Source organism: Schistocerca serialis, chromosome 7 (genome assembly GCF_023864345.2).
Source record: "Schistocerca serialis cubense isolate TAMUIC-IGC-003099 chromosome 7, iqSchSeri2.2, whole genome shotgun sequence".
Lineage (NCBI taxonomy): Eukaryota > Metazoa > Arthropoda > Insecta > Orthoptera > Acrididae > Schistocerca > Schistocerca serialis.
This window is the reverse complement of record NC_064644.1, coordinates 144,365,777-144,654,134: the sequence shown is the minus strand read 5'-3', so window position 1 is coordinate 144,654,134 and position 288,358 is coordinate 144,365,777. Positions and strand designations below refer to the sequence as shown.

The window sequence follows — 288,358 nt, the reverse complement described above, 5'->3', positions numbered from 1 at the left end:
TACTTTCTTGGGATATAATGCGTGAAATGTATAGGTGATCCGAACGGTAGCACACCCAGTTCGCATTTATTATTGTTTGTTGAATTTCCTTCTCAATCTCACATATATTCGACAATATTGATCGTTCGAACCTGAATGTTTCGGATCTTTCAAAACTGTGACCATCTGTACTGATGGCATCCATATCACTTTGTCAACAAAACACTAACTTATACTTTATATTCTCGTTGTTGACCAGTAACACGATTTTGCCAGCTTCTGGCATAAATCGGAATGTATCTGCTGTCACCTCATTCAGTGTTTCACCCACATTACGGCATCATCTGCAATTGCAAGGATTGTTTAACTTCCAACCATCGCCTACCGAGCGAGGTGACGCAGTGGTTAGCACACTGGACTCGCATTCGGGAGGACGACAGTTCAATCCCGTCTCCAGCCATCCTGATTTAGGTTTTCCGTGATTTCCCTAAATCGTTTCAGGCAAATGCCGGGATGGTTCCTTTGAAAGGGCACGGCCGATTTCCTTCCCAATGCTTCCCTAACCCGAGCTTGTGCTCCATCTCTAATGACCTCGTTGTCGACGGGACGTCAAACTCTAACCACCACCACCAACCATCTCCATCATTATATTATAGCCAACTGCGCAACTCACCTTTCCCAGTATCAGAGAACGGAGCAGAGTCTCCCTGTCTCAATTTATTCTTTATTGTGAATGGTGCCAACAGTTGATACGCAAGGTGTACTTGGCAACTTGAACCTCTGTAAGAAGCTGCAGTCATTCTAATGTACTTGCTTAGTATGCTGGAATCCTTTGTTATCTCCTGGAGGGCTGGGTGATTAATGTCTCTTATGTCTATTGGAAGTTAATGAATGTAGTGTGTACGCGTTTATGAAAATCATAAAACATCTCCATCATTTATTTCAGTCTGAAGATGTGGTCTGTGGTTGACAGTCCCAGGCTAAATCCACACTGACGTAGGCGTACAATCCCTCCGAGCAATGCCTTTAGTCGACATAGTGTCAGAGTAGTGTAAACTTTTATGTCCTATCCCCAGCAATGAGATGCCTCGGTATTTACACACCCTCATGACATCGCACTTTTTAAAAATTGGGCGTACAAAAGCCTTTTCCCACTCTGCAGAGATCTCCTCAGCTGACCATATTTCTGCAAAAAGCTGTGTCAGACCTAATATCACCACTTCCCCCCGTCCCCCCATCCCAGTATGGAAACAACTCCGCCTTGAAGTCAGTATCGCCAAGAGCCATATTGTTTTCAAGCGCTTCCAGGATGGTTTTTATCTGATGTTTGCTCAGGAACTTCTTCCATTATCTGTGATGTCTCTGGTTCTTCGATTTCTAGATAATCTTCATGATTTAGTACTTTGTCAAATAATCTTCCAAAGGCATCTACTTTCTGCACTTGAAGGAACCATTATTTACTCATTATCTGTTACGATGTGCCTCTGGCAATACTTCACAGCAGAAAGAAGGAGCAAGATAATATCCTTGAATTCTCAGTTTTCCTCAGTAGTTTTTTGCCACGTTCTCGATTCTTCTGCTGTATGATTCTATATGTCCGTCTTCTTTCGACCGTGTATGCTGTCTTTGTTTTTCAGTTAGATTCTTCACCCATTCTAATCTTCTTGCTGTTGTACACTGTAGTGTTCACAGACTCTTTGCATTCACATAAAATCACCGCTTTTTCATTGACAACTTTTTGAGGACATTCTCAATAAGTTTAAAAAACAGTTGATAGAAGGGAATACTTTTTGACTGACTTCATTTCATTTGTTCTTTCTATCCGCAATTATTACGTAGAGAAGCAAAAGATTGATAGCTACACACATTCGGAGACTATTTTATTCATATCATCAAAGTACTAAATTACTCTTGGTTGGAAAACGTGAGGCGTCCTTGCAACTTACAGAAGAGTTCAGAAATGCCACAATCTCCTAAGAAATGTAAATAAGTACCCAGCTGAGTTGCTGTATAGCAGTGCAAAAATATGAGAATATAGGGGATTGTAGTGTCTGGCAGACCTTGAGCGTGTTCTGCTTGTGAGTAATGTGTGGCGGACTCCCTCTCCAGAACTGTTAACTTGCTGCCGAGTCTGTTTGCTGACACGAAATGCTGTAAGCTTACATAAACAGTACATACCCTTGCCCCCTTCTTCACTGGCACTCTTATTCTCACTACTTTAACATGTGCAACGGGAGACACTAAAAATATTTTTTTTGTGCCCACAATGACGTCAATTGCTCAAAAAACAAACAGAATCAGATGTTTATTAAAATCAGAGAAAATATCTGCTTAAACAAGTAGTAGAATTTGGCGACTGTGTAAGTACCGAAATTCTGATAACTTTCAGGCAGTTGTAGAGCTAACAGTTACAATAATTTTAAAACCTAACTCTCTAAGATTTTCGTCAAATACTGCAGGTAATATGCTAATCCAAATTCTGTGGAAAAAGTAAAAAGCGGCGGGAATCTGTAGGTAGAGTACTTCTCGATCGCAAGCGCAACAGATAATATGCTACAGGGGCCAACTTCTCCAGTCATCGATGACTAGATGGTTTCCCTTCATTACAGTTTTCAATAGAAGTTCTTGGTCCATACCCACCCTTTTAGAAGTTTTGCTGTATGCGACTTTATTATCAAAGAGGCTTAATTCCCTTAGAAAGAATCTCTTGCATGCAAGGTCCCATGCTGCTAATGGCACGAGGGGAGGGGACTTGAGGTGTCCTGTGGTGAGCACAGCATGAGGCTACGGAGCGTAGTTGAGCTGTTTAGTCGACGAGTAACTCAGAACAGTGATAAAGTGCAAGTGGTGTTGATACAAAGCAGAACAATGCAACCAGTGGCGGCTCGTGGGTGTACATTCTTGGTGTTCACATTTTTTTTAAATTCAAATGAAGATGAGAATATATAAGAGTTATGCTTATCAACACATTTATACAACTTCAACCGCTGTCAGTAATAATTATAATAATAATAATAATTATATTATGCATAACTTGTCTGCAAAAAGGAAAAAAAACTGTTTTTGTGGAATTTTGTTGTTTTGTACATAATAGTTTTGTACATAATTTCGGCAAGAACGAAATAATGTGTTAGCTTTCACTATTCTCTGCTTCTCATTTTTGTGTAAGCGGTAGTTTTCGTGTTTTTTTTTATTTTTTTAGACAAATGTACTAGATCCCTAATACAAGTATTACATAACGAATTAACACCCGGGCGGAAAATCAGGCATTCTTACGATACACCCACAAATCAACGTAACGCTTATTATAAATTTCTTTGTAACATTTAGCAGCCAACCGACTACAGTCAACGCTTGTATGATTTCTTCACTTTCTGAGACAACGGACTCTTCCTCGGACTTTTCCTGGTAATTTTCCTTTCTGTTCGTGCTTCATCCAGGTTCATCAGAGTTCATATTCACAATGCACAGGAAGGCCGATTCCTGCACAGTAAACAACCAGCTCCAAACACAAAGTGCCAGTAGCGGAGATTAACAATTTCAAGTAGTACTATCTACCAATAAGGTCACTTGTCTAAAATACAAATGAGTTCCTGAGAGCCATAAGGGCCAAAAGCACAACGTCTTCGACCCTCACCCCTACCCTTCCCCATATTTAAGTAAATATCATAGGAACCAGTGGGACAGCATTTCGTGAATATTCAGATACACGTACGATGTGGGCCTACAGTACGGAATCTGACACACTACAATAAGATCAATAGAATTCAGAAGCGTGAACAAATGCTACAGTCTCATAATATGGTTCTCAGCGCCTGAAATGGGTTACTGTTTGATAGAATCCAAAACTTAATATACTGTATCGCATTCAGAATCAGATAAAACAGGTTTTTCTATCAGTGTAACTATAACATATACTGATGCCTGGTCTAATTTTACTATATAGTGAGTGAATTGGCTTGTCTATGGAGTCTGCTACCGCCTAGCGAGATTTATGGCAAGCGAAATCCATTTGTATTTGGCCCGTTAGGAAATTACGTCAAGCCAGTTGCACATGCGTAGAAGCTCCTGAAAACATCCACAGGCGAAGGTGTGCTCGTGGCTCTCATGCCAAGTTTCACCGAGTCTAGAGAACCAATGTATCACAGCGCGGTAGACTTAGTGCCATGTATTTCAGATTACCGCATCTACATTACGTTTAACAGAATGCAAAGAAAAATAACCAATAAATCCGCAAAGCGTAAAAAGTTGGGGTGTTCACGTGCTTTTCTGCTCTTACACAACTGCCACCTCTGATGATAACAATTAAGCTAACTTTGCGTTATACCTACAACAATAGTTAGAGAAGTGGACCCTTCGTGAGAAAGGTACCCAAGGAATTTCACAGAATGAGAAAGAGGAGGCAGATGAAATACACACATCAACACGGTTCCGAGAGTTCGGGAAGGTGTACAGAAAATCGGAATAGAGATCAGCATAAATATAATTTCTTCCATTTTTTTGCTCATGAAAACCACACATTGCATGCTGTACCACCATACAGCGAGACCTTCAAGGTGGTGGTCCAGATTGCTGTAGACACCAATACCTGTAATACCCCGTAGCACGTCCTCTTGCATTGATGCATGCCTATCCACAAGTTCATCAAGGTACTTTTTTATGTGTGTATTAGCATTTTGCAAGATGAGTCAGTGGAATGCGTGGTGTCGTATATGCTCGACGTGAGGGCAACATACATGAGGAATACAATAATGATGTTATATACTTAATATATGGAAATGATATTGAAACAAGAGTCGCGCCATGTAGTTCATCGTTCTTATCGGACATGGAGCCATAAACCCCGTCTCCAGTGAAATATAGTAAAGGACAATCGTTGTCCGAGGACCGTGTACGTGGAAGATCATGTTTGACGAACAGCCAGATCTAACTGTAGCAAATGGTTCAAATGGTTATGAGCACTATGGGACTTAACATCTGAGGTCATCAGTCCCCTAGAACTTAGAACTACTTAAACCTAACTAAGCTAAGGACATCACACACATCCATGCCCGAGGCAGGATTCGAACCTGCGACCGTAGCATCGCGCGGTTCCAGACTGAAGCGCCTAGAACCGCTCAGCCACTGCGGCCGCCTCTAACTGTGGTAAATGTAATATTAACTAGTAAGTACGCATTCAAACTAAAACCGGGTTTTTACGTTAAAATATATATATATATATATATATATATATATATATATATATATATATATATATATATATATATATAGCGTGTTTCACAATTCATGTTACACACTTCTAGATGTTGTAGAGTGGAGTTAATACATCAGAGTTCACGCAGGAACCCATATCGAGAAACAGTTCGTTCCCCTGTTACAAATAAAACAAGATGTACAGATTTGCCGGCCGGAGTGGCCGTGCGGTTCTAGGCGCTACAGTCTGGAGCCGAGCGACCGCTACGGTCGCAGGTTCGAATCCTGCCTCGGGCATGGATGTGTGTGATGTCTTTAGGTTAGTTAGGTTTAATTAGTTCTGAGTTCTAGGCGACTGATGACGTTAGAAGTTAAGTCGCATAGTGCTCAGAGCCATTTTTTTGTACAGCTTTCACTCCTGCTTACTGTGATATTACAATGGCTGTTCGATATGACGTCTCCAAAGTTCTGTGCACACAGTGTATCTGCGCAGTAAGTTCACATAAACTCTGTACAACTTGTGTCGTGTATGGTTAATCACTTCTGCTACTGCCGTGATCAGGGCAACCATATCTTCCTCCGGACAGCAGTCTCGTAAACAATATCCTTCATATGACCCTACAAGACAAAGTACAAAGTGATAAAATCTAGGGATCTTGGTGGCGACACATGTGATCCTCCTCGAGCAATCCCCCTCTCCGTTTGCACTGTGTTCCGATGGTTTCGGACGCGAGCTAGAAGATGCACTGTCGCTCCATCATGCTAGAATCACAATTCATGCCAAATGTCCAGTGGCACATCTTCCACAAAGTTCGCCAGCACCGGTTGCAGGGGTACTTCAGTTCACTTGGCGTTAGGGTTTTCATGATCCATAATCTGTCTATTTCGAGAGTTCAAAGTACCTTTCCTGCTGAAAGACGCTTCGTTAGTGAACAAAGCTCGCCTTGAAAACTGAGAAAAATCCCCACAAGGATGCGAAAAATATGTGCAGGAAACGACATGTGGCCCAAAATCCGCCGGTAACAGGGCACGTAGCTTCTGAATGTGATATGAATGGATTTGCTGTTCATGCAGAATTCGCCAGACAGACGAGTGAGACACACACATGTTACGTGTAATGGCTCGAGAACGCGTCGATGGGTTCTGTTCAACTTGACGGAACACTTTCTTTTCAAATACGACAATGCGCCGCCAGTTCCCTCTATCGCCAGTGAGTTTTTTCTACAAACGTTGCCTTACTCTGGCAAACATGGGATGAGATGGCGTCACACGATTTGGAATGTACTCGTAGTACAGGCGTTGAGCTTGCCTTCGATTACGGAAAGCTTCACCGCAAATTAACAGCATATCGGTGAACTTTGGGAACGTATACTCAAGCATCCTGTTAATGTTGTATTAATCATCGCAATGTCAACTGACGCATCGCCAAACGTGAAGACAAGGCAGAAGGAAATAGGGAACATAACGCGATATCACGTCATTGTGCCATTCATGAATGTGGGTAGCCAACCATAACAGGCGAACTGCGTAAGAAACATCTACCGCATGACTGAGTAGTTCTTGGTTTCCTAGTAACAAGGAATCGAACCGTTTAGTGATTGTGGGTTCCTCTGAAAAAATTGATCTAATAAGTCCCCTCTGCAACTTCTAGGAGTGCGTAACATGAGCTGTGAAACATCCTATATTAACGTCAAAATTTATCTACAACTGGATGTAGCGTGACTCTTATTGGGTAGCCACTTTGTAATGAGTCTTCATTAAAGACAGGACAGTGCCATTAGGAGCTGTGGGGATGCACTGGAATCACCTCCAACGCACAGTCTCCTCAGGGCGGACAATAAGCCCACCATGCGACTTCAGACGGCAATTATTTGTTTCGAAAGTCCTACTAAATAGAAACAAAGTCAGCAGTAATAAATAACACGTATTATGCAAATGATGTGCACGACGTAATCACACGACGGCACCGTAAAAAGACTGGTGGAGAACACCTATGGAATTACATTTGATGTCTCTATCGAAGCCCACATGGCTACCGTAAGCAGTTAATATAGATGTACAGCCTGTGAACTGATATCGATAAGAGAGACATCTGGAAGTTATCTTCTGGTCTTGCACCTGCCGCAAAATCATCTTACTTTTATTCAAAGATTATATTGATCACATACTACTGAAGTGATGATCTCAGTGACGCAAACTAAGTGTCAATATAGAAATTGATCCGTCTGTCAACTTTCTGGAGGTTCAACATGCCTCTGTTTGAAATGCTGATTCAAATTGCAATCACGATTGGGTAGTAGAATATGGTAAGCAAAAATGCATTCCTTAAGGCCAAGAAACATTACGTTGCTTCAAGAACAGACAACAATGTCCTGACGAAGGATGTTAAATTTGGAGGTCATTCATCTCAATTTTCCTTACAGCTTTAGATGCATTTACTTCTAGAACAGGTACAAGCTTCAATATCCTTACCATCATTAATCTGTAAATTTTCGGCCAGCAATCCATCTGCCGAAAGCATTTTGATGTTCCCCTCCATATTCCACACACTCTCCATTTCAGATTCAAGTATCTGATGAAGGTATTACGAGCGCCGAGTTCTAAAATCAGCTGTGTACTGAATATGCAACAAGAAGTACTACACCGTGACTAACGATAACTATCTGGAATACTCACTAACTCAGGCGTAGGGGGCGCCAGTACCCTTGATGTAATACACTCCATTGCTTCACCTTCAGCAGCACAGCGCCGAAACAAATACGTCACGGATGTACGAGATTGCCGGTAAACTCGCTGCTTTATGTATTCTGCATTCAAATCGCCGACTGCAATTGCGTGCACAATGTGACCTCGCGTCAACAGAAGCTTAAGTACTGCTCAGTATCTGCTAATGTGACAATACCTAATAAGAACTGTCTTTAATGTTGAGCTCACTAAAAGTTGTCGTTATGTACAATTATTTCTTTACTGTATCATTCATGTGTAGCTGATTTTTGTAACTGTTGAAGAAATATGGTTCAGATTTCTTTTTCTGCCGGGCACCGTTCACCGTGAATGCAGGTCCATGGCATATTGTAGCAGTATGAGGTGGAATACCACAAAGTTCGTTCATATTTTCGCAGGCATAGTCCTTAGGAATTTATTTATTGCTTTGAAAATATGTAAAAACTCTAGACGTATTGAATCACGTGGCAATGCAATCCCGGAAGAAATCCTGAGTACACGAATTGCGAGAAGTTACTATCCGGAGAACCAAGCAGGCGACTTCGTGTAGCGTGGCAGCCTCGCTCAGCTACCTGGGAGAGGCAATGCGGCCTTTCTAAGCCGTCTGAACGCCATTAAACGTGTTGATTGCGGCCATATTTAATTCCAGAAGCCAGGCGCGAAATTCTCGTTAGCCCGGTGGGACGTCCATTCAGCCGGTGGCGCGCCTGAATGTTAATGCTGCGCCCGTAAGTAAATGCTCCTCAATAATTCAGCCCGCCGCAGCCCAAGTTAAGTGTTGATCTATTGAATGGAGGGCCTGCCGTTCATTTGACTCAACAAAAGACGCCGCCAACCCTCGGCTTCGCCCGCTCTTCTGTCGCAGTCTGCGAGAAGCGGTCTGAAGAATCTGTGAGGCGCGCCTATCTGCACCGAGGAAAATCACTGGTGGCTTCCACAACCTCCCACTCTATTGGTTTTCCCAGTCCTTACAGGCGTCCGAAGCTGTGCCGACATTTTTGGCAGTCGATGCAAATATGCCTTGGATTTTTGTTACTTGGAGTTCTTCGCAAAGAAACTGTTAAGCCGCCCTCTCACGGGACGTGAAAACGCACGTGGACGAAGAGCTGGTGACGTCACCGCATGGAATTCCACCGTTCCACTACACTGTGGAACGTGAAATGAATATAACATTTCAGATTTTCGTTTCGAGGCGACGTACTTATCCAATGGGATGCGACACATTTTTTACCTCACAAGCTGAACTGAGGAGCCGTAATGTGGTATTGCATTAAATTACGTATTTTGTGGGTTTCCTTCATCATAGAATCAAAGAATGTGTGGTATGATTATGCTCTGAGGTGATAAATATAGCTTTTACCTGGCGTAGTGCAGCAACTCGAGATGACATGGTTGGAACTTCCCTGCGAAAGTATTGAGCCGTGGCTATATAGTCGTTCAAATTGCCAGAGTGTTGCCGGTGCAGGATGCTGTGCAGAACTAACGTCTCCATCATTGAGCCTTTAACAACCCTACCACAACATAGATCAAAAATTAATTATGATTGTGGTGTTGCTCACGCTGCTATATACTGCATTTTCGGGCAACAACAAAGTTATATTATTTGGCAGGTGTCATTAGAGCACAGTTAATAAAGTCATTTCATGAAATAATTGATAAACTAGCACTCATCTTTTCGTATTTCCCACTCTGGTCTCGTTGTAAAATCATGGCTCAATCGTCGAATATCTAGGTAGTGATGATTCCAAGCTCGGATGCAAACAGGCGTAGGTGTTATTCTGCGATATTCAAAAGTTTTATAGTTGTGTTTCATAAACCATTCTTGAGGGTTAAACTTTTGCAAGTTAGCACAATGGTGATGTACAAAAAGTAATCAGTACTCCGAATTTAAGTTATACTTTTTTTTATTACTTTTGTTGCAATATCACGTAACTCACAACACATCACTACACAATATAAAACATACTTGAAAATATCTTCCTCACTGTTAAAGTTCACATTTTATAAACTGGCTACAATTTGGGTCTTTTCAACATGGCGACCGAGACTTGACTCTCTAATAACCGCTTACGCGCCCAAAAATCAGAGTTACAAGTACGACAAACATCATAGTGACAAAAAAGAAGAATACACATAAGGATAATAACATTGCAACATAAACATATCGATGCATCACAGTACCTCTACGTTAATGAAATCAAATCTGAATGTTGTCTCAGAAATATGTTAACTGCTTTACAGAAACACATTAGAATGGTTCTGGTATCGAGAGGTTGAGGTGAGGTGCCGTAATGGTTGCGTAATTCAAGTATCATTACAAGCCGCAGTTGTGTCCGGCTCTTCGAAAAGCGCACCAGGTGGAGTGCTTTCGCTTCGCGTCTAGTGTTTGCGGTGGCGCTTTCGCTTTGGCGCGCTGTTTGGATCACCACCGCCCTCTGGCGGGAGGTGATGAAAGGGTAGGGTCACGTGACGACCGAGGAGTACGTACTAGGCGGTGACCGAGAGAGGTGGTGGCGCGAGCGGGGCCCTGTTGCTGGGTGGCGTCAACTGCTCGCCACGTGCTTTGGCCGACCTCCTGGCTGCCAGGGGCCGAGTCTGCCTTACCCGCATGTACGTGGCTTATGAAGCTTAGAACCCGTGGTGCAGGAGATAAGCGGGTGGGATCGTATGTCTTCTTATCGATCGTTGAAACCACAGGAAGCGGTAGGCTCTGACGAGCATCAGGAATTGCAACGTGTTCCCGGCGCTGTGGTGGAGTGTGAGAAGTTGAGTACTGTTTTTATGTAAGTGTTTTTCAAGTTCTGGTGAAGTGTGTGAGTTTCTTCACCAGTGGTTTTGTTGCGGTCTTCCCACCACAGTTTTCGTTTGCCTGTCCGCGGGAATGTGGTAATTGCTTCTTGGTCGGACCATTTCATTCACACCTTGATTGCGTGATTTAGGGTCGGTGTCGTGTGTCTCTGTGGTACAGAGTCTGTACAGGCACCGCCGTTGCTACATCTTCTGTTTTTGGGTATCTCGCTGAGATGGTGGCTTGTAATGCAAGTTTTGGGGCTGACCTGCTGTGGCCCTGTAGACCACCAATAACTAATGCGACTGTTGTGATCTGGGCCCCTTTAGACGTGTCACTCCCTCACCGAGATATGGAAAATTTTTTGGGACCTGCCTTTAATGTGAAGGTTTGTGTGCTGGCTTATTCACACTTATCTTGTAACAACTGACTGGTGTAATGTAAGTTATATAATTGGCAAGAAGCCACTATTTTAACTTTAGCACAAACTAGCCACTTCAAGGTTTTTTTAAGGAATTGTTCCCTTTGATGTGTTGGTAAATGTGCCAACACCTTGTAGATAGAGGAAGCCTAAATGCACGCTATCTAACGCAGACGGGCGTGAATTCTGGAACAGGATAAGTAGTGAATTCTAATAAGAAAAGTATGCAGCTCCTCGAATACTTAACTTTATTCTATCCTTGTGGTACATCGCTCTTGATAATACAAATAAGACTATCTTCAGATACGGTTAATGGCGCCTTGCTAGGTCGTAGCCATGGACTTAGCTGAAGGCTATTCTAACTGTCTCTCGGCAAATGAGAGAAAGGCTTCGTAAGTGTAGTCGCTAGCAAAGTCGTCGTACAACTGGGGCGAGTGCTATCCCGTATCTCGAGACCTGCCTTGTGGTGGCGCTCGGTCTGCGATCACACAGTGGCGACACGCGGGTCCGACATGTACTAAATGGACCGCGGCCGATTTAAGCTACCACCTAGCAAGTGTTGTGTCTGGCGGTGACACCACACCCTTATATATATATATATATATATGATAAGTTTAAAATCTTATAATTAGGAAGTTGTTAACGTCATACCTTGCAATATTCTTTACATAGAGAAAATTTGCCAGCTATTGAAAAGAGTTATTGTCAAATTGTTGTCTTATATATATATATATATATATATGTGTGTGTGTGTGTGTGTGTGTGTGTGTGTGTGTGTCAAGTTTAAAATCTTATTATTGGGAAGTTGTTAACATCGTACCTTGCAATCTCCTATCTCCTTTTCATAAAGAAAATTTGTCAGCTATTGGAAATTGTTTTCTTTTAAAAAATGCCAGATTTAAAAAATTTATTATTGAGAAAGTGTTTTAAAATAAAATGGTATCTTTAGCAGTGCGTGCTATTTCACCAGCACCTTCTGGCCCCTACTTCCACGATAACGTTTTGGAATAACGTGTGTACTTGAGTTGTTGTTTGTGAACCGCCCTAATTGATGCTTCAATTACGTTCCATAAATGTTCGATGACATTCATGTCGTGTGGCCAAAACATTCTCTCGAATTGTCCAGAATGTTCTTCAAACCAGACACGAAAAACTCTATCCCAATGATATGATATCGTTGTTTGGGAACCTAAAGTCCATGCTGCAAATGATCTCCTAGTACCGGAACGTAGCCAATGAGTGGTATTGGCTCCATAAACTTTCCCGGCGTAGTGATTGGTTGTATTGAAGTCGGGTCTCCAGCCGAAACATATCTGCATCTGGACACAATATTTCGGCGGTCCACCTGGCCACCATCTTCAAGTGAGTAGGCCGTCGCACTATCTCGCCGGAACCGAAATCAAACACGGCGCGGCGGCTCCTTTGTACATCGGCCGCGGGTCCACCGCGCGTGCGCGAACATCATTGCACTCTAGCGACAGGCACAACAACGCACCGGTGATGAAAGCTCGCGGACACGATAAATCGATATAAAACGCTAATGACACTTTTTAATGACCAAAACAACGACCGTTGTTTCTTAATGTCAAACAGAACAGGGCTCCAACTCTTACTTAAAGGACAACCCCTATTTTTGCTTCTAATATTGTCAGATAGCCGGATTTCAATGGCTTCTTTCACTACGCAGTCACAATAACGCTACGCAGGGGCAGTCACTTGTGTCTCATCGTAGAGCATTTTATATCCTTCAGTAGTACAATGTTCCGCCACTGCAGATTTTTCTGACTGAAATAAACGGATGTGGCGATGATGCTCCACGCAACGATCCTGGACCTTACGAATCGTCTGTCCCATATGGGCTTTTCGACAGTGGGAGGGAATCTTGCACACCCCGAGCTTTTTGAAACTCAAATCATCATTCACTGAGCCCAGAAGAGCTCTGGTCTCAACGAGCGGACGGAATACACTTTAACGCATTCGGGAGGACGACGGTTCAATCCCGCGTCCGGCCATCCTGATTTAGGTTTTCCTTGATTTCCCTAAATCCCTCAAGGCAAATGCCGGGATCGTTCCTTTGAAAGGGCATGGCCGACTTCCTTTCCCGTTCTTCCATAATCCGATGAGACCAATGACCTCGCTGTCTGGTCTCCTCCCCCAAAACAACCCAACCCCAATACACTTTACAACCAAATTGCTTTAAAATTCTTCCTATTTTTAAAGATATGCTCCCCGCATGAGGTAGGAATGCCAACGATTTGCTTGTATCTTCTGTTGGTTTCCGCGAATGTCCAATCTGTAGAGCTTGACGGATCTGATTGTCAGTATAACTGTTCTGCTTGAACAGAGCTTTTAGATAACCCATTTCTAGTGTCATACTATCTGCATCTGAGATGGCGTAGGCTCTTTTTACCAATGTGCATAGGACCCGTTGCATTGGTACCGTGGCTGACAACAACCAACTCAATTTAAAACGGCAAATGGAATGAAGAGTCACTTAAGAAAACAGATAACTTCTACTAGTATGTGTGTCAGATCGCTGTACAGCATTATTCACTGTTCAAGCCGTCGATGAGTGCAGCATCTTATTCGTGACTTCATTTCTAAAAACGGCTCTGAGCACTATGGGACTTAACATCCGTGGTCATCAGTCCCCTAGAACTTAGAACTACTTAAACCTAACTAACCTAAGGACATCACACACATCCATGCCCGAGGCAGGATTCGAACCTGCGACCGTAGCAGTCCCGCGGTTCCGGAATGAGCGCCTAGAACCGCTAGACCACCGCGGCCGGCGACTTCATTTCTTCTACAATCACTAACGTGATTAACACAGCTATTTAGGCGCATCCGTTTTCGTGAGGAAACTGTGTGATTTACGCGGCAGATGCCACAGACTGCCGTCGGAGAGCGTTGAGGTGGCAAATCATGATGAGGAGTACGTCCTGTAAGAAGTATGGAGGTCGTTTCAGAACGTCCAGCAACCACGACGAACTTCATGTCTCCTTGCTTCGAGATGACGAACTCGTTCTGAGCGTTATGTTCTCTACACTAAAAATGGTTTGATTGGAATGCAGGAAAATCTAACGGATTCAGAACTATGCAGCACCTCATACATCCAAAGCATCAAGAATACACGGCATAATACACGAAAAATTGTTTAAGTGGAATGCAGGATAACCTAACGGCATCATAACAATGCAGCACCTTATACATCGGAAACGTAACAAAAAAACGGCACAATACACGAGAAACGCCATAAAAATGGGAATCGTTTTCTGAAATCCGTCGTGCAAAAGACAAATAAAACCCATCATAACAATGCAGCACCTTATACATAGAAAACGTAACAAAAAACGGCACAGTACACGAGAAACGCCCTAAAAATGGGAATCGTTTTCTGAAATCCGTCGTGCAAAAAAATCTAACATCTTGCCTGCCAGCGGAGAAATGTAATTTTGCAAACAAAACGGTACTACAAATAATGTACTAATTACTGTAACTAGGTTACACCAAAGTCACAATGCAGTTTATTATAGTAGTGTATTGAAGAAAGGTTTTTTTTTTTAATCTACTGTTGTTGGAATGTAAAATATCGGTTTGAATCCTGCATGGCAATCTAACAATAGCTCGTAAGATTTATATTTTCCATATTTCCGACTGTAGTGGTACCACAAAAAAAAGATGGCAGCAGGACGAGGGAGGCAGACGAACACACACTCAAACATCACAGAGAATATGAAAGTAAATATCTGAATTTGAGAATGAGAAAAAATATTAGAAACGCCTCGCGCTGTCCGTGAACAAGCGTTAAGTGCATTTTCCACAGTGCTCGTCCAGAGCGTTTGGGCCATCACAATCTGTCCTCAGTCTAACTCTGATAGATCGTGCACTCTCCCCATTCTAATCCAGGACAGCACGCTCACTGATACTGATTGCCCCATGAATGTCTCATTAGCAGCCATTCCTCGCCAGGTGACGGTGCTATCGCCTGGACGGGCTTATATGGATAGAAGGTTGATGGTAATAATGTTCTGGACGATCGTGTTTGTGATCACACACTCACACACATATCTGCAAAAGATTTTAAGTACATACAGTATCTCCAGAGTTTAGTGCAGCAGATGCCTCGAAGAATGAGAGAGAGAGAAGGCCACAGCTAGCTGAGCATTTCACACACATCTACATCTAAATCTACATCTACATCACAGCACCAGTTATTAGGATTTCTTCCTATTCCATTCACGTATGAAGCGCGGGAAGAATGGTAATCTGAATGCCTCTGTGCGTGTAGTAATTACTGTAATGTTAACCTCACGATCCCTGTTTGAGTGATACGTAGCGTATTTTTGTATATTCCTGGCGTCATCACTTCAAGCCGGTTACTGAAACTTTGTTAGAAGTCTTTGCGGGTTAGTTTACGTCTGTCTTCTAGAGTCTTCCAGTTCAGTTCCTTCACTGTCTCTGTGATACTCTCTCACGGATGAAACAAACCTGTGACCATTTGTGCTGCCCTCCTGTGTATATTTTCAATATCCCCTGTTAGTCCTATCTCATACGTGTCTCACTCACTTGAGCAATATTGTACAACCGGTCGCATAAGCGATTTGTAAGTAATCTTCCTTGTAGAATGATTGGACTTCACATATACTGTAACAGTGAACTGAAGTCTACCAACCTTATTACCCACGACTGAGATTCCGTGATCATTCCACTTCACGTTCCTACTAAGTATAGCACCCAGGTATTTGTACGAGTTGGCCGATTACAACAATGACTCATTGATATTATAATCATAGTATACCACGTTTTTTCAGTTTGCGAAGTGCACAATTTTTCATTTATGAACATTGAAGCAAGTTACCAAACTATGCACCACTTTAAATTATTATCGAAATCTGACTGAATATTTACGCAGCTTCATTTAGATATTGTTGCTATAGAAAACTGCTTCATCTGCAGAAACTCTGAGGTTACTACTAATTAATATTGTTTGTTATGTCATTAACATACAACCTGATCAACAAGGATCCCAACACACTTCTCTGGGACACCTGAAGTTACTTCTACATCTTACTATGAATCTCCATCCAACATAATATGCTGCGTCCTCCTTACCAAAAAGTCCTCAGTCCAGTCACAAATTTCATTTGTTCCCCACACGTTCATACTTTTAACATTAAGTGCTAGTGTGGTAGTGCCTCAAACGCTTTTCGGAAATCAAGATATTCTGCATCCACCTGACTGCATTGATCCAAAGCTTTAAGTTTGTCATGTGAGAAAAGTGCAAGTTGGGATTCCCATGATCGATGTTTCCGTAATCCATGCTGGCTGTCATTGAGAAACTCATTCTATACAATGTATCTAGTTAAGTTTCAGCTTAGAATATGTTCTAAGAGTCTAAAACAAATCGATGCGAATGATGTGGACGATAGTTTTGTGGATAACTTCTGCTGCCATTCTTGTAGACGGGTACGATTTTTGCCTTTTTCCAAGAAGTGGGCACGGTTTTTTGTTCTAGTGTAATACGATAGATTATAATTAGAGCAGGGACAGACTTAGTATAGAATCTGATACCTATTCCACCGGGCCTTGGAAATTTGTTTAATGTCAACGATTACAGCTGATTCGCAACACTACTGTCACTAATAGTTATTTCATTCATCTTGTCAGTCGTTCGGTGATAAATTTGGACAGTTCTCCCTGGGTGTTCCTTTGTAAAGGAACATTTGAAATCGGAGATATATATATTTCAGCTTTTGCTTTCCTATCCTGAATTTCAGTTCCTGTCTCATTCGTTAGGGTCTGGACACAAACTTTGGTACCACTTACCACTAACAGCCATTACGTACGACCAGATTTTTTTTGGGTTTTGTGAAACATCATTTGACAATATTTTTCTACTGTAGACACTCAAGGCATCACACATTGCTCTCTTGACAGTCAAACGTACATCATTCAGCTTCTCTTTATCCATATCACTGCACTTTGTTATACAGTTTCTTTAGGAGTTTCTTTACGGTGACTGTATACCATGGAAGTTACCTCCACCATCAACTGTTCTACTGGTTACACAGCTATCCAGTGCATGGTCAAGTATTCTTTTAAACATGAGCCACAGTCCCTCTATATGCTCCTACCCTATGCTGGAAGCTTCAAGCTGCTGTCTGAAAATTGACACTACTGATATTTATATAGTTTGGTGAACATACGTATCTTCCCCCCCCCCCCCCCCCCCGCGCCCCACCCCCCTGAACCATGGACCTTGCCGTTGGTGGGGAGGCTTGCGTGGCTCAACGATACAGATAGCCGTACCGTAGGTGCAACCACAACGGAGAGGTATCTGTTGAGAGGCCAGACAAACGTGTGGCTCCTCAAGAGGGCGTCCTCTTGGGTAAAATATTCCAGAGGTAACATAGTCCCCCATTCGGATCTCCGGGCGGGGCTGCTCAAAAGGACGTCGTTATCAGGAGAAAGAAAACTGGCGTTCTACGGATCGGAGCGTGGAATGTCAGATCCCTTAATCGGGCAGGTAGGTTAGAAAATTTAAAATGGGAAATGGATAGGATAAAGTTAGATATAGTGGGAATTAGTGAAGTTCGGTGGCAGGAGGAACAAGGCTTTTGCTCAGGTGAATACGGGGTTATAAATACAAAATCAAATAGGGATAATGCAGGAGTAGGTTTAATAATTAATAAAAAAATAGGAGTGCGGGTAAGCTACTACAAACAGCACAGTGAACGCATTGTTGTGGCCAAGATAGACACAAAGCCCACACCTACTACAGTAGTACAAGTTTATATGCCAACTAGCTCTGCAGATGATGAAGATATTGATGAAATGTATGATGAGATAAAAGAAATTATTCAGACAGTGAAGGGAGGCGAAAATATAATACTTATGGGTGACTGGAATTCGACAGTAGGAAAAGGAAGAGAAGGAAACTTAGTAGGCGATAAGGATTGGGGCTAAGAAATGAAAGAGGAAGCTGCCTGGTAGAATTTTGCACACAGCATAACTTAATCATAGCTAACACTTGGTTCAAGAATCATGAAAGAAGGTTGTATAACAGGAAGAACCCTGGAGATACTAGAAGGTTTCAGATAGATTATATAGTGGTAAGGCAGAGATTTAGGAACCACATTTTAAATTGTAAGACATTTCCAGGGGCAGATGTGGACTCTGACCACAATCTATTGGTTATGAACTGTAGATTAAAACTGAAGAAACTGCAAAAAGGTGGGAATTTAAGGGGATGGGACCTGGATAAACTGAAAGAACCAGAGGTTGTACAGAGTTTCAGGGAGAGCATAAGGGAACAATTGACAGGAATGGGGGAAAGAAATGCTGTAGAAGAAAAATGGGTAGCTTTGAGGAATGAAATAGTGAAGGCAGCAGAGGATCAAGTAGGTAAAATGACAAGGGCTAGTAGGAAGCCTTGGGTAACAGAAGAGATACTGAATTTAATTGATGAAAGGAGAAAATAAAAAAAGGGAGTAAGTGAAGCAGGCAAAAAGGAATACAAACGTCTCAAAACTGAGATCGACTGGAAGTGCAAAATGGCTAAGCAGGGATGGCTAGAGGACAAATGTGATGATGTAGAGGCTTATCTCACTAGGGGTAAGATAGATACTGCCTACAGGAAAGTTAACGAGACCTTTGGAGAAAAGAGACCCACTTGCATGATTATGAAGATGGAAACCCAGTTGTAAATAAAGAAGGGAAAGCAGAAAGGTGGAAGGAGTATATGTCTATACAGGGGCGATGTTCTTGAGGACAATATTATGGAAGTGAAGGAGGATGTAGATGAAGATGAAATGGGAGATATGATACTGCGTGAAGAGTTTCACAGAGCACTGAAAGGCCTAAGTCTAAACAAGGCCCCAGGAGCAGACAACATTCCATTAGAACTACTGACGGCCTTGGGAGAGCCAGTTCTGACAAAACTCTACCATCTGGTGAGCAAGATGTATGAGACAGGCGAAATCCCCTCAGACTTCAAGAAGAATATAATAATTCCAATCCCAAAGAAAGCAGGTGTTCATAGATGTGAAAATTACCGCACTATCAGTTTAATAAATCACAGCTGCAAAATACTAACGCGAATTCTTTACAGACGAATGGAAAAAGTGGTAGAAGCCGACCTCAGGGAAGGTCAGTTTCGATTCCGTAGAAATGGTGAAAACGTGAGGCAATACTGACCTTACGACTTATCTTAGAAGAAAGATTAAGGAAAGGCAAACGTACGCTTCTAGCATTTGTAGACTTTGAGAAAGCTTTTGACTATATTGACTGGAATACTCTCCTTCAAATTCTGAAGGTGGCAGGGGTAAAATATAAGGAGCGAAAAGCTATTTACAATTTGTACAGAAAGCAGATGGCAGTTATAAGAGTCGAGGGACATGAAAGGGAAGCAGTGGTTGGGAAGGGAGTGAGACAGGGTTGTAGCCTCTCCCTGATGCTAATCAATCTGTATATTGAGCAAGCAGTAAAGGCAACAAAAGAAAAGTTTAGAGTAGGTATTAAAATCCATGGAGAAGAAATAAAAACTTTGAGGTCCTCCGATGACACTGTAATTGTGTCAGAGACAGCAAAGGACTTGGAAGAGCAGTTGAACGGAATGGACAGTGTCTTGAAAGGAGGGTATAAGATGAACATCAACAAAAGCAGAACAAGGATAATGGAATGTAGTCGAATTAAGTCAGGTGATGGTGAGCGCATTAGATTAGGAAGTGAGACACTTAAAGTAGTAAAGGAGTTTTGCTATTTGGGGAGCAAAATAACTGATGATGGTCGAAGTAGGGAGGATATGAAATGTAGACTGCCAATGGCAAGGAAAGCGTTTCTGAAGAAGAGAAATTTGTTAAAATCGAATATAGATTTAAGTGTCAGGAAGTCGTTTCTGAAAGTATTTGTATGGTAGCCATGTATGGAAGTGAATCATGAACGATAAATAGTTCGGACAAAAAGAGAGTAGAAGCTTTCAAAATGTGGTGCTACAGAAGAATGCTGAAGATTAGATGGGTAGAACACATAACTGATGAGGAGGTATTGAATAGAATTGGGGAGAAGAGGAGTTTGTGGCACAACTTGACCAGAAGAAGGGATCGGTTGGTAGGACACGTTCTGAGGCATCAAGGAATCACCAATTTAGTACTGGAGGGCAGCGTGGAGGGTAAAAATCGTAGAGGGAGACCAAGAGATGAATACACTAAGCAGATTCAGAAGGATGTAGGCTGCAGTAGGTAGTGGGAGGTGAAGAAGCTTGCACAGGATAGAGTAGCATGGAGAGCTGCATCAAACCAGTCTCAGGACTCAAGACCACAACAACAACAGCATGTATCTTCCTGCTTGATTTAGTTGTCGTTTGTACTTTTTTAATCATTGTCGCTTCAACTGAGTCATGGTCACTGATAACAGTTTCGATGTGGACACCAATAAAGAGTTCAGGTCTCTTTGCTGCCATTAGATCCACCATATTTCCATCTGAGTAGGATTTCGTACTACCTTTTGTAGGTAGTTTTCAGAGAAGCTATTTAGTGATGTTTCACAGGATTTCTTGTCAATCCCACCGCTAGCAAATCTGTAATTTTTCCAATTAATTGTAGGATGAGTAAGTCTCCATCGATGATTCAATTTGACTGGGGAACTTACGTACAAGAGAACTGATGTTGTCTCTAAGGATCATGCTTACGTCAAGAGATGGGTCTGGTGAGCGATAGAAGGATGTAATTATCATTTCATGCCAATCCCTGATACTGAGTCTTGCCAAAACAACCTCACATGCAGCTTTAATTCCTATCTCAGTGAATTTAAGTCTCTTGTCTATTGCTACAAATACACCACCTCTATTTCCCATTTGCCTATCCTTTCGATGTATACTAAAATTTTCCCCAAAAATCTCACTGCTATCAATTTCAGGTTTCAACCGAATTTCTGTACTTAGTATTATGCGAGATTCATTGTTTTTCATGAGCATTTCAAACTTTGCCACTTTACTGTGGATGTTTCGGCAATTTACCTTTAGAAGTGTGAGGTATTTCTTCTGACTTTACACTGATACTTCTGGCTATCCTACAGCTTTTTTTATCTCTATCGGATGGAGAGTCGCCTAATCTAAAAAGCCCTTGTCTGCACCCCATACACAGTTAGCAGAAGCCTGTAAATTTGTACTGCACACCTCATTCATTTGATTCATTGAGGAGGAATCTAAAATCTCAACCCTATGGTCCAAGTCGAGGAAGTCTGTGTTGTCACAGAACTTTCGAAGTCTCTGGTTCACTCTTTCCACTGGGCTCAGAACGAAAGGGCCACGACCAGTTCTGGAGACAATTCGGCAATCTGTGAGTTTCATTGAAGCTACATGCGCCAGACTGGTCTTCATAACACTCTCTGCCAGTAGTTCGAATGAACTAAGTGTGACGTGAAGCCCAGATGACAGGAACCATTTGTTCCAATGTGCACCACAATCAGTAATTGGTTGCACTATGTTCCCTCAGTGGCTGTTGGAGTAGCCTTTTCAACGTGTTGACTCAAGTCCCCAGGCATATATGGTGAGTGCATCTGCTGTCGTTTCCTGTCGCTATCTGCCTTTCCCTAAGGAGTACGATCATTTCCCACACATTTCTACTGCCAAGATTAATAGACCCCTACCTTTTCGTGTTTTCCTCCTCTTGGCACCAGACAAACAAGTGTCCTCAAAACAGGTTAAATGATTCCCACTGGCTCAGTTTCATTTTCAGTGAAAGACAGCACCTCAGACTTTTTGGTTAGGGGGTCGGCACAACAAATGCCTCTGAGCACTATGGGACTCAACTTCTGAGGTCATCAGTCCTCTAGAACTTAGAACTACTTAAAGCTAACTAACCAAGGACATCAGAAACAACCATGCCGAGGCAGGATCAAGTATGGGGTCCCACAGGGTTCAGTCTTGGGTCCTTTGCTGTTCTTGATATACATTAATGACTTAGGTTGGTTGGTTGGTTGGTTTTGGGGAAGGAGACCAGACAGCGTGGTCATCGGTCTCATCGGATTAGGGAAGGATGGGGAAGGAAGTCGGCCGTGCCCTTTCAGAGGAACCATCCCGGCATTTGCCTGGAGCGATTTAGGGAAATCACGGAAAACCTAAATCAGGATGGCCGGACGCGGGATTGAACCGTCGTCCTACCGAATGCGAGTCCAGTGTCTAACCACTGCGCCACCCCGCTCGGTACATTAATGACTTACCTTTCCATGTTGATGAAGATGAAATGTTGATTGTTTTTGCTGATGATACAAGTATAGTAATAACATCCAAAAACCAAGAACTGAGTGATGTAATTGGAAACGATATTTTTCACAAAATTATTAAGTGGTTCTCAGCAAATGGACTCCCTTTAAATTTTGATAAAACACAGTATATACAGTTCTGTACAGTAAATGGCACAACTCCAGTAATAAATATAGACTCTGAACAGAAGTCTGTAGCTAAGGTAGAATTTTCAAAATTTTTAGGTGTGTCCATTGATGAGAGGTTAAACTGCAAGCAACACATTGATGGTCTGCTGAAACGTCTGAGTTCAGATACGTATGCTATTGGGGTTATTACATATTTTGGTGATAAGAATCTCAGTGAATTAGCTTACTATGCCTACCTTCATTCACTGCTTTCGTATGGCATCATAATCTCGGGTAATTCATCGTTAAGTATAAAAGTATTCATTCCTCAAAAACGTGTAATCAGAATAATTGCTCGATCCCACCCACGGTCATCCTGCGGACATCTATTTAAGGATCTAGGGATCCTCACAGTAACCTCACAGTATATATATTCACTCATGAAGCTTGTTGTTAATGGTCCAACCCAGTTCAAGAGTAATAGCAGTTTGCATAGCTATAGCACCAGGAGAAAGGATGATCTTCACTATGCAGGGTTAAATCTGACTTTGGCACAGAAAGGGGTAAATTATGCTGCCACAAAAGTCTTTTGTCACCTACCAAACAGCATCAAAAGCTGGACAGATAGCCAACTAACATTTAAAAATAAATTAAAATAATTTCTAGATGACAACTCCTTCTACTCATTGGCTGAATTTATAGTTATAAATTAAGGGGAAAAAAAACAATTTAAACATTAGTGTCATGCAATATTTTGTGTAATGTAATGCCTTGTACAGACATCTTTTATTAACCTGACACGTTCCACATCATTACGAAGTGTCGTATTCATGATCTATGGAACAAGTATTAATCTAATCTAATGTAACCTGCGACCGTAGCGGTCGCGCGGTTCCAGACTGTAGCGCCTAGAACCACTCGGCCTCGGTACAACACCCTGAGTCTTCAGTGGTCCCTGTCCACCCTGTACAGGATGCCTAGTTCTACCACTGACACGTAACTCACAGTCAAGTGAACGAGTCCTGTACTTTCTGCAGAGGAGACAGGATCTACAGAAGAGGGAAAAACTTGAGGTGCCTCTGATACTGGTATCGCAGGTACAGGACTCTCAGGAGCTCTTCCAGTACACCAATTCGCAGCAGCTGACAATCGTTTGACAGTAGTAAGGTCGATGTCCAGCATCTTACGAACGTCAACGCATGTTTAAAATTATATGATTAGAATTATTTGAATTCAAGTGGACCTGTAATGTTGTTTGTATTTTTTATGTTAAATAGTCTATTAGATGATAAATTTTGGGCTTCGCGGTTTGAAAGGTGTACATACCAAATCTTAAAGCTGATAGCTTGCTTAATGCCAAAAATTAACTCCAAGAATGCTTAAAGAAATCTAATTGCAAGAACAGTAAGAAAGTCGCGCCCTCTCTGAAATTTATTGTTATCATAAAATCTGACAACGAACTTTGATGACAAAATTATTTTGAAGCAAAAGTCGCTTCTGTGAAATTTAATTAAAGAAATAATCTGTTTACTACACTATTTGGATTACCTACTCTGCAAACCGCTCTAGTACCTATAGCGCATCTCATAACAAAGCTGCAAAATCTAACTTCTGAGATACACAAAGATGCAATGTGATCTCTAAAAACATTGCTATAATTCTTTTTCATGATCTTATATAATGGTTTGAATAAATTAAAAATTAATTGTCTCGTGAGATGTGGACAAAGACTCTGCGTTAAATGAACTCAATAGTAACCACATAACGTTTGACTCAATAACATTTAATGAAACTTCAGTGATAGTTAAGCTTTCTTGGAAATCACGTAACTTTATCCCAAGAATTACAAAAATTGAACTTCACATTTGTAATCTTTCCTTAAACAAGATTCCAAAATGTAATTCTTATAATTAATTCTCTTCCAATTATCGATAAATCCTTATAAAAAAAATCTAAAGCAACAAGGTTCCTGATATGGAGGTCTGACGAACCAAGAATGACACATTAACAAATCGCTGCCGCAAATAGAACGGAACTTAGCCATTATCTCTAATCCATTTTTCACTAAGGGTATAATTGTCACAACAAATGAATACATTCTTTTTCTCTCCACAATACAACTTCCATTAATCCATGGCACAATTCCTAAAAATTTCCACTGTTTGCTGCTTACTGCTACTAAACGAAAACTCGACTGTTCACATCTAACAACACAGCTCAACTGCCTGTGTCTTTTCGCCTCCTCGCGATCAACAGATAGATCTGGCGAGCACCTTCGCACAGCAAAGATCACCTCTAACTCATCTCTGAGCAGTGCATCTTCTCTGCTGCGGCAGTGTACGCATGTCTAAGCAATTCACGCCTTACGAACGTGATTCCAGACATCCAAAACAAGAAAAATCCCTACGAAAATTTACACACACACCTCTCAGTGTGCTAAGGCCTTGTTAATTCGGCAGCTGTTGCAGAGAGGTGACTTCAGATAATACTCGCAGAGGTTGTCGCTTGCATACGAGCGAATAGGCTAACACCCGAATGTTGAGAGAACTTGCTGTCAATTCGATTACTTATAGTTTGGTAAGTTTCAGAGTTTTGTCAGAGACTGAGACGAAGCTACGAACTTTATAGTGACTCCATTAACTTTTAAAGTCGCTATGCTTTCAGACTAACCATGTTAAACCACTTTACAAAGCCAGTTGGACATTATAGTTAGTCCATGATAGGGTAAAGAGCCGTATCTCGCAGTATAAAGCATTTGGCATCTTTTGGTAATAATGCTAACTTATGGTGTCGCACAGTAGAGACCGGATGTGACATCGATGAAACAATGTACTCAACGGTAGATTATGGCCGCCACTACCCCTATTGCTTATAATATCAACAAGCTTAAACAGTAACTGTTCTACGTTTTCTGTGATTGTTCTGTCGTTTGAATCTTGCAGCATATCTATCCATTCGAAAGAAAGTTATGCAGTGAAATGTTTAACCATCTTTATTAATAAAGAGTTCTACCACCTCGTTCCACAACACAAGCTTCGTAGGTCTATTTGTAAATAGTTAAGCATCCTATTACCATTTGTTTCTTATATCTTTCTCAGTGCATCTTCAATCTCAGTGCTACTTTTCGTCTCATGAGAGTGGTGACTAATGTATATTTGCAGTAAACATAAACTACTATTGACTTGTTCAGATATTTCGGCTTACATGGCGATTACCACAAGATCAAGGTCGTGTTGGAATCAGAAATCAACAACAGCATGCAGAGAGGAAGGGAAGAAAATAAACGAGACCAACAAAATGCTGTAGATGAAGAGCTATTATGAAAACATTATATCTTTTTTCGCTCATCTCCAACTAAACATTTTTATTTATCTTGTACAGTTTTTGAAATACCATCCATGCTACAAGTAGGTTATTATAAGAAGAGTAAATATGTGAAGTCTCCAGCAGCTTGCCCAGTCTCAAAAGCTGTGTCTGCTTACTCGAACTGATACTGAACTGCCTTTTGTGGTAAACAGTTTACCAAATGAATAATATTTCTTTAACGCAACTATCAACTGATTTTTTCTTCTGAGTCACAAACAGTTATGTGTAACCTATACGTTCATTTTTTAAGGCGTTTCAGGGACAACAAAGTGTTTAGGTTCAGTAAAGTGGTCATTCTTGAGTTACAGTATGTCTACACATTTACTTCTCAAAAGGTAAAAGAGCTACACTCTCTTTAAAATTTAACACAGAACCACAACAGACTTTTTAATTAAATAAATGTTAATTTCGCTTATACTTCAACTGCATGATTCCCTACATGCAGGCACTGACATATTATATGCTTATAATTTTCATTAATGCATACACAGTTATCAAATAAGCAAAAAGAAAATACTGTAGCTCGTATGATTTGAAGTCAACTGTGTCCACATCGTTTAGTCTGCTCTTATAACTGAAGCACTTGTTACCATTATGTGAAAAAATGGCTCTGAGCACTATGGGACTTAACATCTGAGATCATCAGTCCCATTATGTGAAAGTGACGTGTCTCATCACTGATAGCTTAATAAATTGCTGGTAGATTGACCTTACAGCTATTTAAATAAACTAGCATTGCTGCTCCAAATTTGGTGTTGAAGCATCTTGGCTCAAGATCAAGTGTCTTTCTCCCTTCTCCAAATCATTCAGTCTTTCAGTGAATTTCTCCCTTCTCCAAATCATTCAGTCTTTCAGTGAATTTTACACTTCCTTCTTCACCCAAATGACTCAAATTCTGCAATATGGAAGCAGCAGAATCTCAGTTTTCTAGGATTGCAGTAATTAATAATGAAAAGGCACATTTTATTAGCAATGGTGATAGTAAGATCAACAGCAGTAGAAAACGGTGGAACTAGTTATGAACTGGAAGGGATGATTGAGTGTAAGTTACTGTGAACAGTTCAGTGATAGCACTGTTCTCACCAGAATCTACAGCAAACCAACACCGACAATAATACTTCAGGTATACATGCTGACATCACAAGCAGAAGGTGAAGAGATAGAGAAAGTATTGAAAGGGCAATTCAGTATGTGGGGGCAGATGAAAATCTAAGTGATGGGAGATTGGCATGCGTTTGTAGAGGAAGGACTAAAGGACTAGAAGAAACGGCTACGGGGTAGTATGAGCTTGGAAGCAGGAATGAGAGAGGAGTGACTAATAAAATTCTTCAATAAATGTCAGTATATAAATGCAAAAACTAGGTCTAAAGAGTACATTGAAGGCCTCTATGTGGAGGAAGATTAGTCTTATCTGATACAAGAAGAAACGGCAGTTGACATAGAGGATCCAGTGTTAGAAATGGTTCAAATGGCTCTGAGCACTATGGGACTTAACATCTGAGGTCATCAGTCCCCTAGAACTTAGAACTACTTAAACCTAACTAACCTAAGGACATCACACACATCCATGCCCGAGGAAGGATTCGAACCTGCGACTGTAGCGATCGCGCAGTTCCAGACTGTAGCGCCTAGAACCGCTCGGCCACTCCGGCCGGCGATAAAGTGTTAGAATTTAAAAAGCTTTGGAAGACTTCAGATCAAATGAGGCAGAAGGGACAGATGACATTCCATCATAGTTTATAAAATCGTTTGGGTGAAGTAGCAACAAAATGACGATTCACGTTCGAGTAGAAAGGGAAGAGATAGAGGATCCAGTACTAGACTCAGAATTTAAAAGAGCTTTGGCGAGTTAAATTCAAACTAGGCAGAAGGAATAGGTAACATTGTACCGGAATTTCTAAAATCATTGGGGTACATATACGACTTAAAATCAATCAAGGCAGAAGGAGTGGATAATATTCCAACGGAACTTTTAAACTCATTGGAGTAAGAGCCGACAAAACCCCTATTCACATTGCTTTGTAGAAATTACGAGACTGGCGATACAACATCAAACATTTCGAAAATATCATCCACACAATTCCGACGATAGAAAGAGTCGACGAGTGCTAGAATTATCGCACATTTAGCTTAACAGATCATGGATCCAAGTTGCTTACTAGAATAATATGTAGAAGAATAGAAAAGAAAACTGAAGAACTGTTAGACGACCATCAGTTGGATTTAAGGAAGGTAAAGGCACCAGGGTGGCAGTTCATACGTTGCGATTGATAACGTCAGCATGACTGAACAAAAGTCAAGACACTTTCCTAGGATTAGTGAAAGCCGTTCGAAACTCTAAGCAAAATTATGGTAAGCTACACGGAAAGACGGGTAATGCACAATATGTAAAAGAAACAGGAAGGAACCATAAACTAGAAGTCCAAGAAGGAAGTGCTCAGATTCATAGTGTATAAAGCAGGGATGAAGTCTTTCGCCCCTACTGTTCAATCTACAGGGTGATTGTTTTCACTTGAGACAACTAAATCACTTGGAAACGACGCATCGAACAAAGGAACGTCCTAGGTGGAAATTTTATATTAGTAAGGGTGTGCGATACAACTTGCCACCTCCTAGCCAACTCTGCGTGGCAAGCGTCAACTATGTTTTTCAAATGGGACAGCCCCAATTTTATTGCATATGCAGATTTTACGCTAAAAAACGCGTACGGTTTACACAAATCATTGTTTTCCATAGTAGTAGATGGCACTGTAACTGACAAATATAAAATGTGCCTGTTTTTGCAATAAAAAGCAGAGGCATTTGAGTCTACATTTCATTTACATTGTAAAAGTACAACTTCGTGATCTAAGGATTGGTGTTATTGCTCGGAATTTAGTTTTAGTGTTGCAAATTTGATTGTACAGTACAATATGGTTAGTCGTTTTACTGTTTCGATAGAAACTACTTGTAACGTGGTCTAGGTACAAGGTGACTTTCGTCCTTGCGTTGTGTCTCCTTGCCTCTCCCTACAAATGAAATTCACAATGCATTTAAGTTGTGTACATGCAGTCAAATGGGTCAAATGGCTCTAAGCACTATGGTACTTAACATCTGACATCATCAGTCCCCTAGAACTTAGAACTACTTAAATCTAACTAACGTAAGGACATCACACACATCCATGCCCGAGGCAGGATTCGAACCTGCGACCGTAGCGGTCGCGCGGTTCCAGACTGAAGCACCTAGAACCTCTCTGCCACATCGGCCAGATACATGCAGTCCATGCACAAATTAATAAATGCACCGAAGTGAGTCTTTGACAGTTTGAGCACTTACTGTGAATTACAATAATAGTTAGAAGCAAGCACCCTAATGGTGGGAGGCAATGGCAGTCACAGATATCAAGCATTTCGACGGGAACAGAAAACTAATACATTCAAGTCGTTTTTCTGTGTCATGATAAACACACACTACTGGGCATTAAAACTGCTACACCGCGAAGATGACGTGCTACAGACGCGAAATTTAACCGACAGGAATACGATACTGTGATATGCAAATGATTAGCTTTTCAGGGCATTCGCACAAGGTTGGCGCCGGTGGCGACACCTAAACGTGCTGACATGAAGAAAGTTTTCAACCCATATCTCATACACAAACAGCAGTTGACCGGCGTTGCCTGGTGAAACGTTGTTGTGATGCCTCGTGTAAGGAGCAGAAATGCGTACCATCACGTTTCCGACTTTGATAAAGGTCGGATTGTAGCCTCTCGTGATTCCCGTTTATCGTATTGTGACATTTCTGCTCGCGTTGGTCGATGGTATGGGGTGCCATTGGTTACACGTTTCGCTCACCTCTTGTTCGCATTGACGCCACTTTGAACGGTGGACGGTACATTTCAGATGTGTTACGACCCGTGGCTCTACCCTTCATTCGATCCTGTGAAACTCTACCTTTCTGCAGGTTACTGCACGACCGCATGTTGCAGGTCCTGTACGGGCCTTTCTCGATACTGAAAATGTTCGACTGCTGCCCTGGCCAGCACATTCTCCAGATCTCTCACCAATTGAAAACGTCTGGCCAATGGTGGCCGAGCAACTGGCTATTCACAATACGCCAGTCACTACTCCTGATGAACTGTGGTACCGGGTTGAAGCTACATGGGCAGCTGTACCTGTACACGCCATCCAAGCTCTGTTTGACTCAATGCCCAGGCGTATCAAGGCCGTTATTACGGCCAGAGGTGGTTGTTCTGGGTACTGATTTCTCAGGATCTATGAACCCAAATTACGTGAAAATGTAATCACATGTCAGTTCAACTATAATATATTTGTCCAATGAATACCCTTTTATCATCTGCATTTCTTCTTGGTGTAGCAATTTCAATGGCCAGTAGTGTAGTTTCTAACCAGATACGTAAACGGCTAATCATACTGTAAAGTAAATCAACTTTTGAATTCTGAACGTCAATTTAGAAGATAAATATGCAGCCAGAGGGGGTGGTATAAGTGGACTGAGCAGGGATTGGTTTTTCCCCCCTTGTCAAAATAATTTTATACATCATTTAAACAAGCTTTATATATTCATTTGCCAATTGTTAAAGTGAATTTACGTAAATTTTAAGGCGGTTAAACTTGCCAGAATGAGAAACAGTTTACTATTATAGAACCGTTACGAAATAGGAAAGCAATAGAACAATTTACCAGAACAAACAGATAATGGAGAAATAGTTTAAAATCTTTCCATCAAACGATATATGATATTACAGTGGTGCTTCGCTATTAACATCAATTGAAATTAAGTCCTCAGTAACAAAATAAGTCAGTAATTGATTTAAAGCTTGAGAAAATAATTTCGGAATGATAATACAATGTCCGCAACTGAATGTTTCCGCAAGGAATTTACGAGAGGATACAAACACGATAGCACAAGCTTAACCAGAGACTGAACGGTTAAATGTTCCGTAATAATTTGCTCACAAATGTGTTAGTAATTTCCATCAGTCAAGAAAACAATTGTGCACGAATCAAATTCTACTTTAAGTTTTAAAATAAAGCACACAATATTTTTTAATGTAAATACACAATAATCTAGACAGAGAACAAATGACGACGCACGAACGTATGGAACGGACCACAGGGAGAAATCTGCAGGCAGTCAAAACGTTTATTAATACAACCAGTGCACGAAAAAAACCATCCATAAAGTTCAGGTGAAGATGACGTGCTACAGACAGGAAATTTAACCGACTGGAAGAAGATACTGTGATATGCCTGGCAGTTAAATAAAGAGTACGCTGAATATAGAAAACGTGAGTGGAAGCTCAGATGACATCAGACTTTAAGAGGGCTGGACGAACCGGCAAATCACAAGTTTGGTATTGCATGTGGAGAGTTCAGACACGTGGACACAAATAAAATAGCGAATATAATATATGCTGATCAGGCTGAATTACACTCACAAGAGGAAGCCATGACTTTTGGATAACATATTTACTTCAAACTTTGTACACCTTTAGTAGGCCATTAAAACACCATAATATGGAAGGAGTAAGATGCATACTCTGGCAATTCCGAGAAAATCGCAAGAAAATTTTGCTCTTCTGTTAATTGGCTTATGTATCTGTTCGCAGACGGCGGACAATAGCGCTCATGGTGGTCAAGCATCTAGTGTTTGAGCCTCGTAAGACAAACATATATAAGGTGACGATTCGATTCCCGCTCAGACTTAACTAATAATCTAATTTTATCACTGTATGATATTATTTAATTTATATGACATTTGAGAAATAATATAATTAAAAAAGCGCATGTATTTGCACTAAGTATTTGCGTAAAGTTTCAGGTTATATTTTCCATGTCTGTATGACAAATACGACCCAAAGTGTGATGTCGAGAGCACGTCCGACAAGTAACTGTACATTACTCTTGTGGTCTGGCGCATTGTGACTTACTGTATTACAGATTGTGAATAAAGTAATTCGCATCATTGTTTATCGATGTTTGGTTGGGCCTTTCCAAGTCTATCCCTCGTCCTTGAAAATTCAGTTACAAATAGTAAACAGTCAATATATGAAATTGAATACAACTTCTTGAAAATGCATGTGGTTTCTTTTTCATTATATTACCTCTCAAATGTCATATAAACTCTTTTTCAAAGAGAGAACGCTAAGCACTAAGCTACCGTAGCAGAGTCACTGGGCTACGATGACTTCTCACAGCCATCGCCTTCCCATAGATACATCAGTTACGTAATAGACGCGTAAAATGTCTGTTGTGATTTTCTCGGAATTGCCAAAGTAGCGCACCTTCCTGCTTTCACATTATGTTGTTTTAACGGCCTAGTAAAGTCGTACAAAGTATTTTGAAGTAAATCTATGATCCAAACTTCGTGGCCTCCCCTTGTCAGTACATACAGAAGCCAACAACTGACATGTTCTAACATCAGTAGACACCCAACCAGCAGAGAACAGTCCCATCTTGCAACACATATATAAACATCACACCACTCTCTCTCTCTCTGTCACACACACACACACACACACACACACACACACACACACACACACACACGCAGGCAAATTCGCTGTCTCCAGATTCTGCTTGCGGGAAAGACCTGCCAGTGACCCTGAAGCAAACTGCAACCACACTCGCGGTATAATAAGTATTCGGACAGCTCGCTCCTCCTTGTTGCAGCTGTCCCACCACGGCAGCCATTGCGTGCAGTGAAATCCAACGGTCCTTTCCTCCACTTCTGTGTGTCGGCTGCTTGTTTCCCGCTCGCTCTCCATCGCCAGAGTCCCCTTCCGCTTCTTCTTTCCTCCACTTGTACTTGTCGTGGCGCCTACGTCGTGGCGCCCATGCCCCAGTGCTACCAAGGAATCACTCCGCCGTCACTTCCAAGCCGGTGGCCCCGCTTTATAACAGCCGCGGCTGCGTAACGTCTTACGATACCATAATAAGTATCAACCGTTAGAACGCAAAGGTTTATATTAACCTCGCAAATGAAACGCCGAATTATATGTGGTCGGTTCTTAATTGCAAAAACAGGCACACTTGATATTTGTCGATTACAGCCCCAACTACTTACGAATGGTAAGCAGTTGTTCGAGTAAACCATACGCACTTTTTGACGTAGACTACTCTGAATACGCAAAAAATGTTGTGGTCCCAATTTGAAAATACGAAGCTGATACCACCCACACTGGAGTGGTCGTTACGAGGTGGCCAATTGTATCACAGAAAGAGGTCCCATCCACTGATATAACCTTTTTACCCAGATCTTTTTCTCGTCCGATAAATCGTCTCAAAGGTATTTAGTTGTCTCAACTTAAAACGTCTCCTGAATGCATCAGAGAAGCCATGACGTGAACTAAAGTAATGTTCATGATAGTGAAATTTCTGAGAATATACGTTTAGAGTGCAGTATTGTATGTGAGTGAAATATGGTGCGCGGGAAAACTGCAACAGAAGAGAATCGAAACATTTGAGATGTGGTGCTCGAAAAGAATGCTAAAAATTACGTGGACTGGCAAGGTAAAGAATAACGAGGTTCAACGCAGAATCGACAGGGAAAAGAACGTATGGAAAACACTGACAAGAAGAAGGGACAGCGTAATAGCCTGTCTGTTAAGAAATCAGAGAATAACTTCCATAGTATAAGAGGGAACAGTGGAGAGTAAAAACTGTAAGACAGAGATTGGAACACACCTAGCAAATAACGGAGGACGTAGGTTGCAATTTCTAAATTGACATGAAGAGGTTGACACAGGAAAGGATGTCGAGATAGGCCCAATCAAACCAGTCGGAAGACTAATGACTAAAAAAATAAGTAGAATGGTTCTTAGTCATTCCTCTTTCTCGTGATGCTTAGTGTTTTTGTGCTGATTGCTTGTATTGCATCAGTGCACCACCAAATGCCGCACGGTAACTCAGGGTGTTCGGTCAGAGGGTTAGCTGCCCTCTGTAATAAAAAAAAAAACTTGGGTAATGGATCAATGACAAACTGAAACGGGTGTCTTGCGACGTCCGCCCCGAGCAGATGCAACGAATGAAAATGAACATAATGAGATTTTTAAAAAAAGGTCCGCGGAATTGAGATAAACACTGTCTCTAGGTGGCGCAATGGTTAACGTAACTGCCTAGCAAGTGTGACATCGCGGGCTCGAATCCTGGTCCGGCACACATTTTCACTCGTCGCCACTGAATCCTTACAAATTCCCAATGCAGCTGACAACAATAACTCCTCCACTTCATTTGTCCCCCTTCCACCTTCATTTTACATAATAACATCTTAGTAGGAGTAGAAGCAAATTCTATTGCACATTACATGCACTGAAATCAACTGAAAAATCTTAAAGAGATGAAGTTCGAGATGTGCCTTTTGAGAAAATTGGGTTAGGAGAGTGTAAACTTTAACCCTGAAAACAAAACTCGCTATGCCTTTTACATCTGGAAACAGAAAAGGAAAATGATCAATTTTTTTCTGAGATACACTTCTGGAAATGGAAAAAAGAACACACCGACACCGGTGTGTCAGACCCACCACACTTGCTCCGGACACTGCGAGAGGGCTGTACAAGCAATGATCACACGCACGGCACAGCGGACACACCAGGAACCGCGGTGTTGGCCGTCGAATGGCGCTAGCTGCGCAGCATTTGTGCACCGCCGCCGTCAGTGTCAGCCAGTTTGCCGTGGCATACGGAGCTCCATCGCAGTCTTTAACACTGGTAGCATGCCGCGACAGCGTGGACGTGAACCGTATGTGCAGTTGACGGACTTTGAGCGAGGGCGTATCGTGGGCATGCGGGAGGTCGGGTGGACGTACCCTCGAATTACTCGACACGTGGGGCGTGAGGTCTCCACAGTACATCGATGTTGTCGCCAGTGGTCGGCGGAAGGTGCACATGCCCGTCGACCTGGGACCGGACCGCAGCGACGCACGGATGCACGCCAAGACCGTAGGATCCTACGCAGTGCCGTAGGGGACCGCACCGCCACTTCCCAGCAAATTAGGGACACTGTTGCTCCTGGGGTATCGGCGAGGACCATTCGCAACCGTCTCCATGAAGCTGGGCTACGGTCCCGCACACCGTTAGGCCGTCTTCCGCTCACGCCCCAACATCGTGCAGCCCGCCTCCAGTGGTGTCGCGACAGGCGTGAATGGAGGGACGAATGGAGACGTGTCGTCTTCAGCGATGAGAGTCGCTTCTGCCTTGGTGCCAATGATGGTCGTATGCGTGTTTGGCGCCGTGCAGGTGAGCGCCACAATCAGGACTGCATACGACCGAGGCACACAGGGCCAACACCCGGCATCATGGTGTGGGGAGCGATCTCCTACACTGGCCGTACACCACTGGTGATCGTCGAGGGGACACTGAATAGTGCACGGTACATCCAAACCGTCATCGAACCCATCGTTCTACCATTCCTAGACCGGCAAGGGAACTTGCTGTTCCAACAGGACAATGCACGTCCGCATGTATCCCGTGCCACCCAACGTGCTCTAGAAGGTGTAAGTCAACTACCCTGGCCAGCAAGATCTCCGGATCTGTCCCCCATTGAGCATGTTCGGGACTGGATGAAGCGTCGTCTCACGCGGTCTGCACGTCCAGCACGAACGCTGGTCCAACTGAGGCGCCAGGTGGAAATGGCATGGCAAGCCGTTCCACAGGACTACATCCAGCATCTCTACGATCGTCTCCATGGGAGAATAGCAGCCTGCATTGCTGCGAAAGGTGGATATACACTGTACTAGTGCCGACATTGTGCATGCTCTGTTGCCTGTGTCTATGTGCCTGTGGTTCTGTCAGTGTGATTATGTGATGTATCTGACCCCAGGAATATGTCAATAAAGTTTCCCCTTCCTGGGACAATGAATTCACGGTGTTCTTATTTCAATTTCCAGGAGTGTATAAGAGTTAATAATAGATCAAATTGTATTTAGAACTTACTATGGGCACATACATAAACTACCGATTTCTTCTTCTCAAGGAGGAAATCACAAACAGCTATTTTCTCAGGCCTGGGAGCGTCGAACCCTTCCCTACTTTCTGCGTCATATTGCCATTCTAACTCCTCCCCTTCATCCTTGCTTAATTCCACGCACTCCTATTGACTTGAATCAGAATCTGACAGCCACCGTAAACTGGAGGAGAAACTTTTCTCTTCAGGATATCTGTTTTTTTTTTTTCCTACTGATTTCAGCTGCTTTGATCTCCACTTCATTACATTCGCTTGCCGTTTTCTTTCCTTTCCTTCGTGTAACATTTGTAGCTTACCGTTTTCTGGTGTTTCATTATAAATCGTTGACTTTTTCTTCTCTCTTCCTTTCTTAGACGCTTTTTCGTTAAATACTTTTGCTAAGTACGGCCCTACTGCTTCTGGTGCCATTAATATAGTCTTAGAGCTTGAAGGAAGAAACTCGTAGAATGTAAAACCATTGGAAGTTAGAATGACGTTTAGAGATGCAGTAGCATCTGCTAGTTTGTCAAAAGGCTCCACTCGGTGAGTTATCGGTTGTTCTCCTTCGCAACTATCAGTAACTTCAGCGTTTTGACTTTCTCCCACTACCATGTAATACACTTACTGTCTTTCAATGTCTTGTATGTTGTCATCATTTCCTTCTTGAGAACTCACATTAAAAACCTCCAAGGGCTCAAGATCATCGTACCCAAACACAAACCAGTTAAATAGCCAAATTCCCGGTTCTGAGAAGCAATTTGTAATATTATTACAAGTAGGCCAATTTTGAGAGTTCTGCTATGTTACATAAGACTTTCCATTGTTTCTAATGTGCCGATCTTTGAACGCTATTTCAAGTTTGCATTTTAACGGACCGAAAATGCTGACAGACAGTTTGTAGATATATATATGATGAATTATCTATCTGTCTCCCGCCCCCCACACACGTCCAACAATATATATATATATATATATATATATATATATATATATATATATATATATATATCCATAACAGATAACGCTATCCATCTCGTGGAACAGCGACGGTGTCGTTTGCTACGAACTGCTTCCCAGATGTGCAACCGTCACTGCTGACATTTATTGTTAACAACTGAGAGGTCTTGGAGACGCTATCCAAGAATAACGACCAGAAAGACTTCTTGAAGTGATGTTAATCAACGGCAACGCCCTTCCGGTTTATGCTACTCTGTCAAAAAGCACTATACAGGAGTTGGGTTGGGAGATCATTCCTTACCTGATTTTTCACCCTCAGATTTTCATCTCTTTCGCTCTCTATGGAATGGTCTCCAAGGAACTTCCTTTCTGGACAAAAGTGAGTTCCGAAAATGGCACGACGAGTTCTTCGCCTCAATAACGCGTGATTCCTACACTTGCGGAATGGAAAAGTTATCCCAGCGTGTTCTGTTGTGTTCATTAAACTTGCGTAACAATGCTACAAACTTATGCACCAACCCTATACATTTTATATACTGAATCTGTCCTTCTGATGGCCACATCATTTGCCCATTCTCCACACATATTCTGTTCCATTTCAATTTAGCTTCCTTGCTCTTCGTACTGAATTCACTTCTGTGTGACTGATAAAACTGTTTTTCATTATCTTCATGAATGTTTTTGTGTTTCCGTCTTTCATCGACCAAATTAAGCATTTCTTCTGGAATTCAAAATTTCCCAGCAATTACCTTCATTATCCTTACATCTGTGTGTCCAAAGTCCACACAACTCTTTTGTTACGTGACAATTTCTCCTGAAGTGAACTACGTACTCTGGCATCACAGTATGTATTGCGGAGAATTTTGAACTTGCATTATCATTGTTTCAGTAAGTACCATAGAAAACCATACAAACGAGCTAATTTCACTTTTTCTCTTTTTTTCTTTTAGTATTTCAGTATCGTACTTTCTTGCAAGTTGTTCCTTGCTGTAGAGTGTCTTAAATTTCAGCATACTCTTCATTACTAAATTACGAGTCGGGTTTATTTCTGCTCACGTGTATACGCTAGAATCTAGTACCGCGTTTCGGAATCTGTATTTCATCATGATATAGTCTAGCTAATTTCGTCCTGTTGTTCTTATCCTTTTCTATAAAGGACGCTTACTTCTATGATTTTTTATTGTCCTATATGTTACTGAAATGTGTATTAGAACTGAAGCAGTAGTGCACCCCCTCATTCCCATTATAAAGCACATATTCTCCCATAACTCTGACTTCCATTCTTTGCTCTGTGTAGAGGCCGCGGCTCCATTACTATTAGATAATCACCAAGTTATTCTTCCACTTCTCTCATACACTGCCGCTATAATATTACCTTCAGCCTGTGCCATTGGGATGTACGTACAGTTAACTTTACCTGTTGATATTGGTTACGTTTGGGTGCTTATCGGAATAATTCCATCAATGAACTGCACTTCGGCGTATCTTGCTGTTCATAAGGATTCGTACTCTCGTATAGCGTATCCCAGTGCCGTTGATACACTATGTGATCAAAAGAATCCGGCCACCTGGCTGAAAATGACTTACACGTTCGTAGCGTCCTCCATCGGTAATGCTGGAATTCAATATGGTTTTGGCCCACCCTTGGCCTTGATAACAGCTTCCACCCTCTCAGGCATACCTTCAATCAGGTGCCGGAAGGTTTCTTGGGGAATGTCAGTGCATTCTTCACGGAGAGATGCACTGAGGAGAGGCATCGATATCTGTCGGTGAGGCCTGGCACGAAGTCGGCGTTCCAAAACATCCCAAAGGTGTTATATAGGATTCAGGTCAGGACTCTCTGTAGGCCAGTCCATTACATGGATGATATTGTCCAGTAAGCACTCCGTCACAAGCCGTGCATTATGAACAGGTGCTCGATCGTGTTGAAAGAAGCAATCGCCATCCCCGAATTGCTCTTCAGCAGTGGTAATCGTGAAGGTGCTTAGACCATCAATGTGGGCCTGTGCTTTGATAGTGCCAAGCAAAACAACAAGGGGCGCAAGTCCCCTTCATGAAAAAAACGACCCGCCGTAACACCACCGCCTCCGAATTTTACTGGTGGCATTACACACTCTGGCAGATGACGTTCGACGGTCATTCGCCAAACCCACACCCTGCCATCGTATCGCCACATTGTATACCGTGATTCCACACTCCAGACAATGTTTTCCGACTGTCCAACCGTCCAATGTTTGCGCTCCTTACACCAAGCGAGGCGTCGTTTGGCATTTACCGGCGTGTGGCAGCCGCTCGACCGTGAAATCCAAGTTTTCTTACCTCCCACCTAACTGTCATAGTAGTTTTAGTGGATCCTGATGCAGTTTGAAATTCCTGTGTCATGGTCTGGATAGATGTCTGCCTATTAAACATTACGACCCTCTTCTACTTTTGGCGGTCTCTGTCAATAAACAGACGAGGTCGGCCTGTATGCTTTTGTGCTGTACGTGTCCCCTCACGTTTCCACTTCACTGTCACATCGGAAACGGTGGATCTAGGAATGTTTAGGAGTGTGGAAATCTCGCGTACAGACGAATGACACAAGGGACACCCAATCACTTGACCACGTTCGAAGTCCGGGAGTTCCGCTGAGCGCCCTATTCTGCTCTCTCACGACGTGTAATGAGTACTGAGGTGGCTGATATGGAGTACCTGGCAATAGGTGGCCGCACAATACACCTAATATGGAAAATGTATTTTTTTGGGGGTGTCCGGATACTTTTAGTCACGTTGTTTTTTTTTTTTTTTTTTTTTGTTTTTTAATTCGTCTCTGCAGAGACATTTGCCTTCACGGCCAACTTTATTGACCCATTCTACTCAGTTTATGTTCCTTCGCACATTTCGATTCATAGTGTGTTCTCCTTTGGTAGTTGTTTCAGTCTTTTCCTCGTAGGCATTCCATCCTAGGCGCAGCCCGAAGTGGCCGTGCGGTTAAAGGCGCTGCAGTCTGGAACCGCAAGACCGCTACGGTCGCAGGTTCGAATCCTGCCTCGGGCATGGATGTTTGTGATGTCCTTAGGTTAGTTAGGTTTAACTAGTTCTGAGTTCTAGGGGACTAATGACCTCAGCAGTTGAGTCCCATAGTGCTCAGAGCCATTTGAACCATTTGAACCATCCTAGGCATTTCTCTCTAGCAGAGCTAAATGAAGGAGTAATCTGGAATATTTAGCCTATAGAGAGAACACATAATGCATGATAAAGCAGTGAGAAGTCCTTTATCCACCAATAGATGTAAAATGGCTAAAGCTACTGATAATTCTGGTGAGTTTCTTTTCAATAACCAGATCGCTTCTGAGACTTGCGTACATTTTGTCTAACTAAAAAACCTAAAAATGATGACGGTCACTATTTTCCTCATACTGAATTGGAAATTACAATATTTACAATTCAAATGTTGTATAAACTACTTATCATGGAAATATAATAAGTGAAAATGGTGCTACAGACTACGTTTCTGTCATGTGCATTCAACAGTTGTTTCATATGTCTTGAAGACAAATGGTTCAAATGGCTCTTAGCACTATGGGACTATGGGACATCACACACATCCATGCCCGAGGCAGGATTCGAACCTGAGACCGTAGTGGCCGTGCAGCTCCAGATTGTAGCGCCTAGAACCGCTCGGCCACTCCAGCCGGCTCTTAAAGACATATTTGATACAGTAATACGACGCATTTCGCATCGTTAATGTAACTTGCTTGTTGTTATACTTTTCGAATGAACAAGAAGAGAAGCATGTGATGTGAAAAGCCTTCTTTCGCCATCCAGAATTTCTCTTAAGACGTACTGACGCAGGTGATGTTAGGTTGAAGTCCTATTTCCAAACATGCCGATAATGTTCTTTTCTATCTTTGGTAGGTTTTCGATCTTTCCTTCTCATAACGTTCACCCAGAGAGGTTTTCGAGTTGCATTGATGGAAGAGATAAAAGCAAAGGACAGAAACGAAAGCACAGTAGGAAAAGTAAATAGTACAATCAGAAACCATATATGTAAAAGAACAGATTATCTAGTAAACGGTATGACTTGTAATTAAATATAGACTATAAGTGGACACCAAAGCAAAGCCGAAAATTATTTCCAACGACGAATTAGAGTGAATGCTCGGAGCTAGTATAGGGACTGCGAGGTACTAGCAGTACGCGGTTAGCTCAACGGAACCGTCACAAATATTTTCCTAACTGATGGGCCAGAAATATGAGTTCGGATAAAATGTAGAGAAGAATAAAGAAAATATTTAGTACTTTTTTGTTAATATATGAGAATGACCAGCTTTTGAAGAGACTGCTCGTAATTTAGTGATATCCAATATACACTCCTGGAAATTGAAATAAGAACACCGTGAATTCATTGTCCCAGGAAGGGGAAACTTTATTGACACATTCCTGGGGTCAGATACATCACATGATCACACTGACAGAACCACAGGCACATAGACACAGGCAACAGAGCATGCACAATGTCGGCACTAGTACAGTGTATATCCACCTTTCGCAGCAATGCAGGCTGCTATTCTCCCATGGAGACGATCGTAGAGATGCTGGATGTAGTCCTGTGGAACGGCTTGCCATGCCATTTCCACCTGGCGCCTCAGTTGGACCAGCGTTCGTGCTGGACGTGCAGACCGCGTGAGACGACGCTTCATCCAGTCCCAAACATGCTCAATCGGGGACAGATCCGGAGATCTTGCTGGCCAGGGTAGTTGACTTACACCTTCTAGAGCACGTTGGGTGGCACGGGATACATGCGGACGTGCATTGTCCTGTTGGAACAGCAAGTTCCCTTGCCGGTCTAGGAATGGTACAACGATGGGTTCGATGACGGTTTGGATGTACCGTGCACTATTCAGTGTCCCCTCGACGATCACCAGTGGTGTACGGCCAGTGTAGGAGATCGCTCCCCACACCATGATGCCGGGTGTTGGCCCTGTGTGCCTCGGTCGTATGCAGTCCTGATTGTGGCGCTCACCTGCACGGCGCCAAACACGCATACGACCATCATTGGCACCAAGGCAGAAGCGACTCTCATCGCTGAAGACGACACGTCTCCATTCGTCCCTCCATTCACGCCTGTCGCGACACCACTGGAGGCGGGCTGCACGATGTTGGGGCGTGAGCGGAAGACGGCCTAACGGTGTGCGGGACCGTAGCCCAGCTTCATGGAGACGGTTGCGAATGGTCCTCGCCGATACCCCAGGAGCAACAGTGTCCCTAATTTGCTGGGAAGTGGCGGTGCGGTCCCCTACGGCACTGCGTAGGATCCTACGGTCTTGGCGTACATCCGCGCGTCGCTGCGGTCCGGTCCCAGGTCGACGGGCACGTGCACCTTCCGCCGACCACTGGCGACAACATCGATGTACTGTGGAGACCTCACGCCCCACGTGTTGAGCAATTCGGCGGTACGTCCACCCGGCCTCCCGCATGCCCACTATACGCCCTCGCTCAAGGTCCGTCAACTGCACATACGGTTCACGTCCACGCTGTCGCGGCATGCTACCAGTGTTAAAGACTGCGATGGAGCTCCGCATGCCACGGCAAACTGGCTGACACTGACGGCGGCGGTGCACAAATGCTGCGCAGCTAGCGCCATTCGACGGCCAACACCGCGGTTCCTGGTGTGTCCGCTGTGCCGTGCGTGTGATCATTGCTTGTACAGCCCTCTCGCAGTGTCCGGAGCAAGTATGGTGGGTCTGACACACCGGTGTCAATGTGTTCTTTTTTCCATTTCCAGGAGTGTATAATACACAGCTTCGTTACTAATTTCTCTCAGCATTGGGTCCACTTCGCCGGTAGAGTCAGATTACGGGTGGATATCCAAATGAACTATGTGAACGTATACATCTGTACAGTGGACGTGCCGATTCGGAGCGCTGGCCACGGCCGTTAAAGGTGCAGGAATGACATTACAAGAAAAAGGCCAATTTCATCAAAATCGTTTTCAGAAGAAGAATTTTGCGTGTTATTCAGCGTGTATTTTCAATATAAAGAAGAACAACAAGAATTAATCAATTTTATCGGTTCTGAAAAGGCTGTGACGTGTGTCGTCACCTTCGCACGGAGCCAAGAAGAAATTCGAGGTGTTATTTTTGACTCTAGAAAATTCAGCTACATTTTAAAGGCAACTGACGAAGGTATGGCATATATCCCTTACTCAGACTATCCTGACAGAAGACTCATTTCTCATCGGAGATGCTAGAACACGATAAAGACGTTCAGTTATTAACTCCATTTAAAATTATTTTATTGTAATATTTTGTAGTGTGGATTCATAAATACGATTTCGTTATGTAAAATGTTCGTTTATGATTGTGTGGAACGCAAACTCCTAAACTACCACTTTCATTTCGTTTGAAAATGATTATCTCTTCTCTTGTAAATCCACATTATATGGCTGAGCAAATTTTAGAACGTAATATTCAAGATAGATATGGTCTATCCGTCATTTTTCATCAGACTTTTCCGGGAAATATTAAAGCTTTTGTCTCTCCGTTTGTAATAAAAGTTCATTACAGTCCTCTCTCCACCCTCGCCTCATCAGGTGACTGCGAGGGCAAAAATAATAGGAGTTTATTAGACATATTTGGCTCTTCAACATAATGGAAAATGTAGTCTCCGCTCATATACTGAAACGGAAGCGCATCTGTGTCGTGTACCAGGATATCGTTCCTCTTGTAGTGGCACAAACGTTTACAAAATAATCATCGGGTTGAGAAAACAAAGGTTACACGGAGTTCCGGTGATTTCATTACTATAACAACGTACTTTATGAACATCAAAAAATGAAAAGAAAGTCACTTCTATCCATTGGCGTCATCTGCCATAGTTCCCAGAAGTTGGGCCAATTCTCTTCCAAACTAGTGTCTTTTATTTCGTATTTATAGTAGTAAAATGATCCGACGACAATAAGGAAACGTAATACTGTTATGTGACTGAACTGTCCTCAACATAAACCCTTAATATTTTGAAAATTACTAGTAATTAAGTCATACCCTGTAAAGTCATACTTTACAGCGATTACAATTACTGGTTAAAGAAAACTAAGTTTAGGGTTTATATTACTTTCTTGTTACCTTGTTACCGGGAAGTCATTAAAGCACTTGCATACGAATATATGTTTGGAACAGTTGTATCTCCAGTGTGTACAGTGACTATTGAAACTATTATGTTGAACAAAGTCGAACGTGAAAGTATGCCCGCGTCAACAACGAAAATTTTAGATGCTAAGCGGAAGAGTTTCATAATATTCGGATCATTCCTAGTGGAGTGATCCCTCTCCCACTTGACCCATACTACTATTTTATCGCGAACGTGTGCGTTTACAGTTTTTAGTTCAATCATATTCTCCACAGTATAGGCTCTGACGGGTATCAAACCACTAGCTGAAACGGTTGCTGGCGAAATAGAGACAGAGAAAGAATATGGTTATTACAATCAATAACTATTAATTTGATATCAATTTGAAAGACACAGTTCTTTTATAAATGTTTTTTCGTGTTGTAGGCATTTCATGCTGTTCATCGTCTTTATTGCTCATAATGTCTGATCAGGCTGCATTGCAAGCACATTCTTATGGTGTCTTCTAAACTGAGCTGAAGCCGCTCATTATTGATTGAAGCTGTTTACTGAATGAAATAAAAACTGCATGAGATCCAAAGCTGATATAAGCACTGCAACTTCAAGCACATTGAACAAGATGATGGCTGGGTATCCCACCTAGGACACTAAACAATACTCGGAGCAGTCTGTCACTGAGCCACAATGACGGTCGCCAGCTTCCAGTAGGTAGGTAACTTTATTCCACTGTGTGCACTCTCGTACAAAGTCTGTGCACCCTGTAGTCCTCTTCCGCGCAGTTAGACAGTGGGAAACAGTGTTCGATAATTGTTATATTTATCGCCTCGAGTTGCTTTTAAAATGCTATACTTAACAACCAGTTTCAGTCGACAGGTCATCATGAACATTTACAGCATCATATTAAGAGAATATAAAATTACTGTCATCATATAACATAACTATGAATTTGTCACTGTTGTCTCACAGTAATATAAGTTACACCGTCACTATATATAATGTGAGCAATGCACTGCACTCTTTCATGTTAGTTGATGTAACACAGAAGATGGCTCTGAGCACTATGGGACTCAACGTCTGAGGTCATTAGTTCCCTAGAGCTTATAACTAGTTAAACCTAACTAACCTAAGGACATCACACGCATCCATGCCCGATACAGGATTCGAACCTGCGACCGTAGCTGTCTCGCGGTTCCAGACTGCAGCGCGTTTAATCGCACGGCCGCTTCGGCAGGCTAACACAGAAGAGCGCGTAACAATGATAAATTCATGGTTCGATTATATGATCACAGTAATTTTGTATTCTCCTAATACGATGCTGTAAATGTATCAGGAGAAACAAAACTGGCGTTCTCTGGATAGGAGCATCCAGTGTCAGATCCCTTAATGGGGCTGGCAGGTTAGGAAATTTAAGAAGGAAAATGAGTAGGTTAGAGGTAGAGATAGTGGGAATTAGTGAAGTTCGGTGGTAGGAGGAACAGGACCTCTGGTCAAGTGAATACAGGGCCATAAATACCAAGGACTTGGAAGAGAAGTTGAACGGAATAGACAGTGTCTTGAAAGTAGTATATAAGATGAACATCAGCAAAAGCAAAATGAGGATAATCGAATGTAGTCTAATGAAATCAGGTGATACTGAAGGAATTAGATTAGGAAATAAGACACTTAACGTAGCAGATGAGGTTTGCTATTTCTGAAGCAAAATAACTGATCATGCTCGAAATATGGAGGCTATAAAATGCAGACTGACAATTGCAAGAAAAGCGGTTCTGAAGAAGAGAACTTTGTTAACATCGAGATTAGATTTAATGCCAGGTAGTCGTTTCTGATGGAAAATAAACAGTTTAGACGAGAATAGAATAGAAGCATTTGAAATGTGGTGCTACAGAAGAATTGTGAAGATTAGACGGGTAGATCACGTAACTGAAAAGGAGGAACTGAATACAATTCGGCAGAAGAAACATTTGTCTTACAACCTCACTAGAATAAGGGATCGGTTGGTAGGGCACATTCTGAGGCATCAAGGAATCACCAATTTAATCCTGGTGGGAAGCGTAATAGGTAAAAATCATAGAGGGAGACCAGGAGATGAATAGAGTAAAATGATTCAGATGGAGGTAGGTTGCAGTAGTTACATGGAGATGAAGAGGCTGACACAGGATAGGGTAGCATGGAGAGCTGCATCAAACTAGTCTTCTACTGAAGACGGCAACAACAACACGAATTCTGGGGCACCACCCCTTCCGCCCCCCAACCCCTCCCCTACCGCCCATCGAAAATAAATTAGGAAATAATGTCTAACGAAGTATCAAAGGATAAGAACAATCAGTCACATAAAGCACTGCGTTTTAAAATCATTTCTCTCTATGCTCATGACTGGGTCATGGTGGGAAAGGTACTTGGAGAAGACATTATTCTTGACCAAAAAGAAATGGTATTAAACAGTTCACCTGGGTACGTGGTGAACTACGTAGATCCGAACAAATATCTTTTTCCTAGACTAGAGGATACCAGAAAAAGAAATCGGCAGTGCCGTCGAAGCTTCTTTGTGTCCTCCTCCGAAGGTTCAGACGGAAGAAGTAGAGCAGGACATATCAAGAGTTGTGCGGATAGCGAAACCACTTTAAGAAGTAATCTTAATTGTACTCTCATTTCTTGCTGGAAGTTATTTTATTTGCATTTATTACTTTAATGGAATTGGGTTGCTGTGCGTGGCAATTTTTACAAAAACGGTTCCATAACATCGGTACTATTATAATTGCAAAATTTGTGAGGATGTAATTACGCCAGGACTCGTCATGCTTTAAATACATCAAGGAAATTTTCAGTTATGGAGCATTAGGTTTGCATGCTCGTTGTGGAACAGATTAATAAGATAAGAGGAAGAAACTCTGCTAAGGGTACATTCTACTATGTAATGCATTTACCTTTATTGTAAGTCACCATACATTCAGTAACATGGCCAGTGTAAAGGTAAAGTTTATTTCATGGAATATTCGAAGGAAACATCAGCTTGCAGGTTCACATTCATCCTTTTAGATCAGTTTCAGAATTATCATTACTTATTCAAATACCTCATTCACACTCATTTACTTTAAAAAATGGCATTGCTTCACTATTATCACTCATTCAATGGTGCCTTGTGAACTATTGCAGATACGCTCTTTGTAGAAAACTGAATTCTTAAGTCACATTCACCCTTACATTTTATAGTTTAATATCCCCTGTCATTCGATCTTTCCCACAATTTGTGTGCATATCAAAGGAGAAACAATATATATCAAACACGAGTAGTCCAACTGCATATGTATACATGTTATAAAAAATCGTTATCATTGTATGTTCTTGTGTGAATAACGAAAATCAGATTCATGTTATAAATGGCGCCACATCAAAATGAAGTTACAATTATACTGAAATATATATTTAGGGTATACCAAATCACAAATGATATATATGTGAACCACATGTAATTCAATTGTATATGTACACAGGTAACGAACAAATCATTTCCAATATATGTTTTCGTGTGCATAACAAGAATCACGTGCATCCCTTTGAATAGTGGCACATAAAACGACGTAAGAATATACTAAAGCTTTTAACGAGGTTTAGTCCTCAAGATTGCATACCATTATTGATTAGTGTAAGATTTTGCCGCTAATATTCAATGATTCATGGATTTACATCTCTGATTGTGTTATTATCAATTCCCCTTCAGACTGGCAGTAGCTTTATATTAGAGTTGCAATACACTTATTGTTCATTAATAGGTCCCATAGGTCAGTCCCCTTGAAACAGTTTGACAACACACACAACACTTAAAAGTTTATTAATCAGTCCCTGTAGAAGAAATTTAAAACACAAATCTCCCACTATTTAGAGGTCTTTTGCCCGTTCATCACATGGGAGTTAACATTCACTGGTACGAGGCTGGATTCAAGTGCAGTGAGGAATTGGTAACATTCAACTGTCGATTGAATTGCGAGGTTTATCTGAGATCAATGTTTCTCCTACCTTCTTCTCGTCATGCTGTGCATTCACTCAACTAGGCATTTGTATTATTTATGACCACATCCTACCTACATTCAAAACTGTTCAATCTATGACTTCGTCACTAGTGTTCTGCTTGTTTTACCTGTGTACAACTTTACGGTATCTAGTAAATGATCCACATTTCAATAATGCTAAACATATAATTTAACCGTAAACAGGTTACAGTGTCTTTCCACTCACCCAAGAGTTCGAATAGTATTTACCGCTTTATAGTGAGATGCATTAAACTGTCCCTTATCACTTGGCACACAACGTTGGTTCAAGATAAAAATGGTGTTTGTACCTGTCAAAGATTTTCCTGTGCCACGCGTAAATTGTCTCTCTCGCACAGTACTTTGTTTTCATAGTCACCACAGTCCAATATTTTTAAAAGTGAAGACGAGTTGATTGGATAACATACAATGAATCCTTTTGTACTATCCCGGTGTAGACCCCATGTAAACATAGCTATAAACTCGATCTACTGAAGAAAGTCTGGCTTTCTTATTGTTGGTTTTGGGCTCTCAACTGAGTGACTGCTCGTGGCATAGCAACTGCAGCATTCCAGTGTGGCTCCCTGCAGAGTCCGCCCACGGCAGCCAGCAGCCGTCAGTTGGCTGATAGCCCCTGTGATACAACCAGTTCTTCAATTGTGTCGTTTCTCAGTTTGTCGATTTGAGTCAGGTGAGTGTGGTAAGGTGTAGCAACCACATGACGTTCTGATGCCAAAACCATTTTCTGGACTCCAGGCGTGTGGATGAGGTCATCGGCACTGATCGACTCTGGTGTTTCAAATGTCTCGTGCACTGTGATGTTTATCTCTCCCAGCTGCATGTCTCCCCCGCCCCCCTCACTCTCTCGCTCTCTCTCGCTCTCCCCTCCCCCCCCCCCCTCTCTCTCTCTCTCATATACATACACACATGGCTCTTCTCACTGCGAATTGTACAACCACAAACAGTGTCACATAAAATGCAACACAAACAAAGAATAAAGAACAACGTTGTATCCTTTCATTACAGACTGTTCCTCTTCCCTGCAATTATTTCATGAAAATAATAACTTATTATTTCCTTACAAACTTTAATCGAAGCTTTCCTATAATCTTCTTAATAAATATTTAGAATAAAAGATAATTCAAAAGCCGCGCGGGATGAGCCGAGCGGTCTGTTGCGCTGCAGTCATGGACTATGCGGCTGGTCCCGGCGGAGGTTCGAGTCCTCCCTCTGGCATGGGTGTGTGTGTTTGTCCTTAGGATAATTTAGGTTACGTATTGTGTAAGCTTAGGGACTGATGACCTTAGCAGTTAAGTCCCACAAGATTTCAAACACATTTTAACTATTTTTTTTTTTTTGATAATCCAAAAGCATAATTTACACTGATTTTCCCAACAGACACATCAACCATGAAGATGGTGGTGCATGTGTTTTATTTAACACTGAGTAGAGCATACAACGATTCTAACTTTTCAATGTATGTGGTTATGTGCATAACACACAGGTTTGATCGTATTAGTGGTTTAGCTGTCATACAGTTGTTCATTCATTCATGCACTACGTTGGTACACCTAAGATGTCTCCTGATACTAGGGCAAACGCCTCACTATGAGCATCTAGACAGCAATTAAATTATGCACCAATGCATTTAATGTGTCTGCTCTACTTATACTGTCAGTTCTACCATATTAGTCTTCTTGTTTATTCTCGTTTCATCTGTGATGTTCCGTCGTTCATCTGCTGTCCGATTTCCACTGTCTTCTGATGTTTGTATTTGCCAGTTGCAACTAATGTCACACATATCGTATCAACTAATTTCCATGGACCGTAGCAAGCAAACACAGACTGCTCATCTACTACATTCGAAATACTACACAACATGGTTCCTTCACCTTATAGATTAATTTGTCACGTTGTATTATTCTTCCCTCCTTACTTTGGTTTGTTGGTGCTACTACTTACACATCTTACAGTTTTGTCACTGAAATCGCTCACATACTAATTATCACTTTATTCATCCGTACTGTGGTTCTCCTCATCGCAACCTGGTAATGGCTCAATTAATCTGTACTCTCCAATACTTCCGCCACAGCGCTACTTTGTGACTAGCTTACTAAAAGTCACCATCAATAAAATACACCATTATCCTTATTTCACTTCATCCAGTGGTTCCTTCGACACATCTTCTTTTGGCGTGTTTTACATAGTCTCCATGACTCCATCTGACGACGATTGGCATTATCCTGTAAATAGAACCACTAAATATGATGCTATGACTCCACCTTACATGGATCAGACTACCTTCTGTTCAAATTTCACGTTCTTGTAATGGATACGTGAATGGACGTACTGTATTTGCATTTTCTTACGAATTTTCTTACTCCTTAAACATCTGTATGTGAGAAATGCAGTGGTGGCTTTGTAACGTCTCTACTTCCTCCACATTGTCGTGTACAATTAGTCACACATGACGTTATCTATAAAATATATGAAAGAAGTTCCTACATAAGCATTCACTTATGTTGGGACTTCGCTTTGTCTCCCACAGAAATATTCATTTTCGTTTTGATTCTTCTGATCTAAAATCCATATCTGATTCACGTGTGCACTTCCGATGCACAATCCCACCGAGCACCACCTATCTGCAGTCCCTGTCCGGTGACTCCATGTTCGCTACTCTGAGATTCCCAGAGGAGATCGGAATTATTTTTGCATCTGCACTGAAGGAGGTGGATCCATTGCCCAGTTAGGCGTACCAAATACACTCCTGGAAATGGAAAAAAGAACACATTGACACCAGTGTGTCAGACCCACCATACTTGCTCCGGACACTGCGTGAGGGCTGTACAAGCAATGATCACACGCACGGCACAGCGGACACACCAGGAACCGCGGTGTTGGCCGTCGAATGGCGCTGGCTGCGCAGCATTTGTGCACCGCCGTCGTCAGTGTCAGCCAGTTGGCCGTGGCATACGGAGCTCCATCGCAGTCTTTAACACTGGTAGCCTGCCGCGACAGCGTGGACGTGAACCGTATGTGCAGTTGACGGACTTTGAGCGAGGGCGTATAGTGGGCATGCGGGAGGCCAGGTGGACGTACCGCCGAATTGCTGAACACGTGGGGCGTGAGGTCTCCACAGTACATCGATGTTGTCGCCAGTGGTCGGCGGAAGGTGCACGTGCCCGTCGACCTGGGACCGGACCGCAGCGACGCACGGATGCACGCCAAGACCGTAGGATCCTACGCAGTGCCGTAGGGGACCGCACCGCCACTTCCCAGCAAATTAGGGACACTGTTGCTCCTGGGGTATCGGCGAGGACCATTCGCAACCATCTCCATGAAGCTGGGCTACGGTTCCGCACACCGTTAGGCCGCCTTCCGCTCACGCCCCAACATCGTGCAGCCCGCCTCCAGTGGTGTCGCGACAGGCGTGAATGGAGGGACGAATGGAGACGTGTCGTCTTCAGCGATGAGAGTCGCTTCTGCCTTGGTGCCAATGATGGTCGTATGCGTGTTTGGCGCCGTGTAGGTGAGCGCCACAATCAGGACTGCATACGACCGAGGCACACAGGGCCAACACCCGGCATCATGGTGTGGGGAGCGATCTCCTACACTGGCCGTACACCACTGGTGATCGTCGAGGGGACACTGAATAGTGCACGGTACATCCAAACCGTCATCGAACCCATCGTTGTACCATTCCTAGACCGGCAAGGGAACTTGCTGTTCGAACAGGACAATGCACGTCCGCATGTGTCCCGTGCCACCCAACGTGCTCTAGAAGGTGTAAGTCAACTACCCTGGCCAGCAAGATCTCCGGATCTGTCCCCCATTGAGCATGTTTGGGACTGGATGAAGCGTCGTCTCACGTGGTCTGCACGTCCAGCACGAACGCTGGTCCAACTGAGGCGCCAGGTGGATATGGCATGGCAAGCCGTTCCACAGGACTACATCCAGCATCTCTACGATCGTCTCCATGGGAGAATAGCAGCCTGCATTGCTGCGAAAGGTGGATATACACTGTACTAGTGTCGACATTGTGCATGCTCTGTTGCCTGTGTCTATGTGCCTGTGGTTCTGTCAGTGTGATCATGTGATGTATCTGACCCCAGGAATGTGTCAATAAAGTTTCCCCTTCCTGGGACAATGAATTCACGGTGTTGTTATTTCAATTTCCAGGAGTGTATATGACTGCATATCGTCTGTTCTTTCGGACATCACGCATTCATACAACACAATTATTCTGCATGACATAACAATACTTTCTAGTCTTGTCAACATGTACTGCGGATACGTAACAGGTTTCTACTTTAACATGTTACCCTGTGGGATGTCCTTGCTGTCACTGTCCAATCCTTTTGTCGTTACCTTCCTCCTCCCTTCATGCGTCAATCATTAGCACAGTTGAACTTCCTTTCGCTGCAGTATGATATTCTTCTTGAGCCCTTGTCTTGCACTCACCGTTAATTAATTTGCCCTCATTTTTAGTCACCTCCTCATCCTCTTTGGGTGCGTCCAACAAACACTCATTATTTAAAAATGACAAACACAGGGCCACTCTCTCGTAATAAATGGTATCACACATGTTCTGTCCCTTCGTTATCAGATTCACTAGTAGTCATGTATCCCCAGTCTTTGTCTTAATTGCATTCCTCTTCATTATCTGTTTCACTTCACTCTGTGCATATTAAACACTGGCCATTTCTTCTGTCTGTTTCACATTTCATGCACCTCTTCATCGCTCATCAACACCTAGCTCCCTGGGCACAGTACACGTTGGGACATCTTACCGCCCATACTGACATTCTATAACTGGGTTCGCAACACCTTCCATATTATAGTCTAATTACATTACTCCTCATGTCAATGTTTTCTTTTGCTCATCACAATTCACAAACCAGGGCCTGCCGGAGTGCCCGTGCGGTTCTAGGCGCTACAGTCTATAAAGGTACATTTGCATGCTGTGCGTGAGTTTCTTCGGAAAAGCGAAATCTTAATTAAATAATTATTCTCTGACAAATAAATAAAGCCTATGGCACAGAACTGCAGCGCTATGCCGCTGATAAAACAAAATACAATTAAGACACTCTTATGTTTCATTAAGAAGAAGTAAGTCTTATACAATAACTGGTGCGGGAAGCACGTATATTTTAGTAACTGGCACACCGCCATTTTTGATGTTATATAAGAACACTGCGAGTTGCAATCTCACTAGGCACTCGACTCTGTAAAGATTCTATATTTATGAGTGTAAGTTGAATTATTTAACTGTAGGCTTATTCGTTGAATATATCTGATTTAACTAACTGTGTAAACTTTTTTATGTTTAGTAGACAGTCACCTCTGTACGACGTATTGACATGGCTGGCAAATTATTCTAGTATTGAGACTTTGAGTCCGCACCTACCGCAGCAGTCTTTGGAAACGGTTTAAATACGAAGTCCGATTATTTGAGTCTTATTTCACGGTCAACTACGAATAACATTGCGTTTACGAAAAAGCCATTGTCAAGCGTCTGATACCAAATAATTAAACGTCCACGTTCCAGATAAGCAAATATTAATTACAACCAATTACTATCATACATATACAATAATTAATATTATATTTTATTTATTTATTTTATATTGGAGACTGCGTGTCGGACTTGTTATTTTGTCATTTCTTACGTTGTTCTCTTTGTTTCATGTGAAAAATCAACTTTCTGGACCTGGACTTGAATATACGAGAAATAACAAAAATCTTAAGATATTTTCCAATTCTATAATTTTGCGGGAAGACGCAACGAAGCTTCCAGAAAAATAAGGTAAGGCGCAGCATCTTTGCATTGGCAAGCTTGACCAGACGCATAATTCGGTGTATTAGTATATTCTGTAGTATTTCTTTCGCGCGTAGCAGTTTTCAGTGATAAATTTCATTCTCAGTACTTTTCCTTAAACAATAACTTCTGCAACAATACCAATACACGAGTGTACAATATGGCTGACTTCTGTACGATACGTTGTAACATGGCTAGCAGCTATTAAGAACAATCCGATATTCAGTTTACATTTTTAAATTGCCATTGATGCTACGAGCGATTCATGTTCAACTGCATTTTATTTTAAAACCAGTGTCAAACTTTATTTTCTTGAAACGTGTGGCATGATCATAACTAGAAAACAATACGCAAAGATGGAACAGCAAAGACATACTATTCAGACGCAATCCGGCTCGGACGCGAGACAAATGTTAGAAAATGACTTTACGACAGCAACCGGTAGTGACGATTCATCAAATACTGACGCAAGTGTTAACGGAAATTTTGACAATAGCCCGTCCACCACAAAAATTTCAAAGTCTCAGTCAGAGCCCATGTTAATACATGACGCCACGTCTAATGACGCGGCGGGGGCAGAGACCTTGTAAACAGTAAACATTGCCACCATATTACAAATGCTAATAAAACAAAACGCAGAAAATATGGCAACCTTAAAGACGCAAAATGAACAGTTAAAGACTCAAAATAACGAAATTAAATCTGACCTCATAGCAATCAAGACATGTAATGACACTTTATGTAGACGTGTGGAACTTACAGACGCCACATTGACGAAACAGATGACTGAACTCAGTACGAAACTTTCCAAGCTTAATATGATACAAGAAAAGACTACAAATGACGTAGCACTTTTACAGACACAAGTAAAAAACCTTGTCACGTGTGAAACTCTTACTGAACAAATTGAAACATATCCTTCAGTACATGACAACCTCGAAAAACGAATTACTGACGTGCAGAATAAATTTGACGATGTTGAACAACACCTGACGGACAGATTACAATCTGATGCCACAGCTCATTTTCAAAATATTAATAAAGAATTTCATGATTGGGTAGAGAGCAAAGACTAAACATCTTGATAGATGCATACGTGAAAATTTATCAACAATTGTGCACGACTCCGTAGCGGAATACATCACTAATAACAAACAGCTGATTAGTGACGCAGTACAGTCTGTCACTGCACCAATGAAACAATTCACGTATCAACCACAGTCTGAATGTAACGAAAATATCAGTCAAAATGTACAGTTTAGAAACCAATATACATACGAGCATGACGCACACATACCGCACACGACAAACACACAAGAACAAAACACCCACGACAACATCACATACCACGACGTGCAAACACAAACGCAAGCTATTATCATCGTAAACCACAGCAACATTATCGTAATTACTCGCCATCTGAACATTACAGTAATTACAGTGGAACAAATCCATATCATAATGCAAAGGATGAAGAAAGGTTAGTAGAACACAGGCAATTTCAGACTTTTATCCCAGAAAAACGAACCACTCATCCGGTGATTTTTTTAAGATCATTTAGTAACGCATTTCCAAGCACTTGGAGTGACCGGAAAAAGATCTCATATATTGTCGGTTACATCGAAGGCGATGCAGCTGTCTGGGCATACTGTTAAGCTGATGTATGTATCACGTACAGTGAGTTTGAGAGTGCCTTTCTGAACAAATTGTGGTCGCAATCCGTTCAGGAGCGACTCAGAAGACAAATTTTAGAACCTGAAACTTTTAACAGTAAATATGGTAACTTACGCAGATATTTTGAAAAAACTTGAACATGGGACATTTTTTGGACGAACCAGTCGCAACACGTGATATACTCCGTGCGCTGAAGGCCAAATTGCCTTTCAACATTAAAGAAAAACTCTTACGTATTCCGGATGACGATCCAGATTATTTTTTAACAGGTTTATATTCGGTTGACATGTTACTAGAAGATCAGCGCTTCGCGCGGCAAAACAGCAGCCACAATGTTTATACTAGTGGTATGCAAAACATGCAGGCTTGCCAACTCAGTTCTAGCGTGCCGACAGTTGGATACGCGGTACAGCAAAAACAGCAAACTCACATGCCGTCTCAATACGGACATCAAAATCAAAACGCGTATTCCAATACAAACAACAGTTACTACAGTTATAACACTTCATGCGGCAATCCATACAAAAGGCACCGCGGTAATAACTACAACAACGGTAACAACGGATACAAATATAACAACAAAAAGACAAACAGAAACATAAACAATAATAACTACGAGCCAAGACAGCATCAAGGCTGGACTCGTAGCGATCAATACTTTCATTCAAACACTGCTATGCCACAGCAGCCACCAGGACAAAATTGGAGCATACCTTACGACCGACCGGTAAGTCGTAATGCGCAACAGCAACAACAGGCAATATTCGAATGTGAATATAATAGAAGTGACACCTGATACACAACCTCAATCTGTGTCAGTACCTAATACAAATGCTAATCCAACAAACTAGAAACAGTCACATCTATGCCCCGGGTCGAGGCTGAAGAATTCTTGGGGGGCAACTTCAGTGTTAATCAGTTATTTGACACAACCACTGAACAACAAAATATTAATATGCCTAATAATTGTAAAGAAAAACTACCTGTTTTATTTATAAGATACAACCGCAACGAGAATATATCAGATGAACTTTTGCAAGACAGTACACAATGTCGTTCAAGCACAACTGAAATTTTTTTAGTTTCTACTACTGGTGTAGTAGGTGGGATTTCAACTACTATTACCTTAGTTACGGGTGCATCTGTGAGCGTCTTGTCTTTTAATTTCTATAAAAATATGTGTGAATTGGAGCCTGTGCCTGAGTTTCCTGCCCAAAACTGTAAAATAACTACTGTTCTAGGTAATAAGTCATGTAGGGTCAAGAAGCAAGTTTTTGTAAACATTAAAATAGGTAATGGAACCGTACAATGGCCATCCCTGGTTGTACAAAACCTTGTGACAAATTGCATATTAGGATTCGATATTATGAGCGAGAAGGACTGCATTATAGACATCTCCAAAGGTAAATGTATTTTAAATAATAAAGGCAGTGTAATTATTATTGATTTGGACAGGTGAACTCTAAAGCATGACAAACACTGTACAGGGTACAAGGTTCAGTTAGTACTTGACAATGACATTCAAGACACGCACACACACTGATCTGACACAGAGCTAATGGACTTGAAAACATTGATTGATCATAAGATAAATGAAGGTACAGCTCTCAGTGTACATGAACGTGTGAAACTACAAGAAGTGCTATCCAAATATTTACAAGTTTTTACCAAACGATTAGGTGTTATCAACACGTATGTCTACAAAATTGAAGTTAAGCCTCACAAGATCTTTTACCACATGACATACAACGTACCGTTATCTCAACGACCTGCTGTGTGGCAAGAACTAAAACAAATGTAAGCCTGGAAAGGCATTGAACCATCCACCTCACCTTACTGTAGTCCTCTACTTGTTGTCAAAAACCAAATGGTAGCATTAGGCTAGTGTTAGAAGCACGAGCAAATAATGAAATAATTTTACCGGTTCACACAAAACCCGAAAATTTAGAAGAGCAATTCAGATCGATCAATGGATAGAACCATTACCTAAGTTGTCAGACAAGGAAATCACACCTGAACAGAAAATAATAGAAGTATTGACTACACTGACACATCACGCACAGATACGAAACAAACATCACACAAACAAAACAAAAAGAAAACAAAAATTCAAGGCAGGAATGCTTGTACTACTTCGTACTCATCATAAATCTGTAGCACTCAAGGGACGCAATGCTAAGTGGAGTCTGCTATATGAAGGACCTTATATTATTGTTAACATACCGCATCCTGGTGCGTATCTGTTACAACATCCTAGAACTAACAAAATTATTGGGCTATACGCACACCGAGATCTTAGAGTATTTCATGCTAAATAATGTCAAAGTCATACCCATGAAAACATTGCTAAGCAACTCGCAAAACTCTATTTGCTACAACATAGATAATAAGTAGTATAGAAATTTTCATTTCAGCTGTACCAGTGACACAGTTGAAGAAAGAACAACTTTTTTTCAACGCCGCGGCACTACCAAGACGACTGTATATTAAGGTAAAATTTATGATTACGTAGCAGTGAATGATATATTAATTTTTCACGGAACATTTGTGACTGTAGGTACCACTGACTTGGTATGACACCTGACGAACCGACAGACGTCATCTGTGAAGTGATCTTTTACTTCGAGAAATAGATTAGACGCACATCCCTCAGCAAGCATCTACCAGTAGTCAAGGCCACACAGACACTATACACATACACACGGAATCTAACAGTTTTCCTTCTCTTATTATTTTGAATATTTAATGAGTAGTGAAAACGCCTGGTCTTGCCTACTGACGTAATGAATGTTGTGTTGTTTTTTTATCATCTTCTTTTTTTTATTTTTTTTATTTTTTTAAAGTCTTATGGGACTTAACTACTAAGGTCATCAGTCCCTAAGCTTACACACTACTTAACCTAAATTACCCTAAGGACAAACACACACACCCATGCCCGAGGGAGGACTCGAACCTCCGCCAGGATCAGCCGCTCAGTCCATGACTGCTGCGCCTTAGACCGCTTGGCTAATCCTGCGTGCGAATGTTGCGTCTAACCTATCTTAATATCAGATCACATCACAAAAAACATCGATAAATACTCAGTGAAGCCGTAAAAGAGAATGTAAATATCTGCAAGTCATATAATCAAATGTGACATAATGTAATAATTTATAGCTATGTAATGATGATGTAAACATGTTTATGTGTAATTGTATTATGTTTATGCTAAGAAGATATGTGGCATGTTTATGTATGATTACTCATGTTTTTTGAAAAATGATGTATAATGTAACTGTTACTATGTGAAAATTTGAACGATAACGAGTGCCAAAATGTGAAAAACTTTTGTGTGAAGTGCATAACTGGTGCATCGTCTAGTGACATTACTACTGTATCCAACTTCAAAATGTTAACTGGATTAAATTGTCACAACGTGCCTGTCCAGAAAACAACACGGCGAGCGGAAGAATTTTGGTTGGAACTTCAGGGAATGGAATGTTCTCGAAATGTGACGGACACACTTACCTGGACTGACCAAGGATCGACGCCAGCTATGTGCCGTCCGAGGTTCTGCAACCAAGCTTCCACGGAATATCGAAAACGAACTGCATATGGACCAATTATTCGACGGGTCACGTCAGATCTGTAATAAACAATGCTTTTTGTCACAACGAAATGCATCACAACAACTATAATGGTAACAGGAAATGGGCATGCTTATGTATCAATTACGTTGTTTTATAGCGATGTTACTGTGATCAAAAACTTTACCACGTCGACACTGACCTGTGAAACATTACTGTGCAGCAGATGAATATAAACTGTAAGGATGTGTATAGGTCAACGCACCTGAAACAAAAGGAAATTTGTCTTTGAAGCATTTCAATGCAGTACTATGTAAAGGTACTATTTCGCTGCGACTGTCCGCCGTAGCGGGGCAGGGGAATAATATTCAGTGGTAAACTCACGTCATGGTCAATTTCATAAAAATCTCGTCCTCTTTTCTCTAAATAGGCGTCCCTGAGGAGATTGTGTAGACAACAACAAGCTGTAACGAGTTTATCACATGTGTTAGGTTGAAGATTCAGATTTGTGTAGAACACTCGAAATACCTGACACAAAAGTCCTAAAGCGTTTTCAGAAACTCGGCACGCTCATGACAGTTTATAGTTGAAGGTCGCTTTTGATTTATCTTGGTGGGCAGACGAGCGAGTGTAAGTCTTGAGAATATGCTTTCGCAAGCGGAATGCCTCGTCGCCCACTATAACAAATGGCATATTTATGTCAGTTAATGGAAGCTTTTCATCTGCTGGAAACACGTACCTTAGTACCTTAACTAAGAACATTCAACAATCTAAAGTTATAATGTATTATAACAAATATTGAAATTTTAAAATTAAGTTACCTGTCATAGAATGTACTCTTCATACGTAATCTTGGTGGAATATTTCCTTTCTGCAACTACTAAGAAACGTGCACGCACACGAACAATATGATCTGCAATACTGTGCCGCGTGATCTAAATTTACGATATAACGGCAGTGCAGGAGTCACATAGACGCTTCTGCGCATGCGGGCACTCTATTTTGTTAACATGAGAACTTTTACGGCGCACGCGCGTCATTCAAATTTTGTGTATAATATACTGTATAATGTATGTCATGTAAATAGTTGTAGATAACTTAGATTTTCTTGTGCCTTTAGGTGAATCGCTCGCCTGCAGATGTGTCCTTTCGCCTCGCAATTCAAGGGGCAATATAAGGGCACATTTGCATGCAGTGCGTAGTTTCCTCGGAAACTCGAAATCTTAATTAAATAATTAATCTCTGACAAATAAATAAAGAACTGCAGAGCTATGCCGCTTTTAAAACAAAATACAATTAGACACTCTTATGTTTCATTAAGAAGAAGTAGGTCTTGTACAATAACTGGTGCGGGAAGCACGTATATTTTATTAACTGGCACACCGCCATTTTTGATGTTATATAAGAACACTGCGAGTTGCAATCTCACCAGGCACTCGACTCTGTAAAGATTCTATATTTATGAATGTAAGTTGAATTATTTAACTGTAGGCTTATTCGTTGAATATATCTGATTTAACTAACTGCGTAAACTTTTTTATGTTTAGTAGGCAGTCACCTCTGTACGACGTATTGACATGGCTGGCAAATTATTCTAATATTGAGATTCTGAGTCCGCACCTACCGCAGCAGTCTTTGGAAACGATTGAAATACGAAGTCCGACTATTTAAGTCTTATTTCACGGTCAACTACAAATAACATTGCATTTACGAAAAAGCCATTGTCAAGCGTCTGATACCAAATAATTAAACGTCCACGTTCCAGATAAGCAAATATTAATTACAACCGATCACTATCATACATATACAAATAATTAATATTATTTTTTATTTTTTATTTATTTATTTTATAAGTCTGGAGCCGAGCGACCGCTACGGTCGCGGGTTCGAATCCTGCCTCAGGCACGGATGTGTGTGATGTCCTTAGGTTAGTTACGTTTAATTCCTTGTACGTTCTAGGCGAATGATGACCTCAGAAGTTAAGTCGCATAGTGCTCAGAGCCATTTGAACCACAAACCAGGTTCCGGACAGGCTGCTATCTTGTAATGGGATCATTTCCTTGTTCCACATTATACTACTGATATCTTCTTACTGAAAGCTCTCAGCGAGCCAGCTGGGTCATTCCTCACCAGTCACTACACACACACACACACACACACACACACACACACACACACACACGCACTGGCACACACATACACACACACACACACACACACACACACACACACACACCAGCGCAGGGGCACATTATTTTCTTTAGTCGCATGGACGAATTTCTGTTACTTCTACGGCTGCCACATCAGTCGAATAGTACAGGTCCCTCTGACTCCCAACAAGTTCTCAATGCTGCCACTGTTCAAGCGTATCTTTTAGGCTTTCTGGAAGGGAAGGTGAATGGTGGACTTAAGGATTTCGTTTGTTTGTAGAGTAACCTCTATCAGAGGCACAATCCTTCTGAAGAATAGTATATGGACAACATTTCTCAAACAACACAAAATAGAAGACTTCTTCTGAACTACAATGGACATGGCAGACCGCTTCAAAACGCAAGAGAGTGAAAAGTGACACGTAGCAGTGTAACAATATATATCGGTTAAACTGGAAAAAAACGAAACAAGGCACTAAAGAGCAATGACGCCAAACATGCTTAAGACAAAATGTAAAATCGGCGGAAGCAGAATAACAAGGAGGATATGACGAGGTTGTGGATTATATAAACATTCACATGCTGTATAGAGAACGTCAAAATTATGAAACAAAAGTCCAAGCAGTAGTTGAAACATCGAAGAATGAGTGCAGGTTCAATAGAGGTTAAGGCTACAGCTTCACGTTTTTATGGCTACCAGGTACAAGGAAGTGGACACTCAGCCACGGAGAGTGAAGAACACGAACAATTAGCAAGAAACAATGGAGATGGAGCAACGACGATAATATTTTGGATTCCTCTTTCTTTCAATATCTGCTTCCAGTATTCACCCAAATACAAAGACGGCCAATCAAAGGCAGCCGGAAGATTTTTAGCCATAATTCCATTTCTCTGGAAAAAGCGATGGAAGATAAACTTTTATAAGTGAATGCGACACTGTCTTTATACATCCGTCCACTTTCTGCAACTTGTGTCCTGTACCAAATCATACACTTCAATCTCTTCTTTTCCTAAAGTACCTTCGGATCCTATACGTTAATCGCACTACCCAGTCCCAGCATCCAATGTCTCAACCACCGATCCAAATACCCTGCTGCACCGCTGAATCCACTTTCTCCTTCGAGGCAACTTCATGCCTTATCCATCCTCTCCCGGCGCAACTTCACCCTAATCCCACTCTGCGACGACTAAATTCGTCTCGAGATATATCTCTCTATTAATCCTAGTCACAACGCTGCACCTCACAACATACTTCCATTTTACTCCCTACCCTTCCTTCCCCTTGTTGAATTTTAGTCGTTATTTGCGGTTCCGCGGGGCGTCATAGTCACTCAACATCCCACCCTGACTGTGATTATTTTCATGCGTCACCAGCATCACCGTTATACCGTAGAACCTTTCACATCATCAGTGGTTACATTTTAACTGTACTCTAAAATCACCTATTAAATTTTAGAACACCATCAAAATTGTCCACCAATTTGAGTTATTAAAGAAATGCATTTCTTGTTCGTTTTATATACAGTATATTCAAACATCTTTCAAATTAGTCTGACCTTTCTCCCAAGAGCTGTTTTGCATACTGCCAGCTCACTAATAAAGCAAAAAGAAAAAAGGAAGGCTTAGCGACATAGCCACACAGGGACACCAGTGCGGTCCAGAAGTAGCGTCGCCACGGAGGGATCGAAATGTATAACACTGAAAAAAAATCTGAGGAGGAATTCTACATGGCGGAACAGCTCACAAAATGTTACCATGAATAATAAGAAGTGACATTAGTAGCAGTGTTAAAGGTTTCGTAATAGAAACCTCATTACACATGTCATTACGGAATAGTCCTTGATTCAATATGGAACATATGGGAAAGTAAACTAAAATGACAGCACTGTATTTGATATAAGTAATAATGAAACTGTAGTAACTTTCAGAATAATACTGTAATTTAATTGAGGTAAAGAATTGTGGTATCGATAGCTACGATGCCGCTGCTTAGGTTGGCACTACGACAGTCACCGACGACAGCATCCTCTAGACGGCGATGGAAAGCTCTACGAGCATCGCTACAGTTTCTGCCCTTTTCATCCGGTGCAGCCAGCCAGGACACTTCGCTTAAGCATCGCACCTACATCCAAAGTTATGTAATGGTTTATCACCTTGTTTTTGCACCAGTAAATCACGTTCTTCTATTACCTTTTTCTGTTCCTACTCACGCGCCGCCTCCCAGGCGGGATACAAAAAGAATAGTAGAGAGAGAAAGTTAAGAGGCACTATCTACCATTGGTTCCATTTGAATATTTCCACAGGTTTAAGTTTAAAAGTTACCTGGGAGATAATTTTGAACAATACAAAGAGAGTATAGATTTACTTAAAAAACAATTGGGATCGTTGTAGTTCTTCAAGTAACTATGATATAAATAATTTTACCCTTGAGAATGGTGCTGGGTGAGCACAGTTCCAGACGCTGGTAGCTGTTTTGGAGCGAATGTATCCTTCCCCGTCCGCACCGATTATATAGAAAGTCGATGTGTCTGCACTGAAAAGGTAATTCAGCCTTCGTCAATCATACGAAATGTGCTAAGCTCCGCTAGAGAACGTGCCGTGATTCTGTCTGAGTCAGTGTCCGTTTAAACCTTGGATAGCGTGAATGACGACAGACATGATTGTTTTTCGATCAAATGAGGTATCGCTCCGTATATCTTGTGAAACTGTAAAAATGCATATTTCGATTAATAATTTTATTGCAAAGCCCGTGTTTCGATGTTTCATTTCTAGTGTCCCCCGCTATATTACAGAAAACCACAAGGCAAGTGTCTGTGGTTATTTAAGATGAACAATTGGCGTTACGCAATTGGGAACAAAAAGTAGAAATTATCTCTGAACTGTTTCAGGTGCTGAGTGCTATAGGACAAGCTTTAATGATTTTTAAAACTAATTCTTTTGCGTGTGAACTTTAGTTAGGAAATGCTGCTCAGTTAAAAGACAGTAGATTTTTAAGTACTGGCGTGGTTCCTGACTCCTCTGCATTATTCCTAGAGGATGAGAACATTAAATTTCCATTTCGGCAGCTGAACTGTAGATCAGTGTAGTGAATATTGTGGAAAGCATCTTCTCCAACATTTTGTGGCCGTTCACGCAAATAGTTTTCAAGACTTTATGCACTGATTGACAGTTGCTAAGCAAAAGAGGTATTTCTGGGCAGAAATAATCACAAATGATGACTGGTGACATGAAACAGTACGTACGTGATAGAGGTGGCTTGTTAGATTTATAACGAAGAACGTTACAGATTTCAACACTGGGAAAGCGGGATAACAGACATAACGGGTCACACTCCCTCGATGTAGAACTCTCGATAAGGAACACGCGCTCCTCACACACTAATGCTAATTTTGCAGCTGTCATTGACGATGGCTATCAAATTGTTGAGGGTTCTATGCGCAAAAATGAAATAAGCGTATGGCATCGTTGCTCAGGAGGCTCTATACGGGGAAGTTCGGCCGTCCAGTGCAAGTGTTATTGCATTCGACGCCACATTGGGCGACTTGCGCGCCGGTGACGAGGATGCAATGATGATGAGGACAACATAACACTCAGTTGCCAAGAGCATCCCAGAGGTTAGATTTGAGGAGTAACCAAGCCATTCCATAGGCTCAATATCTTCACTTTCTGGTGTGTCCGACATCTCAGCGGTCTTGTTCGGGCGGCCCTTGTCGTCCATAAATCGAAATTTGAGACCTACCGCACCCTAAACAGACAGATCTGATGCTGAATAATCCCCCTGTAATACCGCTGTGCTGTAACGGTACCTCTTGGAAAAACTGAAAGTTAAGCCTGTGGGGGCTACATAAATAGTTGATTATGTTGAATATTTTAAGTGTGCTAACAACATATATTTTTCCTTTAAAACACAGATAAATTATGCTAAACAAGTCATTGATTGAATACCGTAAACAACCATCAGGTGATACAAGACTACACTGGACAAGGATCCTGGTTGGCAGAGACCTTATAACTAGTGGAGTGAGTCAAGTACTCTGGCCCTAAAAATGCGGATTACGCAATCTGAATTGATCTGACGCTGAGCAGACTTTGATTGATCAAATCTACTGTGATTTCTCTACATAGGTGTAGCTGAGAGCAAGTGGCGATTGAGATCTGTACGCCCTGACAATGCTGGAGCGGCAGTACTTTACCCTGATTGCTTTGTGCGGCGATGTAACTTGCAGCTGGCGAGTTGTGTGCGGTGGAGGTGAGACGTGGTGGCGGCACCTGTTAATCGATAGCGGCAATGGAAGAAATACAAAATTCACACAGTATAGAAATCAGGCAGATGGATCGCAATTTATTCTTTCACAGATCCCTGAAATCATAGTAGATTCGAGTGTTTAACACAACCCTTCGCTGGTCGTACCAGGGAGCAATTTGGCTCACTTATATGACACAGCGCACAAGGATACCAAAAGTCATGACTGGTAAACCAAAAATAAATAAGTGAGCCCTTGGCAAACAAGTAGTCCGAGACATTTGAAGTCACACTGTCAGCACAACAAGAACTTCACTACAGTCTCCCCAGTCTAAACTACACGCAAATGGTCAGTCTCAGGACAGGTCCCAAGTACCACCCAGACATTCCAGAGCCTCGACTAGAAGTGCTTTCAAATGAAAGTCCGACACCCGAGTGCTTCGCACAATTCCAGAAAAAATTCCGTTTTCCCGCAAAGTGCACGAACGACACAGCCTTCTCCCTGTCTTTAGCCAATCACAGGGTTCTAGAGGCCCTAAACCTCCCCTACCACACAACAGCACAAACTCAAGTAGCAATAATGCAAGAGTTAAGAAATCTGCGTCCCTGGAAAAAAAACGGCAACTTCTATTTTTTTTTTTTTTTTTTAAGTTTCCGCAGAAGGGGAAGATGATTTTCTCCAAAGTCATGTCGCTTCCCATGACAACAAGCAAACAGATACAGTCTTAAAGATCTTTATCTGAATCGCTTGTGCCTTGGAGATTGTTAATACTAGCTATGAGGTGTAACAAAGATTCTGTCTGTAAATGTTTCTCAGACGCTGGAGTTTCTTAGACAACCGATGGGTCCGATGGAAGGGGTTCATAGGCCTATTTGCAGTGTCGGCGAACACGAAAAGTTGTTAATTTTTGTTACGTGTAGCTCTGCGCATAATGCCTGGCTTACGACTCCTCTGTGTAGATGAATTCCTTCACACTGTCACCCCCAGCCCAGGCTTTGGCTGGCACCATGGCAGATATCACGGCATTGTTCTGATTGAGACCTGTCTCAATGAGTGGCTGCCCTATCTGCCGTGTATTGCTGTAGGCCTGTCCGGCAAGATTTACCAAGATATAGGCTCGCCGCCAATTGTTTTCAACTCCCAACATGCCGTTCTACGAGCTAGGAGCCTTAAAAATACCTCGTTCTTTTAGCGCCCTACCAGGCTTCATCAACATCTTCTCTGGCCGTTAACTTTCTAGAGTATCACCCAATGTGCGTCAGGTTGTAATAAAATCCTTAATAACTTTCCATATGCGGAAAATAGGTGAGAGAGTAACTTGTCCTCTCTGAAGATATGCGGCTGTGATCGGTCACTGTGCAATAAAGCCTGCTCACACCATTACGCCAAGGCCATACCGATAACTTTCATCATCATTCCTTGGTGTGCAACGTGTTTGCCTGTCTCTGCACTAACTGGTGGGCAGAATGACGTGTTACAGTGAACACGGCTCTGTACCACTGTTACTGCCCCAACCATCTCGCTCCTTACACCAACGAACTCCGATGACAGGGTAGTTGAAGTGAGTTGAATTTGACAAGCTTCCTAACGTACAAGGCAGCCTGACTTCATCGTCCCGAAATGGTTCTGGCAAAGACACATGTTTCGTTACCTGTTTCAAGGTCTGTGGTGATCTGCCTAAGTGTGAAATGTCTGATTCTTTTCACCAGTAGGAATGGTGTGTGGTAGTCCATCTACAACTACTGGCATGCTTTCTCATATCATTTCCATCTTCAGCTGCCTTTTTAATGTGAGATGGCATTTCTCGGGACACTCACTACTGTGGCCACAGTACTGACAGTTTTACCGGATTCGAGCCGTCCAACTGTTCGTCTACTCAAATGACGTCTTGCAGACATGCTGTCAAAACACATCATGGAGTGTGGGAGTAATCGGTTTTTCATGACAACCTCCTTCAAACACCATACTGCATCAACTGTCGAAGGCATATCAAGTTCTTCATGCACAGGCTTTACTGCAGTTAACACATCCCGCCCTGCCTGACTCTACACTAACTGGTAGCCAGAATGACTTGTTGCCATGAACACCGCTCTGGACCACTGTTGCTGACCCCAACCATCTCGCTCCTTCACCAATGAACTCCGACGACGGGGTAGTTGAAGTGAGGTGAATCTGACAACCTTCCTAACATCCTTTTACTGTAATTGGTAAGTTGTTCCGTAGGAATTGTCGGTTGTTCCACAGCAATTGGCAGCTGGTCCTCAGCAAGTGCCAGTTGTTCTTTACCAAGTGTGAAATAGTGTAGAAGGCTATAGCATCCAAAAATCGCAGAAAACTGCCAAAAATTTATACTTACAACTTGTGAAACTTGATAACAAATCAAACCATATAATTCTACGCAACAAGCCACAAGCAGCAGGAGAAGTAATCCGTGGACCGGAAGAGATGTGATGACTGCAGAGCACAAGATATTGAAAGCAAAACACACGACAGGGCCGCTCAGTAGGAGTCTCTTGCAACGAAGGGACTGCCAGAATTGGAGGAGACCTGTCTGATTAGAGTCGACTGACACGATTGGTTGGAAGCTGGTGCTGGCTCATTTGGCGACGGATCATCAGACAGGTCCCCGGTTAATCTAAATAAGCCCCTCCCTCGGCCCGCGCAGTCCCAGGAAACTAATTTCGCGGCCGGCGGCATCCTGCGTCTGCATATCTGCGAGGATCAGCGCCAGATTGCCGGCGCCACACCTACGCGCGCCGCAGTGTCTCCCGCTGCGGCGAACCGCCGCTAACTCAGCCTGCCGCCGGGAATAGCTCCGTTTCCGAGTGCTCCGCTGCCGGAGCACTGTGCTGAGTCGCCGTCATTTGATACCCGTATTTGTCAACATAAGGAAGATAAGCCTAGTAGACATACTTAGTAGACAATCATACAGCGACACTCAATGAGTGTTTAATGATGACTGTAGCAATTACCACAGGAGCTGAGTAATTTGATATACGGAATACCGAGATTCCTTAAATGGTCTTTAAACTAGCTTCTAACGTATTTGTTCCAAAACGTTTAATATTCACTTTCTCAAGGACATTCTTCATAATATCTCTTGACTTTTGCTCATTAAATACACACATGATAACATCTACATGCACATAAAATTCCGCAAGCCACCATATGGTGCGTGGTGTAGAGTACCCCGAACCACTACTAGTCATTTACTTTCCTGACCCACTTGCAAACAGAGCGAGAGAAAAACGACTGCCTATATCCGCCCTGACGATAACTCTCTTATCTTCGTTGCCCTTACGCTATATGCTGACTGACGGCAGTAGAATCATTCAGCTGTCAGCTTCAGATGCCGATACTTTAAATTTTTTTCGGTAGTGTACCTCGAAATGAACGTCGCCTCCCATTCAGCGATTCCCATTTGAGTTCCGAAACGTCATCGTAATACCAGCATGCTGTTCGAACCTACCGATAACAAATCTAGCAGCTTGCCTTTGAATAATTTTGATGTATTCCGTTAATCAGTCCTAGTGTAGAACCCACACACTCCAGCAACACTCAAGCATGGGTCGCATGACATACCCGTATGCGGTCTCCTTCACAGGTGAACCACATCTTCCTAAAATGGCAATAATAAATGAAAGTCGATAATTCTCCTTCTCTGTTGCAACCCTCACCTGCTAGTCCCATTTCATATCGCTTTTCAACGTCACTCCCATAAATTTAATCGGCGTGACAGGGCCAAGCAAGAAATTATTAATGCTGCATTCCAAATTTAATGGTTTATTTTAGCTAATCATCTGCATTAACTTACATTTTCCTACATTTAGAGCTAGCTGCCTTCTCCTTGTCTGCCCCCTACGGTTTGTGAAAGTACTCTGGGTCTCAAAGTTTATAGCAAGTCTACCAACGCAAGTAGGTATCTACACGCTGCTTCCATACCAAACCAACCCACAAGCAAGTCACTCTCAAGGGTTTTTGTCTTCGATTGCATACAGTGCGCAGACTCGAGCCGATAATATATACTTCTTTATTACGATCGGTTTGAATTGGCACACAATCATAGATATTTTGAGACAGTTAAGGTGTCAGTATTTAACAGTTACTGGAAAAAAACTACATTTTAAAGTAAAAAATGTCTTACTCCATAATTCATCAATACTAAATTGTTACAATTCACACTACTGCTTTATTACCGACAGGTATTTTAGAGTTCAAAAATTTGGTTCCAAATCTGCCATTGTGAGTATAACTTCCATATTTTCGAGATCTAACGATAATTTGTCTTCGACATAACAGTAACCTTAATTCGCTTCAGTTTTTAGTATAGTTTAATAAATAGTGTATTGATGTCAGGCATTTTCATTAAATTGATTGTATTTCTACATTCACTTTTCACTTAAAAAGTTCGTTTTGATGATAAATAAATATTAGTAGTGTTCCCACTGTCAACGTGTCCAATGCTAGACTGCCACCTGTATTTTCTATTGCATGCTTCGTTTACTATTGCTACTACAAGAATAACTTTTCCTGTTTTATTTTTATTAATTAATTAATTTATTCATCCTGGCAAAATGGAGCCATGAGGCTCTCTCTGACATCGAAACAGGCATTCTACATATTTCCGATAATGTTCATTTTGACAGGTATGTTACAAAACGTCTTACAACTACCGTAGGATCTATAGCAGTTTGTATTCGTTCAAGTGAAGTAGAACAACAAAGACAAACGAAAGGCAGACAGATTCAGGTTATGAGGTCTCAATTGACGTAATAGAAGGGACGGGAGTGGGTCACAATGCGGAACGTCACCAATCACAGGAAATTAATACAAACGAAAATAAAACGGCTTGAGCGAAGGAGAAATAGAAACAAAAAGCGCATCTAGCAGAACGTGTCTGCTTTTTCTCTGTTGTTTGACTCAGGGAAACTGCTTAATTTGTACAGTGGCTGTTTGCCATGTCTATTAAGTCAAACTACCAACTTCGACTTTCGTCATATACGATTTAATATGCTACTCTACTTTGATGTTAATGATGGAATTGTCGAAAACTAATTACTCTTCGCTCAATTGTTATACGGCGCAGCACATACACTAGAAAAAATAATTACTTTATGAAATAATGTGTGCAAGAGCACCTCATATGTTTTACAGATTCCAGCACGTAGTAGAACAATTTCTAGTTTCTGATATAGTTTTAGCTGAGTATTCTTATTCAATGGCTTCTCGGCTTCTTTCTATTACAACTGCACATTCAGAATTCTTTACACCTATTAAAATTCAGTAGAAGTGTCACTAGAGAATAAAATTGTCCCTGCTACACGGATGGTTTTAAATCCTAAGAAACAACGTCTACCCGACGACTGATTAATCCAAATAAAATCACTGTAACATCCTGTGGTTATTAATAATTCATTGAAAAACGTACAACAGTTTTTGTCAATTCAAACTTCACACAAAAACAGTAAAATGATTCTATTTTATTAGTCCATAGTCAGACTACTTCAACGAATTTGGATTACCTCTTCGTAAGTCATTAATCTTTGTAGTTGATATATAAATAACTTAAAATTATCTTTCTATGCACTCTATACCCAATCAAAACCAAAGTCTCCCTGATGTAAATTTATTACTTTTCTTAATATAATATTAAGTAGCTTGTATACTTCGTAGAAATGCTCAGCTTCTGCCAATGAAACTATCTCTCATTCTTTTGTCTATTTCAGCGATGTTAAAAGTATATTTCGCCCATGGAAGCAAAAAGAGAAGGGCGATGGCACTATAGACTTACGCTGTTCGTAGTTTTGAAGTCAGAGTGGGAAGAGTCTGCTGCCATCTCAAATCTCCTAAAACATTAACAGATTACTGTTTACGATTGCTTCTTGTTCATTATTTCTGTTGTGTACACACAACAGCTGTTTTAAATACTCAAAATTGAGTGCTTGCATGAATAACGTAGTGTAAGGAAGAAAATTTAAAACGTTTTCCTGTTCTCAAATGCGTATTGTTCTGGTAATAAGAGACATTTTGCCACATAAATGTAACTCGTTTCTTCTTGATGCATTTCGAATAAACAAGAAGAGAAGATTGTGACGAAAAAAGAATGTTTTCGTAATGGGTGTAATTCCACTGTTTTCGTAATGCATGTAACTCCACTTATACTGTATTTCTATCGACAGCAAGTGAAGACGGAACTCCAAAACCAGAGCTTGTTTGCTTACTAGCACTGCTTCTTGTTCGTAACACATTCAGCTTTCAACTCGTATGCACAAAATTGTTAGTGCTCATATTTGCAAAAATAACTCAGCTATGTGTTATTTGTTAGCTCACATACGTGTACAGTGAGGAAAGAATCAAGATATGCTAACATTTATTGTGCAGCTCAATACAGGAAACGATTAATGAAATGTCAAAGAAACAGAACTGTATAGGGATATACCTCTATGTAGAATAAATTTCTTGTTTTATTAGAGTGCAGTGCATTAATCTGACTTAATTTACAAATCTTCTCACCCTGAAATATAACTTGTGATGCGCCATTTCAATGTGTGGATAATAATAGAATTTACAGGGTAAAAACACGATATACTTTTTCAACATGTTTCGGAATTGTGCAATGCTATAAAAATGATTCACGGAACGGTCTCAAAAGTTTTGGTTTAACGTGAATGTAAGTCATTTTTTAGTAATTATAGCCTAACTAGTGTAGTATATATACCGGTCTTTCCAACACCAGCCTATTTGCGTCTTTTCCTTGAATATTTCTCTCCAGAAACTATGTAACCAAATGTACGTAAAGGAAAAAATATATCTCAATTGGAATGTACTACGTCTCCACACAAAACACCCAATTCGAGTGGGCATGGGCAAGTCAGAGTGATGTCACGGGGAAGTACCACCTCTGTGAACCATTGACCCATGGAGGTATAACTGCGGCTAACCTAGTTTTTGATCTATTTAAGATGGCGGACGTTGGTTCCATATTGGTGACGTTAGATTAGATTAGATTAGATTTGATTAATACTTGTTTCATAGATCATGAATACGACACTTCGTAATGATGTGGAACGTGTCAGGTTACTAAAAGATGTCTGTACAAGATACTACATTACACAAAATATTGCATGACACTAATGTTTAAGTTGGTTTTTTCCCCTCCCTTAATTTATATCTAAAAATTCAGCCAATGAGTAGAAGGAGTTGTCATCTAGAAATTCTTTTAATTTATTTTTAAATGTTGGTTGGCTATCTGTCAGGCTTTTGATGCTAGTTGGTAGGTGACCAAAGACTTTTGTGGCAACATAATTTACCCCTTTCTGTGCCAAAGTCAGATTTAACTCTGCATAGTGAAGATCATCCTTTCTCCTTATGTTATAGCTACGCACACTGCTATTACTTTAGAACTGGGTTGGATTTTAAACAACAAATTTCATAAGTGAAAATATATACTGTGAGGTTACTGTGAAGATCCCCAGATCCTTAAATAGATGTCTGCAGGATGACCATGGGTGGCACCAGCAATTATTCTGATTACACGTTTTTGAGCAATGAATACTTTTCTACTCAACGATGAATTACCCCAGAATATGATGCCATACGAAAGCAGTGAATGAAAGTAGGCATAGTAAGCTAATTTACCTCCTTCTTTTTACCTCAATAATTTCCCTACCTCAGTTCATTTATACCAACAATTTCTCTGAACTATGAGCACGTATTACAAAAAAATATATTAAATATATTTTCTTATTCCGGCTAAATTATTGTTAGTGACCATCTAGTCTGCTGAGCGCTGTTGGCAAGCGGGGTGCACTCAGCCCTTGTGAGGCAAATTGAGGAGCTACTTGATTGAGATGTAGCGGCTCCTGTCTCGGAACCGACATAAGGTCGGGAGAGTGGTGTGCTGACCACATGGCCCTCCACATCCGCATCCAGTGACGCCTATGAACTGAGGATAACATGGCCGCCGGTCAGTACCGTTAGGACTTCATGGCCTGTTCGGTATGTGTTTAGTTTTTTTTAGGTTAAATTTATTGTAGGAAATCGTGTTCTAATAAACTTCACGATTTTAGATTTTCTACGTGCCAGTCCACTAGTAGTAATTAAAGGAGTCATACAAATTTTTCTGTATTTTGTCACTTGACGAGGTACGTACTCGAATGATAACCTCCTTACGGCTTATAGGATGAAACAAAAATATACTCATTTGGGCTTTCTCATTCTATAAGGTATTATTATTTGTTTGTACTTAATTTTTATCAGTTAAGTTTAGTATTTTAAACCTTTCGCAAAAGTTATGACCGAGTACCAGAACATCAACGGAATCGAAAGAACAACAAAAATGAAACAAAAACATTAAGTGTCGCCGTCACTTAACACTAACCTTAAGAAAATTCTTACACAAAATTCAGTCACTTCAGGCGTTGACAGACTTAGAATCCCACTAATGAACTCAAAATTAAGAACGGTCACTCGTCAGTCCATCAATCAACGAGTTACTGCACAGACATACTGTTTCGTAATAAGATTCCGAATCAGAAGGGAAATTTACTAACACAACTAAGGAAGATCATTGCTTTACCACTATTCAACGTTTTCTGCAGTCTTTCGTCATAAAGTTTTTCATTTATTCATTCCTAGTGTGTGTTAAATCAAATAAATTAACCAGTTACTCACCTCGAGACGGCACCTTGCTCGAGTAATCCAAAACTATCAACCATTAAATCAAAAGAAAGCTCTCACTCAATTTCCTTTGAGCTGAGCAACTGATCCACTAGATGTAAAAGAAAACAAATCGGACCCTCCACCTCATCAACATTCGAAAATCGCCAAACTTAATAAAAACTGCAGAACCTAAACTTTTTATATTAACCCGTAAAATTCGCACCAACGATTGAAAAAGGTATTCCTAGCTGCATTATGAGGTATCACGCGTCAACATTTCGGATTCTAAGTAAAAAGAACCGGTTCTTCAGGAATCAGAAAAACTTTACAATATGCAATTCATTCTTAGCGAGCCAACTCAACCTTCATACGCGTAGGTACACATACTGCTCCTGAACTAGAAGTTCTTGACATAAGTCCTCTCTCCAGGACGATCTCAGTGTGCAATGGTCAAAACAGAACTAACTATCTCATAATCTGAGTACGGTAGGAGCTATCCATTTAGACAAACATGTGTCGATACTGCAGTTTTACAATAATCACTTCATTGTATTGGGCGGCTGTAGGTCATGGAGCCAGTAGTGGAAAGATTGTAGCGCCAGTAGATAATCTCTGGACTCCGCAGTTGCCTTCTCGTATGCTCTCTGGGTTCGCTACGTCGAATTTTTTGAAGCAGTCATCCTCGTACTATATTTCTATAATAGATTTTAGAACAAATTTATAAACAATTATCTGCACACAATTTTGAATTAAGTTCCTCCGTAATCCACTATTTCATGCGGTGGTGACAAGTAGACGAAAAATACATATGAAATATTTTGACACAGTACATGTTCGGAGGGGTCAGCTATGCAATTTACAGTAGAAAGTTTTTCAGCATTTCTTAAATGCAACAGGGCGCTTCATTGTGCACGGAGAGCAGCATAGCTTGTTCCAGAGGAGGACACCAGCAACACAGAGTTTGTGAATGTTTTGGTTTTTGTGGATGAGCGCAGCTACGATAGTAAATAACGAGATTTTGTGTTTTGATTACGAAGAGAAAAATACACTCCTGGAAATGGAAAAAAGAACACATTGGCACCGGTGTGTCGGACCCACCATACTTGCTCCGGACACTGCGAGAGGGCTGTACAAGCAATGATCACACGCACGGCACAGCGGACACACCAGGAACCGTGGTGTTGGCCGTCGAATGGCGCTAGCTGCGCAGCATTTGTGCACCGCCGCCGTCAGTGTCAGCCAGTTTGCCGTGGCATACGGAGCTCCATCGCAGTCTTTAACACTGGTAGCATGCCGCGACAGCGTGGACGTGAACCGTATGTGCAGTTGACGGACTTTGAGCGAGGGCGTATAGTGGACATGCGGGAGGCCGGGTGGACGTACCGCCGAATTGCTCAAGACGTGGGGCGTGAGGTCTCCACAGTACATCGATGTTGTCGCCAGTGGTCGGCGGAAGGTGCACGTGCCCGTCGACCTGGGACCGGACCGCAGCGACGCACGGATGCACGCCAAGACCGTAGGATCCTACGCAGTGCCGTAGGGGACCGCACCGCCACTTCCCAGCAAATTAGGGACACTGTTGCTCCTGGGGTATCGGCGAGGACCATTCGCAACCGTCTCCATGAAGCTGGGCTACGGTCCCGCACACCGTTAGGCCGTCTTCCGCTCACGCCCCAACATCATGCAGCCCGCCTCCAGTGGTGTCGCGACAGGCGTGAATGGAGGGACGAATGGAGACGTGTCGTCTTCAGCGATGAGAGTCGCTTCTGCCTTGGTGCCAATGATGGTCGTATGCGTGTTTGGCGCCGTGCAGGTGAGCGCCACAATCAGGACTGCATACGACCGAGGCACACAGGGCCAACACCCGGCATCATGGTGTGGGGAGCGATCTCCTACACTGGCCGTACACCACTGGTGATCGTCGAGGGGACACTGAATAGTGCACGGTACATCCAAACCGTCATCGAACCCATCGTTCTACCATTCCTAGACCGGCAAGGGAACTTGCTGTTCCAACAGGACAATGCACGTCCGCATGTATCCGTGCCACCCAACGTGCTCTAGAAGGTGTAAGTCAACTACCCTGGCCAGCAAGATCTCCGGATCTGTCCCCCATTGAGCATGTTTGGGACTGAATGAAGCGTCGTCTCACGCGGTCTGCACGTCCAGCACGAACGCTGGTCCAACTGAGGCGCCAGGTGGAAGTGGCATGGCAAGCCGTTCCACAGGACTACATCCAGCATCTCTACGATCGTTTCCATGGGAGAATAGCAGCCTGCATTGCTGCGAAAGGTGGATATACACTGTACTAGTGCCGACATTGTGCATGCTCTGTTGCCTGTGTCTATGTGCCTGTGGTTCTGTCAGTGTGATCTTGTGATGAATCTGACCCCAGGAATGTGTCAATAAAGTTTCCCCTTCCTGGGACAATGAATTCACGGTGTTCTTATTTCAATTTCCAGGAGTGTAGTTACAGGTGTACGGGCACTGACAAGCCAAGGAAAACAGTTTATGATCGTCAAGTAAATTGTCAGTTTACAATCCTTTAGAAACATGGTCAAATGGACGGATGTTGCACATTTAAGGAACACATGCACTCACAGATCAGCCGTCTGTGGTATTGGTAGCGTGTTGGATAACATCCCAATAATCAATGTTCAGTAGAACGAGTGCCTCCACAAGTTTACGATTCATATGCTGTGGAAAACCAAGGGGCGTTCATTAAGTACTGAAACATATTTTGTTTCTCGGTCAGTTTCCTTTGCAAATATTTGGAATTTGTTGTAGGACATCGTAGAGTATTCCTGCTTTATCCCCTGTAGTTTCATGAAATTACGATAGGTGGTGGCGCTGTACGTAGACTTCAATGGAGGTGAGTCGCAAGCAGAGGACTGTTATCAAGTTTCTTTCTGCGGGAAACTAGAGCATCGTAAATATTGATGGGCACTTACAGAATGTGTACGGAGACCCGTCAGTGAAGAAAAGTACCTAGAGTCATTTGGTGAGGCGTAAGACTTAGTTTCAATAAGGTCCTGCAAACTTGTCCGATTTCCCGCGTACCGGCTGCCCACTCACAGCTGTCTCATTTGCAGTGTTGAAACGTGAGGACACTCTCATTCGAGGTGACCGATGGATCACGACCGAACACCTCATCACACGACTGGACATGTCTGTTCGAAGTGCCATCTTTGCCGAATTGCTTGTGCCTTAAGAGGCCGAACGTTAGACTTTTTGTGTCGAACAGCGTCATAGGCGATGAAACATGGGTGCATTACTTTCAACCGGGAGTTCAAATCCTCAAACGCAGACAATAAAGTCGTGGCGACAGTCTGGGACTCAGAAGGAGCTATTTTGTGGGATGTCCTCATGGTACAACGATCAACTCGGAACTATGTTGTGATATCCTCAAAAACTTGAAAACATGGTTTCAGCGCGTTTGTTACCTCAAGAAATGCAAACGAACAATTCCTTCTCCATGGAAACGCAAAGCCTCGCTCAACTCGGCCCACCCATAACACTTCATGAGACTGTTCTTTCTTATCCAGTCCGGATCTCTCACCTTCCATCCGTCTCGACCAATGAAAGATGCGCTCCACGGGAAGCAGTAGGCGGATGATGAGGTTATTTATGCAGCAAGACGTTGGCTCCGACGTCGACCAGTGGAGTGCTGTAATGCGGGAATATACGAGAGGCATTTAAAAAGTCCATGAAAAGTCCGAGATATGGCACCACCGGCGCGTATCGAGGTCATCTTTAGGTAGTAGCATCTTTGGAAAGAACACACACCAAGTTTCAGCCATATTGGTCTGTTTCTTTGAGTTTGGCATTCGTGTGAATCAAGAAAGTCGAGGGATTGTCAAAAAATAGACAAAAAATAATTTCGTGTGGTGATTAAATATTAATTTATGAAAGGCAAAACGCCTCAGGAGACTAAAGAGAAGCTAGACAAACATTACGGTGGCTCTGCACCTTCGATTAGAACAGTTTATAATAGGTTTCAAAATTTACGGAGTGGCCATAAGGTCACAAGTAACGCTGAACGTTCTGGACGCCCTGTGGAGCTTACGACTCCAGAAGTTATTAATAAAATCCGTGATATAGTGATGGATGGCAGAAGAGTTAAGCAACGTGAGATTGCTAGTACTGTAGGCATCTCGAATGAACGGGTTCATAAAATTTTGCATAAACATTTGGACAAGAGAAAGCTATCCGCGAGATGGGTTCCTCGATTGCTCACGCTTGACCAAAGACGGAATCATGTGAAGTGTTGCAAAGATGGTTTGCAGCTGTTCAGGAATAATTTATAGGACTTTAAGCGTTGTTTCGTCACTGTGGATGAAACATGGATACATTACTATACTCCTGAGACCAAACAACAATCTAAACAATGGGTTACCAAGGGATAATCTGCACCAAAAAAAGCGAAGAGCATTCCTTCGGCCGGAAAGGTTATGACGACTGTCTTTTGGGATTCGCCAGGGATAATCCTCATCGACTATCTGGAAAAAAGTAAAACTATTACAGGTGAATATTATTCATCTTTACTGAACCGTTTGAAAAGCGAGCTGCAAGGAAAACGCCGGCCATTGCGCCGCAAAGAAGTCCTTTTTCATCACAACAATGCACCAGCACACACCTCAGCATTTGTGGTCGGAAAATTAATGAAAATAGTATTCCAACTCGTTTATATCCCCCTGTTCTCCAGACTTAGCTCCCTCGGACTACTATTTCTTCCCCAATTTGAAGAAATTTCTGACGGGACAAAGATTTTATTCAAACGAGGGTGTTATTGCAGCAACTAACAGCAATTTTTCAGACTAGGAGACTTGAACTATTCCTATTATTCGGACGGGATAAAAAAATTAGAATAGCATTGGACGAAGTGTATAGGTGTAATTAGGAGACCATACCAAAAAATAAAATTGGTTTACCCCCAACACGTAAGTATCCCTTTTTTTTTTTTTTTTTTTTTTTTTTTTGCACGGACTTTTCAGACGCCCATCGTAGGCCCTCCCAGTAAGGTGTTTTAAGGTCGTCGCACTGAACAGAGATTGTATTGGATATTCGAGTTCTGTGGCCAGTAGATGGTGGTGGTGTTTAGTGTTTAACGTCCCGTCGACAACGAGGTCACTAGAGACGGAGCGCAAGCTCGGGTTAGGGAAGGATTGGGAAGGAAATCGGCCGTGCCCTTTCAAAGGAACCATCCCGGCATTTGCCTGAAACGATTTAGGGAAATCACGGAAAACCTAAATCAGGATGGCCGGAGACGGGATTGAACCGTCGTCCTCCCGAATGCGAGTCCAGTGTGCTAATGTGGCCAGTAGAGTGGGGAATAAAACAGGGTGTCCCAGCTATATTGTCCACCCAAAATATCTCTGGAACAATAACAGCTACTGGAAAACGACTTTCACCGGTATCAGTGTAGGGCTGGGGCCCATGAATGTACATATTTTGAAACATTCTAAAACGAAAGCATATGTGTTTTTAACACAAACTCATGTTTTTCTTTAAGGGACCTCCTATACTTTTCCTTCAGCAATCCATTGCATGAGAAAGCACATACACAACGGCGTTGATTGCATCGCAATATTCCCACTACATCCCGAGATATTAAGACGAGAAGTTGACGCTTGAAACACCCGACATGCGCTGCTAGCGACGGCCTGAAGCTCAGGCGTGAACCCCATGCTGCCCGTAATCGCGATGCGATTGACATGCGTAATCACACTTCCATACTTATCAAGAGGTCCGAAACGAATAATACGGTCTGCTGCCATCCTACAATAACGTCGTACATTTCAGCAGGTACACTCCTGGAAATTGAAATAAGAACACCGTGAATTCATTGTCCCAGGAAGGGGAAACTTTATTGACACATTCCTGGGGTCAGATACATCACATGATCACACTGACAGAACCACAGGCACATAGACACAGGCAACAGAGCATGCACAATGTCGGCACTAGTACAGTGTATATCCACCTTTCGCAGCAATGCAGGCTGCTATTCTCCCATGGAGACGATCGTAGAGATGCTGGATGTAGTCCTGTGGAACGGCTTGCCATGCCATTTCCACCTGGCGCCTCAGTTGGACCAGCGTTCGTGCTGGACGTGCAGACCGCGTGAGACGACGCTTCATCCAGTCCCAAACATGCTCAATGGGGGACAGATCCGGAGATCTTGCTGGCCAGGGTAGTTGACTTACACCTTCTAGAGCACGTTGGGTGGCACGGGATACATGCGGACGTGCATTGTCCTGTTGGAACAGCAAGTTCCCTTGCGGTCTAGGAATGGTAGAACGATGGGTTCGATGACGGTTTGGATGTACCGTGCACTATTCAGTGTCCCCTCGACGATCACCAGTGGTGTACGGCCAGTGTAGGAGATCGCTCCCCACACCATGATGCCGGGTGTTGGCCCTGTGTGCCTCGGTCGTATGCAGTCCTGATTGTGGCGCTCACCTGCACGGCGCCAAACACGCATACGACCATCATTGGCACCAAGGCAGAAGCGACTCTCATCGCTGAAGACGACACGTCTCCATTCGTCCCTCCATTCACACCTGTCGCGACACCACTGGAGGCGGGCTGCACGATGTTGGGGCGTGAGCGGAAGACGGCCTAACGGTGTGCGGGACCGTAGCCCAGCTTCATGGAGACGGTTGCGAATGGTCCTCGCCGATACCCCAGGAGCAACAGCGTCCCTAATTTGCTGGGAAGTGGCGGTGCGGTCCCCTACGGCACTGCGTAGGATCCTACGGTCTTGGCGTGCATCCGTGCGTCGCTGCGGTCCGGTCCCAGGTCGACGGGCACGTGCACCTTCCGCCGACCACTGGCGACAACATCGATGTACTGTGGAGACCTCACGCCCCACGTGTTGAGCAATTCGGCGGTACGTTCACCCGGCCTCCCGCATGCTCACTATACGCCCTCGCTCAAAGTCCGTCAACTGCACATACGGTTCACGTCCACGCTGTCGCGGCATGCTACCAGTGTTAAAGACTGCGATGGAACTCCGTATGCCACGGCAAACTGGCTGACACTGACGGCGGCGGTGCACAAATGCTGCGCAGCTAGCGCCATTCGACGGCCAACACCGCGGTTCCTGGTGTGTCCGCTGTGCCGTGCGTGTGATCATTGCTTGTACAGCCCTCTCGCAGTGTCCGGAGCAAGTATGGTGGGTCTGACACACCGGTGTCAATGTGTTCTTTTTTCCATTTCCAGGAGTGTATTTATCCCATAGGCTAGGGGTGATGTGGTTCTGTAACATATCTGTGTACCGCAACGTTAGTCACAAAGTTAACTTCACTTATCGTTAATCCGTTACTAAAAAGGTATCACCGTTCAACGTTAAAACTTTAATTTACTGTAGATCTAGCGCAAGTGACAGTTAATCATTCACTCGTAATAGTAAAATTCATGTTGATGGCTTCAGTGAAACGAGCAAGTGGACTAAAAGTTTTACCGTTGTTTCGCAAAAAAATTTTGATTTGGGAAGTTCAGGTAGGACATAGAAGATGAATGTAAACATGTTTAACCACTTGCTTTTATTATCACATAATTATCAATGTTATGTTTATCCAATGCGTTAAATGACAAATTGTTGCAAACAAATGTTTCTTAACATCACTGGGTAAAATGGCCCTTTGCAGAAACTTCCACTGTGATACCAGCACTACATACTAAACATAGCGTTCACATCTCATGCTCAAAGTGATGCCCATTGGCTTGCATACATAGGATCACTCTGCGGATGAAGGATGCCCTACTTCGTACTACTGTTTCCTCTTTGATGGCTGTACAAGCATCAATAATGCGTTGCTTCGTGTCCTCTAGTGTTGTTGGTTCATGTTGGTAAACAGCATCCTTCACTGCTCCCCAAAGAAAATAATCCAGCGGTGTAAGGTCCGGAGCCGGCCGAAGTGGCCGTGCGGTTAAAGGCGCTGCAGTCTGGAACCGCAAGACCGCTACGGTCGCAGGTTCGAATCCTGCCTCGGGCATGGATGTTTGTGATGTCCTTAGGTTAGTTAGGTTTAACTAGTTCTAAGTTCTAGGGGACTAATGACCTCAGCAGTTGAGTCCCATAGTGCTCAGAGCCATTTGAACCATTTTTTTGTAAGGTCCGGAGATCGGGCAGGCCACCTAACTGGGCCACCTCGTCCAATCCACCTACCAGGGAACTTACGGTTCAGAAGTCGTCGTGCTCGTACGGCGTTATGCTCAGGGCATCCGTCATGCTGATACCACTTGACCATTCTCCGGTACAGAGGTACGGTGTCCAAGAGTACAGGAAGATTGTGTCGTATAAATCTGGAGTATTGTCTGCCATTTTGGATGCCATTTATAAAGAAACGTCCGATAATGGTATCTCCAATAATCCCACACCAAACATTAACTTTCCACGTACGTTGATGCTCTACCTGACGGAGCCATTTTGGATTGTCTGCGGACCAATAATGCATATTCCTCATATTGACAATTTCTTTGTTGGAGAATGATGCCTCATCGGTAAAGAGAACATCTGCAAAAAAATTTGGATTAGCCAGAAGTTTTTGCTGAGCCCACCGACAAAATGTTACCCTATTGCGGAAGTCATTTCCATGAAGATCCTGGTGTAAATGAACATGGTAAGGATGAAATTTATGACGTTTAAGAATACGCTGTGCACTTGATTTCGACACACCAACTTCACGTTCAATTTGACGTGTGCTGATTTGAGGATTCACAGCTATGGTAGCGAGCCCAGCAACTTCAGCAAGTTCATCTGTGCGTGTTCTAGGACGATGTCGAGGTCTTGGATTTAAGCTTCCCGTTTCACGTAGACGAGATGTGAGACGACCAAACATCCGGCGCGAAGGCGATGGCTTGTCAGGTAATCGTCTTCTGTACAGTCGTTCTGCCTGAACAGCATTTCGTCCACCTACAACAGGGTACAGTACAGGTATGTAGAGTACGGTAGATAACAGACATATTAACTTAATAATCATAATGTTCGCTAACAGTACTATCAACAAACAAGCAATCTCATAACGTATTTCCCGTCGACGTACATTCTCCATAGATCAGCAGCATATCTACCATATCTTCATGTGTGTACATTATACTGTACAGTATAAGTTCCACAACACAACGTTTATTCACAATGTGTATTACCTTCGTGCCGTCACTAGATTACTCTGATGCACTACTACACTGGCAAGCGGTGTACTGCACGCCAAAGCAACAACAAATGGGATGCTCGGAGGGTGGTGGAGTAGAGGAGTTAGCATGGGTCGCAAATCATAAACAAGGCGAAGTGGTAACTGTGGCAGTAGTGGCAACTACGTTGGACACTTGACTAGGTAGAGCCAGGCCCTGCGCGACAGGCACAATGGGTCGTATAACGCATTAGATAAACCTTATTTTGGGTGTACAGGATAAATAAGACAACCTGACGGGTGTACACCGATCGGTACTGGTTCATATCGTGTACGTAGATACGTAAAACGTGCAAGAGGGAAACCATTATGTGCTTATGAGAATTGATGGCAGCAGACCGTATTATTCATTTCGGACCTCTTGATACGTATGGAGGTGTGATTACACATGTCAGTCACATCGCGATTACGGGCAGCATGGGGTTCACGCCTGAGCCTCAGGACGTGCGCTAGCATCGCATGTCCGGTGTTTCAAGCGTCAACTTCGCGTCTCAATATCTCGGGATGTAACGGGAATATTGCGATGTAATCAACGCCATTGTGTATGTGCTTTGTCATGCTATGGATTGCTGAAGAAAAAATATAGGAGGTCCATTTAAAAAAAACATACGTTTGTGTTACAAACACATATGCTTTCGTTTTAGAATGTTTCCAAATATGTACATTCATGGGCCCCAGCCCTACATTGATACCGGTGGAAGTCGTTTTCCAATAGATGTTATTGTTCCAGAGATATTTTGGGTGGACAAGATAGCTGGGACATCCTGTATAATATATAGGAATAGTGAACAAAAACAACTTGCATTCAGAACAGAAAGTGTGTTGCATTACTCATTGAAGGCTCGTCATATGTTCCGTAGTTGTGGAAAACATGGAGAGAAACAGGTCTTTCAGTCCCGTTAACGTCATAATTCAAAATTACGCAGAAGTTTTTCTTTAAGTTAAGAAGAATAGGAAGTAATTGTTCGTATAAATTGCACAGAATAAAATCTAAAGCTAATTCTAATTTTTTCGTACTTAGTTTAACACCCAGAACGTCACCACCTTGAATGACAAAGCCGAAACATTGTTCGTCTGATCAAAGGCAGTATTGGTATCTTCAGTAGTAGCTCTTAGGCACAGATGGAGGCATGGAAGTGACTATTCTATTATCACACGTTTCATTGAAGTGTATTACACCTGGCTACTTACGAATAGTTAAATCTATCCGAGATCACATAAAATCACTCAGTTACTGCACAGTTCGCTGGCGCATGGGAGCTGCAATTGCAGATTGGGGGAATCTGCTTCTCATAGCATCCATTTCTGCGCACATTATCAAAACTTGCACTTTCTTCCTGAGTCGTTCCACGAATATCTCCGCAGTGTATATCAAAGGAGATGACAGTAACTGCTATGTGGTGAATGTTATCTGTAGCCGATGTGGATGTGGAGGAGCACGGGCTCGTGCAGATTCACAGTTACTGCTTGCCTGACAACGAGAAATTTAACACAATATCAACTGTTGTGCGATTGGGAGCAGCCGGCCTATGTAATGAATAGCAGTTGTGCGAACGCTGTGCCACTTGGGTAATGCCGAGCGTCTGGCAGGATGTGCAGGCAATCTACACACACCAAAAGAGTTTTTCATCACCCCGGTGCCAATAACTCCTGAAAATAGACGTTGGCTGTGGTTATCGTATCACAGATCACAGGCACAGTCCCTTTGGCTGTTCAGAGACGTCACTAAACCCGGCCAAACATGTAAACAACCATTCATGAGCAGCGCCCATTAGACGGAAGGGGTCCGACAGCCGATCAGTGCCAGTCATTCCACCAGGAAGGCGGTACGCGTTGTTATTTCGTGCCAGGAAGGGCTCTAAACAAGGGAAGTGTCCAGTCGTCTCGGAGTGCACCAAAACGACGTTGTTCGGGTATGGAGGAGATACAGACACACAGGAACGGTTGATGACATGCCTCGATCAGGCCGCCCAAGGGCTACTATAGCAATGGATGACCGCTACCTACGGATTATAACTCGGACTAACCCTGACAACAGCGCCACCATGTTCAATAACGCTTTTCGTGCAGCCAAGGACGTCGTGTTACTGCTCAATCTGTACGCAATAGGCTGCATGATGCCCAACTTCACATTCCCACGTCCATGGCGAGGTCCATCTTTGCAACCTCGACACCATGCAGCGCGGTACAGATGGGTCCAACAACGTGCCAAATGGACACCTCAGGTTTGGCATCACGTTCTCTTCACCCATGAGTGTCGCATATGCCTCCAATCACACAATCGTTTTCGGAGGCAACCCGGTCAGGCTGAACGACCTAGACACGCTGTCCTGCGAGTGCAGCAAAGTGCAGGTTCCTGCAGTTTTAGGGTGGCGTTATGTGGAGCCGATGTACGCCACTGGTGGTCATGCAAGGCGCCGTAACGGCTGAACGACACGTGAATGCGATCCTCCGACCAATAGTGCAATGATATCAGCAGCATACAGGCGAGGCATTCATCTTTATGGACGACTATTCGCTCCCCCATCGTGCACATCTTATGAATGATTTCTTTCAGGATAAAAACATCGCTCGACTAGAGTGGCTAGCATCTTCTCCAGACATGAAGCTTACCGAAAATTCCTATGCTAGAATGAGCAGGGCAGTTTACGGATGATGTGACACACCAACCACTCTGAGGGATCTACTTAGAATCACCGTTGAGGAGTGGGAAAATCTGGACCAACAGTTCCTTCATGAACTTGTGGATAGTATGCCACGACGAATACAGGCATGCATCTGTGCAAGAGGACTTACTACTGGGTATTAGAGGTACCGGTGTGTACAGCAATCTGGACCACCACCTCTGAAGATCTCGCTGTATGGTAGTACGATGTGCAATGTATAGTTTTCATGAGCAATAAAAAGGGTGGATGTGATGTTTATGTTGATCTCTATTCCTATTTCCCGTACAGGTGCCGGAACTCTCGAAACCGATGTGATGCAAACTTTTTTTTTATGTGTGTGTTATTTAATCGCTGTTGTTCATGGCGTCCGGTGTCTGGATGTTGCGGTGCAGGTACTAGCTAAGAAAGAATGATTTGTGCCTGCCTTCGGTCGCTACCGATGCGGAAGTGACGGGAACACACTAACATGGTTTGCAGTTGTAGATGCAAGAGGAGAAATCGCCACCACATTATTGGCCGCCGGACCGAAGTTATGGTCTGTTTATTGTGGTTCACTGAGCGTCTCTTCTGTTATAGCTTGTCTTTTTTCCCCTTACTGCTGCGTGCTGCTTCAGTAGGATCGCATTCTATTTGATACAGATTATTTGTCTGTTTTCCTCTTTACTGTTGCGTGTTGGTATAGCAGTGTGACACTGTCCTTGTAAATGGCATTGTTTTGGTTATGTTAGGTTTCACCGTTGTGTTGCGTTAGTGCTCCTTCTATAGTGAATTCTTGCCGACATATTACATCAGTTAGTGCAACTGTGTCTAGCACAAATGTGGGGTTTGTTTACGACGACGAGGTTTGTCCTCGTCGGTCCTCTATTTTAATTAATATTAACTTTTGCTTACATTTCGTCATGTCGTATGATATCAAGCGATATAGGAAAATCAGATGGTTCTTCAGCTATGGAAGGAGTTCACAGATGTTTAATATATGCTTCGTGTGCTGTTAGCGCCGAGATTGTGTATATACGGTGCTATGTACATAAGAGATTCAAAGTGTAATCTGATGGTCACCAGGTGATTGTTTTTGTCACGGTGCAACTGTGTCATAGATCAGAGAGCTTGTTACAATCGGGCTGTCTGAAGAATTTATGATCTGTGACGTAATTTGGTACTTGTTTCTTTTATTTTTTAATTTGTATGCGGCAAAGGGTATTCTTAAAGGCATGGAGAACTTGTAAATTTTTCTACGACTGGCAAGATAAAATATTTTACAACTTATTATCTAATGTGACCAAGTGCTAATGCCAGTTAATTTTTAGACGTGAATGTAAAATCTTTCTTGCCACCAAATGTAATAAGATGATAATATTTTTCTTAGTTATTGGTAACATGGAACTGCGCCCAGTCAAGTCTCCAGAAATTCCGCTGACCAACACCCACGCTTCCACTGTAACACATAACCTCCCGGCAGCAGTGAACATGACTCTAGTTAAAGGAAACGTTTTATATCTGCATGGTAACCTACCGCATCCCGAGTCCTTGGATTTTTCGGGTATTTCAGCAACAGATATCACATCTAATTCAAAAGCTTAATTTAAGCTCATTTTAACCCTCGCTGTATAGTTCATTTGTTATTGATTTATAATAAAATGAATGTGAAGATATAGATCTCTTTTTTCCTACAACTTGGCACAAATAAAAGGAGACTACGGCAGATAACTATTTGTAATGGCGTGTTACAATTAGGTAATTTCCTTATTTTCATTTTTTCTTTGCAATATTTTGCGTCATGCCTGAAAATCGATCGAAAACTCATTAGCGGTCCAGAGTTTTGCATACACATGTTCTTGAGTCCCAACGAAAGACAAATACGGGTTACACTTTTTCATATTCTCAGACACTACGACATGCAGGAATGTTTTGGGTGGTGAATCAAACGAATGTACGCGCATATGGACTGAAGTGACAACCAATTCGGACGGTGCCACCACTGACTTAAGTGTCTGGGAAGTACAAAAGTTGCGGCATCAGTTTGGTATCTTTTGATAGATCTAGAATACCTCTCTAGTAAACAACTCGCCCTCCACCGCTGAGTACATAGGTCCTTATTGTATATGGCTTATCATACGGACACGTATCAACGCTAGAAAAATGTTCCATGACAAACTTCCTCTTGGGAATGAGAACACTCATCTTCATCCTGCATGGAATTTACACTAGTTTATTATGTCATTCTTCACTTTTCTGCGATTATTTGAGGTTTTAGGGCCAAAGTAGAAGATATTTAGTGTGGTTTTCTCCTTACCTTTTGTCAAAGGAAGTAAAACTTACTCTTACAAATTGCCTCAAATTCGCTCAACAAAAATGTTCCAGCACTCTGAGACAAAAGAAAAGAAGAAGTGAAAGGGCAGAGGTGATGAAAGGAAAAGGAAAAGCAAATGGAAAGGGAGTTTAAAAAAGATGGGAAATTAGTTATGCAGAAATTTCTGTAGTGGGGTCTGACTAAAGAAGAATAGTGAAAGGGTAGAGCAGATAAAAGGCGTAGGTAAAGGATAACTGAATGGTAATGAAATACAGTTATTAAAGGAAAGGAAATGGTTATCGACAGAATACTGAGGAAGAGGAAATAGCTCTAGAAACATGGACTAGAGTATATGAAAGAGTAGTGAGAGATAGAAGAGGGATAGGAGAAAAGGTATAAATGAGGGAAGAGTGTATAGCAAACAGAAGAATATATGTAGTGGTAGCGTCTTTGGTTAATAATCAGAGCGTCCTCGGTCTTGGGATCGAAACCCACCTCACTTAAATTTTGATTAATAATCAGCGTAGGCGGCCGAAGGCTTCCAGCATAAGAACGCCCCCTCATACTGCAAATGGCCTTCTCAAAGAGGGCGGAGGAGCGGACAGAGGTTCAGGGTGCTCTCTTGTCTCAGAGGAGGGAAATTGCCCCTAAGGTTGTAAGAATCAGCAGTGATAACGGTGTGAGACTGCAGAAGTCAATGGAAACCCCTGCACCGAAGACACATAACTCGTATCCCCAGAACATGTAGTTGTGATGAAGAGTAGGCTGAAGTTTAATAGATTAGTCAGAAAACATCAATATGCAAAAAAGTGGGATACGGGAGAAAAGCTTGGAGTTCTCTAGGTTCAAATGGCTCTCAGCACTATGGAACTTAACTTCTGAGGTCATCAGTCCCCTAGAACTTAGAAATACTTAAACCTAACTAACCTAATGATATCACACATATCCATGCCCGAGACAGGATTCGAACCTGCGACCGTAGCGGTCGCGCGGTTCCAGACTGAAGCGCCTAGAACCGCTCGGCCACTCAGGCCGACGGAGTTCTCTAGGGCTATAGGTACAACAATCAGGAACAGCTCAGTAGGTAGTACAGTTTAAGAGGAGTAGGAATAGACATTTACAAAACTGGCAATCACGGAAAGGAAAACATGGGTACGAATTAGGTAATTGCGAATAAACCATTGGTGACGGAAGAAATTCTTCAGTTGCCCAATGAAAGAAGGAAGTACAAAAATGTTCAGGGGAAACTCAGAAATAAAGAAATACAAGACACTGAGGAATTAAATAAATAGGAAGTGCAGGGAAGCTGCATGAAAAATGGGAAGAAATCGAGAAACAAATGATTGTCTGAGGGACTGACTCAGCATGTAGGAAAGTCATAACAACCTTCTATGAGATTAAAAACAAGGGTGATAAAATTAAGAGTGCAACGGGAATTCCACTGTTAAATGCTGACCGTGCGGTTCTAGGCGCTACAGTCTGGCGCCGAGCGATCGCTACGGTCGCAGGTTCGAATCCTGCCTCGGGCATGGATGTATGTGATGTCCTTAGTTTAATTAGGTTTAATTAGTTCTAAGTTCTAGGCGACTGATGACCTCAGAAGTTAAGTCGTATAGTGCTCAGAGCCATTTGAACCATTTTTTTGTTAAATGCTGAAGGGAGCGAGGATTGGTGGAAATAGTAGATTGAAGGCGTCTATGAACGGCAAGACTTGTCTGGTGTGATAGAAGAAGAAACAGTAGTCACTTTAGAAGATATAGTGACCGACCCACTATTAGAATCAGAATTTAAGAGACCTTTGGAGGACTTGAGATAATTGAAGCAGAAGGAATAGATAACATTCCAACAAGTTTTGTTAAATAATTGAGGGAATTGAGGACAAAACGACTATTCACGTTGGTGTGTAGAATGAATCCATCTGGCGACATACACTCCTGGAAATTGAAATAAGAACACCGTGAATTCATTGTCCCAGGAAGGGGAAACTTTATTGACACATTCCTGGGGTCAGATACATCACATGATCACACTGACAGAACCACAGGCACATAGACACAGGCAACAGAGCATGCACAATGTCGGCACTAGTACAGTGTATATCTACCTTTCGCAGCAATGCAGGCTGCTATTCTCCCATGGAGACGATCGTAGAGATGCTGGATGTAGTCCTGTGGAACGGCTTGCCATGCCATTTCCACCTGGCGCCTCAGTTGGACCAGCGTTCGTGCTGGACGTGCTGACCGCGTGAGACGACGCTTCATCCAGTCCCAAACATGCTCAATGGGGGACAGATCCGGAGATCTTGCTGGCCAGGGTAGTTGACTTACACCTTCTAGAGCACGTTGGGTGGCACGGATACATGCGGACGTGCATTGTCCTGTTGGAACAGCAAGTTCCCTTGCCGGTCTAGGAATGGTAGAACGATGGGTTCGATGACGGTTTGGATGTACCGTGCACTATTCAGTGTCCCCTCGACGATCACCAGTGGTGTACGGCCAGTGTAGGAGATCGCTCCCCACACCATGATGCCGGGTGTTGGCCCTGTGTGCCTTGGTCGTATGCAGTCCTGATTGTGGCGCTCACCTGCACGGCGCCAAACACGCATACGACCATCATTGGCACCAAGGCAGAAGCGACTCTCATCGCTGAAGACGACACGTCTCCATTCGTCCCTCCATTCACGCCTGTCGCGACACCACTGGAGGTGGGCTGCACGATGCTGTGGCGTGAGCGGAAGACGGCCTAACGGTGTGCGGGACCGTAGCCCAGCTTCATGGAGACGGTTGCGAATGGTCCTCGCCGATACCCCAGGAGCAACAGCGTCCCTAATTTGCTGGAAAGTGGCGGTGCGGTCCCTACGGCACTGCGTAGGATCCTACGGTCTTGGCGTGCATCCGTGCGTCGCTGCGGTCCGGTCCCAGGTCGACGGGCACGTGCACCTTCCGCCGACTACTGGCGACAACATCGATGTACTGTGGAGACCTCACGCCCCACGTGTTGAGCAATTCGGCGGTACGTCCACCCGGCCTCCCGCATGCCCACTATACGCCCTCGCTCAAAGTCTGTCAACTGCACATACGGTTCACGTCCACGCTGTCACGGCATGCTACCAGTCTTAAAGACAGCGATGGAGCTCCGTATGCCACGGCAAACTGGCTGACACTGACGGCAGCGGTGCACAAATGCTGCGCAGCTAGCGCCATTCGACGGCCAACACCGCGGTTCCTGGTGTGTCCGCTGTGCCGTGCGTGTGATCATTGCTTGTACAGCCCTCTCGCAGTGTCCGGAGCAAGTATGGTGGGTCTGACACACCGGTGTCAATGTGTTCTTTTTTCCATTTCCAGGAGTGTATCATCTGACTTTTGGAAAAATATCAACCACACAATTTCGAAGACTGCAAGAGCTGACAAGTGAGGCAGTTAATCCCACAAACAGTTTAAAGGGTCATCCGTCCAAGTTGCTGACAAGAATGAGATACCGAAGAATGGGAAAGACAATTGAGGATGTATTAAATGATGATCAATTTTTCTTCAGTGAAGGTAAAGGCCCCGGAGAGGCAATTCTGTCGTTGCTGTTGATAATGGATAAAAGAGTAAAGAAAATGAAGACATGTTCATAGGTTTTGTTGACCTGGAAGAAACGTTCGACAATGTCAAATGGTGCAAGATTTTCGGAATTTTGAGAAAAATAGGGGTAAGCTGTAGGAAGAGATGCGTAAGATACAATATGTACAAGAGCCAAGTGGGACTAATTTGACACAATCCGCTAATGACAATGGTATCCTGAGTGAAAGTGAACAAGAATTGCATGACTGCTGAATGGAATGAAGAGTCTGATGAGTACAGATTATGGACTGAGAGTAAATCAAAGAAAGACGAAAGTAATGAGAAGTAGCAGAAATGAGAACAGCGAGAAACTTAACATCAGGATTGATGGTCACGAAGTATATTCTACTACCTAGGCAGCAAAATAACCAATGACAGACTGAGCAAAGAGGACACCGAAAGTAGACTAGCACTGGCTACAAGGGCATTCCAGGCGAAGAGAAGTGTACTAGAATCAAACATAGCCCATAATTTGGAGAAGAAATTTCTGAGAATGCATGTTTCGAGCGTGGCATTGTATGATAGTCAAACATGGACTGTGGGAAAACAAAAACGGAAGAGAATCGATGCTGTCCAGATGTGGGGAATATATGGAAAGCATTAATGAGAAGAAGGGACAGGATAATAGGACATCTGTTAAGACATCAGGGAATGACCTTATGTGGCAGTATAAGGTGCTGTAGAGAGCAATAACCGAGGAATAGAGAGACTGGAATACATCCAGCAAATACTTCATAACGTAGGTTGCAAGTGCTACTCTGAGATGAGGAGGTTGGCACAGGAGAGGAATTGGTAGTATGCTGCATCAAACTAGTAATAGAATTAATGACTAATATATATATATATGTATGTATGTATGTGTGTGTGTGTGTGTGTGTGTGTGTGTGTGTGTGTGCGTGTGTGTCCAGGATCTCCCTCCAAACCAAATCAGGCGTAGAAACAGCAGGCTTCTTGAGCACCAGGTCGAGTTTAGAACCTCCCACCGGAAATAGGAGCGGAGATATTGTCCAGCCCGTGGCATATAGATTGCCCCGCACAACAAGCATATTGTATCGGAACAGTATTTACCTCTCAACTGAAACTCATTTGCAAGACAGCCGATATGTCAAAGACTAAAAACAATTTTATGTGCCCCAATATGTAGGCTTCCCTAAATGACAGGCGTGTTGGGGCAGTATCGGCGTGCTTTATCGACCAGCTTTGCATGCTGGCCTTTATGTCAGAAGCAAGTAAATTATTTTCAGACCCCTGAGGTGCAGCCTGACCAGGCTGACAGGTGTGTTGTGGAAGTAGAATTGTCCTCCTTTACTGAACTGAGCTCAATTGCATGCTGACAAACATGGATGGGGACAGGTCGATATGGATAGGGGAGGGGTTGGATAGAGCAAGAAGAGGAGGATATGGACAGAGAGAGGAGAGGCTGTGGAGATGCATGATGCAGGTGGAAGATGTAGAGGGGTAGTGGACAAGTGGAAAAAGAAGAGGAGGAGTCAGAGGTTTCAAGAGAGAAGAGGAGGAGGATAAGAGCACAGTGATAGGTTTGGAAGATGGAGTCAGGGACAGGACGTTCAGGAAATGCGTAAACAGAGGAGAAGAGAAGATGAAGAGACAGAAAGATTGCATAGCAGGAGATAGCAGGGAAGGCTGAGGTGGATGTACAGAGGGAAAAAGAGGTGGACTCAGAGGAGCAGGAGGAGGTATGTGCAATAATGTGTTGAAAGCGTACATGGACGAAGCTGAGGGGAAAAGGCTAGTAACGATTGATTCATTTCGACCCATTACTTGATCTGTATAACAGGTACCCTTGTATAGCTACAGATGTGTTTAGATTAAGTCAACTAAACAAAGACGAACGAAATTAAAGTAGGAATTCTACGTCCCATAGCGATTCAACTCTGTGCGGAAAAATCACCTATAAAGTAATTTAAGGGAGCGTTGTGACAACCCAAGGGATTCGAAATCAAAAATTACGGTGATCTGATGGGGCTTAAACCACGGTGCTTCCGAGAACGAGACTATTTCCATAACGACAGTGTAGCCAGTGTTTCCTCGTCCTACTATGAGAACTTAGGGTGACGCCAGTCGCAGAGCAGAGGAAGGTAGCGGTAGCAGAGCTGCGCTTCCACCCACGTCCAGCACTCCTCGCCGCTCGCACAGTGAATGAGGCTGAGGCGGCGACCGCGAATGCTCCCAGTAGCAGCAGTAGCAGCAGCCAGTCTCGGCCGATGATTTATCGCTCGTCGGTGGCGGCGGCGGGATTACTGGGCCGCCTATGTTGATTTATGACTGGCCGAGGATTCCGCTTAATAGGCGCAGATTACGGTGAGGCGCAGCCAGCCACATGCTACCCGCTCGCCCGCTAACCGGCGCCTGCACAATCTCTCCCTGCTGCCTTCATAAGCTGCCACTGCCGCTCCCTCGCTACTGCTATCCGCGCATCTGCCAAGGGGCGCTCCTCGCGCTGCAGAGTCTAGAGGAAGGGGAAGCATCAAAGCCGCGAACGTTTCTTCACCAGTCAGTTGCAGCTCCCTATTCTTCTCTCGTTAGCCTGTATTTTCGCTTTGAACTTAAGTTACTGAGCAGGGTTTCTCTACACAAAAATAATTGTTTTCATTTTCATCCTCAAAGAGGACCAAAAGTGCTACCGGTCGTTTAGTTATCGCCGATTTCAAAGCCCATGAACATAACAGAGAGTGTGTACAAGGTGATTCAGCTGTACCTTTCGCAGTAATTTTATGCAACCCGCAATATTATAGCTCGCTTTCAGAAACCGCGGGTGAGATTTTCATATTCTCTCGCTTGCTACGCGCAAACTATTAGTCCTATAGAAAAATGAACAGGGTCTTTTTTTTTTCAAGAAATTTAACGTAGTTAAAATTTGTACTGGAAGCCACGGTTTTCCTAGTTATTCAAGAAAAACGTACAAAAGTGAACTCCAACATTACTTCTACTGTCACATTCATCCCTCACCAGTCAGGTTTTCTACTCGTGCTATGTTGTTAGCGGCACTACTTCGTATCTCTGTAAAAAATTTCCGAACTCACGAATTACTGCTCCCGATATTCAAACTCTCTCGGTCTTTGTTGATTGGTTTATTACGCCACCAGCATAGCCAGATATTAGGTTAACATTATTAGTTTAAACCTGCCCGTGAGAATACTGAATGAAAAACGACTTTTTTAAATGTTATGCTAAAACTAATTACATTGACGATTAAATCCAAACTAGCCCCTTAACCCCTACAAGCAAAGTAGTACCGTAGGCAGAAGGGCTGACGAATACAACGACGTAACTGTTTATTTTATGGTCCGCAGTTCGTGGTCGTGCGGTAGCGTTCTCGCTTCCCACGCCCGGGTTCCCGGGTTCGATTCCCAGCGGGTCAGGGATTTTCTCTGCCTCGTGATGACTGGGTGTTGTGTGATGTCCTTTGGTTAGCTAGGTTTAAGTAGTTCTAAGTTCTAGGGGACTGATGACCATAAATGTTAAGTACCATAGTGCTCAGAGCCATTTGTTTGTTTATTTTATGCTGTTAAAATTCACAGAACTGTTAGGTAAAATTTAGACAAATGCTAATTTTATAATTTTAAAGTATTTACTAAGTCAGTAACGTAACACGGCGAGTCAATGAAGACCAAAAATTGTAAAGTGGGAAATAATCAATGCAGTTGCAAATTATTGCACAGTGGTAAGAGGTAGAGCCACGAACAACGTGCTAGAGATCGTGACTGTGTGGTCTGGATGTAGGAATGGAGTGCATTTGAAGGTCATTTTAGTACGTTTTCTTGAATAACTCAAAAACTACGGCCTCTAGAAAAAAACGTATCACAGTACAATATTTAACTACTTAAATTTCTTTAAATAAAGATCTCGTTCATTTTGTCTCAAGTTGACGCGTAGCAAGCGGGAGAATATGAAAATTTCACTCGTGGTTTTTGGAGCCCAGATATAACATTGCGGTTTGCATAAAACGACAGTGGTAGGTGCAGCTGATTCATTCTGTATAAAGCAATCGGAGAAGAGGAGTGAACTGCCTAAACGATAAGCTGACTACCAGCCACCGATTTCGCCAGAAGACCGTGGACTTCGGATTAGGCTATAACTAACTTCTGGCACGGGTACGTGCTTCCACCATTTCAGCTCAGCTGGCCACCCACTCAGGACTCAGAGACTCTTCGAATTTTTCGTGCGGTTCAACACAGGAAGGTGATTTACATCAAGCGTTTTTTTTTGTTTTTCGTGTGAATGGTACAGTGATCAGCAAGTGAGGAAATGCAAGATCGTAAACTATATAACACACCAATTCCCATTCGTGTCACATCAGAAAATACCACTCACTGAAGATTCATCAATTTTTTAAGAAGTTTTCAGTTTCAGAAATGGAGACCTCCTGTAACATCTCAAAGAATGTCAATTGATAGTCCTATATAGAGTGAATCAGCTAAAACTTACACTTTAAATACTACGAATGGAAAATGCTATTGATGTTCGGTTTTCACAGAATGGATTGGTACTTACGGGCTCGTATTGTTAGCCAATAAACAGATGTAATAATGCTTCGAAACAGTATTTTTTGTTAAAACGTACAATTTTTTAAATTGAACAATGGCTCTTGACCAAAACAGACTAAGAGTAGGGAAAATTACGGTATCATTGGTGTTTGTTGCAGGGTTCAAATCTGAGTCGATTACGATGTATCGTATTGTGAAAAGGACACACACCGACTCTTGTTTGTGCCATTTAACCTACGTAGTTCCTAAGTCCAATGTTGTTATGTTTGCTTATAATGACTTGTTAGTCAGTTAGTGTGTTACAGTCCAAGCAGAAGGTTGTGAATGGACATGGGATTTACCAACAGAGAAACAACCGACTTACCCATAGTGTATGGAGAGTGTAGGGAGAATTAGGGAGAATACAGTTCGTTCTTGTACGGTGTATACCGCAAGATAACCCAGTAAACGTCAACCATCTCGGCAGTTATTTATCAACCTCTTCAACCAGTTATGTGAAGGTGGTAGGGTAGCACTCAGACAGCGTAATAGTACGAAGCAAGTAACAACAGGAGAGGAGGAAATTAATGTTCTTGCTGATGTTGCAGGCTGTCGCGCAGTTGTGCGAGGAAGTAGCATGACTCAGACGAGAATCCTACGCATTCTGCATCGGCATAGGTTACATAGCTATCATATCTCTGTCTGTCAAGAGCTGCATGGAAACGATTAGGAGAATCGTGTTAACTTCCGTATACAGGCATTAAGATAGGGTATTCCAGACGTATCATGTCTCTTGTTCAGTGTGAATCCACATTTACCAGTAATGACCGAGTAAACTGCCGGAACTTGCGCTATTGGTCTGCTGACAATCCCCGTTGAACCACCTGCTACTATACGAGGAACACTGAACGCACCCTCCTAATTCACCATCTGCCACGGATAAAGGAAGACGTTCATCTGCAGACTTGGAGAAACCTGTGGTACTAACATGATGGCTGTCCACCCCTTAATGCTGAGAGCGCTACAGCATTTCTTCATGATTTTTTGCCAAATCATTGCACTGGACCCAAAGGAACTGCACATTGCCTGGTCCGTTCAACGGATTTGACGCCTGTGCATGTTTTCCTGTGGGGAAAGCTGAAAGACACTGCCTACAAAGACACACCAAATACGCCGGTTGATATGTGACTACAAACATTTTTCTGTTGAGTGGTACCGCAGCTGAGGTAGTCCATGTTTGGCATGTTCACATTCTCTCTTAATCCACCATTTTAGTAATTTGTAGCTGTTGAACGATCTTTTACCTCAGCCTACTGACGTTGAAGATATCATGGGTAAATGATGGGAAGTCTGGAGACGATGCACAAGGGTATGAATGAGAGAAGAGAAGCGCTACGGCAGTACATTTGGAGCAGTCGGTCAACAATAATGAGTACATGAAGATTGTCCTGGACATGGGTGAGTGTTGACCTATAAGCGTGGCAAGTTTTCCTGTTCGGAGGTGGCTACGTGATAGGCAGTCACATATGACCTCGTCGGTTTTCCAATGGCACTTATTTGTCAGACGGAGCGTTTCCGTGGGGAAGACAGGTTCTAATTCCGCCGCGGAAGTACTTCACAGAGGTATGTTTGCTTCGTGTCCACTGCGTGATTAGCATAATACAAGGGTGTCTGCCTCGATAGCGGAGTGGCCAGTCCGACAGACTATCATGCAAAGGGCCCCGGGTTCGATTCCCGGAGGGGTCAGATTGTTTCTCCGTCAGGGACTGGCTGTTGTTTTCATCAGCATCCCATCCACACCGACACGCAAGTCGCCGAAGTGGCGTCACTTAAAAATACTTGCACCAGGTGACAGGGCTACCCGACGGCAGGCCCTCGCCACACGACATTTCCGTCATACAAGAGAAGTTAATGGCGAGCTTTCGTCTACGTATTACATCTCAATGGGTGACAAAGTGAATGAACTTATTTTGTTGTGATTCAGTGTTGACAATGTTCTTGGGTGTTTAGCTGCCTCAGCTTTTGAAGGACCTTTTGTTAAAAATTTCCAAAAGGTAGTGACAGTGGTAACTTACATGTTTCTTGGGTGTTTCTAATAACTGTAGCTACGCACCGTCTGGGCGGCAGCTTATATTCCGCTGATTGGTAGTTAATCCTTTTATTTGGTAAATTTATTTACGTTCTTAAATGGAAAAGAGAGCAGGATCGGTGCCTTACCTATAGTTACATATTCAAAATGATAATGTTGTTGTTTTCCTGTTTTACACCTCTACAACGTAATTCTATTGTACCCATATCAAACTGGTGGGACAGCCTCTGGGTCCCCATGTCGAATGTACATAAAGGCCTCTGATTATGCGTTCAGGCCGATCCCTCGGCGCTTTTCTTCGGTAAGCCCTCGGCTGTAGTTTCGAATCTCTTGCAGTACTTTTGATTTTAAAATAATTTTTATAAGTGGTTTAATCTTTCTTGTGTGCAATTAAATATTTCTTTGGCAATGTTATTTATTGGCGCCTCTGAAACTATCTACCACTACATATGTTTTAAAATAATTTTGATAAGTGGCTTAATGTCTTTCGGTAACACTAAAATAATTTTTATAAAAGAACTAATATGTTATGGTCGCACATAAAGCAGTTATCCGTACTGTTACATATCGTCACCTCTGAACTATTTTGTATTACTGATGTTTTTAAAACAATTTGTGATAAGTGATCTGAAAAGCTTTCAGGCATATTTAAATAATTCCTTCATATCGTTCGTTATCGGTGGATTTAAAGAATTACTACATATCGTTCTCTATCGGCGCCTCTGTAATATTCTTGATTCTGAGGGCGTTATAGAGCAGTAATTGTATAACCTGAAACAAAATGCTCATGACACGGGTGTGTGCTAGACGTAAAAGACGTAAATTTATCGTACTGAAATAAAATTGTTTAAATTCTCTGCTGAGTCTTGGCCAGAATCATACATTTTTAATCATTTCGCACTGCTTAGGACTAGTCATAATCCTACAATCTCCCAGAACATATATACTAATTTTCTAAGCCAACACATAGTTTCAAGAGAAACTGTTACCACCGACAACCGTAGATAAAAGGACATGCTACAAACTAGATGTTTTATCCAAAATTACTTCTTCACCGTCCATCTAGATTTGCAGAAGATCTTCCTGAAACTGGAAGGGAGATACGTCACCCAAACGTGAAACTTTGATCCATGACAAATGTAAGTAAACGGACACTCGGGGGAAAGCCTCCGTGACTGAATTCCTGGCCCAACACGCCGTTGAATCACGCAGAAGAATTTAGCGTGATAGCAGTAACGAGAAATAGACTGCCATTTGACTCGACGGGTTTCGGCGACAAAACTTCTGTTTAAATGTTGTCGTTAGTCGAATTTCGTATTTCCAAAAGATTCTCATAAACTGGAGCAGTGCATCTTATCGTAATTCATACGCCTCTCTGACGTTTTTTCTGACAGCGAGATCTCAACAACAGATATACCACATGCCGTTAGCCGGTCGATAAACGATATGATAACATTTTATTTCAGCTTTAGAAGGTTTTTTTGTTTTGTTTTGACAGTTGTCGAACCTTAACATTCAACGTGTTTCGCTCATTCGAAGATGTCACGATTGCTTCCTTAACTTCGTTAGCAGGAGTGGGCCAATATATTACGCATTTCACAGCGGATTCTATTTAAAACTGGAATAAAGCCTCCATATCCATTTTTACCTCATACAACATTCCTTATTTTTCTTTTTCTCTCTAGAATTTATGTGAATGAACTGTCCATTACATTTTATACGCTTTTATCCGAATGAGACCAAGTGAATTAATTGTTTGGCACAGAGGACTACATATTTACGCTGCAAATGCTTTGTTCCTATTCTCACAAGTTATGCTCTGGTTTACATAGAGAAATATGTGCCCGTAGAGGTACTTAGGAGGTGTACCGGATTTTGCCCATTAATTCAAAAAGGTGCTCGTCGTTGTAAAGGTGCTCGTCATTGTACGTAGGGGGACCATGAGAAGAATTCAGCAGCCTAAGTACAACGTTTCCGTTATAAACACTCGCTACCAGCGTTGGTTGACAAAGTACAAGTTCATTTCTGATAACTGTGATGAAATAGCATACGTTATGTTGATCTGGTTTTGCTGAGGGTTAGAGACACAGAGAAGAGATAGAAATACTCGTAACATAACGTCTTCTTCCTTCAGACGATCCACTAACAATAATACGTTGTGACTTCGAAGAGGTATGTGGTCTTAGCTAATTTATCGCCGCATCCCAACTAGTGTGCCAAACTTACTGACTAAAGTAACTTTCACATGATACGTCACTGCCAAGTAACATTGTTCGATGATACTTTGGCCATACACAGAAAGAAAAGCTACAGTACAGTACAGAATGAAACTGAAATAAACACGTAACGAGACGAACAGAAATGTCAATAATTACACGGCAGTCGGAGCGATTCTTGATGGTCGCCCGGACATTACAAAAGGCGGTACTTGGTTCTTAATAGGCCGAGCGATCACCATGGACAGACGACAATGCACGTTTTGCAACCATCCCACAAGCTGGCCACAAGATTTGTAAGCATGCTTTGCCGTAGTGCGTTCAATTGGTCCACTTGCTCAAACTGCTAGATGGTTGACGGGTAATGTGGACATACTGCGATACGTCTCCCCAACGCATTCCACAAGTTCTCGATAGGATTTTAGATGGGAAAAGTGGGAGGTCAGTCAACTCGCCGAATATCGTCTCGTTCCATGAGCTCCTCCATTTACGCTGTTCGATGTGGTCGCACATTGTCATCCATAAAAATGAAGTCAGGGCCGAATGCATCCCTGCACATGGGGAAGGAGTATAGTGCCACAATAACATTAACTCTGACTGTACTATGTACAAAGATCTGGAGGTCAGTACGCGCATGCGACTTTAAGCCTTTTGCATACCACAACACCTGGACCACCGAAAAAATCATCTTCGACGATGCTGGACGTACCTTTATACGGCGACAGATGGGAACACTTAATGCAACCAGGAACATTGCCGAAAATCATCGTTTCGGTGGCATCGGTGTTGTGGTGGGGGGAGGATATATGTTGCAGGGGGGTACTGACTACCACATCTTTGTACACGGTACATTCGACGTGCAACGTTATTGTGACCCTGTACTCCTCTCCAAGGGGCGTCTTTCCAGAGGAGGATTCCACGAAGAATTCATTTTTGTGGCTCATAATGCGCTACCACATCGAACTGTGCACGTGAACTAGCTCTTTGACCGATAAGATATTCAGCGAAAGACTGGCGTGGCCGTTCACCCGGTTTATATCCCATCGAGAACGTCTAGGATGTGTTGAGAAGAGGTACTGTAGCACGTCCACGTGCTCCAATGACCATACAGTTGTCAACCACGCTGGTGGAGGAATGAACCACCCTACTGAAAGAACTCCAAACCACCTCTGTAGCCAGTATGAGAGCGCGTTGAGGAGCAAGCACCGCCATCAATGTTGATCACACACCCTACTGAGAATCAAGTCCGCTCTTTGCAAAGTTCAAGGAATCATCTTGAATGCCAGTGATTTCAATGTAATTATTATGTTTTAATAAATGTTTCATTTCTGGTTGTCTCGTTGCTTCTTTCTTTAAGGTACCTTCTGTACTAAGGTGTAGCAGTTCCACCTATCTATGGTCCAAGCATCATTGAGCTCCGTTACCTGGCAGTGACAGATCATGCAGAAGTTACTTCCGTCCGTAAATCTTGTACAACGATGCTTAGGTGTACTGGACACTGTTTTCCTAGCTATCACTGATATTTGTTCGCTCTTGCTTCAAATCGCATGTGTGAGCTTGTCGTTCCCAAACACATTCCAGAGTAAAATATAGTGACGTCGAATATTCTTCCTCCACATTTAACAAATGAAAAATTAACAGAGGCCAAGAAAACAATCCTTCCCAAGTAGAAAGTTGATACAGTACCTTCTCGTCTCCCAACAATAAGACTGTACCTTTAAGCTTTAGGTGCTTTGACGTCCTTACTTACGCTCGGCTACCTCAGCGGCAGCGGAAGAGTAGTTTGTTACAGAGGCGCTCTTTCGCTCAGCTGGAAAATGTTGCTGGTATATGAGTCCATACGTGTTTGCATTCGTTCCTTCCATTGCACTAATTATTTCTGCTTACCAAGTACTGAGAGGCCACGTAAAAGTTTCATCATTTTTGCATACAGGTGCAACACAAGAACACGTCCTAAATAAAGTGATCATACTCTGATACAAGGGTTATCGAGGAAATTTAAACTTATGACAACATAAGGACGCAGTTGGATGTACAGAAACTTTCAGTCATCGGTAAGCTGCGAGTTCTTTAGTAACATAAGTAGTTCCTTTTATTTCTTCTCAGATCTCTTACCATATCACTTACAATTTTTATTGAAGCTTCGTGTGCTTTTCATGCAACTAGCAGCATATTCCATAAACGGTACCTCTAAGGATTAGACGAAATTTATGGTAATACATACAAGGCATGTAGTAGATGATAACAGATCGCTGTAATAAACATCGTGGTGATATAAATGCGTCTTTTGCAGGTCATGCTGAAACTTTGTGTAATGTATAGTCGAAAATATGTTCTGAAATGATATTGTGATATAATCACTCGGTTATACTATGGCTTACGTTAGGCAAAGGCTAAGCAAAACGTTAATACAGGTTCAATCACCTGGACCTGGCACCATAAATATTGCGAAAATGGGAAGTGCTACTGTTGTGCGGTTTCCACAAGATATATTGGTAGTCGGGGCCTCATATTGAAAACGAATAAACCGATCGTAATAATACTTAGAAAGTATATTTTTGTTGAAAGATACACTTTTTAAAATGGAACAATGCCTATTAACATCACCAAACTAAAACTAAGGTGGATCAGAATGTCAGTGGTGTTTGTGGCAGGAGTGTAGTTCAAATGGTTCAGATGGCAAGCACTATGGGACTTAACATCTGAGGTCATCAGTCCCCTAGACTTAAAACTACTTAAACCTAACTAACCTAAGGACATTACACACATCCATGCCCGAGACAGGATTCGAACCTGCCGTAGCAGCAGCGCGGTTCCGGACTGAAGTGCAAAGAATCGGCCACAGCGGCTAGCAGGAGTCAAGCGCAAGTCGTTTGCAAGATATCGTATTTTAAAATCAATAATACCTATGGTTACACATACGAAACAACACAAGTGTGTAGACTACTAATGTGGATTCCGACCAGTAACGAGACAATTGACAGATTGTGTTCAAACTGACCACCCACAGTGGCAATAGCCGTTTCCAATCTGGTGTAGAACGACTGCTGCACACGTGCTAGCATTTCAGCAGAGATGTCCAACCAGGCTGCAGTATTGCATCGTTGCATTTTACGGAAATAAACAGCTTTCAGCTATATATGAACTTTTACAGGAATACGACCTGTTTCGTGATTTCATATCACATCTTCAGGTGTACACGTACAAGATAGGAAACGTGTAATCACCATTATGGTAAAAAAAAGCCACCTATCCTAATAGTCTATGCTCTATGACAACCAATAAGAAATATTCACAACTCAGCGAAACATTTAATCCCTGATATGGAAAGGAGGGGGTCTCAACTTTTTAAAAATAAAATATTGGTACCTGCAACAAGCTGGGAGTTATAGTTGAAACTGACCTGTTGAAATACTGACTGGTTGAAAGCGCGTTTACCTGCAATTAAAGGAGCAAAAGAAGAAAACAAAGAAGGTAAAGAAAAGCCCTAGCTCACAACACTGAAAGCCCATGCTTAAGAAAACTAACTTCAAACCAATTAGAGGCAGATAGCAACCCTATAACCGCCTCGCTGTGCACGGCCGCACTGCCAGACTGCCAGGCGCTGTCTTATTGGCCTCATGACATGCGATATTAAAGGGAAGACTAAGCCAACTCATGGAACAATCCCAACATATCTGCGAACGAGAATTATAAATTATTAAGCAAGATTTCAGATTTCTATTAATATGTTCCGCAAAAAACGGCTCAGGGTAATAGGAGATAGTTGTCACGTGAGGAATGCCATTACTCAAACATAATTTTTCGAATACACATGACGGAAACGCAGGAGAATTGTCACTTCCTAAGAATCTAGGAGGCCCAAAACTAGCAAATAGATCAAAAAAATGGTTCAAATAGCTCTGAGCACTATGCGACTTTACTTCTGAGGTCATCAGCCGCCTAGAACTTAGAATTAATTAAACCTAACAAACCTAAGGACATCACACACATCCATGCCCGTGGCAGGATTCGAGCCTGCGACCGTAGCGGTCGCTCGGCTTTAGACTGCAGCGCCTAGAACCTCACGGCCACTCCGGCCGGCCAAATTGAACCACAGTACAGGATACTAACAGTGATCATCATTCTTTTACTAGCCACGAATCACACAAACGTTGTAAAACCACCACCCACGAATAAAATACACTTACTAACAGTATGGGTGGCTGGAGGGATCCCAGTTAACGTATGAAAAGCTTGTCTGTAAGCTGATATTCTGTAGTGCACAACAAAAGACCCGTTCTAGTGTTAGTGTTAGGCTTAGCGGTCTTGCGTTCTCGACATTGAACCGGAAAGATCTTATTGATTGAGTCCATGATTTTCCAAGTCAGTTGTAAGCTTTTATTCTGGTTTTATACAACCCTACGAACAGAAAATAATGAAAATAATTAAATTCGGTAGGGATAAAGCTTTCGGAAAGACGTATCTCGAGCTTCACGTCATAGCGACTACGTTAACATGGCACACCCTTCTTCGAGGAACAGCTGTCCATCATGTCACCCACCTCCAGCTTTTGCCAAATTTTGCCCAACTCTATGTCTTGCTTTTGTCTCACTATACGATCAACAAACAGTTCATTTATCACGAAATCCTGTTTCTCTCCAGGATGTTCTCCAGAAACATGCGATTAAGAGCGTCTATGACTTGATTTTGTGCTCCTCTAGCATGTACTACTTGAAACAAGAAGGCTGATATTCATACCACTTACAATGCAGCTCTTCCCGTCTTATGAGGTCTGGCGAGAACACAACTCAGTGCCAGATTATCTGCTTCTAATCTGAAATTACTAGGCTTCAGGTAGAACTTGAGCTTTCCCAGGGTGGAAACGATGGCCAAAGCTTCCAACTCGTAAACAGGGTAATTTATTTCCGCACTTGACAAAACTCTCGAAGCATACGCCATAGGACTCCAGTCTCCATCATTTTCTTGTGTCACAACGGCAGCAACAGGGAATTTCCACATGTCTGAATGTACAATTAAAGCCGAATTAAAATCCGGAATACCAATACTGGAGCATTGTTCAATGCATGTTTCAGGGTGTCAAAGGCTGCCTATTGAGAAGCTCTCCATTCAAATTTCTTAATTTCGCGACGCATTTGATTTAGGACAAGCTGGCGACTGTTATGAGGGACAATAGAGTGGACTGGAAAACCAGAAGACTTATAAACTCATTGTACCTTAATCAAAAAGTTTCAGTTAAAGTGAGAGGAGAAAGTACAAACTGGATCAGACTAAGGAAAGGAGTAAGACAAGGATGCTGTTTATCACCTACTCTTTTCAACCTTTACTTGGAAAATATGATTGACCAATGCTCATTAGATGACAAAGGAGTAGAAATTGGAGGAAGAAGAGTAGGGTGCTTGAGATTTGCTGATGACATGGTCCTTCTAGCCACAGGGGAAAAAGAATTACAGGATTTGGTGGACACCATTGCAACTACGGGAAAAAATATGGAATGAAAATTGACACAAATAAAACAAAAGTATTGGCAATAGGAGGAAATAAGGAAATAAAAATTGTGCTGAATGGAGAAACACTAGAACAGGTGCAAAATATTATCTTGGAAGCAGGATAGACACCGACTGGAAGTGCACCACATAAATTAAAACAAGGATAGCAATGGCAAAAGAGGCGTTTTATAAGAAAAGGAGAATCTTCTGCAGCGGTCTGGACAGAGAACTCAGAAAGAGACTCATAAAATGTCTTGTATGGAGTTTTCTTCTATATGGCGCTGAAACATGGACTATGAGGAAAAAAGACAGAGAAAGGCTGGAGGCTTTTGAGATCTGGACCTGGCGGAAGGTGTAAAGAATAAGTTGGATGGACAGAGTAAAAAATGAAGAGGTACTGAGAAGAGTGGGAGAGAAAAGACAGTTACTAGATGTAATAAAGAGAAGAAAAAGAAATTGGATTGGGCATATATTAAGAAAGAATGACGGACTGATAAAAACAGTTTTAGAAGGTTATGTAGAAGGGAAAAGGAAGCGAGGAAGGAAGAGATTCCAGATACTGGATGACATGATGGACGGTACAACATACAGCAGCCTTAAGAAGGAAGCAATGGATCGCAGAAAATGGAGAGACAAAGGACCTGCTAATATAGCAGATAACTGATGATGATTGAGTGGGGCCGCAAGTTGTGCTAAACTAGTGATAAATTTTCTAAACCAGTTGACAAACCTGACACTGTCCGGATATTCATTTTGCCAATTTTCTATCACAGACGAAAGTAGAAAATGAACTGTATTTGTAGTGAGATATTGAGAAATGTCCTTTCCATGTATTCGTGAAAACACCTTTGACGTCATGAAACAGTCGCGCAAGGAATACGAATAATGTGAAACGTATAAGTACAGTATCAAATTTAAGACACAGAGCAAGGAAAATAAAAAATTCATATACTGTTTATGTAAATCAGAACTTGATTACAAACAATAATTCTAGTTACATACCCAGGGTCTATGGTGAATAAATTCTTAGGTGAGCCCACCCATGAGCAAGAGACATGAAATTTTCGATGAGAGGAACATGGTCAAATCTACTCTGCAGTCTTTAATAGACTGACTCTGTGACTTGTTAATTGTAATGGGCAATACAAGCCATTCTTCACAGACGGCTATTGTTTTCACCTACAGTAGTTTGCGTTCCGCAGTTGAAAGCTGTTAAAAGCGCTGCCAATTGACAGTGATTTTCTTAAGATCACTCGACTGTAGGACTAGAAAAAGTAATAAATTTAAAAATCATGCACCTTGCGACAGTTTTTCGAGCATTCCATTGTTTCTGACGCCGTACCTCCTGAACTATAATAGGTAGGATAATGTGTATCGAGTTTGGTTGAAATCGGTGCAGATGTTTAGGAGAGGATGTGGTACGTAAACACATACATGCATCCGTACATGTAATATGTATGCATTCATAATGTCTATGAATCTGACAACGCCCTTCTTGTCCGTGGAAAATGGGAGTTTGGAAATAGCTTGTGTAAGGGTCTGATCTATGCTGACTCCTCTGGCTGACACTATATGTCCTAAAAAGGAGATTTCACTACAGGCAAAATTCTCTTCCGACAGTTTTATGGTCAAGTCCGCCTCGCTCAGACGCCCAAAAGCGTGCCTCAGGTGCTACAGACGATCAACATACGATGCTATATAAGTGTCCTGTCATGTAAGTAACAGTAGGCATTTTAGGGCCCGAATCTAGAATCTCACAGCCGATACAAAACAGCATCGTCTATGGAGAGGCTAAAATGAATTCTAGTAAATTAAAAAAGGTCTTATTCTATGCAGAAAGCTGTCAGCGGCTGGGAATCTTCAGTGAAAAGCGCCTGGTAATTGGCTTGCTTAAGAGCCCGCGCAGTAATAACGCACTTCCCGGAAAACTACGTGAATGAATGTGTTTTCGGCCCAAATTGGAGTCCATTCCCGCACAGAACTAAAAATTGTTCCTGCTGTGGCCGTCCACTACATACATCGTAGCGCCTACTGCATCGGCATCCCACTTCACGTCCAACTAACACGGGATGCCTGCATCACAGAGCTTATATTTACCAGGAAAACCTACGTCGTCTGTGTTCAGAAAACAAATACTTAAGGGCGGCCACAACACAACACAGCACCAGGGACCGCTACCCGTTCACAGAGCCGGCAGAATAACTTCACCAGAGGTCGCAGCTAGCCCAAGAACTACTTAGATACACTAGGCACGTGATCGCAGATAGTTCCGACAGATACCTCTGCCAAAGGCCTTTATAGGGCGGCGCACTGCCGGCAAAAGGCAGTTGACGCACCGTTTGGAATGATACAGAGTTGTCGCCACGGCCAGACGCCTCTTCTAGCTGGCCGATCTCCTGTAGACGGACTTGGTATAGTTGACGAACCACATGACATTGTAGAATTGTTTACTGTGTTCTCTCCCCGTCGACAGACGGGTATTTTTTTATTATTATCATTTGGTATTTTATACATGTGTCGATCCGAAGTTGGAATCGTGTCTGTTGTTCGTTTTGGTGAGCCCATTAAATTGTTTTCGGAGTTGTGTTTTCCCCATTTCCGTTCTGCTAGCGCAGATATTTCTGTTCCTCCGATTTCTGAAATATTACTTCAACTTCTACATTAGTCGTAATTTTGGAGGGTACAGTTAAATATTCGCACAACAGCAATTCATCTTTAGACAGCATTCGTCTCCCATCAGACAACGGGAGTGTCGTATTTAACAGATCCATCCTAGGCGACTGCCTTGCGAGGCAGCACTTACGCCACGCGTCTGCCGTTTTCACTCTCGTGTATGATTCGAGTTCTACAGTAACAAAACGTACTTCCCATACGAAGAGCTTGAATCAGATCAAGTCTCAGTATGGCCGTTCTACTGACTTCACATCTCCTAATACGTTATTACAGAGTATAGCGGTTTAAGTAAACATGATAAGCCAGTGGTGAATGTAACAGGATAGTGAGCAGTGGTAGATAACGAGTAATATTTCAGAAAACAAAAGCAGTTTCCACGTGGACAGTTACTGGATTCATTTGACTGACAACCGCAGCATCGCGTGTGTGCCAATATCATTTGGTAGTGCAATATGAAGCAGATTAGCTGATATCGTGCTCGTATGCTACCTTATCCACACACGTGACTTTACCTGTTTAAGAATGAGAAAAAGGGGGATGCAACATTTCATATAATTAAGTTGTTATCCGACATCTGCAGTAAGCTGAATACGGTTTGACCAGAGTACAACTGGAATCATTGGAGCTGTGGCCAAAAACACACACCTTTTTAGCTTGAAACTGCAAAATTCCAAAACTGCTCTATTCTGTGGTGGAAGAATGAGCACTGTCCATGGGACTAATTAAGATTAACATAGAGAATGGACTTGTCGACGTCAAGTATGGGGCAAGAACGAGAAATACCAAGGGTTTACGTTGTCATTACACGAAATATTCAGATTCTGACATGTGAAATGCACCCAAAAGGTTTGCTGTGACTGATGTTACACTAGATAAATGTTTACATTCTTGTTCCAGCCAGAAACGTTGTTTCGATCGAACATTAAAAACGCTGAAAGAGAGAGGTTCGCTGTTTCAAAATGCAGGTTCATTGACTGGTCCACTGCACAGAAACATGCATTTCGCTGTGGTCCATCACTGTTGCAAGTCAGCTGTCAGGATCTCATCGTTCAGAAAACCTGTACTACATTCACTTTTCCTGAGAGCAATCTGTATAAAGTGCTTCATCCAGTAAAATATACGAATGTCATGAAGCCTACCAAGAAACATGCGCCAGCCTCAGACATGGAATTTTATAACAAAGTGTTCTGTGGCAGAACTGTAATGGGTGCTACATACAGCTCATCATAAAGGAGATGCTGTATACTTTTCATCATGAGGAGAAACACAATGAATTTCTTATTATCCTGCCTCATCAGTGTCTTTTATTAGGCTGCCCAATTTTTAATTTTCAGACCCCTCGCCATATACTGATCCAGAAACGACCGATTCGAAAATTATCAGGGAAATATTTCTGATACTTCTGAGAATGGAATACATCTACCGCCACTGTTCTTTCTAAGACCATAGGTCAGACAACATTCAGTTGTGGTAGTATGGACCAAAATAAGAAAAAAGAAGAATACCTAGACAACTTAGGTTCTAAAATGTATAGCTTACGAGTCACGGGAACTTGTTTACTAGCAGATCTATGTTTCACAGTACAAAGTATGAGCCGGTCCTGATTTAGGTTTCACGTGATTTCCTGAAATCGGTTGAGGCAACTGACGGAATGGTTCCCTTGAAAGGGCACGGCCGACTTCCTTCCACATCCTTCCCTAATCTGATGCTCTTGAGGTAAGTACTTTAGAGCTCATCGTTATCAGCCAAATTGTTTTTATTTCTTCCTCACTACCACCTCTGAAAGTTGCCTACCCTCCAATCTTACCGACAGTACGGGTATATGTATTCGATTGACATAGGTAAAAGGACTGTTTTCGATTATAACTTTCAGCTCGGTCGTTTCCGACCGAGGTCCTTTACCTCAAACTGAAACACTTACTCTTCTCCATCATCCCTGACCATTATCGCGGAATCACCTTATATACATGCTATATTCAGTGTTTGATGTTTAAGATTTTTGTACGAAAAGGAAAGTGTCGTTTAAGTGGAAGAACTCCATGGCTATTGAATATTTAATCTTCAAAAGAGTCAGAAGCTGTCGTTGGAGACAACAGTGCGAAGGTATTTGACGCCACGTACTACTCTGTAAACTGTATGACTCTGCTTCGTCTATTTGAACTACGTCAGTCGCTAATAGTACATTATGTAGCATCTCCAATAATCTTACATATACGTTGATGAAGGCAACTTGTAACATTCGTCGGAACATTGGTATATCATTTTACAGCGTTATAGGGTCTGCGATTATGAACAGCACAAGAAAAACGAGCCGGCTTGCAAAAGACAGCGAACTTACTAAAATTAAAATTTTTCTTTGTCCTCAGATATCGAAAGCACTCTGTACCAATGAGTAGCTGAGGAAGTGCCGCTGTGTTGATGAGTGAAACGTCTTTGCATCTCTTACGGACGGCTCTTTCCTGGGACCGATAAAAAGAACCATGGACGTTGTTTGAACAACATAATGTTGCGGAGGTTATGAAGCCGTGAACTGTTTATAGCTTACAAGAACGCCTAAAACCATCCTAGCCACATTTTGTTGTACATAGATATGTTCCTCCTGAACGACAAATAGAGCATATCACACCTGCCTATTAAGAAAGACGTTGAACCGATCCACCCAACTACCGTTCTTTGACACTCTCATCATTATGTAGTTGCTTCCTTGAACGTGTTATGGTTTCAAACTTTATGACATACCTGGAACAAAACAACATTTTCTAAGAAAATAAACTGGGATTCTAGGAACATCGATCATTCGAAACTCAGCTCCATTCACCGCGATATTATGTATATCCACACTGGCGAGCATCGAGGAAACTAAATTTGCCTGACTCAATGTCTTAAGATTTTCAAAAGCCTTCGATTCATAACCACATCGCAGCTATCTAAAGAAAATAATGTCTTCCTGTGTGATACGAGGATAGATACAATGAACAACAGCGGAATTAGTTCAGATCGGCCAGTACGCTTTTGTGCTGTACGTGACCCTTCACGTTTCCACTTCGCTATCACATCGGGAGCAGTGGTCCTAGGGATGTTTAGGAGTGTGGAAATCTTGCATACAGACGTATGACACAGGTGACACCCAATCACCTGACCACTTTCCAAGTCCGTGAATAACACGAAACGAGCTGCCCTTCTTTGCACTTTTTCGACGCCGCGGAGTTTGGTAAGACAGGAACGGGCATTGCAGATAAACAGAGCTAAGGCCGGCTGACAACATATGTCATGGTTGCCAAATTTGATGACGTGCTGATGAAGTGATTAGAGGAGATAGACGGATTTCACAATCAACAGCGAAACCAGTGTAACTACACTTGAGAAACTTAAACAGACAGTAAGTAAAAAAGAGCCCACTATGAGACGTTCATGTAATCAAGTTTCATCTGGACAATGAAGGCCACCACACGTCAATTTTCGCAACACAAGCGCATGTAAAAACGGGCTGGTCAGTGTTGCCTTGTACATCCCGCACCTCTCATTCTGACTCGGCTGACGCACTGACCTGGTAAGGATCCCATACCGCGCAGCAATATTCCAGCAGAGGACGGACAAGTGTAATGTAGGCTATCTCTTTAGTGGGTTTGTCGCATATTGTAAGTGTTCTGCCAACAAAGAGCAGCTTCAATTGGAAAGGCCACAGATAATTTTGTGGGGAAGGCTTTTGATACCGTTCCTCACAAGCGACTATTAATCAAATTGCGTGCATAAGGAGTATCGTCTCAGTTGTGTGACTGGATTCGTGATTTCCTTCCAGAGAAGAACAGAGTGACAGACGGTAAATCATCGAGAAGAACAGAAGTGTTAAAGCATCCATTGATGCATACGGTTAAAAGACCTTTGTCTTGAAGTACAATCTTCAACAGTTACAAAAATTCATTTCTATCTGAGGAATGAATACCTCTTTGGTCCTACTCGATGATTTGGGCTGCTTCGGCTGAGGTCACGAACTGGTGAAGAGCACTTACAAGTCCGACTCTATATTTATTTCCGTGCGAGGGCACTGCTGTGCTGAGAGAGGCGTGTCTTCTTCAACCTTTACAGTTTGTCTTTACGGATTGCAGTGAGACGTCTTTACAGTCTGTGGTTTCGATGTACGAGGTCAACTTTGATGTTGCGCTGTGATCTTTGGACGATACCACAATCTTAGCTTCATCCAAATAATTGTATCCGTAATCAAGTAGATCGTCTTTCACAGTCCCAAAGAGCTAGAAGTCAGCGTCATCTGCAAAAAATCTAATGGGGCTGCTCAGATTATCACCTAGATCATTTATATAAACCAGAAACAGCAGAGGACCTATGACACTACCTTTCGGAACACCAGATATCCCTTCTGTTCTTCTCGATGATTTACCGTCTGTCACTCTGTTCTTCTCTGGGAGGAAATCACGAATCCAGTCACACAACTGAGACGATACTCCTTACGCACGCAATTTGATTAATAGTCGCTTGTGAGGAACGGTATCAAAAGACTTCTGGAAATCGAGGAATATGGAGTCGATATGAGATCCCTTGTCGACAGCACTCATTACTTCATGGGAATAAAGAGCTTACACAAAAACTATATTTTCTGAATCCGTGTAGGTTATGTATCAACAGGTCATTTTCTTCAAGGTGATTCATAATGTTCGAGTACAGTATATGCTCCAAAATCCTACTGCAAATTGAGGTCAGTGTGAGGCGTAGCGCCGTATAGCGATCCTACCTTGGAGGCAATTAAGTGGGAAATGTGTCTCAGATCTGGATAGTGACAGATCGTGACACGAGACTGGACGCACACGTACTCGTAGTTTATGTATCAGCTGATAGAGGACAATATTGGATAGGGGGACTGTGATTTTAGTTTCGATTGTGCCCACTAGAGTGCACTAAAGTAATATAATGTTTTTCATTAAGTGTTCTAGTATTTTCATAAAGTGTTACTTTGTCTTTTTGTGTGTAAAATGTTATAAATGTGTTTTAGCAGTATGAATGATGCGTGACTGTGATTTAAGGTTAATATGAAGATAATTGTTTAACGAGTTATGTAGTAGGATTTAGTGTAGGAACATTTCGAAGAAGTATGGATATGTACAAAGGGGATTTTTGTAGAATAGATTTGTAAAGTAAGTTTATGGTAAAGGGAAAGTTAATTCAGGTATAAATAACAATAGTAAAGAACTTTAAGCATAAGCAAAACTTCAGCATATTAGATAATTACGTCAGTAAAAAGTGCAGTCGTTAGGTTTACTATTTTGCGATCGGTTATTGATGAAAAACGCGGACTGACGCGGGAGAATGTTGTTTTGCCATTGACTGTTGAGTAAACTGACCAATGGTAAAGTAATATCCTTCACTGCCTTTCTCTGCTGGTAGAGAAGACTTAGAGTATTCTAGAGAAGCGTGAGAGCCTAGCCATGAAACAGTTCGGACGTGTGTAGTAGTAGTTCCGATGGAAATTAGAAGTTGCCGGATCTAGCAGTGTTTTATGCATCAAAAGTGTTGTAAAGTGACGGCATAATAATTCAGATGGGTGTGAAGAAATCTCGGAATTTTGAAGTGAATTTTGTGACGAGAAAAGGCATATATTCCGCGTGGCGTATTAAGCAGGTCGATGGCTAAAAACTGTGAATGCATTTAGTACCGGCAGACCTAATATTTGGCGAGCATTATCAATCAAAAACGATCAGTATTTTTGTAGCTATTACGTTTTCGGGAAATGCAACACCATAAACTTGTTACCGTGAGTGAAAGGGATTGTGAGTGACTGTGTTAAGACTAGCACGGGCTTGGCAGTGTTACTTGTTCACCTAAGTTTCAGAATATATTAATCGAGGACAAAATTTTCAACCTTTCATTTCGTGTTTCTCCCGAAACGTATATTAGAGACTTCAATTGCAGCGTGGTTCACATCGAAGTACAACAGGTTTCCTACTGATGATCTGCAGCGACAATGTTCACAGGTAGGTGCAGGTTCATCGTGAAGGGACGGAAAGAACCGCGACGCCGCAAGTGGTATGGGTCTGTAGTTCAGTGGGTTACTCCTATTTCCTTTCTGAATATTGGTGTGACGTGTGCTAGTTTCCAGTCTTTAGGAACAGATCTTTCTTCAAGTGAGTGGTTGTATATGATTGTTAAGTAAATACTTCTATGATTCATTTAGTAAAGTAAACTAATCCGATGAGCGCCTCCCAGAGCAATCAAAAGACTCGTGGATCCAGAAGCAAAATTAATTTTTTTTTATTTTCCTGTAGTAGTTTTCCAAATTGGTATTGATGCCTCGGTTCCACGATGGCACAAATGTATAGAAATGCATGGTGGTTGTAGTGATCTAGTTAAGAGGACAGTTCAGACTATATTCTGTTCTAAATCAGCTGTTATATGTTAATTATTATCATTATTTTGTGGCAGAAGCGGCATTACGTTTTGATACATCCTCGTAGATAGCAAAAGTAGAGAAGACAACAAATATTTCTTGTCAGACAGATCGCAGCACTTTGGTAGCTAACATCAATCACTAAAGTTATTACCTTCCTATTGATTCCTCAGAAACAATGAATTTTCTGAATGACAAAATTGCTTCCATAACTGGCTGAATTTGTAGTTTTCGTACGCGCAAAGGGTAAGACGTGTTTGAAAGTAATTGCAGAAACTGGTGCCGGTACGGAAGAGTAGATTTTAGAGGAGCGCATCGTTCGCCAGCGGCGTTGATGTGTGATTCATTTGTTTTATACTGAACACGTGCAGTCACGTACGAGAACAATACGACACGGGGCTGGCAGAGCGCGGCGGCACTATCTGGCTGGTGCACACATACACACACGCGCAGAAACACACACAGGGGCGGCGCGGCGCGGCGCGACAATAACTCACGTCTGACGCAGACAGGCGCGACAAGCGCTCAGCAAACAGGTGCGCCGGCGCCGGCGCTGGCTCAGGCGCCGCGGCCGCCCCTGGCGCTGGGGCGATACGCGGCGCGCTGTTTGTGTTTGGCGTCACCGCCTCCCCCTTCGCCCCCGCCCTCCCCCACAAATCCCGGGCCAGGGGCCGCCAATCAGCCGCCCTCGCTGTCCTCACAATGCCGGGTTGACACGCCGTCTTGAGCACCCTCCCGGGGTCTCTGCGATACTAGCCGACCACCTCAGCTCTACCCATCACCGACGAGTAGCTGATCCCTGTAAATTGTATGTGAACAGCTGTAATGGGCTTCTGGTAATAACAAGCTCGCCGAACAAAAAGTACCTCTTCTCCAGGAAGCAAAAAAGGAACTGCCAATTACTCATTTAAATTATTGGACAGAAGGTAATTGATACCTAGCAAGAGAACCGAATGTTTCCTACCTAACTCCACCTCTATGCTTCACAAGCCATTGTTCGCTGTGTAGATAAGAGAACTTGTAATCTCTTCTAAACTTTGGTGTCTGTCTATTTGTCTGATTGAACACATTTCTCCAAAATTACTACACCAATTTCCACGAGGTTTCTGCAGGTAACTTGAGAATAGTTTGGGGCACGCAATGGCTTTAGTTCCGTAAGTGTCGCCCAATCGGTGTTTTAAATCTCTGCTGCTTTGTCGGGATGCACACATCAATCCTATATAACGTCTTTACTGGCATTCAAAAAGTATTTAAGGTTATTCAGTTTATTGCTTAGGAGGCAAGTCGTTGCAGTGTCTTCTACGACGGCTGGTACATACGTAATCCGGAGATGACTCTGTTGACTGCAATAGCGGACTCAAGGCTGCCGTGGACACTGTATCAGCTGGGAGTGGAAGCGGGAGTTTGTAGCCCGCTTGCGAGGTAAAGCGTGCCATGTCGTTAGCCCTGCTTAGGGCGGTAATGGCAAAAAGTGTACTTGATTCACACGCCGTTTGGAGGAGTACTCAACCGCTCCCAGATCACTGCCTACGTTGACCCATCAGGTGGGCTGCGATGTCAGATGCTGAGACGTTGTGCTGAATACTGAAACTGGCCCGCCGATACAGTAGGCCGTCAGACTCGTGCGACGCAGGAGTTTCAGGGCAGTTTCTGCCCTCCACCAGACCTTTGTTGGTAGACGCCTACACAACTCATCAGTACTAGCTGCTATGCCGACATCAGTGCTGGATGGCTCTGGCTCAAATGGCTCTGAGCACTATGGGACTCAAGTGCTGAGATCATAAGTCCTCTAGAACTTAGAACCACTTGAACCCAACTAACCTAAGGACAATACACACATCCATGCCCGAGGCAGGATTCGAACCTGCGACCGTAGCGGTCGCGCGGTTCCAGACTGTAGCGCCAGAACCGCTCGGCCACCAGCGGCCGGCGGTGCTGGATGCTGGACTCAATTATTCACGGCTACTGATCGCCAATCTTGTCCTAAGCAGCAAGTGTAACATCAGCGCTAGAACAACCTCACACACAACACGTTATCATAACATTACCAGAAAATGGAGTGCAAACGATGCAAACGACATGTTACATTACTTTTCAGTAGTGGTACAACGTGTCTTATGTCAGCTAACTGTTGTTTCGGTGTTCCTATCCATTTCTTGCTTCTATTGTAGTACTTAAATTTGCGATTTAATAGTTATCGGCAGTCTCTAATATCGCTTTTAATAAGAACAAGATTGCATTCTCTAATGGCTGGAGTATAATCACTTTTGCTTCATTTTCGTGCAAAAACGTTATATCCATATTAATATATTTCGAAGTTACCTTCGACATCACCGAGGACAAAGGAATTACCATGAATCCCTCACTCCTCAGGATAAAAGCGTATCTTACTGATTACTACTACAGGAAACTAAAAAAATTAATAATCTGTAACTGAACATAATATATTGCTATTTTATCACTTAAACCTGGACGTAAGCTCATGAGGTGTGCTCTGTGTTACTCTCGTTCTGTGTGGTGTGGTGTGGCATGGTCCAGGTATTTGCGTAACACATCAACTACTTACTTAAAAGGCTTAACTCGGCTAACATGTAGAGCCGATGTCTTCGTTGGTGACTGCAACTTGAGATTGACCGGCGAAGTGCTACCGATTACCTGGTATGGTCCTTGAAACTTTGTCAAGAATTTATTTTTATTTTATTTGGGTGTAGGGATTTGCTAGTAGAACCCATTGCCCTATTATGTACAGATATAATTTAAACATATCCTGCCCAATTCATTCTTTCCGTTCCAATGTCTCTGTATTATAAGTTCCCTCGTTTCCCAACTTCTTTGAACGTTTTTGCGAATTGCTTCACTTGTTTATGTTTCTATCTTTGGCTACACTAAATCAAAAGGTCACAGCATCTTTCACCCATCTACCACTTTTTACAGTGAAAAACTTGTTCCTGTGTGGATTTTTCAGTTGTATGCACTCACCATATAGTCTCAAGAGACATGCCAGTCTAAATGTTGATTGTTCATGTGGTGACTTGACATTTTCATTATGGTACAGTAGACTCATTTGCTACCATTAGCTTGTGGGTCGAAAGGAATACTGCGCACTTTCTTTACTCTCAACAGACCACATAACTTGACCTCTGACTATGTATTCTGATATATAAAATTTAAGTAACCAATTGCTAATTATGGTTTGAGCTGCAGTGCTCGCTTTTCTGTCTGGTACTCTTATCATTACAAGATATCTCTAAAAATGATAAATCGTAATCAATACATACTTCAGACTCACTAAACGTCTATTTAAAACTCCCATATATACAGCAGTTCCAATAATTTGAAAAGTTTTCTCCAATTCTTGTAATAGCTGAAACTGTATCTTTAGGTGACTCAAATCTGTTTTTTCAGCACACTGAATACAGTTGTTTTCATATCCCTCCACACCACCACGTCAAGTTTCCTAACAAAGTCTTTCTGTCTCACTGGAAAACCTCCATTGTCTCCTGAAACCATGTATTTCCTACGTAGAAGTTGAACAGTGTTGTCCCAACTGAATTTATTTTGTTTTCCTCTATGTGCGCAATCTGTACACAGTGTTTTCTGCCTCTTCTTGTCTTCGAAGTCCAGACTAACAACCAACATCTGTGCCCCAGTAACTCTATACTTAATTTTATTTATCCAAGCTATGAAGTAACAATCCATCTCTGCATACATTTTTACAGTACGCAAATTACTGGGAACGCGTCAAGATGGAAAGAACATTCATGCAAGCGATTAACTGATTCTTTTTCGTGTTGTACTTAGCCTGTTTTCTAAACTCACAATCCAGAGCCGTATGCCCGAACGACACTGCTCCTTATAATACCCATACTGACCACAGGGGTAACATTTCTTTACCAGATCCAAATTTCTTCTCATCAATACGCATCTCAGTTGTACCAGCCATTTCATATAAATGCATAACAACGCAAAGCGCTGTGTAGATAAATCCGCAGATTTTTCCAGTCACAAACGTCGTGAAAAATCTGGGTCTTCCCTGTAAGAAACACGACCAATCAATATTTTTATCTTCTTCCAGCAACACTTTGTCTGCATCTGGCTTGCGCAGCAGCTCATAAATTCGTGCACTGATGTTGCGTATTCTGTCAGAAAATAACACCACTTTTTCATTCGCTTTCTTTAATAAACAATTGAGTTTCACAGCCACCCACTCTCTCTTCTGTGTTGAGCAGTGGAATTACTGTGCCACTCCTGACGTCAGAAATCTGGCTTCTAATGTGTTTGAAGATTGTTTTGATTTTCCTATTGCTCTGTCAGTCCTGAAGATCATTCTTTTTTTGTATCATCACATCTTTCCTGCAGCCATTTCGCCAAGGGAGCGCTGTAATTGCTATTTATTTCATTGGCAAGGGATTTATTACGTTGTATTCCTGTCTTTCACCGAAAGTTTTTTGTACTTCCTCCTTTCGTTGATCGATTGCCTGCCATCCAATGTTTCTTCGCAGTTACATCCCTGGTACCTGTGTTCGTCTATCCGACATCTGTGATTGCCCTTTTTAGAGGTATTCCCTCCACTTCTACTCTATAGCCTACTCAGGTGCCACTCACTTTCCAATCTCCCATGAGTATTAGATTTTCATCTCAGTTTACAAACCGAATTGTCCTTTCCGTACCCTAATATACCTTTCCTGTCTATTTAGCTTCTGATTGCGACGTCGGCTTGTATACCTGAACTGTCTTTGCCGGCCTTGGTTTCCAGGCCAATCTGATGAGAACAATCCAGTCACTGAAATGTTGACAGTAGCTTGATCACTGCCATAACGAATACTACTCCTTTCTTAACACTGCTGCTGCTGATATTACCCTACATCCATCCGATCAAAACCATTTAGGTTCTCTCAACCTCACTTCACTTACCACTACTCCATTCAGATTGAACATTTGTGTTTCCATTTTCGTATTTTCTAACTTTCTTACAACGTCCAAGCTTCTGACGTCCCATGCTCCGACCCGTAGAATGTTATTCCGTCACTGTATATTCTACCTGTTTCTTTTTCTCGTGGTTAACTCCACACTCCACATAGTTGACAGTCCCCTCCATGAGATCCGAATGAGGAACTAATCCAGAATCTTTCTCAATGGAGAGATCATCATGACACTTTTTTTTCAGTTACAGGTCACATGTCTCATGGATATACACCATGTCTGTCTAACACAGTCGGTTCTGTTGCCTTTTGCATCCTCATACCGTTGATGATTTTTATCGAAAATGTAAGGAGTAGCTCGGGTGGAATCTGGGATCCAAGACGCTTTGATTAATAGTCAAAGACGCTACCCCTAGATCATGATTGGACCAAGGTAATTGATAATCATCATTTAAAAATATATTTGATAAACATAATTTCAGAAAACTTCTCAATATCATTTAAAAGGCCTTATGTAATCATTTTTACTTATAAAGTCAATACAGGGTCCCTAGTCGAATTTTATATCCTATTTTGTGCTTCCTTGACCAACTAGTGCTCAAACCGTTCAAAATTTTCAGCGAATACAAATATGAAACTTCTCACTATCAACTAAAAAGCATTAAAAACGTACCCATAATCTCCATTAGTACCTCAGCTACTCTTAGTTGGCACCCTTTTAAAACTCCAGAGGATTTTAACTTGCAGATCATAATTTGGCAAAAATGACTTCAATATGGCAGTTTTGACTAGAAACATACATCTGTTACCCTTTGAATTTTTTTTACGAATTTCTATGTACATACTACGCCACCTCGACTGTTTATATTACTCCAGCCAATCTTTGCAAGAAGGATCAGTAACCTAACTTTAGACAGTTTCGCTGTCGTGTGATTTCAGTGAACAAATTTACAAAAATGTACATAGGTTTTATGTTGCTGTTTTGCATGCCTCACAATTTGTAACATATTCTGTATGGGACTAACCAATAACTACTTAACATTTACACACCCTTTTGATCGGTTAGATTTCCAAAATACTCATGCCACCTATTTCTGGCCTCACTGTTAACAAGATACCTTTTGCAGTACGGCGCAACGTACACGTCTGATCGCCGTACCTCATTGTGTCATACGATGAAAGTTTTGTAAATGAACCCAAGAGTACTTCGAAACACCTTTCTTTCGAAGAACGCCGTTCTCAGTATCTCGTCACGTTGGCACATCTCCCCGTTCGAGTCTTAACGTAGGGATAACGTCCCACACACCTCAGTGAATGTCTTTGGGAACGCCACCCAAGCGCCTCGGATATAACCAAAAATAAGGGATGGTATAGGATGATTCACTAACGAATTCTTATACTTGAAGGGATTACGTTAGGTTGAGGCATGTAATGTATAGGACAACTAACGTTCGATAATGCAGGAGGAAGCCGTTTTCCATATAATTTCAGTACAGAAGAAACCATGGTATATGCTGAAGGTGTGCATCTAAGAAATTTCGCCGAATCCGAGGGAAATGATGAACGCTCCAAAGAAAACTTTTTTCAAAGCCTAGGTAAGGAGTGTGTGAGTTAAGCAGCTGTCCATGGTAAAATAAAAGAAGTGACCGAAGCATACGAGAAGAAATCTTAAAGTATAGTTTCCCTTGTCATAACAAAGTGTTACGGAGACTTTGAGGGGAAGCCACCGAGAAACTCATTCGCAAGTTGGATGAATGGTACAGAGAGTTGCGCAAGAAAGATCGAACGAGACAACTGATAATCTGCATCAAATATAAATTCTGATCTCATACAGAGCCAGCAGGAGTTTGGAAAGGGGCGAAAAAGTTTTGTTGCAATGCTTGCAGATAGACATGTAAGAAATAGAAAATGGAACAATTCCATCTTATTAGACTCGTAAATATCTTTAAGCTGAGGCACATAGGTTACACGTGAGATACAGTTCATGAACCCATGGTACAAATTACGCAACCAGATTCTTAATTTGTACAACTTAAAATTTTTTTAAAGTGTAGTGTGTTTATTTTCTTCAGGAAACCAGGCCTTTAATTAGATACCAAGAAGAGCATCCTTCAGATCAGAATGTCATTGTTTAAACAGTTTACTGTTGAGGTGATAACAAATAAAATCTCAAAAGAGGTACAGTTTACGTATCTCTCCCTGATGTTGGTGTTTTTGTTATTGTGTTCACACCGAAGTTTGGAATGATGCAGCTTTCCATGCTACTCTATCTTTTGCAAGCCCCTTCATGCCCGCATAACTACTGCAACTTACATTCTTCTGAATCTGCATATTATATTCATCTCTTGGTCTTTCCCTCCAATACTAAATTTGTGAAGCCTTGATGTCTCCGAATGTGCCCTATCAACTGAGAAAGTCTTTTAGTTACTTTGTGCTACATACTTCTCCTTTCCCCAGTTCTATTCAGCACCTCCTCATTACTCACGTGATCTACCTATCAATTTTCAGCATTCTTGTGTACCACCACAATCCAAAAGCTTCTGTCCTCTTCTTGTCTGAACTTTTGATTGCCTATGTTTCACTTCCGTACATGGCTACACTCCACACAAATACTTTCAGAACAGACTTCCTAATACTTAAATCTGTATTCAATGTAAACAATTCTGCCTCTTTCAGAAACGCTTTCTTTCTCATTGCCAGTTTACGTTTTATATCCTCTCTGCTATGGCCATCATCAGTTAGTCTGATGCCAAATAACAAAACTCGTTACTACTTTTGGTGTTGGATAATGGTTAAAGCCAAAAGCCAGTAAACTATGGACATTCTTTTAGAGTCTTGTTTCCTAATATAACTCCATCAGTGTCCCTGATTTAATTCTACTACTTTGCATTATCCTTGTTTTCCTTGTATGATTATCCATCTTACATTCTCCTTTTAAGACCCAGTGCACTCTGTTCGACTGCCTTTCCTAGTGCTCTACTGTCTTTGATAGAATTACAATGTCATCAGTAAACCTCACAATTTTTATTTCTTCTCCCCGAACTTTGATTGCTACTCAAATATTTCTTAGGTGTCCTTCACTGCTTGCTCAGTGTACAGATTGAATGACATAAGAAATAGGTTTCATCCCTGTCTGACCCCGTTCTCAATGCTTGCCTTTCGCGCCCTTCACTCTTATAACTACCGTATGGTTTTTGTACAAGTCGTAAATAGACTTCGCTCCACACATATTACCCCTGCTATTTTCAGTTTCAAAAAGATAGCTCCAGTCAACATCGTCAAAAGCTTTCTGCAAGTCTACAAGTCCTTAACCTATATTCTAGACAAGTTGTACCTTCAGTATTACCTCGTGTGTTCCTTCATTTCCCCGTGGTTGGCTTCTCCCAGTTTTTCCATACATTTCCCCGAGGTTGGCTTCTTCCAATTTTTGCATTCGTCCGTAAAGACTTCGTGTTAGTATTTTGGTATTTGGAACCAGGACTTATTAAACTGATAGGTTGGTAATATTCACAGATGTCAGCATTTGTTTTCCATGGAAGGAGAACTATTCGATATATTTTGAAGCGTGAGGCAATTTCACCTATCTCATACATGTTGCACACTAAATGGAATAATTTAGCTACGCCTTGCTCTCCCAAAGCTATCGGTAGTTCTGACAGAATTCGTCTCCTCCAGAGGTTTTGCTCCGCCTTAAGACTTTCAGTGCTCTGACAAATATTTCTCGTAGTATCATATCTCCCATCTCATATTCATTTACGTCGTCCTCACTTTCTTTACATTGCCTTCATCTTCCTTGTATAGACTCTCTATATATTTCCTCCAACTTTCAGTTTTCCTTTCTTTGCATCGCAATGGCTTTCGATCTGACTTCTTTGTATTCATACAGGCGCTGCTTTTTACTGTTAAGGCCTCTTATCTGTCTTTCCCATAGTGAAATATGTTTGCAAATCCATACCTTCCTGAACAGCCATTTTTCTCATCCTGTGAATCCCATTGTTAAACGTTTGTATTTCCTCTCACCTGCTTCATTTGTTGCGTTTTTATATTTCCACTTTTCATCAGTTAAATTCAGTAAGGCCTGTGATATTCAAGTATTTATATTTGGCCTTGCCTTTTTTTTTAATTTTTTGAGCCTCTTCTGCCTTGAATAGTTCATCTCTCAAAGCTACTCATTCTCCACCATACATCCACAAAAACTGTGGATTTTCCGACCTGCTTACTTACGTTAATGGTAACTCAAGTACTTGTCAATACATGTAACACATATAGAATTTTTGAGATTCACAACAGACACGACACTTTGTTTACCCTATGCAAACGTGTTATAACGGATGAAAGTATAAAAATATACGATGAGGCTAACTGCAATGCTGGAAAAAATTGTGCACACATTTAGAGATTTCCAGGTCATTCAAGATTTATTGTTGCAACAATGAATATGGAACAAACGTCATGATTATAGATCAATTAGTACGTGGTGTAGTCACCACGGGAGGCAATGCAGGTGCTGACTCTGGCCTCTAGTGAATCGTTAAAAGAGTGAACACTGTCTTGGGATGCGTTATGCCAAGCCTGCTGGAACTATTTACGTAGTTCTGTAAGAGCTGTTGCTCGGCGGGCACACGATTCACTTCTCATCCCATCGTATCCCACAGGTGCTCGACTGTAGACAAGTCCGGAGATGTTACTGGCCAGAGAAATTGCTCCACGCCTTGCAGACGACGTTGAGTTTCACGGGAAATGTGTGGACGTGCATAATCTTGTAGGGAAAATACATCACCTTCTTGTTGCGAGAACTGCAGAAGACTGGGTCTAACTAAATTCTGCATGTACCGAACCCTGGTGAGCCTCTCCTCCGGATACACCGGAGAAGAACGAAACTTGTAGCTTACCGCGCTCCACACGACAAGGCCGGCCATGAGACCATAGTATTCTGGACGAATGCGCTCATTATGTGTACGTCGTACGCGCTAGCTACCATCACTTTCGTGCAAGAAGAACCGGTTTTCATCACTGAAGACCACGGAACGACATCCCAAAGCATCCTCTGTGGGCGCGATTCGAGCCACGCACTCTTTGCTGTGCCATGGGTGAAAGACGGCTAGAGGCGTGCATGCCCATTGTTCCACTGCCAAAAACCAGTTCGCGTTACACATCTCGGCTCACAGTCCCTCTTATATGTGTTGTTGTAGCCTAACGATGAGCCACAGCTGGCCTTACAATATTACGTCTGCTTCCGTGGACGTCCAGAACCTCATTACAGGTCTGAGAACATTCACGTGACCATTGATACCAGCATCATTCCACAACTGATGCATCACGTCCAACTTGTCTAGCTGTTCTCCGAAAGGACCATGCAGCTATTCGGAAGGTGACAATATGATCCCTTCCTGCCGGCCGGAGTGGCCGTGCGGTTCTAGGCGCTACAGTCTGGAACCGCGTGACCGCTACGGTCGCAGGTTCGAATCCTGCCTCGGGCATGGATATGTGTGATGTCCATAGGTTAGTTAGGTTTAACTAGTTCTAAGTTCTAGGGGACTGATAGCCACAGCAGTTAAGTCCCACAGTGCTCAGAGCCATTTTTTGATCCCTTCCTAACCTGACTATTTGTCTGTAGGAAGCACGAGTATGTCTCCGTGGCCTCGTTGCTGTTTGCTTCACATGTTTGCAACACAACGAGCCTTCTGACTGTGAACATTCTCTACTAAAATGTAGGAGCAGTTGGCGCTAATGTAACCATGTCAACTGCTGGCGGAAGACGTTGAAACCGTTATCAGTACATCTGCTATCTTCCAAGTGGAATATGCCGTCTTTGGATCGAAATCAATGTCGCCTTTCCACGTGTACTGTTTTTTTTTTCAGGCAGCAATTTTCTTATAGCTATATATTGCTTCTAACTTTCACCGTAATTTCTCTTACATTCATTTATGGACTTAATGAAACATAAAATTTACGGTATGACAAATAAACTTCGAAGAAGACGCGTGAATGTGTATTAATGAAGGCAAGACCCCTCGACACAGAGTGCTTGAGCGGGGCCGGCTCGGGTGGCTCGGCTTGTGCCTGCCACTGGCAGCGGCCATTGTTCCCGCGGGCGACTGAATTATCTCCATGGCAACGCCAGCAGCAAGCAGAGCCGCTGGTGCGGACCAGTGGCGGCCACCCGGCCAGATAGCCGCCGCTCCCGGCTGCAGCCGCTGTGTTTCGAATATGCTGGAATTAAGCGGTCCTTCTCCGACGCGCCGAGAAAAGGACGGCCGGCTACGAACCAATAAATGCGCAAAATCAGGGAGCTGAAAATGGCGCAGTTCGTGACCGTAAAGTAATTAACGCCTGGATCACGCCGACTGAGTGCAGACAATACTAACCAAAGGCAGTAATTTGTCTCCCAGTGAGAGGAAATTTTGCACACTTTTTCAAGTGAGAAATTAGGTTCCCTTCTCGGGTGCATAGAATGACTGCGCGCATACGACTTCGTGAAGCGAACGAAGTATTTCGGGTGCTGTATATTTAAATTCGATCAGCAGGATACTGAACCAGACCTGTATCTAAACTAAAGAAGAACTGGTATAGGCATGCGTATTCAGACACTGGCGCAGTTGCTAGATCGGTTATTGATGCTCCAATAGCTGGTTATCAGGATTTAAGTGAGTTTGAATGTGGTATTATAGTCGGCGCACCAGCGATGGGACACAGCATTTCCGAGGTAGCGGTGAAGAAGGGACCCTCCCGTACGATCATTTCACGAGTGTGCCGTCAATACCAGGAATCCGGTAAAACATCAAATTTCCGACATCGCTGAGGCCGAAAAGAGATCCTGCAAGAACGGAACCGACGACGAAGATGAGGATCGTTCAACGCGACACAAGTGCTACTTTTTCACAGATTGCTGCAGGTTTCAGTGTTGGACCATCAACAAGTGTCAGCGTGCGAACCATTCAACGAAACATCATTGATATGGGCTTTCGGAACCGAAGGCCCTCTCGTGTACCCTTGATGACTGCGCGACACAAAGCTTTACGTCTCGCCTGGGCCCGTCAACAGCGACAATGGGCTGTCGATGACAGGAAACATGTAGCATGGTCGGACGAGTCTCGTTGCATATTGTATCTAGCAGATGGACGTGTATGGGCATGGAGACAACCTCATGAATCCATGCAACCTGCATGTCAGCAGGGGAATGTTCAAGCTGGTGGAGGCTCTGTTACTGTGTGGGGCGTGTGCAGTAGGAGTTATATGGGACTCCTGATACCTCTAGCTGCGACTCTGACAGGTGACACGTACGTAAGCATCCTGACTGATCACATACATCCATTCACGTCCATTGTGCATTCCTACGGACTTGGGCAATTCCAGCAAGGCACTGCGTCACCCTGTACGCCCAGAATTGCTACAGAGTGGCTTCAGGAACATTCTTCTGAGATTAAACACTTTCGCTGGCCAATAAACTCCCGAAATATGAACATTATTGAGTTTATCGGATGCCTTGCAACGTGCTGTTCGGAAGGGATCTCAACTCCCTCGTACGCTAACGGATTTATAGACAGCCCTACTTCATACATTAGTCGATTCCATGCCACTTCGTGTTGGGGTACTTCTGCGGAGGCCCTACACGATGTTAGGTAGGTATTTCCGTTTCTTTGGTTCTTTAGAGTGTTACACCAACTGACAGAATGTGAATTGCTTTTGTGTAGTGGCCATTCAGTTAACCAAGTCAATGGTGCACTTCTTTCCGAAAATTAATATGTAATGTAATCGGTCCCTCGTCAGTGCAGTATGGAGCTATTTTCAACAGCTTACATATGTCACAGCCAAATCTCTGTTGTACTGATTTTTCATTTTGACTGAAATACTGTAAGTCAGTTTTAGCAAGAAAAGAAACTGTCTGCAATCTGATTAATGAAAGGAAAGAAACATTTACTTACATTATATTTCAACATTTCAGTTAATCGGCATTCATTCGTCATTTACTTTCTCTCGAAAGTTTCCAGTACTCATTGTTCCGCCCTTCTTAAAACTTTACTACAGGACCCTTTTTCGTATCCATAACTTTACAGGTAACAACACGTTTGGTTTCTTCATTCAAAAAAAAAAAACGAGAGCATATTTAGAAACAGAAATTAATACGCTGCCATATCAAATTGCTTTTTATTGTTACACCTATGCTACTATGCTCTATAGCCCTGCATAGGTTAACTCATTTGTTCACAGATGTCACTCTCGTCGGCAGATTATATTGTATGAAGTCCACTTTAATCCCAAACGATAGCAATATTCTCACTTAACACAGATAGTCTCTCTCGCTCCCTCCATTTTTTGGGGCATTAAAAGTGAAATAAAACTCATTTTAACTGAAGTATATTCTACTTTTGTGTTGCAAGTAATTACCTGTACTTTATGAGGTGCAAAAACGACATTGCTTCTGAACGAAGCTTATGAGAAAGTATGCACGTGGGGAAGTGTTACCTTACACCCTGCGCAGTCAGTAGTATCATTTCGGATTTCGTCGTGCTCGAACTTTAGCACGTGTAATGTAAATCGCTGGCAGCCTATTATTATCAGGTGTATGATCCTCAGTTTGAGCTCCACATGAACAGCGCAACACAGCACGCTGGGTCCGATAAAGAATAATTTTATCCGACCAGTCTCAGTACTCGCATCACCTGCCCATTTCTTCCTGTTGGCAAGCTCTCACACAGATTTATATGTCGTCGCTATTTAGATATATGGAAGGTCATCAAAAGAAAAAATAGCTTTTCTGAAACAACTAATAGAAATTATGTAGAAACCTCCAACTATTTGGCTCCAAATCAAGTAGCTTATCCCTACATGAAAAACAACGCCATAATGTGGCTTTTCGGGAATTATGTCTATTTTAATGTTAACAAGGAATATAATGTTGTCAGTGCACCTGAACTTGTATGTGTGACAGATTATTACAACGATGGTAACATCGAAGTTCAGTATATATTTGACAACATATTACGATGTAATAAGTGTCGTACTCATCGGATCTTGTGGGACTTTCACAGTCAAAAGGCTGCATTTTGACGACGACCTTTACTCATGTCAGATAGTTTTATATTCTGACAGAATGTAACTTTGCAGTGTTAGTTCAAATGGTTCAAATGGCTCTGAGCACTATGGGACTTAACATCTGAGGTCATCAGTCCCCTAGAACTTAGAACTACGTAAACCTAACTAACCTAAGGACATCACACACATCCGTGACCGAGGCAGGATTCGAACCTGCGACCGTAGCAGTAGCGCGGTTCCGGACTGAAGCGCCTAGAACCGCACAGCCACCACGTCCGGCAGTGTTAGCTGAAAATGGCCATAAGGCAGAAATGGTAATAGCAACAATAAATACTTTATACAGTCAACGGCGACTATGATGTCTTTTAAGAAATATTATATGACTATGAATCCCAACCATGAGAAGTTAATCTTTACTTTTTCTTTTAAAGTCAATCCGAGACGCGAACTGCGATCGCGATAAGGAATTAGAATATTTTCTTGAAAGGTGTTTTGTTCTCATGTGAGAGGGCGATCAAGTGTGACTGATTGATCCTTTCATCTTGTAAAATAGGAATTTTTTTCGAAATGACAGTGATAACTTAAACGAATCTAATGAATAGAAAGAAAAAATATTTTCTTACAAATCGGAGAAACTAATGTATTGTGACTGTGAATCGAAAGTATGATTAGTCTTAGAGAAATACGATGAATAATGTAAAGCGAAATTTTAAGGTGGTTACCAACAAAGCAACAGATATTTAAATGGACATGTTAATCGAAGCTCTTAATTAGCAAGCTTCAAAGTGAGACAAACTATTTGATTAGAAACTGTAAAAATTTTTTGTGTACATGATAGTGTATAAGTGAAGGCAAAAAATGCTGTGGAAGTCTGCCACGTTGTTGTTGTAAAGAAGTGATAATTTCATTCATGATGAAAATAATAAGTGTTGAACGTACAGATATGCCGACGGACAGTGATAATTCGGTTGTGTAACCGAAGAGGCTGATGTGTTAAGTGCAGTGCATTGGAAACCAAGTGTAAGTGTTAGCTGCTTTGCAAAGTGCGAGCTCTAGCCTACCTTAAAATCTTCCAAATAGGCTGGAGAATGTGGAGGCAGGGATAGTTTCAATTGAATCTCTGTCCCTGGTAATCGTCGACCCTCCGCACCAGCTCAAAAAAACCACAAAATACCACAACACCATCGACGCAACGTGTTCACCGAACCTCACACGGGAAGGCTGAAATACCGGGTGGTGGTTAGTGAGCGCCTGGAGTTACGATTCAGCACTAACAATCAGCCAGTGCCAACGCCCATCGACGCAATAAGCGCGTTAAATTTAAAGTGATGTACCAGCACATCACTCCCGCTGTAGTTGAACAAACGAACTTTCCTTGAACGCCGCTCGCAAAATAAAACACTCTTATATGGGTTCAAAACATAAAGAAAATTTAATCCGTGAATGAAATGCGAACAGCCAAACCTCACGCGAATAGTGCTAAAGTCAGATTCCTATGGATCCCAAGTCCTATAATTAGATTTATGGTTAGTTCTTAGACTAATAGGTATTTATATTTTTTGTTGCATATAACGTGTGCCCCTAACACGCGAGCGAGACTCGCCCACCAGAGCTGATAAAAAGTTTTCTTCTCGGAGAACGCACAGTAGCCCAACTTATCAAGGGATAAGCTTCATCTGGAGAAGACGCAATTTTAACTTACCTGTCAAATACAGTAATAATGAAAGCGTAAAAATCGTGTCAACTAGTGAGCAATTGAAGATGGACACGTGTAAGAAATTCCATGTGTGAGAATATTGTGTGTATAAAAGGATTTATGTCTATGTGTTTTCTTTCAAAAGTAAAGAGCCTATGAGCTCTGGACAATAACTTGAGGCCAAAAAGATGGTCCTTATGAACTCTGTAAAAGGAGTATAATGAACATAATGTATAATCTCCATTGCAAACTTTGTAGATTTACTGTCTTAGTTTTTAAATTTTTGTCTTTGTCTCAGAGTGAGAGATCACCATTTCTGTGTAATCCTAATAGTCAAATGACAGAAATACTATGTTTGCTCCATGTAAAGTACTCAATCACATAATGTTAACGGCGGCATGTGAATCTTGGTAATCTCCTTTATTTCCAAGATTCCCATGGAAGGCAATGTAACATTATGTAAGTGCCTTACCATTTTAAATCATTCACTAACCAAGCAGTCGCTCGGCCAACAGCTACAGTTAGCAAATAACATTGCAAGAATGTAAAATATGAACGTCCTGTGACGTGACGTGTTTATTGTGGAAGCACCGTCAGAGATCCAATGAGCTTTGAAAGGCGCTGCGCGAAAGGCGGACAAAAGAAGAACATTTTTTACAAATTCTTTTAATGTACTAGATATTATCGATGAACAGTTACTCACTCTTCTGTCTCTTGTAATTTGTGTCGGACACACATGTGTTGCCACCGTACTATTATTGTTTAAAAAAAATTTTTTTAGCGTAATGTGAAAGTGCTATACTTCACAGCAGTAGATTTCTGTGAGAAGCTATACTTTGCAACGTGTATTTAGAAATGTCGAAGGAAGTAAGTCCGTTATCTTCTGACTACCATAAATTCAAAGTTAAATGGGATTTGTGTATGGACTAATTATTTAGTATAGGACCTATGTCTCATAACTTCTTGACCATACGTATTTAATTTTCTTTTATGTTTCTGCAAAGTTTGATGGTTAAATCACAAATTGTTTCGTCGAAGTTGGACGGTAGTCGCATACGGCTAAATATTTTCTCCGCACCTTATTCTATAGGTAAATACAAGATAAACTTCAGTCCCTTAGGAAAGTCATGTTGAGCTATCCGAAAACAATTATATTTTCAATAGTCGTTTGCCCCTGACCAGTATAGGTATTCAAAACGACTACAACAACTATTTATGTCTACTGGCCTAAAATACCATACATGTATCATTGTGTGCTTTTCTCTGCAAATGTATTTCCACCGCCGATTATAGCTGTATGTTAACGCACAAAAGTTGACATATTGTTATAATGGCTGCTTGTAGGAATTCCATCTAATCAAAATCAAGCCACACTTTCTCTTGCGACCTAGGCTTGCTTAGCCGGCTCTGAACGTCATTTATACTGCATAAACTCGGCAGCTCTCGCCGCTATTTGTCTTTCGCTCTGTTTCCTTCAACCCCAGCCACACTACTTAATGTCACTGTTCAAGTTAAGTTTATATCTGAAATAATTCTGAATTTTTATCCGTTAGCTTGTGACCTTCATCTTAAGCAAATTTTCATGTGTGTTGGGATCATTGCATATACCTTAATCTGTTGTAACTTATATATTTTTGTGCTACTGGAAACTGTGTTAAATTTTTAATTGCTGTGTGTTTCTAGGTTTAAAAGTATCTTGGCTAGATATTGATGTTCAATTTTTTTCATTGTTTTAAGTACGGTTTTGGGTTATTTAATTGGTCAAGTTTAAATTGTGTTTTATTTGCACCATTTGGTAATTAAGGCCTTTCTCATCTCTTCTGATGCAAAGTCCCCATTTTGGTGACAGTCTCTATAATTTCTGTTTTGCTGTAAGTTCTGTGAGCTAAATCGATCAGACACGTATGCATTAGAATTCAGGTTCCGCCTGTAGTTGATGTGATCACTGTGATAATGTCTGTGCTCGTTTTCATATCGTCAGTGTTGTCGATTACCGTGATCATGATCGTCACTACGGAAATGGCTTCTGTCACGGTAACCGTTTTGGTTTTCCCAGTGTGAATCATACGAATGATGCCTGTTTCGTCGTCTGTAATTGTCCCTGTAATAATGAGTTTTGTGAGAGCGTTCGTAATTTCCGTGATAGCTCACTGGAAATGAATGTCGCGAGTCACGACGTCTGTTTCATGTTTTCGAGTCATACGGTTGTCAGATTCTAGCTCCAGTTCCTGTAACAAACCTTGGAAAGTATCGAGGTCGTCTTTGCATATTGCTGCAAATATTACGCGACGCAGATGTGAAGGCAGTTTCCTCCAGCAAATGCGTATCAGCTCAGACGGGCTGTACGGATTTGTGAGAAATTCGTTCCTACGTAATATCCCCTCAAAATATTTGACGGAATTTGAAAACTCGGACTGATCACAGACAGAAAAGCGTGATGAACATCAGCTTCATTTTGACAATCCCTAATTACAGACCGCATTCTCAAAGCTGGCTCGCCTTCGAGATATCCGCACACGAATTCCAGTTTGTGGCCTCAAGGCCAGTTTAACAGTAGTAAAAACAAAAATTGATCCAACTGGGCTTTGTATGAAAGTCGTTGCGTAAGTTTCAAACAAATTTGATTTACAGATAGCGAGAAAGTGCTCGTAATCAAAATCTTCATTTCGCTGGGAGCCAGAATAATCTCCGTTGCGCCTGAAAGGAGGCTCAGTATCGTGTCTTGTTGAAAAGTGTTGTTCTCTGGGAAAGTCACAAAGAAGGTGCAAATTATTGGTTTGATCACAAGTTTGAGATTGTGGATGTGAATATGAACGCGTGAAGTCATTAGTCCTGCCATTACTATTAAGTTTGCGTACGATACGTATTAACTGTTCCAGCATGTTTGTCCTTTTTCTGTTGTTGATTGACTTTAATCTGAGTGTCTTTAAAATTATTAAGTGCCCGTTATTTTGTGTCTGAAACCGGTACAAGATGTGCGCCATCAGAGTCAATGTCGGTACTTGTAGACAAATTAGCCGTCTTCGTCGTCCGGTTTTAAACATTCTTTATTAACGGACTATGTTTTTCTTCTCGTTCGACATAGTTCAGCCTAAACATATCCCTGTTCACTAATTGTTTCAACAGTGATATTAAAGAGGTCATGAAATTCTTTAACTTGCGAGACTATTGCTCTCGAAACAGTACAATATTTACTTTTGCAAGTAGCTCGTCTTTGTAGTTCTGTTGTTCGGTTTAAAAAAATTGCTTTTTTCAGTTTCAAGGCTGGGTAGCCTGGCCTCTAGCTTCGTAATAATACGTTGCAAGTCATTTCTTATCTTATGTGGAATTTCTATAGAATGCCTTTGCTTTTTCTTTCTCGAGTTTCCGAACGTGTGTCGTTAGCTGATCTTTCGTACTTCTGATATCTTCACTTATTTCTTCTTTTGATTTTGTGTTTTGTTCAAGGTTAATGTCTATTTTCTGAAATTTTTTTGCGTTTTGTTCAGGTGCTTTGTTCTTCTTTAGTATCAACTCCAAACAGAGTTGAACGATTGATTTCCGCATTCATGTTTACTGGATTTTCAAACGACAGAGCATGTACTGTCTGTAACTGATGTTGGCTCGTGTGTTGTTTGATTAAAAGAAATGGAAACAAAACCTGAATCGACTCTCTCAGCAAGTGGTTGTTGCGAAATTTCGCGTAGCTTTGGCGACTTGTGTCCTAGCGATTTCTTGTTCACCGTTTGAAATCCTTTCCTCTGCATTTCCTACTAAAGAACTCTACTGTGATGGACAGTTTTTTTAATTCTCTGAAATCTCAAATAAATTATATCTAACGACTGTTTCATTAATAATTGCATCATTATTTCATGACTTGGTTTACGATCTCGTTTCACAACGAAATATTGTATGGTTATTTATAATGGTGAAATGTAAAATCTAATTCACGAACAAAATTTGTAGTTAAATAAGCGAAAGTAATAAATTCTTTCAAGGAACAAAAATATTTGCGAAATGTTTAGATAGCGCTGAAATGTTTCAAACGGTTTGTACTATTGTCTGCCTACGCAAAAAAGATCTTCACATTCAATATGTTTTGAAAAAGGAGAAAAATAATTTCACACATAATCAAATACAAGTATTACATTGAAATTACAGTAGCTGAAAGAGAAAATACAAATATTAGTACATATACGCGTAGCGCTTATTCGTTTTCGAGAACCTGTGTTGCATTTTTAACTATGTGACAGAAAAAACTGAGGACTGTCCTATTCGAAAATGGTCGACATGTGTAAGCATTCTATAAATTGTCTGAATGTGAGAAACCTGAATTCATTGGTTACGAAAATTTTCTCCTCATATATCATATTTTTTAGGTATCTTATTCTATTGCTGAGCAAAACAGACGGTTGGTGTGCCCTGTGTTTGCGCCTGTGAACAGTATTGTGAAATAAGACTTTAAACTTCATGAAATGTAAAATGTGAAATAAGGAAAATTAAGTACCAAAAGAAACTGATTGGGCGATCAGTGATAACAATATAACTAAAGTGAATCTTACACACTTACTTGTTCTACTCGCTCAGTTGTATTTAACGACTTTGACACGACACTTATGATAACAGAACTTATAGCTGCCTATTACCAGCAGTTTTTTGCCTATTTCAGCAGTCATTATAGCAACCTCAATCACTGACAACTTACAAGCCTGACTGACCTGTCTGTGGCCGGCTGGAATGGAAAAGCGAAGGGCCGCCAGCCGGAAGTTAGGGGAATCAGCACGGTTGTTATATTTCGACGAACTTATCGAGAATGGGAATCAAGTCGTTCTCCATCAGGCCACAGGGGGAAGTAAAACGGCAGCAGCGTTCCTCGGGTGTAAGGCAAATGCTGGAATTTAAAATCCCCTCCAAAATTATCCCAGTTGGGGTTCCTTCTGTCCCACGAACAGCTCGCATGGTGTTGGGTTCAAGAGCACCTGTACCTCCAGTTGGTCACTACTCGAACTGCACGCTCTGTTTCTACGGGTAGGGAATGAAGGGTAATTAAAAAAACACCAGGCTACCATGATTATTGGTTAGTGGCACAAAATATGTGGTTTAGACATTTCTTGACTTGCCATGCCCCTTATCCCTCGTATTTATTGCGAATAATTGAGAATTGAGGAATAAACAGGAGACGCTCGTTTGGTGTAGAACGATAACCACAATACGTTGCTCTCAGTGGCTGTTTCTAGACATCTACAAAGCATCGCTGAGATACATCAGTGCTCACAAGCACTGTATGTCGTTCGCTGTTGTATAGACCGATTATTAATCCCAAATTGTAACTCTAAAATACAGACCTATAGAGAGGGCAAGAGAGGATGTAGGCGGACCAGCAAGCAAGGGCTACAGCAAAGACTTTGGCAGAGTTATTTCTTGCATCGAAAGCTTCTGAGATGTCCTCAAATAACAGTTTCTTTTAAGAACTTTTGTGATATCTACGTCATATTCTTGTTACTGATATTTTTGTGCAGTCACTGTTGATATGGACCTACGACTCCAGTAACTACGACAGATGGATCCCAATCTCAGCGTGTGTAGTCACATATAAGTAGGATTTTATACCGCGTATTAGCCACCCGGGGTGGCCGAGTGGTTCTAGGCGCCACAGTCTGGAACCGCGCAACCGTTACGGTCGAAGCTTAGTTGGGTTTAAGTAGTTCTGAGATCTAGGGGACTGATAACCTCAGAAATTAAGTCCGATAGTGCTCAGAGCCATTTTTTTATAGCGCCCCATTAACCATGGACCTTGCCGTTATTGGGGAGTCTTGCGTGCATCAACGATACAGATAGCCGTTCCGTAGGTGCAACCACAACGGAGGGGTATCTGTTGAGAGGCCAGACATGCGTGTGGTTGCTGAAGAGGGGCAGCAGCCTTTTCAGTAGTTGGAGGGGCAACAGTCTGGATGATTGACTGACCTGGCCATATAAAACTAACCAAAACGGCCTTGCTATGGTGGTACTGCGAACGGCTGAAAGAACGGGGAAACTACAGCCGTAATTTTTCCCGAGGGCACGCTGCTTTACTGTATGATTAAATGATGATGGCGTCCTCTTGGGTAAAATATTCCGGAGGTAAAATAGTCCTCCATTCGGATCTCCGGGCGGGGACTCCTCAGGAGGACGTCGTTATCAGGAGCAAGAAAACTGGCGTTCTACGGATCGGAGGGTGGAATAACAGATCGCTTAATCGGGCAGGTAGGTTAGAAAATATAAAAAGGGAAATGGATAGGTTAAAGTTAGATATAATAGGAATTAGTGAAGTTCGGTGGCAGGAAGAACAAGAGTTTTGGTCAGGTGAATACAGGGTTACAAATACAAAATCAAATAGGGGTAATGCACGAGTAGGTTTAATAATGAATAAAAAAATAGGAGTACGGGTAAGCTACTACAGACAGCATTGTGAACGCATTATTGTGGCCAAGATAGACACGAAGCCCACGCCTACTACAATAGTACAAGTTTATATGCCAACTAGCTCTGCAGATGATGAAGAAATTGATGAAATATATGGTGAGATAAAAGAAATAATTCAGGTAGTGAAGGGAGACGAATATTTAATAGTCATGGGTGACTAGAATTCGAGAGTAGGAAAAGGGAGAGAAGGAAACATAGTAGGTGAATATGGATTGGGCTAAGAAATGCAAGAGGAAGCTGCCTGGCAGAATATTGCACAGAGCATATCTTAATCATAGCTAACACTTGGTTCAAGAATCATGAAAGAGGGTTGTATACATGGAAGAACCCTGGAGATACTAGAAGGTTTCAGATAGATTATTTAATGGTAAGACAGAGATTTAGGAACCAGATTTTAAATTGTAAGACATTTCTATGTGGACTCTGACCACAATATATTGGTTATGAACTGTAGATTAAAACTGAAAAAACTGCAAAAAGGTGGGAATTTAAGGAGACGGGACCTGGATAAGCTGAAAGAGCCAGAGGTTGTACAGAGTTTCAGGGAGAGCATAAGGGAACAGTCGATAGGAACAGGGGACAGAAATACAGTAGAAGAAGAATGGGTAGCTTTGAGGAATGAAATAGTGAAGGCAGCAGAGGATCAAGTAGGTAAAAAGACGAGGGCTAGTAGAAATCCTCGGGTAACAGAAGAGATACTGAATTTAATTGATGAAAGGAGAAAATATAAAAATGCAGTAAATAAAGCAGGCAAAAAGGAATACAAACGCCTCAAAAATGAGACCGACAGGAAGTGCAAAATGGCTAAGCAGGGATGGCTAGAGGACAAATGTGAGGATGTAGAGGCTTATCTCACGAGGGGTAAGGTAGATAATGCCTACAGGAAAATTAAAGATACCTTTGGAGAAAAGAGAACCACTTGCATGAAAATCAAGAGCTCAGATGGGAACCCAGTTCTAAGCAAGGAAGGGAAAGCAGAAAGGTGGAAGGAGTATATAGATGGTCTATACAGGGGCGATGTTCTTGAGAACAAAATTACGGAAATGGAAGAGTAGGTAGATGAAGATGAAATGGGAGATATGATACTGCGTGAAGAGTTTGACAGAGCACTGGAAGACCTAAGTCGAAACAAGGCCCCGGGAGTAGACAACATTCCATTAGAGCCACTGACAGCCTTGGGAGAGCCAGTCCCGACAAAACTCTACCATCTGGTGAGCAAGGTGTGTGCGACAGGCGAAATTCCCTCAGAATTCAAGAAGAATATAATAATTTCAATCCCAAAGAAAGCAAGTGTCGACAGATGTGAAAATTACCAAACTATCAGCTGCAAAATACTAACGCGAATTCTTTACAGGCGAATGGCAAAACTGGTAGAAGCTGACCTCGGGGATGATCAGTTTGGATTCCGTAGAAATGTTGGAACACGTGAGGCAATACTGGCCCTACGACTTATCTTAGAAGAAAGATTAAGGAAAGGCAAACGTACGTTTCTAGCATTTGTAGACTTAGAGAAAGCTTTTGGCAATGTTGACTGGAATACTCTCTTTCAACTTATGAAGGTGGCAGGGGTAAAATACAGGGAGCGAAAAGCTATTTACAATTTGTACAGAAACCAGATGGCAGTTATAAGAGTCGAGGGACGTGAAAGGAAAGCAGTGGTTGTGAAGGGAGTGAGAGAGGGTTGTAGCCTATCCCCGATGTTATTCAATCTGTATATTGAGCAAGCATTGAAAGAAACATAAGAAAAATTCGGAGTAGGTATTAAAATCCATGGAGAAGAAATGAAAACTTAGAGGTTAGCCGATGACATTGTAATTCTGTCAGAGACAGCAAAGGGCTTGTAAGAGCAGTTGAACGGAATGCACAGCGTCATGAAAAGAGGGTATAAGATGAGCATCAACGAAAGCAAAACGAGGATAATGGAATGTAGTCGAATTAAGTCGTGTGATGCTGAGAGAATTACATTAGGAAATGAGGCACTTAAAGTAGTAAAGGTGTTTTGCTATTTGGGGAGCAAAATAGCTGGCGATGGTCGATGTAGAGAGGATATAAAACGTAGACTGGCAATGCCAAGAAAAGCGTTTCTGAAGAAGAGAAATTCGTTAACATCGAGTATAGATTTAAGTGTCAGGAAGTCGTTTCTGAAAGTAGTTGTATGGAGTGTAGCCATGTATGGAAGTGAAACATGGACGATAAATAGTTCAGACAAGAAGGGAATAGAAGCTTTCGAAATGTGGTGCTACAGAAGAATGGTGAAGATTAGATGGGTAGATCACACAACTAATGAGGAAGTATTGAATAGGATTGGGGAGGAGTTTGTGGCGCAACTTGACCAGAAGATGGGATCGGTTGGTAGGTCATGTTCTGAGGCATCAAGGGATCACCAATTTAGTACTGGAGGGCAGCGTGGAGGGCAAAACTCGTAGAGGGAGACCACGAGATGAATACACTAAGCAGATTCAGAAGGATATAGGCTGCAGTAGGTACTGGGAGATGAAGAACTTGCACAGGATAGAGTGGCATGGAGAGCTGCATCAAACCAGTCTCAGGACTGAAGACCAAAACGACAACATTAGTATTGAGAAAATTTCGTCAGTACGCTGTCACCTGATGTGACAAATAGAACAAGGGATGCCACTAGTGCTGAGTTAAGTTCAGGGAGCAGTGCTACCCTGACTGAAACCGACCGTTGTTACCAGTGACAGAGGCTGACACAAGTTGGCATTTAAACTTGTTTTATGGTACTCTATCAGACCTGGCAATTGCTAAATATCTATGGGTACAGGATACTCATCCTAATGTGGAATGGTCTCAGGACGAAAATTTCGGTTCTTCTTTGCAACTTCAAGGAATGTAACTCGAAATTATTATAAACCATGTACGTTATAGAATATGAATGAAAATAAATTTCTAAAAGATCATGACCTATTAACTTCAATTTTTAAGCGATATTCCAAACAACATTTGGACGGCCATAGGCAATACATTTTTTAAACAGTGTGTAGGTTTTCTGTTGAAGCTGACTACGAGAAAATAAAATTCTGTGCTGTGCTCACGGTGTTAACGACGATAACAGGCCATTTTAGACAAATTGTTGCTGATTTATATTATTGTTTCCCCATATATGTAATTTCAAACGAAAATTGTTTACACAGCTACATTTCGCGTAAGGACTACGAAGATCAGGGAAATCATGTTTCGCGCGGGGCATACGGACAGTCGTTATTCCACTCACTCTTTTTGTGAGTGTAACTGGAAAGGACATGACTACTAACAGTAGTGGTCTGTAGTACCCTCCGCAAAGGACTACGGTGGTTTGCGGAATGTTAATAAAGATGTACACGTGCTGTTATGTTTTCTTCCTCGCAATCGCTGTTAACAGAAAACCTTTATATTATACAAGTTGTGTTCATGGCTGGCTTATAGTGTTCTGCTACAACGTAAAGCTCATCGTTGGCACATGCTAAAATGCAAAATTAGTTTTTGAAGCTACTAAGCAAACAAATGAGAAGAAAGAAACAGTTTCTTTGTAGCCCGCACACTTAAATTAGGTACCCATATAATTTAATGGTTCAAATGGCTCTGACCACTATGCGACTTAAGTTCTGAGGTCATCAGTCGCCTAGAACTTAGAACTAATTAAACCTAACTAACCTGAGGACATCACACACATCCATGCCCGAGGCAGGATTCGAACCTGCGACCGTAGCGGTCGCTCGGCTCCAGACTGTAGCGCCTAGAACCGCACGGCCACTCCGGCCGGCTCATTTAATTTAAGCTGTCTTAGTTAATACGCTCTGTGAGAAACAAAACGAAATCGTACATCAGCAGAACACAGCATAGCATTCCCGTTTTTTGTTGTAGGTTTTAACCGAAAACTTGTTAATTGTTGTTTACAAAGTGTCTAGCTTTTGCAATGCAAATTTTGATTCGAGTAACGTATAAGAACTGGTTTTAAATGTGTCCACAATTTTTCAAAGATTGTTTCTCTTTATATATTAATTAGTATTGGTTAGCTTGGTGATGAGAGTACATTCAAGTGAGATTTTAGTTTCAGTTATCTTCGTTGTGTTCTTAAGCAACTGTGTACCCTTCATGTAAAAGGTTGATTTATAGTTGTGAATGCAGTTATGAACGTTCACACAAATTTTTCCTGGAGGGTCTAAACTCTAAAATTTACATTTGTGATGTAAATGAGTTGTCCAGTTTCTAGAGATGTCATGCCGTTAAGACTAAGTCTTATAGCAGACAGAACAACTTGTTACATCTCAGAGAATTAATGGTAGTCCACTCAGTATGTGAATAAAAACTTTGAACTTCCCCTCACCCCCTGCCCGACACCACCTTTAAGGTCGTCTATGCGTTAGCCCGCTTGGATCAATGCACATCGGGATAGATACACAAAAGCAAAATAACAATGACTTAATCCATATATTAAAAATGGATATTTTCGATACATTGTAACTAAATGATGAAGTACTGGACCAGTAACGCTTTTTTATGCGTTCCTATTGCTACGCACTGTGTGAATTTAAATTAGAATTGTATGTTAGTGCATTTTGTTGCTCCCCCTGGGCCTATAGACATCTTTTTATGTTTTAGGGTGTGCCACATTCATTACACAGTAATTCCCATATACCATCTTCTCACCTTTATGATTTACCGTAAAGCGAATGTGTCACAGAGAAACACAACAAAGCGTACACTATTAATGTAAACTCCCAATGTAGTACTTTCCTGTTTCAGTCATCAAAGCAAAAACTTCTACTACGTCATAGTGGACTTACGTTGACCCACCTTCTTTCTTCCATTCGTAATTATTACTGCATATGGCCGTGTCTGTCAAGTAGTGTGTCCTTTCTGGAACCTAGACTGTCTGTCGTAACGTATAACATCGGACTCGCTACTAACAACAGTGATGTCAATGCTGTGAACACATTTTAGAGTAAACTGAGCTCTTACTGTAGTTAATAACGTCTGTACCTGTCTAAGCGTTGACTAGACTCCCGTACTCCTTGCCGGGCGTTTCCGCAAGCTAGCGGGTCTTTGGAGCCAGGAATAAGTTATTCACTTCACTATTACCTGTAATTATCGTTGTGAGAATCAGCGTTTGCCGTTAACCGACACTGGCAGCATTCACCTCTTGAACATCGACCAATACTAGCTCACCTTGAGCGTTTTCCGCCCGGCAATCAGTAACTCTACTTGCTATGACCTGTTGCCACGTCCCATAGGGACGAACTTCGAAAGCGTGTTCATTCATTTTAGACTGGATAATAATTAATAATTTCAGTGCTGTAACTACAGCTTTTTTGTACCAGAATGAAGCTAAGAAGGTCTTAAATGAATTCCTCTTCAAACATTACATTACCAAATTTGTAATTGTGATTAGACTATAGTTATAAACTTAAGACTTCTGGTAACTGAATTTAAACAAATGAAATATCAATAACTACTGGAACAAAGCGATCCATTACAGATGTGCGTCGACACCTTTATATTTCAACAAACCACAGAGAATTCGTTATTGTTGTTGGTATTCCACACACAAAAAATTAATTTTAGTATAGGACTTAAGCAGAATAGTAACATGTACTTAAAATGTGATGTTAACACTGGTTATAATTAACCGTTAACTTTCCACAGCAGTCAAAGTTAAAATGAGTCTGGCTTTACTTTACATCAGTAAAAAAATAATTTCAGAATTAGATTTTCACTCTGCAGTGTAGTGTGCGCTGATTTGAAACTTCCTGGCAGTTTAAAACTGTGTGCTGCACTGAGACTCGAACTCGGGACGTTTGCGTTTCGCGGGCTAGTGCTCTTCAATCTGAGCTACCCAAGCACGACTCACGACCCATCCCTACAGTTTCAATTCTGCTAGTACCTCGGCTCCTACCTTCCAAACTGCACAGAAGCTGTTCTGCGAACCTTGCAGAACTAGCACCTCAGGAAGGAAGGATATTGCGGAGACATGGCCTAGCCACAGCCTTGGGGGATGTTTCCAGAATAAGATTTTCACTCTGCAGTGGAGTGTGCTCTTATATGAAGCTTCCTGGCAGATTAAAACTGTGTGCCGGACCAAGGCAAATTAGGAAGGTAGATGGCAAGGTACTGGTAGAATTGAAACTGTGGGGACGGGTCTTGAATCGTGCTTGGTTAGCTCAGATGGTACAGCGCTTGCCCGCGAAAGGCAAAGGTCCCGAGTTTGAGTCTCGGTCCGGCACACAGTTTTAATCAGTCAGGAAGTTTCAAAGAATAATTTACCTGTGTCTTGTCTGGTCACAAGCAGTGATAGTGCATTCTTCAAATCTCTTATTAATTTGGTAGACAAACAGAGTCATAATGTCTACTTTTGATAAGCATTCCTGAAATAAAATGCTGTAAGTCTTGCGACTGCATGTTAGGTCTCCCATTCACGACTACAATTTGCAAGAGGCAACCTATTAATGCACAAGAGCTATTTATCGCCTTCATTAGTAACTTGTGTCCATGTTAGCTCAAATAATTAATGTCTTGCAGAGAGCACCAAAACATAACGTCACTCTAAACTCTGCTGGCAGGCTTTTCTCCGCAGTTCAATTTCTCTCCTGTATACTTCGTTTAATTCTTGTTCACAAAACGGAAAACGACAAGGCCCACCAACTAGCCTAATCTCGACGGTGTCTACTGGGTCTTTCAACAACCCATTTTGTTTCGTAGAAAGGCGTTCACCAAATGAAACGACAAGGGAAACAGCTTGGCCGTTGTCAGGCCTAAAGGGTTCATCATTTCTTTGACAGAATTTCATTATTTTCGTAATACTACAACATCCTAAGGAAGAGCTCAGATTCTACATCTACATCATACTCCGCAAGGCGGAAGGTAGTTCTGCAACCACTAACCATCCCACTAACTCCTCCCCAACTCTCCGTTCCACTCGCGAATGCCTTGTTGGTAATTTAACGAAATCGTCGAAATGAATGGAATTGATTTGAAATTTCGTTAAAGAAGAATAATAAATTTTATCTTTTGCTTTTAAGTTAATTTTCTTTCGTGCGAACTTTGTTGTAGAACCACTCTCTTATTTTCGTGTGGTAATAAAAATTTTTACTTTCTTAAGAATTACGTACATTTAAAGAAAAAATAATATTTACGTGAACTCATATGAACTGGTTAAGAATATTAGGTTGAGAATTGAGTCCTTTAAATCATTCGGCCTTGGCATACACTTTCCAGATGCAGTGGGTTTTTTGTTAAATATTTTTACTGAATTTTATCCCGGCACTAGCCATAGAACACAAGATTATCTCTATCAGCAGAAAATGTTTTAATTATTGCCAAGCCGACATTTATCACTGATCAAACCTACTTCACTATGCATTTGAGTTATTTTAAAGAACCAAACTGTTTAAATTTCAATGTTAACTAACATTAACTATCCGCCTACGAATGCACAAACATATAATTAATTCAAATTTTATCAGCCACAGGATCACTGAAATAGAAGAACAATTTCCTAATTCACTATTGATTTTTATGCATCTGTTCCCGATTTACGGGTTTGATAATTTTTTAAATGTGCCGCCTCTGCTATTGTTGGTCGCGGCACAGCCCAGCAACACCGCTAAAAATGCTGAAAAATTCTTAAAGAAATTTTATAGATGACGTGGGCAAGCTAATTTACATAAATAATTCACACTTTTGATAAACTCTAATATATTTAGATCAAACAACAATACAACTCACATTAATTCGTAACGCATCGTCTAATGGCGGCTAAGTCCAGACAGAGACAAAAGAAGTCTACACATTCGTAAAAAACTCTTTCACAGTGTCCTACCGCAATGACTTCTGAACAGAGAAGACCAAAGAATACATAATGCATTGTGCTTAAATAGTATTACTGACTATTACCATTTCTTTGCAAATTGACGATATTATTCTCTTCTGGCAACATTTTACATCTCTGCTATCGTAAATACTGACACATTTTACAATCGCATAATAAATACAGAAAAATTCCTATCCTAAATACAGAGAAATATTGCAACAAACAATATAAGGAGAATAACAAATGTCTTTTACACCACATTCAGTAATATTTTTGTTGAATAATTACGATATATACAACTTGCCCAGAGCGGCGTATATGGTACAAATAAACTCTTGTTCTTTAATAACGTGACTTTGCCAGGGAACGTTACATTGCCCCCTGGCAGCATTTGGCAAAGAGTTTTTACACTTTGACACAATGGTGCCAGTAACGTTCTTTACACTTCCGTATTTTTTTACGGAATGGCTCTTTTATTTAGTCCCAGGGTTATATAAGTTCATGGCTCCCCCATTTGGGCGTAGGCAAACAGGAAACCTGGGCAAAACTGTGCCGGAGCCCAGCCATCCCAGTTGGTTCATGGTCAATATTGTCTCTTTAACAGTTATTCATTTGAATTAAGTTAGCAGTTCGTCACAAACGGTTACACAATTACACAATATCACAGTCACATACAGTTCGACGGAAGTTTTTTGTGTGTGATACTATTATTCTTGTGATACACTACAAGGTCACTTGTCCTAGGATATATCACTTACGGACATACATAGTAAATGTTCAATGTTTATCGAAATGAAGTCATTGACATGTTATTCAGTTTATGTGAACATAAAAAAAATCAACAATGCTGTATTTGGTGAGTGGTGCGGAGTGATTGTTGAGCGGCGCTCGGCGCGGCGCGCTGACTCCGTGTAGGTCACCGCCCCCGGCGTTGACAGCTACGGCGCGGAGGGGCGTGGCTGTCTGTCTGGTCTGCTACGGGCTGCTGCGGCCGCTGCATAGCTGATGTAGCCGGATGCGCGTTGGATATCCGCTCGCCCGTGCGAGGTTTTCTTGCAGTGCTCCAGGAAACATGCAACAAGTTCAGAAACAGTGTACTATCCTTATAGGCATTTTTCCTGCTGTGGGAAAGAACGCACACAGTTAGTGGCAGTTATTACTCAGTAGGCCTTCACTAGTCTGGTTTGCACAATGTTTCGTTGTCACAGTAACACGTTTTATGGGCATACAATATTTTTCACCATGTCATGACTTGTCATTAGTCACACGCAAGTTTTCACCTTTGGACAAAATGTATCTCTGTAGTCAATGCGCTTTCCTAGCGTCCCTTGACACACAAAGAGTTAAAGTTTGACACTAACTTGATCCACCGTCCGTTATCGGTTCACTGTTCGTGTCGTGCTAGTTCCTTGTCCATTTGCACACACGGCGATGATACAGTTTTTTATCACTTATACACAACTACTCCGTGACGTATTGCTGCAGGTTTAACAGTCACTGTCTGTCTCTGCCGCACAATACTGCCCTTTTGTTTAAGTTCCTTTATTTTTATTTACAATGTCCGTTGTGCAATTTTTTTTTGTTTTTTTTTTTTGTAATAGCACATTCGTAACTCTTTACCAAGGTGTAATATTTGCGTACATGGTAACAAATATTCAAAATTTGGTATTAGTTTGCCCAAAAGTCATCTATATTCGTGTTCGAGTAGATTTTATTTGTGCATTCCAGCCGGATTCAGGCATATTGTTCAATAACTCCTTTGAACTCATGTCACACTTTGAAACGTCCCCTTTGAACAATTATACACGACTGTCCTTAAACTGATACACAATATTTTTTTTTAGCGCAACGCAATCTGACTTTCAAAAATCCCTACAAAAGAATGGCCCTGACTAACATTAAACTATACCTTTCACAAATCACTTACCTCACAAAAATCTTCGCTGCTCAAGCTACTGCAATACAGGAGCGCCACTACTGCCAGCTAAATGAAAGATTCAAACTACTGAAGGCACTAACTACTGATAGGGATAGTTAGCAAATGAAAGATATTAATAGAGAACAAACAATGTATTTACCTTGATATCATCATGTATAAATATAGCAGTTCATGACAAATTACAAATCTCCGCCATCTCTCTCCCCACATCCACCACTGCTGGCGGCTCACCTCCAACTGCGCAACGCTACGCGCTGTTCACATCCAGCTGCCTAACACTACAATGGCGAGTATTACAACAATGCAAAGCAGTCACAGACTGCACACAGCACAGCCAGTGATTTTCATACAGAGGTGGCGTTACCATAAAAAAACCTAAACAGCCTACTTACATAGAGAAAACATAAACTGCCTACTTACATAGAGAAAACATAAACAGCCTATGTACTGTCTTTCCGTTGGAAGGACAACGCTACTTCTTCAAGACTGCATGGAAATCCACTACTTCCGTGTGCATTTTCTTCTACTGCTCAGACTTTGAGAAAAACACTACTATTTTACCGTGATGAACGATCAGGACTGTCTTTCTGGACTGCGAGAAAATTTTAGCTTTTGACCAACATTGTATCAATAAGTGTGTGCATTTGATTTCTTTGTTACTGTAATTATGAAAAAAATTTTCAAATCTGTATTGGCCACTGCCCAAACCAATTTGTAAAATTTTTTTGTGGGGAGCATGGGGGCTATGTAAGTAGGCTGTTTATGTTTTCTCTATGTAAGTAGGCTGTTTATGTTTTCTCTATGTAAGTAGGCTGTTTAGGTTTTTTTATGGTAACGCCACCTGTGTATGAAAATCACTGGCTGTGCTGTGTGCAGTCTGTGGCTGCTTTGCATTGTTGTAATACTCGCCATTGTAGTGTTAGGCAGCTGGCTGTGAACAGCGCGTAGCGTTGCGCAGTTGGAGGTGAGCCGCCAGCAGTGGTGGATGTGGGGAGAGAGATGGCGGAGATTTGTAATTTGTCATGAACTGCTATATTTATACATGATGATATCAAGGTAAATACATTGTTTGTTCTCTATTAATATCTTTCTTTTGCTAACTATCCCTATCAGTAGTTAGTGCCTTCAGTAGTTTGAATCTTTCATTTAGCTGGCAGTAGTGGCGCTCCTGTATTGCAGTAGCTTGAGCAGCGAAGATTTTTGTGAGGTAAGTGATTTGTGAAAGGTATAGTTTAATGTTAGTCAGGGCCGTTCTTTTGTAGGATTTTTGAAAGTCAGATTGCGTTGCGCTAAAAAAAAATATTGTATGTCAGTTTAAGGACAGTCGTGTATAATTGTTCAAAGGGGACGTTTCAACTTTACTATCAACGTCCTACGTAACTACAGTGTAGTCTCTGTAGGCAAAAATTGACTTGGACTGTATCTGGCTAGCTCTTTTTTTACTGTTTGAATCTGCACATGCTTCAATTGAAGCTTCTTTGTGCGTAACTTTGCACTACTTAAATTTGCTACAAGTTTGCCTCCCGTGGTGCCCTCGGGTCACTACTGGGTGCATTATTTTCTCTAATAACATTGGTTAGATAATAAAGTTCTCAGGGCCTCATATTATTGATATTATTCTGGGTTCGAATCTGTCAATCTGACAACTACACATATATACATACATACACATAATAGAAAAGATTGTGCCAAGAAATATTTCAAATTTGGGCACATAGAAAATTATGTAGTACACTAACTAATCATTACTAAAATGTTCTTTTTGATTGAACTCTGTCACAGCTTAACACTACAAATAATTGCACCAATCAGATTATCTGTGCAAACATTTAGAGCATGTTCTAGATAACACAAATTAAAAGAGTACATAACACAAATATCCATACACATGAGAAAGTCAATCATATTCTTATAACTAAACACTTCTACACTAGTACATTATCTCTAAAGATCACACATCATTAATGTTCATTATTTACAAAAGAATGGTGTCCACATAGGACTATTAGTCTTTTACTGTAGGAATGCTTTTACATCCTTACGCGGATACAGTCCCCGTACTCTCCCTGAGTGGGGATCTGCTAAGAGATAGCTACACTCATGTGGCACACTTACTACTCTAAAAGGTCCATTGTACACCAATTGCCACTTGCTATTCTGTTTCAAGGATGCCGAGGACTTAGGATGATTGCGTAAGAGTACCAAGTCCCCAACACTAAATTTTTTGTTATTCGTCACATGTCGATTATATTTTTCTTTCCTTTTCTGAGCGCACCTGGTAAGGTTGCACCCTGCTTTGCTTATCTTCTGTGCGTATATGCAATGTATAACCTGAAAAATTTATTTAACTCTCCAAATGTTCGTAAAAAAAACTTTTTCCTTCTTGGGCCAAGGAATGGAGTATGAGGCTCGACAGTAAGTTTTGTGAGGCTTCACCTCGATATTGTACTGATATCCCTTAACAATTCCTGGTCGTTCTGAAAATACATCTGCATAATTAAATAATAACTGTACCAAATCCTGCTGTTGCATAGAGTTCAAATTTTCGGACTGTGATACTTTGTTCACAAGTGCGTCCACATATGCTTTTAATTGATCACCTTGTACGTCAGGATAATAGAGATTCTGTCCTAGACAATGATTGTCTAAATGTAGTATCGACTGATTCCTACACTTTATGTTAATAGCATTACAATTAGGTACAGGTACCTCTTCAGATCTGAGCATGGACAATTCTGTTCTCCTACCAGCATTCATCAAACTTAATTTTCCCCGAGAAAGGTCGATTATTGCGTCCCTTTCTCTTAAAAAATCTACCCCCAAAATGCAGGCTACCTTTAAACCCTTTACTACCAGGAATGAGCACGCTATGGCTTCATCCCCTAAATACATCTCTACCCGCACTTGGAGTTTAATTATTTGTCGCTGTGCACTTATGGCTCCAGTGACTTTACAATTATTCACGGGAAAAGTCAGCATACGCCTTTCCTTCCCCAGTGCTTTGAATAAGTCCATACTCATAACACTGACAGTAGCACCTGTATCTACGACCGCTTGCACATCAATATTGTTAATTTTGATCTCTATTATCGCTTGTACTTTGTCTTTGTGCTCCTTTATGCACGTGGATGGTTCAGTTATTAATTCATCTCCCATCTGTACCCCGTCATTATACCTAAGGATACAGATTTTGTTCGGTGTTTTGTTCTGTGTCGGGCTGCTCTCACTCCAAACCTCAGCCGACGATGGAGAGCTTATCTCGGCTGCATCTAGTTTGTTGAATTATTGCTAGTGGATGGGTGTGGCTGCTCTGTGTCACTAACCTCCACTATGTGCACGTTGTGTTGCGTCGGCCGCCACGGTTGCGCAATTGGCGCATTTTGTGGTGGCGGTCGGTTATTGTCATATCTATCCCTGTTTCGCCGGTCCGGACTGGGCCTCTGGTTCTGCGGCCAAGTTCGGTTTGCATCATTGTAAGTATTAGTGTTGCTCGGCCCCCTGGCATTTTTCCATCTACTATTGCTTGGTGGGCCTGTCTCATACCGGTCATCGAACCTCCTTTTCCGGTCATTATTCACCGGCGGACTATTGCCGTTCCGGTCTCTACCTCTATTTCCGTTTTGTGCATACTCTTGTCTCCTATTATTACCTCCGCCGTTTCCATTACTTGGTGGAGGCGTGTTATTTCTACCATTTCTATAACCATTTCCGTTACTTCTAGCCTGTTCAGAGGCTGCCTTAACGTCCTCCTGAATCAGGTCAATTGAGTCCAGAACAGACAAGAAATGTTCCATATCATTTTCAGGCACGTGTATAAGTTTTTCCTTTACATGTATCGGCAAGTGTGATTTCAAAAGCCTGATCAAATCCCGGGATGAAATCTGTTCGTCCCAGTAACGGGTCTTATTAATGTACTTCTCAAAATATTTTCGCAAATTGCCTAGTCGTGGAGAATACGGCTCTGGATTATATACCAATATTTGGCCAAGAATGCTTTTTCAAATTGCTCATATGTATCACAACTGTCAGCTGCTTCGGTTGCCCATAATGCAGCATCTCCTTGTATGTAGGACATAACGAACTGTATTTTCTGGGTATGACTCCAAACGCTAGGCAACATGTTTCTAAATCCCTTGATAAACACTACAGGGTGAACAGATTTCTTCTCCGTTGTAAAGATCTGAAACTGTCGGTTCCTAATCAAGCTTTCTTCAATCACTACTTTGGAATGACATTTATTTTTTTCGCTTACACTTGTTGCCTGTTCTGTCTCGCAGTCGCAATTTTTTACTGCAGTATTTATATGCCTATCATTGTTGGACCTGGCTGGCGTGACATACGCCTGTGCCTCGTCATGCCGCAAGCTAAGGTCCATTTCGGCAAGACGACGGTCCACACTCCGCTGCCACAGCGGAATGTCTTTGTGCACTATCTTTTTTAGATCCTGCACATCCGCACTTGAGCCCACATCTCTGGCCTCAATTGTGGCGTGCATTTTCTGATCTATTTCTTTTATGACTTCATTTTCTACTTTGTGCACTTGTTCGATCACTTTGTCCTCAATTACTTGAGTTGTGTCAATTTCCAATTGCTCGACTCTGTTAGTCAGGACACTAATTTCCTCTACGATATTGGCGTTAGCCAGTTGAATACTGTCTACTCTTTCGCTTAATTCATGCACTGTTTTGAGTATGGTTTCGTATTTTTGTTTCAAACTAACAAGCTCACTTTGCATAACTTCTAAAATTTGCATCAACTGCAAGTCCCTCTCATGCAGGCGTCGGTCACGCTCTGCTTGTTTACCATCACGTTCTTTATCACGCTCTGCTTGTTTAGCATCACGTTCTTTATCGCGCTCTGCTTGTCTAGCATCACGTTCCTTATCGCGTTCTGCTTGCATACATGCAAATTCAGCTACCAATCTCTGGTCACGCTCTGCTTGTTCAGCATCACGTTCTCTATCGCGCTCTGCTTGTTTAGCATCACGTTCTCTATCACGCTCTGCTTGTTTAGCATCACGTTCTCTATCACGCTCTGCTTGCACACGTACAAATTCAGCTTGGAAATTGAGCATGCGCTCGAACATAACTCTTAATGATTGCACTTCTGACACCTCACCACTCTCTGGTCCGTGTCCAGTGCTTGCGGATGGCACAATACTTCCGCTATCAACTGAATCACTGGGTGGCAATGGCAACATTTCTTGCCCTTCTGCCCCCAGATTTTCACATTGTACTTCCTGAACTACGTCACTAACATTACTTTGTGTCCCACTTTCTAACTCAGTATCACTACTTACTGACTGTTGCTCATTATCCATGTTGATATCTTTCTGACTACGCAATCTAACCATAGTAAACAAAAGAAATAAAATCTGAACTAAATATCCTAACACTCAGGTTTCACTGACATAATCACACAAGAAATGGACATTACTAATACACACTTACTATATACTACAATGACTAACTACCTAAATGTCCTGTTATTATAAAACAAAGTACTAACAACAAGCACACCACTAATGATCCGAGAACACTGCACTGAGGCTACTTTACTACCCACAGGACAACTACACTGTAGCGTTACCTTTTGGTGATCTATCTTGGGTGCAGCTGCCCCCTGATATTGTGGTAGGTAATTAAATTTTCGAAATATTGAGCTCTCTTCTTCAGCTTGCCTCTGGGTACATAGTGTTCTCATGCAAAAAATCATACACAGGTATTATCACACAATATTGGTTATGCAATACATACAATACATAGAAAAATTATTAAATGTTCTGCAACAAAGTTCGACTATATTAATTCCCTAGTTATCTCACGGGTATTTAGTGGCCACTGCATATTCGAGCCCCACGTTGGGCGGCTATTTAACGAAACCGTCGCAATCTCGTTAAAGAAGAATAATAAATTTTATCTTTTGCTTTTAAGTTAATTTTCTTTCGTGCGAACTTTGTTGTAGAACCACTCCCTTATTTTCGTGTGGTAATAAAAATTTTTACTTTCTTAAGAATTACGTACATTTAAAGAAAAAATAATATTTACGTGAACTCATATGAACTGGTTAAGAATATTAGGTTGAGAATTGAGTCCTTTAAATCATTCGGCCTTGGCATACACTTTCCAGATGCAGTGGGTTTTTTGTTAAATATTTTTACTGAATTTTATCCCGGCACTAGCCATAGAACACAAGATTATCTCTATCAGCAGAAAATGTTTTAATTATTGCCAAGCCGACATTTATCACTGATCAAACCTACTTCACTATGCATTTGAGTTATTTTAAAGAACCAAACTGTTTAAATTTCAATGTTAACTAACATTAACTATCCGCCTACGAATGCACAAACGTATAATTAATTCAAATTTTATCAGCCACAGGATCACTGAAAAAGAAGAACAATTTCCTAATTCACTATTGATTTTTATGCATCTGTTCCCGATTTACGGGTTTGATAATTTTTTAAATGTGCCGCCTCTGCTACTGTTGGTCGCGGCACAGCCCAGCAACACCGCTAAAAATGCTGAAAAATTCTTAAAGAAATTTTATAGATGACGTGGGCAAGCTAATTTACATAAATAATTCACACTTTTGATAAACTCTAATATATTTAGATCAAACAACAATACAACTCACATTAATTCGTAACGCATCGTCTAATGGCGGCTAAGTCCAGACAGAGACAAAAGAAGTCTACACATTCGTAAAAAACTCTTTCACAGTGTCCTACCGCAATGACTTCTGAACAGAGAAGACCAAAGAATACATAATGCATTGTGCTTAAATAGTATTGCTGACTATTAACATTTCTTTGCAAATTGACGATATTATTCTCTTCTGGCAACATTTTATATCTCTGCTATCGCAAATACTGACACATTTTACAATCACATAATAAATACAGAAAAATTCCTATCCTAAATACAGAGAAATATTACAACAAAAAATATAAGGAGAATAACAAATGTCTTTTACACCACATTCAGTAACATTTTTGTTCAATAATTACGATATATACAACTTGCCCAGAGCGGCGTATATGGTACAAATAAACTCTTGTTCTTTAATAACGTGAGTTTGCCAGGGAACGTTACAGTAAGCCTCTCCATTAGCTCGAATTTCTCGAATCTTCTCTTCGTAATCAATTCGCGAGATGTATATGTTGTCTACCTCTTCTCGAAAAGGACTCTCTCGAAACCTCTCTGTGACGCACAACGCCTCTCTTGTTACGTCTGGCAACGGAGTTTGTGGAGGATTTCGGTAAAGCTCTCGAGCTAACTAAACGAACGCGTTATGAAACAGGACGCTCCTCGTTGAATGTTCTGTCTTTTCTATTAGTCCTGCCGGGTAAGAATTCCAAACTGATGAATGGCAAACAAGAATCGGTTAAACAGGCACCTCATAAGCGACTTCTTTCCTGGATGAGCTGCATTTCTTTAAGAATCTTCCTATTAATCTGCGTGTTATTTCCTTCTTCTAGTATTTGGTTTATATGGTCATTCCATTTAATATCTCTCTGGACAGTTACTCCTAGTTATTTTAGGGTAAATACTGTTTCCAGCATTTTGTCATCAACAGTGTAGTTGTACAGTAGTGGGCCTCTTTTCCTATGTATGCGAAACATGTTACAATTATTTACGTTCGGGGTCAACTTCCAGAATCTGAGCCAATCATCGAACCTCTGCAGGTCTGTTTACAAATCGATACTGTCTTCTGGCATTCCTGTTTCTTATAGAGAAGCACATCATCTATAAACAGTCTCAGAGAGTTTCCAATGCTTTTAGCTAGGTCATTTATATACATTGTTACACAGTAATGTGCCTGTCATACTTACGTAGGGTACTCCGGTATTACATTTGCACCTGTCCAGTTCGTTCCGTTCAGAGCCACGTGTTGACTTCTGTCTGTAAGTCAGTCTTGTATCCAGTCCCAAATCTTGTCCGATACTCGATTCCCTCGTTTTTTTTTCTTTTTCTTTTTCTTTCACTAGCGGGCAACGTGGGACGGTGTCAAACGCCCTCCTGGTGTCAAGGAACACGGCATCAACCTAAGCGCCTTCGCTTACAGTACTATGGATCTCATGGAGGAACAGAGCGAGCTGAGTTTCGAAAGATTATCCTTTGGGAAATCCACGTTGATTTTAATAGAGAAGATTTTCGTGCTTCTAAAACATCATACCTCTTGAGCATAAAACACGATAATTCTGCAGCAGACTGACGTCAACTATACAGGCCTATAATTATGTGCATCTAACCTACGAACCTTCTTGAAAACGGGAATGATCTGTGCATTTTTCTAGTCGCTATGTACCCTTCGTTGTTCCAGTGATCTACGATAAAGTGTTGCTAAAAGGGAAAGAAAGCTCTTTCGCATAGTCTTTGTAGAATCGTACAGGTAGCTCATCTGGTAATGATGCCTTTCCGCTGCTAGGCGATTGTAGTGGCTTTACTATCCGCCGAACATCACAATATCTGCCCTTTCGACGTTTATACGATGACTGAAATGAGGGACCGTGTTACTGTCTTCAGCGGTGAAACCAATTCGAAAGCTCGAAATCTGTATTTCGACCTTCCGTGTGTTATCTTCCGCTATGGTGTTCTCACTATTCGTTGTTATTTTATTAACTGTCGAACAATAAAGAAAATGTGCTGTTCCTAATCCAGCTGTACTTTTACAATGGTTTGTGTAGCTTTCTCTCTACACAACGATCAATGGGTACGGTATTTGATCTATCTTCAGCAACTGTATATCTATTTACTTAAAAAGTCAGTAACCAGTTGCAGAAAAAAAATTTTATTTGCTTTACGGGTGTTAGGCATCTAGTGCCCTTCTTCAGAGCGTTAGAATTATCATAATTGTGGCATTATTCGCGAGTGTCAAAAATAAGATGCAAGCAGGCAATATGAACCTCATGACCACAGTAGCACTAGGTGCCTGAAACCGGTAAAGGAAATAAAATTCACTTTGCGCTACTGGTTTACGATTATTTTAACGTCATTACAAAACCCTCAATCAATGAAGTCGCAGAGACAATTGTTGTGTACATAGTTCCGCGTAGTCAACGCGTACACAACTTTCCCACTTGAGCGCGCCCCCATAAGCGCAACAGTGCAGGCTCAGCGCTCGTCCATCTCCGTATGACGAGATGGCGCTGCCTTAGAGACGGACCAAATTCTGCTTCCGCCGATCCACGTATTAATAAGTAACGCAGCCAGTGAGATTGCTGCTAATGTAGTACCTTTTCTCCTAGCGGATCACACTCGCACAGTGATACCTGAACGTGTGAGTTATTATAACGAGTGTACAGACCTCTGATTAGTCAGTCTACTGCGCGACTGCTACGTTCGCAGGTTCGAATCCTGCCTCGGGCATGGATGTGTGTGATGTCCTTAGGTTAGTTAGGTTTAAGTAGTTCTAAGTTCTAGGGGACTGATGACTACATATGTTTAGTCCCATAGTGCTCAGAGCCATTTGAACCATTTTTTTAGTCAGTCTGCATAAGTTTGCATTAGTTTGCATTCGTCTGCATTAGCCTGCATTAGTCTATAGTGAAGTTTCAGTCTGCGCCTAATAAGATTATCATATTCCTGTACATAGCCATGAAGGTAAATGTACAGACACTTTGTCAAGTATCAGATATATGTGAGAATAAGATTAATGTACCAAGACCAAAGGAACTTCAGATTGTCAGTTGTAAACAGCATCCAGAATCAAGTTACGTAATGTCTATGCTTTTTATTATTTTAATAAATGTATGTGAAAATCAATCAAGTTCTGTTTAAAGTTGGTCACCGTCAATCTGCTACTCTAAGCATGCACGTGGCATTTCTATCGTCTGACCTAATGGCAGAAGATAAACACGCCACGATAAGACCACGAGACATATTTGCTGACACTCGCCTACTTCGTTAGAGCAACAAGTCAAATAATCTGATGGTGTGCGTACCGAAAGTCTTACAGTACGCATACCACAACAATATACTACATAAATGTAAAGTAACGCTCTTCCGTTATGGGCTCCGTTGTTGGCAGTTACGTTAGTGGCCAGGGGCTGATACTCATGACGTCGGAAGTGATGCTGTTAGAGGCAGAGGTCGATGGCAGTGGTCTTGACTGAATCGCCGGTGAGGAGCGTTGCTGGCGTCATCCTTGTGTAACGTGCGACTGACGGCCAGCAGTGCGGCTGCGGTGGCGGCGGCGCGGGTGGCGTAGGCGTGCGCGTCGTCCCCAGCGTTTGCAGGCCGGCAGTGACGGCGTGGGCGGTAAGCCTGCGGGCAGTGCTGTCCTCCAGCCGTGCTTGTCCACATGCGTTGGCGAGAGATGCAAAAACTTGGTCCCCGTATCGTTTCAATGGTTCCGCGCTGCATTCTGTAGCGAACGCGCGGTTTCCTTCCCTGAATCCCCAGAGGACAGCGTCCAAACCAGGTTCTATTGGAGTGCTTCCACCCACACGGCTGTTCTACCGGTACATGTCGTAGGCGTGAGTCAGGTTGCGGTTCGCTGCGTTACATGCAGCAGGTGAGGCAGCGCCTGAGGTATTGACGTCCACGGAGAATATCTGCGAGACTAACATTTGAGTTTTTTTTTTTATTATTTATACGCTGCTGTTAAGGCCACTGGAGAAAGATTTAGTTATTATATGTTCAGTAACTCAACTTTATGTACGCGTTTGGAGTAAACACATCTTCAGAATGTCAAAGGAGGAAGAAGCATCATACACACGCTATGCCGCCATGGCCGGCCAGAGTGGCCGAGCGGTTCTAGGCGCTACAGTCTGGAACCGCGGGACCGCTACGGTCGCAGGTTCGAATCATGCCTCGGGCATGGGTGTGTGTGGTGTCCTTACGTTATTTAGGTTTACGTAGTTCGTGGTTCTAGGGGACTGATGACCTCAGAAGTTAAGTCCCATAGTGCTCAGAGCCATTTGAACCATTTTATGCCGCTATGTACAACTAACTAGTTTCAGAACATAACTGTTGTACTCTCGAACTGTTTACTTGAATATGAGGCCACAACGAGTGTATAGGACCTGCATTGATGTTCTGAAGATGAGTTTACTCGAAACGCATAAATAAGGTGCTGAACATCAAGATGCTGAACATCAAGTAACTAAATTATACCTCAGTAATCACTACAGCAGTGTACAAATAAATTTTTGAATCTATAAAATGGTCGCATGCCTCTTACGTGACTTTGGGCCACATCTGAAATTCAGAGGCTACGCATGTTGCCCAGGAAGAGCGATTAACTTTGCAGAGTTTTCTTCCGTATGACTTCATTGTTCTGAGGCATGCAGCCTTCTGGATTTTCCTTCCGTTTCTGTAGCTGGTAATCTGTACATTAAATTCGGTGGTATTTCAATAAGGAAAGCAAAGCTATGGCGTAAGTGGATTCCAATAGTTACGGGAGTGAAAGTAAAACGGGATAAGAGAAAACTTTAAAACCACCAAATTTCTCAACAAAAGTTTCAGTCTGCCTCCATTACTTTTTGACAACCGAATAAATCAAGCATTAGAGAAACAGTATAAAAAATAAGTGCCGTCAATTTCTTTTACAAGAGACCAAATAATTTTTTCGAACAGCACAAAATATACGAACAGCAGAGAAGATGTGATATACATGGTAGATAATTCCAGGAATAGTACACAAATAATAAGTTTCTAAAAATTAGTTTCGTAAAGCAGAGTATACATGTATTGGATAACAATCGATACATTTAGTTCTAGAAGATGAAGAATTTGAAAAAAACAAATGGTTCAAATAGCTCTGAGCACTATGGGACTCAACTGCTGTGGTCATAAGTCCCCTAGGACTTAGAACTACTTAAACCTAACTAACCTAAGGACATCACACACATCCATGCCCGAGGCAGGATTCGAACCTGCGGCCGTAGCGGTCGTGCGGTTCCAGACTGTAGCGCCTTTAACCGCTCGGCCACTCCGGCCGGCGAAGAATTTGAAAAAGTGGAAATTTGAAAATAATAGGTAATGCTACATTCAGTGACGGCGCATGTGGCAGAGATATTGAGAGCAAGGTAGTGATGGATAAACGAACAAGCAAGTCGTTACATGAACATATTTGGAACAATTACGGCCAAGAAGCCAAAGAAAGGATATTCCATAATATTTTTGAGAATGTAGTTACATATGGTACTGTAATGTGGCCACTTACTGAAAAATGAAAGGACAGTATCACAACAGTGGAATTAGATTTTTTGTAAAGATCTCAGCAGGTGACCCGTAAAGACAATATGTAAGAAAATGGAAGTAACGTAGTCCATAACGAGGAAACTGTTGCACAAATACCTTCAGTGTGTGGCTCTTGTTACAAGAACGAGAATCGTGGGTCACTTGCGATTCATGTTAATTTGCGACCCGAGAAGCACTAGAAGCGACTCCCCTCTCTTCATCGGAATCATATATATCGATCAAAAATTGTATGATAAGGGTTTAACGGCTTTCCATGTGAGTAACAGGGACAACCGAAGCAGAAAACGACTAATCTATAGCGGTAACAGTCAAAGAGGATGAAGAACTAGAGCAATCTCCAAACAGGATTAACTTGAATACGGCTGTGCTTTTCCTTCCATGTTACCATTGGAATTGATGCGGTTGCCGTTTCCGTTCCCATTGCACTGCCGACGTTTCTACTGATATAAACAGTTGCAAGGGCTCTAAATTTTAACGTAGATTCTCAACCACTGTGAGGCTATGCTTTTGCCACCCAAAAATCATTTTTAAACCAGAAAGCAGTGGCCAAACACTGAAAGGAGTCACAGGGAATGAACTGAAGACCTTTCCACTTGCAGTCAGCATCTTACTAACTGAACTACCGAGACTTCATCTCTTTAGTTCACCAGATGCTGTTTATTGAGCCAGGGACTAAGATGAATTTTGTATCCAAGGAATATTCAGGGGCTTCTATGAGCAGTAGTAAAAGAATCGTGCAGTCTCCTAAGAACACCTATTTAAACAGTAAGAAATAGTCTGATGCGACCCGCCACGAATTTCTTTCTTCTGCTGATCTCTTCATGTCTGAGTGGTAACTGTACCTTACGTCCTCAAACATCTGTTGGCTGTCATCCAGTCTCTTGTCTTCCCCTACAGTTTTTACCTTCCTCTAATACCAAGCAAGTTATGGCCTGATGTCTTAAGCCATGTCATGTCTTCCTCTCTTCTTGTCAGTGTATCTCATATGTTCCTTTCTTCGCCTATTCTGCGGGAAATCTCTTCATTCCTTATCAGTCCACCGAAATTTTTACACATGTCAATTAGGTTACATCTCAAACTCATCGATGGTCCTGTTTTCCACTTATCCCACAGTTCACGATTCACTATCACACAATGCATGACTCCGAACGTACGTTCACAGAAATTTTTCTCAGACTAAGGCCGAAGTTTGATGCTAGCACATTTATCTCGGCCGGAAACTCCCTCTTTGCCTGTGCTAATCTCTTATTTATTTGTCAATCATGTTTTATGTTGCTTCCAGAGCAGCAGAAGCTTCTTCTTCATAGTCCCCAATTTTGATGTTGGTAATCTCGTTTCAGCTACTCCTCATACCTTTCGTCTTTCTTCGGTTTACTCTCCATCCTCATTCTGGTCTCAGTACACAGTTTATTCCATTTTCCACGACCTGTAATTTCTTCACTTTCACAGAGGATAGGAAGGTCATCAAAAATTTTCATTGATATCCTTTCACCCTGAATTTTAATCGAACTCCCGAACCTTTAATTTATTTCAATCATCGCTTCTTCGATGTGTAAGTTGAACGTTATGGGTTATAGACTACATCCCTGTGTTTACACCATTTGTAATCCGAGCAATTCGTTCTTGGTTTTCCACTCTTATGATGCCTTCGGGATGCCGGTAAAAATTGTATGTTATCCGTCTTACACTACAGCTTACTCCTGTTTTTCTTAGAATTTGCTACAGTTTGCACAGTTTTACCTTTTCGAACGCCGTTTTCAGGACGACAAATCCTATGAGTATACTGTATTCCTCAAATCTTGCTTCCATTATCAATGTCAACGTTAGAATTACTATATGCTTCAGTTTCCTTTCCGAAAGACAAACACATTGTCGTCCAAATGATACCCATTCTTCCTCATCATTCCTCTATTCGGTATTCTTGTGATCATCTTGCTTGCGTGGACTGTTAATTTGATAGTGCAACAATTCTAGCACGTATCTGTCCTTGCTATGTTTGGGATTGTATAAAAGATATTTTACCGATATTCTGACGGTAGGCCTCCAGACTTGTAGATTCTCCTCTCCAAACTGAATAGTAGTATTGTTGCTACTTACCTCATTGGTTTCGGAAATTGCAAAAAAAATTTCTCAACCCCTTCTACCTTATTTGATCGCAAGCTTTCCAACGCTTATTAACCCCTGACTCTAATACTGAACCCCGTATACCTTTCATTTCAACCCTAATTTCTTCTTCTATCACATCATCAAACAATGTCTTCCCTTCCTAGAAGCCTGCCACTTATCCTTCACACATATGTACTGCCTCTCTTCCTGCGTTTAACAGTGGAATTTCCAGGACTCTTTTAATATTGTGGCTCTCGCTTCTAATTTCACCGAAAGTTGTTTTGATTTTAGTGTATGCGAGTCATTTCTTCGTACGATTATATCCTTTTCGACTCCACATTTTTCTTCTAGCCATTTCGCTTTGGCTACCCTTCATTTCCCATTTATTTAATTCCCAAGTTATTTATATTTCTGTATTTCCGTCTTTCACTGAACGTTTTTCTACATCCATTCGGCAATCAATTGAAGTATTTCTTGTGTTGGCTAAGGACGTTTTAAGTTACTTTCCGTGTACTTACGTTTTTCTGTCTAATATCTGTGACTGCCCATTTTAGAGAAATCCACTCATATTCAAGTGCGCCGGCATTCCTTATCTGATTTCAAATTCCTGTCATCCTCCTCAGTATCTCAATATCCCTTTACCTTCCACAGTGATTCTTCTGCTCGATTCTCTTAAACTTCAGTCTAGTCTTAATCATTACTAAATTGTGGATGTTATAATTATGCCCACTGAGACAGAGCGCCCGACAGTGAAGCCTGTGCGCCATTTTGTTTTGGAATATCAGATTTAATGCTAAACGACACCAACAAGATGTAAGATCTTTATGTTAATAACCAAATTAGTTATTAGAGGGTATTAGCACCTAATCTTCAAGTATCCTCTACCCGAGAAGAAGTAACGTTCTTCTTACAAGTGATCTGAACTCCTTATAGCTGAAACTTATGAACCGTGCACGGGGCTATATCGATTCCTGTGCTTGCAGAAACTTTCTGCTTAGCTTGCCTAGCATGGCTTAGCTGTCGTTTCCTTGGCGTCTGTAGAGGTGGCACCTTGGCAGTTCGGCGTGGGATTTAATGGCCCACGCAGCTGACACGTTAGCTGCTGGGATTTGGAAGTTATCGTCTACCCTTGCATGGTGCTGCAGCTTGTACCTGAGAGTTACTAAGATGGTCGATCATCATGTCTGTCAGGTTGATGTTTACATTGCGGTCAAAGCCTTTGCTATCGGGGAGCTGTAACTTTGTGCTGCTTGTGCAGGGATGGGATATTCTGGATGCGGACTTCGGGCATGTTCCCACTACCATGGCTGCTGGACATAGCCTTTAAGTACCATTCATGGTTCTCACTGACTCGTACCGTTCTACTGATGTGTTTCACTGATGCCTTTATGTGGCTGAGCATTCTGACAATAACAGCCCGTCTAAATCAAACTGTAAGATTGTGCCAGCAGAAGTATGTTTTTTCTATATTAAAGTGTCAGTATCTGCCATTTCCTTTCCTTAAATGTCTTTTGTACATATTTTCTTACTTTTAGTACTGTGAGGTCAAATGGACTCAGTTGTATCCCCTCATATTTCTGTTCTTGTGGGGGTCCACTTACTGCTTGCAGTTCACTTGCTGCGTAAATTTAATTTGCACTCTGTATGTTTTATATTTTTCTAGCAGCTGCCTAGATGTTCTGTCGAAATTGAGTCGTTATTGAAATTGCCTGCTACAAGTGTCTGGGTTTCTTCGATACAGCTTGGTTGGTTTGTAGATTAAAGGGACTAAACTTCAAGGTTATCAGTCCTTCCCCTTCGTTGCCTGGGATTTTGTTGCTCGTAAGAGAGGTTGCTAACGCCCTCAGACTGCTTGACAGATATGTAATTCACATTAAATTTTCTGTTTTCTACAATTAAGCACATCAGTGAAATAGCAATTCCCCCGGGATTCGTCATAGACGTGTATGAAAAATTTTAAAATGGGGGGGGGGGGGGGAGGGGAATTTGTTTCAGACTTTCTCCTTTACACAAATGTAAATACTAATGGGTGAACAATCCTCTCTAGCTGCTTTACAGCTCTGCATGCATTTAACTTTTTAAAATTTTACTAGTAATTCTAACAACACCTCTGGATAATAACTGATGGTACAGTCTGCCCGGCTCCTTTCACAGGTTGTCCTGTCCACAGACGTGTGTACTATTTCAAGTTTCAGGCACCTTCTAGCGCATATTACAGAAATCGTTGGGAAACAGAATAAATAATTTCTTTAAATTTGGCACTGTACACACTAGACGGATTACATTCCAGCTGCCTGCTTCACGGGCCTTATAAGTAAATTTACTACTGTAAGTTCCCTCACCTACGTGATTTGGTATTTATTGGTGCTACAGTCTATAATATTATTACAATTCTTTCCATTGTCGGCTATCTGCGGGTGGGTAGTTCAGAAACTGGTTTTGGAGTAACTTTGATAATTTTGGGTAAGAATAAGCATTTCATGCATTCGTAAATTAAAATTCTGCCCCCGTGGTAACAAAAAATAAATACTGCTCTTCCATACATTATTTTATTCTTGCTTAGCATCTTACTACTCCCACATCCTAGATACTTTGAGACAACATCGTGCCTGAGCCATGTTATGTTTCCTCCTGCTTCCATCCGCATCCTAACGTAGATTGAAAGTTCTTGATGACAACTGATGTTGATCCTTATCATCATCTTAATCATATGCATGAGAAGATGTTGATTTATTCCCAACACATAAGGTCTGTGGCTTGGCACTAAAATCTTGTATTACAGTTATATGCTTATAAGAGGTAACCCAACAAGAAGTTCAATACGAAAATAATATATAGGTTAGGATTCTTTTCTTACCATGTATCTCAGGAGAAATGGTCAGTATTCAGGTATACTGGAGAAACGATCATTCGAAGCAAAAAAAGGAGCTCTAAAATGTATACCTTACAAACTATGAGCACTTCCTAGTAGAAGAGATGCATTTTACAGTATCGAAGATGAACAAGTTGAACCTGACATATATTCACCTTCTTCTCGCTTCATGGATTACGTGCTTTCACTTACTCAAGAATTTATCTTGGAAGTATGATTTCACGCATTCTATCTACTTGTTGCCACCATTGCTTCTGTTTAAAACAACGTAATCCCCTGTGCGTTAGATCCAAACAAACATCTTACGTGAATGTTGCCAGTCACCTGTTCTGTCATCTTGGCTACCTCTGAGTCTAATTAGATTTCTGAATGGAAAATGAAAATGATCAATTAATTCAATAGATTCAAGTGAGACTTGATTAAAATCCATGAACTGCCAAAAATGTGACTGAATACTTTGTTTCCGACAAAATAAAGTTTTTACTAGATTCGATTTGAACGACAATTCCTTTGATATTCTTCTTAGTTGCACAAACCGAATATTTCTTAAAATTACTTGTTAAAGTGAATACTGTAAATGATTTGACTGTGACAGGCCTCAAGTTCGTGGAGAACTACAATAACTAATTTTCCAAAAAACGACAAACAGAACCGTTATGTGCTTGACAGTCTGTCAGAGTAATAAGTTGACAGTGTATAAAACCAAATTTTATTAGAAAACAGGTTTTAACAACAGTTCTTTAGATAAAAAATAAATATATTTTAACGTTATTTTTTGTTGTTTTCCAAATGTAGGTACCTGGAGACACATTACATTTAGTTTTTGGAGTCATCAAACTTGTGAATGGTACGATGTAGTCCGCCATAAACTCATCTCTTGTGCCAGCCTCTTCATCGGAGGGCAGCACTTGCACGCAGTCTCCTCCACTATCTGCAGCATGTATTCCGATCTGTCTTCCCCTGCAGTCTCCTCCCTCTGCAGCTTCCTCTGCTGCTATGGAAGATATTTCCTGATGTCTTAAGATGTCCCATCATCCTTGCCCATTTTCTTGTCATAGTTTTTCATATATTCCTTGCCTCGTCGATTCTGTGGATAACTTCCTCATTCCTCGTGTCAGCATTCTACCTAGTTTTCAACATCCCTCTAGAGAGCTACACGTAGATTGTGTTGTTTTCCGGTTTTCGATAAGGGAATGATTTACTGCCACACAATTCTTTGCTCCGGTCATACATTTTCAGAAATTCCTCAGATTATAAGCGATGTTTCATACTAGCAGAGTTATCTTGGACAGGAACGCCATCTTTTCCCATGCTATTCTATTGTTTGTGACCTCACTGCTTCCTCAGTAATGTGCTATTCTGCTTCTATTATATCAGAGTTCCTCAACTTCATCTATTTCATGGTCCCCCAATTTTGATTTTAAATTTATCAGTAATCTCATTACTTTCATCTTTCCTCGGGTTACTCTATCAATATTATGTACTCATTACACTATTCATTCGGTCTAACATTTCCTACGATACTTCTTAATTTATCATGACATCAGCAGATCTTATCATTGAGACCCTTCCACTCTGATCTTTAATCCCACTCTAGATACCTTCTTTTACTCCGCTCACTGCCTTTTTCGACGTACTGCGCAAGTTGAACAATACGTGCGAAAGACTGTATCTGTATTTTACACCTTGTTTAATCCGAGCACTTCTGGTTGGTCATTCATTCTTATTAGAAGGAGCAGTCAAATGAAGGCGGTCATCGCCTTCATTGGAACATCTTCGCGATTGCCTATGAAAACATGATTGTACCCAGACGTATATCTCTTCGAAGCAAATCGACGTCCCCGAATGTCTTTCCTCAAATCTCCAGCAATATGAAAATCGTACGGGGAGAAGATATGTAACGGCTTCGCAGCGAAGCTTTTGAAGCGTATTAGAAATATTTTGGTGAGCATGGTTCCATAGGCAGCAACAAACATTTTTGCAGAGAGTTACAGACCGTGTTGTCTCAAAGCGGTATAGATGTATTTACAGTTATGGCGATTACTTTTGAAATAATACACATTTTACTTACTTTTTCCATTTTTCATTTGACTGTTCCTTATATTTACGCTTGGTTCTTGCACTTAGTGTATCTAATTCGTATATCCCTATAGCTTACTCTTATTTTTTTCGGAACTGCGAAAATCTAGCGAAATTTTACGTTGTCGAACGCTTAATCATTCTTCGTTCTTTCTTTCACCGCAACGCCACAACTGCCAGTGTAGTGTCCTTACCTTTCCTAAAGCAAAGCTCTTCGTCGTGTAACTGATCCTCAATTTACTTAGCAATTCTTCTGTATAATATGCATGTCAGTAACTGGGATGCATTGTCCGTTAAGTTGACTGTACTTTAGTTCTCGTGCTTCTCTGCCCTTCCTATCTTCGGGATTGTGTTTGTGATATACACTCCTGGAAATTGAAATAAGAACACCGTGAATTCATTGTCCCAGGAAGGGGAAACTTTATTGACACATTCCTGGGGTCAGATACATCACATGATCACACTGACAGAACCACAGGCACATAGACACAGGCAACAGAGCATGCACAATGTCGGCACTAGTACAGTGTATATCCACCTTTCGCAGCAATGCAGGCTGCTATTCTCCCATGGAGACGATCGTAGAGATGCTGGATGTAGTCCTGTGGAACAGCTTGCCATGCCATTTCCAAATTGGCGCCTCAGTTGGACCAGCGTTCGTGCTGGACGTGCAGACCGCGTGAGACGACGCTTCATCCAGTCCCGAACATGCTCAATGGGGGACAGATCCGGAGATCTTGCTGGCCAGGGTAGTTGACTTACACCTTCTAGAGGACGTTGGGTGGCACGGGATACATGCGGACGTGCATCGTCCTATTGGAACAGCAAGTTCCCTTGCCGGTCTAGGAATGGTAGAACGATGGGTTCGATGACGGTTTGGATGTACCGTGCACTATTCAGTGTCCCCTCGACGATCACCAGTGGTGTACGGCCAGTGTAGGAGATCGCTCCCCACACCATGATGCCGGGTGTTGGCCCTGTGTGCCTCGGTCGTATGCAGTCCTGATTGTGGCGCTCACCTGCACGGCGCCAAACACGCATACGACCATTATTGGCACCAAGGCAGAAGCGACTCTCATAGCTGAAGACGACACGTCTCCATTCGTCCCTCCATTCACGCCTGTCGCGACACCACTGGAGGCGGGCTGCACGATGTTGGGGCGTGAGCGGAAGACGGCCTAACGGTGTGCGGGACCGTAGCCCAGCTTCATGGAGACGGTTGCGAATGGTCCTCGCCGATACCCCAGGAGCAACAGTGTCCCTAATTTGCTGGGAAGTGGCGGTGCGGTCCCCTACGGCACTGCGTAGGATCCTACGGTCTTGGCGTGCATCCGTGCGTCGCTGCGGTCCGGTCCCAGGTCGGCGGGCACGTGCACCTTCCGCCGACCACTGGCGACAACATCGATGTACTCTGGAGACCTCACGCCCCACGTGTTGAGCAATTCGGCAGTACGTCCACCTGGCCTCCCGCATGCCCACTATACGCCCTCGCTCAAAGTCCGTCAACTGCACATACGGTTCACGTCCACGCTGTCGCGGCATGCTACCAGTGTTAAAGACTGCGATGGAGCTCCGTATGCCACGGCAAACTGGCTGACACTGACGGCGGCAGTGCACAAATGCTGCGCAGCTAGCGCCATTCGACGGCCAACACCGCGGTTCCTGGTGTGTCCGCTGTGCCGTGCGTGTGATCATTGCTTGTACAGCCCTCTCGCAGTGTCCGGAGCAAGTATGGTGGGTCTGACACACCGGTGTCAATGTGTTCTTTTTTCCATTTCCAGGAGTGTATTTACGAATCTCTGATCATCCTTCTCCAGGCTTATACATTCTACACACCAACTTGAATAGTGGTTTGGTTGCCACTTCCGCATAATTTCTGACTTTCCGTAGGATTTTTACGTACCCCTTCATTCCTTACTGCAGTAAATGTCAGACTGCAAGTCTTCCAAAGATCTATTAAAATCTGACTTTAACACTGGCTCGTATATGTCTTCCACATGGACACCAGTTTCTTCTTCAGTCACGTTACCAGACGTGTCAGACATGAAAAGTAATGGCCATACTAATATATATTTATCCAAACACTAAAATTATGTTTATCCTCTGTTCCAAAGCTTAATCTAACGAAATATGCGTTAAAAGGTTTTATAATACTGCGAGAGAGCGCTATACCTGGAGGATAGTTTACATTGGAACACGTACCGTTTTGTGATTGCCTTTTCTATCTAGGGATTGATTTTAGAACCAGATAAAGAAATGTGCACCAGTATCCACCATACGTAGTTTTCCGCATTTTATTCTGTTGTTATTGTTGTGAGACGTGAGGTTGTTTTGTGCAGCGTTTGTGATTATTACAAATTCTTCTTATTTAAAAGCTATGAATTATATTAAAGCTGTTTGAAAGGTATTTTGGTTCTTTTTACGGATTTTGTGGTGAGTAAAATTCAGTATATTTCTGAAACTCGTTACATAATGTGTATGGATGGTGTAGTCAGACTTCGTCAGTCGTGCACTACGTACCTTGAAACGGACGTAGGTCTTTCGTCATGGAACACGTATATTTGCTTATGAATTGTACCCTCCTTGAAAATGGATATTTGGTTAGTTTCCAACAGCTCCTATTTCATAAAGTATGTAATTTAAAATTAGTTAGTGGTAACACTACTCCTTAATTTGAAGTCACTCACTGATTATTGTGTGTAATAGATTAATAATGTGACGCATATACTATTAAATACAGCATTGACAAGATTTTCTCGACTGCACTACTTTCGAATTAGAATAGTTGTTGTACATGGGACCAGTTTTTCGCCATTGGAGAATCCTTACTTTTGGAAAATCCTTACTATTTTGGAGTAATTTCTATAATTTCAGAAGTCTCCAGCACACAAAAATCGAACAGTAGAATTTCAAAATGGAATCAGAAAATGTTATTTCCTATTACGGCTCCTGTGGAGGAGACTTAGGTGTCACGTTGTGTTCACTGCTGGCACCCATGGTTGCTTAGTCCGTTTGCTCCTTTTGTCAGGTTCCCGTGTGCCTGGGACAAGCAGACTGACACAAGGTTTGTAAGTTGTTGACGAAGATTAAATGTGTCATATATCCTGTAGGGCATTAAGGAAATCAGACCAGTAATGAACGACTGGGTTTGATGACGTCACTTTCGTTCCCGTGTCTTGAGGATTACATGTAGTTTTGCACTTAACAAAAAATGTTTATTGGAAAGCGGACCGCAAACACACATTCAGTGACAACAAGCAACGTAATCCCCCTCCTCATGCTCCAAACAGGCAATGTATAGTAGATTAGAACGTCATAGCTATTTAAAGTGTTATGAAATACTTTAAATGTTAAATTTGGAGAGCATTGCTTCTTAAAATTTTTCAAATTTAAAATTATTCTAGACACCTTCCTTCTCTATGACCAGCATCAAACAACAGCACGCAATTGGTCTCCATCATTAGAAAAATAACATACGGGTAGAATAACAAAACGGAACATGATATTGACTGAAACTGAACAGTGTATTCGACGAGAAAACCTGGAAAACAATGAAAAAGTGTGTAAATTTAAGATACCGGGCTCTTCTTGTTGTGTATTTATGTTTTCATTAACCTTTAGATGATTTTTTGGCATAAATAAATAGCGAACCATTTACACGATCTAAGATCTACGAAGGTTGTTGAGCAATCTAAGATCCCCGAGAGTTGTTGACTTTAGATGTGTCATTCAACGATAAATTCGAAACCGATAACGAGAAGACAACAAAAATGCCCTTTAGGTAAACATCTGCCAGACAAGTTACTACATATTACGGATGCTATGTTCTTACATTACACAGCGATTAACTCCTTGAAATTTCTCAGAACTTTTTATCTCGGTACTTTAATCAAGCTTAAAACAAAATACTAGGTAACAGTGTGCAGAGGCAATAAGCAGAAGGCTCATAATAACGACTTCAGCGCAAAATGAAAAGATCGTTACCCGGCAGATGGGCAGCCTTCATTACAGATTTGCATGCAGGGTGAGTAATTGAGGAGTGTGGCGAGAGACAAGTGATAGGGGCATGGCGCAAATGCTTCGTGTGTGTGCCATACCCAGTCAAATAACGCGATTTAGCAATCTCTGCAACTAGGTAGGCACTTCCCAAGTCGCCGAACAGTACAAGGCGGTGGACACTTTCCATCGCTGATAATAATTTCTTTCTTGTACCACTTGCAAATGGAACAGGTGAATAACAGCTGTCCATACGCTTCCATACGAGTCCTGGTATCCCCTACTTTGCCTTGGTTGTCCTTACGCGCATTGTATGTTTGTTGCAGTGGGGCTAGTTCAACAATCTTCAGCGAAGGTCGATTCTCTACACTTTCTCAGTACTGTTTTACGAAAAAAATGTTTAAATTCACAGAGCACCTTCGTAGCACTCGCTTTGATCTAACCTACAAGTTACAAACCTAGCAGCGTGCCGTTGAATTGCTTCACGTATTTCTTTAATCATACTTGGTGGGGATCCCGATCACTCGATCAGAACTCAGGAATTGGCCGCACAAGTGTTCTGGTGTCCTACACTTGGTCTTCTTTATAGATGGGCTACACTTTCCCAAAACTCTCCCGATATACCAAAGTCGAACATTCGCCTTCCCTGCAATCGACCTTACATGTTGGTTCATGTCTCTTTGCAATGTTACGCCTAGATATTAAATAGAAGTAACTCTGTCAAGAAGCACATTACTACTGCTGTATTTTTAACTGATGTGCCTGTACTAAACTGCACAGCACTAACAGCGTATTATAGTACTACTGGATTGCTTTTCATACTCAACTGCATTAGCTCACTTTTTCCCAAATTTAGAGCAAGCTGGCATTCATCACATAAAATATCAATTCTGTGTAAGTAATTGTTATCCTCCTAAAGTCAGTCAAAGACGACACGATGCCGTGCACTACAGCTTCATCCGTAAACAGCCGCAGTTTCCATACTAAATCTTCATATGTACCTGTTGGATATAGTACTGTGCAGTGGAAGCTATACAGAACCTCGAAATTTGGCGCGATCTTCAGAGCCAGATGCTTATAGTAGTTGCCGCAACGAAACTAGGTCTCGAAATCCGGCAAAAAGAACACACGCGATACCTTCACAGCACTTTGGCAATGGAAATGCTACTGAGGACACTGCCACTAAACCAGAGTTAGTAAAGACGCTTCGCCGATATCCCTTTAACAAAGATGAAGTAAATATTAAAAATTCGATTCGAGAATAACACCCAGTATGAGTAACTTGGGCGTAGATAGGCAAGGCTACGGTCCAGATTGTATGCCAGTTAGGTTCCTTTTAGAGTATGCTGATAACAATAGCTCCATACTTAGCAGTCACGTACAGCTAATCGCTTGTCTTAATATCCGCACCTAAAGATTGAGAAGTTTCACAGGTCACATTAATACTCAAGAAACGAAATCCACTGAATTACAGACTTATATCACTAACGTCGACTTACACTAGGATCTTGGAACATTTACTGTTTTCGAACATTGAAACCTTCCCGTCTCCTCTATATCTCTTTTGTTACGCAGCCTTCCCTTTTACAATAACCTATGAAACCTTCCCTTTGGATTTCTACCTCTTGCTTAATAATAACAAACGAAATCTTCGTTTTGAAATTAACTCTCTTTCTCTAACTTCGCATACATATTAAAATGCTGCTTATTAAAAGTGATTTGCTGATTATTTCGACGAAACATAGAATGTGTCGTCGTCGTGGCCCTCAGTCGTTACGTGCAATAACGCAAAACTGTTCCTTACCTTTTTCACTGTTACTTGATCGCCATCTGACTGCTACATCGAACTGCGACATGAATATACTTACTCTGTTTTACTATACTCTATTAACTGCTGGTGGGCTTTCATTATAAGTGGCTGTATTTATTACCAAAGATGACTTCATTCTTTAATAGCCAAATTGACGTTATTGTTTAATTAATTTGACTGAAGTTACGCAATTCATAATTAAACTTTTTCTTGACAACAATAAAATTTTGCAAGGTTTTACGTTGATGTTTTTCGGGATGGATTATAATCAGAAATTCAATATTGCTGGCCAAAATTAATTATATTCTGAATGAATTGATTTTACAAACGTTCAAATGGGACTTACTTTTTACAATAATCTTAGACAATAGACAATAGACAATAGAAATATACACGTCTTACAACATTATGAATAACCTCGAAGAAAACGGCTTATTGACAATCAGGCAACACGGATTCAGAAAATATCGTTCTTGTTAAACACAACTAGGTCTTTATTCTCAGGGACTAATGAGTGCTATCGACAGGGGACGTTTAATTGGTCCCATATTTGTAGATTTCCAGAAGGCTTTCGAGAATGCTTCTCACAAGCGACTTCTACTAAAACAGAATGCCTGAGGAGTATCGTCTCAGGCTAAGACTGGATTCGTGATTTCCTGTCAGAAAGGTCACAGTTGATAATAACTGACGGAAAGTCATCGAGTGAAACAGAAGTAATTTCGGGCGTCCCCCGAAAAGTGTTAGAGGCCGTCTGCTGTTCACAATCTATAGAAATGATTGAGGAAACAACGTGCTGTTCACAATCTATAGAAATGATTGAGGAGACAATGTGATCAACTCTGAGATTTTTTGCTGGTGATACTTTCATTAACCGTCTTGTAAATTCATCACATGATGAAAGCCAATTGCAAAATGATGGAGACAAGATACCTGCATCGTGCGAAAAATGGTAGTTGATTCTAAACGATGAATGTACTTGAATACTAAAAGGTATCCTCTAAATTTTGGTTATCAGATGAATCATAGAGCTCTAGAGCCTGTGAATTCAACTAAATATCTGGAGATTACAATAACGAATAATAAATCATGTTGTGGTGGATGCTAACGGAAGCCTGGGATTTGTTGGCAGAACTCGTAGAAAATGGAAAAGGTCTGCCAAAGAGACTGCCTACACTACGTTTGTCCGCCCTATTCTGGGATACTGATGCGAGGTATGGGATTCGAATCGCATAGACCTGACGGCGGACATCGAAAAAGCTCAAAGGACAGATAGACTTGTGTTATCGCGAAGTAGGCGAGAGAATCCCACGAATGTGATACCCGAATTGGGTGGCATCCATTAAAACAAGACGTTTCTCGTTGGGCCAGTATTTTCTCATACAATTTTAATCACCAACTTTCTCCTTTGGATGCAAAAATATTTTGTTGACGTCCACCTACATAGAGAGAAATGATCATCATAATGAAACATCATCATCACAATAAAATAATTCAGAGATCGCAAACAAAGATTTATCTATTCGATTTTTCCGCACGCTATAAGAGAGTGGAACTGTAAAGAAGTCGCTCGACTTTGATTCGATGAACCCTCCGCTAGGCACTTAATTGTGAACTGCATGAGGATTTACTACCTTCACCGAAAGTTAAATGGACTTGGAAAGCAACTTTTGAAATACTTGCACTTGATAATTTACCTGTTAGTTGCCGTTAAGGACACTGAAAAAATGCTCCATTAAGAGTACTAAACTCTTGTCACGTATCCTCTTCCCAGCCATGTCTGTGCTAGACAGCCTACAGCTGAAAGCACAAAACAGCTGTACTTATACTCCTGCTTTTCAGCTTTGGACTTGAAAATCGCAGCACTGCACTTTGTTTGTGTGAATGCGTGTTGGCGGGCTCGTTCGCCATTGCCATTAATGTGAGTGCTCAAAATGCGCCATAAATTATCCGAAAAAAGGTAAAACCCTGCATAAACGTCGAAATGTTTCCGATTTCCGAAGTCATAAAAGCTATATCACGCGGCTCGTCCACACACCCACGCCACAGCAGCACATAACAATAAATATTTTAGCACAGCCCCACAGAATGAATAAAAACTCACGCAGCCGCCATTAGCAACAAAAAGAGTAATTTTACTGATATGAATTACGCAAACGCTTGTTCGCTTGATGTAAATTTTCATTCTGTTGCACCACCCAAATAAACCATTCCGCAAGAGTGTTTTCAGAGTCACAAAATGAGCTGCTGTCAGTAGAGGGGAAAACTTGTTTTCGCTGCTGCCATCGGCCTCTACATTTGGGGCAGAATCGGCTCACATGAGTAATAGGGTGTGCTGAACGGTCTAGTCCCGGGAGAGCCGCCCAAAAGTTGCAAACGTCAGCACCGTCAAAAGTCGTACGTCAGATCAAATGCTTTTTGGCTGAGTTTACATTGAAAGCGATGAATTTTTTATAACAGGTGAAGTGAATTATTTATTCGAGCAGTTGATTACTGTTTTGCCGGTCTACAACGGCCATATTTTGTGGAAATTATTCGAGGCAAACAAATGTCGAACAACGTTTCACACGTAACTTAAATGCTTGTCTCTCTGTCTCTCTCTTTGGCAGCTCTCCCTCCGTCTCTTCTTTCGCTCCCTCTCATCTCATCTCTCTCTCTCTCTCTCTCTCTCTCTCTCTCTCTCTCTCTCTCTCTCCCTGTCTCTCTCTTTGTGAGTGTGGGGGGGGAGGGGGAGAGAGAGAGAGGGAGAGAGAGAGAGAGAGAGAGAAGAAATCGAGGAATGGAGACAGCTTCCGAGAATATTGGAAGAGAGTGAAGTGCCAGGGAGTTCACTGTTAGCAGAAGCTAATACTACCTTCTGTTGTGTTGGCAGAAGAGCCAAAACCGTGTTACGAATGGAGGCCGAAATACACGCGTTTTAGCTCACGCAGGCTGGCGTGAGGGGGGAAGAACTACACTGACGTGAGGTCTGGAACATGACAAGGAATGAGAATTCAGAAAGCGGATGTAATTAGTTTGACACTTAACTTCATTAATGATGAGCGTCGCTCTTGACGGTACATGATTCACAATATTATTTGTTCACAATACATTCATAGTAACTGAATATGGCGCCTTGCTAGGTCGTAGCAAATGACGTAGCTGAAGGCTATGCTAAACTGTCGTCTCTGCAATTGAGAGCGTATGTAGACAGTGAACCATCGCTAGCAAAGTCGTCTGTACAACTGGGGCGAGTGCTAGAGAGTCTCTTTAGACTAGAGCTCCCGTGTGGCGGCGCTCGGTCTCCAATCACTGATAGTGGCGACACGCGGGTCCGACGTTTACTAACGGACCGCGGCCGATTTCAAGGCAATCACCTAGCAAGTGTGGTGTCTGGCGGTGACACCACACCTTCTACCAGGGATTGGTGATTGTTAAGCTAGCTGGTCTGGCGTGAGGTCGGTCGCTTGACGGCGCGTTTCGGCGCGGGCCAGCCCGTTGCGGGCGCGCCGTAAGGCACGGAGGCTCGCACTGGAGCGTATCGCTTCCCAGTCGGGTGTGCCGCGGCAGTCCTCACAGGGGAAGTGAAGCGTCTCTTATAGCCTCTCCTTCCCAAGTGGCTCTTTCCGCCTTCCCGTGGTGCCAGATGTTAAGCTTGGCATTCTGCCTTGCGACAAAATGGAGAGCTGCGACCCAACCCGATGCGAAAGCGAAGGGTGCGTGGCACAGGGGGAGCTGTGTCGAGGGACCGAACACCAGTCCCTTTCTGTTCGCAGGGCACAGACCAGCAGGTGCTCTGCATGCCGGCGACTTCGTTTGTCGGTTTTGGGATCACGGCGCGAATCGGCAAGGGTGCTTCGCCGCGCCCCTGGGTAATCGGGGCGTGTTCTGCCAAACCCAGGAGGTGGTGACATCGCCTGGGCTAGGTTAGATGGGCCCAGACCGCTGAACGACTGGGGGACCGACCCACCACCTGAGTAGGAGTGGGTCCTCGGCCTTCTGGTGAAAGCTCGGGCTAGTAGGCGGCTAAGGGCGAGGGGTGCATCCGCCTCTCCGGAGTACGGGGTGCAGTTGCCGAGGAGCGTCGTGTGAATTCGTCGACGACGGGGCCATCGATGGGGACCAGTGCGCTGGTGACGGCGCGCTGAACCCGGCAGCTCTGGAGTGCCCTTGACCTAGGGGCGAGGTCGGTGGGCGAGCTGCAGAAGTCCCCCCCCCCCCCCCCCCCATGCCAGAGGAGCCGGTCCGGGGCAAGAGACGGGCTCCCACCCCCCTTTTTTGATCACTCGTAAATCATGGCGACAAATGAAACGAGTGATTCGTGTGCGCCTCAAAGGTCTTCCGCTGCGCCTGATCCCTCTCCCCAGGACGAGCAGGGACAGGCAGAGAATGAGACAATTATGGAGAGGTACTCGAGAATCTCGTTGCTCATGGAGCAACAAATAAAGAATGGCAAAATCAGCCAAGCAGGACTTGCCATCATAAAAAATGAGCTGGCTGCATGGGCTATTGCCCACGCCAAACTTGAAGGAAGAGTAGAAGAACTTGAGAAAGAAAATGACAGGTTAAGGAGGCAACCGGCAAAGACGTGGGCAGCTGTGGCTGCTCAAGCGCCCACCAAGCGCCCACAGAGTACGACTAGAGACACCATTGACAAGGTCACAAAAAGGACAGACACAGCTGTCTTCCTCAGGACACTACCTGGGCAAGACACAGGTGTAAAGAAAATACAGGAACTTTTTACAAAAACTATCGACCCCGTCAAAGACAAGATCAAAATTGAAAAGGTAAAACCATGCAGAAACTCCGTGATCGTTGAAGCTGCTTCGGAAGAAGATAAAGAAAAGCTACTGAACAACCAGAAATTGAACTCGGTGGTCAAATGTGAACCACCGAAAAAAAGAAACCCTCTCGTCATATTATATGACGTACCTGCAATTATGACGAATGAAGAATTAGCAGAAACAATTAGGTTACAGAACTTTGATAAAATGAAAGAAGATGAATTCAAGAACAACTTTAAGTTAAAATTTAAGACTGGTCCGCGGGGTCGTGATGTTGTTCATCACGTCGCCGAAGTATCGGCGCCGATGTGGAAAAATGTAACAACAATGGGCAGATTCTATGTTGGTTTCCATGCCTTCAATACAAGAGACTATGTCGTGGTACCTCGTTGCCACAACTGTGGTGACCTGGATCACATCCTAAGGCTGTGCACCAGGGAGCCGGCGTGCACCAAGTGCGGGGAGAAAGGTCATAGCCGCAAAGACTGCAAGGCGGCGGCAGTTTGCATACCATGTAGGACGAGGAAAAAAGTCTTGTTGAACCACCGGTAGAAACTGCCCCACATACAGAATGCTGGAGCAAAGACTGATCTCCAGGACTGATTATGGCTGAGCCCAGCATACCGAACAGGATGCCAAAGCGAAAGTCCCCGAGCAAAAGGAGGAGGGATGCCATGCGGGCAAATAGATTCAAGGACTTTTTGAGGTCGCTTACGGGAGTCATCAAAACTGAAACAAAGGACATGGCTATACAAACTGATTTTCCAACAATGGATATAGGAATACAAACAAATCTCCCCATGGCAGAAACTCTCTCCTCTGGAAGCCGGGAAACAAAGCCGAAACCACACCAACAGCGGCAAGGGCATCCTGCGGCTCCAGCAACTCATAAGGACAGTAACACTAATAACCAACCAATACAGGAAAATGTAGTGACGAGCTCTAGTATGAGCCCCAGCACTCAGTGCACACCAATAGTTACACTACCACCGGTCGATCCGGTTAGGGTGTACCCCAACTTGGAGTACACCATGCAGCTATCCAGATTGGAGCAGCCGGCTACCCTGACCACTGCCTTACGACATGTGGTCCGCGTAGGACATGAAGACGGCAGAAAAATAACCTTCCCGGTTATGGAGGCTGTTGACAGAATTCAGCTAAAATCAGTGAATCTCCCCACCGACTTTGGAGCCTTGCGAGACCTGCTCAAGAAAGCATTCGAAAGACGAGGAGAGAAATTCGACCTTGACGACATTTATCGACAGTCAGTAGTGGCACATGGACGAATTGCATTTGACTGGAGTAAGACCTGGCCACATGACCGAATACATACATACTACCCATAATGACAAAAATTACTATAGGACAGCTTAACACACACAACAGCAGACTCGTAATGCAAGAGCTCCGAAGGGAGGTGGAGGAGAGGAGACTTGATGTACTCTGTCTACAGGAGCCATACTCCCTAGCTGGGAATATAGCTTTTGCTGCCGCAAGCTGGCAAATAGTCAGTAGAGGGGATGACCCGAAGGCAGCAGTCATAATCACTAACAAACTCTTGAGAGCCACCACGCTCTCGCAGTTCACAACTAGCCACTGCAACGTCGTGGAGCTTCAATCCCCTACGGGAATTATAACTCTCATTTATATGTACTTTCAGTATGGGGACAATATAGAACTTCACATAGACCACCTAGCGAGAGTTACCACGGCGTTGCGGGGACGAAAAGTCATAATAACTGCCGACATTAATGCAAAATCCCCCCTGTGGTACAGTGGTACAAGAGATGCAAATGGTGAAAAGGTTGAAGAATTTATTATGGCATCACAACTTGTGGTGGCTAACAGACCCGGCAATCCTCCCACCAACGCTGCAGGTGGAGGACAGGGTACAAACATTGACATCACCCTTGTAACTCCGAACACAGCCAATAACCTTCAAAATTGGAGAGTCACAGAGAATGCCACCACAAGCGACCACAATCTGATAACTTTCACCATAGGAGAAAGAGAGAGCCACCGGGCCACGGGGTGGGAAACACAACTAAATTATAAAAGAACCGATTGGGAACGCCTAGCGAGGGAGTGTGACATTCCTCCATTACCGGAAGACGACATGCACTTAGACATGGACGTGGATCAGAGGGCGGGGGAACTGGTGAACGCAGTGACAAGAGCGGTGAGGGCAGCCATACCTACTAGGAGGAGGGCCATGGCGGCCTCACCGTCACCATGGTCTGCCGAACTAAGCGAACTGCGTCAGTCTGTCAGAAGGCTGAGGAGGTCCTATCAGCGCAGTGTCGTCTGGCAGGAGCGACAAAGGTGGCAGCTGCTGTGTAGGGAGGAAAAGCGAAAATTCCAAAAGGAACTGCGGGAAGTCAGAATGAGAAGCTGGGAAAACTTCGTGCTCAACCAGCTAGTCACGGACCCATGGGGGCTCCCATATAAGCTAGTTAGAGAAAAAATCCGCTCTCCTCTGGAATTATCTACAGTCAGGTGCGGGGATAGGATGACGGAGTCCTGGCAGGAGACTGCGGGGGTCCTCCTCCACTCCCTGCTGCCTGACGACAATGCGGATGGGGAAACAGAGAGGCAGCAGCAACTCAGAGATCAAGACCGAGAAATATACACCAATGAGACGGCTGTCTACCCCTTCTCAGAAGAGGAGGTAGCAACCCATATAAGATCTCTGCAAAGAGGAAATGCACCTGGGCCAGACGGCATTGTGGCAGAGGTGGTGCAGTTTCTGGCGCCCCAGCTGACTGCACCACTAACACATCTGTACAATGAATGCCTCAGACAGCGTAAGTTCCCTAAGATATGGAAAATGGCACATGTAGTCATCATAAAGAAAGGACCAGATAAGGATCCCGCAGAAACGAAATCCTACAGGCCGATTTGCCTGCTGGATATATTTGGCAAAATATTGGAAAAATTGCTGGCTGACAGACTGACAGCACACCGAGTGTTGTGCGGGATGAGTGACAGGCAGTTCGGGTTCAGGCCGGGGCGGTCGGCATCTGATGCAATCGACCTGGCGGCCGAGGTCTGTGGCTCGACCCCGCACAAATACGTGGTTGGCATCATGGTTGACATCAGTGGCGCCTTCGACAACCTGTGGTGGCCTTCGCTCTTCTCCTGCCTGCGGGAGAAAGAGTGTCCAGGGCCGCTATATGGTTGCCTGAGGAGCTATTGTGAGGATCGGGAGGTTTGGCTATCATCCTCTAACGAAAGAGTTGGCAAGATAATCACTAAAGGATGTCCCCAAGGCTCCGTCTTAGGACCCCTCTTCTGGGACATCCACATGAAGCCTTTGTTAGATAGCTTACAACAGAGTGAAGAGGTGCTAGAGGTGATAGCTTACGCGGATGACCTCCTCCTGTTGGTTGGCGGCCGCAGCCGCGAAGACATTGAACCGAAGATAGCGACAGCACTAGACAAACTCCAACAGTGGTGCCACGCGACTAAAATGACGATATCGCCCAGCAAATTTACTTACCTCCTGCTAAAAGGACATCTCATTAGTAATCCGACTGTCAGAATAGACGGTTCACCAGTTCTTAGACGACGCGAGACACGCTACCTAGGAGTCATCATTGATGAGTGGTGGAGTTTCGGCAGGCACATTGATACCGTCACCCAGAGAGCCCTTCAGGTAGTAAACAATCTCATCTCAATAGGTCATAAAAGATTCCACCTTCCTTCACACTTAATCAGACTATATCACAACAGCATCCTAACTTCAGTCGTGGGTTACGGCTCGGGAGTCTGGGCGCACAGGCTCACGAGGGTAGTGCCCGCCATGGCAGTGAGAAGGGTCCAGAGAAGCATGCTACTAAGAGCTGTGGGTGCTTACAGAACATCTCCAGGGGGGGCCCTATTAGTCATAATGGGGCTCTGCCCTCTGGACATCAAGATAAGGGAACAGGCGGCCTGGTACTGGGCCAAAAGGGATAATTACGAAAAGATTGTAGATATTATGGGTATCAGAGTGGGGGACAAAAGAGAAATAAGGAAAGGAGGGGAGGAACTCTGGCAGGAGACCTGGGCTGTAGAAGAGGCTGGACGACGAACCTTCCAGTTTCTACCTGATGTGAGGGAACCCCTGGGTATGAAGTACTTCGAGCCTACACGAGGTCTGATTCACTTTCTCACTGGCCATGGACCCTACCCGACATACTTATGTCGATTTGGGAAAAGGGCAACACCAGCGTGCGACTGTGGCGATCCGGAGGGTACACCCGAACATGTTGTTTACGAATGCCCTCTCTTCAATGATGTCGCAAACACACTACGAGACAGACTTCCTAACCACGACACGTATCAACTGCTTAGACGTGAGGAAACCTTTCAGACACTAAACACCTTGGCAAACGAGGTATCTCGAAAAGTTTTAACGGAATATTTAAGAGAGATACAGTAACAACAAGGAAATAATTATTACCGATTGTGACCAAGAGCCCTAGTCCCATACCGCCTGTGCGTGGGCTGGCCAACTTCACCTGAGTTGGAATCCGCCATGTACAGGACTAGGGGGAGTAGGGACCAACCACCGATTATGACACACCGAATATGACGTAGGATAAGTTAGTTTGTAGGACTTAGTTATAGGAAACTAGAATAGGTACTGCAGCGATTTATAACGTCGAGGCCTGCCCAGTGCCAGGGGCATGTTCTTCGGGGTTAGCTCGAAGAACAAGGCATACTAAGTAGGTTTGTATTCTTACTGGCACACATGTGACGCTGCAGAAAATACATTAATTCAATTAGTTATAGGAATTAGATATAAACAGTAGATATAGATATTAAAAGCCCATTGTTGTTAGTGTAACTGTAGCTCACTATTAAATTAAAAGCTAGCTGCACAATTCAATATAAATGTATAACTGTTAGGACCCACTAATGAGCTTAAGGTAGTGGGTCAATTTGTATAATAATAATGGTTATCAATAAAGATTTTTTTTAAAAAAAAAAAAAAGCTAGAGCACTGCTTATTGCATTCACACCTAATGACAGTTTAGAGATGTGTAGTGCAAGCTTTTCAACATTCCACAAACTTAGGTCTTGACGCAAGTAGACTCTTGTTGCATTAAAAGAGAACACCGAATATTCTGGAATTACTTTGGTCACTGATTGCAGCCATTAATTGCGAACCGTGGCACACAAGAGTACCTTCTCCTGTGGAACACAAGACTATCGTACATCACACTCTCCCCCATTCGGATCTCCGGGACGGGGCTGATATTGGAGAGGTGACCATGAGACGAGACGGAATAACCAACGAAAGGATAATGTTCTACGAGTCTTAGCGAAGGAATTCTGAAAAGGGAAATGCTATGACTCAATCTCGATATATTGGGGGTCCATGAAGTAAAAGTGAAAGAAGGCAAGAATATCTGGTGAGACGAGTACAGGCTAATATCAACAGCAGCAGAAAATGATATAACGAGGGTAATATTCGTTATGAATAGGAATGTAAATCAGAAATGAGTTACTGTGGCCACTTCAGATATATGGTTGTTCTCACCAGAATCGACAGCAAACCAACACCAAAAATGATAGTTCAGATATACATGTCGACGTCGCAAACCGAAGCTGAAGAGATACAGTGTATAAGCAACCCGTTACATAAAAGCGATTTAATTTCTTTTCGTTACAGAAATTAAATTTCTTTTTGTCAGTCGTTTGTCAGTCGTTTGCTTATTATTTATATACGACTACAGTTGCTGAAGTCTATAAAATACTGTATATGATGATATTGAACTGATAATGCAGTACGTAAAATCAAATGGCTCCAAGCACTAAAGGGACTTAACGTCTGAAGTCATCAGTCCCCTAGACTTAGAACTACTTAAACCTAAGTAACCTAAGGCCATCACACACATCCATGCCCGAGGTAGGATTCGAACCCGCGACCGTAGAAGCAGCGCGGTTCCGGACTGAAGCGCCTAGAACCACTCGGCCACACCGGCCAGCTCAGTACGTAAAATGAGGTGAAAATCTAATAGTCTTTGGGTACACGAATGCAGTTGTAGGGTAAGGAGCAAAGGAAAGGTTTTTGGGAGAATATAGGCTTGGTACTAGATATGACAGAGTAGAAAGACTAATTGAGATCTGAAATAAACTTCAGACAGTAATAGCGAATACTTTCTTCGAGAATCACAAGAGGAGGAGTTACACTTGGAAAAGGCTACGAGGTATAGTAAGATTTCAGTTAGATTACGTGATGGCGAGGCAGAGATTCCGAAATCAGATTGTAAGACATACCCAGAAACAGATATAGACTTACATCACAATTTAGTAGTGATGAGGAGTAGGTCCAAGTTTAAGGGACTAGTCAGAAAAAAAACAATGCTCAAGGAAGTGGGATACGAATGTAGTAAGGAAATGAAGTGATACGCTTGAAGTGTCCTGAGGTTATGGAGAGGGGGGTAAGGATTAGCTCAATAGGGAGTTCACTTGAAGAGGAATGCACTTTTCGAAAAAGAGCAATCTCAGATACTGGAAATAAAAACATAGGTACCAAGAGGGTAGCTGTGAAGAAACCATGGGTAACAGAAGAAATACTTGAGTTGATCGATGGAAGAAGAAAGTATGTTCGGGGAAGTATGTTCAGGGAAGTATGTTCAGGGAAGTACGTTCAGGGAACTACGTTCAGGGAAGTATGTTCAGGGAAGTATGTTCAGGGAAGTATGTTCAGGCACATACCGTCAGAGAAGTACGTTCAGGAAAATTTAGGAATACAGAAATAAAAGCTGTTGTGGGCACTTCAGTGCGGAACCGCGCGACTGCTACGGTCGCAGGTTCGAATCCTGCCTCGGGCATGCATGTGTGTGATGTCCTTAGGTTAGTTTGGTTTAAGTAGTTCTAAGTTCTGGGAGACTGATGACATCAGATGTTGTCCCTTGGTGCTCAGAGCCATTTGAACCAAAAATATAAGTCACTTAAGAATATAAGAACCAGGAAGTACAGGTAAGTTAATGGGAAATGGCGCATTATAAATGTGAAGAAATCAGAAGAGAAATAACTGTTTACAGGGCTCACCCAGCATACAACAAAGTCAGAACAAACTCCACTGAAATTAAAAGCAAGGGCCGTAACCTTAAGAATGCAATGGGAATTCTCCTGTTAAATGCTGAGGAGAGAGCGGACAGGTGGAAAGAGTAAATTTAAGGCCTCTAGGAGGGGATGACTTGTCTGATGACATGATAGAAGAGGTAGGGGCTCCTTTGTTAGAATTATGACTTAAAAGTGATGACGTAACATCGAATAATGCAGAAGGGACAAATAACATTCCATCAGAATTTCTAAAATCATTTCGGGAAGTGGCAGATTGTTCACGAGGGTGTGTAGAATGTGTGAGGCAGGCTATGTGCCATCAGACTTCCGGGAAATCACCATCAACACAATTCCGTAGACCACAAGAGTGGACACGTGCGAGAATGATAAAATAATCATTTTAACAGCTCTTGCATCCAAGTTTCTGACAAAACTAATATACAGAAGAACTGGAAAGAATATTGAGGATGTGTCAGATGCCGATATTTGCAAACTGCATATTGGCTTCTGTCTCGGGTTCTTCGGCCGACTTTCGTCTGATGATCTTGCTGACGTTTCGCCAGCACGAGTGGCTAGCATCGTCAAGGCTTCACCACTGCTGGTGGTGAATTGGAGCCGAGCTCGTGGCCGCAGACTAGACGCACCTTGCACGCCAACGTCCGAGGCCTTGTAGCGGTCATTTCCGGTTCTGTTCTCCTGTTGCTGCCTGTGACGGTCGTTTGCTGCAGCGCGGGAAGCCAGGACCCGTTTACCTTAAGGCTTCTTGTTGAAGGTATTCCCGTGTTTTTGCATTTCTATAGCCTCTCAGACCCAGCGGGTGTTACAGTGCTTCTCTACAGCCAGAACTTCCATGTCGGCGAATTTTACTACGTGGTCGGTCTCACACTTTCCGTACTCTGCCGCGGCAGATTTCTCCACCTACCCCAACCTGCAATGTCGCTTATGTTCTCTGATCCTGGTTTTGATTGATCGTCCAGTCATTCCGACGTTGGCGCGCCAGGTACACATAGTCAGCGGCCGCGGGTTCGCCTCCAGTTTACCACCAGCAATGGAGGGTGAAGCTTTGACAATGTCAGCCACTCGTGCTGGCGGAACGTCAGTAAAATCATCAAACGAACGTCGGCTGAAGAATCCGAGACAGAAGCCAATATTCAGTTTGTCAACAACTGACCACGAAAGCCTTAACAGTTTTGGACGACATTTGGCTTTAGGAAACTTAAGGACACCACAGAGGCAATTCTGACTTTGCGCATGGTAATGGAAGAAAGACTAAATGGTTCAAATGGCTCTGAGCACTATGGGACAACATCTGATGTCATCAGTCTCCCAGAACTGAGAACTACTTAAACCAAACTAACCTAAGGACATCACACACATCCATGCCCGAGGCAGGATTCGAACCTGCGACCGTAGCAGTCCCGCGGTTCCGAACTGAGCGCCTAGAACCGCTAGACCACCGCGGCCGGCAAGAAAGACTAAAGAAAAATCAAGACACGTTCACAGGCTTTGTCGAACTGCAAAAAGCGTTAGATAATGTAAAATGGTTGAAACGTTACGCGTATGTAAGCGAGCTAATCTGCAGCCGAGTATTAGTGAGAGGTGAAATTGTACGACAGAACTATAGCGGGCCGTGGACACAGGGTGCGCAGAGGCCAGCGTGGCTAGTTGACGATTTCCGGTGATCTGAAGTGCAGAAACAATGCGCACGTTGTCGGAAGCGGATAGATCTCAGAGCTGGGAATCTATACTGATGACGCTCGCATTGCCTTTGTGTAGAATATACTCCAGGAAATGGCGGAGTGTCAAACACTCTGAAAGATGTCCAAGTTATAGCTCTTTGAGATTCGAAATTAACTCTCGTTAAATATTAATGCAAATCTGGATACATCTACGATCCCAGATAAATGAGGCACGGCCAACGAGCCAACAAAATTTCTTTATCTCTAAGACTTTAGAAGCTAGTATCACAACTAATAAACATTTTCACATTTGTTCTCTCAATTAACAACTTTTAATCGTGTCATGCGATTCCAACATACTTTATATCAGATGACAGTATTGCATTATGGCTATCAACCCTGAAAGCTACGGATCTCTATCAATTTTATTGATTTACGTCGTCTTTTATACCTTTTTTCATTATACAAATGTTTTTCACAACATAGCACTCTCCAAATTTACACATCAAATGAATGCAACGTGAATACCTAATATTTTGTTGTACTTGTGTTTTTATTTAATGAATAGTTTACTAGTGTGCCAGTAACTTCATTTAAATTTTGATTGCAGGTGATACTAAAAAAATTGTGCTAATTTAAAAGTGATCAATCGCACAATTGAAAAGTGGGCTAGAAGACACTTCTTTCAAGCAAACGATAATAATTGTTTAAGCAATTTTTAGCGACAGTCTGTTGTCACTTAACGTAAACTCACTTGCGCCATTATTCTGTCTTATTTAGTAATGAACAAACTTTTATTTATAAGTATTGTGAATAATCTTAGTTTCATCGAATGTTTATGATATTTCTTTATTTAAATATTTTTGTATCACATTGTATTGTATGTTAATCGGGGACCTAGAAACGACGGAGACGCTCCGTCCCCGCCGCAGCCGCAGTGATCCGCAACCCCACGACGACTACCGCAGTCCACTTCACCCCTCCGCCGCCCCACACCGAACTCAGGGTTATTGTGCGGTTCGGCCCCCGGTGGATCTCCCAGGGAACGTCTCACACCAGACGAGTGTAGCCCCTATGTTTGCGTGGTAGAGTAATGGTGGTGTACGCGCACGTGGAGAACTTTTTTGCGCAGCAATCGCCGACATAGTGTAACTGAGGCGGAATAAGGGGAACACGCCCGCATTCACTGAAGCAGTTGGAAAACCGCCTAAAAACCATCCACAGACTGGCCGGTTCACCGGACCTGACACAAATCCGCCGGGAGGGTTCGTGCCCGGGACCAGGCGCTCCTTTCCGCCCGGAAAGCCGTGCGTTAGACCGAAAGGCCAACCGGGCGGGACTTTGTAACATATTACTTTAGTTATAAAGCTGAGTCAAATCAATCTGAGAACGACATATTTCTGGTGGGGACGACCTTCAGCAAAGGATATTAGGACAGTGGCGGAACCCAGCTAGTCATGTGGGTACTGAAACTTTCCGAGATAAACGATTCTGGACGCTTTGTCTCGAGTGCTGGAAGAAGGCAGACCTATCTATGGCAACGTACGTGACTCAGTCACATACGAGTAAGTGACTGATCCTGGGTGGTGAACAGCCATTACTACAAATTTTGAAGGGACTTTATACTTTGAGAGGTACGACTGTGCTCCAGAGTAGGATTATTTCCTCTTGATTTACGGAACTGAGAAGACAGAGTATGAGTGACTGTTCTTAGCATCGCGCGTGTTACCTTGAAAAGCATCCGTGTTAACTCTGAACTGTTTCGAGACGGTGATTATTTTGTATTCTCTGATCAGTAAATGGACTTAGTTTTCCTAACCCTCTGTCGTCCACATCAGTTACAGAGTTTAGAATGGAACCCTTGTTAATAACTTATTAACGTGTGTTTTGTATTTCTGTGTATTTATTAACTCGCCAATGCATAGACTATTCGACTGCAGGATCACAGCTACAGGTTATTATTGGTAGTAAATTAACTACGGGACATAAAAGCGGAGCGGGCCGCTGTGGCCGAGCGGTTCTAGGCGCTTCAGTCCGGAACCGCGCTGGTGCTACGGTCGCAGGTTAGAATCCTGCCTCGAGCATGGATCTGTGTGATGTCCTTAGGTTAGTAAGGTTTAAGTAGTTCTAAATCTAGGGGACTGACCACCTCAGATGTTAGGTCCCACAGCGCTTAGAGCCATTAAAGCGGACGTGTCGCCTCGCCCCTATGACTACATCGAGCTATGTTTCATAAACAGTCGTGCATAGCTCCAGTACCTGAGGTACGAATAACCGCAGGTAAAGAGACAATTGGTTTGCTCATATGGACTGCTGTTTCGGAAGACCAATTACGCTCAGCTGTAAACGTGTAAGTAGGCTGTTTAGGTTTTTTTATTGGTAACGCCACCTCTGTATGAAAATCACTGGCTGTGCTGTGTGCAGTCTGTGGCTGCTTTCCATTGTTGTAATACTCGCCATTGTAGTGTTAGGCAGCTGGCTGTGAACAGCGCGTAGCGTTGCGCAGTTGGAGGTGAGCCGCCAGCAGTGGTGGATGTGGGGAGAGAGATGGCGGAGTTTTGAAATTTGTCATGAACTGCTATATTTATATATGATGATATCAAGGTAAATACATTGTTTGTTCTCTATTAATATCTTTCATTTGCTAACTATCCCTATCAGTAGTTAGTGCCTTCCATAGTTTGAATCTTTTATTTAGCTGGCAGTAGTGGCGCTCCTGTATTGCAGTAGCTTGAGCAGCGAAGATTTTTGTGAGGTAAGTGATTTGTGAAAGGTATAGTTTAATGTTAGTCAGGGCCATACTTTTGTAGGGAATTTTGAAAGTCAGATTGCGTTGCGCTAACAAAATATTGTGTATCAGTTTAAGCACAGTCATGTATAATTGTTCAAAGGGGACGTTTCATATGTCGACCCTTAGCCGAGGATACCTCACTGGAATCTTCTGATTTTTTTTGTTGTAGTTTGTGTAATTAGTGTAGATTTTGTTTATTGATAGCGCGTAATCATAGAGAGAATTTCCTTTGTAGTTGTAGTTTTTCACTGTTGTACAGTAAAACAGTTGTGGCATGCATGTAGATTTGCACCAAGTATTTCGCAGCTGCGCTGGCAATTAAGTAGACATTATTTCCATTGCTATGTTATTTTATTTTGCTCTTCAAATTGTGCTTTTCTGTGTTATCGTGTGAAATATTGTGACAATTATGGCGTGTGAAAAACGTAATACTAGGCTCCAAAGTAAACTGAGAAATGACAGTGAAGACGAAAGCAGTGTGTTAGCGCCGCAGAGTAATGAATTAACAAATGTTCAAAGTAGTAATTTCGTAATTGCGCATAGGGGAATGGAGCGGGCGGCAAACAATGGTGTAGACAGTGAAACAGGTAGTGAACAGGGAAGCGTTATCGATCGATTGGTCGGCAACAGCTCGCCTCAGGAATCGGGAATGACAGAACACAATATTGCAAATACTGCAGACTCAGGTTTTGGGTTCTCACCGTTTTCTCAAATGAGTCAAGACACATTTTCCGCTTGTCAAAATATGAATGTTGCCGGTGCAACTTCACTGCCGAAAAGCACTGAGGAACATGTTTCAGACACCAGTGCATTGTTATTACAATTAATGCAACAAATGGGACAAAAGCTTGAAAAGTTAGACACAATGGAACAACACCAGAGACAAACACAGCAACAGTTAGACACAGTGGAACAAAATCTCAAAAAGTTAGACACAATGGTACAACACCAAGGACAAACACAGCAACAGTTAGACACACTGGAACAAAATCAGAGACAAACACAGCAACAGCTTCAAAAGTTAGACTCATTGGAACAAACTCTTGAACAAACGTGTGAAGATTTAACTACTGAGTTACATAACATTGAATCGAAATGTCAAAAAGTCTGTAATGACGTAAAAACTCAAATTTGTGAGCATTTTCAACCTATTTTTTCGCGGCATGAAAAGGAATTACAGAATCACGAAGCAGCCATAAAAGAACTGCAAATTATTGTTCATTAAAATCATGAGACCTTGCAAGCTAAATTTGACTCAGTTGCATCTACCGATTCGGTTACGCAACTTGCAAAAACTCAGGAAAACTTTAAGGACACAGTAGATACTCTGAAACTTGGTTCAGAAAAACACACTGAGGAAATAAGTACACTATCGGAGAAAGTAGCCGAACTTTTGGACCAGTTCACTAATTTATCTACGAAGGTAGATGATAATCTGATTGACGCAAGACCGGTAGTCTTTAATGACACAGAAGAGTACGAACAAATTAGGAAATTCAAACAAAATCAGAATCAAATTAATACGCAACACCAAAGAGAAATCCGGGAAGTACAAGATCAGCTGACTCAGGTAATACAAGAATTACGTATTTCAGAGGCAACTCGCGCTCCAATACGGGAAGAGGGACTTAGAAATACGGAACAACCACAAAATAATAACACTGGACACTTCGGAAGTTATGAAAGAAATTGGCAAGGTGCACCGAATTTTGAAATGGAACCGCCGAAACGACGTAACAATGACCGATATGCGACTCGCCGACATGATGACTTTGACTATAAGCTGTTCATTACTACACGTTAATTCAAAACATTTAAGAATTCTGCCAACAACATTCATCCACAAGCGTGGCTCCATCAATTCTCTCATTGTTTTCCTCCCAACTGGTCAGTAGAACACAGATTAGAATTTATGTGTGGCTACTTGGAGAATGAACCAGCTGTAAGAATGCGATCGGTGATTCACGATTGCCACAGTGAAGGAGAGTTTTACCATGCCTTCCTCTCAGCATATTGGTCTCAAGCCACACAAGACCGTGTAAAACATAGCATCATGATGATGAAACACTTTGAACAATCTGAATTTTCCAGTCTTGTCAAATATTTTGAAGACATGTTGCATAAGAATCAGTATCTTTCAAACCCATACAGCCCCTCAGAACTCATCCGCATTTGCTTAATCAAACTGCCTGAACATTTACGACATATTATTTTGGCAGGACGTTGCAAAGACGACATTGAAGCATTTCAGGGACTTTTACAAGAATTAGAAATTGACACTGACAATCGCGGAACGCGAAACCGGGAAAACAATCACTACAGATCACATCCGTCACAATTCCGTGACGACAGAAGTAATAACTGGACACGACAAGGCTATTCTCACAACACAAATCGTGACCAAAACAGACACCACCCTTATGACAACCGCTGGCAGAATAATAGTTACAGAGAAAGATCGCATTTCCGTAGAAATGAATATGACAGAGATAACCATAGAGACAGACAATATGGTAACCAGAACTGTTATTATCAAGGGAGACAGAATACTTTCGGACGCAACGGTCCAGTGCGCAGTTACGATTCAGGGAGAAATTCTCCACCACATGACCGACAAGAAAGAAACTACAGGAACTACCGACATGACGACAGACGATATAATCATAACGATAGACGTGAATTTCATCAGAACTGGCGGGACTCTAACAGAGCTGGGCCCTCTCAGCAAGGCGAATTTGTAGAAGTTAGGTCTCCTAATCCCAATAACAGCGCGCGCCAACAAAGAGACAGACAATGACTCGCACAGCAGGCAGCTGCATGCGGCCGCTGGCTCAGGGAAAAATAACAAAGACGCTAGCCTTGAGAAAAGATTTAGCATTCTTTACCGATGTAAACAACATGATAATTGCTTTGAAGTTGAAAGTCTGCGTACTAGGAAGAGTAAAGGATTGCACCACACTTCACATGTAAAACCGCTTACTGAGAGATAATCTGCTTTTTAACTTTGTCTTTGCCATATAACTTTTCACTTTACATTACTAGTATGCTGTGTTAGACTTAATAATCTGTTAACATGCAACAATGTTTGAAGTTAAATATCCAGTCTAGAACCTAGGGAACATTTTAAACAGAAGTTATGAATGCATTGTTATAGTGAACAGACGTCACAGTGTTATTGTATTTGTACATTCTTGCTTGTTACTTGCACGATTATGGAACGACTATAAGGCTTACATACTTAGGACACATACTGGTACTGCTAATGAGATTTTAATGCAACATTTTGGTTTACTTGAAAATATATTCTGGATTTAAAGTACTTTCAGTGAGATACCAGATGGCACAGTGGTTAGTTTATGTGACAGCTACACGATTTTATCACGACGCTACTAATGAGTGACAATTTACAATGTTGCTTTTGCAGTGTTTCTGTTTTATATCTGCACAGTTTTTCTGAATTCTTCTGGAAAGTAAAACATGTTTTAGTAGTAACTTTTGTGGTATAGCTACAATCAGACTGCCTTTTGTTTATCATGAGGTAAGTACATTGACTTCTGCAGAACTTGGCTTTCGGAGGACGATAAGTACGACACTTCCACAGAATTATCTTACAGCAAGACGCACATTTAGCGCTACAGGACACGCATTTGAGAGATTTTGTACTTAAGCCATTTATTTTTCAAGATTTTTGAATTACAAAGAAAGTTTTCCATGATATATTTCATTCCATTGCTGTAATCTGTAACACCTGAGGGTATAATTACATTAATCCTCAGGGGGGTATACGCCTACTTTGTGTACCATGTGTTTGGCAACCACAAGGAACCCTAGCTAGTATGGTATTTGCTTATACAACTTTACACATCGGTACCATATTTCTCTAACACACAAATTACACAGCTATCTGATCATGTAACTGAGAGATAAACTTTTTTTATTGCATCAGTGACAGATGTTTACGCAATTACACAGTTGGATAACTTCACACTTATGAAATTGTATTTTGTCTGTACTTTGTGAAATGCTCATATTTTTTCGGAACCATTGTGATACTATGAGAGCTTTGAATGATGTATTTGGTATGGATTCATGATTTTTAAAGTACGTTTGAGGCAGATGACACTTTTGACATGAGCAGAGAATTTTTTTAATTATTGGAGGAAGCTACGACGATTTTGAGATTTGACTGAGGTGTTATGATGTTATTTTTACGACGACGATGTGTATTATGCTGCTGAGGTATGTTTACGATTAATAGTCTGAGGCTATATGAGTTATCTGATTATGCTTCATATTTATAATGACGAAATATTGACGAGTGTCGATGGATACGTATATGTGTAATAAGGTAAGGAGTAATGAATAGTGGGTAGGGACTGTTGACTTGTGAAAAAGGATGTTGGAAACCAAGAATCGTACTTTAAGAGTTATGAAATGTGTGTAAATGCGTGAATGTATCACAATGCTGGCGAAAATTTTTTGGACAACGTTATATTCATAGGATTTTCTTTCTACAGATTTGCAACGCTAATTCTTGACCTGTGAAATATTTTTATGTGAGACTGTCACTGTAGCGGAAACTGGTGTCGTAAATATTTCCGTAAGAAAGTTAAGTGACCACCTGCACGTAATGCGTCGTGGGCACGCAGCTGTGTCAAACACCTGGAGAACAAGCCATTAGGGTGTGCCTTTCCGGAAGCACAGGTAGAAAAAAAAAGAAAAAAGGCAGGCCTTTATCCTCGCCATTGGCATTCCTTTAGAGAAAATATTGCAAATGCGACACCCTCATTACTTCCATTAACCTTGCTATTGACATTCCTTTGTAGAAAGCATCGCAAATATTACACGCTCATTACCTGAAAACATATGATTACTCGTACTTTGTGCTAATTACTGCAATGCTTATGAATTGATGGGAAATATTCGTACATCTGCACACCTGATTATAACAAGTGTCTTTCTATGAGAGTTGAGAGCTACTGACTTACGAAATGCCACATGACTATTGAATGATATTTTTATGCTTTGCTTTTCGTAGTTGCTTATTTCACTTGATATCTGGTTTCCAGCTGTGTTGCAGCATTGCTTTTATAAAATAAAATGCATTTGCTAATGTGAACACTTTCTGTCAACAGATCTATTAAATAATTATTTTATGATCCACATTCTTTAAAAAAGGAGCACTTGGAAAGGAAAGAACAATAAGAAGGAACTAGTAACAGTAACACATAATTTTCTTTTCAAGTACATGGTAATATTTCTTTTTACAATCAGTTGTTGTGGTGCACCACTTTAATTTACATAGACATTAAGATGTGAATATACACTTCCCTTATCTGCATTGTTGTTTTTACTGTAATATCTTTTCTGCTTGAGCTTTGTCATGTATAGATATAAGTTTTATATTTTTTATATTTGCTGCTGCTGTTTGCCAGGCATAGTGCTACTGAATTTTAAATTGTGTTACTCTGTTAAGCTAATTTTACTACTGACTTATTTTTCTTGCTACTGTACATTGGCTCATGTTAGTTGTAATGTTGCATTGCTTGGTAATTTATATTTACTGTAGCTTGCTTTGCAATTTTCCATTTTTTTTGCATTGCTGTTTGTGTTAATTTGTTATGTGCTGCTGCATTGCCTCGTCCCTTAGTTTAGTATCTGAGCTCAGTAGATTTAAGTTAGCTTAAGAGGAGACTATATAAGAAACTAACTATTATAAATTTATAAGAAATGCATTGAGAAGCTATCAGAAAATGGTCTGGCAAAATAAAAAAGATACTGTACAGTGGAGAGAAACTATTATTGACAGAGGATGTGAACAGAATACAGAAAGCAGAGAGAAAAACTATTTTTGACAGAGGATGTGAACGAAATACAGAAGGCAGGCTTAGATAGGACTTTTGGGAATAATGATGAATGAAGGGAGATCTCCAAGAAGCAAAGAAAGTTTTGTTTGCAAAATACTGCAATGAGACAAACCCTGTCCTTTCCTATTGTGTTATCCCACTATGTGTTTGGGTACCCTTGTGTATATATGTTCTTCCTGTCATTATATGTTTGCCTCATCAGACTTTTGTTGTAGAATTTTTCTCATACTCAGCTACATGAACTATGATGAGGAATACTGTTATCCTCAAATATAATTTGCGTTAATAATATGTTATTTACTTTGTAAAGTTGTTAGACATTATTAATTCTGTTTTGTTTTAATGCTCATGTGTAAAGTTGATGTTTCAAAAGTTATTCTGATCTTTTATGTATTTACTTATGTCATAATTCCTGTAACACTGATGTATATGTTTATTTCTATTCTTTTGTAAAGCCCCTATTACTACAAACGTTATCTGTATTATTATGTTTTTAATGATGTGTTTTGTACCTTTGTTATTGTATTCTTATGTTATAAAATTGTAATTGTCACCAGTTCATGATATTATTAACTTGTTAGTTACATTTCACTGCACACGTTTCTGTTGGTCATAGTATATGGACAATATGTGAGAAGTAGGGACTGATAGTGTTTGCACGTGTGTTAATGATTCAGCAAGGGACTGGATAACAGCATTGCTGGTTCTAAGGACAATTTCAAAAACTTTGTGAGTGCACAAGTGGTGGTTTATGGACTTGCTATATTATCCGCAAGACTCTTCAACGGTGATTGTGCACCTGCACAGTCACAACAGATAGCTGCTGGCTATCTCTCCAAGGACTACAGTGGGTCTGCATCTTTGATGACCCACCAGTACCATTATCTCTACAAGGACTACAGTGGGTCTGCATCTATGATGACCCACCATGCCATTATTTCTACAAGGACTGCAGTGGGTCTGCACCTCTGGTGGCCCACCAATACCGTAATCTCTACCAGGACTACAGTGGGTCTGCTCTGTGATGACCTACCTACCAATACTCTTCAAAATTTCGACTGACTCTGCTGTGGGTTTGCTCTGTTGTGGCCCATTACCTGTCTGCATGTCGAGAGTCAGCACTGTCTTTCCATTGGAAGGACAACACTACTTCTTCAAGACTGCATGGAAATCCACTACTTCCGTACATTTTCTTTTACTGCTATTCTCCTGTTATGTACGATTAGGACTGTCTTTATGGACTGTGAGACAATTTTAGCTTTTGACCAACATTGTATCAATAAGTGTGTGCATTTGATTTCTTTGTTATTGTAATTATGAAAAAAAATTTTCAAATCTGTATTGGCCACTGCCCAATCCAATTTGTAAAATTTTTTGTGGGGAGCATGGGGGCTATGTAAGTAGGCTGTTTAGGTTTTTTTATTGGTAACGCCACCTCTGTATGAAAATCACTGGCTGTGCTGTGTGCAGTCTGTGGCTGCTTTCCATTGTTGTAATACTCGCCATTGTAGTGTTAGGCAGCTGGCTGTGAACAGCGCGTAGCGTTGCGCAGTTGGAGGTGAGCCGCCAGCAGTGGTGGATGTGGGGAGAGAGATGGCGGAGTTTTGAAATTTGTCATGAACTGCTATATTTATATATGATGATATCAAGGTAAATACATTGTTTGTTCTCTATTAATATCTTTCATTTGCTAACTATCCCTATCAGTAGTTAGTGCCTTCCATAATTTGAATCTTTTATTTAGCTGGCAGTAGTGGCGCTCCTGTATTGCAGTAGCTTGAGCAGCGAAGATTTTTGTGAGGTAAGTGATTTGTGAAAGGTATAGTTTAATGTTAGTCAGGGCCATACTTTTGTAGGGAATTTTGAAAGTCAGATTGCGTTGCGCTAACAAAATATTGTGTATCAGTTTAAGCACAGTCATGTATAATTGTTCAAAGGGGACGTTTCAAACGTTAGTTACCGCCGCATGGTGTAAGATGTTGGAAATGCTGAGAAAATTAAGGGTAAGCTATAGGGAAATACGGGTACTATACATTATGTATTTGAGGAGACAATAGGAGTGAAGGACCAAGTACGAAGTGCACGGAATAGAAACAGTGTATGAGGGGCAAGTAGTCTTTAACTCCTAGTGTTAAATCTACACATCCAAAAATAAATGAGGGAATTGAGGAAGATTCAAGAGTGGGATTAAAATTCAGGATGAAACGATTAATGATAAGTCACTAATGACGTTGCTACCCACAGTGAAAGTGAAGGCGACTTCATTATCTACTGAATGGAATGACCAGTCTAATGATTACTGAGTATGGACTGACAGTAAATCGAAGAAAGGCGAAAGTAATCAGAGGTAGCTGAAATGAGAACAGCGATGAAATTGACATCGGAATTGGTGATGACGCAGTAAATGCGTTTATGAATTCTGCTACCTAAGTAGCAAAACAACTCATAACGAACGAATCATGTGGGCATAAAAAGAAGACTGGCGCTGGAAAAAGTGTATTCCTCGCCAAGAGAAGTCTACTAGTATGAAACACTAGCTTAATCTGAGAAAGAAATTACGGAGAATGTATGTTTGGAGCACAGCATTGTATGGGAGTGAAACATTGACTGTGGGAAACCGGAACAGAAGACAATCGAAGCATTTGACATATGATGATGCAGAAGAATGTTGAAAATTAGGTGGAATGATAAGGAGTTTTATTAGAACCAAAAAAATACAAAAGTTCAACAAATGTCCGACAGATGGCGCTCCACCTGATCACAATAGCAATAATTAGCTTAACAAAGTAAGACAAAGCGAAGATGATGTTCTTTACAGGAAATGCTCAAAATGTCCACCATCATTCCTCGACAGTAGCTGTAGTCGAGGAATAGTGTTGTGAACAGCACTGTAAAGCATGTATGGAGTTATGGTGAGGCATTGGCGTCAGATGTTGTCCTTCATCATCCCTAGAGATGTCGGTCGATCACGACACACTTGCGACTTCAGGTAACCCCAAAGCCAATAATCGCTCGGACTGAGGTCTGGGGACCTGGGAGGCCAAGCACGACGAAAGTGGCGGGTGAGCACACGATCATCACCATGCGGCGCGCGTAAGAGATCTTTCACGCGTCTAGCAATATGGGGTGCATCCTGCATAAACATCGTACGTTTCAGCAGGTGTTTATCATCCAGGCAGGGGATGATGCGATTCTGTAACATATCTGCTTACCTCTCACCCGTCACGGTAACAGTTACAAACCAGAATCACGCATTTCCTCGAAGAAAATAGACCCGATAACAGCAGATGTGGTAAATCAAACCCATACCGTGACTATCTCGTCGTGTAATGGAGCTTCCACGATAATTCTAGGATTTTCGGTAACCCAAATTCTGCAGTTGTGGGCAATGACCGACCCTCGGAGCGTGAAATGAGCTTCGTCGGTCCACAACACGTTACTCAACCAATCGTCATCTTCCGCCATCTTTTGAAACGGCCACACCGCAAATGCCCTCCGCTTCACTAAATCTCCAGGTAACAGTTCATGATGCCGATAGATTTTGTACGGATAGCATCGGAGGGTACGCCTAAGTGCTAACCAAACAGTAGTGTATGGGATGCCGTTGCGACGTGCGACTGCACGAGCGCTGACTTCCCCGTGCACAGACGAACCCGCTACAGCCTCCATTTCTTCCTGAACTGTCTCAGCAGCTTTACGCCTTGTGCTCGGTCGGCCACTACGGGGTTTATCGTCTAAACAACCCGTGACTTCGAACTTCGAAGTCATTCTCGCCACAGCTGCATTTGTCAACGGACCTTTACCCGTTCGAATCCCCTTCCTATGGCGATAGGATCGTAGCGCTGAACTAGCACATTGCCCATTCTAATAATACAGCTTCACTAAAAGTGCCTGTTCAGGTAACGTCAACATGCTGCGACTGCTGGCGCATCTGATTCTCTCTCTCATTACAGCTCCTTTTATACTCGATTGTCATGTGCAGTCACTGACGTTTTGCTGTCCAGCGCCATCTGTCGGACATTTTGTGAACTATTTTTTTTTTTTTGTTCTAATAAAATCTCATGTCATTCCAAGCCTGAGTGTCAATTTTTACTCATCTATCTACACTATTTAGTGGTTTATTAAGTTTATAAATTTATACTGACTTTTTGATTACCCGCTACATGGAAAACAGTGACAACAAGAAGGGGCAGGCTGATAGGACATCTGTGAAGACAACAGCGAATAACTTCCGTGGTATCAGAAGGAGCTTCACAGGATGAAAATTTGTAGGGGAAGACAGAGATTGGAATACATCCAGCAAATAATTGAGGGCGTTGGTTGCAAGTGCGACTGTGAGATTGACACAGGAGAGGAATTCGTGGTGGGCTGCAGCAGGTCATCGAGACGACTGATGACTAAAACGAAAAAAAGTGTGTTAACAGAAAACAAAGGGCTGGCATGATTGTATCGCAGAACTGTTTCTAGATTTTCTTTTACTGAAAAACTTTTCGAAAGGATCAGTTTACATTTGGAGAGAATACAGCCATCATCCTCGTATATGAAAGCGTAGCATAAATTGCTTCTGAAATTGGTTATACGAAAGTAACTAAAACGCAACTGTTTCCTGGACTTTATTTAACCAATAATTGTAACTACACGTAAAAGAATGTTTGTGCATACTAACTGAAACAAAACCTGTATACTGTACGTCATAGCGTGTAATATTTTCTTTTAAAATTATACGTATGGGAGAGGAATGTAGCCTAGATATTTTGAGATTAGGATCTAATGATCGCAAATGGACAGGTTTTGATCAACGTAACCAACGCTCATCTTATGGCAACTACTTATGGGAATAACAGTGTGTGTATTACAACGCAATCCACTTATACGTTTGAACACGATGTTGAGATTCATTTGGCGCTATTGCTGCCATATGATTCTCTACAAAATCTTGGCCATTTCTCTATCGCTTGAGAGCCCACAATTGTAGCATGTCTGTCCACATCGAAATATTTCATCGGTCTCGTGTGATATCAACCGCGCGACTTCTCCCTGTTAGTTGCCACACTAGATACGTCTCTGTAAGTTTCTGTTACGAATACTATTTAATGCTTGCAACGAACCACACACGGACTGTTGACAGTGATCATCTCCACCATGGAAACATGTAAGTGAGTACTATGTCCTTTTATCAAAATAGTGCAACTACTGTAAATTCGGAAAGCTGTGTTTTGTTTTGTAGCTCAGGCAATATGCAGGAATGGGCCTGTTCCTTAAAGAACTGTCATCTGACTGGTTTGATGTGGTTCGTCACGAATTTCCCTACTCAGTCAACCTCTTCAGCTCAGGGTAGCACCTGCACCCATTGTCCTGCATTATTTGTTGTATAATATATTCCTGTCTCTGACTTCAGCTATTGCTTTATTCTCTGGAGTTCACGCAAGTACAAGGGAAGTTATCCCTTGATGTCGTACCACATGTCCTCCGTCCTCTCATTCAGGAGTGCTAGGTCTGCAGGTCCGCAGGAGAGCTTCTGCGAAGTTTGGAAGGTAGGAGACGAGGTACTGGCAGAAGTGAAGCTGTGAGGACGGGGCGTGAGTCGTGCTTGGGTAGATCAGATGGTAGAGCGCTTGCCCGCGAAAGGCAAAGGTCCCGAGTTCGAGTTTCGGTCCGGCACACAGTTTTAATCTGCCAGGAAGTTTCATGTCAATGTCAGTCAACAGTCAACATGTCCTTGTTAACACTGCGTTCCACAAACGCCCTGGTGCGGTGTAATAAAGGTCAGGCTGCAGAGAGTATCTGTCCATTCACTCACTCCGGCAGTTATTGAAAATATCCGTGAGTAGGCGTGCGTTGGTGTATAGTTGGTCGTATTCCTGTAAAGTAGGGGTGCCGATCTCCTGCCAAACATTCACCACATTCCTATGCTCAGCATCCATTATGCCAGTTCCTGTAAGAAACTTGTGAATGCAGTTACATTGAGCAGTATGGTTCCGTCGAGTCTCTTCTTCAAATTTAATTATTTGTACGGAAGATACCATTCTTCGTCATAAGCTGAAACTTTGCATAATCGGCATGTGCAGCTCCTGAAACGTTACCTCGGGAGGTTACTGAAGAGTGCATAAAATGTATGGAATTCGGGAAGTTGAACGCAATTTTTGGTGTGATTCGTTTGGAGAACAAGATGTATTTTTCAGCGTATCTACCTTATCTCCTCTCAGACCGAAATCACCCAACTGTTCAAGAAGGAAGTGAGCACGTAAATCGTCCAAATTACGAAAGAAAGTGGATATGTGTTATGGAAGTTGAACTGCGATGAGGAGGGTTCTCATTGGATCACAATGGCTTGTGCTTGCAGTTTCCGAGTTTCTACCCAAAAGCCATAAAAATATGAGAATCACCTGCGGTCACTTCATGACAATGGTGTTACAGTAAATCCGGTCAATACTGAGTGTAAATTCTTGAGCTCTGCGAGCAACCATCTAACAGGATAATAACAAACACATGATTTGAATTGCTTAAGGCTAGAATACAAGACATGACTGGCATACAAACTGATACCCAGGTGCATAAGGTAAGCGCTGTTCTCTGATTGTAGTATGGGACGCATTTGGTATCCTTCACAATGCACCACAGGAGCTTGCAGGCACTCTAAACCTGTGTAAACGACGAAGGGACACTGCTTCTGGTGAGGACAATATTGAACTTCGAGAACTTTTTTGCCTAGTAGACATGTCGACATCTACCAGTCACAGGTTAGTGGAATCAATCCGATGCTTTTCCAAATACTTAACATATGTAAATAAGTAATTCATTTCATTGGAAAGTAAGCGGGACATGCCTTTTATCTAATGGTAGTGTTGCATCGTATGTCCAGAGACAGCAACAACTTTACGTTGAAAGGTGGCTACACTGAGCCACAGCGCCAGAGAGTGCGCCAAAGAGTTTTATCCCGCCGCCTCCACTAGTAGTGCTTGTTGGAAAGTCCCAGTAGTCAGTCGTTGTTGAGATGTGGTGGTAGTTAGTGCTTTGGAGAGAGGATGTTGATACCTGTACTATTTGAGGCCATGTTGTGTGCAGATGTTTTGATGGGAAAGACACCAGATGCTGTTCGAATGGAGATATTGTAATGATCAGAATACTTTTCGTCAATATATATAAAGATAAAGAAATTTTTTTTTATTTTTTTATTTCAAATGTGTGAAACAATAATGCCCCTTGGTCACAGGTTCAGTCAACAAAACATTTGGCTCGTGTTCTTGTAATAGACTGTATTTCTGGTTTCGATGTGCAATTACAGTATTTCTGTTTTTTTTTAACTACTTCAGTATAAATGGTATTTAAAATATCTTGTCTTATTGAGGAAGAACCGTGCCAGATGTGTACGTTGAATCACACTTCCACACACAGAACAGTTACACATGTGCTTTGGTTTCGTAGGTGTTATAGTTGCTGGGGACTTAATTAATTAATTGTGTTAACGGAAATTTTCTTTCATTCTTTGTTATTATTCTATGCAGTCAGATTGCGTACTAATACCAGTCAGGGCCAACCGTTTACGAGACTTTGTAATCGGGCAGACAGCTACTAAAATATAAATTATTTTCATTTATTTAATTTAGCCCCCATGCAACGTGTCTCGGACACTGACGGGCTATTTTTGAAAATTAAAAGGGCCCACCTACTCTATACCTTTTGTGTTCTGTACCGTGTGCTCTTCGTCTTCTTATGACTTGCTTTTCATTTACCTGCACAACCTCAACAGGAACTGAAGAGTTTGTATTCAGCCTTTCAGATTTTCTCAGGTTCTGATGTTTCATTGGGAATGAGACGCCAATGCAGTTATGATGCCCACATTAGATGTTGGTCGTACGCTCAGGATCAGAGATACAATTTCTATTACACACCAGAAGCGAGCATGCAATGCAAAATTCATGCTCCTTAGCAGTATTTTGGATATTAATGCATGCAATTTAGCAGCTACATCTATTGGAAGAGGGACAAAACTGCACTTTCAATTACTGGACCATGGGCATGCAAGTCCACAGAGACAGAATACATGGCTGAATGCCTTACCAGACTCCTTTCCCGCATTTCAAAAACATGGCCCAGTGTGATACTGTTGGTAAAAGTTCTGAATCATTCTGCAGTTGGCTTACCCTGTGACATCACACCATTATCACCTAGAATGAAGACATTGGATTGCTTACTTCAACACCGTTACTACCTTCCTTCAGTAGATGTATGCGTTCACAGCATAGAACGGTGCATCACTTATTGGTGGGATAAAGAGGGTCCTTGACGTTTCTGGGATGCTCGCTATCCGACATCGGCTAACATGTGTTAAGAAAACTATTAGGGTGTCAGTAATTTTCATTAGGATTATCTATACATCCATGCAAGATGTGATACCCAAAAAGTCAGGAGCCCCAGTGCGGTCCAGCGTAGGCACATGATTTACCTGGTGGCCGTTAAGAGGGTTGGATTGTAATCTGCTGCCAGGTCCACATCTAAAGATGGCCCAGGGTGCACAAGATGTAGCACAGAGCATGGAAACATGTTGATGTTGTCAGTCTATACCTGAATGATCATCATGTCGACAGTCCCAGGTGCAATACCAGTGCAGTAGCCCCTTAGGATGATGAAATCTACAGTCTCGCTTATGATAATGAAAACTGCGTCTTGGATGGTGTTGGTGCAAGCCCATCTCCAAACATTTCCATCAATCCTGTAAAGGAAGAAGGGACACCGATAAGTGTCACGCCTGTGGGATTGTATTACATTACGAAAATTTTACACCACGACCACACAACAAGACTTGTATTTTCTACTATACACTTTCGTATTTTATTTACTATGAACCTCTGTACAACCTATGGCCTTTTACTGTACAAACATGCACGCTATTTCGTAAATGTATTCAATAAAGAGGGCACTGATGATGTCCACCATGGAGCTTATCTGCATAATCTTTTGTGAGAAGCTGGCTTAGTTTGAACTTACCTGCGAGTTGGAACGTTCTTCACTATGAACACCTTTTCTTGATTTTATATTTTGCACATGGTTATATTAGTCCACTGAACTTAGTCTTGGTATGTATTTGACTTCATATAACCCAATTTATCTATCGCAAATTGACACATATGTTTGTGCATTCAGATTTCACTTTATTTGCTTTTATTTTATCTGAGCACTGATGGTCACTCTGTGTTTGAAAAGGGTACGCAATAATTTTTCAGATTCATACGACAAATGCTGGAATTTACGTTGTTTGCAATACTGTGTCTGTGTGAGACATACGCAGATATAAATAATAATAGTTCCCGATACTTACATTGAGAAGTATCGGCATTGGAATAGCCACATAGGGATTTCAGCCGTCCATCATCCTCAGCAGTGATCGGAATACTGGCTTCTAATATTCTACTAACTGAAGTGATGAATGAAAATTTATACCATGACTGGAATTCGAACCTCGCTCTACCGCTCACTAGTCAGATACGCTGACCACTGTGCCATCCTGGCACAGTGGTTTTTCACAGCTGCATGGACTACCTTAGCACAGATTCCTCCTGAATGAAAATTTCCATTCACGTCTCAGCGCCCTTTGTATTCCCCCTAAACCCAAGCAGCACGACAGAGGCCCTCCAACTGTTTTGGAGCATCATCTCAGATTCCAATGAAATGAGGGAACCTGCTTGAAACACAGGCATAGATGCTTCAATCAAAAGAATTTATATGGACTCAGAGATTTATTCAAGTCCTAAACATGAACGACGTAAAGATGCAGATTGAAGTGACGAATGAAAATCGTACCAAGGCTGTGATTTAAATCTGTCTCTTGCTCACTAGGCTCATGCACCAGCCATTGCTAGCACAGTGGATTTGTGTAACTGCAGAGACTACCCTATCTCATTCCACCTCATTCCAAATTACCATTCCTGCATAGAGAGTAGAAGATCTGCGTTCAGATCTCAGCCTTGACACAAGTTTTCATTCATTTTTTCAGTCTGCATGTACACATCACAGATTCTTGACACTAGAAAAGATCTCTGGAAGCATATAGCTTCATTTTAATGTTTTTGTCAAAATCTGCGTCAATATCAATGTGAGCATGTGCAGTGTCATTTGGGTTAATGGGTTCTCATATTTCACCCAACTCAACATAAGGATCGATCTCAGTGTGATCTGTGTGGTATTATTTGGATCCAGTATTTTATCCAGTTCAGTATCAGCATTCAATCTCAATAAAAGGTGGTGTGTCACCAACAGCAGCTGGAAGATAAAAAGAAACACATATCATAAGTAATGCACAAAATCATAAATTCCATATCGAGAAAAAGTAAATTACAAACATATGACAGGGTCCCACTCCTGTATGGAGATTTAGGCGTCCACCCTACTACACATCCCTAAGATCTTGTCCAGGTCTCCTGCAGAATTCAAAAACTGATAACATTTCTTAAACATAATTTACATTTTTGAGGGTCATGAAAGATCATGTTAGGCACCTGATCAACCTCACTATATGTTTCTATGATCATACCCAATAATCTTAGAAAGCATCAGTAACGTTATATACATTGCTTATGTATTAAGGGGCCTGGAGACTCACATTAAGAACCAGATCAACTCCAGCTATCTATGAAAAAAATATGCTTTGCATGTATCAACATGCACACATCCATACACACACTCACTCACACACACACACACACACACACACACACACACACACACACACACAGACAGAGAGAGAGAGAGAGAGAGAGAGAGACAGAAAATGGCTCATATTCTTTTTTTACTCACCTCCATATTTTGCTGCAGGCAGTGTGGCAGGTGTATCTTCCATTCCAGTGGCTGATACCTCATTGAAAAATTCTGCGACAAAGAAAAAGCGTTATGTTACATAATCTTACTAGTATTCACATATATAGGGAGAGAGGGAGGGAGAGAGGGACGGGGGGACAGAGGGAGACAAATGACACTCACAAAATTCTCGTGTTCATAGTTATGGAATAGTATCGTGTAGCTCCATTAGCTCTTCTAATTCTGTGTCATTTAGTGAGTGTCTACATAAGGGCAGGCTTACCCATGAGGCAGCAAGATTGGGCCTAGTAAGAGTGCCATGTACATCTGTTTTTATAAAACTGCCAGTGGTGGAAATGTATCAAGGTGCTTCATCAGTGCCACTGAGATACAAGAGATAGTGACCAAATAATAAAATAAGATTGTGTGGTACATATGCCCACTTCTCGCTTTCTCGTTTGCTGCTCTCCTGCCGATGGTGGCACTATTTGAAACACTACCACATTAAATTTACTGCCGGCCACAGAGCAAGATGTGCTGTTGCAGGTGTTTAATGGGTTGACACAGCTATATGTGGCTCTCTTCAGCACCTTATCCTGTAGTGGAATGGATTTCCTGTCTACAGTATGCATGTACATTGGAATACAGGGGATTTTATGGTGAACACTGATGTAGCTCTTACTATTTATGGATAGAAGGTCCACTTGTTATTAAAAATACTTTTTCTTCATGTGACCCAACAATAAAAAGCGGACCTTATGTCTAATACTCTTAACCGAAAACATGACGAATTCAAGAGCAGAAAGTCAAAATGATTATTATATAGCTCTTACCGTTTTTACTTGTGAACATTTCCGTTTAGTAGGATATATTAAAATGCTTAAATGTGAGTGGAGTGTTGTGCCTATATGTCGCACTGCCGGTTCATACATATTAACTTTTATACACAACATGAATAGTAAATCTGAGTGATGCTTTTTTCCCCTTGGATGGATAGTTCTACATGCTGACTGACACATATTGTTCCATATTCTCCTTAGACTCGATGGACATGCACTTACCAGCTTAGCTGACAATCTAGAACATACTGGATCAAGTAACTTGTATAGATAAGATTATTAAATTGATTGTCTTGTAGATTGGCGGACTGTCTCACTATACAGTTTCATTGTTTGCGTAATATCCCCTGCAGTGATGATATGATTACTGAGTATTGCTGATGTATAGTTAGCATTTCTTTGGAACAGAAGGGCAGTTTGCATAGATGTCTTTCATAGATGTATCCATTCGTCTGTAGAAAACATGTCTGTATCACTATATTGTTGATTTTCGGAAACTATCATTGGGCAGAACTCATGATTCAACATCATTCCCATATTGATGCTTTCACTGCTACCGATATTATGCCTGTATGTCAAGTTAAATAATATTTCATGTCGAGAAGCATTTCCTCACGAGAGGGTGTAATATTATGCATTGTGAGAGGCTTACCACTTGAGACTTCCTACATGACTGGATGAATGAAGTACATTTATATAATATTAGCTGCAGCAAATACAATTTTCAAAAAATATTTTGTGTGTGTTGACAGCAAGTCAGTGGGATTATTTTTCTATTCGTGAATCAAGCACCTTACCGTAATAGCTATGGCTACTACAGGTACTTATTAACTATTAATTCACATTTGAATGCTGACTGCTGCTAGAGGAAGGAAGCGGCGCAAGTATTATCTCCTCCTTGGCAGCATAAGTCCACTAAATATGATGCTGCTGTAAGCTCATCCAGCTTGTGCAATGTTCTTAGGTTAGGGTGGTGGCCATCATGATGCAAAGGTTTGCAGGTGACTGTGTCGGGAGGCTGATGGGGCAGTGCTTACCTGTCAGCCTGTGGAATGGTTGGGTGGCCTTCCCTGCCAGCCTGCCCCATGGCGAATATTAGCCGCTGTGCCACTGCAAATTACAATACTGCTTGGAGCGCAAGAGAATGTGGATCCACAGTTCAGTGTATCTTAGTAGAGGGAGTAACGCAGGAGTTGATAATCCGTGGTAAGTGGCAATATTTCGTATAACATGTTTTAACATTCTTCTTATTTGGGCAAACTCGGCCATCTCCGGTGAGTTGCAAAACATTAGACTGATGAATGGGGTTGGAGGGCAATATGAAAAATTAAGTAGGATATTTTATTGATATACATTCCATTGTCTCTCTATTTTGCAATATTTTACCTGTAATTAGTTTCTACACCCAGAGCGGGTGCGCAAATTTTTGTAACTCAAGTGGGCCTGAGGTGTACTTTGTACACTTCTATGGAACAGCTGTCTTAATGTTACGAGAGTAAACATGTATAAGCAAAGTCTAATCTTAGTTTAAGTAAACGATAATCAATTAAAATTACATTATGAGAGCCAAATTATCAAAATTACATTATACGAGCTGTTGAATTAAACAATAATGAAATAACCTTTCATTATATCACTCTGTCGCTGCGTACAAGCTTTAAACTAAAGTAATGAACCACACCAAGCATTTAACAGCGCAGTAGCAGTAGAATTTATTCGATTGCTAATTATCTCGTACACAGCTGCCTCATTGTGGGATTTCGCCATTAACATGAAACCTATGTCACTTCCTTAAACGGATCTTTATTTTTTTCCTCACTTTTGTCGCTGTTTATTGCATATTACTGCTGTTCAATTGCACGTGTGATAGTACAACTTAGCACTGTGTTAGCTGAGGCAGTATTGAAGGAATGCGTGTGAGCTTTCATTTGTAATACAACAATGGAATAAAACAAGGTAAGGTTATTTGTGGATGGCGCACTTTATACATAGGAGCGCCTACGAGAGGGTTATAGGTGATAAATTCAGACTGAATCACACGCAACCCTGTAGGAGCAGTAGCATACAGGGGTATGTCTCTGCCTATACTGCTTCTACCGGTTTTCTGCTTAAGAGAGTTAACCATTGTAGACTTTGGCAATGGATAAATGCAGGGCATTTGTAAATTGTTACAGTTGCCTCGTATTTACACTCTGATTGAGTCAATAAACTATGTAGCTCTGACGTACAGCTGCCAGCAACATAATCTCTCGCAGTTCAAGCAAATAGCCGAGATTTGTATGTTTAGTGTATATGCATGGGTCTCTTGAAGTTATTAACAACATGTATTTTCTACGCTTATCGACTATACACACCGCGCGGCTGCTACGGTCGCATGTTCGAATCCTGCCTCGGGCATGAATGTGTGTGATGTCCTTAGGTTAGTTAGGTTTAAGTAGTTCTAAGTTCTAGGGGACTGATGACCACAGGTGTTAAGTCCCATAGTGCTCAGAGCCATTTGAACCATTTTGACTATACACAACTTTCTCCCAGAAGTCTACATCCAAAAGGATACTCTGCTTGGAAGAGGCTTCATCAAACTACCTTCACATTAGTATCCTATTATTCGACTCTTGTACAGCGCATGGAAAAAGTGAACATCTTTCCATGCGAAACCTGATTTCCCTTATTTTATTATTTCTCCCTATGTAGGTCGGCGTCAACAAAATATTTTCGCATTCGGAAGAGAAAGTTGGTTTTGAAACGTCGTGATAAGATACCGGCGCAATAAGAAACGCATTTGTTTTGATGATGTCCGCCCGAAATCCTGTGTCATGTCCGTAACGTATTCCTTATTTCTCGATAATACAAACCGCGCTTCTCTTCTTTGAACTTTCTCTGTGTACTCAGTTAACCGTGTCTAGTAAGGATCCAACACCGTGCAGCAGTACTTCCAAAGAAGAGGGACAAACGTAGTGTACACAGTCTCTCCAGTACACCTGTTGCATTTTCTAAGATTCTGGCAGTAAAACGCAATAAATCACATCATCTTCTGTTTGTTCTTTCCAACTGAAGTTGTGGGTAATTGTAATTCCTAGGTTTTTAGTTGAATTTACAGCCTTTAGATTTGATTGATTTATCGTGTAACTCAAGTTTAACGGGTTCTTTTTAGCACTCAGGTGGATTACCTTACATTTATCGTTAGTTACGGTCAACTGCAAATTTTCGCGCCACACACATATCTTTTCTAAATCGTTTTGCAATTTGTTTTTATCTTCTGATGAATGGACGATAAACGATAGCTTAATCTGCAAGCAACTTAACAGGCTGCTCATATTTACTCCCAAATCGTTTATGTAGGTAAGGAACAGTAGGTGGTCTATAACATACCTTGGAGAACGCCAGAAATTACTTCTGTTTCACTGGTTTACTTTCCTTAAGTAACTGCTAATTGTGACCTCTGACAGTTACATAACTGAGACGATATTCCATAAGCACACAGTTTGGCTGCAAGCAGATAGTGAGGTACAGTGTTAAAAGCCTTAAGGAAACCTAGAAATGAGGAACAAATTTTAAATCCGTTGTCAACAGCACTCAGCACTACTTGTGAGCAATGAGCTAGCTCAGATTCACAAGAATGATGTTTTCTAAATCCATGTTGACTGGTTCTCAATAGACTGTTCTCTTCGAGGTAATTCACAATGTTCGAACACAATATATGTTCCAAAATCCTACTGCAGGTGGACCGTAATGATATGGGCCTGTAATTTACTGGATTACTCCTATTGCCTTTCTTGATTGTTGGTGTGCCCAGTGCTGTTTTGCAGTCCTTGGGTACAGAAGTGTCGTCGAGCGAGCGGTAGTGTGTGCTTGTTAAGTACGTAGCAGTACGTGTGCCTCAGCATACCCTGAAAGGAAATAACTGGAATACAGTGTGGAACTAAGACTTGCTTTTATTAAGTGATTTAAGTTGCTTCACTACTCTAAGGATATCTACTTCTAAGTTACTCATGTTGTTCTTGATTCGAATCCAGCAATATCTACTTCGTCTTCTTTGGTTAAGGAATTTCGGTAGGCTGTGTTTAGCAACTCTGCTGTAGCAGCACTCTCATCGATAGTATGTCTACTGATAGCGTGCAGAAAAGACATTGCCTGTTTCTTGGATTATCATACTATACATGCGACCAGAATCTCTTTGGATTTTCTGCCAGGTTTCGAGACAAACTTTCGTTGTGGGAACTGTTATAAGCATTGAAGTGCGCGCTAAACTTCCCGCTTCTGTAAAAGACTCAACATCTTGATGATTCTTTGTTCTTTTAAATTTTGCATGCCTTTTTCGTTGTTTCTGCTACAATTCGGACCTGTTTTGTGTACCAAGGTGATCGGCTCCGTCGTTTGTTAATTTATTTGGTATAGATCTCTCAATTTCTGTCGACAACATTTCTTTTAATTCCAGGCACACATGGTCTACACTTACACTATTAATTCGCGTCACGAATCCATAACACTTAGGTTGGCCAGTGGCCCTCTTCTGCCTGTGACTTGCGCCATGAAAACTGCTGTGTACGCCCTCTCCGGCAGTTCTACGCCCCTGTGGCCTCTATTTGCCTTCGCAACTGCTAGTATGCGTAACTTACTGCAATATGGCCCGCACCTGGCTGTAACTCGTGCTCCGAGTATCGTACAAAACTAACTTTCCCTATCCTAAACGATGGTGCTGCTACAGCTAATAAGAGATAAGTGTGGGTCGTTATCTCGCTTAGACTTAAGATCTACGAAAAGCGGGGGTCCTCAGCAAGGATGCTACGTGCAGGGTACCAGAGGAAGAACAGTATTGAGGGACAAACTCACTACCCTCTTTGAACATGCGACTAAGAGCACGGGTGAATAAGTTACCGGAACCTCTAATACATCACTCCGAGAAACAAAGGTGGACAAGCAACCACACACCTGGCGATCCTCATGGTCTTCCTAGAACGTGCTAAGACCCCACTTAACGCCTGACTGTCAGTCTCCAGGTCAAACTCTGTGGATTGAAGATAAAACTTGAATTTTTCAAGGACAAAGAACACGACCAGGATTTCACACTCATAAACCGAGTTCTTGAGCTCTAACCCAGACAATTTTGTTGAGACATAAGGAAGAGGAAGCCGCTCTCTTAAAATCTCCTGGAAAGTTCTGCCGAAATCTTGGCGTTGGATGCATTGTTTGAACGATAAATTTCTTACCGAAATCAGGAGTGGCCAACACCGGGGGATTACTCAAAACAGTCTTAATTGCCTCGAACGCAACCAGCTGGCTGTCCGCCAAACGAGGATCTCCCATTTCTTACGAAGATTACTGAGAGCGGCCGCAATCTGGGCAAAATAGGAACGAATATAATAAAATAATTGACCATGTCAATAAATCTGCCGACACCCTTCGTACTGATAGGAGCTGGAAATTTCATTAAACCTGCAGTGGCTTTGCGATTAAGTTTTAGCCCCTCCCTAGACACCGAATGTTCCAAAAAGAAAAATCTGGCTTCTAGCGAGGGTGACCCTGGACGACTTAATGGTCAACCCGACCCATCTCATCCTGAGAACACCCGCCAAAGACGACCCGCATGCTCGTCAAAGGAACGTCTATAAAAATGACATCGTGAAGATAATTCTAAACCCAGCTGAGTTTTAAATATCCAAGACGAGAAATAGCAGTGGCACCAGCCAACAATTCCCAAGGAACTACGAACCTCACAGGGGTTCCAGTGGGTACAAAAGGCAGTGACACGCTTGAAATACTCAGTTAAAGATGTCAGGTAGTAGGCTTGATTCACGTCGAGCACAGTAAAGTAAGAGGCCCCAAAAAACCAGGTGAAAGAATTATGAAGATCAGGATGAGGTACTGACTCTTAAGTAACATTGTTATTAAGTGCTCTATATAATCAACAATAGGCCTATAATTTGTTCTTTGGGTATTAAAAACATCAGCGACGCATGAGATGAAGCGGACGGCCTAATGGCACCATCACGAAGCATATAATCAATTTTCTGGTGTAACACCCTCATCTTAGGAGTGGACAGCCGGTAAGGAGCTTGACGGACGGGAATGTCATCAGCCTGATTGATCTTATAGTGAACGAGATTCTTTATCCATAGCTTATTAGTTAGAACATCAGGGAACTGACGTAATATGCTTAGCAAGCGTTGACTCTCTCCCACCTTTAAATGGCTGACGTAAAATTCAGAATGCCCTATCTCAAAAAATCAAATGGCTGTGATCACTATGCGACTTAACTTCTGAGGTCATCAGTCACCTAGAACTTAGAACTAATTAAACCTAACTAACCTAAGGACATCACACACATCCATGCCTGAGGCAGGATTCGAACCTGCGACCGTAGCGGTCGCTCGGCTCCAGACTGTAGCGCCTAGAACCGCACAGCCACTCCAGCCGGCTGTCCTATCTCAAGAGGGTAACATTACCGTTAAAACGACATTAATGAAAGGATGGGCGAAACTTAAAGAAGAAGGTGCCGTCACCGAAATCAAGCACTAAGCCGGTTCGCCCAATGAAGTCAGACCCCACAAGCTAGATAATGTATAGGTTCTTAACATAAAATCATTTACTCGGCCAAAAAACGAGAAATAGACCATCTCTCACGGGAGGCAACTCCTGTTCATTGGCGGCCCGAAATCTCTGAGAAGAATACCGTAAGGAAGGCATTTCACACAGATTCCTAAACTCGAAATGTCAATTGTAATCGAGCAAAGAGATCGCACTGTCAGAATCTAACAGAGCAGAAACGGGCTCCAGTTTTAGACGAGTGCATATGAATCATAAGCTGGAGGGGGGGGATCCTAATGGCAATGATGCACGCGCAACCTCTCAGAGGCTTACCCGAAAGGGGCTTAGCACATTTCCATCGGGGTCAGCTATTAGATCTTGGAGGACGCCCAAACGGACATTCATGCGTGAAATGGGCCCCAGCACCGCACCGAAAATAAACTTCGTCGGGCTGCCAATTTGAAGGCGATGAGGGCATGCAATTGATTTCCCCTGATCAAGTTGTTCGTCAGCAAATCTGTTTCCATTGAAGTCACTAACTCATTCAGTTCGATTAAGGTGGTGGGTTTACAGCCGAAAACAACATGTATGGGGTCTTCCGATACCACTCCCTCCAAAACAGTCAGAATAATATCCTCTTCCTTAACTGTTATCTGCAGGGTGACAACCGCAGCTTAGACACGTTAAATACTTTAACGCTCAGTAGCAACTTGCACGCGCCAGTAATGCACACTTGATAACTCGTTACGGATATGTGGGATAACTTCTTTTCTATTATTCAGCTTCTCAGGTCTTCTAAGGTACCCTGGGTATGTAGAAACTCGGCAAATACATTACTTAACAATCTAAGAGCTAACAAGTACAACAAACTAAGGAAAGCTCTAGTTTCACAATAGTTAAAGTGTTTAATGGTTTTATCAAGTGGCGAGTAAAATACCATTAAAGAAATATCGTTACGAGTAAATGGATAAGCGCTCAGAATAGATACAGAAGGTCAAAAAGCAATTCTTGACCATCACTAGAACTCGAATGAGTAATTCAGTTCATTCTGACACTGAAATAATTGACAAGGAAACACAATCAAGTGGAAATGAAGTCATATGCTTCCTGACAGAGCATAGTGGAACAATGCGGGAGACCTGCACCGCTGTACTAGACAAGGTCCTGATTGAGGTGATTTGCCGTTGCTGTGCCCCGACCATATTCGGGTGAATGATGATGATGAAGACGACACAATAGCATCCAGTCATCTCGGGGCAGATGAAAATCCCTGAGCACGCCAGGAATCGAACCCAGGACCCTATGCTTGGGAAGCGAGAACTCTGCCCCGAGCCACGAGCGGTGGACATCAATCAATTACAATAAGATATTACGTTAGTCTGGGTTACAAAAGAAAAACAATTACAATGTACGTAAAATAAGAAGCTTTTAAAAATATAAGCATGAAACATTCTTCCGTTAAGACGAAAGCTTGCTCTGAAGGCAGTTATAGATTTGCTCAGAGAAGGGGCACTCCCCACCCCCTGAAGTAACTGAAGTAATCACCAATTTAGGATGAAATAAAGCAAGAAACTGACCTTAGATATATCGGCGGAGAACTGTCCAAGACGCAGGAAGCGAAGCTAGAAACAAACCGCCACCCTGGCGCAGCCATGCCACAGCGAGTCAACACAAGCCGCACTTCACTGCCACTCGCTTCCATCGCCCGCCTCGCACAAGTGCACAACGGCCAGCACCACAACAAGAGACAGGAAGCCACAACTAGTTCTGCCTGAAGAATAAATATAAATGTGAAAGGAACATAAGTGAAATCACTTGGCCCCAAAAACATCGATATTCAATAGAAGGAGGGTGCGAGCGAAATAACATAACGGAACGCTCATTCTTATTTGCCTCCAACCCTTAGTAGCATCAAATTACCAGAGCTTCTATAGGAAAATAACAAACAATACAATAAATAGACAAAATGTCTATATTAAATTTACGTAAAGACGTCCCTGAATGTCCTGAACTCGTGTAAGAATACTGAAAGTGAAAACTGGAAGGACAATGGCATGGGCGGGAAGCCCACACCATCGAGCTTAACTTAAATAATACAAGTACAGTGACATGATTGACATGTGAACATACATGCATATCTAGTGCGCACCAGCACATCTAAAACATAATTTAATAACATACATCATTAAAAACATGTAATGACCATAATAAAAAGAGAATTTAAATAAGGTAACATTTTAACGTCTCTAGAAGAACAGTTTAAACTTATGAAGTATTTAAACCAATAAATGAAATGAGCAAGCCCTTCGACAACACAACCTGAAAGCTATGCTGCGCTCGGGACCGATGACCTCGTAGTTTGGTCCCTTAACCCCTCTTTTAAAAAAGCCAACCAACTAGGCTGCGTTCAATATCCTTTATGAGATATCAATCATACATTAATGTGACATCAGTAAAATTATACACTAAGCCGCTAACAAGGCCGTAAGTCAACTCAGAGCAATGGTGGCCGGAGCAATACTCGACAATGTAGTGGCAGAGAGACCCATAGAATCAACATCACAAGGTTTACATACCAAAGTCTTGCACTGGCGATACAAGCAAGTCGACAAGATCAGGTCACGTAAGTGACACGTGAATAGCCCTGGAGAGGCATACAGGCGATTAGCCAATTAACTGTACCCAGCGGAAAATAATAAGCTTGCCAAGACACAGAGAGCAACGCATGCTGAACACCTGGAGGGCTCCCCGACTTCCGCTCATCTCTCTCCCTGGCGCTACGTTTACTCGCCGCTAGTAGGTCGAGCGAGGAACCGAAGCGAGCCAGCAAGACTCAGAAGGGAAGGAAGAATAACTTAGATTAGTATGTGAGACGTTGTATAAAGTGTGCGCAGGGGGGTTGAGCTGAGTCGGAAGGAGATACAACTGTGAAGATTGTCAGAAGCGTCAAACCCATTTTCTATGATGGGAACTGACGTCATGATACCGTTCGGTCGGAAACCAGCAGCGTACAGATTCGTTCTCACGATAATAGACCATTTTCCGAGATACAGAGAAATTGTAGCCATGTCGAATCAGCAGGCGACGACTGTGCGCAGGGGTTGGTGAACAATGATTCTGAAGTTTGATTCATCTACAACGATAGTTACCAACCAGGGTACCAATTTTAAGTCAGATCTATTGAAGTAAATTTGTCAGTTGCTGAACATAAAGAAGCGAGAGATGATGGCACAGCATCCGGAGGCAAATGGGAGGACAGAACGTGTGCTCAGAACGATTCGTAAGATGCTGGTTTACTAAATAAATTCGCATCAGCAGGACTTCGAAGGATGTCCAGGGTATGTCATCTGCACTTGGAAATCAGAAGTTCACATGAATACCTCGTTGTCTCCACATGAGATAGTATGCGGATGGAATGTGCCAGCTTCATTGGACTTGCTAAAGGTAGGAAAGGGAAGCAGTGGGGAATAAGTTCGTGACTTCTCGAGAACAGTTCGTGAGGTATCTAAACGAACGAGTGCAAGCTTTAAATACAGGAGGTCTGGAAAAGCGGGAGGAGGCAGTGAGGCTAATGGTAGGTTTGCCACAGTGCAGGGTGGAGCAATGGGTGATGCTGTCCATCCCATATATACCGAAAGGGGAGAGCAAGAAACTCATCATCAGGTATCAAGGGAAATAGTAGGTAGTGGAAACGACCTCACATGACCATGTTATGCTTCAGTTGCCCACGAGAACGACAACTGACACACTGGGCGTCTGCTGCCATTTAAGGATTGTCCAGATGGAATATAATCTCTTTCGCAAGGCGAAAAAAAAAGGAAGAAGGAAAAGGTAGAGTGGAGGAAAAACAGAAAGTAGTAGGAAGTGTGTGTAATTTTTTTCCTATTAGTTAGTAATCGATGACTGTTATAATTTCTAAAAATTTAGTTATGTTCTTTTATTTTATGTGTATTATAGATCTCACTAGGGGCAGCAGATTTTAAAAAGGCAAGAAAGGTGATGGTGATTCCTGTCCTCAGGTTACCAGAAATGGGAATCTTGGATGGTGCATCTCGTCATCCTCGTCGGGGTAGACGCCTTGCAGGTCCAGCACTTACACGGAAGAGTACTGTACTGTGTTGGTGATTTTTGTGGTGACGAGACACCAGTAGGTTCTATTATTAATACTGAACGCATGGGACATGTGGAATGAAGATAGGAGATTGGAGGAAAGATCTGATGAGCTTAAATGGGGATTAGAAAGCACAGGAGCCCTTATGGAAGTATGAGGGGAAATGAGAAACTGTATCAGGCGTACTGAGCAAGGTGGCGCAGTGGTTAGTGCATTGGACGCGCATTCGGAAAGATGATGGTTCAAACACAGGTCCGGGCATCCTGATTTAAATTTTCTGTGAATTCCCTAAATCAGTTCAGGCAGATGTCGGGATGGCTCTTTGATGGGCACACCTGTCTTCCTTCCTCATCCTTCCCTAATCCGATAGGACCAATGATCTCGCTATTTGGCCCCCTCTCCCAAATCACCCAAACAACCAACCACCATCACACGTATGGAATGCTATGGGAATGTATGGGACAGATGGTGGAAGCTATACCGCATGCGAGGCGAAAGAGGGATTAGTTGAATGCAGGTGGTAAAATTATTGAAGGCGAGACTGTGAGGTGCTGCTGACTGTGTTGGAAATGCAGGTAATAACGACGATCCTGCAGGAAGTTTAGTATCACGCCTTACGTGGGCAGCTGAATACTAATTTGTTACTCTCAGGATTTACTTGCTGGGATTACGTAAAGCTCAGAAAGTGGTACCCCATGGCAATTTTTGGTAATGGAACCTAGCAAGTAAACCTACCATTTTACTATTACAATCCATCGGTGAAAGGACGACTGGCCTAGCACGAGTATACAATCTGGTTCAATTTTCACTAATAGGAAAGCTCTCGAAATAACAGTGCTATACCATCTATCCACACCCAGTAAAATGGGGAACATTGAGGAAGTTCATGGAAGTGAGAATTGAGGGATTTTGCTGATGTCTGCAAATAGAGGCAGAATTTCAAAATTCCCTTAGAGGAAGGATAACTGTGTGTCCATCCAGGGTGATACACATGAATCCGAATGCTTATGCACTGCAACTGTTTCTAGCCAGGCAGAAGGAGACAGTTTCCCTGACGGATATAATGTAACCCCAACTGAGTTCTACAGCGAGTAGGGTTACATTGGGTTTACTCCACCTTCGAACTGGTGGTAGTAGCAAGCTGGTATGGACAGGATGGGTTCACCCAAAGCTATACGCATTCATCTAGGAGGATTACTGAAATACTGATTAATGGGACACCATGACACATAACACAACCATCTTTTCATCCCCCAGCGTCAGTTTCAGGGATCACACAAATATCACACAGCCATAGCTGTTTTGGCCGGAGGCAAGGATAGAATTTTTGCCCGAAAGAAATATAACCTTTCTGATTCATATTTAGGAGCCGGGTATAATACTGTCCGTGGATCAATTCGTCACCGACAAAGAGAGGGACATCTCAGTCGAGCAGCTGATGCAGCATGTCACACGTTACAGAGGACAGCAGTGCGTTAGCGTCCATCTGAGCGCCATCGTACCGAGTGCCATAGTGGCCCTGGCTCTGTTATGTATTGGTTTCAGTTTTGTAAGTTGGGAGGCCATCAAACAGAACGAACCATCAATGGTGCAAATCCCAGAGGAGTAGATTGCAAGGGCATGAGAGGAGGAGAGAACACAATTCTTGGTGCCTAGTGTTTAACTAACAGTACAAAATTAGGATTCATGTGCGTATGGGCGAGGCAAAACGCCTAGAGTACCAGGAAGTATATGTTATTATGAGCACTTGTAGAAAGCATATAATAGGTAAGCCATTTCTCTGACACGTTGGGTATCCGGCACTATCGATAGCGACTTGTATTTCTGTTTCCGTCTGGTACAGCCTGCGCAGGCGCTGAGGCGGCTACTGCCCTCTGGAGCGTTTTACGCGGGGGGTCGCGTGCGTTCGGCTCGGCAGTGGGATTCGCACCGAGCTGGCGGATTTTTGCCTTCCGCCCCGGCACGGAGGTGTAGTCTCGTTGTTGGCGGGCCTCGTTGATTTGGGCATTGGGCCGTGTGCTGTGTTGATGGTGTAGTGGACAACTGATGGATTCCCGCACGAGATCGCTCGAGGTTCTCAGCCTTTGAAAAGGGTGCCACGATATCGCTTGGGTTTCCGCACAGGAGTTGTAAGGGCTGCAGGGCAGTTTTTGTGTGTGTTTGCTCTGTCCGGTCTGCGTGGCGGGGTTCGTTTCACCTTACTTCACCTTACTTCAGCTTGTTCATATTTTCTGCGTACTTCCGTTTTAGCCGGAGTCTGGGTGTCGAGTTTTCTGCTGGTGTGTACCCGGTCGTCGTCCCTGCTTTCCCGCCCGGGGGGTGGCCGTATCTGTTGGTGGGAATTATTTACCAGCGTGTGTTTTGCGTGGACCCGGTGTGCTCACGCGCCCTGATTCTGAGTTGAAATTACTGTGGGTGGTCAGGCTGGCTCGGTTGCTGGAGTGTGTGTTGTTGGTTTTGCTGGCTTGCTGGGGACTGCGCGCGGGCCTGTTCCATTTGTGATGTGACAGCAGTCTGATATTTTTATGTGTGCTTGTTAAGTTGCTAGCAATTGCTTTTGGCCTTGTGCTTGCTTATTTTACTTAAATTGCTGGGTATTGTCATTTGTCTGTCCTTTTACCTTTATTTGTAGTGTCTATTAAGCCTAAGACAATTTCCAAGGTGCTAGCAACTGATTTTAGCCTCGTGTGTACCTAATCTTATTTAAATTCTTGAGCATTGGCATTTGCTTGTTCTTTTACTCTTGTTTATTTGTTGTGCCAGTTAGCCCTAAGATGATGTCAGACCTTGGTATCTGTCAACCTTAGTTTGGCTACTAGTGCTCAGGGGCATTATTGCCGGACTTATCCAGGATTTGTCATTAATTGAGAGCTTTCTATACTGTATTTTTAGTCGTAGGTTAGGCAAGTGCACTTCCGTATGGTGTTTATTGTGTTCACCCCTCCTCCCTCCTTCTTTCTCCTTCGTGTAAACTGATTTTGGCCAGATTTCAAGGTGGCCTGTGTTATTACCTATGTCAGTTTGCCCGCTGCTGTAGTCGTAACATGTTTTGACCGGCAAGCGGTCCATGTTGACGAAAGTTTGTTTGTGTTTGCGCTGTTAATGTTGGGACTTGCCGCACATATATTTACTCATGTACGTGTTGTTGTGGTAAGGATTTGAGGACATTTTTAGCTGAGATACCTGTTGAAAATTTTATCACTCTTTTAATGATGGCATAGGAAGGAGTAACTTCAACCGAAAATTTAATTGTAAATTATACATTTGTGCTTCACATTTTTCAAAATTTAACTGCATCAGGTGAAAGTATGTAGTTTAATGCACAACGATTATTTGTCAAAATATCAAATTGTAAAGTTTGTTTGGCAGTGATTCAAACGACACAAATAAGTTTCTCTGTTCACATTTCACATTTTTATTACCTCATATTGTAAGCAGTTTGATTGTTTGTGTCACTGTAATTTGTAAATCGTAGTGTAATCATTACAATTAATTAATTGTTTTGGGGGAATAAACCTTGTATTGTATGTCCCCTTTTCATTAACCGAATCCCATTCAAATCGTCCGCTCAACAGGGTAGCTTGCGCTTAAGAAAAACCTGTGCCACTAAAAATATTTAACGGCAGTCAGAGGACGACCGGGTGACCGGGTCTTCTCACGTGGGAAATCAACGTAGCAGTGGCACCGTCTACGGTAGATGTAGCGAGATTTTGCAGCAGTGAATTGCAGCTGTACCCGTCAGTCGTTCGTGGGATTGTTTATAACTTTGCGCAACGTGAAGTAGCATAGAATGTAGGGCCAACAGGGGGAAGACTTGTCGAAGCAGCGTGCTCAGTGGGACTGCGAGCAGCTCTTCTAGCAAAACGCCATCGAAATCAGCGAACTGGAGCTAAACTAACGTATGTCAGTACGTGACTTGAAGAGACACATTCGCAGAAGGTATGTGCAGTGCCGAGTATCAATGCGGGACAGTCAAGTAATACCGATGTCTTTAGTGTCACGGCACTCCTGAACGACGGTGCTGTGCTACATTGGTGGCCACTTGAAGCTTCCGACGGAAGACCCGGTTACATTCTGTGGCGTAACCACGATCCTACCCTCTTAGTTCGGAAGGGAGTTGGAGCCAGCCAGCAGTTGGAGACACCTGTCCTTCCAGCAGCACGGTCGACTTGTGCCTGGAGGCAGGAGGGTCGCATCCCCGCTGCCGCGGATTACATCCACCCATCAGCATCCGTCTTGCGGCGTCCGGGAGAGCGAGTCGGCGTGGCGTGAGTGCCGCTTGTCACCGGAAGCCAGTTAGTGGCCGTCATCGAAGAGTTCGCTGCCGGAGTAGCGTGTCTCGCCGTTGCTGTCACAACTGGCTAACGGGCAACAGGGCTGAGACCTCAGCAAAGCGGAGTGGTCATACCGCCGAGTGAGCAGAATTCGACGTGAGCGCAATGACTTATACCTGTATCGTCTGAGGCAAAGGAAAACAAAATGTTTTCAGATTGCCGCAGCGTCTCTCTGCAGCCATGAGCTTCCCTGTGCTCCTCCCCACAGCCTCCTCCACTCCAGCATCCCCGTACCTCTGGCGACTTTTGTGCCAAAGCCGCAAGGAGAAGATGAAGAGAATGAGATTTTCACTCTGCAGTGGAGTGTGCGCTGGTATGAAACTTCCTGGCAGATTAAAACTGTGTGGCGGACCAAGACTCGAACTCGGGACCTTTGCCTTTCGCGGGCATGTGCTCTGGCATCAGAAGAAGAAACAGCGAAAGTATATGAGGATACTGGACTGGTAATTCAATACACAAAGGGGTTGAAACTGTAATATTCATGGGGACTTGCAGAGATTGTAGGAGAAGGAGTAGGAGAAAAGGTTCCAGGAGAATATGGTCTTGATAGTTGGAGTCAGAGAGGAGGAATACTAATAGTGTCCTGCAATTAATTTGAGTCAATATCAGTGAATTCATTGGTATTTGACATTGTCTAATAGGGAGACAGGTGATCTGTTATTTTAAAACGTGTGAGCAGAGATCTTTGGTCAAGGTTGGTAAAATTTCTTTACCGATTACTAGCTTCTGGTCACTGACGAGCCATTTTTAGATCACTAAAAATTATTAATTAATTCATTGTGCATCAGCCATCAGGCAGTGCACACCGTCATAATCAGTTGAACTGGATCGAGCTTTTTATCATGTACACACTAAAGTAGATCGTCATTACACGATATGTGATGCATAGTCGCTGATACACTCTCACTGAAGTAATAATTTTTATTGATATGAAGAGGGCTCATCAATGAGCTGAAATTAGTACTCAATAAAGGAATTTTAGCGATTTTGGTCAAGGACATTTATCCACAAATTTTAATAGGGAATTCAAGAATCACAAGAGGAGGAGGTACACTTTTAAAGTGCCAGGAGATACATGAAGATTACACTTACACTACATCATTGGAAGGCAGAGATTCCGAAAGCAGAAATAGAATTGTAAGGCTTACCCAGGAGCAGATGTAGACTCACAGATCACAATTTAACAGTGATGAAGAGTAGGCTGAAGTTAAACAGGTTAGGCAGGAAGAATGAAGGGGTATTGAAATACTAACGACTTTGGAGATGCACTTCAGGCTATTTGTGACTGTAGATAATACATCGATAATTAACTGATCAGTAGGCAGTTCTGTTGATGAGAAACAGCCATCCTTAAAAAGGGCAATCACGGAAGTTGGAAAGAACACCATTTTCACAAGGAAGGTAACTGGGTAGAAACAATGAGTAACAGAAGAAATACTCAGTCCGTCAACGAAAAGACGAAGCACACAAATTTTCAGGAAAATTCGGGAATGCAGAAACACAAGTCATTTACGAATTTAATAAAGAGGAAGTGGAGGCAAGCTAAGACGAAATAGCAGCATGACAAACGTGAAGAAATCTAAAAAGAAATGATTCATGGATGCGCTGACTCAGCATCCAGAAACAAATCCTTCGGTAAAATCAAAAGCAAGGACGATAAAATTAAGAGTGCAGTGGAAATCCCATTGTTAAACGCAGAGAGAGACGCGGTGGATAGGTGCAAACAGTATATTGAACGATTCAGTGAGTGGGATGAAGAAAGAACAGGAGTTGATAGGAAACAGGTGGTGGATACTGTACTCTCTGCCATCGGGTTCCCCTAAATGGCAGGCAGCACGGCATAACTGCCACGCTATGAGGGAAACAAACCAACAGCCAAACAGACGAAGACATCAGGCAAACACATCGAAGATTCCAGTCTATTAATAGGAGGTCGCCGCGACATGTCCGGCCACGGATTCCTATGCCGGGTCTCTATTGGCTCCAGCTCACTATATAGGCCTGGCCGGTTGAAGGCAGACCAGTCTTCGTCCGCTGCTAATGGCAACCGCTATAGCAGAGTCCCCGAGAAGATATCACCGAAGCCGCTGTACTGCACCGGCTTTCGAAGTACTAGCCGACCGAGAGGAACCACATATCCGGCTAGATCGACGGACGTCTACATCTATTGTACAGCCAGCCATTGTATTGTAAAAGAAGTTACGTTCAATAAACTGTTGGAGAACACAACAGATACAGAATTGGAATCAGATTTCAGAAGAGCTTAGGAAGATTTAAAATCAAATAAGGTAGAAATTATGGGTTGCATTCTATTGCAACTTCTAAAATCGTTGGGGGAAGTGACAACAGAAGGCATTGATGTGTAGAATGTATCAGGCTGGCGACATACCATCAAACTTTCGGAAGAAAACATCATCCACACAATTCCATAGACAGAAAGATCCGACAAGTGCGATAATTATCACATAATCAACTTAACAGCTCATTCATCTACATTGCTGACAAGAATTGAAAAGGAAAGTGATGATCTGTTAGATGACGATGAGTTGGCTTTAGGAAAGGTAATGGAACCAGGGAGGCAATTCTGACTTTGCGGTTGATAATGGAAGAGCTACTGAAGGAAAACAAAGATACATTCATACGATTTGACAATTTGGAAAAATTTTTCGACAATGTATAATGGCGCGAGATGTTCGAATTTCTGAGAAAAGTAAGGGTACGCTATAGAGAAAGAGATGTAGTATATAACGTGTACGAGAACCGAGAGTGCTCCATACGGCTGGAAGACCATGAACAAAGTGCTCAGAGTAAGAAACGGGATGTAGTCCTTCACCCCTACTGTTCAATCAATACATCCAAGAAGCAATAACGGAAGTAAAATAAAGGTTTACGAATGGGGATAAAATTGAAGGTGAAAAGATATCGACGATAAGACTAGCTGATGACAACGCTATTCTCAATGAAAGTGAAAAAGAACTACAATTTATGTTCATTTGGATGAACAGTGTATTGAGTGCTGTGCATGGACTAACAGTAATGTGAAAGTAACGAGAACAGAAAAGAGAACAGCGAGAAATTGGACATCAGTATTGGGGATCAAGATGGCCGTGGAAAACACTGTAGACATACCGCCAATAGCGCTGATACCTGAAGCCGCTAAGCAAATGGCATAAAGGACGCTAATGAAATCTCCAAATCTCCCAATCCAATTTTTTTTTTTTTTTAGTCTTCTGACTGGTATGGTGCGGTCGCCACGAATTCCTCTCATGTGCCAACTTCTGCATCTCAGGATAACAAATGAAACATATGATGATCTCCATTTAAACGGTTCAACTCTGGGTGCAATGACTGTGATCTTCATCGCAGAGCCGTCAAAGGTGAGCGTGAGATATGGGTAAGAAATAGCTCTGACGATTTTCCTATCGTGTGACAGGTCCACCATAGCGCTGGTTAGAGTTGTGGGGAAATTTGGTGACAATGCGACATCATTCACCCACGTTACACCTCATGTGAACTTCCGAGCTGTGGCGTTTTTCGCACATATGTGTCGACACCTTGCTGTTTGAAGCGTCTCCGAGTCCGAAGATGGTATCGCAGGGCGCCACGCGTTTGCAGCGTCAGTGCAAGTATAGACAGTGGAAATTTAAATGTCCTGTGATGCCTCTCCTGCTCCAAGTCGGCCCGTTTGACGTCCTATCCCCCTTAAACACTTACCCCAAGAGAAAAATTAGATTCCAGATATAAAGGGCTTATTTCAATAGTGGTACAAGTCCATTACCTCCACTTTTCTGCCTATAATGCTTCTGAAATTAATCATCCAAACAAACAGAAAGAAAGGTTCATCTCTAGCAAGAAGCCATATGCTTGAAAATTTCTGGTATCTCAACTGCAGATTTTTCAGCGCTCATTTAACTTTAGAACTCTGTATCTCTAAATGAAGAAAAATGGACGTGCACCACTATTGAAATAAGCCCTTCATATGTCGATGGGCGGATAATGTTGCGGCCCAACTTTCACTTTTTAAATCCCAAGCTCTGCGTGTTAGTGTGAGCAGTTAGTAGTGGGGGGGGGTTAACAGTGTGCCGCCGGCTACTACGCAGCCCGCCGCAGAGCTGTGCTGTTTCTGCGTGCAGCAGCACACTGGTAACCAATTGGGCCGTTACACTGGGTGCATCAGTCCCCTCTGGTCCACAATTAAAGAGCCTTTCCGGGGAGGAGGTGTTCTTTGTAGGCGCCTGGCGGCGGTGGCGGCGGCGGCGGCGGCGGTGGTGGCCCGCCGTTTGATGTAGGGTGGAGCGGAGGCGGATGTTAATACACGGAGGAGGATCGAGCAGCTAGGAGGGGCCGCCGCCGCGCCGTCGCACTTGGCGAGCTACGAGCACGGCCAGTGCGACCACGACCACGGCCGGCACCGCGGGGCACGATCCCGTCTCTAATGGACTCCTTTGTGGGCGGCGCGCCGGACGCTGAATCATTTGTAAGGTAATTGCGCCGTTAGCAGTGTAATGTAGCGCGGTCTGTTAAACCGGAAACAAAGGCTGCGCCGTGAACAGGATGTTAATGAATGCCTAAACTGCGACGTTATTAATTCTAGGGGCACCTCCGTGTCCGCCACACCTCAGACCGCACGCCCTTGCGGCACTAACTCTCTCTCTCTCTCTCCCTTCCTCCCTCCTCCACCCCACCCCCTCCCACTGCTCTGTCTCTCTCCCTACCTCTCTCCCATTTCCTCTTCTCTCGTGCTTCTCTTGAACTCTAAATACATCAAAGCTGGGCAAATGAAAAACAAAAATTGCGCGCAGAGTTGTGGCCTGGAGTCAGATCCCAGAAACCAATAAAGGAATGCTTCCAGGAATGAGAAATACTCCTCAGCGGCACTAAAGGAAAACGTCCCAGCCGAGTGTCGTCACTTAGCAGCTGCTGCGCGGTTTTTGCCCTGTAACTTCTCCTTTCAAACACTAAATCATTTAATCAGCTCAAGAACACGATTTGCTCTGTAACAGAAACAGACTTTATAGTCGTAATCGGATCAACCGATCTAATATTCAGTAATCTTTTGAAGACTATACGAGGGAACTTTAGTTTTATTTCTATAGGTAATGTTTATTGTCCACGTTTCCCTAGAACTAGAAACAGACTGTAAACAACAGAATACTATTTTTCGAAAAGAATCACTGTAGAAGTGTGCTGTTGATTTCGTAAGTAGACTGAATAACCAATGAATAGGTATTAAACTGAATCGAGGAGAGTAATACGTTATGGTACAGTTTTACTAAAAGAAGTGATGGGTTGATAGGAGACACCATCAGGCATCAGGGAAAAGTTAATTTGGTGATGGAAGGAAGTATGTGGTGGGAGAGGTATTAATTGCCAAGGGAGGCTGACGTCTGGCAACATGAAAAGCTTCACTTGGATATTGTATTGTATTGTATTGTATTAAACTGCGGACCTAGAAACGACGGAGAAGCTTCGTCCCAGCTTTGGTTCACAACCCCACAACAGGTTACAGCAGTCCATCCACCCCACCGCCGCCTCACACCGAACCCAGGGATACTGTGCGGTTCGGAAGCCAGTGGACCCCCGTGGGAACGTCTCATACCAGACGAGTGTAACCTAAATTTTGCGGAGGCAGAATAATCATGGTGTATGCGTATGTGAAAATGGTGTTTGGGCATCAATCGCCAACATAGTATAACGGAGGTGTAATTAGGGGAACCAGCCCATTATAATTGAGGCAGAACGAAAACCGCCTTAAAACCATCCACCGGCTGGCCGACGCACCAGACCTCGACACTAATTCGCCGGGCGGATTCGTGCCGCCGACCAGCACGCCTTCCCGCTCGGGAAGCAGCGCGTTCGACTGTGCGGCTAGCCGGGTGGGCAACATGGAAATTAGCATAGCAGTCTGACCACTATGAATTTTGTACTAGCATACGTCGATTGTGATTAATTTTATGGGCTGAGATAGACATGAGAGCTTTTTGCTCTCTGACAGTTTGGTACTCTAAGTCAGTACTTGCAGAATTGTTTACACTAGCGCCGAATTTTCCTGATAGTTACTTGGGAGTAATTTCTGTAAGTGACTGACAGTTTTGTTAGAACATATGTTGAAATCGGATTTTTCAGTCGTAGTTCTGCACGTGATGACAAAGGTTGCGACGGAATATCGTTGGGCTGCAGAAGCACTTTTAATACATGTAGTGGCAACTGTGAAACCGTGGTCTAAGGGTAGCGTCTTTGATCCGTGATCAAAACGTCTTCGGTCCCGTGTTCGATCCCCGCCACTGCCTAAATTTTGATAAATAATCAGCATTGGCGGCCGAAAACTTCCGGCATAAGAAGTCAGCCTCATTCTGCCAACGGCCTTGTGAAAGAGGGTGGAGGTGCGGATAGAGGCTCAGGACACTCACTAGGGGTGGGAAATTGCCCCTAAAGGCGGAAGAATCAACAACAATCAACGACATGAGGTTGCAGAAGGCAATGGAAACCACTGCATTAAAGACACGTAACGTGTATCCACAGGACATGTGGCCTGTAATTGAAGAGGTGTCATGATGATCTCTCCATTGGCAAAAGATTCCGGAATAGTCCCCCATTCGGATCTCTGGGAGGGACTGCCAAGGGGGAGGTTACCATGAGAAAAAGATTAAATAATCAACGAAAGGATAACGTCCTACGAGTCGGGGCGTGGAATGTCAGAAGCTTGAACGTGGTAGGAAAACTAGAAAATCTGAAAAGGGAAATGCAAAGGCTCAATCTAGATATACACTCCTGGAAATTGAAATAAGAACACCGTGAATTCATTGTCCCAGGAAGGGGAAACTTTATTGACACATTCCTGGGGTCAGATACATCACATGATCACACTGACAGAACCACAGGCACATAGGCACAGGCAACAGAGCATGCACAATGTCGGCACTAGTACAGTGTATATCCACCTTTCGCAGCAATGCAGGCTGCTATTCTCCCATGGAGACGATCGTAGAGATGCTGGATGTAGTCCTGTGGAACGGCTTGCCATGCCATTTCCACCTGGCGCCTCAGTTTGACCAGCGTTCGTGCTGGACGTGCAGACCGCGTGAGACGACGCTTCATCCAGTCCCAAAAATGCTCAATGGGGGACAGATCCGGAGATCTTGCTGGCCAGGGTAGTTGACTTACACCTTCTAGAGCACGTTGGGTGGCACGGGATACATGCGGACGTGCATTGTCCTGTTGGAACAGCAAGTTCCCTTGCCGGTCTAGGAATGGTAGAACGATGGGTTCGATGACGGTTTGGATGTACCGTGCACTATTCAGTGTCCCCTCGACGATCACCAGTGGTGTACGGCCAGTGTAGGAGATCGCTCCCCACACCATGATGCCGGGTGTTGGCCCTGTGTGCCTCGGTCGTATGCAGTCGTGATTGTGGCGCTCACCTGCACGGCGCCAAACACGCATACGACCATCATTGGCACAAAGGCAGAAGCCACTCTCATCGCTGAAGACGACACGTCTCCATTCGTCCCTCCATTCACGCCTGTCGCGACACCACTGGAGGCGGGCTGCACGATGTTGGGGCGTGAGCGGAAGACGGCCTAACGGTGTGCGGGACCGTAGCCCAGCTTCATGGAGACGATTGCGAATGGTCCTCGCCGATACCCCAGGAGCAACAGTGTCCCTAATTTGCTGGGAAGTGGCGGTGCGGTCCCCTACGGCACTGCGTAGGATCCTACGGCCTTGGCGAGCATCCGTGCGTCGCTGCGGTCCGGTCCCAGGTCGACGGGCACGTGCACCTTCCGCCGACCACTGGAGACAACATCGATGTACTGTGGAGACCTCACGCCCCACGTGTTGAGCAATTCGGCGGTACGTCCACCCGGCCTCCCGCATGCCCACTATACGCCCTCGCTCAAATTCCGTCAACTGCACATACGGTTCACGTCCACGCTGTCGCGGCATGCTACCAGTGTTAAAGATGCGATGGAGCTCCGTATGCCACGGCAAACTGGCTGACACTGACGGCGGCGGTGCACAAATGCTGCGCAGCTAGCGCCATTCGACGGCCAACACCGCGGTTCCTGGTGTGTCCGCTGTGCCGTGCGTGTGATCATTGCTTGTACAGCCCTCTCGCAGTGTCCGGAGCAAGTATGGTGGGTCTGACACACCGGTGTCAATGTGTTCTTTTTTCCATTTCCAGGAGCTGTAGTAGGGGTCAGTGAAGTGAAGTGGAAGGAAGACAAGGACTTCTGGTCAGATGAGTATCGGGTAATATCAACAGCAGCAGATAATGGTATAACAGGTGTAGGATTCGTTACGAATAGGAAGGTAGGGCAGAGGGTGTGTTACTGTGAACAGTTCAGTGATCGGGTTGTTCTAATCAGAATCGACAGCAGACCAACACCGACAACGATAGTTCAGGTATACATGCCGACGTCGCAAGCTGAAGATGAACAGATAGAGAAAGTGTGTGAGGATATTGAAAGGGTAATGCAGTATGTAAAAGGGGACGAAAATACAATAGTCACGGGCGGCTGGAATGGAGTTGTAGGGGAAGGAGTAGAAGAAAAGCTTACAGGAGAATATGGGCTTGGGACAAGGATAGAAAGAGATGAAAGACTAATTGCGTTCTGTGACAAGTTTCAGCTAGTGATAGCGAATACCCTGTTCAAGAATCACAAGAGGAGGAGGTTTACTTGGAGAAGGCCGGGAGATACGGGAAGATTTCAATTAGATTACATCATGGTCAGACAGAGATTCCGAAATCAGATACTGGATTGTAAGGCGAACCCAGGAGCAGATATAGACTCAAATCACTATATAGTAGTGATGAAGAGTAGGCTGAAGTTCAAGACGTTAGTCAGGAAGAATCAATACGCAAAGAAGTGGGATGCGGAAGTACTAAGGAATGACGAGATACGTTTGAAGTTCTCTAACGCTATAGATACAGCAATAAGGAATAGCGCAGTAGGCAGTACAGTTGAAGAGGAATGGACATCTCTAAAAAGGACCATCACAGTAGTTGCGAAGGAAAACATAGGTACAAAGAAGGTAGCTGCGAAGAAACCATGGGTAACAGAAAAAATACTTCATTTCATTGGTGAAAGGAGGAAGTACAAACATGTTCCGGGAAAATCAGGAATACAGAAATACAAGTCGCTGAGGAATGAAGTAAATAGGAAGTGCAGGGAAGCTCAGACGAAATGGCTGCAGGAAAAATGTGAAGACATCGAAAAAGATATCATAGTCGGAAGGACCGACTCAGCATACAGGAAAGTCAAAACAACCTTTGGTGACATTAAAAGCAACGTTGGTAGCATTAAGAGTGCAACGGGAATTCTACTGTTAAATGCAGAGGAGAGAGCAGATAGGTGGAAAGAATACATTGAAAGCCTCTATGAGGGTGAAGATTTGTCTGATGTGATAGAAGATGAAACAGGAGCCGATTTAGAAGAGATAGGGGATCCAGTACTAGAATCGGAATTTAAAAGAGCTTTGGAGGACTTACGGTCAAATTACACAGAAGGGATAGCTAACATTCCATCAGAATTTCTAAAATCATTGGGGGAAGTGGCAACAAAACGACTATTCACGTTGGTGTGTAGAATATATGAGTCTGGCGGTATACCATCTGACTTTCGGAAAAGCATGATCCACACAATTCCGAAGACGGCAAGAGCTGACAAGTGCGAGAATTATCGCACAATCAGCTTAACAGCTCATGCATCGAAGCTGCTTACAAGAATAATATACAGAAGAATGGAAAAGAAAATTGAGAATGCGCTAGGTGGCGATCAGTTTGGCTCTAGGAAAAGTAAAGGGACGAGGGAGGCAATTCTGACGTTACGGCTAATAATGGAAGCAAGGCTAAAGAAAAATGAAGACACTTTCATAGGATTTGTAGACCTGGAAAAAGCGTTCGACAATATAAAATGGTGCAAGCTGTTCGAGATTCTGAAAAAAGTAGGGGTAAGCTATAGGGAGAGACGGGTCATATACAATATGTACAACAACCAAGAGGGAATAATAAGAGTGGACGATCAAGAACGAAGTGCTCGTATTACGAAGGGTGTAAAACAAGGCTGTAGCCTTTCGCCCCTACTCTTCAATCTGTACATCGAGGGAGCAATGATGGAAATAAAAGAAAGGATCAGGAGTGGAATTAAAATACGGGGTGAAAGGATATCAATGATACGATTCGCTGATGACATTGCTATCCTGAGTAAAAGTGAAGAAGAATTAAATGATCTGCTGAACGGAATGAACAGTCTAATGAGTACACAGTATGGTTTGAGAGTAAATCGGAGAAAGACGAAGTAATGAGAAGTAGTAGAAATGAGAACAGCGAGAAACTTAACATCAGGATTGATGGTCACGAAGTCAATGAAGTTAAGGAACTCTGCTACCTAGGCAGTAAAATAACCAATGACGGACGGAGCAAGGAGGACATCAAAAGCAGACTCGCTGTGGCAAAAAAGGCATTTCTGGCCAAGAGAAGTCTACTAATATCAAATACCGGAGTACAGCATTGTACGGTAGTGAAACATGAACTGTGGGAAAACCGGAACAGAAGAGAATCGAAGCATTTGAGATATGGTGCTATAGACGAATGTTGAAAATTAGGTGGACTGATAAGGTAAGGAATGAGGAGGTTCTACGCAGAATCGGAGAGGAAAGGAATATGTGGAAAACACTGATAAGGAGAAGGGACAGGATGATAGGACATCTGCTAAGACATGAGGGAATGACTTCCATGGTACTAGAAGGAGCTGCAGAGGGCAAAAACTGTAGAGGAAGACAGAGATTGGAATACGTCAAGAAAATAATTGAGGACGTAGGTTGCAAGTGCCACTCTAATATGAAGAAGTTAGCACAGGAAAGGAATTCGTGGCGGGCCGCATCAAACCAGTCAGTAGAATGATGACAAAAAAAAAAAAAAAAAAAAAAAATGTGGCAACGAAAAAATTTAAACGATCGCGTTGAAGTTGCATAAAATTATTGGTTAGATGGCATCATGATTTTGGACGGCGCAAGAATCTCACCGTACAGGCTGGAATGGGAGATGCTCTACAGTATCGAAATTTTACGAGAATGACAGTGACTGAGATGGAGGAAATGCTCTTTATACTTGAAGCTAAAATTGCCAAATAACACACAATTGTACATAATCCATTAGTGTCAATGACAGACTACTGATTTCCAGCATCAGGTACGTTTACTTTTGATAAAGTAACAATTAAAATGAAATAACAATACACCAGGTTTCATCTTGACAGGCAAACACCTTCGAAAGCCAAATAAGGCGGGCATCTGTGCAATGATTTCCAGAAATTATTTAATTGTACCGATTTAAGAAATCACTAGTAAATTAGTGAATGTCTATTGCTCAACACCCAGTTACAGAAAGTAATCAGTAGAAATCAGCCAAAAAATTATAGATAGAGTTTTATTGCCTGTAGTCAAATGACAATTTTCCGAAATCCAAATCCGTTCTTCTAAAACATAACTTCACTTTTCTATGTTAAATAATCAATGATGTAAAACTGCTTGGCCTTAATCCTTATATCGTGGATCTCATAAACAACATAAAAACATAACAACACACGTAAGAACAAAATTAAAATCACTCAAGTTTTTAGGAATTCCACTGTTCAAGGAAAAGATCTGTTACAACTAAAGAAATTGCCTCCATTATACAAGGTGCCAACTCGCACTAGAAATGACGATAAGTAAGAGGCAATGATTGATCATTCTAAAACGTACATCAAGAATACTGACAGCTATTGCATTACCTGCAATATTGCGACAGAAACAATGCAAAATAAATTGTTCGTGGGGATAGCTATTAACTTCATACACAAGACTCAACTCCTCAGCGGAACACTAGATGCTTTTTAGCAGACGGAACACCACTGAAAAAATGACAGATATCTTCTCCGAGTAGAATATTTCAACTGAAACTGTTTCAACCACCATCATAGATAATACCAGCACTGCTATCGACGACAAGAGGGGTACGTTTTGCTAAAAACGATTGTCCCTTGTTTTGACCATCCGATTAACTAACTCCATTGGGGATATAAAACACTGCAGTGAATTTATAAGTAAGGTCCGAGATATTGTCAAGTACATTAACCCTTAAACATGGACGAAAATTCACGCTAAAGAGATGACAATCCTCTTTAGGATGTTGGCCAGCGTAGTACTTTCATTTTGTAGTAGTATGACTTTGGACACTGCTGAAACATGTGTATCAGTTGCTTCAGTATGTCTATTCAGAAAACATATGTCTGAAAAATCACCCACATTACCATTAGAATGAGTTTTGCATTTGTATTTTTAAGTATCCTGTGAGCAGGATGACATAGAAGATGATTTTACTGATGGAAGCGACAGTGATAGCGAACTTACTCTTGGAAATAATAGGAATGGGAGAAAATTAAACTGAGGAAATGCTGATTTTAAAAAATCTAGAACAGAAAATTCCTTCTTGGAATTCAAGGAATACATCATCAGTATACCAAAGAAGACTGTCCTAAAGGGGAAAAGTGTAAACTTTGGTCATTAAGACACGGCAAAAGACTTTTTCAGAGAAGATATGTGGGACGGTTACGTCAAGTCCACAGGGCGATGCTCGCAAGTTCAAAGTGCAGAGGAATGTTGGCGTCTCTTCTTTGATGAAAATATTCCGAATGATATAGTTCGTCACACCAACCAAGAAGTGGCTTTTCAAAGAGAACGATATTCTTCCGAACAAAGGTTTACTGAATACGTCACGCTACGCGAGCTGGAAGCATCCATCGGCCTACTGGATTGAAATGATAATAATATTTTGGTAATTTTTTGGGGAGTCCTGTTTATTCAGTTATTTTACTGATGAGATTAATATTTATTACAAATTATTTGAGGTTCAATAAGAATGAGACCAGACAGAAAAGACAAGGATCCATTGACAAATACTCGAGATTTCAGGAGAGTTTTTTCGCACACTAAATGCACTGTTAATGAGATGCTTTTAGGATTTGGTCTTCGACGTAAATTCCAGATTTATGTTCCCAAAAAACCGGAAATGTATGATCTGAAGCCTGTGTTCATGTCTGACATCATTCTAAGTAACTGATGACAGAATACCGCACCTAAGAAAAGGGTCAAACAGATGGCCAGAACTTCAGGCGAAGTACTTGGTGAAAAGGATGCCGAAAAGAATTTACCCCACCAGTTCAAACATAGCTGTAGATAACCGGTTTACATCGTTCCCTATCCTGTCGAAGACGTTGAATAATGGTACGACTATGGTGGGAATTGTACGAAGGAATAAAACATAAATTCCCTACGAAGCCCTCTGGACTAAACTACGACCAGTACCTACAGCAATGATTCTCTTAGGAACAAACCAACAGTGGGTATCCTTTTCGCCAATTGTCTTAGTAGCTTCAACCAAGCATTGTATGCCAATGATTTCCCAAACTGTATATAAAAAAGTGGAGGTCACTGAATTCTGCACTAAAACAAAAGGATGGATCGACTCGTTTACTCAAATGTGCAAGATTTATTCGTGCAACAGATGCTGGCCTGTGCGTTTGCTACATAGTTTACAGAATGTAGGTCGAATTAATGCATGTGTAAGGTGACAGTATCCATGTGCACCTCAAGAAGTGAAATTATCTAAAAGATCTCATTTTCTTTACAAATTTGGTCTTGATTTACCAACAGTATTTAGGTAATAGAGCTTGACCATCAGGAATCTTCCAAGTGATCTGTGGGTGTAGATAGAATCTGTACTGAAGGAAAGTATTTCTTTGCTGATTAAAGCACCGAAGGAAGACAACAAAACGTCAGCACCAGGTCCAAGACAAGGGTAATGGGAAGTCTTCATAAGGAGCAACAAGAAGTATACAGTGAAGTACAGTGCCTATAAGAAGTATAAAGTGAAGTAAAGTATCTATAAGTAGTATTTCGCCACTTGCATTGACACTATCTTTAAGCCCTCAGTTGTAACGTCTCTTGAGTACAAAAATGGTAGCATGGGCGAATTTTCACCCAGCTCAAAATTATAGTTGTTATTTTTTTAATAATAAACCTGTTACTAATTTTAATGCTTTCAATAATTTTAAAAACACACCATGATTGGTATAAATACAGTGCTAGAGGGTGTTGGAAAGGTATTTACATTTAATAATAAAAAAAGCTCGTTGTAGAATACAAGTAACAAACGTTTGCCAAGGCAGTTATTCTTTTGCTGAAATTTAATTTCCAATCACAAATAACTAGCCGTAATTAAAGTTGACGTAACGAAATGCAGATGTAAGTATGTTTGTGAAGAGATCGACGACTGTTTCAAGTACCTTTAGGTTTTGAAATACCTCCGACGACACATCTTACGTTTTTTTTTACTGTACAACTTGAAATTAAAGCCCTGTGAACTTTCTCCACTATTTATGTAATTAATGGAAACATCGATACATGTTTTAAGAGCAATTTTTCTTAACGTAGATGATTTTCTGTGCGAACTTCGATGTCCCAACATCGATGTTTATATGAGCGACGTTGCAACCCTATGCATATTACTACAGACTTCTGTCGTGCGAGCTCACTCAACAATATCCCACAAGAACAACTTAGTCCAAAAAGCACGTGGTATGATTGTGCTGACCCGCCATTATAACGCACGATAAAATTTCGTTCCACTCCACAACAAAAGAACGCAAGGCACCCACTAAGACGAAAATCGGCGCACCACGAAGGAATTATGTTAATGGGGTGGAAATTGATGGATGTAGAGAAAAACTTTGACGTTCGCCGATGACATTGTAATTCTGTCAGGGCCATCAACGGACTTGACAGACCAGTTGAACGGAATGGACAGCGTCTTGAAAGGAGGATATAAGATGAACATCAACAAAAGCAAAAAGAGGATAATGGAATGTAGTCGATTTAAGTCGGGTGATGCTGAGGGAATTAGATTAGGAAATGAGACACTTAAAGTAGTAAAGGAGTTTTGGTATTTGGGGAGCAAAGTAACTGATGATGGTCGAAGTAGAGAGGATATGAAATGTCAACTGGCAATGGCAAGGAAAGCGTTTCTGAAGAAGAGAAATTTGTTAACATCGAGAATAGATTTGTCAGGAAGTCGTTTCTGAAAGTATTTGTATGGAGTGTAGCCATGTGTGGAAGTGAAACATGGACGATAAATAGTTTGGGCAAGAAGAGAATAGAAGCTTTCGAAATGTGGTGTTACAGAAGAATGCTGAAGATCAGATGGGTTGATCACATTGTGGGTCGGCAGGTGGAATTATGTCAATTTTATGTTGTTTATATAAATGTTAGGTTTGTAGAATGTTAAACCAGTTCCTATTATTTAGAATGTTATTTACCGTTCTCAACACTGGCTCTCTAACTACAATATTGGCAACCAGAAAGTGATTAGCAAAACGTGAAGCCTGTAATTAGAATTCCTAGTGCCCACTTCATCTGAGAAACACACTTATAGCTGCAGCTTATAGCTCTGAGGAATTAGGAGATTGTCTGGGATTCGTAATCAAAAACGATCGTGAAAAAACTTTCTCTGTATTCTGAAAGTCACAGATGAAAAAAAAGAAGAATCCACACAATCTGACTAACAGAGCAGTTCAGAGTCTAATGCACTGATGCAACTATAACTGTCCAAATGAAATGTTTAAGTGAATGCTCGCCATAATTTGATGATAATGTTCATCAAACGCCACGCTAAATAATGGTAGAATGTCTGTCTCGCGACGGCACGTGAAAATACGACATACGCAAACTGCAGATAGATAATTAAAGTCATCCTAGAATTAACACTTCTCTCGAAAATGATTTCATGGTTACGCATATCCCAAGTAACTTAATATGGCATCCGAGGCTGTTTATAGCAATGATACCGACGCGACGCGACTCCCGACACAGATGGCGTGCTATTTAGCGTCTGGAGAGAACTGGGGCCTTGCTTCCTCGCGCGGCGTTCTTATATAAAGCCGCGGTGCGGACGGCTAAGGGAACGCCTGATCAAATCGGCTCTCCCGACTAGCCGCTGGGCTAGTAATGCACCACATTAAGTTACCGAATAAATCATAGCTTCTTTTGCTGATGGCCGATGAAGCTCTTAATTTAAATGTGCATTCAGCACACAGGTAAGTAATCGTAATAAAAGTTTGATGTGGCTAAGTTAAATATTTTGGGCGAGAGAATTAATTTAATTACACTGCACGCAGTAGACGAGCTCTGAACTTGCCCTTTTGAGATACGCTATCGCTATAGTTTTATAGTTATTCAAATGAAACTTCTCACATCTTTATGATTATAGAGGATCTCCATTCTACTTAAATATAAACATCCTAGCCTTATTTATTAGCCTACTTAATCTATCTTGCTTCCTTAATTTTTAAGACAAAAATCAGGAAATTATGAATTTCAACTAAAATCTTAATTCGTGAGATCCAGAAGACTGTTTCTGTTAAATAATTATGAAAAAGGAATCTAAATATAAAATTTTAAGTCTCTAGCTCTTTTCTGTTGCGCCAATGATTTTTACAGAAAAACATCCAAATTTCGAAAATGGTTAAAGTTATTGAACTGATATTCAACACATATTAATTTAGTATTACTCCTGACATGCTAGAAACATTTTAGGTTATTTACTTGATTTTTAAAGTATTGCGCAACATTTATGACGTCAGAGCTAGTTACAGCGGACTGGCTGGCAAACAATGGAAAGACTGGAGTGCATTTATTACGGCGTGAGTAGGCTGCTTCCCTACAACATAACTAATGAGGAGCTATTGAACAGAATTGGGGAAAAGAGAATTTTATAGCATGAGTTTACTAGAAGAAGATATCGGTTTGTAGGACATGTTCTGAGACATCAAGTTTAGTATTGGAGGGCAGCGTGGAGGGTAAAAGTCGTAGAGATGACTACACTAAGCAGATTCAGAAGGCTGTAGGTTTCAGTAGGTACTGGGAGATGAAGAAGCTTGCACAGGATGGAGTGGCATGGAGTGCTGCATCGGGCTGGTATCTGGACTGAAGACCACAACAACAACAACAGAAAAACAAATGAGTACAATTTCAAAAATGAATGATTTGTTAAAGAGAAAAAGCTGCACGAGTTGAACAAGTAAATAGCGCTCTGGTCCACCTTTGCCCCTATGCAAGCGATTATTCAGCTTGGCGTTGACTGAAAGAGTCGTTGGATATTCTCTTAAGAGATATCGTGCCAAATTCTGTCCCATTGGCGTATTAGATCGTCAAAATCCGGAAGTAGTAGGAAGGCCCTTCGCATAATACTCCAAACGTTCCTCAGTCGGGGAGAGATCCGCCGTCCTTGATGGCCAAGTTAGGGTTTGACAACAGCTCTCGTCATGTGGGTGAATGAAATGTAAGCCCAGGATGGCTTGCCATAAGGGGGAACACAGTGGGGCACAGAATATAGTCGTCATTTCTCTTTGCTGTAAGGGTGCCACTAATGACAACCCTAGGGGCCCTCTTATGAGAAGAAATGGCATCCCAGACCATCAGTCCTGGTTGTCTGGTTGTATGGCGAACGGTATTCAGGTTGGTATCTTACCTTCGTCGGGGACGTCTTCAGCCACGTGTCCGCCAGTATGTGGGGCTCATTTCTACTCCACTCAATGAGATTCCACTTTGAAGACCAAGATGACTGTCGCCCACCATACGGCGCCACAACGGCAGTGATGGTCAGTGGTGCCATTTCTATTCACAGCAGGACCTCTTTGGTTGGTGCCATTTCTATTCACAGCAGGACCTCTTTGGTTGCCAGCCGTGGTACCCTTAACTGCACAGCGGTATGTCGACGATATTCTGCACCCCGCTTTGTTGCCATTCATGGTAAGCAATCCTGGGCTTGTATTTTAGCAAGGCAATGCCCTTCCGCAACGTACTTGTCTTCGTGCCTGCCAAACCCTAATTTGGCCACCAGTGCCTCCCGATCTCCCCAAAATTGAGGACGTTTTGAGCGTTACGGGCGGAGTCCTCCTACCATCATAGGAATTTGGTGATGTAACGTGACAGTTGGACGGAATTTGGCACCATATCCATGCGCACATCCAATGTCTCTACTAATCAACGCCAACCTGATTTCCTGCTTGCGTAAGGCTCACAGGTGGACCAATTTTTTATTGAGTTGATTAATTTGTGAAACTCTTTCTCATGAATAAAGCATCAATTTTTTATGATATCGTAATCATTTCTTTATCTGTACAAGTACATCATATCTACCGATTTCCTGCTTTTCAGGATAATCCTTTTCTGCTGCGTCGTTTTTGTTTGTCTTAAAAAGTATTTAAAAATAAGCAGTCTTCTCCATATGTACCATACCTATTCACTCATAGTGTCTCTCACGAGTATGAACACAGTCACACTAGGAATTCTTCTATTTCTTTGCTTGTATGGGGACAGTATATGTGATACGCTGTTTCTAAATGATATGAGTGATTTTATAATGTCTACTATAGGACTTATGATTTCATTGTTTAAATACGCGTTAGTCTAGAGAGTAGAGGTATTCGTATAAAAGAAATGGCCTAAGTTACGTTTATTTAAAATTTGCTTTAGCAGATGTCAAATATTTGGAGTAACGAATGTCTTTTTTTCTCTTCTAGTGTTGCAGTAGTCGACATTACTAAGGTTATCAATTAGAAATTGGCATCTTATGATAGACGATCCACATGACTTCAGTTATTTTTTTTTCTTGGCTGTAAGGAGAGAATCCGATGCTGGCACTATTATTTGCTCCAAGTCTTAGACGCCAATCATTTTAACCAGATTACACTGTAGCTTCTCCGAAAACAAACTGCACTTTCTATTATTACCAGTGACGGGTTGCTTCTCATACTGCAGCCTTTGGCAGCTGGAAAGCAGTGTAGACTCAGTATTCTGGAAACAAATGTGTATGTGTGATTCACTGTGTGGTAGAAGCGGTGATTTACGCAGCAAACGTGTCTGGAAACAGTAAACAGGAATATGAGATATGTTGCGGTTCTGCATATGGTGGTGTGCCGTACCTGCTGCCGTCACGACCAGGCGTGGCTTCAGATACCACCCTAATCTGGAGGGGTGAAAGGGGGAGAGGACGGGAAAGGAGACAGTTTCTATAATGAAGCACAGCCTGACGCAAAACGCCTCTCTTGGAGCATCTGACACTTGAATTAACTGATTATTTTCGTGACGCTTTTGCGCTAATTAAGTGAACCTATTATCTACTTGTCCAATAAGGAACACTATGTGATAAAAAGTATCCGGACATCCCCAGAAACATACGTTTCTCAAATTAGGTGCATTGTGCTGCCACCTACTGCCACGTATTCCATATCAGCGACCTCAGTTGTCATAGACGTCGCGAGAGGTCAGAATGTAGCGCTCTGCGGAACTCACGGACTTCGAACGTGGTCAGGTGATTGTGTGTCACTTGTGTCATACGTCTATAGTCGAGATTTCCACTCTCCTAAACGTCCCTAGGTACACTGTTTCCGATGTGATAGTAAAGTGGAAACGTGAAGGGAGACGTACAGCACAAAAGCGTACAGTCCTAACTCGTCTGTTGACTGAGGGAGACCGCCGGTTGTAAGTAGGCTGTTTAGGATTTTATGTTGGTAGCGCCATGTAGCGCTCTATATGAAAATCGCTGACTGTGCTGTGTGCAGTCTGTGGATGGTTTGCATTGTTGGAATTTGCTATTGTAGTGTTCAGCAGTTCACTGTTAACAGCGATTAGCGTTGCGCAGTTGGAGGTGAGACGCCAGCAGTGGTGGATGTGGGAAGAGAGATGGCAGAATTTTGAGAGCAGGCGATCTGGACATGTGTCCATCAGAAGGAGTAAATTTGTAATACTGGATATCATGTATGATGAATTTTGAACATTATTAAGGTAAATACATTGTTTGTTCTCTATCAAAATCTTTCATTTGCTAACTATGTCTATCAGTAGTTAGTGCCTTCAGTAGGTAGAATCTTATTTAGCTGGCAGTAGTGGCGCTCGCTGTATTGCAGTAGTTCGAGTAACGAAGATTTTTGTGACGTAAGTGATTCATGAAAGGTGTAGGTTATTGTTAGTCAGGGCCATTCATTTGTAGGGATTTTTGAAAGTCAGATTGCGTTGCGCTAAAAATATTAGGTGTCAGTTTAGTGTTGATCAGAATAGCTAAAGAGCGAAATATCTGAGTACGTCAGTTCTGCTCAGCTGTTTGAAAATCAAATAAACTAAGAGGTTTATAAGCACAGTCATTCATAAATTTGTCTAAGGGGACGTTTCACGGTAAATTCCAAACGACTCCTCGTTGGTGTAAGGAGCGTAAACATTGGACGATTGAACAGTGGAAAGACGTTGTGTGGAGTGAGGAATCCCGGTACACAATGTGGCGATCTGATGGCAAGGTGTGGGTTTGGCGAATGCCTGGTGAACGTCATCTACCAGCCTGTGTAGTGCCAACAGCAAAATTCGGAGGCGGTGGTATTATGGTGTGGTTGTGTTTCTTATGGAGGGGACTTGAACCCCTTGTTGTTTTGCGTGGCACCATCACTGCTAGCCTACACTGATGTTTTAAGTATGTTCTTGCTTCCCACTATTGAAGCTCAATTCGGGGATGGCGATTGCATTTTTCCGCAAGATCGAGCACCTGTCCTAAGTACACGGCCTGTGGCGGAGTGAATATACGACAATAACGTCCGTGTAATGGGCTGGCCTGCACAGGGACGCTTTGGAACGGCAACTTCGTGCCAGGCCTCACCGACTGACACTGATACCTCTCCACAAAGCAACACTCCGTGAAGAATGGGCTGCCATTCCCCTAGAAACCTTCCAGCACCTGATTGAGCGTATGCCTGCGAGCGTAGAAGCTGTCATTAAGGCAAAGTGTGGAACTATACAATATTGTATCCCAGCATTACCCAAGGAGGGCGCCACGGACTTGGAAGTCAGTTTTAGCCAGGTGTCCGGATACTTTTGATCACATAATGTTCGAATGGTTGACTAATGCACAATGCTCAAGTATTACCAAACGACAGCTTTGTAAGCTATCTTCTTTGTGGCTGCATAGTATCATAGTAATATCCGGCTGGTTGGTTGGATGTTTTGGGGGAGGGAACCGAACAGCGGGGTCATCGGTCCCACCGGATCAGGAAAGGATCGGGAAGGAAGTCGCCAGTGATCTTTCAAAGAAACGATCCAGAATTACCTGAAGCGATTTGGGGAAATCACGGAAAACTTAATCTGGACGTCCAGGCGCGGTTTTGAACAGTCTTGATCCCGAATGCGAGTCGAGTGTGCTAACCATTACGCCACCTTGCTCGGTCTTTGTGGGTGCATTACACTTTCTGATGATTGTGCCAATAAATCTCTGTCTGATACCTGCCTTACCTGAGGTTAGTTTTATCTGGTCGTTTCACTTTAAATTGTCCAGTACGCACACTCATAGGTATTTAATGGATCTAACTGCTTGCACTGGTAGTTCTGTATAATTATACAGTAACTGCCCCTTCTGCCTGTTTTTTATCATGAGACACAACTGCGCAATCCCGCACCAAGCGTAGATCCTCGGCAGCTATTTCTGCGTTTCGCTCGTTTCGCTACAATTTCCTAATGTTACGACTTCTCTGTACTCAACGGAGTCTTCTGTGAAACCCTCAAGGGACATGAAACTATGTTCACAAGCTCATTTATATATAGGTCTATTACTAAAGGTTATGGTCCCTTAAAATTGCCTTGGGACACTCCCAAAATTACTTTTACACCTGAAGACTGTTAAGAATGACATTTTGCTCTCTGTTTACCACGAACGCCTTAACCCGATAACACGAGTTTTCTAATATTCCATTTACTCACATTTTGTTAGCTAAACTGCAGTGCAGAATTGTTCTGAACGCTTTCTAGAAGTCACGAAACGCTGTATCTACTTTGGCGCCAGTACTAAGTGTTATCTGGATCTCGTCCACGAGCAAAGCGAGCTGGGTTTCACACGATCATTGTATGTGGAAGTCAAGTTCGTTCTTATATAGCATATACTTGGTCTCCGTAGATGCTATAGCATGTGAACATAAAACACTGTCGAAACTTCTATGACACCCTAAAGTCAGCGATATAGACTTCCAGTTTTGTCCCTTTGTTCAACGACCCTTCTTGAAAACAGGAATGAACTGTGCATTTTTCCCAATTGCTAAGAACGCTTCATTCCTCTAATGACCTACTGACTGCTATTACAGCTCTTTCGCATACTCTAGGTAGAATAATTTCAGTCGAATTTCTTGTTTCGATATTTGTCAATTTGACGTTCCTGTGAAGATTTAAAGGAGGAAACACAATCTCCTTGGTAGTATCTGTCACTCTGGGGAGAGACGAAACTTAGTTCGACCAACAGCCATAAAAGATTAAACCGTCAGACGATTCTAAATCAGTCAGACTAAAACCGACAGTATTTAACCTCTTGAAGTGAACTGTTCATGAAAAGATGACGTACTACCTGAAGACTTATAATGTCCACAACATCTGTCAATCAAGCTACCGAAAAAACCGTTAAGAGATCGTAAAGCGATCATTGTGACTGTACATTGAGTTCAGCAAGGTTTTTCATGAAAATACATGAAAATGGAACAACTAAGCTTAGCAGATAGTGCTATAACCTGTTTCGATAGTCACACTAAAAACAGAATGTCAACGAGTCGTCTGTGGGTCAGACATGACTTCATAAAAATGTGTCTGTCTGACTACAGTTTTTCGTCCATTGCTTTCTATCGAGTAACTTCCACTTATATACTAATGACATCTAAATGTACTTAAACATTATTGCTGCTGCCTTATCAGGTATGATCTTTGTTCAGTGTCGTGATGAGCACAAAAACTCGGTTTTAAACTAGAACGTAAGTATGTGCTGAAACTGTCTTCCATGCGCCTCGACGCGGCGTGTACGCGCCGTAGCATTTTCTGTGTCACAGCTTTACATCGGCCAGGCTGCATGTGAACAGTGTCAAAGGCAGCATGAATACGCTACTCCAGCGTCTCCACACCTGGAATGGGCTCTGTATACACGATACGGCCGCATAAACAGAAATCGCACGGGTTGAGTTCCAGTGAACAAGCAGGCTATGAAAGTGGACCCTATCGTCCGATCCATTGATCGTGGAAGACACAACTGATATGACTCCAGATGTTAACGGCGAAGTGGGCTGGAGTACCATCATGTTGCAGCCATATAACCCTTCGAATGATGAATGGCACTCCTTACAGCAGGGTAGGGAAAGTGACCGGCAAGGAACGCCAATAGTTTCGGCCTGTTAGGCGACGTAGAACGAAGACTGGTCCCAAAATACGGTCGCCAATTATCCCGGCCCACACACTCCGGCTGCACAGATGCTGATGATTCACTGTCACGATACCATGGGGGTTCTGCGTATGATCGCACAGATAACTGTTATGAAAGTTGAAGATACCACTCCTCGTAAAGGTGGCCTCACCTGTGAATAGGATGAATGATACAAATTACGGAATCGTGGCCACCTGGTGAGGAAATCGTGACAAAACTGCTCCCGATGTGGAAAGTTCGTCGCTAGTAAGCCCTGCACAGGCTGTAAGTGACAAGAGTAGAAAGAGTTGTCATGGAGAATGTTCCACACGGTCGTCTGGTTTACCCTGTACTGGCGGTCCAGCTGCCTGGTACTGACATGGCGGTCGCATTCCACACTGTTAATTCCTCCAAGTCTGGTGTCAAAACATTTCGGGTATGTCCTCTGTGATTTCAGGCGTCCTGAAATGATCTTATTTCAGAAAAACGGCGAAACACTGTTGCAAACACTGAATTCTGAGGTTGCTGTCGGCGGGGACAGATCTCCTGATGCAACTTTCCTGCCCGCCTCCCGTTGCCATTTGCCTTTCCGTAAGTAAACACCATGTCGGCAAGCTCTTGATTCGAATACGGAACTATTGTGTACAACGCTATATCACATCCACTACAAGATGAGCCAGCATGAGCAGTGAATCGAACACAGTATTAGCAGTTACTATGGCAGGAGAGCGCGCTAGGGCGTGACTTATGAGGAATACCCTGTATGAGGAAATCATGCGTACTGTAACTGTGGCTGCATGATGCAGCGCGTATTAGACCGCAGTCTGAGTATCAAAGTATGACTGAATAAATGATCTCTAGCATGGAAACCATGCTTTTCCGGACATAAGTTCATTAGATTTTTTGTCCTCATCGATCAGTCCCTGAGTTTATACCCGGTGGACAAAATCACCCTGTGTACCTGTCCAAATAAGAACTGAGTATTTTACTGTCCAGTTACATTTTTCAAGTCCTCCTCAAGCCCCTGCTTTTTTTCTGGGAAAGAGATCAACTACAGATATTCTAAGTCAACACACAAACGTAGCCCAGCCACAGCTGAATACAATGCTGTCTAATCGCATTTCACAACTCCCTTGTAAGCCAGGCCTCTTTCGGTAAGCGCCAGTAAAAGACGTTCTGATGGCAAGGGTAGACGGGTGATAACATCATTCTCGTCCAGTGGCTTTAGTATCTGCATAACGTATGCACGGCGTCCATCAAGTTTGCGCCATCTCCAACATAAATTCGTTTCAACACCTGTAGGTCCTAAAGCTGCGAATCATTATACAGTGTGTTTCCAAATGAATATCGGAGGTTTTGCATTTATTACATTCAGATTACAATTATAAATAGTAGAGTAAATGATACAACGACTTAGTTTCTTTTATGAAGTTTTCTATGCGCACGTCCTGCATCGAGTCTACAGGCGATTTCTAACCAAACCTTGATTAGTGCGTCTGGAGTAATTGTTGTAAAAACTATTTCAGCCCTGTCGGTTAGATCAGCTGGAAATGGAGGGACATGTACATAAACCTTTACGAACATTCAAAGGTAAAATTCAAAATGGTTCAAACGGCTCTGAGCACTACGCGACTTAACTTCTGAGGTCATCAGTCCATTAGAACTTAGAACTAATTAAACCTAACTAACATTAGGTCATCACACACATCCATGCTCGAGGCAGGATTCGAACCTGCGACCGCAGAAGTCACTCGGCTTCAGACTGTAGCGCCTAGAACCGCACGGCCACTCCGGCCGGCAGGTAAAAATCGCATGGCGTCAGATCCTGTTAACGTGGAGGACACGCGAAATAATCTTTTTCGTCCAGGCCCAATGCGGGCAATGTAGCGGTCGAATACAACGTCGCTTAACCAATCGCGTATCGAGTTACACCAGTGCGCGGCACACCATCCTGCTGCCAAATAACGTTCTGTGGTTCAACTTCTTTCAGTTGAGAAAACAGCCATAGTTCTAGCACATCAAGGTAAGAAACACCAGTTACAGCTGCTTCACTGGAAAAGATGTCCCATAAAATTTTTCCGCCAGGATATGGCAAATAAATATTAAATATATTAGATTCTCGTTGCAGCTGTACCATATAGCAAGGGATTTGCTGACCACCCAGCCCCTCCCGCGCTCACGCGTCTTATGATGCACGCACTATGTGTGTTCACACTCCCACTCAGACGAAATTTTGATTCTTCACTGAAGATGACACGATCCCCAAAATCATCGCCATCGTATAGCAACATTTAGTTTGTAAAGTTGGCTATTAAACCATAGTCTGTGAGCCTTAGAACTTGAAGTAACCACAAACAATAAGGACGTAGTTGCAGGCCTCTCCTTAAAAGTCACCACGCAGACGTCGATGCTAACTCACGGCTAGCCTTCAGAACTGATTTCTTAGAGCCACACACACAGACTCTCTTACTCGTTCAACACATCCTACAGTCACTCTTTGTTGTCCTGGTGCCGGCCGGAGTGGCCGAGCGGTTCTAGGCGCTACAGTTGTAAGGTGTCAGGCAAATACAACACCTTCCATGAAAATCCTGACATGATAAGCAAATCCAGTAGTATGTCACATAGCTCCAAATAAATCGTGACATTAAATTAACCAAAGTAATACGAGTAACGAGTGAGCAAAAGGAATACCACAGACTATCACAAGAATGCCTAAGTGCATCTCATACCTTCCCACCGTGAGACAGACGCAGTTCCGAGGGGAGAAACGAGAACAGAAGCCGAGAGCAGAACCGTGTTAAGCTAGAAGGCCCTACGATAAGAGTCGGATACCCACGTTTCCAGCTAACCACCAGGACCACCCCCCAGCCCATGTTAAAAGCTAGAGCCCTCCAGAAGAACAGTATAGATCTTACGATGACACTAAAAGGGCCACACCACCCACAAGTTTTAGCGTGAGACTTTTTCCTGTCTCTGTTACGTTGCAAACCTAAAAAAACATTACCCCACCACGAAAAGTAACCACTAGGACCACCCCCCCAGCCCATGTTAAAAGCTAGAGCCCTTCAGAAGAACAGTATAGATCTTACGATGACACTAAAAGGGCCACACCAGCCGCAAGTTTTAACGTGAGACTTTTTCGTGTCTCTGTTACGTTGCAAACGTTATAAACATTGCCCCACCATGAAAGGTATAACGTTTCCCATTGGATAGACAGAATTTTTGTAGGCGGAGCTTAAGGTTAACATTGAGACCCTCATTGGTCAGATGAAAACACAGCCAGAGAGTTTTTTTTTAAACCAACTTCGGTAAATTGTAGTACCGGGAAGTTAGGAGAGAGTTGCTTCCGAGACGGCGAAGGTGGAGCTGCGCCGCCCGCTGCCCACCCTGAAGCTGCCTAGCCAACGACAAGGTAATGAACGCACGCGATGCCGCATAACAGCGCGTAAAGCTTCACTCAGAACTGCAGAAGTCTCATCTGTTACACCCCCGTTTTGCGTAATACTAGTGTCGATCGTCAATTAAAGCTCATGGTATTCACATTTGCTACGTAAGTTAAAATCTGAAACGCGATGATTTTTCTGTCATATAATTATTGAGAAGCTACATCAGCCACTGTAATTTACGAAAATTGAGGGTCACTGTAGACCATTTTGATAGTTTTCTCTTTTGTGAAACTTAATTGAAACCTAGATTATAGATGTGATATGGCATGGAGAGCTGCATCAAACCAGTCTCAGGACTGAAGACCACAACAACAACAACAACATGGCATGGGTCATCCTTCGATCCATTGTAGAACTTGGAAACCCATTCAGGGAATATTCATTCACAATTTTGTTGAACGCAGTTGGTTTTTATCATCTTGTATTAAAACATTTCCTCTTATCAATAGTGCAATTTATAAACAATGTTTTGTGAGTAGAATAAAATTTCCAATGGTAAACTTAACTGCTTTTTCGACGTAATTTTACCAGCTAACTAAAGATAGGAAAGCCTTGAACCCCTTCCACTACATTTAGTTAGTATTAAGATTCTTTTTTACAGGGAGTGCAGTGGAGCTGACGCTGAAATCATTAAGTATTTGGTTATATCATCGCTAGTCTCACTGAACTCTTCTGAACTCTACATGTCATGTGTGGTCTGGCGTCTCCTTGCCAGCAACAGGTTATAAAGGCACATTTGCATGCCGTGCGTGAGTTTCCTCGGAAACGCGAAATCTTAATTAAATAATTAATCTCTGACAAATAAATAAAGCCTATGGCACACAACTGCAGCGCTATGTCGCTGATAAAACAAGAAACACAATTACGATACTCTTATGTTTCATTAAGAAGGAGAGGTCTTGGATAAGTGGTGCGGGAAGCACGTATATTTCATTGACTGGCACACCGCCATATTTGATGTTATATAAGAACACTGCGAGTTGCAATCTTACTAGGCACTCGATTCTGTAAAGAATTTATATTTATGAAAGTAAGTAGAATTATTTAACTGTAGGCTTATTGGTTGAATATATCTGATTTAACTAACTGTGTAAACTTTTTATGTTTAGTAGACAGTCACCTCTGTACGACGTATTGACATGGCTGGCAAAATTACTCTAATATTGAGAATTTAGATTTGAGTCCGCACCTACCGCAGCAGTCTTTGGAAACGATTTAAATACGAAGTCCGATTATTTGAGTCTTATTTCACGGTCAACTACGAATAACATTGCATTTGCGAAAAAGCCATTGTCAAGCGTCCGATACCAAATAATTAAACGTCCACGTTCCAGATAAGCAAATATTAATTACAACCAATCACTATCATAGAGATAAAATAATTAATATTTTATTTTATTTTATTTATTTTATATTGGCGACTGCGTGTCGGACTTGTTATTTTGTCATTTGTTACATTGTTCTCTTTGTTTCATGTGAAAAATCAACTTTCTGGACCTGGACTTGACTATATGAGGAATAACAAAAATCTGAAGATATTTGCCAATTATAAAATTTTGCGGGAAGACGCAATGAAGCTTCCAGCAAAATAAGGTAAGACGCAGCATCTTTGCATTGGCAGGCTTGACCAGACGCATAATTCAGTGTATTAGCTCTTCAGTAGATTCTGTAGTATTTCTTTCGCGCGTAGCAGTTTTCAGTGATAAATTTCATTCTCAGTACTTTTCCTTAAACAATAACTTCTGCAACAATACCAATACACGAGTGTACAATATGGCCGACTTCTGTACGATACGTTGTAACACGGACAGCAGCCATTAACAATAATCCCATATTCAGTTTACATTTCTAAATTAACAAACAGCCATTGTTGCTACGAGCGATTCATGCTCAACTGCATTTTATTTTAAAACCAGTGTCAAACATTATTTTCTTGAAACATATATCACGTGTGGCATGGTCATAACTAGAAAACAATACGCAAAGATGGAACAGCAAAGACATACTATTCAGACGCAATCCGACTCGGACGAGAGACAAGTGTTAGAAAATGACTTTGCGACAGCAACCGGTAGTGACGATTCATCAAATATTGACGGAAGTGTTAACGGAAATTTTGACAATAGGCCGTCCACCACAAAAATTTCAAAGTCTCAGTCAGAGCCCATGTTAATACATGACGTCACGTCTAATGACGCGGCGGGGGCAGAGACCTTGCAAACAGTAAACATTGCCAACATGTTACAAATGCTAATGAAACAGAACGCGGAAAACATGGCAACCTTAAAGACGCAGTTGAAGACAGAAGAACTTTTCTTTCAAAGCCGCGGCACCACCGAGAAGACTGAATATTAAAGTAAAATCTATGATTACGTAGCAGTGAATGATATATTAATTTTTCACGGAACATTTGTGACTGTAGGTACCACTGACTTGGTATGACACCTGACGAACCGACAGACGTCATCTGTGAAGCGATCTTTTACTTCGAGAAGTAGATTAGACGCACATCTCTCAGCAAGAAAAGCATCTACCAGTAGCCAAGGCCACACAGACACTATACACACACGCACAAAACGCGAGGAATCGAACAGTTTTCCGTCTCTTATTATTTTGAATATTTATTGAGTAGTGAAAACGCCTGGTCTTGCCTACTGATGTAGTGAATGTTGTGTCTAACCCATCTTAATTTCAGATGACATCACAAAAAAAAAAAAAAAAAAAAAATCGATAAAATCCCAGAAAAACCGTTAAAGAGGACGTAAATATCTGCAATTCATGTAATCAAATGTGACACAATGTAATAATTTTTAGTTATGTAATGATGATGTAAACATGTTTATGTGTAACTGTATTATGTTTATGCTAAGAAAATATGTGACGTGTATATGTATGATTACTTATGTTTTTTTTTTTTTTAACTGATGTATAATGTAACTGTTACTATGTGAAAATTTGAGCAATAACGAGTGCCAAAATGTAAAAAAAAAAGAAAAAATAAACTTAAAAAAAAATGCGTAGTGAACCACTGTTCACGGACATTAACGTACATTACTAAGTCTGCAACTACGCAGAAACCTATGTGAAAGAAACTGTTAATGACATTCATGATGCTTCGTACCTTTGTAAACGCGATGAACGATTTCTTCGATAAGTAACTACGAACATTTAGGTGAGCTATATTTAAAAAAAAAAAAAACTGAAAATGTGAAGTGCGTAATTGGTGCATCGTCTAGTGACATTACTACAGTATCTAACTTCAAGATATTAACTGGATTAAATGGTCACAACGTGCCTGTCCAGAAAACAACACGACGAGTGGAAGAATTTTGGTTGGAACTTCAGGGAATGGAATGTTCTCGAAATGTGACGGACACACTTACCTGGACTGTCCAAGGATCGACGCCACCTATGTGCCGTCCGAGGTTCTGCAACCAAGCTTCCACGAAATATCGAAAACAAACTGCATATGGACCAATTACTCGAGGGGTCACGTCTGATCTGTAATAAACAATGCTTTTTGTCACAACGAACTGCATCACAACGACTATAATAGAAATAGGAAATGGACATGCTTATGTATCAATCACGTTGTTATTCAGCGATGTTACTGTGATCAAAAAACTTTACCACGACGACACTAACCTGTGAAAAATTATTGTGCAGCAGATGAATATAAACTGTAATAACGACACGATGTGTATAGGTCAACGCACCTGAAACATAAAGACATTTTTCTTTGAAGCATTTCAATGCAATACTATGTAACTAAGAACATTCAACAATCTAAAGTTGTACTGTATTATAACAAATATTGTAATTTTAAAACTAAGTTACCTGTCATAGAATGTAGTCTTCATATGTAATCTTGGTGGAATATTTTCTTTGTGCAACGACTAAGAAATGCGCGCGCACACGAACAATATGAACTGCAATACTGTGCCGCGTGATCTAAATTTACGATATAACGGCAGTCCCGGAGTAATACTGACGCTTCTGCGCATGCGCGCCCTCTATTTTGCCAACATAAGAACTTTTACGGCGCACACGCGTCATTCAAATTTGGTATATAATATACAGTATAATGTAAGTCATGTAAATAGTTGTAGATAACTTAGATTTTCTTGTGCCTTTAGGTGAATTACTCGCCTGCAGGTGTGTCCTTTCGCCTCGCAATTCAGGGGGCAGTATAAAGGCACATTTGCATGCCGTGCGTGAGTTTCCTCGGAAACGCGAAATCTTAATTAAATAATTAATCTCTGACAAATAAATAAAGCCTATGGCACAGAACTGCAGCGCTATGTCGCTGATAAAACAAAAAACACAATTACGATACTCTTATGTTTCATTAAGAAGGAGAGGTCTTGGATTGGTGCGGGAAGCACGTATATTTCATTGACTGGCACACCGCCATATTTGATGTTATATAAGAACACTGCGAGTTGCAATCTTACTAGGCACTCGATTCTGTAAAGAATTTATATTTATGAAAGTAAGTAGAATTATTTAACTGTAGGCTTATTGGTTGAATATATCTGATTTAACTAACTGTGTAAACTCTATATGTTTAGTAGACAGTCACCTCTGTACGACGTATTGACATGGCTGGCAAAATTACTCTAATATTGAGAATTTAGATTTGAGTCCGCACCTACCGCAGCAGTCTTTGGAAACGATTTAAATACGAAGTCCGATTATTTGAGTCTTATTTCTCGGTCAACTACGAATAACATTGCATTTACGAAAAAGCCATTGTCAAGCGTCTGATACCAAATAATTAAACGTCCACGTTCCAGATAAGCAAATATTAATTACAACCAATCACTATCATACAGATAAAATAATTAATATTTTATTTTATTTATTTTATAAGGTCTCAGATTCAAACTAATAAATTCCCTAAAAAACACGCTCAGAGCGTCGTTGCGCGAAAGTGGTAGGGAGACACGACTTAGAACAAACAGAAACCACGCAGAATGTTAGACAGTCTGGAACTGCACGACCGCTACAGTCGCAGGTACGAATCCTGCCTCGGGCATGGATGTATGTGATGTTCTTAGGTTAGTTAGGTTTAAGTAGTTCTAAGTTCTAGGGGACTATTGACCAAATAAGTTAAGTCCCATAGTGCTCAGAGCCATTTGAACCATTTTGTTGTCCTGGTACACACTGATATCCCCACATCGGAGTACAGTAGGATAGAGCCAGACCAAAATGGCGCATCCTACTGACAAATTACAGTATTTGCTCTAATTCCTTTCCCTCTTACAAAAACAATAACGCTGCTACGTTCTCTGCTGAGTTGGTAGAAGTGTAAGATAACAGCGAACCAAAATTTCAGTTGAGTTGTTAGGCGTTCCGGAAGGTTTAGTGTGGTCGGACATATCTGGAAGACGAAGAAATAAGTGACAGACTATCATCCTGTAAAGAACTGCGAATCGCAAAGAATTCACAGTAGAGGTGATAGTGGAAACAATGAAAATCAGTCATGGATCAGTTAACAGCATCTTGCGTGAAATTTTGATCGTGGCCGAGGTCTCGACACGCTAGGTTTCGCAACTGGTAGCACCCCTCCAGAACCCCGGCGAAACATAGGTAGCATCGGAAATGCTGTAGTTGCGTAAAGAGATTCCAGTTGGCTTTTTCAGCCACTTGATGAGCATAAACGAGTGCTGGTTGTATCACTACAGTCCCGAGACCAAGGAGCAAGTCAGACAGAGGAAGTATGTGGATTCACCAAACCATTGCGCAAGGTGAAGTTCTTTTTCTCTGGTTCCCATAGTGTAGTGCTAGTAAGGGAGAAATCTTCATGGGAGCATAATATCAAAATCTCATAACGAGACCCTGTCCATGGGACTGTTTTTGCCCCACTACAATGCCTATTCTTGTTCTGCACAGGACAGTGCCAGAAATACTGCGGCAGCGGACAGTCAAATGTGTAACATTATCCCCGATTTCCACGGCTGCAGCTTGACTTTCTGGAGGCGATAACTGAAACTTTATGGTAACCAATCGGGAGATACTAGAAATTATATATTACTGAAGACATTAATCTCGTGCAACGCACTCGCAACAGGGAAAACTTGGAAACCAACCTGCAGATCGTACACTATACAGAAAACTGCAATATTATGAATATCCTACAAGAAATATGACTACTTACAAATAAAAGCCCATCACTATATATCAATTGCAACATACAGACAGAACTACCTAACAATGTTTTTTTCTAAATAACTCCCGAAAGGTATTGTCACATCGGACAAAAGTAAATATTCCTAGAGTCTAACAAAATTATACGTATCACTTCTTACTATTAAGATCGGCATGTAATATATATATATATATATATATATATATATATATATATATATATATATATATATATATATATATATATATATACCTATTACATTTAGCAAAACTGTATTTCATGAGCATTTTTAATCATTCATTATTTTTCATAATGCGGAACAATTACTATAAAAAGCATTAATGATGCATATTCCACATGTACAACATAAATACGAAGTGAATCGCTGTAAAGGATGCATGACTAACGTATCACAGATTAATTAAGGAAGTGACGTTAATATTGCGCGAACACGCAACAATTGCGCAACAATATTGCGCATTGAATATTGCGAAGGGGACAGCGATATGCACATATACAAATAGCGGTAGTATCGAGAACACAAGGCATAAAAGGACAGTGTATTGGCTGAGCTGTCATTCGTACTCAGTCGTGTGAAATGGCTTCCGAAGGGATTAGGCCACACCACGGGAATTAACAGACACTTAACGTGGAATGATGGGTGGTGCTAGACGCATGGGACATTCCATTTCGAAAATCGTTAGGAAAGGCAATATTCCGAGATAAACAGTGCCATGAGTGTGCCGAGAAAAACTGATTTCGGGCATTACCTCTCACCACGGTCAACGCAGAGTCCGACGGCCTTAACATAACGACCGAGAGCTGCGGCGTTTGCCTAGAGTTGTCGGTAACGTTTTCAGTGCCTGGAGACAAACAATACTGCGTGAAATAAACGCAAAAATCAATGTGTGACGTACGACGAACGTATCCATTTCGACAGTATGGTGGAATTTGGCGTTAATTAGATATGGGGGCAGATGACAGACGTGAGTGGCTTTTATAACAGCACGACATCGCCAGCAACGCCTTTCCTCTGATCGTGACGATATCGGTTGGATGCTAGACGACTGGAAATCTATGTTCTGGTCAGATGAGTGCCGATTTCAGTTGGCAAGAGCTGACGGCAGGTTTCGAGTGTGGCGCAGACCCCACGAAGCCATTGACCCAAGTCGTCAACAAGCCACCGTGCAAGCTGCTGGTGGCCCCATAATGCTGTCGGCTGGACTAGATCCTCTGGTTCAGCTCAACCGATCATTGACTGGAAATGGTTATGTTCGGCTACTTGGAAACCTTTTGCAGCGATTCATAAACTTCGTGTTTACAAACGAAGAAGGAATTGGATGGCAGTGCTCTATGTCACCGGACCACAACATTGATTTGAAGAACATTCTGAACAATTCGAGCGAATGGTTTGGCCACCCAGATCATCTGACATGAATCCAACCGAACATTTATGGGACGTAATCGATAGATTAGTTCGCGCAGAATATCCTGCAACCAGCAAAGCTTTCGCAATTATCGACGGCTATAGAGTCAGCGTGGCTCAATACTTCTGCAGCGGACTTCCAACGACTTGTTGAGTCCATGCTGCACTACGCTGGGAAAAGGGAGTCCGACACTATATTAGAAGGTATCCCATGACTTTTGTCACCTCAGTGTATGATCGTGTCTCTCAACTCATATCTGATGTCTAATGTAGACAATACACAGGGTGTCTCTCCTAAGAGTTGTCAGGCAGATTTTCTGCGGTTTTTTTTGCAGGTACCTGCAATTTTGTCTTTGCAATTTCTAGCTGGAGTAAGCCCAAATAAATACGGCGCATCATGTGATTCATGCAATCTTAGGAAATCGTCGTGCGTAGTTTTGCGTAATATGATTTTTAAAGCGGCATTTTCAGTGCCTATTACATATAGCGATCCCATATTAGTCTATTCTCGTATCCGTTTTATTGATATGATTAACAGCGACAGCAAACCACGAAGAATAACCGGTATTCCAGCGGCAGCAGTAACAACCCACACTTACTATTACCTCACCTGCAACAGCGTTGGTCAGTCACTGCCGAAGTTCTGATTATTCTTCGTATTTTACTGTCGCTCTTTTAACACTTACCGATAAAGCGAATGCCGCGCAACACTAATTTCCGACCGCTAATCGAACAGACTCTTAGAATTCCAGTTTGAAAATCATTTTGCTTGTGGTGAAAAACATACCGACGCATTCTGTCGCGCTGGGAGCTGCATAAAAGATGTGATAAGCAGTACTTGTTTGGGCTTATTCCAGCCACACACTACAAAACAGAAATAGCAGACATTTGCCTAACAATCACAGCAAATACGCCTAACGTCTCTCAGGAGTGAAACGAGGTCTATCTTTGCTATGTAGTGTCACTTTTTGCTATCAGTACACGGAGGTAATATGATGTTAATGTAAAATCTGATTCGTTAATCTGTAAGCGGAACTGGTGACTCACTTTCAGATCTGTGCATCTGTGATTGTGATGAAGATATACGCATGTTAATGATACTGGTACGTTTATTTGTTATAATATATCCTGCAACACAAAACAAGCGAATCTTCAGAGGAAATGGTACACATTCTTTGTAAGTACTTGCGCTATACGTTCACCATAGAGTTCCATCTTGATATTTTCCTCAATTTCAATTTACTTTTGGAAAACTCGTCAGTTCGAAATGTTTTCATCGTAAATATAATGCAGACATCTGACAATGAACACAACGTCCGTAACCGGTAATAGTAACAGAACAAAATGTGTTAAAAAGAGACATCTTTAACTTATCTGACGGTAGCTGTGTCAGAATATATCCTATTGTTTATAGTGTCTGTCGTAAACTAAGATAGAAACTTGTTTCTGCTGTAGCCATACTGGATGGGAAACAGAATAATAATGGCTGACGTGAGGTTAAAAAATAGTTTCACTCTAGAAGATAGACTTTGACTGTGGATATTGTATCACAAAAACAGTCCCTTTCACTGTTCAGAGATGCCATTAAACCTTCCCCAAGATGTAATGCATGGGCAGCGCCTATTAGATGGAGGGGGTCCGACAGACGATCAGTTCCAATCACTAAACCAGGAAGGAGGTACACGGCTCGTGTTGTCTGCAGTTCAACCATGCCTAGACGGTCAATACCGTGGTTCGATGGCGTCCGCATTGTTACTTTGTGACAGAAAGAGCTCTCAACAAAGGAAGTGTACAGGCATCTCGGAGTGAACCAAAACGATGTTGTTCGGACATGGAGAAGATACAGAGACACAGGAACTGTCGATGACGTGCCTCGCTCAGGCCGCCCAAGTGCTACCACTGCAGTGGATGACCGCTTCACATAATGGCTCGGAGGATCCCTGACAGCGACGCCACCATGTTGAATATCACTTTTCGCGCAGCCACAGGACTGTCTTACGACTCAAATTGTGCGCAATACGCTGCATGATGCACAACTTCACTCCCGACGCCCATAGCGAGGTCCATCTTTGCAACCACGACACCATGCAGCGCGGTACATATGGGCCAAGTAACATGAGGAATGGACCGCTCAGGATTAGCGTCACGTTCTCTTCACCGATGAGTGTCACATATAGCTTCAACCAGACAATCGTCGGAGACGTGTTTGGAGGCAAACCCGGTCAGGCTGAACGCCTTAGACACACTGTCCAACGAGTACAGCAAGGTAGAGGTTACCTGAGGTTTTGGGGTGGCATTACGTGGGGCCGACGTACGCCGCCGGTGGTCACAGAAGGTGCCGTAACGTCTGTACGTTACTTAAATGCCATTCTCCGATAGACAGTGCAACCATATCGGCAGCATATTGGCGAGGCATTCCTCTTCATGGACGACAATTCGCGTCCCCACCTCGCACATCTTGTGAATGATTTCCTTCAGGATAACGACATCACTCGACTAGAGTGGCCTGCATGTTCTCCAGACATAGAACCTATCGAACATGCCTGAGATAGATCGAAAAGGTCTGTTTATGGATGACGTGACCCATCGACCACTCTTAGGGATCTACGCCGCATCGCCGTTGAGGAGTGGGACAATCTGAACCAACAGTGGTTTGATGAAGTTTTGGATCGTATGGTACTAAGAATACAGGCACGCATCAACGCAAGAGGACGTGCTACTGGGTATTAGAGGTAACGGTGTTTACAGCGATCTGGACCACCACCTCTAAAGGTCTGGCTGTATAGTGCTACAACATACAATGTTTAGTTTTCATGAGCAATAAAAAAGGCGGAAATGATGTTTATGTTGATCTCTATTCCAATTTTCTGTACAGGTTCCGGAACTTTTTTTTTATGTGAGTAGAAGTTGCCATGACACACCACTATGCTACATCGATTAAAATCGATGTGGAGATATCTACATGTACATGGTTACACTGCAATTCACAATTAAATGCTCAGCAGAAGATTTATCAATCACCTTGATGGTATTTTTCTTCCTTTTTATTATCGAAGAGGGCGCGGGAAAAACGACTACTTCAATCTTTCCGTGCGAGCTCTCATTTCCCTTACTTTATTACGATGATCGTTTAACCCTATAAAGGTGAGTGTCAACAAAATATTTTCGCGTTCGGAGGAAGTTGGAACTTCATGAGAAGATCCTGCCGCAACGAAAAACTCTTTTGTTTTAAAAATAACCATCCTAAAACATCTAGCATGTCAGTGACACTCTCTCCCCTATTTCGTGATAATACAAAGCGAGGTGCCTTTCTTTGAACTTCTTCGGCGTGCTCCCTCAGTCCTACCTAATGTAGGTCGCATAGCGCGCAGAAATATTGCGAAAGTGTCCGGAAAAGCGTAATGTAGGCAATAGATAAGTTGCACATTACAAGTGTAACAGATATTCTAATCGATGTATTGGTAGAGGGTTAGCCAAAGTGATTAGGCGATCTGGACCAAGTTCTGGTCTGTCATATAGTTTCAACTTGATCATATGAAATCATTCATAAATATGTCCCATAAGAAATGAAACCATTATCGCAGATGCAATGCTGCACATTGAAAAAGAATAAGCTCTGGGATTCGTGCTGCCGTTGAATTATGTACCCTGTCGTCGGTATATGACGAATGGACACCGCCCGACGGCGTCATGTCGGCCTGAGATGTCTCTGCGGTGGCCGACACAGCCACAGAATGGGCGCGGCTATTAAATGTAATCTGCGCGGGCCGCAGCTGTGTCTGGCTGAATGCAGCGGTCCCCTCTCGAGGGACACGTGAGGACGCCGCCATAAATCCTTGGCAGCGGACAATACGCGGCGCGGCGCCGTCCGTTTGTGCAGACGCCCGAGGCGTCGGCGGCGGCGTCGCGGCGGCGGCGCTGGTGTCGGCCGCCACTCTGCGTGACGCAACCGGCCTCAATAGCGGCGTGAATTATGGCCGCGGCCGTAATTAACACCTGTTCCGCGCCTCTGAGGGACCGGCGCGCATTGGCGGCCGCTAACTAACAGTGCGGTGGTGCGGCTCCTGTGGGGCCCCGCGGTCACGCCCATCTGGACCGCGCGCCTCTGCCCATTAATACCCACTCCACCACTAGCACTGGCTGGCGGTCGTTCTTGTCCGCTTCACATTATTTCATTGTTTAAAGCAAAAAGAAGTTACTTAAACCTTCGCTGATGTAGACGTGGATACACGACTTGCTACGCCGTTTCCCAGGTGTTGCAGACCTGCATACGAAAAACCGGCTGTATTTTCCTACAGTGCTATGGGCGTCTTTATGCGTCCTGAGCTGCCGACCTCTCACTGCTGTGGAGGAGTTACTTCCATTTCTCGATGAGTAAAAAAAGTTCGAGTATTTATCTCACAGCCTATGGGCCCCGTTGCGTGCTACCACCTGCTGTAGACCTCGTTCCGATATGATGATTGTTATGACGACATGATTCACCATGTGCAAGTATGTAGGACGTGGATGAGCATGTCGTGTGCTAGCAGTCCTTCGAATATCACACCCCCTAACTCTAGAATGAAATGAGATATCCCTCTGCTCTCAGATTTGACTAAAATTTCAATATATTATCTACATTTCACTTAATAAAATGGATGACCTAAAATCATCAATAAACGAACTTTACGCTATGTCTTTTCAACTTTGCAAAAATTTTTTTAAATTTTGCGCAACGTTTTACTAAATTTGATGCAGCACAGCAACTATCGCATATAACGAAAAGATATTCAGTCCTTTATAAACAATTAAATCAGATTTTAAGACGAATAAAAATCAATTTTTTTACCTAATAGATATCTTAAAAACAGATGATACATATTTCATAGCAGTTGGCAAGTGATCGTCCTTTGGATGTAAAACCTAACAACCTGAGAACGAAATCAGATATTGTTTTCCGCTCAGTTTTAAATAAAATTTCTGTGGCTCGTCTACACTTCATTACATTAACCAGACTCAAAGCTTACCTCTGCGACATTTTTAAAATATCGTTCATCGATTTATTTTATTCGATGTTGCGCAATAAGTTTGCGGAAAATGAAAAGTAATTCAGTCAATTATCGAGGGAGGAACTGAGCGGAGTCCTGCAGTGGTTAGCACATTGGACTCACATTCGGGAGGACGACTGTTCAAACCCATGATCAGCCATCCAGATTTTGGTTTCTCGTGATATCCCTAAATCGCTTCAGGCAAATGCCGCGATGCATCCTTTGAAAGGGCACAGCCGATGACTTTCCACATACCTCCCTAAACCGAGGTTGTGCCCCATCTCTAATGACCTCACTGTCGACGGGACGTTAAACCCTAATCTCAGTTTCGAGTAAAGATGTTAGACTGTAACATGTGCAAAAATCACAATTTTTCACCGAACAGTTTTCGAAAAATCGGATGATACGTTTTTCATATCGGCCAGGACGTCGTCTCAGCACAGGCACCAGCAGGTGGCGAGCAGTACAACCATAACCAAAGCAGCCTCAGCACGGAATGTAAAGAGACCATCTGTTGCAGCGCAAGGATTAACAACTTCAGGACCTAATTCTATGGAGTGCTGAGTAAGATTTTATGTTCACATGGTAATGAATCCGTTGGAGACTTGCTGTCGACTGTACCGCACACGGTAGTTGATGGATCAGTGGCGAAAGAAACATACAGAATACTTCGCCCTGCAGTCCGATGCTTTCTCACTTGCGATAAGATTTGGATAATTTATGTACTAGGGAACCATACGCCTCGATCATGTTCTTCCCGTTGTTTTAAATCCTTCTATCCCAGTAGCGAAATATTTCGTTCCCGAGAGATTGACACCTTGTCAGTGTAGTAGACGCCCCTTAGTAGTAGATACCACTCTCCTCCACGCAATGCAACATTGGTTGTCAAGGATATTAAGTGTAAACCCTCCACCAATCAACACAGATACTTGCTCAGTGATTCTGCCTTTCACCCGATAGGTCTGCTGCGACTAGTTGCTCGATGGAAGCTACGGCACTGTCTTAGGAAGAGTTAAAATTTGAATTGACTGTCTGCTCGCTAACTGAGTTGCGGTCTCAGAAATAGATTCCAAGGTGGCAAAAATATGCGATGAGCTAGACAGTACAATTGGAATACTTCTACCGAACTGCTACTACACTAATTTCCCACGTAGGTTCCACAATTTGCAACTATTTGAGCCAGCAGGTTGCCTTCTAAATTCTGTTACCAACGACCGAAAGGTGCTGAGTCAGCATGGTGAAAGTCGGCAGCACTGTGGTGAGCGTGGTTACCACATGGGGGCCCTGACGCTTGCAGCCTGGATAGGGTACGTCACAGGAAGTGGCGCCATTTCATAATAACAGCAAGACAAGCATATGAAAACTACACTGTCTAGTCACATTAATGTGACTATCGTCTATATTCGCTGTCAAAGTGCAATAACCATTCACAGATAGCACGTGGCCGCAGTAGCAGTGGAGAGTATGAATGTAGAAAGCATATCGGGGGATACGGGAAACACTGGAGACATTGCATAACGCAAAAACGAAGCTATTTATTGGACGTCCAAAAGTGTACGATAACTAACTTCTAGGTCGAGGGTGGAAGACTTTTTGAAACGGCTAAGCTCTTAAACTGCTCCATGTATAACTACGGTTAAAGTATATTGTGCAGGGCAAAGTGGAGCTACCAAAACAGCGCTGAGATAAATGTGGTGTTCAACAGGCCGTAATTTACGGGTATGAACGATGGTTGAGCAGATGTCTACTAGTGAATAAACGAGCAACTATTCAGCAACTGACCACCCAACTGAAACAAGGGGCATTCAACAGTTCCTCCTCAACGACGGTTCAGTGATTGTTCCTACTTTTGGGCCATTGCAGCAGGCGCAAGGTTCACGCGCCCATGCTAAGTGCTGTTCACTGGTGATGAAGGATGGAATTTACACGCTAATATAGCAATTGGACGTCCACTGAGTGACAACAGGTGGCCTTTGTAGACGAATTACGTTTTGTGCTCCTTTGGACAATGGCTGTTGTCGTGCACAGTGTGAAATGTCTGAAAGCAAATAACCTGCAACCAGGACGGAGCAATACGATTTGAGTAATGTTTTCATGCCATTTCCTGGATGATCTCATCACTCTGGAAGCCATGATGGATCAACACTAGTATGCGTTTGTGTTTGGGGACCGGCTGGAGTGGCCGAGCGGTTCTAGGCACTACAGTCCCTGGCCACCAAACTCCACGGATTTTAGACCAGTCAAGAATCTGAGGGAGCACCATGGCTATTTGCACCACGGATCCATAACAAAGAAACTTACGGCAAATGGCTGCGGCACTGGGGTCTGAGGACATACATCCCTGTCGGTACTCTCCAGAACCTTATTGACTCCCTACCCGAAATTACTGGGCTTTTTATAGGTGATCACATTAATGTTAGTGGACAGTGTAATAGCTGCCCCACCCCCCATGTAGTATCGGTCGTAAACTGCTTCCTACACCTCCAAGGCAGCCATCTACTCATGTCATTTACTCGCTTCTACAACCAGCTGCTGCCCACTGGCCCATGTGTTATGCCTCGCCCTGATGGAGTCCAGGCAAGAATCAGTGCCATCCGGCTGAGGTCCCCAGAAGGCTGACACCACATATGCTGGGGTTGTTTGCTGCCCTCACACCCTAGGTTCCACCACACGGTGCTGTGTGCTTCGCTGGCTAAGTGCCCCAAAACCAGGGTTATTGCACATCTCTTACAAACTGTCTACATTGGCTGTACACAGCTGCTGAAAAAATATACTGTTGTTACCACTGCATTTATTATTCAATGACATCCAAGGAACTGGTTCTTCATACCTGCAGCCCATCTAATCACACAGCAACGTCACCTTATCAAATGCAAATTCAACAACGCTGCTGGAGTTTTGCATGAGTTCTTTATTTTCGGGTCATCAGTCTTCTGATTGCTTCGAAGCTGCCCGCCACGAATTCCTCTCCTGTGCCAACCTCTTCATCTCAGAGTAGCACCTACGTCCTCAATTTTCTCGGGCTTCATATACAGTTTTTAACCTCTACAGCTTCTTTTAGTACCATGGAAGTCATTCCAAGGTGTCTCAACAGATGCCCCGTCATCCTGTCCCTTCTTCTTGTCAGTGGTAGAGCCTCCTCATTCCTTACCTTATAATTCAACTAATTTTCAACATTCGTCTGTAGCACCACATCTCAAATGCTTCGATTCTCTTCTGCTCCGTTTTTCCCACAGTCCATGCTTCACTACCATACAATGCCGTACTCTAGACGTATATTCTCAGAAACTTCTCCCTCAAATTAAGTCCTATGTTTGATACCAGTAGACGTATCTCGACCAGGAATGCCTGTTTTGCGAGTGGTAGTTTGCTTTTAGTGTCCTCCTTGCTCCGTCCGTCACTGGGGTTATTTTGCTCCTTAACTTCATTACTTTGTGATCATGAATCGTGATGTTAAGTTTCTCGCTGTTCCCATTTCCGCTGCTTTTCAGTACCTTCACCTTTCTTCGATTTACTCTTAATCCATACTCAGTATTCGTTATTCTTTTCATTCCATTCAGCAGATCATGTAATTCTTCTTCACTTTCACTCAGGATAGCAGTGTCATCAGTGAATCGTGTCATTGAAATCCTTTTACCTCGAATTTTAATTAAACTCCTGAATCTTTCTTTTATTTCCTTCATTGCTTCTACGATAGGCAGACTGAACAGTAGGAACGAAGCTACACTCCAGTTTTACAAACTTTTTTATCCGAGATCTTCCTTCTTGGTCGTCCAATCTTATTATTCCCTCTTGGCTCTTGTACATATTGTATATTACTCATATCTCCCTATAGCTTACCCCTATTTTTTTCAGTGTTTCGAACATCTTGCACCATTTTACATTGTCGACCGTTTTTTCCAGGTCAACAAATCCCATGAAAGTGCCTTGATTTTCCTTTACTTTTGCTTCCATTACTAACCGCAACTCCAGAATTGCCTCACTCGTGACTTTACCTTTCCTAAAGCCAAACTGATCGTCATCTAGCGCATCCTCAATTTTCCATTCTTCTGTATATTATTCTTGTAAACTACTTGGATGCATGAACTGTTAAGTTGATCGTGTGATACTTCTAGCACTTGTCACCTCTTGGGATCTACGGAATTGTGTGGATGATATTTTTCCAAAGTCACAGGCTATACCGCCAGATTCATACATTCAACGCAACAACGTGGAAAGTCTTTTTGGTGCCTCTTCCCCTAATGATTACACAAATTCTGATGGAATGTTATCCATCCCTTCTTCCTTATTTGATCTTACGTGTTCCAAAGTTCTTTTAAATTATCATTCTAATACTGGATCTTCTATCTCTTCTAAACCGATTCGTTAGAAAAATCTTCCCACGATAGAGGCTTTCAGTGTATTCTTTCCACCTATCCGCTCTCTCCTTTGCATTTAACAGTGAAATTCCCGTTACACTCTTTACGTTACCACCCTTGCTTTTAATGTCACCGAAGACTGTTTTGACATTTCTGTATGTTGAGCCTTTCCTTCCGACAATTACTTCCGATTTCTTTACATTTTTCATGCAGCCATTTCGTCTTAGCTTCCCTGCACTTTTATTTCATTCCTCAGTGGCTTGTATTTCGGTATTCCTGACTTTCTCGGAACCTTTTTCTTCTTCCTCCTTTCAAGGGTCAGCTGAAGTACTTCTTCTCTTATCCATGGTTTCTTCGGAGTTACCTTCTTTTTACCTATGTTTTCCTTTCTAACTTCTTTGATAGCCCTTTTTAGAGATTTCCATACCTCTTCAACCGTACTATTTACTGGTCTATTCCTTATGCTATCCCTAAAGCCTTAGAGAACTTCAAGCGTATCTCGTCATTCCTTAGTAATTTCGTATCCCACTTCTTGGCTTACTGATTCTTCTTGACTAATCTCTTTAGCTTCAGCCAACTCTTCATCACTATTACATTGTGTTCTGACTCTATATCTGCTGCTGGGTGCGCCTTACAATCCAGTATCTGATTTCGGAATCTTTGTCTGACCATGATGTAATCTAATTGAAATCTTCCCGAATCTCCCGGCCTTTTCCAAGTATACCTCCTCTTATTATGATTCTTCGACAGTGTATTCGCTGTTACTAGCTAAAATTTATTGCAGAAATCAATTTTTTTCTCATCTGTCTCAGTTCTAGTCCTAATATCATATTTTCCTGTAACGTTTTCTTCTACTCCTTCCCTTATATTTGCATTCCAGTCCTCCATGACTATTAGATTCTCATCTCCCTTTACGTACTGCATTATCCTTTCAATATCGTCATATACTTTCCCTATTTTTTCATCTTAATCTTGCGACGTTGGGATGTATACCTGAACCATCCTTGTCGGTGTTGGTTTTCTGGATAAAGGTCTAAGGAAAAGGCTTGGCAAATGTTTTGTGTAGAGTGTGGCACTATATGGGGCAGAAACATGGACGCTGAGACGAGAGGATGAAAAAAGTTTAGAAGCATTTGAGATGTGAATGTGGAGGAGAATGGAGAGAACAATCTGGATGGAAAGAGTGATTAATGAAAGAGTATTCGAAAGGGTTGGTCAGAGATGATGTCTGCTGAGGTTTATAAGAGAAAGGAAAAAGAACTGGTTGATATATTCATTGAGAAGGGAGTGCTTGCTAGCAGATGACTTGGAAGGATTGGTTTGTGGGAGAAGACTGAGAGGAAGATGGAGATACAAGATAATAGACGACATAAAGGGGAAAGGGAGATTATTCATACCTGAAGAGGATGGCAGAAGACCAGAAAGCCTGGAGAACTAGCATGTGAAATCCTGCCTTTTGTCAGAACACTGATGAAGATGGTGATGTGACCACCAAGCACTGAGTTTCCTACTGCCATGTAAGTTGCTACATGCTAGGTTAGATCGGTGGATTTTGTCATTAGGGGAATGTTTATTTGAAATAATACATGTGACGAGAAGTCAAAATGTAGCCGCCGATGCATTATCGAGGCTACCACAGGGCTTAGGCGAGTTCGCTGAACTAGTAGAACAATCATCCGAATATAAGGTACTGTTGTTAAGCGATGGAATTCGACGACAAAACCATCTGTCCATTTGTAAGAGTGTGCAAGAGGCAGATGCGCTATGGCGAACAGTGTTAGAAATGCTTAACAGTAGGGAATTACAGAAGACATTATAAAATCGAGGACAATGTTTTGTTCTACCGAAGGAAATCTTGGTATGAACAATGGCTTGTTTGTATTCCAGAAGGAAGTTTAGAAAATTTAATCTAATATACAGACCATTGCTGGGGACACTTCGGTATAAAAAAGTGTACAAGAAAAATTGCTACGTATTGCTACTATCGGAACCTACAGAAACATGTGCTGAAGTTAATACGCATATGTACCGTATGTCAACATGTCAAGAGCACGAATAAGAGTATGAAAGGGTAATTACATCCTATTGTATCGAATAGAACACTATTTGTATCAGTCGATGTCGTGGGACCTCTACCACTGCCCGAGGAGGTGTAAAGTATGTCCTAGCGATATATGACTTTCTCACGGAGTATGTGAAATTGTATGCCCTAAAACGTACAACCTCTATCCCTATTATTTAGTGGATAGTAACGGGATTTGTTCCAGAAGTGGGCAAGCCTATGGCTATCTTATCGGATAATGCTTCGTATTTTAAGAGTACGAAATGGAAAGAGTTCTTATGTGATCAGGAGATCAAGCACATTTTGATATCAGGCTTTAATCCACGCGCAAGTCCAGCGGGTATAATTTTTCGCGAATTTAATAGATTCATGAGGACATATGCTGCAACTAAGTATACGAAAAGGAACGAATACCTCAACATATTTTTAAAAAATACACAACAACTTACCACATGATGCCACTGGTTTTACACCAGAGGAATTGATGTTAGATCGTCCTGAGAAAAATGAATAGCTTGAACCTCTACTCGTCTACCTAGAATAGAAAGTTACGAGGATAAAATGAAAGAGGCACTGCTACCATTGAGTCAACAGGATAATCTGAGAAAACGACGATATAACCGACAATTAATTATAGTGCAACAATAGATAAGGAGATCTTATGTTGTTAAAGGCGCACCCGAAGGATTCGGCGTTAAGGAAAGTAAATCGAAAATGGCAGATGACCCATACAGGACCTTACAGAATAATGAGGATTCCAGAATCAGACAAAATACGCCGATTACACCCCCATCATGATTTTAAAATGTACAGGGAAGGTAAACAGTTCAGAAAAGTAATGTTTGTACTTGTAATGTAAATAGAAAAACACTTTAGTGAGTAATGAAGTTTTATATTCATGTTTTAAATCATTGATAGTTTGTAATTTTATGATAGGGAATTGCATTAATAAGACCTTCCGCCTTAAAGGTGACCCTGACACCAAAACGACGTGGAATTTGCAAGAAATAATGGCATTGAAAATATAACTAAGAGAGAGATTTCAAATTTATGTGTATGTAGTACGATAAGAATTTCTTTTGCATTTTTTGTGATTAACTAGTTTTAGTAAGTAGGAGAATGGTGTGATTTAATAATATCACCAAGTACTTATAGGAGTGGACACGATGTATCAATGCATAGTCGTGACGTCTGATTGATTTCTCGGAGTGTGAATGTAAACATTCATGTTTTAATTACTTAAAACACTGTTCAGATCTGAGTAACAGTTTTGTTTGCTCCAGTAGTGGTCTTCAGCCATTTAATTGCCTGATTTTGGAGGGCACTACTGAGAATTAAGTGAATATATGTTCTCGTGTAGAGAAAGTAACTGCATGGCATAAAAATTAGAACTGAGGTATGTAAGGAATGATGCTAGCGTGAGCGTGAATTGTACACATGCAACTGAGACCTGGTTTTCGGGCAAACGGTTCCTCACGTAAAATTTTAAACAGGTAAATATGTGGATCTGTGATAAATTATGAATTACACACATGAAACTGCCTGATTATCGGTAGTCCAGATGGCCAAAGGTTTGCTTTTGTCACGAAAGGTTGAGGGAAGTCTGAGACAAAATTTATGCAAATATCATGAAATCCTCGTGTGGACTAAATACTAATGTCATGACTTGTAAAACTGAAAGATGTTCGGTCAACGACAGAGCCAATATGTATAGCAACATGGTGAATAATGTTTGGATAGTAACAATACGTAAAGCAGTTTAATTTGTAAAAGCATCATCATGTGGCACGAAAGTGAAAAAAGTATAGCAAACTCATAAAGACACTGAAAGACTGTGTCAATGTGCACTTTTATCAGTTAAAAGGTTAAAGAGAAAAAGAGTCTGAAATCTGAGTATGAAGGTTGTCACAGTACTTTGCTTCATTCATGTACAAAATTTGGTATTTAGTGTATTAAGATTACAGCTGCACTGCAAAGATAACTTCAAGGAGTAATAAGAATATTAATGTCATGTGAAGCTAGCGAACACTGCGAACACTATAGTGCGGGTGACAAAAGAAAATCTACCTTTGGACACCAACCACAGTGACAAGTAGATAGACTCAGTGCATGTTATACAACTGTGTACGCATGTGTTGTGAACAACGGTACAGAGTTGGAATTTTATGTGGAAGTGACTACATGAGTTTACAGGACACTTTGAGTGCGAAACTTCGTTAGTCATGTACCAATAGACTGTTAATTCTCAAAGGAATTAAACAGAGAATAAATCGTGTTCCGAAAACTGGGCTAAAGGTTGCTCGGAAAATTAAATACATTACAGAACAGTAAACGAACATTCATGTGCGAATATCGGATGAATGGAGCACTTAATAATTCTCTTTACCCACTAGCCACTAACATCTGTTATGTAAATAGTTAAAATTAATGCTATCGTGAGTTATTTCATATTCACGCACCTGCAACGGACACGATGCTGAGACGGCACGAGAGCTGATGGGCAATCCAACGATCGCTTGACCGAGTCGCAACGGCTCGGCTGAAAATTGGCGATCGACGACTTGTATTACGTGTGATGGCTTTACGTGTGTTGTGGTAACAAGCTTCAGTAGTATGAACCTAAATGTATGGTCTACTATAAGAGAAAAATGCTCAACTTATCACCTACAAAACAAATTGTTTTTTATTTCTATTTCTGTGATCATAATTTCACTGTTTTCTCATGTTGTACTCCTAGATATGGTTCACTTAGGGGACATTCGATCAACATGTCCTTCAGTAGATGCAAAATCTGAATTGAGATTTAGGCGGACACTGAATTAATGTGGCCATGGTAATAGTCCGAAGGCTATTGGCTCCTTTCTAACTCCTTGTGTTCCCATGCCCGCGAACCTAGATAAGGAGGAGGGGGGGGGGGTTAACTCAAGTTATTTTCCGGTGAGATTTGTTAATACCTTCCCAGACTGAGGCAATCTTCCGCACAGGTGGGAAGTATTGTAGTTACCCTCCCTTAGAATGAGGCAAAGCACATTTGTTAATTACTATTGTGTGCAAACAATATTTGAAAACATCATTTAAGAAACATACATGTACAATGTTGTGAAATTTGAAACTGTAATCGAACACTACCTTGGTCTAACTGGTACACATAAATAATTTTGTCCCAGCCATCCCAAGGGGCAATTCTACTTTATCTCTGGAGGTATTCATGAATTTGAGGTTTGTAAATGACATTTATTGATAATTATTGTATGAATAGCTGGCGATGTGTGCCAAAGAATAAAAAATACGTTATGTTGCAATATGTTACGTTATGATATGTTGCCTTGATGAATATTCCATGGACATTCGAGATTCTGTGTCTAAACTTTCTAGGCTTTTGTCTTCTTCTGTTTTAGACACGAAGAGGAAAGAACGATTGTCTGTGGTTCATCTTGCTGTAGTAGTCCATGTAAGTTGTAAACGAAGCTAAAATATAGTCGTTCAAGAGTTCAAACTTATGTATGGTACATAATTATTTGCAAACCTAAACCTTGCTTGTCCTGAGTAGACGTAGCCTCAACGGAACATTGACCATTGTTAGGCACCATACTAGAAAATAATTACTAATTTTTTTTCTGCTTATCTGCCAGACATGCCAGCAGTTAGGACACTAAACTTTCTTTCAGATTCCGAGAGCTATGCTATCGCTACGAATAATTGAATATATTCCACTTTGAGATTTTCTCAAGGTTGCGAGATAACATCCCAGGCGGAAAGGCCTGGTCAAAGGGTTCTAGTTCTAGTGTAAGATTTCATCAGGAAAAAATTATGTGTATTATCTTATATTGGTATTCGAGACGAAACCACGATCTTCTGTTACGGATTTTATTACATCACATTGAACTGACCTACGAAATATTATCTGGTGTTATTGGCACATGAGTGTTAACTATACTTTTGATATATATATATATATATATATATATCACAGATATTCCTCAAATATATATATATATATATATATATATATATACATATTGAGGAATATCTGTGATAATTGAAGAGAGGGACATTTAATTATTTATAATCCCGTAGCCACGCTGATTGCTGGTCAGCGCCGAGCTAATAGTAATGTTGCATTGTTAATCACTGAGAGACAGGGTGCATAATTATGTAACAAACAGTATCATAGTGTTATTAGAGTTACTTCCGCTTTGTTTTGACGTCACTTGATTAAAAGCTAGCAAAGCATATTCATAGTTTCAGCTCAAAGTACTTAGGGAGTTAACTCTCATTCACAATACAAAATTAATTTTGAAGTCAGTATTTAATTAATTGATAATTCGTACATCTAGCCTCTCTGGCAAAGAAAGAATTCCAACTATTAATACACAAATAATCATTATTACTATATTACTTTTTACTATTTTTATTAAATTACATTTCATGACGCATACCATTTTCCAACAAGAGAATGATCAAGTAGGTGGGGGAGATAAAGGTAAGATTTAATGCGGATTGTTTACGTGGTAAGATCTGTGAATCTTGATGCGTCTGTCATTTCACCTGCCAATAAACTTTCCCATTGGTTCAAAATTGTGTCAGACTTATTTAAGCTACAATCCCTGTTTACAGAGTGTATATGTTTTCCCGAAAGACCAGCTGTAATGAATCCATCAAACGCCACTGCGCGAGGTGTGTGCTCATGGGACCTGTTCCCAGTCAGTCTACTTGAGCTGTTGAGCGATCATGGACCACGATTCCTCCGCAACACTTTCATTCCCTTGTTGGTCCAGTATCGTCACGGCGATAAGTAATGCAGGTCTCTAGTTCAACAATTCATGAAAGACCGTGTCCTTGTAGTCATTTACATAATAACGGCTGGTCCTACCGTTGCATCAGTATGATTGTCCTAGAAATGTTACCTATAGAAAACATATAAGGAACAGAGATCCTTTCTGGGAACTGTATTTTGTGTATAGTAAAACATTCGCTTATCTGTTAGTCGTTACACAAGGTTGTAAAAGAAAATCATTATATTAATAATAATAATGGCACAATAATATTACCTGTAACGTTCTGAAAAATTTGGTAAATGACCATATTTCTGGAAGAAGGGGATAAACCGCTGTCACCTCCATGATACCCAAAACTGTAACTGCATCTACATTTATACTCCGCAAGCCACCCAACGGTGTGTGGCGGAGGGAACTTTACGTGCCACGGTCATTACCTCCCTTTTCTGTTCCAGTCGCGTATGGTTCGCGGGAAGAACGTCTGTCTGAAAGCCTCCGTACGCACTCGAATCTCTCTAATTTTACATTCGTGATCTCCTCGGGAGGTATAAGTAGGGGGAAGCAATATATTCGATACCTCATCCAGAAACGCACCCTCTCGAAATCTGGCGAGCAAGCTACACCGCGATGCAGAGCGCCTCTCTTGCAGAGTCTGCCACTTGAGTTTGCTAAACATCTCCGTAACGCTATCACGGTTACCAAATAACCCTGTGACGAAACACGCCGCTCTTCTTTGGATCTTCTCTATCTCCTCCGTCAACCCGATCTGGTACGGATCCCACACTGATGAGCAATACTCAAGTATAGGTCGAACGAGTGTTTTGTAAGCCACCTCCTTTGTTGACGGACTACTGTGTTATAAAAAATAAAACTAACAATAGTATTTATCATGAAGTGACAATAAATCTTAAGTTGCTACTCCTATCTCACCGTTTGATTAGAACTGTGTGTGTAGAACACTGTGTAAATGTCTGGCAATAATTCATTCATTGTTCTTTACAATAAAATGGTGCAGGGGAAGTATATTGAGATTTTCTATAGTTATTTAATAACTTCTACGCTATGTAGAGGCCTTCTGACATGTAATATTTTTCCATAACTGTTCTCCCATTGAGCACTGACACATCGTGATGTAATTCTTTCTTTCTAGTAGTTGAACTTTGAGCGGTTAAGTGTGCACTAAGACCAACCAATCAGTTTCAAATTTCACTTCTCAGGTATAGTATAAGGAGGTACCGAATGATGTTACTGTTTCACTAAAATTTGGTATTTACTTCCAAAGTAAATTATGTTTGTACGTTGTATAGTTACGTTTGTACGTTGTTGGTAATTCCAAATGACGACAGTTACACACGATTTGTTTTACAGTAGCTGATATTTATATTTGTAGAGTGTTCTGTTGAAACTTTTAATGTTTTCAGAATTTTAGCCGTGAAGTGACAGGCTGACGTCTAACTAACGCCATGAGGTGCATATTGGCTTCCTGTTCCCAGCTGCATTGTCTGCTCCAGTTTGACGTCCAACGGTGGCGTTTAAATTGCCCATGCCGTTCATCATTTTTATTGCTCGCTGAGGTAATTTCATTTCTGTCCTTCTAATGAGGAACTCTTCAGGTACAGGGACAGCACATGTCTTTGAAAAATTGGTATCGATTCAACCCAATGCGCATTTCCCTTAGCTAATTAGTTACTGAATATATTTAGCTACCCATCGATCTTGCATAAATTAATAATTACATACAGTTACTTTTCATGTATACTACACCAGGAGGCAATGTATACTTCACAAGTATCAAATGACTGAAGGTTATTTCTCAAGCATACTACACCTGCAGGCAGTGTTTAGTTCATGTAGTCTACAACAACTGAAGGTTTAATGTTTTTGGTGTAGGCCATTGGAAAAATGTCGTTACAATGAACATATTGCACATTTACAGGGTGGTTTCAGTTGCCTGTACTCATACCGTTTTATGCAACTCGCAATGATAGATCTGGCCTTCGAAAACCACGAGCAAGGTTTTTCATATTCTCTCGCTCGCGACGCACCAACTGCTAGTCCTACAGAAAAATAAGTAGAACCTTTTCACAGCAAATTTCATGTAATTAAATTCAGTTCTGTGACACATTTTTGCTAGAGGCCGTACTTTAGAGTTAATCAAGAAAAACGTAAAAAAAGACCTTCAAACACATCCCAACTCCCACAGTTATCCCCCACAAGTCAGGAGTTCTAGTATGCTGTTTATGGCAGTTTTTCCTAGCACTGTACAGAAATTTTCGACTACACGAATTTCCCACATTCGATCTTTTCTGGCCTTCAGTGGCTGACCTCATGCGCCACCGGCTAAGTCGAGCACATAAAAATTGGAAAATTTGCGTTTTTTGTAAAATTTAACAAACAATATTGTGAAGTTAAACAGCATAAAATAAACAATAACAGCACTATGTTCGTCAGTCCTCTGACAACGATACTACTGTGCTTGTAAGGGTTAAATTTGGATCTTACTGTCAACGAAATTAGTTTTAGCTTAACATTTACGAAAGACGTTTTCCTTTCATTAACCTCAAGTGCACGTTTCAATTAATAATATTAACGAAATAGAGGTCTATGATGGGGGCGTAATAGCTCAGTCACTAGAGACCGAAAAAGGTCGAATATCGTGAATATTTCGTGTAGTCCGAAATTTTTGAATAGTGGTAGAGCGAGTGCCGCGATCAAAACACCAGAAATTCTTGCTTGTGAAGGGTGCATGTGGGGTTGAAGATGCGTTTGAAGGTAATTTTCGCATGTTTTCTTGAATGACTCGAAAACAATGGCCTTCGGCGAAAACGTATCACAGTAAAAAAATTGAAAATTCAGATAAATTGAATATCCTACAAAATGGTTGTGTTAATTGTTCTGTATGATTAGTAGTTTGTGCTTAGCGAGCGAGAGTATATAAAAATTTCGCGTGCAATGTTTTAGGGTCAGATGTTAGACTATGGAATGCATAATACGACATCGGTAGGGGCAGCTGAATGACCCTGTTTGAATCAGTGACAGTTATACTGTTAGTGATTGTTGTCGCCTATCAATTTCATTGCACCAATAGTCTTAGTCTCTTGATTTTTATTCAAGCCACTGGTAAGAATCTGAATAAACATAAAAATAATTATCTAGTGAAAATATCCATCATAGTTACTCATTTTCATTATGTTAACTGCCTTCGAAATTGAGCGGAGCAGTGGCCTAGGCCTCTGAATTTTCACATAATCATAGAACTGTTGAAGGATCGATCACGATTAACCAATTAAAAAGTAAGCAGAAAATATGTAATACAATCCAGTCATGATCCTTCTATGTGTCTCGCTAAAAATTTCACCTGTTCGGGAAGCAAGACGACGGGGTAGGGTTTGCCTTGAAAATGAGACCAGTATCATTAGAGACAAAGCACAGGCGTCAGTGTGTGAGCACCAACTTACAGTAAACAAAATGAACAGTCTTGAGGACAATTTCAAGGTCATTATGGTATAATGTGTGTACTGAGCGTTTCTTTTGTCACAGGTATCGGCGATCATATGGAGCTCTGATGGCCTGTTTCTGCACCCTCTCTGTAGACTCTGCACACAGTAACTCTGCAGAGTTCAGATTTGAACAGGGAACGCAACATTCACTCTAGGGTACAAAAATGCCCCACAGGCGAGTACGTACACATTTTGAACAGCGTCAGCCACTTGAACAGGGTCACATAGTCGGTCTGCCGGAAGCTGGATGTACATAAAGACTGATGGCCGTAAAAGTTGAGCACAATACGTCGGTAGTGTACTGCTGCTTTCATCAGTGGTTTGTGGAACATTTCCACACCTATAGACCAGGTTCTGGACGCCTGTGAAGTACAGACTCAAGTAATGATCAACACATTGTGTGAGCGACGGTGGCTGGTAGTACATCATCCAGGGATGAAATATTGGCACATGTTGCAACTGCAGAGACAACTGGGAACAGTCTGCTTGCAGCAGTGATAAAATCATTTGTGCGTCTGGACAGGCTGCTACTGAAGATATTACACTGGCAAGTATGGCTACTCTCGTATGGTGAAAGAGATAAGTGGAGGGTGGAATAGTGCTGTGTTGTCTTCAGTGAAGAGGACGGTCTCTGTCTGTATGCCAGTGATGGACGTACACCCGGTACGCTGCTTTTCCAGAGTACTGCCGGGGTCGCCTGCTGCCGGACTGGAAACCACTACTAATTCGTCAGGATGCAGACCGAGGACTCTTACTGCGACGTTGGACGCAATAAAACAATATTCAACATAATTTCATTTGTTACAGACAGGTCAAGTTGCTGCAGCTTCCTTTGTATCGACTGCAAGCCACGTAAATAGGAGAAGAATCCACTGAATCAAATAGCGGTCTCACTGCTCCAGAGGACGCTGCATCAGCTTGGGACGGAAGTCGATGACATCCTCATATGCGGTTTTGCCGCCAGATTGCAAGGTAAGTATGCACTGTTGGTGGCTGTGCTTGGAGGTGTCAGCGATTGTAATGCGTATAATTTTATTCACGTGCCATTTCGAGGAGTACTCAGTCCGTCCAGATCACTGCCTTTGTTGCCCCCTAAGGTGTACCACTGTGTTGGACGCTGTGTAGTCGTGCTGAACCTTGCCCGCCGGTAAGGTAGGCCTTCAGATCGGGGCGATGCTGAAGTTTTGAGCAGTTTCTGCCCTGGACCAGAGTCATGTTCATAGATCCTCGGCTACCCATCAGCGCTGGATGCTGTGTTGACGTCAATACAGGTTACTGGATTCCATCAGCTGTGGCTTCAGATTGTTGATCGCCTAATAAGGCAACAAGTGCAAGATCGACACTAGAACGACCGCTCAAACAAGATGTTACCATGCCATAATCAGAGATCTGAGTGCGACCAAATGAGCTCTATTCATCCTTCTGATTGAGTATGAGAAGGTAGTGGGGGTAGAGTATTTATGTCGCCGAGAAGAGACTCTGCTCGGCGACGTATTTGTAATGACAAAATTGATTCTGATCCTTCCGAAACACATTGTTAGCAGATTTGTTACAGGGTCTTTACTGCTTAGTCAAACTCCTGCCAGGCGTTGATGCGTCCTACCTGGTGTTATGGGAGTAACAAGCTTGGTTTGGTCTCTGCTGTTCTAACCATTTTCTGCTGAGTTGCTCGCGCCCTCTCCGAAGAGTACCGAAGTGGCTGTCTTCCTGACGCACTAACTGTGTTTAAATGATTACGCTTACCTCCTGGCGGCTGGCGACACTTGGACGTAATTATGTTATGCTGATTCTTTTACACACAAGTGTTTTTACTAATTTCATCGCTTAATAGACCTCTCCACTTTAATAAAATTCCTACCTAATCTTACCACTTTTATATCTTTTTGGTGAACCATCTTACATTTTAAATGTACTTTGAAGCTCTTGTTCCCTTGATTACATAAGGTATCTCACCCTATTTCAGCATTATTTTTCTAATTTGTCACTTTTTAAAGTTTACTCTGATATCTCTTACTTCTTACTACAAATCCATTCCGAGGGATTTTCATGGGCAGTTGTTCCATTTGCACAATTACTGTCTTTCTGAGGCAGTAGTAGACTGCACGAGTAAAACATAGTGTCAAAATGACACTGGTGGTTGATACTCTGAAAGTCATGTTATTTTATTTACATTTCTATTGATACCATCGAATATGGTGTAACACTTTATCTATCGAAATTTGCCCTTTTTCTGCAATGAATGATTCATCTATTGTCGATAGTGAAATTTTTCTAAAGTATTACTTTAGGTTTTGCATAGGTAATCCGCTAAAATGCAACATACGTCGAGATCCTCTAATTAACGTGGCACCTGTAATAGACAGGGAGATGAAACTTTGTCCTGGCTATATCACAACTGATTATTCCATTAACTCGTAACACACGTTGCTTCAACTCTAATTTTCTCACCCCAGTAAAAGTTTTATTATTGTAGCGTTTAACTATTATGCCGGCCGGAGTGGCCGAGCGGTTCTAGGCGCTACAGTCTGGAACCGCGTGACGGCTACGGTCGCTGGTTCGAATCCTGCCTCGGGCATGGATGTGTGTGTTGTCCTTAGGTTAGTTAGGTTTCAGTAGTTCTATGTTCTAGGGGACTGATGACCTCAGAAGTTAAGTCCCGTAGTGCTCAGAGCCATTTGAACCACTGTTATCCTTCTGGCGCAAACAACAGCCGTTCCTGCTAATCCTCTGAAAATGCATCTGCGGTATTGATAATGTAGTATATATACGCTCTAGTTCTATCTGTATAAACTCATTAGTGGTACAACGTGTGGTATCCTTGTTGTTAATTCTTTTTCCGCTTGCTGCAGTCCCAATAGAAACTGCTGTGGTGTCAACAACGTTGTACTTAAATGTCCGTGTGTGGCTTCTTGTATCCTTTCAGTTTCTATTTTTGCATCTCTCAACCTATTCGCTAGTTAACGTAACAATCTGGCTATTGTCAGCTTCTCAAATAAAGTCCCCAACTTTGTATCTCTCTTAAGCCTTTATTCAATGTTTACATCTTTTCTTTCGTATGCTGTTTTAACTTGGTTGTTATTTTGTGCATAGTTCTCTTTATGTTTAACACTTTCTCTTCCACATTTTTAATTTGCATTGTATGGCAAGTAACTGTATTTTCAGTATTCATTGCCGTTCCTGTAGTATCCTTGTGGTACTATTTACATGTGAGATATCACTGTTGTCTGATATCCCCAGTACAGATTTTAATTAATTCCCTTCAGCATCTAACCAATCTCTTTTCTTTCGTACTAGCGTTTTGGGAAACATCTCTGTCATCTTCTCTAAGTGAGCCCGAAGTTCCTCATAGGAAAACTTCAAAGCCTGATACTCGTTACTGCACATCTGTTGGCATATCCCATTTTTCGTCTTCCATAGACACATTGCTGAACATATTCTGTAAACGTCGAATTACATTTCTTACCTCCCAGACATCAAACGTAAGTTTTAATGAAAACTAGGGATTCGTGAAAAGGACATCTGGTTGTCGGGAGAACAAGATTCCATTTTCCAGTGGTTGGCTTTTAATCACCTCTGCTTCACATACGTGGAAGAACATTATACACAAGACAACATATTGAGACGTCATCTTCGACACCACCTACGGGAAAGGGATCACTTTGAATCTCCTCCCTCCTTAAGAAAAAAGCGTATCTCACCGACAAATACTATAGCAAAATAAAAAAAGTGTTAATCTATGAAATCTAACACGAAATTCACTACACCGCAGTTTTATCAGTTATCCCTAGACCTAAGCCCATAAGGTACGTACTCTCGTCCCACATGGTAATTCCTTTGTTTGTGCCAATGGTGCTGATATTTGTGGTAACGCATCAACTGTATCATTAAAATATGAAGCTGGTATCTTTACAGATGCTATTGGTGTTCTTGCATCTCTCGAAGGAGCTATAGGTCTGATGTCATTCTATCTTTAAAAGGCTTAACTTCACTAAGGTTTAACTTGACTAACTTGTAGAGCCGAACTTTTCGTCGGCGACTGCAACTAGGCTTTGGGGTAAAGTTATCTCCACTGCCTGGTATGGTCCTTGAAACTTCGTCAAGAATTTCTTGATTTATAGCCATTGGGGTATACAGATTTGCTAGCAGAACCCATTTTCCTACTCCTAATCGAGGTCCTCTACACATACCATTTCCAACCCACTCATAAGGCTCCAGTGGCTTTGTGTTGGTGCTTATCATACGCAAAACTTTATTTAACGCTTCCGCAAACATTTTCACATGTTCGCATTGTGTTCCTATCTTTGGCTTCACTACAACAAAAGTTGAACGAGATCTTTGGTCCATACACTACTTTTTGTAGTGAAGAACCTGCCCCTGTTAGATTTTTCAGTTGTACGCACTCACCACATAGCCCAAACAGACAACCCAGTCTGACTAACTTCTTCGATAATGCATGGTGGCCTAGTTCCACGTGACCATTAGCTTGTGGGTGGAATGGACTAGTCCGCAATTTCTTTACTCTCAGTAGACTGCACAACTGTTTCATCAGATCAGACATGAAATTAGTTTCTTGATCTGTGACTGTAGTTTGTAGTACATCAAACGTAAGAAACCAGTTGTTAACCAAGGCTTGAACTACAGCTCTCGCTTTCTGATGAAGTATGACTATCTGTTGTATCTTGAGTGGTCAAGGTAGTAAATCATAGGCTAGGAAGCAGGAAACAGACCAGAGTAGCTGTGCACACTGAAGAATGTCAATAGACAATGCTATAAATGAATAATCAGACATATTTCTTTACTAAAAGAAGCAGTCATGTAGAACATAACAAGTATTTCCAATCTCTGAATAAAGTCTTTTGCCAACCCAACAGTAAATTATCCTTCTAGCTGCGCTAGTTCTCGCAGACCTAAGTGACTAGGACATGGGCAACCGCTTTCCCGTGGAGCTGAGCTGTCGAACTGGGACGCGATTTGCTCTGACGAACCGGCTCCCGAGCGCTACCGTCGGCTTCATTTATGCCAGCACCACGGAGGGCACTTTCGCGTAGTCTTCCTGGAGAGGGAAGGCGTGCCACATGATTTGCATATACTGCCATGCTGGCGCCATCTCTCAGGTTCCTCAAATACTCACCTCTGCCCTGGTGGGAATTTGGCGACCGGTGCTTGAGTGGTGTCTTATGATGACACCACACTACTGTTACAAGATATCTTAAAAATAGTCGATCGTTGTCAGTAAATACTTATTACCCATACTTACTATCCCCTAAAGTCCTATGAAAGTGTCACTACCTCCCATTTGAAAAGGTTTTTCAAATTGTGGTAGTTTCTGATGCTGTGTCATTTGGAGACTCAAATCTGTTCGTTGAGCATACGCAATGCAGCTTTTTACTTATTGTTCCACAGCATCATATCATGTTCCCCACCAATACCTCTTTGCAACTCATCTGTCAGTAGGTACCCCATGTTGTGATTGTACATGGTCATGTGTTTCTCGTAACACATTAGTGTTTAGTGCTGCAGAAACTACGATGTGTGGTCCACATTAGCTGACTTATAGGGTGCACTTTCTTGCATAAGAAATTGTGGCTATTTACTACACACTTGGTATTTGTACCCACTGATTGTCTGTTTTCCAAATCTATTATGTTCATATACAGGTTATCTTCTTTGTTTCTCGTCCTCTTTTCTCCTGTTGCATATATCTAAGTTGCGTAGGCAATAGCACAACAAACCACACAAAATAGCGAGACGGCAGTGATACTTCGCAATACACAAACGTAAATATACTTACTGCAATGAAAGTGCTGTGTGCTAAAATCACATACAGAGGGAAGAAGAAGAAAAGGGAAAATGAAGTAAATACCAAAAAACCTGACCACTGAAGATGCTTTAGAATAAAGCAAAATCCATCTGGTCTTAATAAGATTTCAATTACCCTATTCATTTTCTACTAGATTTAATCGCAGTATCGGAAACACATCAGGTATTCTACTGATTGTATCAGCATTTATGTGGTTGACACCACGCTCATGGACTTCTTCTAACTGAAACTCACTCACTATCAGTGCCCATCTTGTTCATCGGTTTGAAGCGTCATGTAGTCACAGCAATAGCTTCAAGTATGGGTGATATGCAACTACTTTGGCGGCCGAAGTGGCCGTGCGGTTAAAGGCGCTGCAGTCTGGAGCTGCAAGACCGCTACGGTCGCAGGTTCGAATCCTGCCTCGGGCATGGATGTTTGTGATGTCCTTAGGTTAGTTAGGTTTAACTAGTTCTAAGTTCTAGGGGACTAATGACCTCAGCAGTTGAGTCCCATTGTGCTCTGAGCCATTTTTTGCAACTACTTTAGATTTATGACCATGTTGGTAGCAACGGAAATACAAAATGCCGTATATGAAAGACAATGTCTCCTTCTCTGTAGTAGAATAATTGTGCTCCGCCTTATTACGCTGGCGAGACGCACACCCTACTGGGTGCTCTTGTCCATCTACAGTTTAACTTAAAATGATGCTCAAAGCCGTGTTACTTGCATCGCATGGTAATATAAATTCTTTAGTGAAATCAGAAAGCCGGCCGGAGTGGCCGAGCGGTTAAAGGCGCTACAGTCTGGAACCGCACGACCGCTACGGTCGCAGGTTCGAATCCTGCCTCGGGCATGGATGTGTGTGATGTACTTAGGTTAGTTAGGTTTAAGTAGTTCTAAGTTCTAGGGGACTTATGACCACAGCAGGTGAGCCCCATAGTGCTCAGAGCCATTTGAACCATTTTTTTGAAATCAGAAAAAGTTAATACAGGAACTGAAGTCAGTATCTCTTTCTGATTTTTCAAATTTTCTTGACATTCTGAAGTCCTCTGAAACCTGACCTCGTTTTTCAACAATCTAGTCATTGGCTGTGCACTTTCTGCAAAGACTTTGACAAATTGTTGGTAATAATTTGCCAAGAAAAAAAATTTTGCAATTGCTTAGCTGTTTTTGGAACCGGAAAATCACATAAATCTGAAGTGTGACAAAGCTGCGTCCCCATCTTGTCTAACAATATGCCTGGCATAAGTAACCTCAGGCTGGGCAAAATGACATCTATCAATGCTTAACATTGGATGAGTTGTTTTCAGTATATCAAATACTTCACCTAGACGCTTTGCGTTTTCATCTCATTCTTTTTAAGAGATAATGATGTCATCGAAAAACACGATTCACTTTCTTCTACTTTAAGCCTCGAACAATCCATCTAACATGTGTTGCAATTCTACAGGTGGGTTTTTTAACCGGAAAGGCATCCTACGATACTAATAGTGACCAAATGATGTTGTAAAAGCTATTTCAGCAGAATGTTCTGGACACACTCCTTTAACCTGTCACAGAAAAGACTTTACATTGTCCATGTTATTAAAATTTTTACTAGTACTGGGAATTGGATATGCATCAGTCACTATATGTTCATTTGAAACCCTGTAATAACATAACTCATATTTTTTGTACTGAATGGTGACTTTTTCAACACGACTACTATACTTGATGACCAAGGACAGTTACTATGCTGTATCACGTCTCCTTTGAGCTCTTGATCTACAAACTGCTCAGTTAATGGCTGGAGGTGTTTTGGTATCCCATACTGCTTATGGTGTGCTGGTGCATGACTACATATTGGAATACAATGCTGTATTAATCGAATATTTGTATTGTAGCTACTATCAATCCCTTCAGAAGACTTATTTCCTTCAGAAAATATCTAAGCCTACTGGCACCATAACGTTGCCATTTACTTCCGTAGAATGTGCTCTATTTCTTTTTACAAAGCTATGCTTTTCATTCATCAGTAATTGACAGAGGTTGTATTAAACACAAAGCTTATGGGAATATAGATATTCGTCGTAATCGAAATTAGCTTTCCTGTACCTACTTGCCCTCGGTCATGTGAATGGTTGCACCCTGTCTCACAGAAACATTTGCAACTGTTGCTACTAACAAAAACGGATCCCTGCTGAGTTCAACTGTCTGCTCCCAGAGGTCAGTTTTAACTTGATGCCTAACGAGAAAGACTAAACCGAGTAAGAATCTCCACATTACTAAAAAGGTCCATTAAATTTTGGTTACACGATAATCAATCCAACGTTATTGTACATTTGAATAGATACCTCTGGTTTAATGTTACAGTGAACTTATAATGGAACTATCACAACGAAAATGATGTGGAGGAGGGGAATCGAAGACTGTATTTTATTCTAAGAACACGCAGTAGGCCAGATCTATTAAAGATACTGCCTGTATTAACAGTTATGCGTCCTTCTCTGGAGTTTTGTTGTGCTACGTGGGTTCATTACCAGATGGGACTGACGGATGACAGCGATACAGCTCAAAGAACGGATGCTAGTCTTGTGTTACTGAGAAATGGGGAAAACTATGCCATCTGAGTTGTGTGTAATGGCAATCACTAAATATAAGACGCTTTACTTTAAGACGAGAACTTTTCGAGAAATTTCAGACATCTACTTTCTCCTCCTAAGGCCAGAATATTATTTTCACTGCCACTTCCACAGCGCGAAATGACGATCAAGTGAAGTCAGAGGTCATGCGGAAATGCTTAGCTGTTCATTGAGAGAGCAATGGTCTAAAAATAGTCTGAATTGGTTTCTGTATGCCCTCTGCCAAACGCCCAAGTGTGAATTGAATGTAATGCTGTGCATGTTTAGGGATTGGACAAAAATACAGAAAACAACACGAGAAACGTATGCTCGTACACAGATGCAGATGGTAGCCAATCTTGCAGGTTGCGATGTTTTATTTGATGACAAACAGCGCAGCTGCCGTGTCCTCAACACGTTGCCGGTATCAGTGGTGGTCACAACAGTGTTCTGTGTAGTTGTGAGTGCGTTGTATCGGAGCTAAGTGAGTTCTCACATTAGCTAATAGTTGGTGTTCGCATGGTGGTTACTTCCGAAACCGAGGTCGTTGAAGTGTTCGTTGTTTCAAGAGGCACCAAATCGAAGATTTATACTACACACAGGGAATGCGGAAAAACATCATCCGCTTAGCCATAACGATGACGAAAATTTAACAAAAAGTGTAAATGTGTGTTAATTCTTAAGGGACAAAACTGCTGAGGCCATGGGCCCCTAGATTTACATATTTATTAAACTAACTTATATTAAAAACAACACACACACACCCTCATGCGCGAGGGAGGACTCGAACCTCTGGCGCGAGGAGCCGCGCGATCCGTGACATGACACCTCTGACAGTGAGGCCTCTCCGGGCGGCTAACACGGACGAACGTATGTTTTGATTGATGGTGACAGACAGTCATTGTAGAGGATTGTGACGAGCAGTAAGAGGAGGACAGCTGCGGAGCTCACTACAGAAGTGAATGTCACACCCAGGAACCTTGGCAGCTCTATAAGTTGTGAATTGCAGGGCGTGCTGGAATTTCAGAATGGAAATCAAAAATGCATATTACCATAACAGCAGAAAGTGGTGCCGAAGCCTGGAGTATTCAGAAATGGAACAAAGTCATTTCGTTGCACAACACGCCGTGCTGCGACGCATAGTGCTTGCTGCCAAAAATGAAATACGTGTAATACGGTGGCGGTCCAGTAATGGCTTGGGCAGCTATATCTTGACTTCACACAAGTCCCAAGCTTACTCTGCCAAACATTATGTGACCATTGAGGCTGAACATGTCCGTCCCATGGTACGACGTCTGATTCCCGGTGGTGATGCTGTCTTCCGAGATGACCGGTTCTCTATTCACACAGCTCACATCGTCCAGGACTTGTTTTGTGAGAACGAGGATGAACTGTCCCATTGGGTTTACTTTGGGGGGATGCGTGCATGGTTGGTATCCTACTCCATCAACGTTATCTGACGTTGCCACTGTTTTGCTGGAAGCATGGTTTAAGACTCCCTTGAAAAACATAAACCACCTTTATTTATCCATTCTGAGAGGACTGGAAACTGCTTTTAATATCAACGGTATTAGGTGCGTTCTCGTGGTCTTGCGGTAGCTTTCTCGCTTCCCGCGCACGGGGTCCCGGGTTCGATTCCCGGCGAAGTCAGAGATTTTCCCTGCCTCGAGGTGAATAGGTGTTCTTGTATAGACTTCGTCATTATCGTTCATCCTCATTACGGTCGGAGGAAGGCAATGGCACACCACCTCCGCTAGGACCTTGCCTAGTCCAGCGGTGCGGTCCTCCCGCATCGTCCCCTACGCTCCTCGGAGTGTGGGACCTCATCATCATCATCATCTAGGTGTGTTAATGTATTGTTTTTTTTTTCACCACCTCCAGATGGAAATATGTGTATGTAAATGTAGACGCTTGTTGGAAGCGTTGAATAGACCATTCCCAACCGAGAACATGACCAATACTGCCACATACGGTTTTCTTTGAAAAGTGCTACAAGCCACAGGACTACGACCGAAAGTAAATAGACTTAAACTGACATTAGAACTTCTGTGTAGTACACTTTTGGCTTGTCTAGATCTATGCGATAGTTTCGGCTTAATGCTAGAGAACCATGCATTTTTATTCATTTTTACATTTTTCATGCTCTACTCTCGAAACCTGGGTAGTTAACTCATTCACCTGACAACAAGGGAAATATCCCTTAAATCTCGGTCGAAACCGGGGGATTGAATTTATTTTATATCTGAGACCACGCTCTCCAGTAACATTGTTAGTAATGAGATTTGGAAGGTTTGTTGTAGGATTCTGTTAATTTCAGCCAAATACGTCAGTTGGCTGAGAGTAAGACACGGGGTTTTGTTGCTTTAGACATGGTCGTAAGTACATCTCCTTTCATAAACAAGAATTTTTCAGCTAAGGGCATAATTAAGGGGGGGGCTCTAAAAGACATATCTGCTTTCTAATTTCCAACCAACATGAGGTCTCCAGTAACCAAAGAACTACACAATCGACAACCCAAGACAGTCACGAGAAACATCTTCGAATTATACAACACATGAAGTCACTGCGATTTCATCTATATGAGTACTCTTCAACTTACACATCAGTATTATTTAGTGCGCGAGGTAACAGTTTACTTATACCCTTAACGCTCCAGTCCCCAAAAGAATGAGAGAAAAATCAATGCTTGAATACTTCTGTGGGAGCTGTGATTCCTTTGACTTTACTGGAATTGCCATTCCTCCGATGTAAATGAGAGGCATTACAATATTTTGCCATTCGCAGGATTGCTGACTGCTCATTGAAATTTTAAGGAAATATGTCGCCGCTATGAAGAATGCCTCAATCTTGAAGATACCGATCCCAACTCATTTATCATAATCACGGCACACTCACCCATATTTCGAGATAACAGAAAACGAGTCACCACATTTAAAACTTCCTATGTGCCGACCCTATTTGGAGGGCATCTTATACTGCACCGTGACACTCCAGAGGACGACTTACCAGTGTAATTTGAGCAGTTTCTCAAAATGTCAACAAATATTTTGTCTGCAGACATGACTAATCGACTGATCGTATACTACGTTTTTTAAATGCAATCACATAACACTTGTAACTAATTCCGAACATATGTCGGCCATCTTCAGATTCTGTATGTCAAGGGCACCATTTGACCAAAGAGAGAAACACGTTATGCGTTGTCACATTATTCAGCACTTTTTCCTTGTGTTCCCTGAAAAATTAGTTTTTTCATACCCTGACACTTCCAAAGTCATCAGAATCTGTGTTTTAACGTATGTATTGTAACATCATTGTCATATCTGTGAGGTACATTCAAACATGAGTGGTACCTGGTACAGTGATCATTAAGTTCATCTTTACCTTAAGCCACTAGTGAACATTATACCAACTAAACATTATGTCACTTGTTACAAACTACCTTGTATGGTAGACAACCGAAGCCATAAATAGACATCTTGGATAATAATCACTTGGCTGCTGTCGTAAATAATTTAACGACCGGTTTCGTCGCCTGGAAGCCACATTATCAAGCTGGATCTATTAAATAAGTGAAAGCGTTCGCTGAAATGTGGTCGAGTTATAGATACAATCAGTAATGGGAAGTAGAGTATGTTACCTGCACGGTGAATCAGGAAATTAGAAGTTAAAACATGACGACAGTGAACGTTTCTTGTCCGTGAATGAAAGACCCAATCAGCTGATCGTTAGGTAAGCGGAAAGTACGGATCCACGGTTCATCCAAGTAAGCCTCATTTATTTTTCAAAAACTATAAAAACCGTCAAGAAATATCCACTCAATCTTATGCGATAAAAGAACAATAATGGGCTAGAACTCCTAGTGGAATACTAAAAATTAAAAATACCTACCACAAATCCGGACCAAACAACAGCAGGACGAACATAACAGGATAACCATTAGATGTAGGGGCACAGTCCATCTAGAGTGTCTAAAAATTAATGAAAATGTAGGATTCATCGACAAGAACCCACGTAGTAATAAAATCATTATAACGACGGTAACAGAGCCAGAGGCGCTGGATGTTGATAGTCATCTGATTTTCGTCATTCAGCGTTTCCTGCTTCATATACAGCCACTGTCTATCGTTATGGTTTTGTAGGACGGCAGATGATCATGTGACGATCGAAACCGGTCACCATAAAATAAATGTGCCTTTGTGATTTAGACTGTTTTGTAATTAATTTCAAAAACCTCTGCTGACACCCAACGGAGCTCTGGGCGGAAGGTAAGGAAGGAATAAGTTTTATTGATCAATTCCATACATCTCCATCATATGACGCAAGCCACCTAATGGTGGGTGGCGGAGGGTAGTTTCAGTATCACTATCTGATCCCTCCAACCCTGCTCTACTCGCGAATAGTGCGTGGGAAGAATGATTGTCGGTAAGCCTGTGTATTCGCTCTAATTTCTTGAATTTTCTCCTCGTGTTCAATAAGCGAGATTTTTGCGGGGGGAAGTACAATGTTGTCTGACTCCTCTTGAAAAGGGCTGTCCCGAAATTTCGATAGTAAATCACTCCGTGATGCACAACGCCTCTCCTGTAACGTCTGCCAGTGGAGTTCGGTTAGCATCTCCGTAATGCTCTCTCGCCAGCTAAACGATCCCGTGACGAAACGCGCAGCTCTTCATTGGATCTTCTCTATCTCCTCTACCAGTCCTACCTAATAGGGATCCCAGGTAGATGAAAAATAATCAAGAATCGGGCGAACAACGCGGAAGGTTCATCAGTAGCTAAGATATTCAATGTTTCCGAGGGAGAAATAAAGCCAAAAAACGTGGCAGGTTATGAAAGAAGAGTTTCATTATACCTTAACCATGCTCTCCAAAATTGAGAACCCTGGAGGAATTCGATGATGGAGCAAGTTAACCCATTTTTCTAATTTCTTTTATTAATATTATTTAACTTTCTTTGGACTTGCTAAAATGGCTTCTTATTGTACTGTATTGTAACTAGATGTTACTAAAATCGTAATGATGTTTCCCATTTTAAAAGCGAGTACAAAAGTGTCATTTGATCGCATTAGTGCAAGATGAGCTTGTCTACAGGGGCAAGATGACATTACTAACAAAAGTGGAATACAGTTTTATTCT

At 42.1% G+C, this 288,358-nt stretch overlaps 1 protein-coding gene across 1 annotated transcript; it reads right to left on the bottom strand.

Moving 5' to 3' along the window:
* Positions 1-59,511: 59,511 nt before the first annotated feature.
* Positions 59,512-259,186, bottom strand: LOC126412937 (serine/threonine-protein kinase fray2-like). The gene is made up of 6 exons (XM_050082828.1): positions 259,143-259,186; positions 258,744-259,032; positions 219,581-219,632; positions 204,975-205,046; positions 151,753-151,983; positions 59,512-59,618 (listed from the first exon to the last, which is right to left on the bottom strand). The coding sequence occupies exons 1-6, from the start codon at positions 259,184-259,186 to the stop codon at positions 59,512-59,514; spliced, it is 795 nt and encodes a 264-aa protein (XP_049938785.1).
* Between the last annotated feature and the right edge of the window lie 29,172 nt (positions 259,187-288,358).

Coding starts and splice junctions, on each gene's coding strand:
- LOC126412937 (XM_050082828.1), bottom strand. CDS start 259,186: ATGGGCGTGACCGCGGGGCCCCACAGGAGCCGCACCACCGCACT. Junction 259,033..259,142: donor AGGAGCCGCACCACCGCACT/GTTAGTTAGCGG, acceptor TGCGTCACGCAG/AGTGGCGGCCGACACCAGCG. Junction 59,619..151,752: donor GCGTGATAAAGAACGTGATG/GTAAACAAGCAG, acceptor CATTTGTTATAG/TGGGCGACGAGGCATTCCGC.